The sequence below is a fragment of the Micropterus salmoides genome, unplaced genomic scaffold, assembly GCF_014851395.1.
Source record: "Micropterus salmoides isolate LMB-PRFRI ecotype aquatic unplaced genomic scaffold, ASM1485139v1 Ms_hic_scaffold_10, whole genome shotgun sequence".
Classification (NCBI taxonomy): domain Eukaryota; kingdom Metazoa; phylum Chordata; class Actinopteri; order Centrarchiformes; family Centrarchidae; genus Micropterus; species Micropterus salmoides.
Genome location: NW_024040041.1, coordinates 23,931,660 through 24,166,981, shown reverse-complemented (window position 1 = coordinate 24,166,981; position 235,322 = coordinate 23,931,660). Strand labels below are relative to the sequence as shown.

The 235,322-nt window shown below is 39.4% G+C and overlaps 1 protein-coding gene and 2 long non-coding RNA genes across 3 annotated transcripts; 2 read left to right on the top strand and 1 right to left on the bottom strand.

The window, feature by feature from the left end:
* Window positions 1-25,918: 25,918 nt before the first annotated feature.
* LOC119892121 lies at window positions 25,919-109,675 on the top strand. Its single transcript, XR_005442514.1, has 2 exons — window positions 25,919-26,163; window positions 108,330-109,675. It is a non-coding gene; the product is annotated as an uncharacterized LOC119892121 (long non-coding RNA).
* Window positions 58,247-59,162, top strand: LOC119892127. The gene is made up of 2 exons (XR_005442515.1): window positions 58,247-58,295; window positions 58,704-59,162. It is a non-coding gene; the product is annotated as an uncharacterized LOC119892127 (long non-coding RNA).
* Window positions 109,676-124,774: 15,099 nt separating the features above from the next.
* On the bottom strand, window positions 124,775-201,889 carry elfn1a (extracellular leucine-rich repeat and fibronectin type III domain containing 1a). The gene is made up of 3 exons (XM_038703933.1): window positions 201,470-201,889; window positions 157,089-157,177; window positions 124,775-130,611 (listed from the first exon to the last, which is right to left on the bottom strand). The coding sequence occupies exon 3, from the start codon at window positions 130,234-130,236 to the stop codon at window positions 127,864-127,866; it is 2,373 nt and encodes a 790-aa protein (XP_038559861.1). The 5' UTR covers window positions 130,237-130,611; window positions 157,089-157,177; window positions 201,470-201,889; the 3' UTR covers window positions 124,775-127,863.
* Between the last annotated feature and the right edge of the window lie 33,433 nt (window positions 201,890-235,322).

The window sequence follows — 235,322 nt, the reverse complement described above, 5'->3', positions numbered from 1 at the left end:
CTCTCTGGCTCAGGATGAATGATAATTCACTCACAGGTTAATTCATTCTTCTCTGGACCGCTGCAGGTTCAGATGTAAATATTAGTAAATTAAGAGAGAAACACTGTCGGAGAGCTGCAAAATTAAAATTTTAAGCTAAGATGTGTAGTTATTGCCTATATAATAATCTGATATTTGAAAAGAAATCTACTGCACAAAAACCTCTTTAGTGTGCCTAGTGTGTTTTTTTTGTTGAATATGTTTGTATGCATGGTAATAGTCCAATGCTATTCAGGCTAATATACCTCATACAACAGCTTTTATACTTTTGTTTAACAATATAAATCCAATATTTAAATATGTCGCTGGTTAAATACTTGAATAAATCCCTTCTCTGTTTTCTGTCAGCTTATGTGTAAAAGGTATTTTATGATCAAGTTATGAGAATGAAAATGAGTATAATTAGTTGCCACTTAGTATCAACTCAGTGAAGTATTACCTGGCAATTTCTGAGCATAAACACACAGTCTTTGGGAGAAAGGTTTTTCTTTCTTATTATGAATAAAATTGTCTTCACTTGAGTGAGTTCTTACTAGATACATCTGCTCCGTCCTGTGTGCTGTGACATTATTTGCTCTGGCGTCAAAGGCCTACAGAAGACATACAATTAGAAAAGCTCTTGATTGGTTTGAAATCAGAACTGAGTTGTTCCACCACATGCATGCTTTCATAAAAACTGTTTGGCTGCTGGACATTGGAGTGATTTAGAAAATGGCATCATTTTCAGATGCAAACTAGCAAATGTTATTTATGGGATGCAGCAAAACTCAAAAATTTGGTACCTCTTGTAAAAGAAGAAAAGTTTCCTTTTTAAATTCAGCTCAGTCTCAATAATAAAAACAAACAGTCTCTCTAATATTAACACAGTGGACGTCTCAAATTGACAGGATATTAAAGAAATAGTAATATCATTTCTAACCATCATGCCATTCATTTCCTTGGCTGACCTGAGTTGCCAAATGAATTGCTCGTCTGACAACATTCATTATTCCCTGAGCCTGTCCCTGAATGTTAGCAGACTGAGCCACACAGGCATTCACTGACACAAAGTAATGACTACTATTATGATGATAATTTCATGCCATCTTCACAATAAATGAATCTAAAATCTCAGGACAGTATGACGACTGCAACTCGTTTTTATTGGTACCACTTTCAGTTTATGATGGTGATGTTTTGGCAAACCATTTGACATGATGACACTGGGGAATTTCCCTGTAAACAACGAGTTTCTCTGGGAGTTTAAAATAAAACATGCAATTAAAGTATTCATGCCTGTTCAAACATGATACTGGAGCCACAGCGCTTCAGTGCATCTCACACCATGATGTGCTAAAGTTTGCCAAAAAACATCCAACTGTTTTGTTTCTGCCTCTCTGGCACTATCATACAAAAGGACACATGTCAGTGAATAATCAAGCAATCTCCTCTTGATCTTTGCTTTTCCGAGGTTGCCGCGGTCCTGCAGAAAAATGTCAGGAACATTATTGCAAACAGGGTGAAGGATGGTTGTGGGAGGAGGGTTAAAGAGACAAGGCAAAAACAAACAGGCTATGGAGAACAAAACAAAGCACAGGTTGCACTCACTGGCACCTTTTGCATCCCCATATCAATCTGACATTTACTAGCAAGTATGGAAAATTACTGCAGATGGAAATTGAAAGTAATAATAACCTTATGTTAACATTCTTACTGCTAATGTGGACTTCCTTCAGGTAATTTATCAGACTTTTACTTTTTAGGTTTACAAGGTTTTGGGATATAGTTTAGTAGTAATTTAATAGGTTTTAAATGATGTAGCTGAAAATGAGAAAGAAGGATTACAGGATATACTGTTGGTTTTGAGTATCCCGCTATGTCCTTACTATTTTCTATTGTCTTCTTTAGATACACAAACAGTAACAGATAAACTAACAATCAACTACTCTTTATTAGCCATTGCAACACTTGCTAGGGCAAGTCTATTTACCCGAAAGTAGCAGCTTTCTTTATAAAACCCTTTAAATACGAGTATGGCTTTAAACCCTCTGGAGCTCATAAATAATAAGGCTTGACTATCATCGTCTGCTATCCTTTGAAGACCAGAAAGACCACTTATCAGTCTTTGTAAACACTCCAAGCGTCTTGGTTAGATCTAAATATCATGTTTCTTCTGAATCAGCTAATGAGTGGGTATGCATTTGATTGTTTCCCCTTTTGCTACATTCCTTTTATCTCGTGAAGGCAGTGTCCAATTTTAATCTGCTTAAACCCAGATGACTTGTTTTTGTCAAGATACTGATCACATCATTCACAACCTTTTGCAGTGTGGAAATGGAGAGGAAGACCGTGAAGGTTCTAGTTAGAGCCAACTCTGAAATCAACAGCTTTTTAACTAGAAAAGCTTATCTGGACAAAGTTATTGGCAATATACTGCCAAGCACTACCATTTTGGATCTTTATCTTGAAATGAGGGTCTACACTTTTAATAATCTCATAGTTATCTCAGAACAAACTGGTGATTGGCTCATGGTGGATAGTGTCGGCGGAGCCACTGCAAAGAACTGAAGTGACTCCTGATTTGAGACATTCAATCGAGGGTTAAAGTGCTGCCTGAAAGCTGCTGTTGGTAACTTATGCAAAATAATTTAAATGATTACAACTTCCACCTCTCCTCCCCTCCCTCTTTGCTGCACTTCCGCACCGTGAGTAAATATTTAGACCCAAGCTACCTGCCTTTTATATTTTACTCAAAAAGTAAAGGGTCCCAGGTTAAAATGTAGCTGTCCAAATCTCCACACTGTAGTAGTGGAATATGTAAAATAATAATGAAAGCATTACAAATTGCGAAGTTGCTCGTCAGCTCAAAATTCCCCAGGTCCCCCTAGATACCCTCCTTCACGCCACGGGCCTTAACGGCCAGCCCCTCACCACCGTCACCCATCGCACCCCTCGGTTACCTCTCGTCACTTCCGGTAACCACCACGAGTCCCTTGCCTTTCACCTGATCTCCTCCCCTGCCGCTCCCCTGGTTCTTGGCCTCACCTGCCGCTCCCCTGGTTCTTGGCCTCCCCTGGCTAATCGCCCATAACCCTAACATCGACTGGTCGCGGGGGAAAATCAGGAACTGGAGCACCTTTTGTCACGCTTCCTGCCTCCTTTACACCCGAGCCCCTGGTAATTCCACCCAGCCTGGCCCGCCATCCAGCCCTCCCGACTTGTCCAGCGTTCCTGACGTCTACCTACGTCGACCTAGCCCTGTCTCTACACCCCCACCGCCCCTACGACTGCTCCATAGACCTTCTCCCGGATGCCCCCCTCCCTTCCAGTCACCTGTACAACCTGTCGCGTCCGGAGAATCTATGGAGCAGTATATTAAAGACTCCCTAGCTGCCAGCATCATCTGCCCCTCTTCCTCTCCGTTAGGGGCTGGCTTCTTTTTCGTTGCAAAAAAAAGACAAAACCCTTCGCCCCTGCATCGATTACTGGGGGCCCAACGCCATCACCATTAAAAACAAGTACCCCCTCCCGCTCATGGATTCTGTCTTCAAGTCCCTCTCCCGGTCCACCATTTTTACCAAACTGGATTTAAGAAATGCTTACCATCTGGTGTGGATCCGGGAGGGGGACGAATGGAAAACTGCTTTCAACACCCCCGGATGCTCTCTCCCGGCTCAACTCCCTGGAAACCCCTTCGGACCCCCCCCCGACACCATCCTGCCTGGATTGGTGGAGTCTGCTGTTCACTGAGCCCGATCACGGCATCGCCCCCCCAACCGCCTCTACGTCCCGTCGAGTGTCCGCCCCCGGGTTCTCCAATGGGCGCACGCCTCCAAGTTCAGTTGCCACCCCGGAAATGGCCCGCACCCTCTTCCTGCTTTGCCAGCGTTTCTGGTGGCCCTCCATGGACAGGGACTGTTGGGCCTTTGTGGCGGCCTGTGAGGTGTGCGCCCGCGCCAAGCCTTCCAATCAGCCGCCCGCCGGTCTGCTCCGTCCCCTCCCGGTCCCCGGTCGTCCTTGGTCCCATATCGCCCTGGACTTCGTCACCGGTCTCCCCAAGTCTAATGGGAACACAGTCATTCTCACCATCATCGACCGCTTCTCTAAATCCGCCTACTTCATCCCCCTACCCAAACTCCCCACCTCTCTGGAAACAGCCCGCCTACTCATTGACCATGTCTTCCGCCTGCACGGCATCCCTCTGGACATTGTCTCCGACCGGGGTCCCCAATTTACCTCCCAAGTTTGAAAGGCCTTCTGCCGCGCCTTCGGCGCCACCGCCACCCTCTCTTCAGGCTACCACCCCCAGACCAACGGGCAGACTGAGCGGCCAACCAGGACCTGGGGGCAGCACTCATGTGTGTGGCATACCGTAGCCCCGCCTCCTGGAGCTCTCACATCCCCTGGATCGAATATGCACACAATTCCCAGGTCTGCGCTGCCACTGGTATGTCCCCTTTCTTGTGTTCTCTGGGTTACCAACCCCCTTCACTCACTGGAGGAGGATGTAGCGGTTCCGCTGGTACAGGCCCACCTCCAACGCTGCCGCCGGGTCTGGAGAGAGTGCTCTGCACCGGACCCCTGCGCCCGCCTACCGGCCAGGACAACAGGTTTGGCTTTCCTCCAGGGACTTTCCTCTACAGACCTCATCGAAAAAACTCACCCCCCGGTTCATCGGCCCTTACCCCATTGCCCATTGCTTACACGGTGCCCCGCCTCCTTGACGTGCGGCATAGGGGTCGGGTTTACCAGTACCTAGTGGACTGGGCCGGTTACGGCCCGGAAGAGCGCTCCTCCACCAGCCAAATCTTGGACATATCCCTCCTGGCTGACTTCTACCGAGCCCACCCTGACAAGCCGGGGGGTCCGCCTAGAGGCGTCTGTTGAGGGGCCCTGTTGCGGTGGCAGCCTGGCTGACGGTGAGTGTCCTGTTTTTTCCTCTTTCTCCGCATCCTGTTTTCTCCTGTGTCTCCTCCCCCCTCCCCTCTGTGTGTGTGTGCTCTCCCTCTCCCCGCTCTGGAGCCTGGCTGACTACTCACACCTGTGTCTCATCAACCTCCACCTCCGACCGCCACACCTGCCAGCTATCAGCCTCATCTCTACCAGTACTTCAACCCCGGCTCTCCACTCCATCCCTGCTTGATCGTCGTTGCTCAAGACTTGGTGCCACAGCTACATTCAAGCTTTTTATGATCTTGTTCACGTCTTGCTTCTCCGTCTCCTATCTCCCTGAACTAACCCTGTCTGTCTGTTTCTCCCACCAGGTCCACTCACCTCTGTCTCCCATTCGTTCAGCTGGGCTCGCCTACCTTCCTTCCCCTCTCACATCGCCTCCACGGCACTCCCCGGTTCCCCCTTCGCTCCACGCCTGACCGCCTGCCACCACATCCTTTCCCACCTCAGCCTCCTGTCCCCCTCGGTCCCCTGCGCCCACGTCTGCCGGTGTCCATCTCCCCGCTTTTCTCCAGCCCCTCTACGTCCCTCTTTTCCCCCTCAATAAATCTCTTTTGAAACCAGAAGCGTTGCATTTGGGTCCGTTCTGTCCATAACCATTACAATTACCATGCGTTTACTGATTTAGATATGTCATTTGTAAAATTTAGGATTGCATTCCATTGTAATGAATGCATTCTATCATATAATAATCCTTATTTATGTTATGCCTTACATATGTTCAGTGTTTACAAGATCTGAAACCAATCTTACAATTAACTTTGAAATGAGATTTGAGACTCATGTGAGACTTCAATGTGTAATGATTCTCATCTCAGTCGATCTGAACTCAAACACATTGTATCAGTTTGTACTACATATGTATCAATTTCAATCAAACAAAAATTAGTACATGACAAGCTGGAAACGTGTTATCTTAAGTGAAACATCAGGCGATACATGGCAACCACAGCCATTGTATGTATTCAAATAAACAACATCAATCACATTTCTGATGTTTTTCTAAAGCACCGATGTTGTGATTTAAAAAAAAAAAAGGCTTTATTTTGATAGTGGATAGAAGAGAGGTGACAGGAAATGAGTGGAGAGAGAGAAGAAAGGTCATGCAACAAAGGTCCTAGCTAACGTGACGCCGCAGTGTTGTTTGTCTGCTCAGACATTGTGATTTTGGGCTATACAAATAAAGTTGACTTGAATTGCCATGGCTATAGCGATAGCAATTTCATCTTTATTTCACATCTAATAAACAGATATTGTGCTGGTTCAAAGTGAACTAAGCAAGAAAAAAAACTTAAAGGTGATTTATCAGAGGAGGCAACCGTAGATCTATGCATGAATATTTCTCAATTAAGAGCTCTGTGCAAAGAGCAGAAAAATGGAATCTAAGTTTTAATTGGATTTTGTTTTCTTTTCCATTTAATTAACAGGTGGGGAGCTATGTCGTGGGAATCATGGGGACGATCTGCTTGCTGGTGAATAGAAAAATGACTAAATACAACTGGGAGTGAAGACTGGGCTGAAGACAGATGGTGCAAGGACTAATTGTATGACATCTTACTTCATGTAACTGTTCACATATTGGACAGAGGAGCTTACAAGATCTGTATTCCAACTCTAGCAAAATGTTAATGTTACTATGAATTAGTTAAACCACTTTTTATTTACTCATTTAATGTTAAAAAAATGTTTTAGTTGTTGGGGCAAAATTACACTTGTGTTGCTACTATTTTCATCTTGTGGAAGTCTGCTAGGCTGTAATTATATAAATTAAAATGTTTATCAAATCCAAGACTTTGAAGTAAAATTCATCCACTTAGCATCGCAGGTAATGACTGGAACCCCTCCTGGGTAACTTAGAAAGTGAGAGAAGAAGCATGGGAGTGTTTTGGTCTTTTGGAGTGTGCATGCTCATTAATCTTTCTAAAGATGCTGAAGGCAGAAGTTGACATGGTTGTACAGCGGGTGCCCCTTGGGTTCATGTCAGCACTGTATGGAGAGCCGGCTGTATAACCACACGCACTGTGTTGGGTTTTGTTTTTCTCAAGCAGAATGGGAGACAGAACGAGCGAGCTGTCGGCGTGCTCCCACAGTGCTCTACTGGTTGTTATGGTTGACTTGTCTCATTCCTGGAAGGTGCAAAACTTCACCTATTGGGGGAGTTGTCATTCTACCAGCAGGAGAGGAACACAACGCTTTTGGCATCTAACAGTCTCTCTCAGAGTTGAGAGCAGCGGGAGGTTGATGAATGTTGAGGAAAAACATGTCCTGATTGTCATGCAAGAGGATTGAATTAAACTTGTTACCGTTTTAGAGTTTTGGTTGATTCAAGCTGTGATTTTAAATATTTATATAATTTGCAAAGATCCTGTGTTAACTTGGAGTACTTTTCAATTTTCCAAATGATGTATATTATCAGTATCAGTGTGGACATACAATAAGCTAACAAAACAAACAATACATCACTCATACACTGATAAAATCTATCTCATTATTACAGTTTCATGTGTATCTTTCTCTGCAGTGTAAAATGAAAATAAATCCAGTGTCTCCAGGGAAAATACTCAGCTGGTATTTAAGCAAATATGTATGTGTATCTGTATGTGCAGAATGGTTGCTCTGGGATGTTTCTTGTTTTATGTTATTGCCAACCTATAAAAACTGAAGTATGAAGTGAACTATAGAAGGATCTGTTTATGAGACATCTGTCTGAATAAGTTCATCTTCTTAAGTTAATCTTGTGGTCTCCATAGCAGAGGTGTGCAAAACAACAAGAGGAAGGGGCTTTAAATTAGTTTCTTGCTATATTTTACAGCTTTGAAACAAATTGAACGCAAGATGGATGTGTGTGGCCAAGCCAGGTTGTTGGTCAGGAGGTGGAGAGAGAGGGGAGGGGTGGCCTGATGAGACAACGAGCAGCACCTGAGTCCCATTAACTCTCTCTATCTGTCCCCATCCTTCTGCACTGCCTCACCATATGGTGGCTTCATCTTTTGCTGTATGGGCTTTATTTAATGAAAATATTCTTTTACTGCCGCCCCTCCTTTTCATTTCTTTTCAGGTGCAGGAGAGCCTCAGCAGGAGCCACCATTTTGAAAACTTCTCCTTTGTGACAAGACTTGCCTCCCTATGCAGGATGAGCAGTCTCTTTGTTGCCAATTTCATTGTTCTGACTTGGTTTTAGAATTGCTCTATCATCCATTTTCTGAACTTGGTTTCAGAATTGCTCTATCATCCATTTTCCGAATCCTGCTGTTAAATGAATGAACATAGTTTTCTATGGTCATTTGGTTTTGTGTAATAAAATAGGGAAGAAAGAGCAAAGCCTCCCTGCCTGGAAAAACAACTCTCTTGTATTTTGGGCTTGGTGCTGTGTGTCTCTTTCCTCAAAGGCATCATTGTAGTTTTGGTGGGTTTAGTAAAGGTTGCTGAGATGGTAGGAGGGGTAGAAGAGGAAATGCCTAGCGTGAGGAGGTTACTGTCAGTACAGTTGGTGAAGCTGTATAGAACATAATTACATGAATGTCTTATTTTTGATTGTGAAGAAGCTAATATACTAAACATTAAAAAATGTGCATCACCTCCTTATTTCACACGTGGCATGATAATGGCTAAAGACTGTCAAACCTGTTCTATTACTGCCTGTGCCATGCTTGCTTGCATGCACTTTACACCTGGAATCTCAGTGCTTCAAGTGCTTCATGTATTAAGTTTGATCTTAATAATGTTTGTGGTTTTAGTGTGGTTTATATGCTGTAATAATTTCTTGTTGAACAACAGACAAGCAAAGTGACTTCCCACAGTCTTGGCATCCAGGCAACCATTGGAGAAGCTGCACAAAAGTGCTGGGTGGTCAAAAAGACTGTTATTCATCAATAAATACACCACATGCCATAGATGTGTTGGTAGGTGTATTTTTAAGCCAGGCTAACTGTTTCCCCCTGCTTTTGGTGTTTCACGTTATGTTATTTGACTTATATGTAAGAGTTGTAACTGCGACTTGGAAAGTCAGATATTTCTGACAGCTCTAATATATCTGACTTGGCACTTAATAATATGTTAGTCCCCATCTTAAATCAGCCAAAGTTTGTCGTTCAGTATAATTTAATGTATTTTTATTCATTTAAATGCACAATATTTTTATCCAGGTCCTCTACATACTGAATGCACAAACAACATCACCAACATCTCATTTCATCACCTCTAACTTGCAGAAATAAAACAAATAAACACATGTGCTTTTGAATGAGTCAGTGCTACTAGTTCCTCTTTGCTGAGCCAAATCCCATATGGACTTGCAATGTAACTGCTAGTCCAGCTACACTTAGTGAAGAGTTCATTCCTATATCTGTGTGCATGCGAGCTTATGCTGCATCACTTGCTCATATTGGTGGTACAGATTTGAAAAGAAAAGAGCGGGGAAGTCAACCTGTATTGGCTGTCCCACAGCTTCTGTAACAACCTCTGTCTGTTAGGACTGTTGTGTAACCACCTCGCCACCATTTTTCACAGCTTGTAACAGAAAATTATTCCAGATAATTTCCTAAACTAAAACTAATGGAACCTAATGGTGAAAAATCACCATTGTCAAGGCAGCCTAAAGGAATTCTTTTATCAACCCAAAAGCTGTAGAGGTCTCCCTGTCCCTGTCTGTCTGTCCTTGCCTTTATTTTGCCTTCCAAATAAACAAAGAGTCTCACATGCACAGCAGTGAAACATCATGTATACAGCACAGCCGATTGCATTAAGTAACATGTTATTATGTTTCAGGATGTAATATAATAATGTGCATATACAGTATTTCACAAAAGTGAGTACACCCCTCACATTTTAGTAAATATTTGATTACATCTTTTCATGTGACAACACTGAAGAAATGACACTTTGGTTCAATGTAAAGTAGTGAGTGTACAGCTTGTATAACAGTGTAAATTTGCTGTCTCCTCAAAATAACATCACACAGCCAGTAATGTCTAAACCGCTGGCAACAAAAGTGAGTACATCCCTAAGTGAAAATGTCCAAATTGGGCCCAAAGTGTCAATATTTTGTGTGGCCACCTTCATTGCCCAGCACTGCCTTAACCCTCTTGGGTATGAAGTTCAGCAGAGCTTTACAGGTTGCCACTAGAGTCCTCTTCCACTCCTCTATGATGACATGACTGAACTGGTAGATATTAGAGACCTTGCGCTCCTTGCCTCCTCCTTGTGTCCTGTGAGGATGCTCAATAGGGTTTAAGTCTTACCCTCAGCTCCTTTAGCAAGGCAGTGGTTGTCTTGGAGGTGTGTTTGGGGTCATTATCATGTTGGAATACTGCCCTGCGGCCCAGTCTCCAAAGGGCTTTGCTTCAGTATGTCACAGTATATGTTGGCATTCATGGTTCCCTCAAAGAACTGTAGGTCCCCAGTGCCGACAGCACTCATGCAGCCCTAGAACATGACACTCCCACCACCATGCTTGACTGTAAGCAAGACACACTTGTCTTTGTACTCCTCACCTGGTTGCTGCCACACACGCTTGACACCATCTGAACCAAATAAGGGTCTTGGTAATCTTTTATAGTCTAGGCCATCTTTATGTAGAGCAACCATTCTTTTTTTCAGATTCTGTTGTTGTTTGCCATAAGGTGACATGTTGAACTTCCAGTGACCAGTATGAGTGTGAGAGTGATTACACCAAATTTAACACACCTGCTCCCCTTTCACATCTGAGACCTTGTAACACTAACGAGTCACATAACACCAGGTAGGGAAAATGGCTAATTGGGCCCAATTTGGACATTTTCACTTAGGGGTGTACTCACTTTTGTTGCCAGCGATTTAGACATTAATGGCTGTGTGATGTGTTACTTTGAGATGACAGCAAATTTACACATTATACATTATACATGTTATACAAGCTGTACACTCACTAATTTACATTGTAGCAAAGTGTCATTTCTTTTCTTCGGTGTTGTCACATGAAAAGATGTAATCAAATATTTACAAAAATGTGAGGGGTGTACTCACTTTTGTGAGATACTATATTTCAAATGTCATTTTGATGTCTTTAATGAGCTAGTACACATGTATAGTTTTGCAAGGAAATGGTTTATTTTAATGGATTTTAAGCCTTGTTTCTTTTCATCAATCTCCCTTTTGGTTGTGTTGTTTCTGTGTTTGTGTGATTTTGCCCCGGCCCTCGCAAAAATATTTCAATCTAATAAAAAACATGGTTGGGTAAAGGTAAAAATAAAAGTGTGTCCATAAAAACAGAAAATTGTCTGTCTCAACTGCCACTGAACACCACAGGAAGAGGTTTGTTTGTATGAGTTGAGGCGGCATACTCCCAACACTTCATGCTAGTCAGAACACTCTTATGTAATCAATGTTACTTACTTGCAGTGGGACCACCAACGATTCTTGCCACTTTGGCAGTAATGCGGAGCAGGAGCTAATAGAAGTATCTTATCTCCTGGTTAAAATTATCTCACACACACAATGAATAACAGACTTGCTCTGTGATAGAGAACACTATGGGAGATATTCTGAATTTGCAGAAAGTTTTGAACATGAGCAGAAAACCTGCTGAAATACTGGAGCTATTAAAATCCAGCAGTTAAATTAATGAATTAATTTATCATTGAGATGAAAAGGTTACATGTAGGCCTATTAAATAAGGTTATTTCCCCAAATGGAGACTCAAAACAGAAGAGAAGGCTAAGCACGTGCAGTGACACAGCAGGAATTTTATTAAATTAGAAAAGTTGATCTACAGGTGAAAACATATTTAAAAGCAATAGCTGCAGAATGCCTGACAGCCTTACTGCATTATATTCTATTAAATTTTAATATTTTGAATTGTCACATGCCTGAATATTGTGTTTTGCTTTATATAGATGGAGATTAACCATAAGTTTGTGCAGAAATATTCACCAGAAAGTAGGAAATTAAGTCTTAAATGCCCAAAATTTTCTGGGGGAGGACCCTCAGACCCTGCTCTTTATTTGTCTCCTCCACCATTGAAACTAAACCAAAGCTCTTGCATTTCAGGAAAATTACCCCATAAATTTACTACAATGCAAGAAAACAGTATCTGGGTTGACACGTATATACACTATACTGCTAATATGCTATAGACTTTGGGGATCTCCTGTCTTTTTCCTGTAGTGCCACTGTGAGGAAGGGGACCTCAGGAAACAATTGATTTGGATCTGACCACTATGAATGAAATGATTCCGGCCAGAGAATCGATTCTGAGAGGATGCTTTATTTATTCCAGCGACAGGTTACAACAGTGAATGGGTGTGGTTCTGGAAATTAACAAAAATATCTTCAAATCTAATTATTTCCAAATAAGGGTTTTCTATTATAAATCTTAAATATTCCAACAAATCTGGTGAAATCCCTTTCATAAATGCTACACTTGGTGTTGAAATAACCAATATTATTGACATAACCCAGAATAGCATTCACTGATTCAAGCTAGCACATGGAAAAGACCAGGAAAATTTACAAAGGCATGCATGTTAACAGGAAATTAACTGATTAACCGCACACAAATCACAAGGAAGAAGTTATAAGCTCAATTGTCCCTGCTGGACCGAACGAAACTGTCTGTCGCTATTCTGCAGCTGATAACATCGTGCACGTGCGCGCTCCGCGACGATCTGGAAAAAAACATCTGGCTTTCGTACAGCCACCATGAGGTTTGTGGTTTTGAGTGAAATGTCTCAACAACTATTTCATGGAAATATACATGGCACAGACTCAGTCACTAAGTCACAAATATATTTATTAAAATTGGTTAACACAAATCCCAATCTACAACTAGATTTAAAATCCACAAACAAACTCTTCATGATGCACAAATATAAAACCAGTCTACAAATATTCAAAATTCACAAACAAACTCTCCATGATCCATAAATAGAAATCAGTGACTTGTACTTGAAAACAAGAATTTAAATAAATAAAAAATTATTTGTCTGCGTATGAGGATAAGATTGTTTTGCATTAGTTTTCCATATTTTGACACTACTGTTTCGCTGTTTTGCCAACTAAAATTTCCACAAATGCACTTTTCACAATTTGCAACACAGTCTAACTTGTAGTATTTTTAAACCACTGTTTCAAGATTTGCCTCCAAATTCAGTGTCAAATCTGTGTTTGCAGATCACAGTGTATTTGTGGATCACTTCCTATTTGTCTACAAATCATTTTGACACTGGTTTACCACGGAGAGTGTGACTACGATCCACACATTCAGTCCGGCAGTCAGGGGTATTGCTTCTATGTGATGTCACGTCCACCTTAATAAGCCATTCAAAAATCAGAGGTGAAACGTCAGAACGTGTACATCCACCCCTGTCTCATTCACAGGGTGTGAAATACCAATGTTTTGTTACATTTTTCGGGGTCTGGTACCAAGGCACATGGCACCCTTTAGTGGAAAGGAAGGGGTAGACGGGTGGGTCAGAAACTGGTTGATGTACTGCTTTAAGCATATTGATACATACATTCCATTTCAGGTGCTTGTATGTTGGTAGCATGGAAGCTCAACCCAGTTAAACGTGTTTGATTATTCTAGCCCTAAGCATAAGCCCACAGTTCATCACCTACCTGCTCACATTTCTAACAGGTTCTCCCCACTCAGCAACATCCCAGCTGAGAAACCGACTCTGATTATTGGCAGCTCCATTTTGAGAAACATGAAGTTAGCCAGCGACAGTTAAATGTATTCCTGGAGCCAGAGAGGGTTACATTGAATCTTATTTAAAACTGCTGGTTTAAGATAAGAGCAAATACAGTAAAACTGTTATTCACGCAGGCGGTAACAACACCCGATTCTCGCCAATCTGTAGTTTTTCTGGGCCCCTGCCAAATCTTATCAGTGATGACATATTTAGCAACATATCTTCATTGCGCTGACTGACTGTCAAGTTGGTGTCCAGCAAACAATGTGGTCTAGAGAAGACCTGTACTGATTTGGAGACAGCATTCATCCAGCAGCTCTCATATCAGGAAATCTGAACAAGTTTAGTAGTACACCAAAACATGACAACCCAGAGTTGAGGCAGTCGCAGTCTTACACGCTTCTTTGTGCTTCCATTTGAGCAGTTACCCAATCAAAACCCCATAGAGAAAAGTAAACAGAAGAGAAAACCTCATAAAAATTAACACCACTGTTGCAATACTACAAAATAATTGGAGACTTAAATGTGGACTTGTAAACATCAGATTTGTCTCATCTAAAGCTGTACTAGTAAATTAATTAATATCAGATTATCATATTTATTTATTTGGTCTTACTAACCTACCTGGCTGGGTCCTGCAGAATATGTTAGCTTTAATGAATCCACTCCTCCCAGTCAAATTAAAACTCACATTCCTTGAGGCACCGGCCAAGGAGATGGAGTTGCAGCTATCTTCGACTCAAGCCTATTTGTCATTTCTAAACCTAAACATATATATAATTATAAAATATTAAATATAATTCTATCAAAAGCCTTGTTCTTAGTCTTTGACACCCAACCTGGAAAATACTATAGCCAATTATAGTTACAGTAGTATAGTATACCACATTCCTGGTCAATCAAGTTTAATCCTTAAAATTGATAAAGTAATTAGTAGGTGATTCTAATATTCATGTGGACGTTGATAAAGATAATTAATACTGCTTTTATCTCAGTATTAGATTTGATTGGCTTCTGTCTGAGTGTAAATTAACCCACTCACTGTTTTAAACAAAACCTTGACCTTGTTCTGGCATATGACATTGAAAATGAACATTTAATAGTCAAAATCCCTTTTTATCTAACCGCTATTTAATAACTTTTGAATTCTTATTACTGGACACACCACTAGGCAAAAGTCCTACCTATACTAGATATTTACCTGATAGTGCTGTAGATTAATTTAAGGAAGTGATTCCATCAGCATTTAATTCATTTCCATGTCTCAATATAACAGAGGACTCCTATGCTTATTTCAGTCCCTCCCAAATGGATTATCTTGTTAATAATCCTGTTACTGTGAATTACATGTGATTCTGTTGCCTCTCTAAAAAAGAAACAATCTTCTAATTGCATCAGACAAAAGACTTCTTTATGTACTTGTCTTGTTAGATCTTAGTGCTGCATTCCACAACATTTACCATCACATCCTATTACAGAGACTTGAACATTAATTGGCATTAAAGGAACCGTACTAAACTAGTCCTATTTATCAGATCAATCTCATTTTGTACTGATATTGGCTGCTGCTGGCTGCCATTGGTGTGTATTAACTATGTTATTTCTATGAGAGATTCTGCTGTTTATGCTAATGCAGCTGTGTGAATCCCTGTCGAGGATTGGCCCCTCTGGAGATGAAACCGCCTACTTCCTGGTTGCTGCTCGCTGGCGTCAGTGATCGGTGAGGCTATGATCTAAGTGAACCTCGGAAGTGTCCAATCAAACCCAGCTGCACCTTAAAGAGCTTGTGTGTCCATAGTTCAGGGCGGCTGTGAACCACTGATCAGTACACCTCGCTGTTGGTTGCATATCATTATGTTTAGTATAGAGTGAGTGTTTAGAGAGTTTTTATATTTCAAGGTGTTACCTGTCTGTTGCCTATCAGAGTGGCTTCAGTCAGTGCTGAGAACCTTGGTAATTCACCTTTTTTGTTATAGTGTAACAAGTGTTGCACACAGTTTGCAGAATAACTGCTAGTTTGTTTTCTTTATTTGTCATTTGTAAGCTTATGGGTACTGACCTCTTAAAATTATTTTGTTCCTTAGTGTAACTAGTATATTTTCAGCCAAGAGCTAACCTAACTGTCGTTGGACAAGACCCTCTTCATTTTGTGTAACGGTTGTTTGTCAACACCTGTATAGCCTTCTTTCTGTTGTATTTCCTTGTGCAAGCGCTCTCTCTTGGTTAATTAAACACTTTACATTAACCAGAACCATTCCAGTTCGCCAGCTCATTTTGATCCCAATTATATGTTACTGCTCTCCTTAACGAGCTGGGTCGTAACAGTACATGATGAATGCCAAAGTTAGTCACAGAGTTCTACAAGGTACCATGCTTGGACCAATCCTATTCATCTTATACAGTACTTCCTTTAGGCAATATTATCAGGAAACACTCCATAAACTTTTATTGTTAAGCAGATGATACTTAATTATAGCTATCATTCAAGCCAGATGAAACCAATCAGTTAGTGAAGCTTCAAGTGTACCTTAAGGACATAAAAACCTCGATCACCTGCAATTTTCTGATGTTAAACTCAGATAAAACTGAAGTTACTTTACTTGGCTCAAGACACCTCTGAGACGCACTAAAGATATAGTTACTCTGGATGGCATCGCCCTGGCCTCCAGCACCACCGTGAGTGATCTCGGAGTTATATTTGATCAGGAAATGTCCTCCCACATAAAACAAACTCCAAGGACCAAATCAAATCAGGCATATCCTGTCTCAAAATCTCTCAAAATGTCTTTAGTGGCACACTTGAGAACAGGAATCCTTTTTTCTGGCCCTTGAGGTTGGCTGATTTAAAAACATCCAGCCGGACAAGAAGTTGAACAAGAATAAAATTTTCTTCTGTATTGACCTTTTTATGATGAGCTAAGAATATCTCTATTAAATGAAATGAAATGTTCAGAATCCAGAAAGGGTTTGGCGCACAGACAACGATGGTTGGTTACTGTTGTTTCCAATGCTTGAAAACACGTCAGGATGATTTATTTGTTTAGTATTATTTATATTTTATGTTGTTAATTTGCTGTCCTTTTCTTCTCCTTTTTCTAAATAATAATGTCTTGTAAGCCCATTTGGGTTGGGCATATTATTTATCCATGAGACAATAATAAAAATATAAATTCAAATATATTAATTAATTCATGTTCAGTCTATAGACGGTCCTAATAAACCAGTTGAAGTTAAACGTGATGAAAAGTAAATGTAAACAGCAATATCTTTGATCACTTTTTTGTTGCGATAATATCCAAAAAAAGTAGTAGTAAACCTTTGCAGTACTTTCTGATTTTTCTTTAAATCATTCTGGTGTTAAATTGACTGTGTCAGGAATAAAATATGTGCAACATTTTGTTGCTGTTCTTGTGGAACAATTGGCTGTTTTTCTCAACGGGAGATGTGATTTGAGTATGAATTAATCAAAACAAAAAATTACTAATGAAGCACAAATTTTGACCTCTGCTGAGAAAGGCCCTGTGTTTGTCTGTCTGAATAAATGATCAATGCAGGTCTATTGTCAGTTTGCACCAACAGACTTGATGGCACGCTGCTGGAGACAAGAATGTGTTGTCTAATAAGACTTGAAAAGTTTAATCCAATTCCATTGCAAGTACATCTGTCATTAATGTCATGTGACGACAAACCTATCTTTCCATTTCCATTTCCATGACTGCAGAGTCATTTTTAAAATATGGCTTCAGATTTGCTGAGCAAAATGGTCTCTCTTAAGTAAAAACCATGATAGTTATTGTTGGAATAAGTTTCTCTCTCAACCACATCCTAGCTATTCCTACTGAGCTGCTTTTAAGGCTATACCCATCTATCACATTAACTAATACTACTACTAATAATAATTATAATAATTTTATTTGTATAGCACTTTGAATACAGCTAAGAAGGTGCTTTACAGCAATCAATGTTAAACAAGACAAATCTGTATCATACACGAATTAAACATAAAATAAGTCAATATACAAATAATGGAGAAATAAATTACGCATCACACATTGAAAGCTAGTTCTTAAGAAGTGAGATGAAACCAGGAACAGACTCTCCAAACCTGATCTCCAGTGTAGGGGCTCTGACAACAAAGGCCCTGTCTCCTTTGGTTTTAAGCCTAGACCTTGGAATAGCTAGCAACCAACGCCCTACCAGAGGATCTCAGTCTGTGTCCCGGCTCATAACTATAACTGACAATCACTGTCCATGTAGCAGCTTATCTGTCCTTGTGAGATTTCTGTTGTTTCAGTTGTAACAGAGCAGAGTGTCCACATTCACATAGAAGAACTGGATCATAATGAAGTGAGCAAGTCATGGGAATACCACATCTAAGGGAGCTTGTCACAGTAATTGTCCTGCTTTATTTCTTCTCTATTACAAAGACATGTAGTTCATCAGTTAACTACAAAGACCCAAAACTTCCACAACAATTATGGAATACAATAGTAAAGCTTTGAATTAAGTTCAATGATATGGATGCAATTTAAATAAATTATGAGGACCCTTCTTGTCGTATAATGTTGAAAATCTTAAGTCTGACAGTAAAAAAACATGATAAGCCATGTTGTAACATATACCACTGCCATATTCCTGACTCTACTGTTGTTACATTTTAAAGCAGACATAAGAAATGTACTATATGGTCTGGAATTAGCATGGCAAGGCAATAAATTATGTTGCTGGTGCTAAAAATACAACTCAGGATCATGTGACTGTTTAACAAGCAAGAAGGGTCATTGATTAAAGTTGGGAGTGGAACAAGCCTGTGTGGGTAGATCCGAATGAAGTGAGTTAATCAAAGGAGCAAGATGCAGATAGAACATCCATATTATTGATGTTCCATAAATTAGAAGCATACATTTCACCGTTTGACAGCCTTCCTAGTTACTGAACCATTTCGGATCAGAACATTATTAAAGCTGGCCAAAATATAATGCTGGTGGAACTTATTGACATGAGTTTTAATACTGATGCTTTTCATTTATCGAGGCTTCAGTGGAGGAATGTGTGTGTGGTCGTTTTGTGTCACTTGATTGATTTTAATTGACGAAATGTTGACTTTTAAGCACCGGCCCCCTGACCTCTTAGGCCCCCGGGCCTGCGCCTGGTAGGCCTGTTCTGTAATCCATCTATGACTACAGGTGCCGTTGGTGTTTTGCAGTCATTTCTTATCAAAAAAAAAATTATATTTATAACATTAGAAAATATAATTAGGAACTGTTGAGTCTGGGGTGACCAAATGAGAATAGGTGAAATTCGAGGCACAGGGGAGTTGGGGATGGGCGCGACCTCCAGTACATTACATTCAGTGTCAACAAACAATAAAACCATAACATGTGAAGTCAAAACTCAATGCTAAAATAATTTGTCTGCAGCTGTCTGTTATTAGAACCCCCCCCCCCCCAATAACTGCGTAAATCATGATCTGTTACATACAATTTATTTTATTTAACTCATTTCATCAGTGCAGTGCCTATCACATCTGTCTGTGCAATGTCAGTTCTCTCGGTTCGGCTTCCTGCAGCTACACTTTGCCTGTCCTCGCGACTATAACATCCACTCTCTACACTAGAAATCATAAAGGGGTAAAGAGCACACAAGAGTTACTTTGTGGCTATAACAATTCTTTTCACACAATGTCCACAATGACCTGCAGTCCCTGCTGTAGCCAATGGAGAGTTGTAGCAGTGTCCGTCTGTGGGCAACACCAAGAGAATGTTTCACAATGATCAGTATAAAATTTTTTATTGGGCTATAACTAATTAAAAACTAAGGTTTATTCTAGAATCAGAATCGGAATGAGGTTTATTTCCAGGTACATTTTCATATATGAGGAATTTGCCTGGGTATAAATTGGTGCTTAACAGTACACATCAACATAAATATAAATATATAAAAGTATACAAAAATTACAATGCTACTATAATACTAATGGAAAAAAGACAGGATAATTAACAAGTATGTGCAAAAAAATCAAATTTGGGGGACAAACAGGACAGGAGTCGGGACAACGACTCATAATTTGGGACTTTCCCAAATTTTTGGGATGTCTGGTCATCCTAGTTGGGTCTTTTAATGAGGACAGAAGCTTTTTCAAAAGAAAAAGTTAAAACTACTAATGCATACTATATGCAAGGAAACAGTACTATACATGCTTTATGGTACAATAAAGAAACACCACAAGCAATTTTCATTTTGACAGATTTGTGTATTTCAGTACCATGTTCATCAAGAATAGAGCTGTGGACAGTGATGCACCTTCAGTCCGATTGTCTGTTTAAGGAATGGCTTTAACTCTTTTCTTTTCATTAGATGTGACCAAGGAAGGTGGGAATGAGGAAGCCAGAAACCTGTGTGTCCCACAGCCTCAATTTATGTTCCATTGTTGAGAACTCAACTAAAGCCCCATTCAGTCCCTCATTCAGGACTTGAAGAAACTGTTCCCAAACAGCAGCTGTGTTTTCCTGGCTTGCTGTGTGTTGATGGAACATTGCAGCCTGGGCCACTGATAGCAAAAAACAACAACATGATTTGCCTGATTAATTTGAAGCTTTATTACTCAAGAGTGAAAATTTATATAGCTCACAGTTGCAATTGCTCCACTGGCGTGTGTTGAAATGAGACTTTTCAGTCAATAATGTCACAGTTGCTTCACATTTAGTTCAGGAAAATGCAGTCAGTAGCAGCAGAAAAATACTCATGACTAACAAAACAAAAGTAAAACACAATGTTGTGCAAATGGACTGTACCACCCACACTGAACTGCCCCCCCCCCCCCCCCCCACACACACACACACACACACACACACACACTTTTTCTTACAGGGCAGTCTCCAGCAAGAGTCATGGCTCAGTAGGACAAAATAACAAATGACTACAGGTAGTTTTTACATTGCTGGTTTGAAAAGTCATTACCACCGTTGTGTTTCATATGGAGGCCACTCTTAGCAGCTTTGTGTTATTTGAATATTCAACAATAATTAGTTTAACCATACTCTTGCAAGTGATTCTGGGGAAAGAACCATGCTGCTGTTGACTCAAAGTTTAAGGTTAAGGTGACTAAAACATTTGTTTGAGGAAAGATTATCATAATGGCCAAATAATAACAAAGAACTACAGTAAAGAAAATGCAGACGCATTCAAGTGAGGTTCTGGTTCAGGTAGACATCAAGAGAAAAAAGAGAGAGCTGCAGATTCATAATTTAGGCGCTATATTTTTACTTTTATTTCTGTGAACTTTGCAATATATGCTGATGACATGGAGGTTTATAATACTCACAGATTTTACAACTCTCGAAAGCTGGCAACTATTTTACCTTTTATGATAAATGGGAGGCAAACAGTAGAAATATAGCACTTGACCAGGAAGTAATCTACAAGGGATTTGCAGTTGCAGCCTGCGTTGTCCTTCTTTCAGTGGGGGCCTCTGTGTTGGCAGAGTATCTGTACAAAATGACAATCTGATATTTCAGTCTGGATCAAAGTGGTGGACAGATATACCAGCGTGGCTAAATATTAATACGACTGCATCAGCGTTATGACTGTGCAGCTCCTTCTTCCTGACATTACAAAATAGCAACATTAATTGTTGATGTGAGACAGGATACAAACCCTGGTCTCCTGGCATTAACATCAAATGTGGTACCTGCCTATTTACTAACCATGACCGCCACACCTCGACTAGATATGTTTCATATCTTCCTTACCTCAGACTTGTGACTGACAAGCAAGTTCTCATCATGGGAAACTGTCCGTTGAGCATCCTCACAGTCTTAGTGGCACATTCCAATATTACAGTCAGGTCGACCACAGGGCTGAACTTGAAAATAGCTGCATCTTCTCAGTAGGAGTGCAGGTGGATATTATTGGTTATCTATTGGAAACAGCAAAATTGGAAAGAGAATTGAAAATAAGTACAGCTTCCCCCTACTACTACTCTCCTTCAGGATACTGGCACACTTTCAAGTCACTCAACTTGATTCATGGCTGAAATGGCAGAGCACACTCATTGATTATTCTTGGCCAAAGTCTTGTGTGTTTTCATGAAGTAGGAAATCTGTCTCCAACCCAGTGGTGCATCTGCGTTCAATGAAATCCTGATTCTGTGTGTTTGTTCAAATATGAGTCATGTAGCTGAAAGTTACACACACACACACACACACACACACACACACACACACACACACACACACACACACACACACACACACACACACACACACACACACACACACTGCTACTGCCCATCTTGTTTTGTGCACTGCTGTTTATTGTTTACATTGTTGCATGGAAAGCAATTGCAGGTTATGGAAAAAATGGAATGAAATGTCACAATTAATCATGTAATTGTGGACACTGATAGAAGTGGAAGAAGAATATTTAACTGATGATCTGGTGCCAAATGCGGGTCTGCTGGTGCTGAGCTTAAGTCAACGAAGATTTTAATGTGTATTTGTTTTTGAATACCCTGTCAGGGATGATTTATGTGAATACTTTGATAGATGCTTTGTTGAGATTCAGCCTCAGAAAATCAGGTGGCATTAGCCATGACAAAATTTAAATTAGCTAATTTCTCCATCATCCCACTGCACGTGCAATCACAGTGACAATGGATGAGTAACCTATCATCGGAAGGGCCGTCTTAAACTGAGAGACAAAAACAAATTTACTCTGGTAAACCTTGTGTGAAGGCTGAAGGTTGCACTCATGACATTGCTGCTAATATTTTATTAATGACAGTTATTATTATTTAAGATGTAAAAATTATTTTATTATAGTGTGAGGTAATAGGAACATCATATATAATTGTGTAATAAATGTATGTATAGTTGATATATGTATTACTCCCACTGTTTTGGAACAATTTTGAACAATGTTAAATCATGTTTTTGACAAATCCTGAGGGCATATGAATGTGACACAGCAATTATATGACTGTTCTTGAAATCTGAAACACAACATATACATTCGATTTGTATAAGGTGTAACATTTCATTTGTATGTCCCCCACTCAATCTCAGCCTCCTGGACTGTATTCATCCATTTTGCTGATTCAGCCTGCTTCAGTCTGTAAATGATCTCCTGTTAACTATTCCAACTGAAGCAGGTGTGAAACTAGCTGAGTGACTGTCACTGTTCAAAAGACAGACTGTCCTTTCCCCATCGCACAGCCACAGGCATCAAACAACTAATTCAGGTCAGCAGTCAGGCACTTGTCCCATGTATCTTTGGCAGGAACTATAACGAGTGGAGCTTTGTGTTTTTAATGATGTGTTTAAAACTTCTACAGGTAGCTTACATCTGCAAGTGACCTTTACTGCAGTCTAATGCAGTAAGCTGCAGACTGTGTGCCACACCTAAACCTAAAGTGCATACTGTACATGGCCATATTTTTATTACTTTTAACAAAGATCAAATTACTCTATGTATGTGAATTCTCCGTGTCACTTAGTGACACAGAGAAACACACCCAGCCCTGTAGTTCCTCTCAGCTGTACTGAGAGTTTTAGCCTCTTTTGACTCACTGTTTTGATTGTACAGCTTTACTTTTAGCAGCAACAGGAAGCTATTTTAAGATAAATGCTTTAAATGTTCAATAACTGTACAGCACAAAACTGAGCAGACTTACATAGTTGAGTTCAGCAGCTATAGTACCAGATACATCCTACAGAAGTTGATGGATACCAGAACAGGGTGAATATTGAACTTGTTGAATTTGTTATATGAAAATAACACTTGTGTAAATAAGCCACTGTTTGATTCAAGTTTCCATATCGAAATATTTGGGACAGGACATTATTAATTTGCACACTGTAAAAGCCAAATGTATGCAGTATATCAAACAACATTTTATGTTGTTATTTTATTTTTGTTATGTTATTTTACCATGCAAAAGCTAAAACTGTAAAATGCATAGTTTTATGCGGCAATAAAAGAAATGGCTAAGCAAATGTATTTATAATTTATAGTACAATTCATATGCCCTGCGATGGACTGGCAACCTGTCCAGGGTGTAACCGCCTTTCACCCGATATAAGTTGGGATTGGTTCCAGCCCCCCGCGACTCTGTACGCAGGATAAGCGGTTGACGATGGATGGATGGATGGAAATTGGAAGCAAATTTGAAAAGAAACGAACATAAAAATGATTACTGATTGAAAATAAAGACAAAATAAATCTATTTAACAACATTTGAAAGTAGCAGAATATTAATCTGCTTTTAAAGGTGGAAGGATTTGGAGCACACCTTAGGATTGTTTGGTAATTATTTTCACAAGGGTCGAGCATAGTAACAGAATGAAGTTTCACCTTTGTTCTCACTCTTGGTCTTCTCATACAAATATTTGCAGAGGATCTCATTACATTAGACTTCAGTGTTTACAAACTAACACTAAGAAACACTATCTATGTTATGATGTCTTGCCAGGTGACTGAGCTAGTATTTTTGGTGTTGTGCTGTGGCATAATTATAGTATCCAGCAAACTGGTTCCTGGTTGCATATTTGTGCGTTTATCTTGGATCAGCTGTGATATTGCTGTTTTGGCTTGATTACCTTGTATCTCTACAGTTTTGGAATTGAGAGGATATGGGAGTTCAGAGAGTCAGTACTGAGCCACAACAATTTCGTAAAATGTTACAAGACACATTACATAACTTCATTATCAGCCATTTTCACAACATCCACTGTGGGCCTGCACGGATTTGTAGCTTGTTCAATACTGTCATGAAACCTGTAACTCATCTGAAGTGCAATAGTCTCATTATAATAAAGTTCACAAAATAGAAATTTTATTCCTCCTTTATGTGATTTCTGTGGAGGTTTTTGTCAGGAAGAGGCGTTGATCCTCATATTAGAGAGAAGATTTGAATAACTGCCATGTGCAGTCATTACAGTGAAAGTAATGGCCATGTTATCTCTGATTATAAAAATGGAGGTATGTGCTTTTTGAGTTCTTGCTGTTGCAGGTATGCAACAGCTCCTTTGGTTGTGGCAAATTATGACTTTTATGGGTTACACCAAATCCGATAATGTCAAAGATTTATTTTTGCAATAACAAGTAGCTCACAAAATGCTGCATCCCCACAAAGCATCTGTGAAACATTCAGTTACTGTCTAATTTGCGCTATAATTACAAATATATGAAATATAACAGAAATCCACTAAATATACAGTCCTTAATAGTTCTGATGATAAGAGTGTGATAAGATGATAAGAGTGTGACACATGTTTGCAGAAGGACAGCACCATGTTGAATTGAGATGTTCACTCATTATCTGCACAAACATCACAAGTAAGGGCTAATGTACATCATAATTGGTTAAAATTCAGCATTCACCTATTAAATCTGGTAAAAAAAAATCTGCTGAGAGAAACAGAGAAAACAATCAGCAACTAAGACTCATCTGAAAGAGGGAACACCTGTATTCAGGCTGAGCTTAAATGGGAAAAAAATCCCCATTAAAATGCAAAATAATAAGCAACTTTTATGCCCATGAATAGAAGCCACAGTTAAAACATTTTAGGCTTCTACCACATTACATCATCCTTTATCTATATTGGACTTGACATGATAATCTGCTGTTCATTAAAAATAATCCTCAACAGCACAGATAGGGATTATTTTTGTTGCTGTTAAATGTTCACGATATTAATATTCTTTCAAAAAGATGGTTGTAAATCTTACAGCAAACTGCATATTAAGACTTAAATGGATTAAAGTTAATTAAAGAGATGAAGTTTACATGTCATGTTCCTGGATACATGATCATATTTCACACTCCCCTAAGTAGCCTACTCTCTTTTGTTTGGGATTTTTTTTCCTGCTTAAATCTTCAATCAGAGATTTATACTTTTACTCCACTACATTTCAGAGGGAAATAATGTACCTTATACTCCAGTGACAGTAGTTAGCCTACTAGTTAAAATATGGTGCTGTGTTATAAATTACCCAAAAGTATATGAAGCACTTAAATTAGCTCCACCCCCACAGCTTTAAGTACTGTTTACATGTTAAAACCACTGACAGGGCCCACAAACTAATACTTTTGATGACATTTTGCTACTTGTAGTTTTACTGAAGTTATATTTTGATTGTGGGACTTTTTCTTAGCCTGTCATGACTTTTACTTTGGTAAAGTATTTAATACTTGAATACAAAATACTGGTGTCATGAGTTTACTCACATGCGATTTATGCTGCTAACAGTTTAACGTAATGCACCACCCCTTGCTGGAAGGCGGGATATTTAAGCTGTCATGGCCTGCCCACTGTTTTTATTTGGCCTGCTGCCACACATGTAGCGTTTCAGAGGGAAGCTAACCTGCAAAACGCCAGTTCTGGGAAGAAATCATCGTCGTGCTCTTCACTGTTCGGGTTAGCTGTCGGCCTCAAACTTTCACTTCAGGCTAAGAAACGGAGATTGTTTCTGCGGTCTACAAACATTTCACATCTCTTCACTTCGGCAAAGCTAAGTGCCTGTATGTCTCATGTCTACTGTGCTTTAAAAATAGAGCAATATAAAGCTAGTTGACAAAACAGCTGCTAATAAAACAGTGTTCCTTAGCTCTCGATTTACTTTAAATGCTGGTTTAAAAGTTGAGACTGCATGAGAGCTAATAATAAGTTAATTTTCCAAGGTCATGAAACCCCCAGTCTCAAAGTAAGCAAACTAAGAGACTACAGTTGTTGTGTTGTGTGTTGATGTTTTTTGAGCAATATGTTTGTGTCTGCTGGCTGCTAATTTCTGCTGTGTTGGTGCTAATTGTAAAATACCTCGCTGTGCAAGCTATTTTAGTTTTTTTGTTGTTGTTTGGGATGCTCATTATGATGCTTGCTTTGTGTTGATTGAGATAGTGGTGATAGTATGAAGTGTTTTGGGCTAAATTGATTATACAGTGAGGAAAATAAGTATTTGAAAACCCTGCTATTTTGCAAGTTCTCCCACTCAGAAATCATGGAGGGGTCTGAAATTGTCATCGTAGGTGCATGTCCACTGTGAGAGACATAATCTAAAAAAAAAAAATCCAGAAATCACAATGTATGATTTTTTAACTATTTATTTGTATGATACAGCTGCAAATAAGTATTTGAACACCTGAGAAAATCAATGTTAATTTGGTACAGTAGCCTTGTTTGCAATTACAGAGGTCAAACGTTTCCTGTAGTTTTTCACCAGGTTTGCACACACTGCAGGAGGGATTTTGGCCCACTCTCCACACAGATCTTCTAGATCAGTCAGGTTTCTGGCTGTCGCTGAGAAACACGGAGTTTGAGCTCCCTCCAAAGATTCTCTATTGGGTTTAGGTCTGGAGACTGGCTAGGCCACGCCAGAACCTTGATATGCTTCTTACAGAGCCACTCCTTGGTTATCCTGGCTGTGTGCTTCGGGTCATTGTCATGTTGGAAGACCCGGCCTCGACCCATCTTCAATGCTCTAACTGAGGGAAGGAGATTGTTCCCCAAAATCTCGCAATACATCCTCTCCTTAATACAGTGCAGTCCCTGTCCCATGTGCAAAAAACACCCCCAAAGCATGATGCTACCACCCCCATGCTTCACAGTAGGGATGGTGTTCTTGGGATGGTGCTCATCATTCTTCTTCCTCCAAACACGGTTAGTGGAATTATGACCAAAAAGTTCTATTTTGGTCTCATCTGACCACATGACTTTCTCCCATGACTCCTCTGGATCATCCAAATGGTCATTGGCAAACTGAAGACGGGCCTTGACATGTGCTGGTTTAAGCAGGGGAACCTTCCGTGCCATGCGTGATTTCAAACCATGACGTCTTAGTGTATTACCAACAGTAACCTTGGAAACGGTGGTCCCAGCTCTTTTCAGGTCATTGACCAGCTCCTCCCGTGTAGTTCTGGGCTGATTTCTCACCTTTCTTAGGATCATTGAGACCCCACGAGGTGAGATCTTGCATGGAGCCCCAGTCCGAGGGAGATTGACAGTCATGTTTAGCTTCTTCCATTTTCTAATGATTGCTAACAGTGGACCTTTTTTCACCAAGCTGCTTGGCAATTTCCCCGTAGCCCTTTCCAGCCTTGTGGAGGTGTACAATTTTGTCTCTAGTGTCTTTGGACAGCTCTTTGGTCTTGGCCATGTTAGTAGTTGGATTCTTACTGATTGTATGGGGTGGACAGGTGTCTTTATGCAGCTAACGACCTCAAACAGGTGCATCTAATTTAGGATAATAAATGGAGTGGAGGTGGACATTTTGAAGGCAGACTAACAGGTCTGAGAGTCAGAATTCTAGCTGATAGACAGGTGTTCAAATACTTATTTGCAGCTGTATCATACAAAAAATAGTTAAAAAATCATACATTGTGATTTCTGGATTTTTTTTTTAGTTATGTCTCTCACAGTGGACATGCACCTACGATGACAATTTCAGACCCCTCCATGATTTCAGTGGGAGAACTTGCAAAATAGCAGGGTGTTCAAATACTTATTTTCCTCACTGTACAGTATATCATCTCTGTTGTCTGGCTGCAGACTTACAGTAGGTCTTGGGAAGAGGAACTACTGTGTGTTGGGTTAAGGATGTAAACACTATTGTTGTCTTGCACACAGCCTATTGACATACACAAAATTATCTCCATGTCTTTTGGAAAGGTGTTAAAACACTTTCTACACACTTCATATTCAGCCAAGCCTTGGGGAAACATTTCACAAATTTTCACTGGGTTTATGTGACAAGTTTCTTTACTCTTCTTCATATCATGATTTATATGTAACTCCTGAGCTCCTGTTTTACAGTACACACACTGCTGCTACTACATTTTATTTTTATTTTTTCCAACCTGTCCGCCCAGCAGCCTGGTATAGAGTATAATGACCTGGATACCATATTGTGCCAGACAGATTTTACTTTAACAAGAGAGTATTAAAATACTCCTTTGTCTGTTTTATTATTATTATTGGGATGGGGGGGGGCACAAACAGACAGCACAGAGAAAGGACAACACCTGTAAGAGAAGGGGGAAAGGGGGATGGAAGGTGGGGACAACAGGGAAAAGCTGTGGGAAACACCAATTGCAGAAACAACAAAACCTGCAATAGAACAGAGAGGGGGGCTTGGGGAGGAGAAAAACAACAAAAAGAAACAAAACAAACAAAAAAATATAATAATAGTAAAAGACAACCAGCCGAACACAGCAATAAACAGCTGACATAGTAAGACAACTAAGAGAAAAATGAAAACAAGAAACAGTCACACACACTAAATAAGCAACAGCACAGCCACGAGAGCTGGAATAATAATTAATTTAAATAAGTAACTGAAAGAAAAGCATCAGTAATAATTCTACCAGGGACAACCTAAATTTGTTTGTGTCTGTGTGTGTCTGTGTGCGTGTGGGTGAATCTGTCTGTGTGTATGTAACATGTGTGTGCGCATAAGCCTGTTAAAGAATGTAGTTGTTAGTGAGAGTGGGGGCCACGACTGTGCCACACCTACCCCAGCAACAGGCAGGTAAGAACCCCAGTAGCCAATAGGGGTGGGAGAAAGAAAAGAATAAATCAATCAAAAAAAACAAAGACTCCCAGATGCACCACGATGCAAACGCAGAATGTCCCCCCAACCGCCAGAAAAAACTAAGGCCGCCAGCGCCAGCCGACATCCCCGATGCCCAGCGCGCCCCCCGGCCGCCATGCAACACCAGCCAAACCAGCAACGAGGCAAAATCAACTAGTTCAGCTGCATGCCACCAACAACCCACCCACCCATCAAGGGCCGAGAACTCCAGGCACAAACCCAGAACAAACAGCCCTGCCCCGCACCCACACTGCACATCCCGAAAACTAACTATATACCTCAGTATCCAGAGGGTCCACAACTGGCCGACAGAGAAATGGGAAGCACGGATCCGAGGCCAACGAAGCAAAACAGGGACGCAAACAGGTCCCTCCAAGCCAACGAGGAAATGCCTCCCCTGGACTCCAATGCACAAACTAAACGCCCAGCAGCCATCCAGAGACCCTGCCCAGGAAAAAGCATAATGCATCAAGATGCATCGACAATCGCCCCACAATCCCACCGCAGCCCACCAAACCGCAATTGGATCAACCCGCGCAGAGACCCCCACCCCCAGAAGCCAGGACACCCTGCGACCCCCCAAAGCGCAAAGGACCCCAGACCGCATGTCCCGGGGGAAGCTGTACCCCGCCCCAAGGAAGAGCAGCAGAAAGCCGTGCCAGGAAGCTCCCTGCCACCAGGGAGCGATAACGTGGGAGAACCAGGCCAACGGTCCCCCAGCCCAGCCAGAGGCATCCCTCCCTACTACTAGATGCATACAGGCAGTGACAGCAGCCCCCGAGGCCGATCTCATCCCCGGACAGGGGCCCAGCCCCCCCCAGTCAAGCACCCCCAAGGAGGAGCACCAAAACCTACCCGACAACACCGGCCATGCGCCCCAGAGACTCCCGAATGCCCCCACCGTGAGAGAGCTGGCAGGGGGAAGCAGCGGGAGCCTCACCTCTGCCGAAGAGGAGGACGCCAGGTCCCTCCAGCCCAGGGCTTATAGCAAGAGCCCCTCTAGCACCGGCAGCACCCCAGAGTCAGCGACAACCCCACCCATCCCCAGGATGGGCCCAGGGGGCCCAGCCCCCCAGCGCGCAGACCCGCCCCAGACCCCCACACATTCCCGAGGCAGGTCAGTGCAGCCCCAACCCAAAGTCCAACAATTCCCCGTCCTCGCTGGGCCCCTCTGGCAGCCCCACTGCGACCCCCCCCCACCTCACCGCTCCCCCACAATCAGAAGCACTCCGAGCACCACCAGGCCATCGGAGCTGGCACATCCCCTGGCACATAGCATGCATGTAACTATCAGATATGTTACCTGAGCAGTTCCGGCAGATGTTTGACTGCATAAGACCCATTCTGAAAATCCTTTGTCCAGTATAGTGTGTTCTATGGAGAGCTTTATACTGTATAAGTTGTAGATTGGGATTTGTAGTCATTCTAAAGGTATTTAAACATATCTGCATCCAAAAGTTTTGGTCTGGACTAATGGATAGATCTGTCTCCCACTTTTGAACTATCTGTTTTTAACACTAACATGTATACTTTTGATAACAGTTTGGAGGCGAGAGTTTAAGAAAGTCTGTTATCATTGGAGGTAAATCTAAGTCCATTATTTTATCCTTGAATCTAGCCTGAATTATGGATTTAAACTGTTGAAATTCCAGAAATCTATTATGGCGAATTCCATATTGTGCCACTAGATCCTGGAATGGAATAAAGTTACTGCCTTGCATTACATGCTCTAGATGTCTTATCCCTTTGTCATACCACAGTGGGGAATTTAGTGTTTTCTTATTTTGCAGGATGTCAGGATTATTCCAGATTGGGGTAAATCTGCATGGGATAGGTGAAGACCCAGATATTTTGAGAAGTTCCCACCAAGCTGCCAAGGAAGTGCTTATGTTAATGCTTTTAAAGCAGGTATGACGTTTGATGCTGGAACTGATGAATGGCATATCGGAAATTTTAATTTCCTTACAGAATGTTTGTTCTATGTCCATCCATGAGTGGTCCAGGGGGCTCTGATTGATCCATTTTGAGATATATTGTAGTCTATTGGACAGGAAGTAATGAAAAAATTTGGCAGTTCTAAACCACCACAGTCTTTTGCTTTTTGCATAGTTTTTAGACTGATTCGTGGGGGTTTATTTTTCCACAAAAATTTTGAGATGTTTGAGTCCAGTGATTTAAACCAGACAGCAGAGGGTTTGGTGGGTAACATTGAAAACAGGTAATTGATTTTAGGTAGGACCATCATTTTTATGGTGGAGACTCTTCCCATGAGTGATATAGGTAATGATGTCCACCGTACAAGGTCATCCTCTATTGATTTAAGTAAAGGCGTGTAGTTTAGCCATGTCAGTTCTGACAGCCTGGAGGAAATATTGACACCCAGATATTTAATATTCCAGACTTTAGCGGTGTGGTAGATATACTCTGGAAATCACACTTTACAGGTAAAACTATGGATTTACTCCAGTTAATGGAGTAGTCGAGATGGATGAGAATTTATCTATAAGTGTGATTGTCTCAGAAAGAGAAGTTGTGAGTTTAGGAGGAAAAGTAATACATCATCTGCATAAAGGCTTATCTTGTGGTGTATATTTTCTGTTTGAATTCCTTTAATATTATTATTTTGTCTGATCGCAGCTGCTAGCGGTTCTATAAAAATAGCAAATAGCGAGGGAGAGAGTGGGCAACCCTGCCTGGTACCCCTCTGGAGACTAAAGCATGGAGAAGTATGATCATTTGTTTTGACAGAAGCTCTTGGGGAACTGTATAAGATTTTAATCCAATCTATAAAGATTTATATAAAGTAGCGAATAGAAATTTCAATTTACTCTGTCAAATGCTTTCTCTGCATCTAAAGAAACAACTGTAGTTTCCAGGTTATGAATAGTGGCATAGTCTATTACGTTAAGTAGCCTGCGTGTATTGTTGGTGGAGTGCCTGCCCTTAATAAATCCTGTTTGGTCAGAGTGTATTATACCAGGAGTGACCTTCTCTAGCCTTCTTGCTAGGGTTTTGCAGATGATTTTAAGATCTGCGTTAATAAGTGATATTGGGCGATAACTGGACGGGAGTGTGGGGTCTTTGTCTGGTTTAAGGAGCAGGCTGATATTAGCAGAATTCATTGTTGGAGGCAACATGCAAGTACCCCTAATTTGCATAACCATCCTATAGAATGTGGGCGCAAGTATTTCCCAGAATTCCTTATAGATTCAGGGGAAAACCATCTGGCCCAGGGGCTTTATTATTCGGCATATGTAAGAGAGCTTCCTGGAGTTCAGCCATTGAAACAGGTGAATCCAGAGCCCTGATCTTTCATCATCTAACCTTGGCAAATCTATATTGTTCAGAAATGCATCGATGTTAGAGCTAGAGGTCAATTTGTGATGTATATAAGTTTTTATAATAATCTCTGAATGCATTGTTGATTTCTTCTGGGTTATAAGTCAGATTCCCAGCTGAGTCCTTTAAGGAAGAATAGTTATTTTTTCTTTATTAAATTTCAATTGGCTGGCTAAGAATCTGCCGGATTTATTGCCATGTTCAAGTTCTCCAAGCGTAGTCTTTGCAACTGAAATTGGGTCTTTTTATTAATAATTTCATTTAATTCAAGTTTTGATTTTCTCAGATCATTCAGCATGTGTTCCTGTGGGGAGGTAGCAAGGGTAGTTTCTAATGTTTTTATTTTTTGTTCTAGCTCTAATTCACAAGATCTCTCTTCTTTTTTGTATGATGATAGGAGATTATTTTACCTCTCATGACTGCTTTTGCTGCCTCCCAAAGAAGACATGGCGAGGTTCCTGGCAGGTCATTAGTTTCCATATATATTGCCCACTCCTTTTTGAAGTAACATAAAATCTAGGTCTTTAAGCAATGATGCATTAAATCTCCAACTTCTAGTTGTGACCCTTTTTTTAGTAAGAGTGATAGAAACCGGTGCATGATCACTGATAGTGATAGGGTGAATCTGAGTGTTGGAAATGTCTGTCATAATTGAGCTGCTAACCAAAAAATAGTCAAGGCGAGAATATGAGTGGTGGACTGGTGAAAAGAAGGTATATCTCTAAGAGTGGGGTGGTGAGAACGCCAAACATCGCAAAGACCAAAATCGCTCATGTATTGTTTAAGGATGTCTGTTGATTTCCAAATATGGTGACCACCTGCCGTACTGAGCCTGTCAACTGCTGGATTACATACCATGTCCCCTCCTAATATAAGAGCTGTGTCTGAGTGAGCAGAGAGTGAGTTGAAGAAAGCATGAAAAAAGGAGGGGTCGTCAACATTTGGGCCATAGATATTAGCAATGCATAAAGGAGTATTTTGAATCGAAATGTTAACAATAATGATCGACCCTCTGGATCAATAGTAGTGGTATTATGATTGAAGTGTGTTTTTCTATTTATCATAATGGGGACACCCCTTTGTTTTGAGTTATAACAGGCTGAGTATGAGTGAGGAAACTGTGGTGAGGTTAGTTTATCTGCTGTCTTGGGTAAATGAGTCACCTGTAGTAGCACAATGTGTCGCAGATTATTTAGATGGTTAAAATTTTTAATCTCTTTTCCTTGAACCAACTCGCGTACATTCCAAGAGGTGATTTTAATTGTGGTCATCATTCAACTAAGGGATGTGGTGAAGGCTAGTGTGTGCAGTGTGCGTGTTGTATCATTGTGTGTGTTGTATGCGCCTGTATGTGTGTCTATGTTCATTTGTATGCGCCTGCGTGTGTGTGCTAGTGGTGTGCCCGACTGTTTGTGAATTAAACAGTATGAAAATTGTTGGCTGATCAATGTGTAAATGGCGGAGGAACAGCAACATTAACAAAAGAAAGAAACAGTGAAACAAAAACAGGAAAATACACAAAACATTATCGGACAGTCTACTACATTCAGCTGCACTCTTTACCAATCTTCATCTTAGAGTCCTGTAGCTACTGACGGGCATCTGCGGCTTAGCATCGCTTCATAACATTTCACAAGAGAAGACTATCGCTCCAAACCATGAATATTGAGACACGGTTACCAATTATCTGCTTCATAGCTGAGGTGTTGTAATCTGGTGCTGCATCAGGTGGAATCTGATTTGTGTGCCGGTCCTACACACCTAAGACTCGAAAACATAGCTGCTGTTGTCTATGTTTAATGTAGTGTATCTAATGCAGTATTGACGTTAAGTTTGTGGACATCTCTGCTGTGCTATGCATGGTAAGTGTGGGGAGTGATGATGGCAGAGACTGCACGCCAAATATCAACAGAGTACTCTGTTTTCACCTACTACTACTACTACTAATAATAACTAATACTAATGATAATTAATGCATTCAGTTTGAGCTGGCTAATGAAACTACAGTTAACCACCAGTATTTCAAAATGCAAAATCACACCACAAACTTTCTTCCACAAATATTACATTCACATAAATTAGTGAAAGAAAAGTAAATCTTGACATGAGTCAAAAATATTGTTGTAGATTTTAATCTTCTGTACTTTTATTAATCTTTATCTTCTCATTTCTTATATCTCTAAACACTTTGCAGTTTTCAGTGTAGGTAATTATAATCAATTAATTGTTTCAGCTGATGTACCATTTAGTAAGTACAATGTAGAGATGCCTTTAAATAAATATGAGCACATACTATTGGTACTATTGGAGTAAATAAAGGAAAGAGAAATGTACCATATGTGTGAGTACAGTAGATTAACAGTTAAAGTTCCCCAGAGTATTAATGAGTAACTTCAGTGTGTTTGTGAAGTATCTCATATTATGAATATTTTTTTGTGTGTGCCAGTAGATAAAGTCCTCCATAGTCTATTTCTGATGTGATACAATATTAATCAAATATAATTTGCCCAATTCCATAGAATCACATTTCATACTCAGCTTTATTAAAATAAGCTTATACAATTGGGACACACGTTTTTTCTGTTCCAGTATTTCTACAGTAGCAAAGACTGCTAACGTCAGTGGAGAGGATTCTGTACGTATACCATTTGATGTATAACTTTGGTTTCTTAAGTGTTAAATGAAGCCATCTTTATGCTTTCATCATCGGCTCTGATGGACTACTAAGAGCTGTCACAAAATTGTTCCATTTGTTGCTTTGAAGAACAACAATATGTAACGAAATGTGACCAAAAAACTTTAAACTCTCCTCTACATTATAACAGCATTCTCGCACAGTGGAAAATATCCCATGGAAGATCTCAGAAGTTAGGATGAAAAGTGACAAACAGTATTGTTGTACTTGTTGTAAGTTGGTTTATGTGGGATATTTGGGGAAAATTCATCAGAATGAAATGCTCTTAAATATAAAAAGTGAAAATGTGACACATAGTCATCAAATTTTATTTTTTTTGTTTTCCTGCTGGAAACAGTACTTTGTACTATTTCTCTTGTGTTTGTTTAGCTCATTATGTTAACGCATTGACGCCATAAAGAAAACTTGTGCATCTGAGAAAAGCATAAATCCAAAACACTTTTAATGAACTACATTTTTGTGATCTCAAGACATTTCCCTTAAAGTTTGGAGCATCTTGAAATCATTTTTACAAAAACCTGGACTGAAGAGACTATCACTAATGGATCCAAGAGCAACATAGCCTACAGTATTCAGTACAGCTGCAGAAAACAGAGCAGCCTGAATGATTTGTTCTATAATTGCCACCCAATTAATGAGCGAACTAAAACAGTGTGTCCTGCAGCAGTTTCCTCTGCTTTGTCCTCAAATTCAAGCCATATTAAGTTGTGCCTATTCAAATGACACGTCCTTTGGAAGATAAACATTCCCTTTATTAATTAATGCTGCTGGCTCAGTAATTCCTGCTTCTTGTTGTGTGACACAGTCCCCAATGTATTTCTCTGTTGTATGAGGCTGCAAACATTTCATATTTCAAAAGTATTTTTAATGCAAGGTTTTTCCTGTACAAAGAATTACAAGGCGGCAGCCTCCGTTAAATTTGATCCTGCCTCCAGCTCTCCACAAGACTGTTGTCTTCAATGTAAAACTATGTTCTAGCAAGCATTGAAATTTGTGATTAAATCCATCCTTTGATTGCTGTCATTTTATCTGCAATTGATCCTTTGCTAAGCCAAGCCCCCCTTAGATACTGTTGCTTAGTCCGACAAACTGTCGGAGCTCACGGCGCTGTCACTGTCTATTACTGTACTCCCCAGAGAAAAATTTACAAATTTCTTGGAAAAGGTGATCTCAGAAAGAAGCAGTTTTGCAGTTGCATTATACATTTGAAGGTTGTATTCAGGCTGTCAAACTGACTCAAACGGATGTGAAAAAAATTAAAGACAGCAGCTAAAATTAAAGACAGCAGCTAATCCTACCGATCACACAGTACAGAACCACCGCATCCCCCAACGATTGAGACAAAAGACAACAATATTAAGGATCAACAGCGTTCCTGTAAAGCTGGGTAGGCCTCTATTCATTATTACAGTCGTTGAAAACCAGAACAGTAGGGCTTTATTACGTTACATTCAGTAGGAAGTTAGCTATCGTTAGCAAACTAACATCACATTAGGAACAACCCACAGCCTACATATTTCTGTATTTATTTTAGGTTTTGGAAAGAGAATAAATCTTCCTTCTTCTTTCAACGTCTCTGGGTGGCGACTGTAACTATTGTGCACCAGGTACAGAGTTTGACCATATCTTGGAAAAATACAGCAATCGGAAATAAAGCCCGACCGAAATAAATCGGTCGGGCTCTAGCACTGGTGAAATGTAAGGAAGTAAGGTCAACAGTTGCACTTTAAAGCAACAAAGAACGTTAATTTTGTGTTGATTTTGCCGGCCCCTGTGGACAAAATCGGTAGTGTTTCCACTGTCTTGTGGTGTTGTAGAGATCTTGATCTGGTTGGCATGTGCTTTTGACAATTATTAATATAATAATAATAATAATATAATAAGTGGTTGATTTGATAAATTGGTCAGGAAAGTAGTGAAAAATGCCCGTCACATTTTTCCAGAACTCAAGTTTTGTTTTGACCATCTCAGTATACTTAGAGAATTAACATTAACTTGGAATAGCCGATATGATCTACCCACAATGACGTCATTTTAAGCAGTCGGCAAAAAATTAGCTGCAAGTTGAATGTTTTGTACGCTGCTCTTTGCTAATAGGAGATGAGAGATAACAGCTTTGTCACTGCCTGAGCCTATTTTGCCAACCTGGGTGTCAGAACAAAGTCAATCACCGGCTAGACCACATTAACACTCTAATTTTCACTTGCAAAGCATTGTAGAGCCTAGTGGAAAAGGAGAGCTACGCTGCAACACTAGAAGACTGAAGTAGGGTATGTAATATGTAGGGATGGGGATCGAGACCCGGTTCGAAAAATCAATAAGGGTCGAGCTTATTGAGACTTACAGGTCCTATGATGTAACATATATGTCTCGAGCGTCAATTCGGTTTTATTTTGCAACGCAGTGGATAAGAAAATAATCAGGTTGCAGTCTCTGCCTGCTCTCTGTCGGCTCCACACACACACACACACACACACACACACACACACCACAGCGGCAGCAGCGCGAGAGGCTGCGCCGGCGCGGTGGAATACGGTGAGGGTTAAGTTAGCTCCAAACTACCGTAACGTTAGTTGATGGCAGCTACGCTCGTTACTGTAAGTACGTGCAATAAAACCTTCGCAAGTAAAAAGACAATACTTTATCAATACACCTGTCTGTAAGGTAACGTTAAACATGTAGAAATGGTTAATTTAATCATCTCTGTCCTCAGTATCTCATCCTGTATGTTTTATACAAGCTAACGCTAGCTTGGCATCAGCCAAATGTTAAAAACAAGCTAAATAGAAAGCTGTCTGTCTGGAGCACAGACTGGTCTGTAGTCTTAAAAACTCAGCTGCTGGCTGAGACAAACCAGCCGCTCCTCCTCCTACCTGGTAAGGTTACCTGCAGCCAGCGAGAGAGGAGGGACTGATACAGACTGGTGTTATTCTTTCTAAACGTCACTCACTACTTGTGATGGCAGATAAAGTTATTCAGTAACTTTGCTGTTGTAAACATTAATGTTGCTGCTCTAGAAACAACATTTAGCTGCATTTAAAATATTAATAACAACCAGGCAGTTAATATGTACACTTCAATATATGTTTATTTATCGCAAGTGATATGTCACGAAATATAACGTTATGGCACATTGAATATTTCCTCATACTGTGCAGCCCTACCTCATGCCTGTTGGGTCTGGTCTTACCAAATAACCATCACTAAATAATAGTAAAGTATCGATAGTGGTATCTGATCATTAAGCAGTCTCAATAAGGGTATCAATAAAAATTAACGATCCCCATCTCTACGTGCTATGCACCTCCTGATTCAGAGTTACGCTGCTCTATAACCATCTGTCACGTATGTTCTGCATAGAACGAGGAGAGGAAGCGAGCCGAGCATTGAGTGCTGCCGTGCTCGCACAGTGCGAGTGAAAACATTTGAAATTTTAGTAGTGGCGGTTGTGATTGAATGAGGAAACACTGTAGTATATTTGTTATAGTCCTCAGGGTTTCTGCAGTGTTCATCAAATTACTTTTTGCGACCTTCTTAACACTGCATAGAATGCAATTTAATGCCATTTTCACAACTTCACTTGATTAAAGAATGACAGAAAACCAGTACATTCATTAATTGACATTTATATCACATTTTGTCAGTACTTCCAGCTGTATAATTTTTGTAACAATTTCTAGTAATTTTATTAATACATAATTGAGATCTGGATCCAGCTAAGCAGAAGAAAACTGATGATGCATAAACCAATAAATAAATTATTATAAGACAATGAGGTTCCTAGCTACTGTGGCTATCAGAAGCAACAGTATTTGCTACAACTCTGATGCCGCCAACTCAAATTCCACAAAAAGGACAAAACAGCCTCCTGGATGCACAATCCACTGTTACACCAGCCTCCATTTAAGTTCATACTGTAGATGTATAATGTCTCCTGACAGCTTATAACCACATACAGGAAGGGAAAAAAAAGTATAACTAATGCTACTGTTCAAGAAAAAATATTTGGGATTTGTAAATGAAATTTAAGACTTTAATACCTTCCCAGGCTTGTTTTGAGTAAAACTAATTTCCTAGGGCAGACTGCAATCCATAGTTTTATTAGACAGAAAGACATTCAAATCTAAACCACGATTGCTTTACAAGAATATATCCGAAGAATAAAGCCAGTCAGTCCCTGAAGCCCCATCCTGTCTTCGCCTAGGGCCCAATTAGAGGAGTTGTAGTGACAAGTCAAGCATTACCGGCCTCTGCAGGCCAAAGAGATCTGCACTCTTGTTTATCTCTTATTTCAATTGTAGAAACCGCATTAGAATTCTTCTTCAGTGTGCTATTAATAAGTGCCAAAACAACATAAGCTGCATGGCCAATATATGTTCAATTAGGATTACCCACAGACACAATTCATTCGGAGTGTGGAGTTCAAGTCTTCATGAAGCTTGTCAAACTGCACAAACTTCCATAAGGCTTTAAAGGGTTCGGATTTGCAATTAACTAAAGCGACAGCGAGGAGAACAATGCACCTAACCCATCCACCCCCTTCCCAAAGCCTTTCCATTATTTTAACAAGCACAACAACATATTGTATGTTAATAGATTTCCTCTGGAGCTTGCCCTGCCTGTTGTCAGTCTTGTTGATTAACAGGAACACAATTAGACTTTCAGGGCACTGTTTAACATTCGTATTCCTGATATAAGGCTTAATGCACCTTGCAATGCACATGGTCTTCTAGGCAACGCCAGCTGCCTTTACCTGCTTGTTTCATCTTCAGGGAATGATCTATTTGACCTCCGATGAACATCATACTTAAACCTTTTGTTGTGTTAATTTCAGACATGATTATATCTCAAACAAAGCCTTCAGCCTCTCCAAATGCTTAGCAAATACACTTATAGTATTGCTTATTAGTATCTGTTGAACCTGAAAATGTTCCTTTTATTTTACTGTGGTTTACTGAGGCTCATTATAAAGTCAAATACTGCAAAGACAAATCTACTATAATATCCTTGGAAAAAGTTTACAAATCATGAACTTCATTTTTAATGAATCAAAATTTAGGAAAACTCACACATGATGTGTCATTGCAGTAAAAAAGCACAGCAGAGCTGTAGAGTGTTATGCACATTTCTATGTAACAAGATAAAATGCATGATCGTTTTTGGTCACATTCCCAGCTGACTATCAGTAATCCATATTTTTGACATGTTAAGAGAAAGTAAGTAACACAATTACTTATGTTGTTTTTTGCATTTATATATTGTGTCGTTTAAGCAGAGAAATGCTGAAGACATATTTGGGTTGATTTAGAATCTGTCGCTGTTAGTCTACCGGAGAGCACCATAAACTTTTTTAGCCATGCTAGAAAAAAAACAAAACAAAACACTAGCTCTACATTGACAGTGTTAGTCAGAGTGTTGGCTGGGGGGTCTGTCTGTCAGTCCACCACTCACATCCAGACTGACGTTTTTCACTCACTATTGGGGTAATTGCGATGAAATTTTGGACAGAAATGTGTTATATGCAGAAGATGAGTTACTCTGACTTTAATGATCCCCTGACTTTTTCCCCTAGCGCCACCAGCAGGTAAAATCTTTCACTTATCCTTTATAATATCTAAACACCGGCTTGATGGATTGGCATAAATTTTAGTACAGGCATTCATGGTTTTTAGGTGATGATATGACTTTTCCTTTAGTGCCATCATCAGGTCATAATCTAAATCTGGGGTGGCAGTGGCGCAATGGGTAAGATTATGCCTTTGGTGTGAGAGACCCAGTTTCAATCCACCATTGTGTCCCAGAGCAAGACACTTAACCCTTTGTTGCTCCAGAGGCGTGCGACCACTTTGGATAAAAGCGTCAGCTAAATGAATGAAATGTAATGTAAATCTGTTCAACACTGTCGATTACAGTAGTACCTCAATACAATATGTTGACCAACAACAAAGCACAACTGTGGCTAAATACAGCCTCACTGAGCTGCAGACTCCTAGCACATATCTTGGTCATAAAACGTTAAAAAAAAACAAAGCAGACCACATATTGTTATCACATTTATATAACTCTCCAATATCAATATAGGTTACAGCCTCAGACATCCAGTATCGGTCAGGCTCCAGTAAAGATGTAGTTCTAGCACTGAAATTACTTTGTTTGGAGGTGTTCATCAAGCATAACTGTGACACATTCACTAGTTCCAGCTTCTCAAATGTGCAAACAATCATTAGCTGCAGCCCTAACTCCAAGGGCACACAAACACACGTTTTTAAATTATTGCCTGGATTTTTTGATCTGTTGACAGTGAGATTGTTAATTTTCAACAGAGACGAACGATGCAGACCACTTCAGTTAGCTACTTTTAACCTGAGGAAGATGAAGGAGCTTCCTCTATTAACTTTCCCCTGTTAAACTAGCGCTGTTTTAAAACCTGAAGTTACTACTTAAATGTGTGATTACTCAAATAAAGGCTTGTTGTAAATGTGATGAAGACATCGGCGGCTGGTAGTCGCTGAGGTAATTCAGAGGATCCTGCTTCTGTCCCCACTCCTACGCAGACATCCCACACAGTTATCAGGCACCATGAATAATCTATTCAGAGCACTCTACCAGTGTGATAATATGTTGGAGGGACCTGCCAGTTAATGATACACTTGTGATTCTCTGTATAAAAGGTTTACAGACACTGAAAAATACCAATTCAAAGAACACCATTTGGTAGTCTGAAAGTTTCCAGTTTAGAAGTTTAGATGAACACAGTTTCTTATATTCCTTTAGAGTTAAAACACCTACTGCTCATGCTTGACATTGGGGCTCCACTCGGGGCTCCCCCAGTCAAGTCGAAGTCTTTGGGCAAGATTCTGAACCCCAAATTGCTCCCAATGGCTGTGCCGTGTGTATGTGTGAGCTTAGTATCATAATGAGGTGCATATTATCGCTCCAGATGAGCAGTTGGCACTTTGCATGGCAGCCTCTGCCACCAGTGTGTGAATGAGTGAATGTGTGTGTTGTTTATTTCAATTTGTGTTTTTCCCTTTCACACTGAACTCTGCCTACACATCCATGGAACAACAATGGGAACAAACATTGCTGCAGGTTATGCAACTCTTTCTATGGGCTGACTATAGGGAATTGTTTTCATGTAATGCACAGAAGAATCATTTTCTACATTTTCTCCCAGGTACTGGTTGGGAGAGCCACACACACACACACACACGGCTTTAATTTTAGGTAGAAATGATCCAATAGTGGTGTTACTGTGCTTCAAAGCTGCTATTACTGACAAACTCAATTAATGCAGGATTTTCTTTCTTTCTTTTAAATAGCAATTTTGAAGGTGAAAGGGTATTTTGTTACCCGTTAATAGTTTAGAATATTCCATAACAGCTGAAAGACATTGCTTTTGATATTTCAAAATGTTGATTGTTCAAATGTTGTTGCACTGCCTGCTCATTCTCTAGATTTTAACCTGTCAATGCTGGAATTCAGATTTCTTCCCAATGAGGTTACTGAGACTGTGCATGTTTACTGGCTTTAGTTTCAACTAAAACATTTCCTCTCTCACAGTTTACAGCTCCAGACAGCTGTGATCTTAACCTTGTACATTTTCTGTTTTTGAGGACCACGTAGCCATCAAGCTTAAAGCGACTGCTGTTTTTAATGAGCTGAGTTCGCTCCACTTACGTAAGCATCAGAAGTGGAGGCAATAAGGCAATAGTACAACCTTAAATGGAATCTATGCCTGTGTTTATCCCATATATTTAATAGTTTCTTAATAATCTGATGATTTGAAGTGGTGAAAAGGTGGGTTTTTTTTCATTGATAAATTCCAGTAGAAACAAAAAAAGGGTTATTCAAATTTTCAGATTTTTCAGTGAAATGTAAATTCACAAAGATGTTTCTGAGAAAGCCAGAAAATCTTGTAGCTCCAGAGGTCCTGCATGTCCATTTGAAAAACAGCTTTCACTTCATGTTTACCAAGTTAGGAAGTTGTGGGAGGGTGTTTAATTTAAATGGTATAAGTGCGTCTGAAGACTAATTTCTCTCTGCAAGCAGCTTTCCGGAGGACATCCTCACATCCCTGTGTTAACGTCAATTCAATCAATACTTTTCCATTTAGACGATGAAGAGATTTACGTAATTGAACCTCCAGGGTTCAGTCAGTGCGACTCAATCATTTATCTAAATGGTTAATCAGCTCACCGATACCTGCTGTAATTTTGTGAACTGCTGCAGTGAGCTGAAAATATTGGAAGCTGGATATGAAAGACTGCAATGATGTTTGTAGAAAAAAGGAAAAAAAGCCTTCACTCAGCATGCGTTTCCCATTGTATTCCTGCTCACGGTAAATAGGCTACTATTAGCCAGCCAATGTGAATATAAGTTTTATTGAAATGATGCAATTCTCAAACATATTTGTTTGTTGCATTCTACACAAATATTTCCCACCACTGAAACCAGCTGAGAGGGTTTTCTCTGATGTTCACATTATCCTTAGACAAACACAAGACAGAGATTTACAACACTGTCAAACACGCCGCACTATCTCTGACAAATCATGTACAATCTCAGTAGAAAGATGACATGATATTTGTTTTTTGATTGCATCATTTGAGGGGTATAGCAGGAAGGTTTTAACAGGAGTAACTGCAGCAGTACAGTAGCAGCAGCTTTAGTTGCAGTACAGATTTGACGATATAGACATCTTCACTAGAATGAGAATGAGGCAACACATTCTTTCAGTAGTTTTCTTACAAATAAAAAACAGACATCACACTTCATTCATTGCACCTGCTGCTCATGCATTCCTTCCAATAGCTTGTATCTTTTCAACCGCAGTGGGTGTCTAAATGCAGCAATTAGCCAAAGTTGTTTACATCCCAGAGCTCTATATCAGGCAAAACTTATCTCATCACTAATCACTTTTGTGTTTCTGAGTTGCACTTTAAGGTGTCAAATAAAATGAGGAAGTGTATTTAGGCTCAATTGAATAGATCCTATTTAAGATGAAAGAGCTATTCTTAATGCCACAATTAATGTTTTTTTCCCCCTCTTTACCGTTTTCTATGAAAACCTTGTGAACTGTGATGCAGGCCTATTTTAGTCAGCTCACACAGAAATGTTCAACATCTCAGGGGGATGGAACAAACCTTAATGCCGATGTGTTGAAGCAGAAGCAACCAGGCGTTTAGCTTTGATGTTACCATTTTTCGTAGCTGCCACGCTCAGTCTGAATAGTTTACAGCGTATGAGTCCCATCAAGAATTGCAGAAATATGACAGGCAGCAACCTCGTGAGATTACTGTAGATTCTCAACTCAGCTGGGAATGCCTGGAAGATATTTTTCCACCCAGAGAGCGTGGTGCTTACTCAGCTTTGTGGTAAATTAAAAGGGTGTTATAAACAAGCTAAAATAAAAAATTAACTGTTACACTCTTATAAAAATTAAATGTCACACAACAGGTGGTTCCCTTTACATCCACCTCTACCTGCATTTGTCATTGATCTATTGGCGAAACAATGATGTTGCACAATGATGACATTTTAATAAAATAACCCAGGAGTGTGAAAATGCCCTTTACTGCCCCTTTTAAAAAGGAATAGAAACACTTTACAGCATGTCATTAAACACATTTTCCAACGCAAAATTTCCTAATATAAGACACAACAATGTCTAATTGTATCTCCTTCATTGCATAAAGTGCTGACAGAGAACAGTACCTTTTTGTCTTTCATAATGATACACAGTGCAGCATGCTGTGGATATACTGTCCTGCCCTCAATAACAGCAAAGGCAAACACTACATCAAGACAAAGAGGTATAATATCATGCGACGCCTGTGTCCTTGCTTGATGATTTGAAATTGGTGCTCTCATTAAAAAGAAGATAAAAAGCAGATAACAAGCAAAAAATAAACATCTTTTGTACAAACTGGACAACACATTGTCCTGTAGGAAGGCTTCAAATATGCAGGACTGTTACCTGTTACCTTTACTAAAATCATGGGGTTGTTGTGAGTATTTACTGTATATCATGTCAACGGTATAAATTCTGCAAATTTAATGAAGATATCATTTAAAATACCCATACTGTACCTCGTCACATTTGATGAGGTACAATATGGGTATTTACTTATTTGGAACTTCCAGACAAACAAAAACAATTCCTCCTGATCTGTATTTATAATTTCACTCTCCTCTTTGTTTTCTTGTCATTCTGCCCTTCTGCTGTGGTTGGCAAACCAGCTTAGAGCCTGGATGTATGGCTCAGAGGTGCATTATGCCACCAACTGACACTCTCACGTCACGTGAGAACATAATAAGCAGTCCTGCTGCCCAAATCACGTTACCTTGCTTGGCAGGTGAATTCAGATCATGTGAGAATCCACCCCTGATTTGCTATGAATATACAGCATAAACACTAGCTCCCCCAGTGGAAACATTATTGCCATATCTGTACCAGTGTTGTCATATTACTAGGGATGGGGATCGTTAATTTTTATTGATATTGATACCCTTATTGAGACTGCTTAATGATCAGATACCACTATCGATACTTTACTATTATTTAGTGATGGTTATTTGGTAAGACCAGACCCAACGGGCATGAAGTAGGGCTGCACAGTATGAGGAAAATATTCACTGTGCAATAACATTATATATTGACATGACATCACTTGCGATAAATAAACATATATTGAAGTGTACATATTAACTGCCTGGTTGTTATTAATTTAATATTTTAAATACAGCTAAATGTTGTTTCTAGAGCAGCAACATTAATGGGGGTGGGGGCTGGTTGTCCTGCCCCCGCTGCTGAAAAAAATCCTAGAGGAAACACTGCTACACATTCAGGTTTTGGTCCAAATGATCTAATTCTTGTTTTCTTTGAAATGGTAGGTGGGAGATTTTAATTTCATACATTGTTGCCTAATAAAACTGAAACATACAGATTCATTAAAGCATCCATAGTAATATATGTAACAGAGCAAACTATGCCTGACGTAGGTGCTCACTGCTTGTGATAGAGCATTCACAAGCCTGGGTCCCAGGGGTGCTGTGCAGAGAGGCTTCACCACCGTGCCTCATCCTCTCAGTAGACATGGACAGCAGAGAGTGGCAGCCCCGAGGGAGGGCCACTCAGTCCTGTCTACTTGTGGGCTAAGGCACAGACATGTACTGTCAGATATGTCTTTCCACTGGGTAGCCAAACTTTTGTGGTTACATGAGACTACATGACCTCTTTACCCCGTATATCTAGATTTTTTTGGCAGGTTTTGAAATTTTACCATTTCTGTACCCTTGGGTTCATGCACGGACAGAGAGTGTGAAACTGTCACCAAGGTTGATGTGAGGTCAATGTAAAACGGTGTGACTATGTCCTCTCCTGGCAAATACAAAAATCTTCTTTAGTGGGTGTTGAAACCAAAAATAGCATTACATATAAAAAGACAACTAAATGCAGCAGACTGTGTTGGTGTGGGCGTGTTGCTACAGGTACTGGTAAGATGAAAATCAATCCAGAAGGCGCAGTTTCAGTAATCGAACCACTAATTATAATGCTTAACAGATGCCAAAACAGCAGTTTATAATACTGTGCGACAGAACTCTGGTTACAAGGAATCCTACCTGGAATGTGCCCTTGAATGAGGACATGCAATGAAACATTTTCAGTTATTATTGTCTTTGTTCGGGACTGGGGTTGGGGTGCAGTTTCAAATCCAAAACCAGCATTGAAACCTCTTACAGAACTGGAATCCTTTCGAATTTCTCATCTGTTGTGAAATTATGTTTACTGCATTTTATTGAATTATGGTGAGTCACTATACTGGATCACACCAATCAAGGCACTACGTTAACTTTATTTGCAATTATGATGTGAAACCAGTGGAGGACTATGGAAGGGAAGACCATGGTATCTGGACAGCGGCATGGGCCTTAAAATATTGTCAAAGCTTTTTCAAACATTGAATTCTTTTGATTTTTTTTGACATTTTTTGATTAAATTAATAATATACTGTTAATAGAAAAAAAAAGCATAAATTATATACTATTACCAAATTCATTATATTTTCATAGAATAGTAGTTATATTAATTCCAGTTGGACAATACAGCACTTTTGGTGCGTTGTTTTCATTCATGTGCAAGAGAAATGGTCTACATGGCAGTTAGTCTCTAAAGTACTAACAAGTCAATAATAAGAATTCATGCAATGAGTTAAACATTTGAAAGTTTCAACCTTTTTTTTGTCCAAGCACCTGATAGCTAAATGGCCAGCTAGCTAAACCCATCCCTTGCTTATCTTATTCCTATTTTCTTCTGTCTTACCGCTTCACCTGCTAACGAAGCATCTCTATTGCTCATTTTGTATTACGGGCTGGTCTAGCGGCCCACTGAGCGATTTCTCCTGGTGCTCCCGATGGCCAGTCTTACTATGTTTTGAATGATTAGCAGCGGGGATTGGGTTGTTGGTGGTGGTTGAAGATTATGATAGATTGTAGTCTTTACTCTAACACTGTGCTCGTATATAGTTTTTCAGGTTTGCGTTAGGGGCATATACGAGTGAAATACTTGCTGTGGAGCCCTGCAAATATGGGAGAAAAAAAAATGTTGACGTTGACATTTAAATAACTGTTAAATAAATGTTTTGCAAGATAAATTAATACTGTAAAAAAAAATCTGAGACGCATTTGCTGAATGATAAATGATTTAAAAATGTTACTTTTTGAAGGAGATGAGAGATTTGTTGGATTTTTAACAAACTGCGGTATTCAGCACTCAATCCGAACTAGAGCTGGCCATCTGAACCCAAACCCAGTTGTCACTAGTGTGTGTCTCCCCCATGCCTTGCATTTTAGGCCACTACCCTAGACAGCCGGACATTTCAGATATATCTTGCATTTCATTAATGTTACTCCGGTTGATTGAACTGCTCCACTGTCAAGTAAAAATAGTACACAGCACCTGATGTGTCATAAGTGCCTAAAAGTAGGGCAAAGGCCTGAGGAGGCTAAGTGTTTCATAGGGTTGTAGAGTTGGCGCCTCTATTCAGAGCTGGTTCACTGACATGGGCCCACAAGCCTCCAGGAGGCTCGGCATTTAATTCTGCCACCTTCATACCTTGGGCGCTCATTACAGTATACTGTATTTACTGCCACGTTTCTTAAGGTTGAGAATTAGCCCACACTATATAAAACTAATAATCCCCAAACTTAACATTAGTGTAGCAACAGCAGGCTGATGGGTTATGGGCTAATGACCGTGGTGCTTGAAAGGATCCAGTCAGCCATTTAAGTTTCCAGTTAAAAATGGCCGCTCCAGCAAAGCAACAGTGATTTGTAACAGTTTTGGAAGACACAGATAAATGATGGCGTCCTGCAGATAGAAGCGTCAGGTCAGAAAATGCTTTTATGTGTCGTTACAAAGGCCATGGACATATTTTGTTATTTAATTTTGAGGACATGTTGTTTTCATAACATGGAAGATTAAAGCATCTATCTTTAACTATGACATGCATTTCCACATTTTTGGCCCCAAACTGCCCCTTCTGTCCAACTTTGGGCCCAGACATGTCAAAGCTGACCTTGATCAAAGCTTTGATGTGGTGCTTGGAAATGCTTGTAAAGTTATAGAAGTTACTGTTCATACATTAGTTAAATGCACACCGTGAGTGGTAGGTTCATTACCCATGCAGAGCAATGTCGTTGTGGAGAGTGGCCTTTCTGTATTTTTAGCCTTTCAGAATTTAGTTTCTTGATGTCAGTTAAAAATCTCTTACATGTAATCTTGCCAAAACCAATTAGGCTACAGTAAATCTGTATCTAGAATTCCCACATCATAATGGAAGCACTCTTCTGAGACACATGCCGGGGCTGCAGAGTTAATTAATCCCTACAATCAGAGGTCTGATGAAATAAGAGCTGAATGTTGCCCCTCCCTAGACAACTGTTAACAAAGCTGTTCTGCTCTTATTAGTTCTGTAAATTGCTTATCAGACGGCTCAAAAGCTATAGCCCAACATGCCATTTTCTATCAAGTGTTACTCTTAGGACTTAAACTGAAAGCATTGTGACCCAAAGAATTCACCTAAGGGCCATTGAACTGTAGCCCTGTGGGAACTGCATTGATCAAGGCAGATCATGCAGTATGTAATGGGAAAGATCTGTCGGCCAACCTGGGGGCCAGATTTATAAACAATGTGACACCATTTTACCTACATGAAATGGTATTTATAAAATCTGCATTGAGCATGTGGGCACCGCCATACGTAATTCGAGAGAGAGAGAGACTAATCCTTAAAATATCATTCAGCGTATACAAACTTAATTTTAAATTATTTATAACTGATGAATTTTGTCATTCTTTTTACTTACGTTTGAGTATAATTTCACTGTTAATGGTCTTTTAATTTGATCCTGAATAGCCCAACTAGAGCTGCAACCATTAATCTTAGTTAGTTATTAGTGAAATATTCAAATAATTGCCAACTATTTTGATAATTGCTTAATTGGTTTGTGTATATTTTTAAGATTCTCTTATTCAAGCTTCTTAAATGTGAAAATTTTCTGGTTTCTTTACCCCCTGACCGTAAACTAAATATCTTTGGTCTGGCCCTAATCATCACTGTAAAAACTTTAGTATCTCCATCATCATGTCTTATGCACAGAGGAAAACATTTAATAAGTTAAATAAAGCATCAAAAACACTGTGAAGGAGACTGTTTTACCTTTTTGAGATTCTTCTCACGTACAACCACAGCAATAATCCCACAAACAGCACATTATATTTTCACTTCTCATTAATTCCAGCTGCGTAGCTGAATAAATGATTAGGCAGAAAAACACTTTACAAACAGCATGAGAGCAAATGGGAATTAGATTCACAACTTAGGAACCTGTCATACAATGCATGTGCACTGTCAGATATAACAGACTATATAATGGCAGAATTCACTCTCCAATGATGTTTAATGATGAAACTGATGCAAATGTATCATTGGATTTGCTGTGGTAAGTAGGGGGAAAGCATCACTCAGGCTCATGATGGTCATTAATTAAGGCTTTAACTACAACATTAGTCCATTAGTCATGCAGCATGGCTATAGGGTTGGGCCGATGTAAAAATGTTCAAACCTATTTGATATACCGGTCCAGTCTTCGGAAAAATATCTAATGCTGCATTCCAGACTGCTTGGAACTTGGAAATTTCCTGGTTGAAATTTCCGCTTATCGACCTGAAAGCCTTCCGGGAGCATGGTGGTGCATGACGATGAAAGTGAATAGAAAAACTGATGTTTCTTAGTCAAGTGTGCACACAATTGAACCCTAAGCAGTGCCCTTGGTGTTCAATAAAAGGATGGCCGTTTTAATGAAAACAAGTGACTTAAATATACTTTACCCATTAACTCTAGCTACATCAGCTGGTAATCCTCAAAAATCAGTAAATCTAGTAGGCTACTGTATATTTCCCAATGTTGTCACATGTTTTGGCATTTTTAATGTTTTCCTGAATAACTCTTGCAGAGCTTGTTTACTGTAACCAGCTACCTACTAACATTGGCAACATTTTTCTATATCAGCTTTCATGCAGAACAGTTTTTACTGTATGACAGTATGCAGGAGCAGACTGGGATAAAAATTTTGTCCTGGCACTGTAGCCACACCAGCTCACATTACCCTGCACCCACGATAATATAAGCAGTAGCATATGTAACAGATACTTAAACATTTAATGTATGTGACTGGCAAACAATGCTTAAGCTACTACTTTTTAAAGAGCACATTTTTATAACAAATTTACGCATACAATAAAAACTACTACTGTAGAGTTAATGTACAGTTGTGTGTTTTCTTCCTACCACTACAACACTCCTCCCTGCTTCTGCAAGGCCTACAGTAGCATCCTTCCTCACAGCAAGGCTGTACTGATTCCAGCAACATCCTAGTTAATAAACACAGAATTGGATGTAAACATTGCAGCAAAACGTTTTCTCGCTGAAGGGTTGCTAGTGTGTGCTGCATGTACATTTGTGTGTGTGTGTGTGTGGTGTAAAGGATGTCTGTGAATGTAATCTGTGTGTGTGTGTGCGACACACATGCACAGGTTTCTCCTATCCTAAGGGTTAGAGCCAAAAAATGAAGGAACTGGCAGCATCTGTGTCTCAGTGTCTTTCTCATTGCTATCATCCTACCTCTACTGCACTTGTCTGTGCAGTAGCAGCTGTCTGCACTGGGTCCAGCAACACTCTAGTTTTGATGTAGATAACAGAAGTAAGCCAACGGCTTATTATGCCTCATCTAACTATTGCCTTTGAGTGCCTGTAAAAGAAGCCTATGTTCCACCCAAGCGGGAACCTCTGGGTCTGAAAAGTGAGGCAGGAAGAAACTTAAACCTGCATTGTATCTAACGGCCAGCAGGGCGCTACTCTTCTGGTTGCAAAAAGAAGTGCGGTTCCATTAGAAATAATGATAAAATGATCCTACTTCTCAACTGATTTATTAACTTTGTAAACACTTTGTTAATATGTTTAGGTTCTCAATCAAGCGGGAAGCTTCCGGTCTACAATATGAAGTGAATGTGTAAGTCCCTGAAACCTGCATTCTATTGAAAATCCAGCAGGGGGCGACTCTTCTGGTTGCAAAAAGAAGTCCGGCTCCATTAGAAATAATGGGAAAATGACCCTACTTCTCAGCTGAATAATTACCCCAGTAAACACTTTACTGATGAGTTTATGGTCTCAGTCGCTAATTTCAAGTCTTCTTCAATACAAAATGATGTTCATTTAGTAAATTATGGTCCCATTTATTTTAAAATAGACCAAAAAGCAGAGTATATTTCAGGGCGGGATTATCTATGATGACAAGTCGTTACCATAGCGGCCTGTCAATCAGGCTAGAGCCGACTTGTACCCTCGGCACTGTGTAAATTTAACCAGCGCCGTTTAAAAAGCTTATTAGATCTGATCTTTTTATGACAATGTGAACTGCCCAAGTCACATGGAATCTGATCTTTTCCAATTCGGATTTGGGCCACTTTCATATGTGGTCCAAATCCGATACAGATTGGATCTTTTTAAATGCGACCAAGTCTGGACACGAATCGGAACTGATGCGACTTTGACGTCACTCTAGAGTAGCTGTTCGCCCACCTGACGGAGCCGCGATGAACGCAAAAGCTCCACAAAGGCCATTATTATACATGTAGCTCACAAATTCCCTTTCTTACATCTGAAATCCACCGGGTCGTGAGCTTCCTTCTGAGTTATGTGTATGCTACTTATCCATGCAGACGCAGTAGAATGAGAGAGAGTTGTGGGGCATGTGTTGTACAGCACCAGAAACAGTAATGAATGTCATGAAAAGGACAGAAAGTTGGGAATATTTGTCATAATTCGGGAGAGATATGAGGGCAATGAAATTCGGGAGGGTTAGCAAGTAGGAGCTAACTGGGGATGACCGGAGCTAACCTCTGTGGCTTGTTTACTTCTGTACGACAGCGTGCTGTGTGTGAGACGTCCGTTTTATTCGTTCTATTTGGCACCTGCGGGTCACTTTCAGTCAGTCGACAGTACACACTTGGAGTCTGATATGGGCCACATTTAAACAATAATGTGAACTGTCAAATGAGTCAAAGTCAAAAAAATTGAGCGTGCAGTCTGAATGTAACATCTGTGTTCCTGGGTTGATTGTTTGCACCTGCCCTAATGTGTTTCACATGTGTCTTGTTATCTTCACCCCTCTTGTGTATTTAAGTCTTGGTCTCAGAATTGTTTGGTTGTGTTTCCTTGTTTTTCAAGTTTTTTAATTTTGCTTATGCCATTCTGGATTTGTTTGTGCTTTGTTTGCGACTGCCTGCACCTGTGTTGTAAGTTAACCCTTCAAACCCTCTAAACTGAATCCACTCTGCCTTGCAAATCCCCTGTTCTCCAGTCTGTCAGTGCTGAACTGAACATAACAATACAACTATTTAAAGTAGTATGTCCCTCCCCTATTGTCAAAATTAAAAACATAACTCCCTCCCCAGTGTTTAAAAAATGATTTGATGTGTCTCTTTTGTTTTGCTACCCCACCCCTCCATAAATAATGAACAGTCCCTTAGTGTTTGCAATGTGTCTGTTTAGAACATGGTTGCTTATATTGTGCTGGTTTACAGTTTATCTGAATGATAAAAGCCATTACTTTATCAGATAGATGAACCCAGTAATGTTATGTATTCAGTGTCTGAAAAGGGCTTTAGATAGAAATGTCACATTACACATCTTGAATGAGTTTTTGAGTAATTGCCTTGTTGCTCACAGGTGACCAGTATACATTGCATATTATTTTGAAGTCAACAGAAATTGTAACCAATTTGTTGAGAAGACAATGTTCCTAACTGCAGTGTGTTTGATCCACCTTTCATAAGTTGTCTGTGTACAACACAAAGTGTAATCCAAATGTTAACTGTGTTCAAATCTCAGTATGAAAAACTGTTTTACATCTGCATTAAATTAATTTGGAGGCAGTGTTAATGTGATTGTAAGTGCAGGCAATTCAGTGGCCTAGTAGCTTGTAAACTTAATTGATTACATTTTGGAAGTAATGTTTAGTGTCATGTGAGTAAATTCCATGGTTATCACTGTATACTGTAGCAAAAAGAAGCTGTTGTTTCACTTACTCCATATAGTTTTCTCCATACAGACAAAAGAGCAACACTCAGACACAACATGACACATTAAATAAGAGGTCACAGTGCAGACTGTTTGCTTTAATTTATTAACCAAATACTGTATATGATGAAACTGGCCAGTTCCTAGCTCCATTTTAAATTTTCTAGTTAAAATATTCTAGATAATCTAGGTCTCTCTGGACATTTATATAAAACATGAAGACCTGAAGGGCTAGACAAAATAACATAAACACATCCACTTAAAAGTAACTTTATCACAATTACAAACACTTTCACAATTATGGGTCTTAATAGGTTCAATGGCAGTTAACAGCATTCTGTCAGCTGTAAAGTCTGGCGATTAGCACCTTGATTTGAGTCTTCAAAGCATGATGAGCCAACTAACCATGCTTCAAAGAGGCCAAATCCTTTTGTGTCAATTGCAGGTGCATCTGTTAAAGTCCTGCTGAATTATTTAATATGTGAAGGGAAAAAGTCTCGATAATCATGATGAAACTATAGCTTGACAATCACCATGTAACAAGAGTGCCACAGAGTTAGAAATAACTCTCAGACGGGATGAAATTAACAAATACTGCTAATTGGTATGTTGCCTAAAGGTATATTGAGACAGGGCACGTTAATTTGATCTCTGCATGTCCACGGTATATTTTATGAGTTCATTCGCACAGACTTCACCCGGTAAAAAACTTGGTAGCCTATTAACTTACGTTACATGTCGCGATGGATATTTAGGTAGAGCAGCAGTGAACACACAGAGTGCAGATTTTGGTTTTGGTTGTTTGATAGGCTATATCATAACAAGCTGACATGCCTACTACTACTACTCACCTACTGCGATGACAACGGATTGCGGATAGAAAAACGCGAACAAAAGACGAGTTCTGTGTCTTTAGGCGACTTTATAAAACAATACAATCACAATGCCTGCTCAACATCTTGATGCCATCGTCCTTCGGCGATGGCATCAAGACGACTGAGAAGTTGTACCATGGCGACCTATCACTCAGGCTAGAGTGACTCGTATCCACTGCACTTGTAAATTTAACCAGCAACATTGAAAAAGCTTATTAGGAGTTGGCTGTTCAATTTTCTGGTGAGTAGCCTACGTTTTGTTTGAAGCCTGTTTGTTGCTAGCAAAAATGATCATCCCAGCTAATATCACAGTTGATGTGAATTACAGATGCACCTTGCTAACCAAGCTAGCTAGCGCCACCTTCTCATCAATATATGGTCGTGTCAGGTGCCGCTGCTCGCAAAAAATTAAGATGGAAATGGCCAAACTTCAGGCTTCAATATTTCTCCTGATGGCTGTGGGTATATGAGTGTGTATATCGACTTAAAAATATCGACCAGAATGTAAATTTTCTAATCAACTTGTCTGAGAAATTAAGTAACGTTAATAGTTCTGTGCGTTAAGCAGAACAGCATCAGTTAATTTTCTTCTGCCCTTAGTCAAAGTATTTTCCCATCAGCTGAAACTCACCGCAGGTCTGATAGCTCTAAGGGGGATTAGCTTAGTTTTGAGCTAATCAGCAGTTTGCTGGTCCATTTTGTTTAATACATCAGTGATGTTGAAAGGGAAGACGTCTTCAACATCTCGAGGTTCTTTATTGCGGCCGGAGTGTCGGCCCTGCAAGTGCTTTGATCAATTGGTTTTATTAGCACCTTTGTTGGCACTGCTCTTTACCATTTCTTGCATTTGGGCTTGCTTGTATTCTTTGCCAGCATCCAGTCACAAGTGAAGGGTATTAACCAAACACAGCACAGTAGGGCAGGACTTGTCAAAATCATGGGAAAAAAATTACAGCAGTGTGTGTGTCAACTTGCTGACGGGAGAAGAGATTGTTAGAGAGTGCATTTTCAGTATCAAAACTGCGGAAAATGAGTATTAAAAATTGTTTAAAATATTCACAATCAATATGCAACAAAACATTTATATTTTTGACAACATTAGCATTAAGTAGTTGGCATCTTGCATAGTAGCCAATGCCATCAGTGCATCAATGTGTGTAAGTGGGGAGAATGTGGGTGAACCTGGATTTTGGTGGTTGGACAGTAAGAGGACATTGTTTAGTGGGATTTTAGTGAATAAATCAAACTGAAACTTTGATGGTTAGGGGGGGCATTGCCAAAGCAAATCGCTGCAAGTGGTGCATATACAAAACAGTTTGTAAATGGCTGTGCACTTCTGTTTCCTAATACAAATCTTAGTTGTAAGTTATAGCCCTCCAGAGGATCATAATGAAAGCACCTGAAGAGTATGCTTACTATTGTGCTCTCATAAGGCCATGCTTTTCACATGTCAGCAAGCCATCATTCTGAGCGTAATTAGGATGAAGGTGGATAGAGATATCAATATTGGGCATGCATGCTGTGGGGGTGACAATAAAGCTCAATGAGCAACATGACAATGATAATTGCTTCTTTTATAACACTGCCACTGTAACATGTTTTAATGTATTAAACCAGTTTCTTCCCTCTATTGATATGTAGTGTGATTATGGGTCCAACACGAGGAAATGACAGATATTCCCATTGTGTAATGCAGGAACTTTTGGAAAGTAAAAACACTACATATCAAACAGTCTCTCTTTGTGGCCAGGTCCTCTCTAGTGAAATGGTGTGTTGTACCTGTCAGTTTTCTTCTTTTTTCCAATAGACTTTCATTGTTCATGATATAAAGCACCTGGGGCTAAAGACAGGTATTTGTGTCCTGAGTACAGTTCGACGAGGGAACAGTTTCTGAGCTGCATTACTGAAGCAGAAGACCGTGGCTGTTTCATTGTACAAAACAATAACATTTGTACAAAACCGCCTGAGATAAAACACTTGAGTGTAGAGAAAAATGTTTTTGATCTGGAGTTCAATGACACAACAGAATATAACAACACAATACTATTTAAAGCATTTGTACAATACTGCAGTCCGTGTAACTGTTATTAGCCAAAGAGTATCCTTACCTCAAAAATGTGGCAGTAAAATTAAGTTCAGTAAGGAATTTCAAGATGTTATTAATCTTCATGACACAGTATGTTCTGATATGTCAACAAATATGTAAATGTTATACAGTTAATAGATTTTAAAATGCTTGCTATATAAAACAAATAATGTGTATGTGAAAAAACAATAAGATTCAATTAGTGTTATTGTCTGAGGTTTAAATGACGTGTGCAAACACAGGTTTGTTTGCAAGAGAAGTGAGAGTAGCCAAAGGAAACAGAATAGGAGTCTAGTGGCTCTGTCAGGCTGTGCTTTGAGATAAATTCTAACTTCAGCATGCTAACTTTCTCACTATGACAATGCTAGCTTTGCATGATGTTAAGCAGTTGTAATGTTTACCATGTTCACCATCTTATGTTAGCATGCCAACAACAGATTAGCACTAGACACACAACGTACATCTGAAGATGGGAATGTCATTAGTTTTGCGGGTATTTTGTTGTTTCTTTTTTATTGGTATAAACGAAAGCATTGGATAAATTATTATTATAAATAACAGGCAGCACACTTTGTGCCCCTGGAACTCAAACTAGATTCCATCCATCGTCAACCGCTTATCCTTTGTACAAGGTTGCAGGGGGGCTGGAGCCAATCCCAGCTGACATCGGGCAAAGGCGGGGTACACCCTTGACAGGTCGCAAGTCCATCGCAGGGCTACACATATGCAATCAATCAGTAACACTCACACTCACACCTAAGGACAAGTTAGTTACCAATTAACCTAACCTGCACAACCTTCTTGCTGTGAGGCGACATTGCTAACCCTCTGCACCACCGTGCTGCCCCAAACCATATTCATCTGCCCCAAATATATATACTAAATAATTAAATTAATATCATAAATGTGCAACGACTAGTCGACTAATGACTTAAACTAATGACTACTTGGGCACTATAGAAATATTTAGTCAAGGGCAGCCCTAGTAAGATTAGACATTAAACCCTAGGGGTGCAACGATTCATCAAATCCATGGTTTGGTTCAGACCTCGATTTTTGAGCCACAGTTTGGTTAATAACTTGGATTTGTTGCCCCTGTTTTTATTATAATTATTATTACTACCATCATTATTATTATTTTCCATCTTGGGTTAATTAAACTAGTCTATATACACTGCTACCGTTACATAATGCCTTTCAAAAAATGACCTAAAAGTTCATGACAAAATTAACTGTCTAAACTGTCAAACTAACATTAATCCTTAAAACCACACCTGGACGTTAGTGAGTTGTTTATTGGCTTGTCCTTTGCTCAGTCATAGATGAATTTATTCTGTCATTGATTTAACCACTGACTCGGCTGCTCAATCATTTTGTCAGGAAACATGTCGCTCAGGAGGTGCTTGGACCCTCATCCATCCAAGAATGGTACGTGTATTAAACCATTTTGATCCTGGAAGAGCTCATTTGTCATCCGTATTTAGTTTTGACATGCATGACAACCGTGACAAAACATTGTTTGTCCTGTAAATTAGCAGCCAGTGCTTTAGAAACAAGAACACTTTAAAGGCAAGAGTTCCACAAAGCCTAATCAAGCCGATATGTGTGCAGAAAGAGATCAGGATTTAAATTGAGCCTTTGCTTTTGGGTAGAAAAGGACAGAAAATGAGGACATGGTTATATTGTTTCACTGACAACTTCAGTTTTCAAAAGCATTTGAAGGATGTTGATGTTTATTTTCGCTCAGTATAGCCTTTTTTAATTATCTTTATCAAATATTTATACATGTACTTTGTGAAATTTAAAGCCTGCCACATTGCTGTTCATTCTGTCTAGTCATTTTCTTGCCGCTGGCTGCGTGAGGCCTCAGTAGGGGAGAAGATTCAAATCCAGCAGTTCTACCTACGCTTCAAGAAGGATGAAAATCACTGAAGGCTCCCTGAAATGCTTATCGTGTTTATTCAGTAGTCATTTATTTACACCGCAATGTGTTTAAGTGTTCTTGGTTTGACTCAAGGTTGCTATAATATCTTATCTTATAGGTATTCTAAGCTTTTTTTTGTATGTGCTCATCCATTGATTTACACAAATATAAGTTTAAGAGCGTAAGTGTCTTTCTGTTTACACTTTGGAGAGCATAGACTCACCATAACCTTGTACAACACATAAAGAAAGGTTACACATGAACAATATATACCTAAAAAAGAAACCAGCAAATCAACAAAAACAGCTAATGTTAAGATATTCTGCTTATTTCGTAAAGGTCATTTCACCAGGCAGGTGTGCCTGCTTTCATTTGTGTCCAGAGCATATTTTAAAGATGTCAGGACATTTTGCGGTATAACATTTACCATGTCTCATTTGGTGGGGACATTAGTGAATGCTATAACTGTAAAGGTGGGACAGGTGCAGGAAAGTTATGGTATCAATATAGAAAGTACAAAGAAACAGGAACAACAGTGATAATATTGATAAAACAATACTTTTAGTCACATGGCTGTAGGAAATGGCTGGACCACTTTGGTCCAGACTGAAATACAGCTGAAATGACCTGCTGTCACAAACGTTGCTAGCAGGGTAGCAGGAAAACAAGGGTTTGGACCGAATAGCAGAAATCCGGGGCAAAAACAAGTAGCTGTTTAAATAATTTATTTTACACAGCACTGCAAAATATTACAGAGTGGTGAGACAGGCAAGGGTCATACCAGGTAAAAAGTCCAAAACAGGCAAAGAAATCCAGAAACAGGCTATGTTCAAGGGAAAACACAAAAAATCCAAAACCACTGGGAAGGACTGCTGGAACAGACAACAACAATCTGGCAAAGGGTTTGACAAACTAAATACACTAGTGAGGAGGAGATAACAAAACACAGGTGAACTTTATCAGGCAGGAGCAACCAATCACACAAGCAGGAAGTGAACAGAAACGAGAGAAGTAACAAAGAAAAAGAGGAAACGGGAGAAACCTAATCAAATACAAAGTACGAGCAACCACAAAGACAGGAAGTTAAATACACTAAAACATAAGAGGAAGGAGAATGAATGACTAAATAACACAAAGAAATATATAATACATAGAATGGGGGAGAAAAACAGACATGAATGGAAATACACCAAGACACAAGAGGAAGGCCTACCCAAATAAAAACAAGATACGAAACAAACCCCAAATCCAATCGTATCACCACAGTGCTTATTTACAGCTTCATGTTGCTGCTGGCATGGCTGTAGACTCTGAGTCTTGTGTTAAAACTGCCATCAGTACACACATCAGAGGAAATTGGCTAGTGATGCTCGAACTTTGTGTACAAAAAACAGATTTTGTATTTCAAAAAGTCAAAAGAGCTCTCCTATAACCTACAACTTTCTGGTGTCCAGAAAGCAAACAGCACAAAAATGAACACATCTATTTTTCAATAATTTCTACTAGATATATTTTAATGTTTTCTGTAGCCTGTAAAGAAAACACAGTTGTAATGGCAGGGATACGGCAGTGCACAGATTCAGTTGCCATGGTTACTTTCCATAGAGCGGCTGGTATTTACTCCTTCTGCGCCCCACACACACACACACACACACACACACACACACACACACACACACACACACACACACACACACACACACACACACACACACACACAAAACGCTAAAACGCCATTCTTAACATATTTGGCAGAGAAACATAGAAAGAGACGTGGACACGGTGGATGCGTGGCTTAGCTTTTTTAAAATATAGCAAGCAGTTGCTATATTTCAGCAGCTTGCTATAGCCTTTTATCACTGCTGCTGGTCAAGTTGACAATTAACAGCAGGCCACCAGGAAATCTCCCGGTGCTCACAATGGCCAAAAAAAGTTGTCAAATTTGCAGTTGTACGTGTGCGAATAATTCTAAAAAATGGTCGCAGTCTGGAGCCCTGCGCTGCAGTCTGCCCTTGTCCTTGGCAGTGGTAGCACGTACCAGATGGTGATGGAGGAGGTGAGGATGGACTCAGCGATGGCAGTGTAGAAGTCCAACATCATTGTCTCTGGCAGGTTGAACTTCCTCCGCTGCTGCAGGAAGTACATCCTCTGCTGAGAGATGACTTTATTACAGTCAGTATAGTGAGAGTTTTCTTGAGAGCCAACATCTAGTGATCATTTGGGGATCTACACGTACTTGCTTCAGTATTTTGGCTTGGTGGGTGTCATTAGGTTCTAGCCCTGGATTACATCACAGTGTTGAATTTTCTCATAGTCAACATCTTCAGGTTGTTCTCAGATCACACCTTATGTCCCAGCTCTTGATCCTCTCTGCTTTTCCCACTAGAACTGCACATTTATTTGGGGATGATTGTTCCTCAAAACATAGTCAACTGAGGTTAAAATGTGTGGATTCTGGGAATGCAACTGAGGAGTGTTTCTTCAAATCCACAGAAACTGAAATTCTTTTTTAAAGAAGAAAGCAAGATCACGCAGGGTTTGATGAAGAGACATTATGCAAAAAACTATTCTCCTTAAACTAGATTCAAAATGTTTCATTAAGAGATGAAGATGGCATAGAATAAATACAGGCCTTCTGATTACAGATACAGTTACAGCTACAGTCATATTTGAATTTGTAATGTTAAGTGTACCTGTTATGCTTTCATTTATTTTCTATCATAGATATGTTACAATGTTGGATGTCCACAGCATGCCCATGACTTACAGGGACACACCAATCAACCCGCTAAGACTGTCTAAGTAATTCAACCGCTCTGCTCAGGACTACTCTTCCAGGTTTTTAGGTTGTTTTTTTTTTGGTTGTGAAGTAAAGTTAGAAGGTGTTTTTGATAAACGGATGGCTTTACTTGTTGCTATAGTAGGCTAACTGCTAATCTACTGCTAATTGTAGCTACCATCAGCTAATTAGCTCAGTTAGCTGTACGGCTAGCTGACTCAGCCTGGACTGGGAGCCCGGAGCACAGGCCTGAAAACCCTGCTTGTTCGGGCAGTCCAAAGCTCCTCTGCTAGCAGTAGCGGTTACTTTTAAGCTATCAGTCCATTCAGAGCAGCCACAGGACATCAAAGGGAAACCCAGGAAATATTTCTCCTCAATACAATATGATCCTGTTTCACCAAAATCTGTAAATTAAGTTATAAAAGTTTTGTGTTTTCGTACAGTAATCTAATGTTTTTTTCCCAACCTATTTCTAGACTAATTTGTGGGCTGATAAATTCATCAAATCAGTGCCCCATATCACTAATTTCCAAGCTAAGTAAACATAGCTGTCATATGCACAATGGTATGAGAATGAGGCAGTGGAGGTGGTGCTCATCTCACCAGCCTTGGGAGGTTTCCAGAAGTTGACCAATCAGACGAAAATGGGATTTAAAAAACCTTGTTTCAGACAGAGGATGAACTGAGGCGATATGGTCAAAAATGTTATCAAGATAAAGCATTTCATATCATTCGATATCGATAATGATCATGATAAATGTCAAATCATTATTTCTTTCAAGCTGATTTTTGCTCCTGTGTGATAGTTGTAGAAACCAGATGGTTAACTGTGGTTAAACTCCTCTTTATGGTAAGAACATGACAAACACCCACCAAACAGTCAGAACATTCAAAACAATTAGGATAAAATCTTTTTTCACCAAATAGGCATGAGTAAAACTTTTTTTCACCCCCTTTTCCTCAACAAACATTTATTAAACATTTGTTATATTGTTATTGAGGAAAATTATATTGCGATACTTCATCATTATTGTTTTATTGCCCAGCCCTAACTAAGGGGTTGCCAAGGATCTGAAATGAGTGCGACCATAAGAAAATGATTAAAAATATCGAGGTGAAAATTGTGAAATGAGAGAATTAGATCTTAAATCAAAAGGGCAGAACATTATTGTTAACACTATATTATATAAAATCCAGGTTGTTTAAGTGTATACTTTAGTAAACCATAAAGCCATTTACTATTTTGCTTTGCCGTTTCGGAGCTGAGAGAATCATGTTTTCACCATTTTCCCTTTTCAAATTACTTCACATAGTTTCCCCTGTGATCTGTTTATTCTTGCTAAATTAAAGGGAATAAAAGTCACAAGTAAGACGTTCATTGACTCTGAAAGCCTTGTGAGTCATGATTTCTGCTTTGACATGATAACCAGCAGAGCTGATTGAGGGGGATGACCTTCACAAATGTTTATCCAGGGCTGGTGCTCAGGGCAACCTAATATTGGCATTGGATTATTCCTACGTTCCTAATTAGTGCGCTTGGGCTTTGTATCAGGCAACCTCCATCAAGGAGCATCCATGCAATTATATTTATCACAATTCTAAATCTAAACAGGCTGGTGGACAAAAGGTTGTTTGTTAAGAAAGAATTTGGAAATGGTATTGATCTTCCTGTTGCAAATCCTGCCAACCGGGTGAGTTCTGTTTGTATTGAAACATAATTCTCTGATCTGGACCCCATTTCCCCCTTACTTTCAGTCCAGAATTTTGTTAGACCTACTGCACTTTCAATTTCCTTCAGAGTGTGCCTCTCTTAGTGCTTTCCTCTAGGGCCTGCGCCTTGGAAAGCAAAACTTTCTCTATTTCAGAGTGAGGGTGAGACTTTGGCCAGAATCACCATTATGAGTGATGAAAACTGAGCATTATCCCACACTTCCAGTGTTGCTTTATAAAATAACTCAAGGAATTGCATGGGTGAGTGATAAGCAGCAAGTTAAGATATCAATAAAAGTATTTAGTGTCAATCCTTAAAGGATTGGAACAGGATTTGTTTCAATAAAAGCAGTTTTCCTGCCAAATGAACAGGCCGTTTACGTAATCATGTACAGTACGTTCTGTGAGTTGGAGAATCCAAGCTGACTGGATATTCTCTCTGGAAAAGTCTACTAAGCGAGACCAAACTCATGTAGTGAACAGAGCAGAATCACATATGCTTGACCTTGTGGGGTCATTTTAATGAGGGAAACCTTTGAAGAAGTACACCAGCACTCCAGTATTTCATTAAACTTAATGATTTCCTTTAATTGTGCTTAAAGGTTGAGCAATAACCTGTTTTAATAAATGGGGTGTCTTTAATTTACACCTATTCACAGTGAGACTGGGAAGAGCATGTTGAATCCACTTCTTAAAAGAGAGAAATACAAAAGCTAAAGTGAATGATAATGATGGTAAATGACTAAAATTGTCTCTGCCAAGAGATATTAAGATAATTAAAAAATCAAAAAGCCACACTCAGCCAAACTTAAGTTCGTCAGTTCTCTGTTAATGACTCCCCTTAAGTATATTTTGAAATGAGATTTGGCTGTCTTCTGTACTTTGGTCCACAGCACTGAGCAGCCATCCTCACCAGAGTTTGCATTTGACAAAGATTTAGTCAATGTAATACTACTACTAAATAGTTCTGTGGCTGCATATGACAATATGGAAGTGGTATGTCTGAGTTAAAATGGCAATGTTGGTTTCTTGTTTTGGATTAATTTTCTTATATTTTTTTCCAGTTTTCTGGCTTGGTTAAACTGACAGACAACCCTGCGTCCCAAGAGTAGCAGTGTTTTGTGGGATCTGTGCTACACTTCTCTGAATCCGTGTGCCTTAGATCAATGTTTTTTGAGTTAACAGTAGCCTGGAGTGTGCACCTGCGACCTGGCTGCAGAGATTATTCTATGCCTCTGTTCAATAAGCCAGAACCATTTAAACCAGCAGGACTTGTTTTGTGCAACTCTGCCTGCTCATTGAACGGGCTCCCCGTTTATCGTTTCGTTTATGCATCTTGCCTGCCACTGTTCGCACAACACACAGGAATGCCACATTAAAATTGCATCATTCAACGCTGACAAATAAATTAAAAGCTGAGAGGTGTGAATTGCATGACAAGCTTCTAAAATCTTTAAAGATAATGTAGGTTCTTGCATGCTCTCCCCTTGTTTGCTTAGGTTTCATCTTGGTGCTCCAGTTTTCTTTCACCTTCCATCACTTTCTTCTTTCCATAGCTCTTGGCCAGAACTGGAGGTGAAGGGAGCTGTGAAATGTTTAAGAAATGAGTTTGCCAAAACATAAGACTTCCCTTGAAGAGAGCACTGTTTTATATGTATACACATTGCATACAAACATTCACAATGCTTTACAAATGTGCTAAGTAATTGGTAAAGGTTTGAGTCGTGGAAACTGCCCACAGTGTTAAATTGCACTCCAGTGTGATCAATAGATCAGATCACCTTTTTTAAAGAGTAAGATCCTTTTTAAAAACAGTCACTATATCACTCTCGTCAAAGCCACCAGACTCACTTCAGTGGACGTACTTTGATGGGACGCAATTGCCCACAAGGATTACGTTGCAGCCCTGCACATGGGAAAATACGGTTAAAAGAATTCTTTGTCCCTTATACTTCAAAGTACTCTATAAGATGCTCTGATCTCAGATTTGGCTGATTTAAGGATGTTTTGTTCTCTTATCCTAAAACAAATTGCATTTTCAGTAATGCCATCACTGACAGTTACAGTTTTGATCATTTTGTTATGATGGAGTCAATCCTAAAGTAACCGTTTTCTGTTTTTGCTATCTAATTTATTGTCTAATTGTTTTCCTTATGCATAGTTGTTGTGTTATGTATTTTTTTCTGCTTGTTCTTGTGTTTGTTCTGTGACACCCATGAGCACTTGGCTGCCTGATAGCTCTTAAGCCTAATTACAGTTTGCAGAATTTTCTGAGTAATGACAGCTGTTCTTTGAATAATATCTACTTAATGAAAGGGTTCTTTCATTTTTATCATCACGCAATGAAACCACAGGCCACATCCATTGTAACTTTGACTGCTCATATTAGGATGTAGGTGTCTTTATTTTTAATCAAGCATAATGTAAAGCCTATAGTTATGATTCAGACCCTTTCTAATATGGCCAATATTGGCACTTTTAATGTAAATGTGTTTCAAGCTAGCGAGCTAAAACCATGAACACACCACAGAAATGGATAGAATATGTCATAAATTCTGATTACACAAAAACTGGCACAGTTAATCTTTAAATAAACCCTTTTTCATTATGGACATGCTCTTATGTCGACATACTTATTGGACTCACGGTATACATCTGAGTATTCAATCAATTATTGAATCAAAAACAAGATAAAAATGAAAGAAAATGAACTAAGTCTGGCACAATGCCACAATAAGTTACACTATGGAGCTGAACGCACCTCTGTGCTGCTCTTTGAGAATGCATTGAGAGTTCTCTGTAACGTTTTTCACAGAGTAGTGTCTATTTGTCCATTCCCTACATCAGACTTATTTCACTTGAGAGCCATGTGCTCCCTTCAATTTGTAGAACTCCAACAAACTGCCAAACACATCTTGGTGTTATCTCTTTCCATTTCACAGACCTCCCTCCTCTTTAGCCCATTGCAGTAAACATCTCTGAGCTGTAGCTTTGAGTCTCCACACTTGTAATGTGCAACCAGGGAGCAACTCCAAATTGCAAAGCACACTGTTGTTTCTGCTGTTTTAACGTGATTGAGACATTCTTTACAAAGGATACACACAACCAATAAATGCAATGTCAACAAGATTAATACTGTTATTGACTGCTTATAAATATATAAACAGATGTTTGCTTTTGATTTATCCAACTAATTCTCTTTAGCATATCTATTCAACTTTAGATTACATGTGAGGAAATACAAATCAGGGCTCAGATAGGCCCTGGCTCCCAGAGGGTCTCCTGTAGTTGGTCTTAGTTTGAATGTACAACAGAGGATTTGATAAATATTGGTTGTGTTGGAGCTATTATCTTCAGCATGTCTCTGCAGCTGGTTAAGACCAAATAGTTGTTTGTTCAAATAATGCATGGAGCCGTTTCGTCTCACTTCATTGTATTCTAACTATTCAGTTCATACATATATTAAAGTATTGAAATATGGTTATATGGTAATAAGTGTTTAATGATTAATAGATCACCTTTTGGTGCTTGTTTGTTTCGGGAGTTTAAACTACACTTGTCGTCTTTGCATGTGCACTGGTGCACATGTACCTACAACGTGACAGTGCATGCTTAATGGACAGCAGCACCAACACTGTAGGTCTGCAGTAGGCTACATGTAGGTCTCCCCACAGATAATAATAGAGATATATACAATATTATAATAGTTAACACATGCAGTACCTGAAAATAATCGTAGGACAGCTTGGTAGCTTGTTGTTGGAAATGAAAACTATTTTGAAGCCTAATGTTATGCTACGGACGAGCTGGTACTACAAAGCAGGATTTGACGTTAGCGAGGTAACCTCAGGACTAAGTCCGGGTTTTCAGTCCTACGACGTTGGTTCACTCCTCACTGGGGTACATCGCCATAGTAACACATTTTTATGTTAGGCATCACATAGATACAGTCTTCTGACCAATTTTTGAGCACTTTTTATGGCATGAATGGATTTTTCATTTTGTTGCTTTATGAAGTTAATTTAAAACAATCTTTGGAACATTTTGACTATGTTAAATAAATGGCTATGTTCAAAACAGAAGGCAATTGCTCGCTGCCTTGTTACTCTAATGGACAGGGGCCTCAGAAGGTTTTCATTTCGAGTGAAGGCATCTCTGTTAACATTGGTTTCGACCAGCCTCCTAGGGCAGCACTTACGGCAAGTGTGACGTCAGCACATAGGCTAAAATGATCAGTATTTAGTTCAGGCTGACTTTTCAAAAATCAAAACTACTAAAAACTTTTAAAAACGTATTACGCTGGTTTCTGGGTAATAGGCAGCTTCAATGCTGCCTTAAAAAATGGATCTGATTTATGAAGTGACGAGTTCTTGAAAGTGTTGGAATGACCACTTATTCAGTGCCTGCAGCTTTTAATGACGAAAGGCCGAAAGAATAAGGCTAAAATTATCATACATGCCATATGAATACATTGAGGCAACACATTAAGTGAATGGAACACACAAATGTAGTAATAGTCATGTGTTTGTGCCCTAATGATGGGGCAGTGACCTGTTAACTTACACATTCTCACACTTTTTTGCCAGCTGTCCTACCTGCATTTGGCAGCTGCAGCTGTGTTGCTTTTAGCCTGGACTACGTGTTTAATTTCTTTGTATTTGCTGGCTCAGTACAATATGTGATTGGGCCAGCCTAGTGTATTTATAGAAAATGAACCAACGGGCCGTGGCTTCTGCTTTATTGTGCAGTCGTTAGCAATTAAAAAAAGTAAAACAAAATGCCATACAACTGGCCCCGAAGGTGCTTCGGCACCAGGAAAATGCCACATTACTAATGCAGGGCTGGCCATATATTGTGTGACCATAAACCTGTTGAAGTAGCAGAGGCTGGACAGTGAAGAGATGAGGGGTAGCTGCTCAGCATATGTTGTATGCTCATGCTCTGGACTGTGTCCAGAGGCATTGTTCCAAAAGATCTGAGAACCAGACAGCCTTAGCCCCTCCGGCTGTGTTTGCTTTTGTATGTAACTCATGTGAAATTGATGTGTGGGAGGACACTGATCCATGCTGAAATGGGACAACACCCGAAACAAATGTCAAATAGATTCTCATCCATACCTTCCTCCAAGCATCACAATTTTGCTTGTCCACATCTCTGACAGCTGTGGGAGGTCAGGCATTCAAATTAAAGGGGCACATAAAAAGTAAAGGCCCAGTTGTAACCAACTCGCATGCTTCATTAATCACGGGTAAGCGGAGAACATAGATGAAAGGGGTTAGCTTCCTCCCAGCAGGGACATCTGGCACAGATAGGAATGTGCAGGATATCATTCTTCCCAGAAGACCCTCTCAGCTCCTACATGAGTGTGACAGTACAGCTCAACAACAACATGACATGTTATTTCTTCATCTAGCAGATCATGCCTGTCTTCACGTCGTTTCTTGTTTCAGCTTATCTCTGAAAGCACAAACCAAATGTAGGCGTGTCAAAACATTCATATCTATCATGGCATATGTACAGTATATTTTGTAATTTATGCCAACGTTAGCATCAAATTAAGGTAAGAGGTTTCAGCACTCACTCATTATTCAACATTCATTCTTTCCCCTGTGCAGAATGCCTGCTGCACTTCATCAGAAATGTGCTCTTGTTCCAACTGTCTATAGCGCCTGAATAAAATCTCTATTTTTTAACTTCTCCATCTTGTATCAGAATCAGCTTTTATTGCCAGGTATGTGTACACGTACGAGGAATTTGACTCAGGATTGTGCATTGCTCACGATGTGCTTACTCATACTATAATACAAAATCACAATAATTAAAATAAAATCAGACAGACTTCAGAGTAGACAACACAAATATACACACTATGAACAAAAACATTATAGACATATTGACAAATAGTGCAGTGAGCAGAGTGCAAAGGATGCAGGAGTATGTACATGTTGGAGGTGGGTGTGATATATAGATACATATACATGCACACATGTACACAGTGCAATAAAGCACAGTGCAAAGGATGCTGGAATAAATAAGTATAAATAGTTTGTGCAGTAGTTATGACTTGAGGTGGATTGGTATACAGTATCTACAATATGACAATATGTATATATGAACAGCTCTGAAATGGTGAATGGTGAATAAAAAGTGTTAGCCAGTAAACAGGTGGCTGATTAGAGGCAGAGTTACTGGGTTATTGTGCAAGAATTGTTCCTGACACCATGTGTCAGAAATCAGCTGTTCATCAAAGTGATGGCTTGTGGGAAGAAACTGTTCCTGAGTCTGTTGGTTTTGGCATAGAGTGCTCTGTAGCGCCTACCAGAGGGGAGAAGCTGGAATAGATTGTGACACAATTTATTTTGTCATTGTCATGTTTTGTCATTGCCATTTTTGAGTTTTATGAAAATATGTAGAACACCATTAACTAAGGAGACTTCAGTCTTCAGTCTAGACGACTTGGTCCAACCTTGCATTCAGGCTTTGACCTGCTCACCATTAAAACGCATGAATGAATGCCACAATTAGTTGCTCTGACACTCTTAATCAATTGCTTTTAATATATTTGTGTCATTTAAATAAGCTTAACACTAATAAAATGGTATTCTATCCTCTCCCCTGCCGTTTCCTTGTGCTTTATTCAAGGCTCGAGACTAACGGCGTCCTGTCCTGGGGAGGACAGAAAATGTGTTTTGGACGAAGAGAAATATTCTGTAGGACGCCTCTAGGACGAAAGGGATTTTGTGGGCCTATGTGTTTATTTATTACGATCACTTAGCAAATGACAAACTGAACCGACTGAGCGCTGACTACAACGGAGGCCTTCGTCTCACGCTATTACTACGATCACGCCTGACTCACACTGGAGGCAGGCTGCTCACCTGTTCCCGCGGTACAGGTACATTGATTCTCTCAGTGTCGCGCTGTGTAGGCTAGCGTTAAGCGCCACACATCAATCTTCTCACGCAGTGAAAAACAAATCTATATTGTGATAACGTTGACTAGTGGCGAGAATCGTCTCCACCCATCTAATGCAACTCTGCATACGCCTTGATCGTAAAGATATCCGCACGCGCTGAGGCTCTACCAGCAGACTCGCTGGTAGTTTTGCATTATAAACATCTAAAAACCTGAAGCACAATCTGGGTCTGTTTGGGACTGTGAGCTGCACTTTATCGGAGCTGCAGAAGTTAACATGAGGATTTGCGCTGAGATGACTGCCTGATTGTTTTGGTTTCTACCTCAGACGAAGTGCAGTGCAATTGTTTCATTCAGTACAGTCTGAAGGGGAGTAGCCTATAGGTCAGGTAGACTTTTACATAATATGAATTCTCATTAAATAATGATGTTAGTCTCATAATGTTACGATTTTCTTCTGGACATTTAAGAGAGCAAAGCGATTCTGAATGTGCAGAAAGTTTTGAACATGAGCAGAAAACCTGCTGAAACAAAGTCCAGGAGCTTATAACTGAATTGAAGTTAAATAATTTATCATCAAGATAAAAAGGTGCCCCAACAGATAACTTTTCAGTTTTGTTTGAATCAAGCAAAATAAATATTATTTATTTTATCAATTTAAAATCATTTATTATGTCACTAACAACTGTAGAGGATAATAATGTAAAGAAACAACATTTTGATTTTGGGACGCTTTACATTAACTTCAGGACGGTTCAAATTGTTGTTGTTGTGAAAAAAGTTAGTCTGGACCCTGTTTATTGCTTAACTTTTCAGTCTCCACCTACCCTACTACTGTTGACATGCTTTTCAAATTCCCAGTTGTTTGCCTTCAAATAAAATGTACATAAAAACACACTCAGCAGTTATATTATTAATGTGTCCCTCTAGCCCACCCCATGCATATTTGTATTATTTATTATGTTAATGAAAGCAATAATTAAAACAAACTACAAGACGCCAAGGACACTACACTACATTGTTGAGAGAAAGTCGTCTTTCCTAAATGTGGCCTGCTGTGTGGAAGCATTATCACAAGCTATTGCAGTGCATGGCTGAGTTGTCTGATGAAACTGCCATTGCCTGAGAGAAATGATGCAGTTTGCTGGTAAGCAAGCTTTTACGTGATGGCCGCTGTATCAGCGGGCAGCAGATGATAATCTTGCCGAGTCGACGCCGAAAACGATAATCAACTTGCTTATGGCCATCATGAGAGGGAACAATGCAAGAGGAGAGACACAGAGCGTCTTTAATTATTAATACTCTGGCAGCAGCCTTTTCCATGTAAGCAGTGTTAACCTGCTGCTCGGGCATTCAGACGCCATAGGAGGTTCTCATGCCCTAATGTGCTCTGTAAAGTGTTACTGCTCAGACCACAGAGAAAACCCATTTTCATCATCATTGTGACAGAACTCATGTAAATTCTAGCTGCCCCAGACACTTGTAAACTGCCATCTGGTCTAGTTGTCATCAACACAATCCATAAATAAGAAATTAATTGTATTTTCTGTTTTCTTTGTTGTGCTCTTTTTGTTGCATTTTGTCTTGAAGCTTTTGACATATCATCTTAGCAAGTATACATATTGACATAAGAATCATCACAATATTTACATAACTTAGCTTTGGTGGGATCCACAGTATTTGATTTTTCAGTAGAAATACCTTTGTTTAACCATAAAATGGTGCTAAAGGAGCGACAAAAAATTGGTTCACATGAATAAAAAAAGACACTGTATTCAGTGACAAGACACAATTACAAATTTGATAGAAAAGAAACCATTTAACAGTAACACTTTGCTAATTAGTAAGTTAATAAGATGAAGTGTAAGTGTAATCTAAAATATATTTTTATTAAAAATAATACACACAAAAGTAATTATGAACCAGGTTGGTGATGCAGCCTACTGAAGCTGGGGAAAATTAGACAGCAGAATCCCACAAAAGGTCAGTGCAGTACCGATGAAACACATACTAACTAAAGTGCATAGTGCAAAAGCAGCTGACTACACACTTAAGCATGCAGTGAAAGGGGTCACCGTGACACTCCTGGATAGGACCCTGTCAGAAAACAAAAAAGAAAAGAAGCAGGTTTAACAGATGGCTGGGTCTCCAAACAAAACACAATGTCAGCACAACCAATAAAAACTCTTAAAACCAAGCAAAAGCTAAAGGTGATCAGTGGATATAAAACACCCCGTAGAAAAACAGCAGTTGGTGCTAAAGGGAAGAAAAGAACAGATACTAAGCCCCGGATCAGATAGAAAGCTCATTGCAGGTTCCAAAACGCGAGGCGCACAGCAATGCCTTTGTTGTTTGAATTTGGAAAAGAGCAGTGTGCTGTGTTATTTATTTTTTTTTTATGTTGCTAGGCAACCACCGAATCAGCTGTCCCATCAGGCTAATCAAAGATTGTAGTGCCAGCGATCTATAGGCCTTATCTTTGGTTTGCCGCTAAATAATAACTGTTGTATTAGCAGAAACTTGGTCACAATAACTCACAGGTTTGTGGCTTTTGTTGCTAAAAACATCTGCTTTAATAAAATAGACAAACAGAGGGGCGCTTGCTCTGGCATTGTTTTGAGGATGAGAGGTGAACAAACACAAAGGAGTCAGGGACACGGAGATCCGTGTGGGTACATGAGACTCTCAGAAAGGGGAGATACCGCTGGTAGGCTACCACCAGCTAGTCCAGGAGCTTCGTCATAGGGCCCGTGTCCACCAAAGCGTTTTTTGCCAGCTGAAAACGCCAGCTGCTTTTCTGAATACGCCCAGCAGGAAGTGCTGTTGGGTGTTTTTGAGGCGCAGCGTTTTTTCCGACTGCTTTCGTTGCTATGATACATATAATCCGAGGGAGTGATGTTGCAAGTAGTTCTACCTAACTTTAATGGATCTAAAAATGTCAACACAGAGTAGAGTACTTGATCTGGCCCTTGCTCTGTATGAAGAGAAGGCTGAAGCAGGTAGAGAAAGAGGACAGACTCGCCGTATGTGGGTTTGGCGAGTACCACCGTTTAGTCCAAGAGCTGAGGTTGGACGAAGCCCGGTTCCAGGATAGTAACCGTTGCTACGGTGTGGTATTTGTCCCGCCCCTCCTCTACTGTGATTGTACGGCTGGGTAAAAAGTGGCAGTGACGAGCGCAGTGTTTTTCCCAAAGTCGAACATTTTTCAACTCTCAGCGACCGGGAAAAAACACCCAGTGCGGAAAAGACGCTTGACGCGTTGTCACGCTGCTGCTGTTTTTACCAGCTTGTTTGGTGGACACGGGCCCTTAAAGCCCCCCTCCAGTGTATTTTGACATTTCTATGATATTGATAAACATCATTGTGAGCTAGCTGACCAATTTATCATGTCATTTACTTAGAACTTACAGTAGGTATGTCTCTCTGTGTCTGATTGTTGGTTTGTCTTTCTAGTTTAGTTAACTAAGTTGTAGTTAGCTAGCATAGTTATTGCAGAAAGTTAGCTAACAGAGGGTCTTAATTTTATTTTTCTGTTTCCTTGGTTTAGTGTGCTGTTCATTTTCATTATGGCATTTGTGCGTACGGGGTTGGAGGACAGATGCAGTTGCATTGTACTGACGGCCGTTTAATCAATGCATCGGCGGAGGCAACGGTATCAGAAGTCTTTACATACAGTTCAACAGAGTAATAGACCCACCACACGCCCGCGGTAAAGTAAGCGCACCATAAAACCTAGTGGGAGTTATCGTGTGCAGTGCGTGACAGGATCATCGACTGTATGATTGATAACAGCTGATAGGCGCACATTAGTTTATATCATGGGTAAGTAATAGCTACTCCTGCCAGACAGTAAAGTAAACTTTTCAGTGTAGTGATGTTAACACAGCATATCGTTAGCGAACACTCCAGCCGGTCAGTTTTTGGTTGTCATGGTAATGTATTACGTCCGACTATTAACCACACCCCCATTCTCTGTTTGAGAAAGAACGTTAATAAAATAATAATAAAATAAACAATGGCTAATAAACATTAGGCAAGCAACAGGAAAGTGGAGTTCTATGTAAACTGGGTTCTCTTGTGGGGAGAATTTGATTCATACGGGTAGCTAATGAACGCAATTAGGTGATACTAACTCGGTTAAATTTGTCTAGGAGTTTTAAAGATTAAAGATACTGGATTAACAGACTATTGGACATCACTGATCACAGAATTCCTTGGTTTGGTCTTACTGCTTATCGTTTCTCCCAGCTGGGATTGCTGGTCGGCGGCCTCACGCTGGCGGAGTTCCGTGCGTTCTCGGTTATGACAGCTTAAAGCCGTCGGCCGGTTGCTTTCTCTGCCAGGGAATTGTTCCGGAGGTCCATCTTGGTCGGCTTATTGAAGAAACTTGCAGTGGGAGCCTTTATAACCCTGGCTCATGTTAGAGGTTTGGTTACTGCTGGCGGGCCCACGTGGCTGGGTCCGGCTTCGGTGGGAGCAGTGTAAGTTAGTTTGACGAATAAAGCTTAAAAATAACTTGGTCGTTCTTGAATTAAACTAGTGTATCTTAACGGTCTAATAACTTTTAACAAACAAAATAAAATAAAAAGCAAATAAGTTGCTTGAAACGAGGGAAAAGCCGAGGTCGTGGCGCTTTGCGTGTGTGGCTTGAAACGAACAAAGAGCCTTCGTGGTGAACTGGATCGAACTTCTTAGGACGTTGCTAGGAGGAGGAGCACGCTGGGCGCGTGCCGAAGTGAAAGGGAAAGAGGACAAGAGAGGCAAGAGAAAGAGCGAGCGTGTGTTTGTTGGGGCGTGGTTCCCAGAGGGCAGTCCTTTGTTGCCCTGAGGGAGGGCTTTGTTTCCGGTTTCCTGAGAGACTGTCTTAACTTTTAATATGTCTATTCAAAAAAATCTATTTGCGTATATTGTAATCAAATATCTTCCCACAATCAAACCTTAATTTTCAAACGGTTATACCGTTCTTAGTTTTAAGCATTTGATTAAAAGGAAAACAATTGTCAGAAGTTAACCTTAAGGTTAGCATTTCCTAGGAATCACATCAGATGAGCTTAACTAGCTTCCTGGATAATATTGGTTGTTACATATTCTTACTTAGAGAATATAAGCAAGATACATGAATGGCATCAGATAATGAACAGGTAAATACAGAGTGACATTTATACATTAAACGGCTTTTCAGAACGATGGCATGTAATACTTATTTTGTCCACTTGGGGGAGCTTGGTTCCATGACGATAGCTTTGATTACACACGATCATTTGCTCAGGAGCTGGGAAATTTAGTTATTTAAAATTAAATTAGAGCTGGAAAATTAATCGAGTTAGTATAGGATGACATTTCTTTATCATATCATTTCTAAAGGAAGTGTCAAAGTGTTGGGAACAAAGCACTGGTTACAACATAAAATGAAGAAATGTCAGGGATCCTTGCTGAAAATGAAAACACTCCAAAATGAACTTATTTAGATTCTTTTCAACAACAATATCGACAACATGGTAACATAACTACTCAAATGGAGTGGAGAGAGCTAGTTAAGTAACTTAAAGATTATTTAATTAAACAAGGTAATACTTTGAGTTTTGAGGAGACAGCCCTCCTTGTTTACACAAAGGAATTCGGGGCTGTCCTCCTCTGGTGTTCTGGAGTTTCTCACGCCTGGCTGTGAAGAGAATATCCTTTGATGTGAAATAATTAAACAAAGAGGGAGGTCAGTTGCCGTGGTTACTTGTGTGGGGGACAGTTTAGGGTTTCCTGCCCTCTTAAAAAGAGTTCTGATAGGCTGTTCCGGAGAAAGCTAATTTCTGGTTAGTGTTTCTTTGTCATTTTAACAGTCATGCACCGAGCCTTGTCTTGGCTGCTGCCAAAGGTGGCCAGTTTTACGATCGAACTGCCGAGAAACAGCACTTAGGGAGAGCAAACCTTTCACCTCTGCTTTGGTCGCAAAGGTTAGTGATGTTTCCAGTCAGGATGCAAACCCCCTCCTCTTTCTCCCAGGGAGAGAGAAGGAATTTGGAGTCTTCCAAATTTATTTGATATAAAATGCAGAAATCCACACAGGTTTGTTCACAACAATCCGATGAATTGATTGTCTGTCATGATTAAAAGAGAATTTCAACAATTATAACAAAATATGCTTCTAAAATGAATTCTCTACCCTAGCTTTAAGGTGGACTAATGTTTAAGGTTGAAAAAAGACATTTTGTGACACTATATATTTATTGTATATTTTATTACATATTTTGACACATTTTGAAAATTATTTGGTACATATTGAGGCTAATCCTTACTGCAGCAGTCTGGCCAGTCTGGTGCATGCCATCCTCTCTCTTTTCCCCCGGCCTTTCCTGTTTCTCACTATCAAAGTGGAAATGGTGGGGGGAGACAGAATATATTTATTTCTCTATATAATATAAACTCGTAGATTTCGTGGCTGTGTGGAAAGAGTCAGATATTTTCCGAAAAAATTCAAAACATGAATAGGCTCCGTCAGACCCACTTATACCGTGTATTTAGTAGCACATGGAGGCTGTTGAGTAATACACGTGTTTATAAGAACCGGCCCCTATTAAATAGTATTACAGTATTTTATTATGCTACTAAAATATTCATTGTGAATTGTCCCCAAAAATAATTGCGTACACATTTGATTATTTCTATTTGAGTAGTAATGATCCCCAATTTATCTTTATTTTTATTCACTTCCTTTCACCTACCTCGCTTCCTTTACCTCACTTCCCCCGCTTTCACCTTTCATTCTTCCTCATTGACCTGATTGGGGGGGTCTGTGGTTCGGGAGGTAGCGTGGGTTGCCCGTTAATCAGAAGGTCAGTGGTTCAATCCCCAGCTCCTCCAGACTGCATGAAGTGTCCTTGGGCAAGATACTAAACCCCAAATTGCTGTTCCGCCAGTGAATGAATGTGTGTGAATGCAGACGTAGTGTAAAAGCACTTTAGTGGTTGAAAAGACTAGAAAGGCTCTATACAAATACGGAGCATTTACATTTTGCATTGAGTTCACCTGCACTCTCTTTCACTGACTCTTCACCTGCACATGGGGCGGCAGTTCTGTTAGAGAAATTTAATGTACTCTTAGTTTTATCCTGTGTTTATAAAAAGTGTAGATGTTTGTCTTTCCTTATTTCCTAGAGATGGACATGTGAGTTCAGTTTCTAATCTTATGTTTGCTTTGTTTCAGATTGAACAACTTATGTGTGTCTTTTTTCCGTGATTATGTTGACACATGCATCCTTTAATTGGAAAAAATAAAACGTTCAGAGGATATTCCAAATTTCCTGGCTATGCATTCTGACAGATGCCCCCAATGACAATAGTAGATGCACCTTTTGAAGCTCGAACTTTACAATTTGCATATTGGCATGATACATCAAATTCATTGATATTGATTAAATTTGTTATATTTTCTTATTTAAATACCAATCAGCCACTACATGATTACACACTCTTTCTTATGACAAACTGTGTTTAAATTGAAAACACAGAATTTGGAAAAAATTAAAACTGATTCAGGTACAGATAAAGTACAGGTACAAATTTGTGTACTGGGTCCTAGGGGAAACACTGCACTGTGTCTAAAAAGAAACATAACTGGTACACCCTTAACTAAAGTACTCTGTATAGCAACACAAGATCACAGCTTTTGTGAGTACAGTCTGTTGGTAAGACAGAGCTAGAGGAGAGCCTTTGACTGTGAGTTGTTGGGATAGAGCAGCTGTCACACCGGCTGACCCTGCAGGGTAGCAGGAGGCCTGGCCCCTGAGGTTAATTAGCCTGGACAGGCTAGTGGTCTATCATGTCCGTTGCACAAGTTAGCATCTCTCTGTCTCGCTGACAGCAGTCTGGCAGAATATTGACATAAATACCCATCAGGATGTCCTTTGTTGTAAATGGTGTTAAAGTAAAATAAAATACAATTACTAAAGTCTGGAGCAAGCTAGAAGAGAAACATGAAAGCCCTAGCGACAGCTCAATTATCCGCACATCAATCAGCAGGGGATGTGATTGGTTCTGTAAATGGAGCTGGAGTGATGTGTTGTAGTAGATCGATGGCCCAGTGGTCCGCTTCTCAGACAGTCCACCGCCGTCATCATCACTTCCATCCCCCACAGAGCTGCTTACATCCTGTTTCTTAACATGCTGATGACTTAAAAATAATGCAGATTGTGCAGAGTACAATGCTTTCATCGTATCATTTGGTGTCAAAATTAGAGATGTGTACACAGATTTTTTTGAGTGTCTGCAGATCTGCACATCAAAGGCTAGTGTGCTGCACAATTTACATGCAGTACAGTTTTAAAGTGAAATATATGTTGCATTAATAAGCCAGTGGGAGTGACAAAGCAGCAGTACACTGTAAATCAAGAATGGGGCTTTAACTTATGTGGAACCATCTATTAATACATCATCTTGCAGTTAAGTTTGGTTTGGATTAAGTTCAGATGGGTGGGCATACCTCCTCCACTCTAGTTCTCAACACCGGAGCCCTGCAGGGCTGTCTGCTCAGCCCCCTCCTGTTCACGCTGTACACCCACGACTGCATCCCCCAACATTGGAGAGAACTCTTTTCTAAAGTTTGCGGGTGACACCACCATCATTGGCCGGATTTCAAACAATGACGAGACTTCATTTAATGAAGAATTGGATAATCTTGCAGAGTGGTGCACAGAGAACATGCTACTGCTCACCGTCAGCAAAACTAAGGAGCTGATTGTCGATATGACATGGTGACATGGTCGTGTCACGTTGAGCAGTAGCTTGTTCTTTGTGCACCCTGGTGGAAAGCTCAAAAACGACTGTATTTCTTGGGAAGCTTAAGAAGGCCAAATTCCCGTGCCATGTTCTTGTCAGCTTTTACAGAGGAGCAATAGAAAGCATCCTGACTGGAAACATCACTAACTGGCATGGGATGTGCATGGCCCAGGGCCAGAGGGCTCTGCAGCGAAGATCTCAGAAGATCGTTGGTACCCATCTCTTGAGCGTCAATGATATTGGTGAGGTGCCTACGCAAAGCCAAAAGGATACTAAAGGACAGTACCCACCTCAGCCACAGCCTTTTCACCCTGATGCCTTCTGGAAAGAGATGTTTCTGCAGCCACACCACCAGACTGCAGTGCAGCTCCCCCCCCCCAAGCTATCAGACTTTTAAACTGAAATTCATCCTCAGCACTGCTCCACTGAAAATTGTTTATTTCCATTTACCATTTTTCTGATGGATTTTTATATATATATATTGTCTGCTATGTAGCAGAGGGGAGTTACAAATTCTTTGTGTGCAGTGGGTTTTTAGAGGCTTTTCACTGAAAACAGCTGCATGCTGTGGCCTAAACGCACACTACAAGAGCAGTGATAGTGTACCAAAAAAGCAGAGTTGTAGAACGGACAGCTAAACAATGAGCTGAAACTCACTGTAAAGCTCTATAAAGCTAAGGGGAGCTACAGATTCAGGTAGTAATAGGTTTATTACTAGGAGAGAAGCCTTTCACAGTGTTTTCCCATTGTCATTTGATACATAGCTATTATTAAAATATAGTTTATAGCCGCTTTAAAGCCAAAATCTTGTATCTGTGTACAGCAGCAAGTCCACATTATCTTTATTCAAATAGCCGACTCTATAATTATGACTGCTGTGTGAACTATGACTGTTTGGGTGCAGAATTTGTGAATTTGAGGTTCAACATGACATCTTTACAAGGTTGTTTTTAGTTTAATTTCATAATTACTAAGCTTATTGACTAATCCATTTGCTTATCTACTTCAGTGTCACAAAAATACAGATATTTTAATGATTGCCATGATGTTTACAGTATTTACTTATAACGATCTCATGGTGACCTCGAAGCTGCAATAGAAACCTTTTATTGATTCATCTTGTGTTTTATCTTTTGTGTGTTTACTGCTTTCTTGAGAGGTTTTCAGCCAGCATAAATGTGATGGTAACTATTGGATAAAAGCCATAGAAACCCAAAAGGGCAGTCTTGGGAGGCGATGTAATGGAACAGGTAAGAGGCAGAGCTATACGTCCTAGCGATGAGAGGTGGGTTGAAATGCCATTATCTAAGTGTCTGAGAATGGAGAGCTCACTACCATTTCTGATATTATCACCACCCTGATCCGCTCTGAGTTCTCAACACCACTCTCATGTCCTCTCCCTCTGTACATCACAGAGAAGACAAGGGAGCTTTTAAGGAGTAATTTGCTGTTTTTTTTTATTTCATCTCAGACTCCGCCTGCAGTGACCCCAGGCCCACTGCTTCTGTCATCCAAATTGTCTTCCTGTTCATGATCATCTCTGACAATAGGTTCACAGAGTTTTGAACTGAAATTGAATAAATAATTCACGTCTCCCCACATTAGTCATAATATTCTTGCTTTGAATGCGACTCCTCCCTTTCAATCAACCTTGTTCATGCATGACACTCCATCACTCAGCGGCTGCAATAGGATTGGAATTTGTAGCAAAATAGCCTCATTACATTTGAAAAAAAAAAAAAGTCTTAATCTCGGAAAAAACAAACCATCCACAACTAATTTGAAAACTTTGTTCTTGCTCTTTCGTTAGAGAAAATAACAAACTTCCACTCAATGAAACATTTTTGGACAAAAGTTTCTCAGCCCTGCGGAGTTGTCATACTGTACCTGTTTGAAAAGTTTTCACATTAAGATTCTGATTTTTAGTTCAGGATGGTGTTTCCGCCTTTTCCCGTTGGTGATAATCAAATGCAGCAGGTGGTGAGGAAATGTGAATCTCAGCAATCATCTCCATTGACATGTGTTAATAGCTCATCAGACTAAATTGTACTAATAACTGCTTTCAGGAGTCATGATTGCACATACTTCAAGGTCTTAATGCCTAATAAGGCTGTGTTAATTCCTGAGCCATGCATTTATAAAATGTTTTCAGAACCTATGCTGATGTCTGATAGATTATTGAAATGTAATCATACATTGAAAAGTAAAATTGATGCTATTTATGGTGAGTGATTACATATCTTTGTCCTTTGCTTGCTCACAATAATACTGTAGCAGATGCAGACTAATGCTCTTCCATTCGTAACAGCTGTCTACTGTATTTCTATTCAATTTAGTGGCTATTGCACCTAAATCTGAATTTGGCCTTGAGCTGTCAATCCTTGCTGGTGTTGCTGGCGGCATGCTTTTGGCTATGAGCATCTGTTTCAGATGGACCAGAGCTGAGACACTGCCACGTATGTCATTTAGTCATTCAGCATTTACCTTTGTATGCTGCTCTGGCTGTTTCTACTGTCAGAATAGGGTTTTGGAGAAAGCCTACCTTGGTTTTTCAGTAATACAGCATGCAGGTCTGATAAAAGGTTTATTTAGTATTCTTTGTGTATCAGGAACACATTGAGCTTCATAGCAAAACACAATGTCTGAGTCAGGGAAGATATTATAAGATACAAGTTATTGCAAATCCTAGATGAATTTAAGACAAACTTTGTTCTGATCAGGTTTTTCCACAAAATGCTTAATTTGCTATTTAAACATTCTTGCAATAACAGATTTTTTGGCCACTTGCAGGAAGCAGAAACAAGTTGTGAGTACAACATTGCAATATATTCATCTTTTCCAATGAAGTTGATATGATTAACTTGTTCGCAAACTGTTGCTTAATGTATCAATGTAATTTACAGCAGATTTTTAGAGATCATCACTCATAACAGATGCCTGATGTTGTCAAAAATGAGGCTATGAGAACAGTGAGAGTGAACCAAAAATGTGAAGTTGCAGCTGAACAGCTAAAAAATGAGCTGAAACTAATTCTCTGTATGCTCATTGCTACGAGCGATCCCATTGACATTGTTACTATAAAATACTGAGTTACTTTAAAATTACATAATATTCATAGATATGAAAAATATGTACATATGCAAACATTTTCCATTTCAAAAGTGTAACTGCGCAGTTACACTCTTGTGGAAGCTGCGTATTCGACCACAATTGGCTTCCAAATTAGTTGTGATTAAAGCTACACAAATTAATCGGCCGGGCTAAGTAACTAGAACTTACTGTACAGAAATGCCAAACGAGGTTTAAGTTAATTTAGAATTAGTAAGACTTAGTAAGTATCTTGGTCACATACACAAAATAAACGAGATCTGAGAGATCCAAATGGAAATTGTTTGTTTTAAAAAAAATATTGGCCCATATATCATTATCAGATATTTAAAACTCTAAATAACTAAATAACTATATCAGTATATGCCTCAAAAGCCCAGTATTGGTCAGCTATAGTTGTGATACAAATCATGCTTCTAAATGCACGTTAAACACAGATTTAAGTTGAGCACAGATATATTTCTTTTTCTATATTTCAAACTTTGCACATGCATCGTTCTGCACAGTGAAGGGCAAAACGTCCACGAGAAGTAACAATAAGTATTGTTGCATCATAAATCATAATCATATAATCTCGAAATAGAAGTGCAGGCATAAATGACTTATTTCATATAAGTTAGAACCTTTTAAAATGTTATTCTCCACACTGATAAACGTGTGAATATTGATATTTAATAAAACGGCTTTACAGCTTGAAGATCTGGATGTTTCTCATTTCTTTCCCATTTTACTCTTTCTCTGCAAAAGTGATAATAAAACAGATTCATCAACAGTACTCAAGATATGCCATACACATAGAATTAATTAGAAATAGAATATATGTCAGATACATAAACTGTATCCCCAAATATAATAGTATACAGCCATTCTAATTAAATACAAAAGTCTTCTTTTATAGATCACCTACAATGCTAATGTTTTAATTTTAAAGAGGTCATATTATGCTTTTTGGTGTTTTCCCTCTCCTTTTATTGAGTTAAATACCTTTTTTGTGCATGTAATAGGTTTGCAAAGTGAAAAAGCCCAAAGTCCACCCCAAAGGGAGTTCCCATCTCCCACAGAAAACACTGCTCTGAAATGGCCGAAAACAGTTTGTTTGTTGTCCAGCCTTTTCTTCCGCTTTCTTGTGATGACACAAAAAAACACGCATCATAATGCTTGCCTAGCGGCTAGACAGACATGGCCTCAAAAGCAGCGGTGGAAAAACACTGAGCTGCAGCACACAGTGACAAGGCGTCCGCCTGCTGCTTCCCCTCTCCCCTCCAAACATACCTCTAGGCAGTCAGTGGACGTAAAGTTGTTACCATGATGTAGAAACGGCGCACGGTTAAAAAAAAAGAAAGTTATAACTCACCACTCTGAAACTCTTGCTCCAGTCTATGTTGCTAAGCTGGTAAGGGGAAATACAGCTGAACTGAAGCAGTGTTTTCTGGCTTTTCAGGACCCGCCCTACTCTGCTTCTGATTGGCTAGTAGTCCTTAACTAGGTGCTGTGCATGTGCAACTCCCAACAAAGATCTTGTAGAGATGAGATGCATCACTCTGTAGCTAAAACGGAGCGTTCAGCACACAGGGTGAAAAGAGGTGCTGCAGCAATGTGCAGTATGACAAAAATATTTCCATTTATTTTTTTAAATGAAACCATGTAAACCTGTTCTGGTACAACCCCTAAATAAACCTGAAAACAAGCATAATATAACCACTTTCAATCAAATGAGCAATATAATCATGCTACATTACAGTTTTATTTGCCACAGTAGCTGTGTACAATTTCCACAACTAGCTAGTTTCTCACTTCCTCAACATAGCCCTTATATCTGCAACAGAAGCAAACTGTTCACCCCCTCAGCCCATATGCTTTCATTAAGACAGAGTGGTTCTCTCCCCTTCTACAGTAATTGACATGTGGGTGAGAAATGACTTACAGTGAAAGTTTCACAGACTGGGTAGCTGAAGGGAATATCAAGAATGAATCAATATCAATAGCAAACAACCCAAATTAGAAGAGCAGATGTGGGGGTGTGTGGGGTGTGGGGTGTGTGTGTGTGTGGGGGGGGGGGCTGTTTAACAGTCTGCAGGTGGGGGGTTAGAGACTTAGTGGGTAGCGCTGGGAGTTTTAATAACACAGAATCAATGAGCACTGCCTGCAGACCTTTCTCAGTGAAGTTATTAATTGGGGAATGAACAATACAAAACTGTCACTGCAGAGATGGCGGCTTCTAATAATTTAAACAGGGTCCATTTACGAAAGAAAGGAAAGATCTCTGCCTGCCTTGTATTAATGTTCTGTACAACTTAGCCAAGCATCCACCAGACTGTCTCTAGTTAATGCTTATGGATTTGGAAGCAGTGGCAAAATTCAATCCACGGTCTCCTGTGTAACATGTTGTGAGAAACATCCAGCAGCATCTTGTTAGTGCTTTACGTGAAATACGGGTTACAGTGTGGAGGCATTGTCCTCAAGCAGCTCCACATTACTCACCAAACAAAGTTGCGTGATTTAGCACAAAATCTATTATCAAAAATGAGTAGGCAGAAACCAGGGCTCATAATTCAATTGACGCTCAAGGGAGTTTGCTAGTGGGAGCAGAGGGGTGAGAACACATACAGATGCTGAAATATGGCTGCTGACAGAGTCACTAATGGAGCTACTGGCCTACAAAGTTAAAACACACACAGAGTGCCCTCACTTTGAAAGTAGCCAGCTGAGCGTGGATGAAAGTGACAAAGTAAATGAGCTGCTTGGTGTATGTTTAACAAAGCTCAGAAAAGCAGCCGGCGCACATACACATCTTGATGGACAGGCACTTGTAGATGTAAATGAGGGCAGATGATATTTAGAGCAGCACCTTCATTCTGTGCTTGTCAGCTCACAGTGGAGCTCTGCATTATGCCGAAGAAAAATGATTAGCCCATGGCATCTTATCACCATGTTATTTATAGTTAAGTAATCTGAAATCCTTTTAACAGTTGACCATCTTTGAACCACCATGATTCTCCTCATTTCCTTTGTCACATTGAATTGGTTTCTCCGAAGGTCTGCTTGTTCAGAGCTTGCTCACTGTAAAACACAAGTTGCTATTCGGAATGCTGCTAAAGCCAAGGTTAGACTCAATATAAATCCTGCTTGTTGATGACAGTTCGGAGTAAATGACTTTGTGCTTGAGATGCTGTTCACAGCACATAAGACAGAGACACTCACAAGAAAAGCAGGATAGCCTTGTACAATCCTCAGTTTTCTCATTTGTTCGGAAAAGCTTTGTTTAGCTAAAAAACCTTGAGGAAACATGTAGCCTATTCATGGATTTTGAATTAGATTTTAGGTTGCCTCAACATCTGACCAACATCTGTCCACATTCCTCGTCAAATGCATCAACAAAAAAATAAACAAAATAGCTGTTTAGTATTAGTATAGTATACAACTGGTGACAAGCAGGGCTGCAACAATTAGTCGACATAACGGCGTCGACTATAAAAATTCGTCGACGTGAAATTTCATTGTTGACGCATTGTTACATAGATGCCGTTTAAGGGAGAGATGGCAATCTTCATATCAGGAACATTTCTGGTTGTTTATTTCTAACTGCAATGCACTACAGGAAGTGCTGGGGGCAGTACCGCTTCCACTGTCTGCCATTACTGCTTGACTCTACTCATGACGAAGAAGCATTCATGAGAAAAGCGGAAAGTAATGTAGAAAGAGGCTAACAGCAGAACGGCTTTCGTTTTTACAAGTTTTGTAAGCTATTTAATTATTAAATACACTTTCGAGAGGTTTTGAAGCGAGAAATCAACTATGTAGAATTTGAATATTCGAAATTGAAAATGTGCTTAAACATTTTCATGGTTGAGAACCATGCCCACAGAGCCTGGTCTCAGTTACTCAGACCACTGCAGCAGCAACAACAGAGCAAAGTGAGCGTTTCCTATACATTCATTTCGTTTGTGGCAGCCCACCACAATATCAACGCTGACTGCCACATACTGATTTTCTTTTTTATTTATTTTACTAGGCCTATTTAAAATCACTGCTGCACAAATCTGTCCAACACAACGCTTGCAATGTCGGAGACCAAGCTTTAAAAAAAGTTATTAGTAATGAGTAATGGTTTAAAGTACATCAAGGAACATCTGGCTCGTGATGTAGCCTACCGAACATTCTCCACTGAGTTATTGCCTAAAACCTATAAGCACTTATAAATAAACTACAGACGTAGTATGAAAGGTCCGTTGCTTTATTATTCTACATAGACATTACATTGTTAGTGTACAGTTGTGATTATAGTACTTGCTTTTAATTTGCTTTTATTTTATATAGTTCCAAAGCAGAATCTTTGTTAAACAGTTAAAAGTTTTAAAGTTTGTATAAATCAGTGAATTGTAGGATTAGCCTACGTGTTCATTCTGATAACGTCACTTAATGGTAACGTTAGCTAGTTAGGCTGTTACAACAGCAAACGAAAGTGGAGGAAAACGTGGGATCATGGCGTCAGGCGAACCAACATAGGCAGCGGCTGTGCCCCGGTTTTGTGCAGCGTCAACTCACACTGAAGTGTTTCAGTGCCCTACGTTGTTGACGTGCTGTTAATTTGTGTGCTTACAAACACAGGTTAACACTGTAGGGCTACAGCATAAAGGCTACCTAGTACAAGTTTAAATTTCATACCAATGCCATGAAAAGTACTATTTTACAAAGGTTTGTGTGTATGTCTTAGCATATTTTTTTCTGTAACAGCACCGGCCCTTGGCGGCAGGTGGCGGCTGCTGCTGCATCGTTCTGTATTAGTTGGTAGCTTGACGCAGGTAGTGTTTTTTCATGAACTTCCAACTTAAAGCTGGGTATCGTTATTTTCAGAATTTTATTGGCTACACGAAGTGCAAGTCATCGGCACAATTGGTTGCAATTGGCTCATGCCTACCCAGGAAATGATAGAGGCTGGCCCTTCCTTACAGCTTTTGTTGGCTGTTGTAGGCTGTGAAAGGGACATGTGAGCTCCTATTGGGAATTATTATGAAATATGAAATGATGAAGCGCAGCAGTCCCTGGGGATTTATTTATGGAATAATGTATTTTGGATCAAATGTTTTTACTGGATTGGATTGTCCGGACCTTTGACAACGTAACAAGACCATTTTTGTTGGAATATAATCGATGGGATTACAATGAGGCTTCATAGGTGAGTCGCGCCAATTTTGATTGTACTGGTTGGTCTGACAGAGGCGCTGATGGTACCCGCTGTGGTGATTGTATCCTGAAATGGTTTGCATTGGTGGAATCAAAAGGATTTTAGCTTTCAAACAGTGTGTCATGAGTATGAAGTTAACATAGCAGTAGAAATGTTATGAGGTTAAATAAAAAATATTTTTATAAAAAAACATTCCCAAATAGCAGAGGAGCAAACCATGGTTTAGGTCACATATCAGTAGGCTTTAGCCTGCACACATGGCCTAGTGTAGCCTATGTTAATATTACTGGCTTGTTGTTGTTGTCTTTGGTGTCACGACAGCATGTAGACTAAATAGAGTAGACACCCCTTTAAATGGAGCAGGCAGTCTCATCTCTGTAATTTCGAAGACTGATTAGAGATCTGCTCTCATATGTGAATTGTCCATTAACATTACAGATGTCCTGCGACAGAAATTACTTTGCAGACAATCTCCTGATGACACAATCTGTTCAAAGAGGGCTTAAGATCATTATGAAGTGTTGTCAAAGTTGTGTATTTATGCACTGAGGTGGCGTGCATCATCATGGCTTAACCCATTTTTCATCTTGGGTGTGGTAATGAATCTAGGCCTGCCGGTCTTTACAATTTGATGTTCAAATAATTAGCAGACAACTACGCCTAAAGTTCATGAGGCTTATTAGAATCATGATATCGAGTACATAGGAGCCAATGCACTTCAGGTTTCATCAACACTGACACTTGGCATTTCGTCAGGGCGACACGTTCTAATCTGGAGAGGCGCTGTGACGGCCGCCTCACCCAAGTCAGTTGTTGGAGGTAGCTTGATGAACTAAATGGGCTTCAGGCTTCTGTCATTCGGCTGATCTGTTGTTGAGAGTGAAAACCAGCAGAGGTGAGAGGGGCTTCAACGAGTGCAACTAAGTTCAAATTCGGAGCTCAGAACAGAGTTTCAGCATGAATTAATGCCACTACGCTTGAGGGAATATAATATAAATGGAGGGCTGAAAAGGTCATTGCACAAAAAAGTGTGCCAGCCGTGTGATGTTGAAACAACCTAGAGTGGTAATTTCTTGAGAGACATTGTACTTAAATACAATGTGAATGTCCAGATAGTAAACAAAATCGTATTGGCAGATTTTAAATGACTCCTGTGTAACTTGAAAAACTTAAAGGTCCCAGGAAATGAAAAATGTCTTTAGTGTTACCCTGTGGCCCCAGGTGTATGGTTCTGCTGTCTGTCATAAAACATGTCAAAAAATGCATGTTTCGTTTTTTCAATATCAAACCTTTTGTTCCATTTTTTTCCATCAGTGTCACATTCTGCACTCAGGACTTATGCTAAAAATTCCACCTATAAGATTATATAGGGTGACTTTGGCTCAGGAGGTAGAGCGGGTTGCTGTTAATCGGAAGATAAGATAAGTTAGAACTTTATTAAGAACAGTGGTTCACACCCAGGCTCCTCCTGGCTGCATGTCAGTGTGCTGAAGATACTGAACCCCCAAATGCCCCCGATGGTTGTATGAATGTGTGTGAATGTTAATTTTTGTTTGAGCACTTAGGCTCAGTGTATGAATGTGTGTGGATGGGTAAATGCGATGTAGTGTAAAAGCGCTTTGAGTGGTTACAAAGACTAGAAAGGCGCTATACAAATACAGAACATTTACATTTACATAGATTTTTGGGTGAATGACAGATCACCTACAGCAAAAGTAGCAGTAAAATGGTTTGGAGCTTCATTGTATTGAACTGATAGTGTTTCCCATGGATTTTTTCAGGGGTGGTGGTAGACTCCCCAAAACTACTAGTCTTGTGGAGCATGCGGGTTACAGATACATGGTGTCGTCATAGATGCGGCGCACAAATTTTTGCCCATTTTGGTTCGTCCCCTTCTTCGTTCCTCTTCAACATCTTTACTGCTAAAGTTACGTCCTCCTGATGGAGCTTTCTACAGTTATGCTACATTCACATATTGAATGACCAGACCATGGATAGGGCCCTATGAAATCTGTTCTATGTTTACATTTTTTTTTAATTCTGTGTTTTGCAATTTAAGCACATTTTGTGGGCCGTCCCCCCAAACAATGGTAGTGGAAACACTGTGATACAATGTATATTTTATAATAACAATGTATCACGTGACAGTGTAAAAGGGGGCGCTCATGTTGATGAACCTATATTATCACCTGAATCTGCAGCTCCCCTCAGCTTTATGGAGCTTTAAGACATGCCATAGATGTTTTAAAGAAAACTGGATACAGTATTGGAGCCGGGCTCCATTCATGGCTATGAAAGCTGCTCAGTGGTGCATGAAGCCAAAAAAAGTTTGACCTTTGGGTATTAAATTACCCAAATCTTCTGCATTGTGCGGCCCCACAGGAGCAATCACACTAGAGACTTCTTCTTCACACTGCCGCAGAGCTGGATAACTTCCGGTTTAGCCCCCCGCTAACTTGAATGGGGATACATTTATTTAATTGTGTGGCTCTTCAGACCTTTCCAAATGTTATCTGACGGAATGGATCAAATTCTTATAATGAAACAAGCCATTTCACACGTGACTATCAAAAAAAATCCACAGTATGACAGCCGCTTCTTTCACAATGTAAGTCTATGGAAATGAGTTTTTGTGCATCAATAGACAGACCTGGAAGTTGTAATTCGACGATTTGGCCAATATGTCAAACTGGCTTCAAAGCACAGCACACATCTTGGGGACTTGGCCAACACGGTGGAGCATTTAGCAGCTGCTGTACAGAACCAGATATTTCCCTCAGGAGTTTGGCAAAGAACCAAAAACAGAGCTAAAAGATGAATGAATATTCAACTTAAATTTAACAGCTGGCCAGAAACATGACCTCAAATGAGTGATAATGTTACCCCTGTAAATGGTAACTGTTTGCCAACAAGGTCACCATATCATCTTAAAAAGTGAGGATGTGTCAATGTTGTGTTCACAACTTGCCCTCAAGTGGCCCAAATATCATCATTGCAAGTGTAAAAGTCACAGCTGGATATCAGTACAAGATATCATGTTAGATTTATTGAAAGAAACCAATATCACATGGAAAAACAACTTGACTTGCACATTTGTTGGGGACTGTGTGAAAATAATTATTTTGGAAGCAGAGGGGGCATGTATCCAACACGCTCGGTCATGCCAGGCGTCTCGGGCGTTATGTAGTTAATTTGATGGACAGTTAGACATACACTCTTACATTTTAGGCTTTTGCATCTTCTCAATGAATTCATATGTATTTTCACAAGTGGAATACTGCAGCTAACTTATTCTGTGGCTTTAATAACCATTTACTTGACTGGAATATTTGTCGTTTTGTAATGTTTGCCATACATATAGTAATTTACTAGTAGCTAGTGGGATCATTTATATCAAATATCAGTTATTTTCAATAAGAAATTCAGTTGTTTGAACATTTACATTTCTGTATAAAGAGTGGGCTTCATATGCATTTCTACCTTTCTTTATATTAAGGAGCTCTGAGCTTAATATTTGCACAATTACAAGCATTCACACCTGGGAGCTGCCCAAGAGAAGCATTTTTTTCTTGTGTCTACGTTAGATAAATTAGCAGCTCCACTGGAGCAGTTAGGGAAGACTTTGCTCAAGGGCACTATGTTGTAGTTGTCACTGAGGAAGGCTCGCTCTTTCTTTTTTTACCAGGCGGTGTGGGGATTCAAATATGTAACCTTCTCTGCCCTGTAGCTTCTTGCTGCCTCCATATTTATTGTAGAATATTTCAGACATTGGGGGAAAAATTACAAAAATGAGCATGTAAAAATGTTATTTATTGTTATGCTTTAAGCAATAGAGTATTTCACAACTTTGGTGAAAACAATATACAGTATAAGCTCTGACTTGGAAAAAATGGGCATAGAAATACATTTCTAAGATCACACATATTTCAGTTGTAATGATTTTAATGAGGGGGAAAAATCTTGTTGAATGTTACCTTGTTGAATCTGGTGTGTCTTGATTGTCACAGAACGAGAGCTGACATTTGCAGTAAGTAGTGCCACTCAAGCTGTCAGTGAGATAAGTTAGTGCAGTCTGCCAGTCATTATGAAGTGTTAAAACATTTTTCACTTTATAGAAATTGTATGCAACCCATCAAAAACACTTTCGTAAAATACAAGAAAATCAAGACAATAACTGTTATTTTCAGGTTACTGTACCCTGTGTGCACTATATACTTTTTTATAGTTTATTTACTTAATCCTGTTTCCATTTGTGCCTTGTGTAAGTCGATCTAGTGATTATTTAAATTATTGTTTCATAAAAACAAACCTTTCAAACATAGCTTAAAATCAAAACAGCCAATGCAAATAAAGATTATGATAAAACATTTTTTATATTTATGATGTGAATGTTAATTAACTCCAGTGGGAGTCAGGTGACTGACAGAATAGTAATGGAATTCCTCCAGTGATGTAAAAACACACTGACCACAGTGAAGTGGGAAAATATAGGACAAGATTGGTGGCTTTGAATGTTTTTGTCCAAAAAACACAAATCACATTTTCCACTTTCTAGAGCATACTCGGGGTTGTGATGGTGCAGTAGATAAGAAATGTGCTTTGGTGTGAGAAACCCAGGTTCAATTCCCCACTACAGCACATCCACCAATGTGTCCCTGAGCAAGACACTTAATCCCTAGTTGCTCCAGCTTGCAACTTCAGACATATAAAGCAATGGTAAGTCGCTTTGGATAAAAGTGTCAGCTATAAATGTAATACTGGAAGATTTACTTTGATTACTAAAGAGCAGGTAAGTATGTTAGAGTATCCAGAAATATCAACCAACAGCATGGTGCATCTGAACTTCTGGAGGATCAGGATTCCTAGATGTCTTTTGAATATGTTTATTGTGCTTTAATCAGTGGTGTATTGTGAATTGCTTTCGTCGTTGTGGCATTGTGGCAGTGTCTTCCTATGTGCTGTTAAGTCAATTGTGTCAGGCTAAGTCTTAATACTGTTGACCTGTCACACACTTGAAACTGAGGCCTGTATTTGGTTAACTATGGATTAGGCTAAATGCTGCATTGTTTCCTATGAATCTAAAGCATAAGTAGGCCATTTCAATCCACTTTGGGAATGCTGAAGTCTGCACTAACAATGAAAACTACTATGTAAAAAGTAATTACTGATGTAAATATAAAAAGTTGTTATTGCAAAAAATGCAGACCATTTTAAATGATAAAAAATGGGCTTTGATTTCATGAAAATAACTCTTATAACTAGTGATGTCCTGTACCAATTCTAAGCATTGGTATCAGTGCAGAGTCAAGCATATTTTATCGTTATCAGATCAAACTCTCATTCCTCTCTTTACTGTATTCTTCTGTGTTTTGTCCATCTCAGCCACACCTCCACCTTAGCCTTCACTCTGTAACACCAATGCACAATTGCGAGTGTACAAAGCTCCAACAACTGGACTCGCAATCTCTCATTTAAACTTTCATTTCATATATTAATAATTTAAGCTTATAAACTTAATCATTTTGAACCAGGACCTCCAGTATTTCGATCAAGTAGCTAGTGAAAAATACGGTGTGTCTGATACAAATTTAACTAGAATAGTGCACCCAGTAGGGTGCATATTTCCACCAGGTGTCTGGGGGCATGTAGGTGGGGAACAACGAGTGCAGGGCAGGCTGTGTGTCCAGCATGTATGCATGCGAGTAGTGAAATGAAGGGAATAGCATTTTTTTTTATTTTATTTTGTATGTTGTAAGTTTTCTTATAGAAGCATGCAGAGTTTTTAAGAAAGTGTTTTTGTATGGTATAGTCTCAGTTATCTTTAAGATGCATAAGTGTAATGGTATTGTTACCAAACTGAATAAACTTAATACGGAAACAATAGACGATAAGTTCAAACTTCTGAATTAAAGTCAGTAAAATAGATTTTTTAAACAATGTGATTCACTGCAACCACGAGAGGTTCTTGGTCATACAGTCATAAATGTACACAAAAAAAGATTTTGCCGAAGGGTCAGATGGTATGCAAGATGCGCACACACACATGCACACATTCATGCACATATACAGAACACTAACCTTCCAAAAGTATTGGAACGGTAAGACAAATTCCTTTGTTTTAGTTGTTCACTGAAGACATTTGGGTTCAAGATCAAAAGATGAGTATGAGACAAGAGTTCAGAATTGCAGCTTTCATTTCCTGGTATTCACATCTAGATGTGTTAAACAACTCAGGACATACCACCCTTTGTTTGAACCCATCCATTTTTCAAGTATTGGAACAAATAATCTTGAAGTAAATAAAGTTTAATATTTTGGTGTTTCGGGGTGTTTCTCCCTTCATTCTCCTCTTAAGGAGAGGTGAAATGCATGCTCTATTGGGTTAAGGTCAGCTGATTGACTTGCCCAGTCTAAAATCACTTCCACTTTTTCCCCCTGATGAAGTCCTTTGTTTTGTTGGCAGTGTACTTTGGGTCATTGTCCTGCTGCATGATAAACTTCCTCCCGATTAGTTTTAATGCATTTTTCCATAAATTGGCAGACAAAATGTCTCTGTACACTTCTGAATTCATTCTGCTGCTACCATCATTAGTTACATCATCAATAAATATTGAGTCTGTTCCAGAAGCAACCATGCAGGCTCAAGCCATGACATTACCTCCACCATGCTTCACAGATGAGCTTGTATGCTTCGTATCATAAGCAGTTCCTTTCTTTCTCCACACTTTGGCCTTTCCATCACTTTGGTAGAGATTAATCTTGGTCTCATCAGTCCATAAGATTGTGTTACAGAACTTTTGCGGCTCATCTCTGTACTTCTTTGCAAATTTCAATCTGGCCTTCTGATTCTTCCTGCTGATGAGTGGTTTGCATCTTGTGGTGTGGCCTCTATATTTCTGCTCTCTGAGTCTTCTTCCAACAGTGGATTGTGATACCTTCACCCCTGCACTGTGGAGGTCGTTGGTGATGTCACTTACTGATGTTTTGGGGGGTTTCTTCACAGCTCTCATGATACGTCTTCAACTACTGTTGTTTTCCTTGGCCGACCTGTCCGATGTCTGTTGCTCAGTACACTAGTAGTTTCTTTCTTTTTCAGGACTTTCCAAATTGTTGTGCTTGCTATACCCAGTTTGTCCAATGGCTCTGGTCGATTTTCCTTCTTTTCTCGGCTTGACAGTGGCTTGCTTTTCTCCCATAGACAGCTCTCTACATTTCCTGTTAAAGAAGATAAACCAACATGAAGACCAGTCTTTATAGGTGTGAACCAAGGATGAAGACTTGTCATGCAGAGCTATTTAATGTTTGGACAATCAACCTAAAAGGAAACACCTGGGCAACAAGAAATATCTGTCAGTCACATGTTCCAATAGTTTTGCTCACTTGAAAAATGGATGGGTTTAAACAAAGGATGGTATGTCCTGAGTTGTTTAACACATCTAGATGTGAATACCAGGAAATGAGAGCTGAAATTCTGAACTCTTGTCTCATACTCATCTTTTGATCTTAAACCCAAATGTCTTCAGTGAACAACTAAAACAAAGGAAAAATAATCAATATTTAGGTGAATACAAGTGTTGGACTTGGTTATGGCAGATACCCAATATTAAAGGACTGATGGGGGTCGGAGCCAAAATCGTCTTGACTGAGACATCCCTAATAATAACCTTAAGGTGTGATTAAGTTTTAACAACAAAAAATTATTAGGGTTTACTTTAATGGAAGCATAATTTACTGTCAGTAGGAGACAGAAAAAGAACTGTCTCTTATCTTTAATGTTGTCATAAATCATCCACCCCACCCTCCTCCTCCAGTGTAGTGGTATCAACATCAAGCCTTTCCTTCCACCTTTGCGCCTAAACATAAACATAGGATTTTAAGAAATGATCAATACTGTTGTTTCTCTGGAGGTGACAGCCTGTACATAACCCTAGGTTGGTTTAAACAAACAACCCATGTCTTATGAGGACAATGTCTATTTACACACACATCAATAAAACACGCAGTACTCATTGAAAAAGGCAAGTCATTTTCTATGGGCTCACTGCTCACTCAAAGCACTGTAGAACTGAGAGTCTGTGGCTCTTGTATTCTTTGGGTTTAGGCTCTCTGAAGTGGTGACCCGGGGATCATCAGCTCAAATGTAAGAATCAGACAACCTTGTAATTTTTACTCCCCAGGCAATTTTTATTCCGTAAGCTTCAGCTGCCAAGCCAGGCTTCCCACAAAAAGGTTCAAACTGATTCACTGAAACAAGGTCAGCATTTTACAACACATGCTTTGGCAGTTTATTTTGTGCAGGGAAAAATAAACAGATCTGCTTCGATATTTGTCTCGAAGTATGTCCTTTTCACGGCCCATCCACCATTCAAGACCCTTACATTTTATTATTGTGGGAGTTAGATTATGGGGCAAGGCAAGTTTACTTGTGTAGCACATTTCGCTAAATGCAAATCCAAACACTAGCTACCCTCCAGGCAGTCAATGGACATAAAGTTGTTACTGTGATGTAGAGACAAAGCTCAGTTAAAACTTTATGGATGGAAAAATACTTTTGTTACAGATTAATAACTCACCACTCTGAAACGCTTGCTCCAGTCCATGTTGCCAAGCTGGTTGGCAACATATAGCCTACAGCTGCATCAAAGCTGTTTACGGGCTTTTCGCTGACCCGCTGTTCTCTGCTTCTGATTGGTTAGTAGTCCTTAACTAGGAACTGCGCATGTGCACCTCCCAACAAAGATCATTTAGAGACAAGATGTATCACTCCATAGCTAAAACAAAGCCTTCAACACAGTGTGAAAAGAGGAGCTGCCGCAATGTGCAGTATGGAATTTTTTTTAAATTAAACCATGTAAACCTGTTCTGGTACAACCCCTAAATAGGATTTTGAACCTGAAAATGAGCATAATACCACATCTTTAATAAAAGGCAGTGGCAAACTGAAAAGTATTCAGCCTTGATTTATAAAGAGTTTTAGAGGACCTGCAGTTTTTTCTGGGAGTTAGGGCTGGAAGATATAGCCAAGGATTTTCACAATAATTATATAATAACTTTCATATCTTTCGATATCGATAATTATCACAATAAGTATCAAATCATTATTTCTTTTGAGTTTAAAGGCTGATTTTTGCTCCTGAGTGAAAGGAAGGAACCTGATGGTTAATTGTGGTTTAAACTCTTTATCAACTCTTGAAGCCATAAAGTGGATTACTTCACAAATCTGAGGTAGAACATTCAAAACAATTATGATAAAATCTTTGTCAATAAATATGCACTATTAAAATTAAGTAAAAGCTTTTTTCAGTTATTTTTCTCAACAAAATAAATATCTTGATAATAATAATAATAAGGTATGATTCAAGTGAATAAAATCAAATCTTATTGAATATTTATGGAACATTTGTTATATTGTTATTGAAAAAAATTATATCACAATAATTATTGTTTTTTTTAATTGTCCAGCCCTACTGGGAGTTTGTTTCAAATAGCAGACCTGTCCCACACAACCTGAAAGGTCTGGATGGTTCAAAACGTAGCAGAAGATCAGAAAAGTGTTTTGGCCCTAAACCATTCAGTGCTTTATAAACCAATAGTAGTATTTTGAAATCAGTTCTTCAGACAGGAAGTGTAAAGACCTTAGAACTGGAGTTATGTGATGCGCTTTTTTGTTCTTGTCTTGAACAAGACAACAACACAAGAGAGTCATGGGAAGCGACCACAAAGTAAAAGTGAGGAAGAAATCAGAGTCTTTAAGTGAGAACCGTCCTCAGGTGGTTCATATCTGTTGGATAATTGTCCATGTGAATCTTTAAAACTGTCAGTGAATGTCGTGGCGGGAGAAAAATTTTATTTTTCTGCTTGTGTTGTCCAAGACAACTACTTTATCAAAGGCTATCCAACATATTGACAGTAATAGTGTAATCCCTCATAAGAAACCTTTTCACGAGTACAGTTTTAAGAGAGTGGATGAACATGCTCGCTGTTGTGAGAAACATGCTTTTATGTTTCTAATGGCCTTTCATTATAAAGTCATACTTTGGCCATCTTGTTAGGCAACATGCTGTGTGATAGCTAGCTGTATATGAACCCCCTGTAGATCAGAGCCAAAAGAATTGGTGCATTTTCATTTAAGTGCATTCTCATTTGCAATAAAAATACTTTCATATTTATTGAGATCCACACTTCTTTGATCCCTTTTCCAATACAATGTTTCAGCTGTTCAACAAAAGCAAAAATATATTATTTCTGCATTAATTTTACTACTTATAAAGAGTTGGTCTGCTTCCAGTAAGTGTTTATTTTATTAATAATAATAATTATTATTTGCCTTTCTATGTGGATGACAAAACTTATGCCAATAACTTGATTATTGTGTAAATCCCTGAAATTAATTTGTGGCATCTTTCCTCTTATTTGTCATTTTATTAAAGATCAAATCTATAAAATGGATTATTTGGCAGTTAAGTCAGAAAATGCTGAGGCCATCGTTTGTTGAAGGAAATGTTATCAAACCGTCTAAGAAGACATTAGGAGAGTTTGCAGTCATCTTGCCTTAGCAGCAGCTTTAAAAGATGCCAGTGCACATTGCCAGTGCTGCTCCATGACTGTAATCAATACAGGACAAAAGAATTGTGATGATACCCCCCTGGTTTCTGTGAGCTTCTTTTGAAGCTCTGAAACTGTGTACATGCGTGCACACCAGGGCTTGAAATTGGCACCTGTCCAACCTACATGTCCTCACACGTGGGTTTTGTTTCTATGACAAGCAGATTGACATTAGCTATTGGTAGCTGAAAAGAGAAAGAAAACCACCCAGGTCAGAAAGTGGTGGTAAGCTGTATTTTAAATTTTTTTTTTTATGAGGCCGGGATGCAGTCGGTTTTCAGCAGCAGGATCCCCAGCCACCAGTGTTTGCTGCTCCCCTCCAGGATTAGGAAGCTTACTCCTGCTGCGGAGCGCAGCAAGTTGGGCTCCATGGATCGGCGGGAGTACCAATGGTGCAATACTTAAATACTTGGACACTAATAAAAAAAAGTCATCTACTTTGTCATTGAAGATTTGTTAAAAACAGTGTTAAAATATTGTTTTGTCTCTTGAGTGAAGTTTATTGTCATGCCCCGACTATTAGATATTGCAACCTGAGCAGATTCTGCATTTCTGTGTTAATGTGAGCAACATAATTATTTTCTGGATTCATAGACGTTGGTCCACAGTCGCAGCATGCTTACATCATGGTGCTGCACCAATATGAAACTGCGATAAGACCACTCCATCAAAGCTATATGCCGCTATCTGAAATTAATCAACATCCCTGTAGTCATACAGAATCGAGTATTCATGATGGCCATGGCACCAAAGTGTAGTGAAATTTATTAGATCTAAAATGAGGATGACCCTATAGAATAATACCAGAGTTTTTGAGTTTGTTGCACATCTCAGAGGATAGACATGGCTTTTTATCCCCGCAGACATTTTAGTTCTATTCACTGCTGTGCCAGAGGCTTTGATCTGAGATGTATTTATGTAATATCTTTCTACATGGTGCATTTGAAGCATTTAGGTTTCTCAGAAGTTGGTTACGTTCTGCAAATATGAATATGAAGTCAGTTTTGCCATTATAGTGTACTAAATTTGAAGTTGAAAATGCATTTTAATAGTTGTGTTGCACCTGCTAAAGAAGAAAACAGAGTGCAATAGATGGAGTGACACTGTATTTCCTGCAGTTCAATTTCCAGAATCTGGAAAAATTGCCTGCCTACATACTCTGTTCAGATAGCTGACAGAGGCGACAAAGCTGTCAGAGTCAAAGCTCCTTGGTGACTGACTAGCTGACCTGAACAATAAATGACAAGCTATTTTGCAGTTGCAGTTGACATTAATAAGGAGGATTTAGTCGATAGCTGCGCATCATTTTAGCAGAAGTCCCAACACTCAGTGTCATTGTTGTTAATTAGTGCTACCAGTGATTGGCAGGGGCTGTGCTTGGGTCTTTCAGATGTTTTTATTGAAGTCATGATGCACTGTGCAGTGTGTCTTGTTAAAATGCAACACAGTGTTTGATCTCTAACTTTGCTTAATGGTTTTAGATATAAGATGTAATTTCCCTGCAGAGTAAACACTGATATTGTGACACCACTATTACCCATGCTAGTTACTCCCACTAATTACTCTAAACATTTGGAGTTTAAACTGTTATATGTGTGATTTTTAATTATGTTGTGCACAAACTTCCGTGTGAAGTGTATGTCCTGTTGGGTCCGATGATGTTTGTGTTGGTTTCCTTTCAGCACCGACACCTGCAAGTCAGAGTTGCAGACTCTAGTCCATCTTCTTGCTCACAGATGTGAGGGTGAAGTATTTGTCTTGGTTAGCTTGGTTACAGACTGGCAGTGTATGAAGAGTGTTGCCATCCTTTTGCCCACTTTGTACCAGTACAAGGTATACACGTCTGTCAACCTGAATACAGAGAGGAATTTTATGATTTATTGTTCTGCCTTTTGATTAGTTTTGACTTTAGTGTAAGGCCAAACAGGTCTTTGCTACTTTTAAAGCAGGAGGAAACTTAGTAATAAGCTACTTGCAGATATATCTGCATCTGTGTTTATAACAGCCCATATATGACTATTAAAAAAGAGAAACAGAGTCATGTCATGAGTGTTGCATAGTTTGCCCACCAGAGGGCGCGCTGCAGCTCCTTTGTTCAAAACACTGCAGCACATCAGCTGACCGCAGTCTACCGGAGCTCAGAGTTGGCTCTGCGGGAGCTTTGGTGTGTACCTCATGGTAGCGCTCACACTCAGTGTTCCGGTGAGTTGGTCTTTTGTCGTGTCAATTACATGACTTAAATGATAATAAAAATAGCCCTCATGGCTTTTCCTCTCGGAGACCAGACTTACTAACCCTCCCTTTTTTCACTGCCTTCTCCAGGCTCAGCAGTGTGTTTAATGTTACGGTAACCTAGTGTAGGAGGCTACGCTGCTGACAGACATGGCAGTTTGGCAGTTCTAGCTATCGGCCCTCTCATTTCTCTCTAATTTATTACTTCTAAATATTTTCTAACATTGCCATCAGCGGATAACGCTGCCTGTTGCTAAATTAGTGTGTTTATCAGTGGAGGAGGCTAATGGTAATGAGCAATTAAACTGTAGTTACAGTCGGCATGTCAGAAATTATTAAACCAGTTGTGAATAAATGTGAGCTGAACAAGTATCTAACACATAGTTGTAGGTCCTCGTTTTAGACAGTCATGTAGTATTAGATTAATTCAAGAGCAGCCTTTCCTCTTGCGTCACTGTATCATAGAGGTGGTTAGGAAATCGTTTCTGTAGCATTGGATAGAATTAACAGAGTGCAGGTGATAAACTATATGTAGAAAGTAGTCATCGTGGCAGATATATAAAAAACAATCTCAGGTCCTGGGAGTTTGAGGGTTCTGCGCAGTACACTGGCACCACTGTTGCTCTTAGTTTCCACATCTTTTCTAGCTCCTTTTTCAGCCCTTGGTATTTCTCAAGCTTCTCATGTTCCTTCTTCTTGATGTTGCTGTCGCTTGGGATTTCCACTGGCAGCCTTCTTCTGCTGCTTGTCGATCAACACGATGTCTGGTTGGTTAGCCGTCACCGTTTTATCAGTCCCACAGGATCTTAGCTAGGTCATTCTCAACTACCTTAGGAGGTGTCTTCCATTTTGACCTTGGGACTTCGAGCCCATACTCATGGCAGATGTTCCTGTACACTATGACACTATGACAGCTACCTGGTTATGGCGTTCCATGTACGCACTTCCTGCCTGCATCTTGCACCCTGCTGTTATGTGCTGTACTGTCTCAGGGGCATCCTTGCACAGTCTGCACCTGGGGTCCTGCCTGGTGTGGTAGACCCCAGTCTCTGTTGATCTTGTAGTGAGTGCCTGTTCTTCAGGGGCGGCTGTGGCTCAGGAGGTAGAGCGGGTTGGCCGTTAATCGGAAGGTCGGCGGTTCAATCCTGGCTCCCCCTGGTTGCATGTCGAAGTGTCCTTGGGCAAGATACTGAACCCCGAATTGCCCCTGTGTGTGAGTGTGTGTGAATGTTAGTTTCCGTTTGAGCACTTAGGCTCAGTGTATGAATGTGTGTGACTGGTGAATGCAGATGTAGTGTAAAAGCGCTTTGAGTGGTCGAAAAGACTAGAAAGGCGCTATACAAGTACAGAGCATTTACATTCTTGTGCTGCCATGATTAGTGCTTCTGTGCTGTCCTTCAGTCCAGCTTTTTCCAGCCACTGGTAGGATTTCTTGATATCAGCCACATCTTCTATTTGTCTGTGGTACATGCTGTGCAGCGGCTTGTCCCTCCATGAAGGTTCTTCATCTTCCTTGTCCTCACCCTCGGGTTTCTGCTGCCTGAGGTATTCACCAAGCCCTTTATCTTACTGATGTACTCTTGGATCTTTGTTGCTTCATCCTGGACAGTAGTCTTGACACTCACTAGCCCTCCGCCTCCATTGTGAGGAGCTTTCTTGTCTTGATGTCAGTAGCCTCTATCTCCTCCTTTGGCCAGTTTATTATACCAGTGGGGTATCTGATGACTGGCAGGGTGCATGTGTTGATGGCTCGGATCTTGTTTTTCCCATTCAGCTGACTTTTCAGGACCTGCCTTACTCTCTGTAGGTATTTGGCTGTGCCTCCTCATGGTTTCCGTTAGCCTGCGGCACCCCAAGGTATTTATAGCTGTCCTGAGCATCTGCAATGTGGCCTTCTGGTAGTTCAGTCCCCTCGGTTCTGTTCATCTTCCCTGTTTTTAATACCATGTGACCACACTTGTCCAGTCCGAATGACATTCCAATGTTGTTGCTGTAGATCCTGGTAGTGTGGATCAGTGAGTCGATGTCTTGCTCATTTCTGGCATACAGCTTGATGTCATCCATGTAGAGGAGGTGACTGATGGTTGTTCCGTCAGGGGGGTGGTGATGGCGCAATGGATAAGAGAGCTCTTGTGGAGAGCTTTGGTGTGAGAGACCCGGGTTCAATTCCCCATCTACCAATGTGTCCCTGAGCGAGACACTTAACCCCTAGTTGCTCCAGAGGTGTGCAAACTCTGACATGTATAGCAATTGGAAGTCACTTTGGATAAAAGCATCAGCTAAATGAATAAACGTAAATGGTCCACGACTAGCCATTAGTAGCCAGTCTTTGTGATGATCTGGCTGAGGGGGTTCAGGCCTATGCAGAACAGCAGCGGGGATCCATGTATCCATGGATGTGGCATTGAGTCGTAGGCTTTCTTGTAGTCAATCCAGTGCACAGATAGGTCTGCCTGGTATTGCAGTCTCAAGTAACCGCTCTATCAACCAGTATCTGGTGCTTGGCTCCCCTGGGGTTACTGCCCATTCCCTTCTGGGCCCTGTCCATGTATTGAGCCATGTGCCTCATCTTAGCCACTATGATGCCTGACAGGAGCTTCCATGTTGTGCAGAGGCAGGTTATTGGCGGGTATTTGGATGGGATTATTCCCTTCTGGGGATCCTTCATAATAAGGACCGTCCTTGGGTTAACCATTCTGGATGGGTCCCATCCATCAGCAGTTGTGCTGCCAGGTGTTAAGGGAGTGCAGTCAGTTTCTTCAGCCAGTAGGGGGGTGTGTGGGTGTGTGTGGGTGTGTGTGTGTGTATGCATACATGCAGGACAGCCCTGTTTATCATTATTACGATAGCAATGGCATGACAGATGAAATAGAAGTACTATATTGGTATTTTTTATAGTTTCTGTTTCGCTGTCCCCCACAATACATACACTATTTAATTTAATGTTTATTATCAATAGTTTTATACATTTGACTCTTATTTATCAAAACTTTAATATATTTTGTTGTACTTTTGTTCAAAGTACTATTACTAACAATAACAAAGTTTATTTTTAAACTGCATTATTTCATGGTATCTTGGTGGTGAGGTCTCAACATAACAAATGTTAGGGAGAATCTTTGTTTATGTTACCATTAAAATACCATATTGATCGGGCTGTAGTTATAACTTTTCTCTTGGGATTTAATGTATTCAATTTGAGACCACTATCTGTCTCGTGAACAGAGCCTTTTCTTTGAACAATAATGGTGAATAAGTCCACAAGGCTTAGAAAAGAACATAATGCTTTTGCTACGGTGGATGACGATGCTTAGTTTACTATGGCTATGCTAATTAGCCTACTGGAGGAACACAGGAAAGCACTTGTGGTGGACTTGAACTTCCCTCACATCGTTGGAAGCAAAGCTCGATGGAATTCAAGCAGCTGTGAATGACCATGACCAGAAAATTGTATCACTAGAAACGCCAATGTACTGGATGAACGGATATCAGCCCTTGAGGCCTCGTGCTGTACTTTCTGAGACAAAAACTAAGATGTTAGCGAAAGTGTCGGACCTCAGAAATGTGGGCTACCGGAATCAATTGAAGGACCTCATCCGACCACCTTTTTCGCCAAGATGTTGGCTGTGGAGTGGAGTGTGACAGGCTGATCGGGGTACGCCGGGTCAAACCAAGTCCAGGACAGTGTCTGAGGCCGGTGACTATCCAGCTGCACAAGTTTAAAGTTAAAGATGTGATTATCCATGAGGGCAGGTCCAAGAGAGGTTAGGCTGCAATATCAGGGCACTTCCATGGCTATTTATGATGACTACATGCCTGTTCAAAATATCGGGAAGTGATGTCTGAACTTTATAAAAATCAGTATCTCTGAAAATTAGAATATTACTTGAGACCAATACAAAAAAGGATTTTTAGAAATGTTGGCCAAATGAAAAGTATGAACATGAAAAGTATGAGCATGTACAGCACTACTTTTGAGTTGGGGCTCCTTTTGCCTGAATTACTGCAGCAATGCGGCGTGGCATGGAGTCGATCAGTCTGTGGCACTGCTCAGGTGTTATGAGAGCCCAGGTTGCTCTGATAGTGGCCTTCAGCTCTTCTGCATTGTTCAGTCTGGCGTATCGCATCTTTCTCTTCACAATACCCCATAGATTTTCTATAGGGTTAAGGTCAGGCGAGTTTGCTGGCCAATTAAGAACAGGAATCCCACGGTCCTACCAGGTACTTGTAGCTTTGGCACTGCACTGCAGGTGCCAAGTCCTGTTGGAAAATTAAATCTGCATCTCCATAAAGTTGGTCAGCAGCAGCAACTTCCTGGTAGACGGCTGCATTGACCTCAGAAAACACAGTGGACCAACACCAGCAGATGACATGGCACCCCAAACCATCACTGACTGTGGAAACTTTACACTGGACTTCAAGCAACGTGGATTCTGTGCCTCTCCTCTCTTCCTCCAGACTCTGGGACCTTGATTTCCAAAGGAAATGTAAAATTTACTTTCATTAGAGAACATAACTTTGGACCACTCAGTAGCAGTCCAGTCCTTTTTGTCTTTAGCCCAGGAAAGACGCTTCTGACGCTGTGTCTTGTTCAAGAGTGGCTTGACACAAGGAATGCGACAGCTGAAACCCATGTCTTGCATATGTCTGTGCGTGGTGGTTCTTAAAGCACTGACTCCAGCTGCAGTCCACTCTTTGTGAATCTCCCCCACATTTTTGAATGGGATTTGTTTCACAATCCTCTCCAGGGTGCGGTTATCCCTATTGCTTGTACACTTTTTTTCTACCACATCTTTTTCTTCCCTTCGCCTCTCTATTAATGTGCTTGGACACAGAACTCTGTGAACAGCCAGCCTTTAGCAATGACCTTTTGTGTCTTGCCCTCCTTGTGCAAGGTGTCAATGGTCATCTTTTGGACAGCTGTCAGCAGTCATCCCCGTGATTGTGTAGCCTACAGAACTAGACTGAGGGACCATTTAAAGGCCTTTGCAGTTGTTTTGAGTTAATTAGCTAATTAGAGTGTGCCACCAGGTGTCTTCAATATTGAACCTTTTCACAATATTCTAATTTTCTGAGATACTGATTTTGGGGTTTTCATTATATTATAATCATCAAAATTAAAAGGAATGAACACTTGAAATATATCAGACTGTGTGGAATGAATGTATACATTATACAAGTTTCACTTTTTTAATGGAATTACTGAAATAAATCAACTTCTTGAACATCAAGAGGAGGAGGTGTGGCTACTTATGTTGATACAATTCTGGTCTCTGAGTGTGTCTTTCCTAATGTTGTGTGTCTTTTTACTAACATCATCTTTCATGAAAACAAACAGCTTACTATTGGAAATATTTATAGACCTCTCTCTGTTCCCACTGTTTCCTTAAATTGTATTTTGGCTACTATTAATTCACTTGACAGACACAATGAACTGATCATATTGGGAGACTTTAATATTAACTGGTTTGATCTCTCTTCCTCAGGTGATCTTTTAGGCAGTGTAAGCCTTACTCTGATAATAAAAGAATATAAATATAAATATTAATGTTGATTATTACATACGTGATCTCTTAGATATTAGATGGAACAGGCTACAACTAATTCCACTTGTGGAAGAAGCATGGAACTTCTTCCATACTGAAACTGTAAAGGTAGGCATTTATCATGGATAAACTCTAAATTACTTCAACTATTCAAACAAAGGGATAAAGCTTGGGTTAAATTCTTCTCAAAAGATGACTCTGATGGGACAATATATAGACAGTTACAGAATAAATGCAAAACGGAAACTAGGACTGCCAAATCTAATTACTATAGAGACTGTTTCTCTCATGACTTCAACCACCCCAGGCACTTCTGGAATCATTTAAATAACATTCTTAACAAAAATAAGAAAACTTTTGTGAAACAAATAAGGACAATGACATTTTATCCGATTCTTTGCATATAGCTCATGCCTTTTTAATAATCATTTTTTGTCTGTGTGTAGATGAAAATTTGTTTGCGCTGATGGTTTGGAATGGTCTTCTAATTCTTCCAGGCCCGTTGGCTCTTTTTCATTTAAAAAAAAAAAATCATACATACTGATATACTATAATGCATTACATGACTTAACATTAAATTAAAGTGTAGTGCAGAAACTGGAAGCTAAGTTTATCAAACTTGCAGCTCACATATTGATGTTTCCTCTTGAAGATATTTTTAATCTATCCTTAACTACCTGTACTGTGCCAAAAATTTGGAAAGCTGCAAGAGTGACACCTCTTTTCAAAGGTGGAGACCAATATAATGTGAATAATTATCGTCCGATTTCTATCATTTGCGCAGTTGCTAAAATATTTGAGAAATTAATGTTTAATCAACTAACTGAGTACATCAATAATTACAACATTATTTCTCCACATCAATCTGGCTATAGATCCAATTTTTCTACTTCAACTGCTCTCTTAAAATTTACAAATAATGTCTTCTTGTGTATTGATAATGGTAATTTCATTGGTGCTGGTTTTTATTGATCTTTCAAAGGCCTTTGACATGGTTGACCGTTACGTTCTATTAGATAAGCTTTACTCTTTTGGTTTGAATCAACATGCTGTGCTCAGGTTTAACTCCTATTTACCTAATAGACGTCGTCTATTACCTAATAGACAACGTCTATTAGGTAAAGTGTGTCGTTTAGCAAGGATTCCAGTGATATTATTTAATTGTTGCCCCTTTCTTTTCTCCATTTCTTTATCAATGACCTAGGACGAGTTTGTTTTCATTGTGAAGTAGAGCTTTATGCTGATGACACTGACCGGGATTTGCTCAAGTCAAAAGAACTCTTCAATCTGATTCTGATGAAGTACAACAGTGGCTTTTCATTAATAAACTTCTGTTGAACACGAAGAAATCCTGCTGTATGGTGTTTTCCACAATACAAAATCGCTGATGTGAAAAATTTTAATATTTGGGCATTTGGTTGGACCACAACCTCACCTTCAAGAATACACATTGACAATATTATTAGGAAAGTATATGTCTTGGCACTCTGTGCAGACATAGGCTGTATTCCAAACCGCCTACTATACTAGTAGTATGTACTGATGTGGCACAAATGTATATGTAGTATGCAGTATGCAAACAAAAGGAAAATCTGCAGTATGCCAAAAAGCCGGCCAGTCAGCTCACGGAGTCCCCTGGTCCTCACGTAGAGCTCACAGCCACACATAGCGCTGCAGCCAACGCAGCAGACGTGTCGAGCATCAAGGTGAGAGTAAAGACCCGCAGCTGTGAGACAGTTTAAATGTTCGTACTGCTGTTATTCGCTGTTATTCTGTCTTTACATTCTGAGTAATGTTGTAATGTTTTAACTTAAATCAAGAGACATCTGGCTCGTGATGGACAGGCTTGTGTAACTTAGAAGCAGTTTGATAAAAAAACAAAAACAATAGTGGTATGAAAGGGGACTGTTATGTTACAGTTGTGGTTATAGTACATGCTTTTTATTTGCTTTTGTTTTATATAATTCTTATTTATGCACCAATATACCAAACCAAACATCTGCTACAGGTCGGCTGCAGCCTTGTTCTCATATAAGATTTAAAAGAACAATACGTTTTAAGCATGCTTACATTTATATTCCTCTTATTGTTCCGATTTTGAAAACCGGAAACTAGCAAAGCCTGGCATAGCATGCTGCAAATAAATCTATTTAACAGTTACTGTAACCCTGATAAACTGGAAAGTGAATTAGAAGTGGTAATATTGCTTTAGGATTTTATTTCTACAAGGGGGCGCCCTTAGCGCATATGTAGAACAATTCCCCATGTTTTCTGAGAGAGGAACGAAACGGGTTACAGAAAAAAAAAATCAGCGTGAGAGCAGATGAACCACAGTACAACTTACAATTATTCATTTAGCTGACGCTTTTATCCAAAGCGACTTACAAATGCTATACATGTCACCTCTGGAGCAACTAGGGGTTAAGTATCTTGCTCAGGGACACAATGGTGGATGTCTTACAGTGGGAATTGAACCCAGATCTCCCACACCAAAGGCAAGCATCTTATCTATGCACCACCTTTAATTGCTTAATCTAACAGTGTGACATTGTTCCATATGAGTGCAATAGTGTGTTGCAGCTGTATTTTATGCTGTAAATTATTACTGTATATATATTATGGGAAAAATAAATGCAATACAGTTTTGGAGTATTTAGAGATTAACTAAGCCCTTGTCATGCCTTATGCAGGTTGTTTTTTTGTGACTTCGATTTGAAAGAGAGAAACGCATGCATGCAAGCACGAGGCAGACACAGACTACAACAGGACAACGTGGAGAGGCAACAGGACGTCCAGTGTCCCATCATCCATCCTGTTCTGTCATCCAGATTTGATTCTTCCATTGGATTCTCCTTCATGTGGATCTCAGATAAACAAAACAAAAGAGGCCTCTAACATTTAAAGAAAAAAATTACTATCCGGGTAGATGCGGACAGTGAAATGTTTTTTTTTTTCTTGAATTGAACTGAACTAAACGGGGGTTTTGCAAATTTGTCTTTTAATTTGGGAGGGAATTTTGTGATCTCATTGGAATGTGTACGATATACAGTTAAACTGAGAGACTAGAGTGTCTTATTGTGTTCCTTTATGTCTGTGAAATAAATGCCGGCCATTATTATTTTCTAAGAAAAGTGATCAGTGATCAGGATCAGCTATCATTCATGCCTAAAGCTGTTACAATACTACATACTATACCTTATACAGTACATATGGCATACTGCGGTTGCCAGTACTATGTAGTAGGCGGTTCCGAATACAGCCATAGTTTACACTAATACCCCTGAGTCCAATCTTAGACCCTTTTAATGTAGTATTCAATTCCCTTTGCAGATTTATTTTGAACTGTCCATTTAAAACCCATCATTGTCTTATGTATGACTCAATAAACTAGTTGCAACCTAAACCATGAAGGGATTACCACAGGTCTCTGTTCATATTTAAATGTTTTTATTCCAGCTGTCCTGCATACCTTAAACAGTATTTAATTCCTGATCGCTCGACATACTCACTTAGGCACCTCCAAATTCCAACATTTTTTACAGTACAAAGGTTATTTTCTGTAGCTGGTTGGAGAGCAGGTCAATATAAACCCCAAGACTGGAATAACCTTCCTCTTTTCTTGAGATCTATTTCCACTTTTGGTTTATTCAAATCACTTTTGCAGCCAGGGTACAAACAGGGTACCAATGGTATTGCATATAAATAGTTTATGTGGAAAATATGCAGTAGTTTGAATATAATCATGGCTTTCTTTATTTTGTTTTTCTTTATCTTGACTTTCTTTGGACATTTCTATGTTAGATGTGACTTTATCCTGTATGTTACATTTGTGATAGTTGTATGTTACATTTGCATTAGTTTAATGCACTCTGCTGATTATTTTGTCTATGTACTTCAAATTGTTTGCTATGTTAATGTAGTGGTATGGGCAGGTGAGCGAGTTATTTTTTTGTGTATATATACTGTGTGGTCAACCTTTGTGTCTGTACTGTGTACTGTCCTGAAATAAATTCAAATCTAAATAGAAATTCAAAAATGCTATCATAAAAATATCATACTGTATTCTTTGTCCTTCTGTTAATTTCTGTATGACATGTTGCTAAAAATTAATAGAAAGAAATACACATTAAGGCGGACAGATTGCCAAACATCCTCAGTAAGTATCACTTTTGGAAGGTATAAAACAAGTATCTTTCATGATGTTACTCTCTGGGGAAAAACAGAGTAGCTTTGACTGTAATGACTCCTGACAGTTTATCTACTGCTCTACATTTACTAATAAGCATATGTCAGCTGTCTGTGAGGCTCATAATGGGTAAAAAAAATTATATTATGTTTAAAACACAATGAATTAATGTACATTAATTTATCAATCTGATGTTATGGCTGTTTCTTAATTACTTTACTGCAACGAACAAACTGCATGTTGAAACTCTCAAGTTTGACCTTTACCGTATTTTTTTTACTTTTGTTTTCATCATTTCCCTTCTGCCTTAAATCAAATAAGCCTCAAGGTAGAGGGGAAGACACATAATGATCTTCAGCACCAATGCCCTGATTGTGGCATTCAAGGAATGTTGGGAACATCTGACGTGTTATTTAAAATGATGGATTATGATAGTCAAAGCAACAGCAGATTTTTAATGAACCTACACGTGAGCTTTGGACTATGACAAACACGTGTATGTGGGCATACTTTTAGAGGTACTGTTTTTGCATGAGAAGCAAATGGTTGAAACTTTCCACATGACCCAGTGCAGGGTAAAAGGACATGGCTGAACAAGACAGATTATCCACTGGAAAGTGTCAAAGAACCTCTAGTCAAAGCAGGTCATTGAAAAATTTGTGAACCTGAGACTAATGATCTGCTGTCCTGAGTGCAGGTTTTGTAAAGAAGTATGACAGAGTTTCAGTCCATACACAGACCAAATCTGTGCTCAGAATTGAGTGCATTGGTTAGAAGAGGCAGTGCATGATGTGCTCATTCCTCTCCCCCTGTGGATGACGCTGTCACGACGGCGGCCTCACTCGTATTTATTTTGCTCAGTTCTCTCTCTCTGTCTGCCTCCAGCCACATCTCGGCACAAGGCACCAGATGCCCTATGGCTTTCCCACCCATCCTGGTCACCTGTTCACATTCCCAAACCATCCTCATCTGTTGACACACCTACCTTTCATTATCTCATCCGTACCCTCAGTGTATATACAGTAACCAATTCGTCATGTTGTCAATATTGTGCGCTGGCATTAACACAAAAACAAAACCCTTTCTCTGTCTCTTTTTGTTTTCTAAACGTAGCACTTGAAGTTCAGCGTTTTTGATGATGTTGATGTGCTTGCATTATTCTTGCACGTGGCCATGAATATCCTCAACAGATCCTGCTGTTTGTTTTCAGGGCAAAATATGTAATAATGCAGATTTTTTCCCACTTGCTCATCCTTTCTTTCTTTCCCTGACCAGACTTCCTCTCTGCTCTGTCCAGCAGTTTCCAAGTAATAGGCAAATCAAGATCAATCAGCAGAGAGCGACACACTATATACTGTTTGCGCTACTTCACAATAAAGTAATAGCGACATGCTCTCAGTGAATATATCTCACTAAAGCTGGATATCTTACCCACTCACTCAGCTAGCATCTACACCAGATTTGCCTGAAAAACAGAGAGGAAAATAAAGGAGGTATTCTTCAGGAGTGCTGGGATCAATCACTCGGGCTGAAGAAACACATTCACAGAACCTGGAGGGATAGGCTTCTGAAATGAAAGTCAGTTAGAGACTATTGTGCCTATAGCCTCTGATCACGGTGGTTGTGTTGGGGAACATTAGGGACACCGGGGACAGAGAACAGGTGGATCTGATTGTCTTAATCACATCCTCTGGCACCAATGACATTGAATAGTTTAGATTGTTGTTCTTGCTTTATTTACGTGACATAACTGCTGAAAGGAATGATGTTTGTCATGAACTGAAATTGTTGAATACTTTTCTCACAACCAACATTTTGTTACATACCTGTAGCAGGAAAAGCACATGTGTAACTAATAATATTATTGATGGCTATGTTACTATTAGGTGCCACAGAATTCCATACCAGTAGAATTGCGATACTAGAACTAATTGTACGGTGGTCCTGAGGTGCAAAAAACAAAAACATTACAGAAAACAAACAAAAAAAATGTCTCAAAATAATATGTTGCAGAACAGAAAAGCTTGAATCAAAATTGATCAGTGATAGTATGCAGAAGTGAACGTTTTCAATGAAAAAGTCAGTGAATCAGTAATGTGCTGCATATGCTTAGAGATTTTAACAAGTTTCTGACTCGTTAGGATCAGGCAGTCCCAAGAAATGTGTAGCCTGCCGCTGTTACTGCTAATCTATTATAATGTAATTCAATTAATGCGATGTTAAACTCTACCTGAAAAAAATAACTAAACATGCCAAAAACACAGTTTTGCTTTGAAATACTACTGCAAATAGCATCGCCACTTTTAAACATTGAAACTACTTTGAGAACTTTACAGCTCAGTAACTCAGTAAGCACTTCCATCAAGGTTGACCCTGTACTCATGGTTTATTTACACAAAGTGTACCTTTCTGGCTAGAGGAGCTGTTTTGAGCTAACAGGGGAGAATGCTCCTAAACAAAAACACTGTAGACGCAAAGATTTATTGTCATCTACAGACTTTGATACAATATATGAAAGTTGAGCTATTAGATTTTATTTTTTAAAGGTTGATAATGATAATTCTGTTTATAGATGTGAATGGCTTCTTTGTCTTTCATGAAGCACGCTTATGGTGAAAAAACAAATTAATCTAAAATGGCAAATCTTATAAATGGATCAGTGTGAGATCTTCACAATGCACTTACAGTAGCTAAAGCATTGATAGGTATTTTAGATGGCCCATGATGATCCTCCATCGGTCCATACCCACTCATTTTACTCAGGGTTGTCAGGGGCCGGAGCCTATTCCAGCATGCTTTTGGTGAGAGGCGGGGTACACAGCTAGAGAGGTTGCCAGTCTATCACAGGGCCTAATGCATACAGACTGAGAAACACATTCACTCACATTCACACCTACAGGCAATTAAGAGTTTCTTTCACCTGACCTGCATGTCTTTGGACTGTGGGAGGAACCAGTGCACCTGGAGGAAACGCATGCAGACACGCTGGGAACATAAAAAGACCCAGGCTTACCCCAAGGCAGACGAAATAAAACAAATTATCATACTGTGGACATTTTTGTCCCATTAACAATCAAAAAAAGGTGTTGCTGTTTTTTCCTGCTTTATTTTTGTCTTCAGTAGAAACCTAGAGCCCCTTTTCTTTAAACAAAAGATGAACAAAATGTTGGGATCTCTGTTAACACATTTACTGGAAGTAATGAATTGATGCACAGCCACCTACAAGAGCTATTTCCTTCAAATTCAGATTTCTCTGCATGCCAAGGATGTAAAAAGAAGGGGAAAAAAAGCTTAATTTCGGTCACAATGCATACTAACACACCATTCCATGGTCTGATGCATCTCATTCTCTATTCAGCAGGAGGGTTGTTGTTAAGTAGAATGCAGAGGAGGTTCAGTCCAAATTATCACTTGTTTTTTTTCACACTTTATCCTTCAAAACTTGTTTTTGTTGCAGTGACAAAGCACTTTCTTTTGTCCAACAATGCAAATATATAAAGTGCAATGTCTAAAATGTTATAACTACAGGATCATTTGAATATTTGCTAATTTCGTAGGTTTGAATATATGACCTCAGTATGAAGGCTATGAATTAATTTTTTCATTTATGAGTGCAGTTTCTTTCTTCTTCCCTTAAAAGTGCCCAAAGGAATGAATGTAAGCAGAGGTAGAGCCAGTGCAGTTCAGTCGGGCCATCTTGCTCCACTGTACAAAGGGGTGGGCGGCCTTTTACTTTACGTCTGTGTCCAGGGGCCCGTTATCTCATAATCTGTCCATGGCTGTAGGCCAGCGGTCGGCAAATAAGTCTGACATCGGGCCAAATTTTTTTCAAGCCGTTACATGGCGGGCCACAACAAAGTCCAATTATTTCAAATCTTTCTATACTTGCGCGTATGTTTAGCTCAGTCTGTACTGAGCAGGACTCCCGTTTGGAAGGTTGCACGATCAATCCCAATTAACTGTGGGTATTTTTTTCTCTTTTGTTAAACAAATTGATTATAAGGACACTTTTGCACATGCTCACAATAAAGCATGTGCTGCAGTTTGTGTAACCTATGGACGTTTATTTTCATTTCCCTGAGGAAATTCAGGGGAATCCAGTCACGTTTACTGATGGCTTTTTCAGTGGTGTGTCATGCAAGCCAGAGTCTCTTTTGAATGTCATTCAGAACTCTTCAAAGAAAAAGCTCTCAATAAACTTGTCATAAAGCATTGCTGCACAAAAAGTTCTTGCGCTTTTATTTTGGAGGCACAATCACTTAAGATGAAGTGGTTGTGTGAGTAACTGTAGCTGTCATGACTGAGATCTATTTCAGCACCAGCCGCTATCAATTTATTTATTTTTTATTTTTCTGCTATCAAAGCAATCTGGCCACAGGCCAGATATTATTGCTGACGGGCCGGTTCTGGCCCGCGGGCCGATTTGGAGTTATTGATATTATTTAGAATATTTAAAGTTGCTTATCTGGCATTTGTTTATTATAAATATTGTAACTGTAATAATGCACAGTTGATTATTGCCATAAACCAAGGCTTTGTTTGTTAATTAGTTTTAACAGATTGTCACAAAATTCGCAAATGCGCCCCTCTTCTTTGAATCTCTACTCCAGTCTTTTCTGGAGGAAGGAATTCCAGTTTCTAAACCCAAGAAACTGGAAAGTGTCACTTAACCTACCTGTAATAGTATGGTCTGTGCTGGATTGGTAACATGCCTAGGGTGTTTCTAACCCCCATTTGAGTGGGCATGGAAAATTAGTTAGTTAATGAAAATGTTTTAATATAATTCAAGTCCCAAACAGATTAATCATATCTGATACAAGTAGTTAGACTCAAATTAAAGGAGACTTGTGCAGATGTTCTATTCATGTTCATCAGCTTCTTCACTTCCCCTTGTCTCTGTTGTTGCCCATGCACTCTGATTAATGCTGGGATTCAAATGTTCAAAGGATCAACAGAAATAGTTAGTGTTTGTGCAGAATATGTGGCAGGCTGCAGAATGAGAGCTCCTGGAAGTGAAAAATTTCCTTCTCTGTATGATTAAACAGTCTGAAGAATTTAGATAATCGAGAATTGATTGTCACTAAAGAAGTGTCAAGTATTCAAAGAGTTGTTCAAATGCTTTTAGTGTATGATGGGAAATGCCTTTTCCTAATGGTTGCAATCGATGATATTTAAAATCATGAAGTCTCTGACTAATTGCATTCTCTTCTGCACCACAAAGTCATTTCACGTGTCAAAGGGCTGCACATTTCTGAGTTGATAATTCTAAAGAAACATTAGAGCAGCTTATAACTCATACAGAAAAATGTTAACTTGTTATGCTATGAAGACGTGCAAATACTACCAACAAAATTCTTAAATTAATGGCTAGTGTTCTTTGTTTTTTTTTTTTATCTTCTAGAGCACTGAAAATCAATTTGGATTGTAAATATTCTGGATTCTTTGATTTTTTTTTTTTTTCCCCCTTCTGAAATGATGTCAATATCAGGGCAATCAGTGACAGCTTCCAGAGACTTTATGATTGCTGGACAGATTAGCGGACTGTAGTATGCATCAGAGCCTCTTCCAGGAAATGACAAGTGCTTCAGCAATCAGAAACGCGTCTCCAGGAAAGGAAAAAACAGGCCCCTTTGATTGCAGCTTTCTGAGATTAAAAGACATCACACTGAGGACATAGCTGGTGAATTCCCAGGTGGGACAAAAGCACCCAAAAAGTGTGACAGAAATCTCATTGTGACATCATTGCTCAGGATGTTGTCGTGACAAAAAAAAAACATGGCACACCTGCAAGAAATCATTTCACTCACTATGTTGAATTCCTGTTCAGACACTCAAACAAAAATGATTTAGATTTGATAAGATGACTTTGTTGTTTGTTACAACATAAAGCATTTTCCTTTTGACAGATAAGCAGCTCAGAGTACAGTTCCTAAATATTTTTTTGTAGATCTGGGTCAGTGGGACTTTGTACCATCAACCTGATGGCAATAACTGGAAAGGTTGGTTGAGGGGCTTTAGCTCCTCAGTGAAATTCTAAATGTTCCCTTAGTGGGTTACTTGTACTCGATACTTTTTGGTGCACATGCAAGATTTTCAATGTAAAGAAATAAAGACAATGTTTAACATTCAATGTAATTCACTAAAATGTATTTGAGGCCTAACAAACATGTTCCCTTCCTCATGACATCCCTCTCACATTTGCAACTATGATTTTTTAAAAATCTGTTGCTGGAGTATAGCATGTTTCTTGGCACACTACTGCCACTTGTGCATCAGTGGAATAGTGTGAAACCACTGGCAGGAATGTGTATTGCGTGTGTGTCATTAGGCATGTGCACGAGAACAAACAAAACAGGAACCCACTCAAACATTAAAAACATTGCTCCATAGCGCTGCTAGTGGTCAAATCTCCACCGGGCGCCTTTTTAAAGCATTCTTTATTTGTCATATAACTAGAGATAAATAATTAACAAAGGGACACAGAATTTTCAATGCGACACACACACAGCTGTCTCTTGATTTAAGTTAAAAAGTTTCAACATTACTCAGAATGTAAAGACAGATAAGCGGTATGAAAACTGTTGTGTTTTCAGTGTTTCCCCTAGGATGCAGTTGTAGCAGCGGAGGTGAAGCGAAATATTTTGTGGCGGTTGTGCGTAGTATGTTTGAATATGTCTGAACCCCAACACAATGCATATTAGAATAGCTTAAAATGTCAGGGTTTTCCCATAATTTTATGTGAGGTTTAGATGAATGTTTTGGTGGTGGTTGTGGTAGTCTTGGTCAGGGGGATTGGGGGTCCAAGCTTAAAAGGACTAGTTTGCATCACTAATTTGCTTTTCTGATCTCAGCTCCTTCAGTCACCTCCGTCCTTTTCCTAACAACCATTTTTTCAGACTCATCTGAAAAATAATGTCGGATGTACCTCGCTGTACAGGAAAGAGCTGTAGGCTACACCAGTTTAGTTTACATTTGTACCTAATATTCTCAACTCTGGAGAACTATGGAGTAATAAAATACAACTACCAGTTACTTTCTATAAATTGACGCTAAGTTACATAGCAGCCAAAAGACGTAGCCGACTGTATAAGCTTCCCATAAGTTGCGCAGTCTGAAAGGGGGGGTGGGTGTAAGGTAACGCAAACAGGCTTTTGGAGTTACGCTGCTCTTATAACAGCACCTGTCACGTAGATGTCCTTTGAAGAATGAGGAGAGGAAGCGAGCCAAGTGATGAGTTTTACCGTGCTCGCATTGAGTGTGAGTGAAAATTAGTAGAGCATTGATTTTATAAGGATTGTGTGAAATTTTAGTAGTGGCTGTCATTTTTCAGCTGCGGTGGTGCACCGCTGAATGCATATAGGGGAAACACTGGTTTTCCTCTGCTGTTGTTGCTGCAGTGGTCTGTGTGACAGTGGGACCAGAGGGCTCTGTGTGCGGGCAGCTGGCTGGCCTCCTTAGCTGAAAAATGCATTAAAGTTCTGCTTTTAAACGCTGTACTATTCTTTGTGGGGTTCATCAATAGTGATAAATGATCAGCATATATTTAATGAACGTTAACAGTCTTTAACATATTATTACACTTAGTAAAAGTAGGCTACTATTTCTTGAGATTCAGCAAAAACATATACCTGCGCTGCAAAACGTCATTGACTTGATGGCGCTGTTTTTATTCACATGTCTATCAAGTCGGCAAAAGTCAGCCAGTTATCTCGAATGCACCTGTTGACTACCAGTTAAACAGCATGCTAACGTTGACAGCTGTTTTCCAAAGTTAACATAGATCCTTATTAGGATCCTTACATGCTTGCTAATAACTGAAAAGATGGGTCTTTGTGCAGCGGTGTTTATGATACCAACCATTCAATTCACAGACGGGTCTGTTGTCCGTGTTTGCGAGATAGAGAGAGAGCGACCAAGTAAGAGGATGTGCGGTGCGAAAATGCGCTGCACAGCGCTGCAATCAAAAACGATTTTAAAATGGGTCACTAAATTTACTTGGGCAGCTGTTAATCTACCTGGGCGGCTGCCCAAGTAAAGCCTGTGTGTGGGAAACTCTGGGTTTGCATTATACATTTGAAGGTTGCATTCAGGCTGTCAAACTGACATGAAAATAAAGACAGAAGCTAAAGCCTACTGATCACAGGGTAAAAGTGAACCACTGCATCACCTGACAAAGGTCATTGTGACAAAGGACAATGAGATTAAGGATTAACACTGTTCCTGTAGGTCTCTATTACAATCATTAAAAACCAAAAACAGTAGGTTTATATAATGTTACATTCAGTAGTAATTTAGGCAGCATCAGCTAACTAACATCACATTAGGAACAATCCACAGCCTAATTTTTTCTGGATTTGTTTTAGGTTTTGGAAAGTGAATAAATCGTATTCCTCCTTTCAACCTCTTTGGGTAGCGATTGTAATTATTACAAGTACCCCAGGAACAGCGTTTGATCATATCTTGGAAAAATACAGCAAAAAAGCTAGAAAATGACTCCTTATAAATACGAGTCAATGGAGCACTGTCATGAAATTGTTGGACCTCAGTTAGAGCAAGTCCTATACTGCTCTGTGATTAGCCAGCTTTGTATTCGGGCCATGGCTAAGTAAATGGTCAACTGTTAGCAAGATCAATTTATTTGTCAACAGTGACAGTTTTGTTGTGAAGTTGCCATTAACAAATAAAGTTAAAATGAACACAGAGTAGAGTTCATTTTTATCAGCATTTCACTGTCCAACAAATTTTTACACAATTTTGAGAGACACATGATGTTTGTTAAAAGGAAACCTAGTGAACTAAGAGCAGCCAGTAAGAGCCCAGCTTACAGTCTGGCTGTCATCTCCATATCAACTTGTATCCATACTGGTATACTAGCCTATGTGGCAGACATATGTTTGTCAGATAATTTAATTTTACATGTTTCCTTTACACTGGATATCCTTTATTTATTGTTTATTCATTCACTGATGCCTTTGCAGCCATTTCGACATGTCATAGCAGGAAAAGCACAGGCGATGGTAATAACATTGAAGATATTCAAGTGTCCCAGTAAGCCCAATACCAGGATGCTGAAACTCAAGCTGATAAATGGAATTCAGCCCTCATTAATGTTTTTATTTACACCTGTGATTTTCTTACTGTGACATGTCAAAATGTCTTTCATGAAAAAGGCCTATTGTTATATTCACTCAATATTTATACATAATGCAAAACAATATTTACACTTTACACAGGTTTAAGTTGAATGTTTCTCCCTGCCTTTATTTATGTTTTGTAAAAATTGCTTTGAATGAGTTACTAATCAATTTCAAGTTGTTTTGAAAACAAAAACAACGGAAAAAGACATTTATTTTGAGCTACATTGGGTTTATAAAGCTTCCATATATTTTCTATAAACGTTGAAATATAAGTTTGTGTCCCAATAGAGTTGCAGTCTTTAACACAGGCACATAATTAACATGCTACTTTAACTGGGGTGAATAGAAATGAACTGATCAAGCCTATTGTAAGTGTGTTCAAGGAAGTCCTCACCTGAATTGAGTGGTAAGCAAATTCATAAAGCTACAAGAGGGAAATAATTAAACCTAAAAGCGTTTCATCTTCCACAAAAATGGGACCATTGATATATTTTTTTTTTCACTCAACCTCTTCTCATTTGTACTCTATGATCAGAGGAGTCTTTGTTTGGCAGGAAAAAAAGAAGGGGACGAAAGATGTGGGGAAGAGACAGGCAGGCTCATTATCGCCAGAAGCAGACATTCCGAGAATAAAAGTCATGTGACCTGTGTGGGCACACGTCTTATATTTTCTGGTGTGTGAAGACTCTTTGATTTGCTCTCACTTTCATATCGTAATGAACCATTCGGTCTCTCATGCTCCTATAACACTCCAGCATGTAGTGTGCTCAGCAGTTCTTCTTCCCTTCCCTGCCTGTAGTGTTGTCTGCTGGTCCCTGTGACCTGCTTCTGACCAGCGCTCATTTGAAGGATCATTCGCTTGTTCTGCTTGACGATCACCGGAGCGCTCATCTCAAGCTGCTGTGCGGTGTATTAATGAGCCAGTCCTGGGTCTTTCTGGCTCGTTGGAATCATCCATCAGCATAAATCCCCTTTAACAAGAGTGAAGAGTTTCAGCCCATCAACATGAAGGTGCTCATAGATCACAGGCTTCAACACCCCTTGGTGAAAAAATGAAAGATTCATTCATAATGCTCTTTCTTGGGGAATAAGTCACAGCAGTGAGCACATCACACATTTAGCTACATGAGAAAGTCTTACTACTGAATACAAATAAGTAAATTAATATAGTATTAATAGTCATATTTCATATTCAAATACATTTTGAAATTTCATTTGCTAGGTGTATTTCCTCCTGAGACCCTGCTGGTCACTGTCCATGCTAGCTAGTTTGATCCGACCTCCAAAGCAGCTTTATGTGAATTATACCAGCTATTTGATCTTTAATCTCTGTGCAGATCTAATTTTAGAGCCCACTGTAGATGCTCTGTTCTTCATTGCTGATCACCCATATCCAATTAGACACTGAATTTGACAAAAGCTGAGGAACTTTTGGCGTTTCTTCTCCTCAAATACTTTAAACTCCAAGCCTTAGTCATGCTCTGCTGACAGCTGATTAAAGCGCTCTATGTGCCATGTCCAGGGATAGAGGGTCTCCATTGCTAAACTTTGCTGAAAGGATGGCAGGCAGGGTGTTTATGTCCAAAAAGCAATCCTTTTTACAGTGAAGGGGGATTTTTAAAAATGTCATGAAATGAAAGTAATATTTCTGGCTTGTATTCCACCTCGACTATGGACATGATCTTTTGTCTTTTCACAATGTTGCTCTTCCAGGGAAGAAAACCACAAACATTATAAACAAATGTATTTGGGGATTAGGTTGACCTTTTTTTTACTCATTATTATCTAGCTGTTATGCTGTGTCCCCTAAAATATTTGTTTGTTCAGGATCAACATAAACCCTTGGGTAAAGCCCCAGTTCTGTGATCAGTGTACTGCGGCCTGTTTTCTCAACCGTGACATGATGGAGTCTACAGCTCGGAGTTCAGTCTGTGCTGTGTCTGACATTACTCATTATTCCCTACACAAGACACACTCAGTAGGTTTGTCGATAGAGAGAAGGGAGGTTTGGATATTTATTTATGATTTTAAGCTGCAAATTATGCTCAGAGGCGAGCCTACATTAGTGCTGGGTGTGGTAGCAAGAGATGAAACAAGATATCATATGATTCATGCTGTGTGCTGACTGAGCTGTTGTTTTCAAACTGAGAGCTTCAAAGCTCGCTTTAGGATTACAAGTCTGGTCTTGTCTTAAATGTCTCTGAAAAGTCTCAAGGTTGGATGGATTTCAAGACATCTCTGCTGACTCTGCCCCAAAGCAGACCAAATACATTTTTAGCCATGCTAGCAGCATGGTTCTAGAGATGGCAATGTCTGTGGGTTGGTCATTCAGCCCTTCACTTTGGTCCAGACTGAAATATCTTAACATGTATTGAGCAGATTGCCATGACAGTTTGGACAGACGTTCATGGTCCCCAGAGGATTAATCCCACTGACTCTGGTGAGCCAATGATTTTTCCTCAAGCATCACAAGCAAGCTGACATTTTTATCTTTTTAGTGAAATGTCTCAACAACTATTGGATGGATTGAATGCCCGAAACCTCTGAAATATCTCGACACTTTTTGCACAGTTCCCAGATGGTGTATCCTATTTTGCTTTGATAATCCCCCATCTGTACAAATAGCACATTCTTCAAGTCAACATTTAAATTTGTTCAGCACTTGCTTTATGACTAAATACTTAATTATTACTTAATTATTACCATCAGCCTCGCACTGCACTTTGTGTTTACGGCTAATTAGTAAATGTTAGCATGCTTATCCACTAGACTAAAATGCATGTTGGCATGCTGATGTTTGCATTTAGCTCAAAGCAACACAGTGCCAAAGTACAGAGCTGCTTGTCTTGTCTTGTTAAATTTAAGAATGTGGCTGTGTCCCAAATCACTCCCTCATTCACTCATTCACCATTGTCTATTGAAAGACAGTTTATTCAATAGTGAGTAGTAAAATGAGATTTCGGACAGTTAGTAATAATCACTGACAGGTGCAGAGTCGCACAGTGGTAATTTTTGCATTGTGGGATCGTTAACACAAAGTAGTATGTATGCCATCGACGTTACTTTTTTTCGTTACCATTGTGGAATTTGTTTTGAGGGTACCATATATTGGATATGTTTACACACAGAATTGGTTTTATTAAATTAAATGGTGGACAGTTAATATACTGCATACACTAGTAGATCGGGAGTAATATTGGAGAGTGGACACAGTTTTTAATCACCTTTTATTACCTAGCCAATGGTTTCCATAGAAAAACTGACTAGCTGAGACTTGAAACCTGTTTGAGATAGGAAAATCCATCACAGCAAACAGCATTTCTACTTTTTGGCCAAGCATTTTCACAATTAACCAGCAAATGACAACCAACATGGAACATCCATACATAAGTGTCATTTACACTGGCGATGCTGGGGACATGTCCCCACCGCATTTTGAAATGGCTGATTTTGTCCCCATCATTTTTGAGAAGCATTTGTTAAAAATGTTCTGAAAAAGTAGCTTGCATCAAGAAATGTTAACAAATAAAATGTTTTGAGAAAGTTTTATTTGCACTACAAGAAAACATGCAATGGAATTTAAATATAGAATTATAGCTGCAAACAGCACTCGGCGGGCCCTCGCATGTGTAGCACATCGAGGTGTGAGGTGGCCGCATTGCAGATTCTGGAGCATTGCCGGTGCAGCTGTGAATTTGCCACGCGCTTCGGACGCTGCCAAAGGTGTAAAACGTCATTTCCTGTGTCCCCTTTGTGGCGCTACAGAGCACTTGGCGCTACAATAACTGAATATTGCCATGTAGATGTGTTCGGGGCGGAACTGTTATCAAGTACATAAATTTTGGTACAGATTTGAGCTTGTCCAGTGAAGTAGTGACAACTTCCGGTTTCATGGCGAAACATGGAAGTTCGCTGCCACGCCACGGATACACCTTTGAAGGAAAACTCACACACTTTACAACACATCACATCATCACAAAATCAATGTGTTAAGGGTTTTCTGAAATAGTTTTGAAGTAGATATAGCCAACCTGCAAGAAGTGCTTCATCACAGCATAAAGGTAGTCACTTCCTGTTGCCAGCAGGTGGCGCTTTGACTATAAGTGAATACTGGCTTGTAGACGTGCTCAGGGCGGGACTCTTAGCAATCATAAAAGGTTTGGTGCACATGTGAGCATGTACACTGAAGTTACAACAACTTCCTCTTTCATGGCGAATCATATATATTGGACGCCACATCACACCACAGGCATGCCATTACATGAAAACTCCCCATTTGTAAAAATGGGATTAGTCAGTGGGATTAGTCTGCACAGCAAAAATCTGAAGTCAGTGGGACTAATTATCTAGGAGGAGTTCGATAAAGTATGGAATGTGTAAATCATCCAAAAATTACCATAAAATTAAAAATGGCCGACTTCCTGTTGGCTTTAGGGCATCGTTTCAAGAGGCTTTTTGGTACATCTGGACATGATACATATGCAACAGAAATTTCATATATGTAGGTGAAATGTGCGGGCGGGGCTGCTTTGTTGAAGGTCACTTCCTGTTGTCTGCAGGTGGCGCTATGACTATGGGGGAATGTTGGCATGTGCATGTGTTCAGGGCAGGGACTCTCATTAAACGTGTAAAATTTGGTACAGATTTGAGCATGTATGCTATACATGTGAGCATGTATATTGAAGTTAACTTCCTGTTTCTTGGCGAATCGTCTATTTCCGATGTCACACCACAGGCACGCTCGTGGACGAAAACTCACCGTTTGTACAACTTTTAATCTGCAATGGGTTTAGACTGCACACTTCAAAAAATTTGAAGTTGATCAGACTGACTCCCTAGGAGGAGTTCGTTAAAGTACAAAGTGTGTAAATCGCCAAAAATGACCATTAAATCCAAAATGGACGACTTCCTGTTGGGTGTGGGGCATTTTTGTATGTTTGGACATGATACACGTACCATAGATATTTCGTACACGTAGGGGAAACTTTGGCCGGGGGCTGATTATGTGCCAAGTTTGGTGGGTTTTTGAGCATGTTTAGGCCCCCAAATATGAGATTACTTTGCAGAAAAATAATTCCTTCAGTTCCAATAGGGACCTCGCATGTTTCATGCTCAGGCCATAGTTACCTACTTTGCTTTACATTTGTAATGCAGGTTTTACTGACATTTAGCTCATTTAGATGTGGTAACTTTGACTGTATTTTGTTGTCTCTGACTTCCTCTGTCATAACTCATTTAAGATGACAACACATCTGATCAAACAGCACAGCTGTTGTCATTAACCTGTTCGTTTTGTCTGATGCTGTGTTGGCCAACATTGTTTTTATGAGCCATGATGAAATTAATATTCCTTCCGTTTTCTGACAAAACTTGAAAAATCTGTAAATTAAAAACTATATTGTTAATTCCACAGTGCACCTGCAAGTTGTTTTTTTATTGTAAAATGTCTCGCTTCTAAGGGCCCCGTATCAAGATTGTTTATGTTTTTAAAAAATTACTGTTGGCCAATAATATCCACATCAGTGTTACCCTCAAAAATCCAGTATCGATCCTGCTATGCCACATTCACAAGTAAACTTAACTCTTCAGAAATGTAAACTAAGCTCTTAGGGCAAAATAGACCCAGCTCATAAAGACAATGGGGGAAAAGAGTGGTGAGCAAGACGTTTATGTCACAGAGCTAATTGACATTATCACACCGGCTGAACGTGAGGCAGCTGGATCAAGTGGTCAGTTACCGTTAGAAGCCTTCAAGTGTTTCTGGCCAGAAGTCATAATAAAGATGCTGAGTGTATAATGGATGTGCACCCTTAACTTTATTTCACAGTACTTTGTCTGAAAGCAGATAACATAGTATTAAGAAATAAAAAACACATTTTGTGCTCTTGTTTGTTTTGATGCACTTGAACAACAACTGCTGATCTCTCTAAATGTTTTATCAACACTTTAAACTCTTATTAGACACAGAAGTGCTACAATATGCAGTATAAAAACATGTTGCTAAATAGCTAAATGAACTAGAAACCTGACAGCTCTCAGAAGATACTGAAATGCTTTTATAAAAATAACAACAAATGGAGACAGTATTAACACTGACATAAAACAAAAGAAAATTTACACTTGTACACATATCCCAAAATCTTAAGGCGGTTGAAATATTAAGTCAGACAACCAAGTTAACACTTAATGAAGTGCTTACATAACACATCAGGCTCATGAATGCTTCATTTCACATTAATGAATAATAATGGCGTCATGACACAGTTACATGAAATGGATGCAGCTTTATGACACAGAAAAATACAAATGGGCAAACTAGTGCCTGCAGTTATACTTACATACTCAGTGTCTAATGGAACAAATAAGAGTCGATAAAAAAAAAGTCACCAGAGAAATTAATTCCCTCGGGTCAGCTCTGCTATCAGATTGCAGACTCTGGTCCTCACCCAAACACACAGTACACAGAGTATGCCTGCCCTGCTTTCTTGTTTTCCATTCATAGATACTGAAGTGTTTAAAATGAATTTCCACTCAAAGGGACTGCTGTTGGTATGCACTTTTTTGAGTGTGCAAAATATGCCATTTGAGCTAAACTGAAGTTACATAAAATGCAGCAAGAAACAAAATGGAAAAGAATAGTTTGCTTTGTTTAAGCACCAACAATTCAAAGTTGTATTAGGATTGTAGCTTCATCCAACATAATAATAAAGTGCTAATTGGTTTTATTTGAATTTATGAATTGAGGACCAGAATAACTGTGTTTCCCATCCACCTCTGTATGCATATTTTCAATGCATACATACAGACAGACAAAACCTGAGTGAAAATTACAAAAATAAATATCTCAAAGAAGTTTTTATGCTGGGCTGCGGTGGAAAGGTTGGTGTGTTTTAAAGAAAGCAAAATACAGTGGCTCTTTTAATTATCTTGTTGCACCCTCTTCTGCAATGGTTTCTTTAGACCAGAGAATTTAGGTTAAAGTTTTGTGCTAAATTTGGATGGAATTTTGATTAACAACAGCAGGAAGGGAAAGAAAGAAAGAAGACCTGCTGATACTGATACTGAAATTCTTTTGTTTCCTTAAATTGAAACGGATTATCATAATTAAGATCACAGTTGTATAATGTATATAATAACAGTCTTTTGGGTGTTTTTTGCCTTTATTGAAGATAGACAGGAAATGTGATGGAGAGAGAGGGGAGGACATGCAGCAAATGAGCCGAAGGTCGGATTCGAACCTGTGCCGCTGCGGTAACCGCAGAGTGGGCTAACCAACGACCTCCCCTAGAAATGACTGGTGTGAGGCTCACCTGCTGAAACTTAGAGTTCTCTGCTTTTTAATAAACTCATATCCTACATTGAGAGTACATTTACAGTTACATTCATGAATATGTAATGAATCATCATGAGCCTGTTTGGATTAAGTTATATAAACATCTTACAAAGAAAAAGCATTAAGTCTTATATTTACTCAAAAAACAAAAAATCATGATATACAAATTCACAGCCAGTAAGTCAGAGGATTCAGTTTCACATTCTCAAATTTTACTCTAGCATGTTGATATTCGTCTGGTACGTAGCTTTCATAATATACAAAAAGATTGAACAGCCTAGCAGGTAAAAACAAAATGAAACCTTTCTGCAAGCAACAAGGCCCATCCAAATACCAAACCACTTTCCTGCATTTATCGGATCAGACATAATGCAATATAATACACTGGAAGAAATATAGAAGCAATTAATAGCATTAAATAAATATTTCCTTACATAAAAGCTGCCATAGACAGATCAGAATATGTATCTGTTACATTCATCCATCGGGCTCTCCTGCAGGGAAGAATAGCTGTCTGTACCTAAACAACAGGTGACAAAGTACAGCTGCCTTCCCTTTGAAATGTTAGTGATTAATAGTAGGCTTTTAATATCCTGGATGCGGATATTATTGTTTCCCAATGTTTTCATTTTTGAAAGATAACTGATACAATAAAAAAGAAAGAAAGTCAACATGGACCTGCTGCTCTATGTTCATACGATTTCCAGACTGTGCAGAAATATTGTAAACATTTCAGCTTTTTCTACTTTGGTACTAAAGATACAAATGATGGTTTATGAAACTGATGACTGAGACCTTCATTACAGCATGTAATATACTGCATCTTGCCTGTATGAAGTCTATCAGATTCCATCCAGTGAATACTGCTTTGTGTGATTAAGGGGACATAAAAACTGAATCCGTCTGTATCTTGTAAATGCATGTAAAAGCTTAAAAAAAATTTAAAAAACAGGCGGTGAAGGTTAAAATGACAAATGATCTGACAGGTTTAAAGATGGACATGCTGTTCTTCAGCCACAAGTTATTCTAAATGAACAGCGCTCCGTTTGATAAACCTGGATAATCCACTAATACTTTTCCATTTACACAGCAAACATTGCAAATATAGAAACCCATATCTGTACATAGTTTTACTGAATTAAATATATGCAGGTAGGGAAGAAAAAAAGTTCTTTTTGAATGAAGGGTCCAAGTAGTTCCTCAAAAAAATATTGAGGTTTCAGTTGACATATCTTCATATAATAGTTTCATATTACACAACAGCAAATCCACTGTCACAGGACTTGGCCATGCGATACCCAAAAACCTATAATCCATTGTAACATATATTATTAATTTGTAATATATATTTTACCTTTAATAGATAAAAGTTTTCCCAATGAATGATTTACATAATAAGACAAATTTAAAGAATCTTGACCCCATTTTCCTCACAGTTAAAAGAGAACGTGATACATATGAGGGAGTAGTTGATTATAATATGGAAGTATCCATTGATTCAATTGTCAGACAAGGTTCTTGTGTCATTTCTGCAATGTGTGGTCCATTTTTAAAAACACCTAAAGAGGTTATGATTTATGTTGGGCTGATACACCTTTCCAGTAGTCTAAAATATCATGCAAGTCCTCATCCTTTGCAAACTGGACTTTCTTACGCAGTGCATGGCCTGCAGCCATGTACTCGTCATCTTTGTGCCGTTTCCGGTGGAGTTTAAATCGCTCCCAGATACTGTGTGATGGTTTGCAGTAGTATTCGGGACTGGAGGAGTAGCTTAGATTGTGATACTGAGATGGCAGCTGGGAATATGCTAAGTCTCTGGAGCGGGAGTGAGTAAGAGGCTCCAACATGGAGGACTTGTGGCCATCAGGTCCTTCAAGCTCCTCTATCTGAGCATCAGGATATGAGTGCCGGTGGTCACTGTATTGACGCATCTTCTCAGCCTCAGCCCTCAGGATGGCGGCAGCAGGTGTTACTGTGAGGAGAGTCTCTCCTGTTGGGGAGGCTTTCTCTATGTACTTGGATTCAGAGCGATAAGGCCTGGGGCTTCGCATGGGCCCTCCTGTGGCAGTGCTGGGCCTCTTTGGCGAGACATCAGAGGTCCGATGCCTCTGCAGAGAATGGTGGTAGCTGTCCTTATACACTGGGGACAGAAGGCCAGATTTACTCTGTGGGTGTTCTGATATTAGTACGAGCTGGGGCTCTGCAGTGGACACTGCTCCAGATTTCACCCCTTGGAAAGAGGTGGATTCTGACTTTAGAGCGTCTATACAGTTGTTAATTATCTGATTGACTTTATCCACCTCTTTGGCAATGGTGGAAATCTCTGCCACCGACCCCTGGCTATTTCCAGCCATTCCTATGTCACACTCTCTGCGTTCATGGTGGTCCACGCTTCGCACATCCATGTAATTGCCTTTCATCATTTTAGGTGTATCACTTATCTCTTGAAATTTGTACTGCTCCATTTCACCTGCAGATGGTAAATACGGCATACGTGCCATGCTCTCTCCGGCCAACAGCTGTTTCTGTGACATTCGAGAAATAGTCCCTCCCTCCAGTTCTTGTCCATATTTGAGTTCCATTATATTTTTCTTCAGGCTACCTGCTTTTTTGTGCTTTTCATCTTGCTGACGCTTTCTTCGCAAGCAATAGTAGACCACACCTAGAAAAATAACCATGCTAAAGAGGCAGCCTAAAATTGTCATAATGTAGTGAGTAGCAGTTGCATTGTTTACAACTCTATCCTTTCCATTCCAAGGGCCAGTAGTGATTGTCAGACAAGTGTGGTTGTGTCTGAGAGAATTACGTATCGAAGCAACACAGTATGTGTAGTTAGTGTGGGGTTTAAGGTTTTTTAGTTCAATGTCCTCCTTTATATCTTTCAGGTTTTGAATATCTGTGAAAAAGCTGTTGTTGTACAGAACCAGGATGTACATCTTCTTGTATGGATGAGGAATCTGAACTGTGATGGTGGCACCTGTATTCGATACTTGCTTCAGTTTCATCAGGGGGTTTACTTCCACATCATTGTACGTTGTACTGATAGTAATGTCTTCTGGTTCTGTGCCTGAGGGACAATCTTCCAGCCCACAAAGTGTCAAGTCCGGTGGGGGTGTTGTGGGCTCAGTGGGTACAGGAATAAATGGTGTCACATAGTCATCAGTGCATACAGTTGTGAGCATGTGAAGCGCATTTCGATATGTTGGATTGTTAGGATTCTGGCTCAGTAAACTATAACCAGAGACGCCAGGTGGGGAGTCGCAGACCATCCGCTCATTCGTCCTGTTAGGGAAAACTGAGAGCCATTTGACAAAACCAAGTAATTCACACGAGCAGTTGAAAGGGTTGGTGTACAGCTCGCAGGTGGTCAGTTTAGTCAAACTGGTAAACGTGGACCCGTCTAACTGCTGTATTCGGTTCATGGAGAGGTCAATGTTCTCAATGTTGGGGCATTCCCAAAAGGCATTGGGTGTCACAGTCTCAATCAGGTTTGCCTGGAGGTAGAGGTACTGCAGCTTTCCTAAACCCCGGAGGATCCCCTCTGTCAGGTTCCGCAACTTGTTGAAGCCCATTTGAAGGACTTGTAAGTTAAACTGAGCAGAAAAGGCGCCATCCTCTATGTAGGAGATTTCATTCTTTGTCAGGTTCAGGTAGGTCAAGTTGGCAAAGCGACTAAGGGCAGAATATTGGATACTTTTGATTTTGTTTTCATTCAGACGAAGGTCCACAATGGTGCTGTTGATATGCTGTGGGATGGCCTCATAAGGTGGTTGGTTTTGGCTGCAAATTGCAAGCCACACAAAGCCCTTTTCACCCTCAATTAACCAGCAGTCTCCACTGACTTTGCCAATATGAGTCAAATATACAATGGCTACAGACCAAAACAAGGCACTCGTCACCATGCCTAAGCTGCAGGCCATTGGTGCTTCTCTTAGAGTCATGTGCTGCTCCAAAACAAATGAGAGGAGGGTGATACCGCTGTGATTTCAGTACAGCCAAGACGATCCTGTTGGAAAATCAGCTGGATGTTCAACTGTTCTCAGGGCCAGAAAAAAGCCTTTTATTTGTCTCCTCTTCATTGATGGCTGGTTTGTCCCCATGTACCAATCAGAAAAATGTTGAGTATCTGCCCTTATACTGAGTTTCTGTCATTGAGGTTTGTCTGCAGCGAGCCTGTGGTGATGCTTAAAAGAGATTTCACAACCTCAGGTTGGCTTGTGCTTTTCTCCTTAAAGGTTACCATCATTAAATGATCTCATCTTATTGTTTCTGCCACTGTCCTTTCTGCATCTCCCTCATGTGCACGGAGGAATAACCTGCAATATAAAGAAAAGAACACATAGCTGACATTAATTACATTATATCAAAACAAGAAATGTACTTATAAATGCATATGGTGGTATTGAAATGTTAGACTCAAAGCCTAGGATTCATGTTTACTGCAGGCTCTCCTTGGTCATGCCCCACTAATTCTTTTGTACACAATTTAAGATGTGTTTGCAGTCCCTGTAGCAGACTGCAATTTAAGGAAGCTGTTGGCCAATTACCACTTGACAGGTTGGGAAAAACAGGGTCCCTGTTTGCACACCATTAATCTCAGGACTGTGAGATGCAACTGAGGGAGGCCAATGTTAAGAAGCTGCATTAAATCAATTATCCAACACGACATGTAATGGCACTTTGGATCAATGTAAGGATTTTCCTCTGAAAACATTCATGCATAAATTAAAATCATTTTGAGCAAGGGAAAGGAGGGAAATTGTGCTGAAGGTGTGATTACTGGGTCGCGCTAAATTAAATTAAGATCTTTTGCAAAGGGAGACAAGCCATGGTTGTACAAATTGGAACAACAGCCCTTTCTGCCTAATCTGCTGTAGCGGCCACTGCAGAAAAAAAATCCCCAAATAATTATTTTCTTTTTTTCATGCTTTTTAATCTTATGTCTCAAATACAAATTGCAGTATATGATATCCGTACAAGCACTTGGTTTGCTTTCAAATACTCCATATGGTTTTACTGTTTGTGCAGTTTCATAGAATAACACAATACCAGTTAATGGACTTCTAAATGGTTGGAATAGGCCACCGGATAATGTTAAATGCTACTAAAAGTGGAGTAGAGAAGAGTCAAAGTCAGCAAACTGACTCTTTCATGTCAATTGCAGAACAGTATTTATCAAAAGTTTGCAAACATTAGCGAACATTTGCCACCATAAACTACTGCTCCTAAGTATTAAGGCTGCAGCAAATAAAAGTGTATTGAAGTTAGCAGGGGTGTGTGTTAATGCTTATGTGTTAAACTTTTAATTTGTGAAAGAATGACTTTGCTATTTGTCTGTCAAAATCTACATAGTGTTGCTTTAAAGTGTAGAAATAAGAGATTAGATCTCCTTTCAGTAGATGGATTCAGAGCGCAACCTCACTATTACAACGCCAAGTCACTCATTATTACAGCCTTCATTGCAGCATTTAATTGTGGAAGGGTCAATGAAATGCTGCTGACAGGGAAATAAAAAAAAAACATGCTGCTTGCTGCACAGTTATGAAGTAGTGGTTGAATGACCGGCCACCAGTAATAATATGTATTTTGAAGCAATTTGTTGAAATTGATTTTAGCATGCAGCAAAGAGGATGTTTATACTCAATTACAGGTTGAATGATGTCCGTGTAGAAACAGAAGGTGCTTTTGTGTGTTATAGAGCATGACTCTACACAACAGGGACAGTCACTGTAAGACTAGAATAAATGTGACAGTTTATGGCAGATAGAATATACTTCAAGTTGAAATCGGCCATCGTTGCCCCAAAGACCATTCCTGCTGTCATTTGACCTTTCTCTGAGTTTATCACATTGCAATCACATGAGTATTGTGGTTTTCCTCATCACACATCAAGTTGGGGATACAAGTGTGTGCACTTAAACATAATCACTGATTTTGTCTCCTTTGTTTGACCCTAAACGAAATGGGACTTTGGATGATTCTGCAAAAACCCCCAACACAATTAAAAAATCTTCCTTTCTACAATATCCGTGCATGGCAACTACAGTATAGTTAATATTGGGGAACGGTCGTGGTAATTTAACTATGGTTAAGATTTAGTTGAGGAAAATAAAACACATGCAGAACAGGGAACTGAACCTAAACTGTGAGATGTTGCGTATATGAATGTATATGATCCCTAGGTTTCCTCTGTCCACCTAATAGGAATTCAATCCCAAATTCTGCTTGCAGTGAGATGGCACTGCTAACCACTGAGCCACTCTATCACCCAATAACAAATCCCTCTGCTTTTCACATTTAATATTCCCAAACAAATCCTAAAACATGACAAAAGCCTACAGTACATAAGAACTGCATGCTTCATGTTACAGTAAAACTACATGAGAGCTTTAACAGAATAATAACTAATAACAGAATGATTCAACCTCATGCTATTGGGAGAAAAAAAGAGCAGGAAAAAATATCCCAACCCTGAATCATCTCCAACACTAAATACTGTGTGCTGATAAACAGATACACTGGCACATTGGTATTGTAATCTCAGGCTTTGTATGTTTCACATAGATTTGGGTTGGCCTAGAGGGTGAGATTATATGTGAATCTATAGCTCATAGTTTAGCCTATTTGTGCTTTATATTCCACAAATTTACTGTAAATGAGGAAGCTGACAAGTCTTCATTGCCAATTCACTATTTCTGCTTTCCCATTCCCACTCTTTACCAAATGTGGTAGTACAGCAAGCTGCTTTGCTACAGTGTGTGTGTGTTTGGCGTATGTAAAAGCCACTTTCAGTCAGCTCTAATATTTTGTTCAGTGGCAGTCAGCATGAAGATTTTATTGCAATGTGAGTATAACAAAAAACTGAGGGCGGACTGACCCTGTCACTGAACTTTAGTCCTGTGCAAGTACAGCTTTCTGAAAGGCTGTGTCCATACACACTTAAAAGTGCACGGCCCCATTTTTGTTCAAAGGCACATAAAAGACAACACTTTAAAACACAAATGGAGGGCAATTCTGGCGCATAGAAACCGTTTTTAATTGCATTCTGTAATCGGGCTGAGATGACTAAGTAAAAGCACTGGTCAGCTTTTCAAGTACAGATAAAGAGGGGAAATAAATGCAGTGGTGGAGGACACGGCAAAATAATGCCAAAGGCTGCCATTACAAAACCATGTTCATGATGACAAAGGAGCATCGGCAGAGGAGCATTGAAGAAAAGAACCCTCTCAAACCCCCTGAGAGGAGAGAGGGTCCAAATCAAATGTTCCATGAAATGAATATGGAAAATACAGCTCTGCAGAATATCTGGCAAGGTAAAGGATATCTTAAAGAAAAACGGTGTGTTGTTGTTATTCTCCAGTTTCTGACCTTTATCACAAATACCGCACGGCAGAGACTGAGCTCATCTGACCTGACCTCCGCCTGCTCACAGCGTGGCACTGGTGCAAGATCTTTTAGCGGCTAAGTGGAAGTTTAAGTTAAAGCTGGGAAGTCGCCCCTCATTTAGAATTCAATGGCAGTGGGGTTTTTTCGACATTGACTCACTCTAGTGAGCCTCCAACTAATTCACTGCCTTGCTGCTGAAAACCATGCATAAATTACAGCCAGGCTTGTTCCCCTTGTTAGAGTAAACACAAATACACAATCATGCATACACTGATATTTTATACTGTAGCTTTTGCATGACATGATTTTGCTTTCAAACACTATATCTAACTTCCAATGAATCCACAGCATATGCCAACAAAAACAAAGCCGGGGGTGTTGAGTTGTTTGGGGATAAACAAAGCAACCAACTACAATAAAATACATTTTTAGTGCTTTGATTTCATGCAAATCTCATCACACTGTATATTCAGAACTTCAATTGAGCCTAAGGCATCCAGCCTTGTATGTTGCCTTATAAGAGCTTAGGTCTATTCGCCACCACAGACCCACTTTCCATAATGGCAGCAATCTGTATGGTCCAGTGCTAGCCCTGAGTGCAGCAGGCCAGAACACCCAAGGCATCAGAGCTGAGTATATTCCCCTATCAGACACAGGCAGCCATTCCACAGTCTCTTTTCCATTTTGGCTATATGCGGGGTAATGAAGGCTTTTCTTTTTCTTTTCCTCTTCTGTGGAAAACCTATTGAAACCCTGCTGTTGAGGAATGATTCGAACACAGTCTTGTAAATTTCTGCTCCAGTTGCTCAGGGCCTCTTCATACTTCACTTCTACTCAGTAAATCATTGGTTCTGTTTTATGAAAGAAAACTACACAGTCATGAAATTCCTGGAAAAGTTTTGAAACTTTTTTTCCAGGCCTGGAAAGGGTTTTTAATTAACAGAATGTTTTGTAAAAAAATTTAATACATTATTTTGGCCATTGTATTGGAGTAGGTGATAGTAGGTGATAGTGACATGTTGGATAGAACTTTTAAGGGGAAGCTTGCACTTGCAGTGCTTCCCTGTGTCTGGCTGGAGTCTTTTAACGTGACGCAAAGAAACTTCTTCTCTCACACAGCCTCAGGAGTGCTGCTCAGCCACAAGAGCCAGTGCTTCAAGGCAAACTTTGACAGAAGCTCGTATATTATATGCAAACCCACCAGACTGCACCTCTCCACCCTCTCTGGCTATCTCAGCCTCTCAGTCCCTTTCGGTTTGCCAGTGTGTCTGTCCAAACAATTTAACCATGCATACTAAACGAATATTTCTCTGTTCTATCTTCAAGTGTCTACAAAAGTATGATATCAAAGGATCTGTTTTTACAGTTTGAGGCCTTGCTTTTTCTTGTTTTGCCACCTTGCTCCCTATCTTGTGCTTTGTGACGGTGAAGGTGTCTCAGTCTCTGAGGACCCTCCTCATCCATACCAATGACTGCCCTTTATTTGATGTCATTGAAAATGCATGCAGTTCTTGCTGGGAAGAATGAAAAAATGTAAAGATGGGAAACCAGAAGTGGAGAATCAATTGAGTTGAAATGGAACTACTTCTCTTGGGGAAGGAAAACATTGTGCTCATTGAGGTACTGAATTGCTTTGGAGAGAGGGAGAATAAGGGCACATATGCTTGGGTTATATCAGAGGATATTAAACTCATACATTAATTACTCAAGGAATATTGCCTGGGAAAGAATTGATGGTACTGTCTTCATTGAGCACTGTTTGCTAAAGGTTCAGCACTTTTTATGGCTTCAGTGATATACTTATTGGATTTGGTGTGTCTTTTTATGCAGACAGGAGTTCGGCAGATGGAGTTTTTAGTTAGTATAACCATCTCTTCTGTGAGGAGTATTGTATGCCACCCTATGCACTGAATTCATTTGTTTTCCAGACAAAGCCTTTTATTGCAACATGACAATTGGATTTGCTTCTTCATAGAAAATGGAGCCAGAAGGAGCTTTTAGCACATTTTTTTTTTATTTCAATATGGCCTCCTAAGGCTGAGATAAAGTGATAAATGTAGTGATAAGGTGCTGTATTTCAGGTTACATAATATATGGGATTTGAACACTTGAAATTTTAGATTACTTGAACATTTCACGGAATTTAACATACATTTGAACATGCAATAACAGGAAACAAGCTGTAAATACAACAACACCTTTTAAGTTGATATGGCGAATTTGTTAGAAAACAGTTGCCTATTTGCACATCTAGACGTTAGAAATATCTGGCTCTTTAGCTGCTAAATGCTTCACTATGTTCACCAGCCAGTCACTAAATGTGTCTGTCTGTTGTGTGGTGCTGGGCAAGTAACATACAGTAGGTTTTTAGAGCTTTATCGCTGAAAAATGCTGCTCGCTGCAGTTGAACACGACGATAAGAGAGTGAGTGTGAACCAAAACAGTAAAGCTTTGCTTACTTATGTGACAGTTAAACAATGTGCTGAAACTCACTATAAAGCTCAATGAAACTGGAAGGAAGTGCAGATTCAGGTGTCTTTTGATATAAGCTTAATTTCTTGAAGTGCATGTTCTCAGTTCCAACAGAAGGGAAGATATCAAGCAAAATGAGCACTAGTTCCTAACGTTGGCTTCGCTAACTGCACAAACACAACTAATATGTCCTGTCTCTGCCTTTTCCTGTACAAAACAGTTTTTGTAGTTTGTATTATCTCATCACACATTTTAAACCATTTTGATATTGTTTTGATGAACTTTGATGTAGAAAATTGCTTTGGTCGAAAAACTCAATTCAATTCATTTTCGTGCTCACTGCAATGGAGTCTTGCTAGCTCCAATGTGTAAACAATGAGACAAAAATTGCCTTACTGTCAATATTTTTATTTATCGTCACTGATGTAGCTCCTTCACATTGTGCCTTAACAAAACTCTTTACTTAAGGTTTGTGTTAATGCAATAAGAATAAGCATTTTTGAGTGAGTGAGTGAGTGTTATGGTTAATGTAGTTAATTTAATCTTTACGGTCACTCAACCACTCAAGGACATTTGCCTACAGTCATGTTGTAATATTGATTGCAGCAACAAATTTGGTTGATGTTAAATAACCATAGGTGTTTTTAAAATGTGTGTTTTGTTCTAAATAGTTTGTAAATGTATTTATGCTGTATGTATGTAAATGCTCTGTATTTGTATATCACCTTTCTAGTCTTTTTCGACCAATCAAAGCGCTTTTACACTACATTTGCATTCACCATTCACACACATTATACACTGAGCCTGAGTGCTCAAAACAGAAACTAAAATTCACACAGATTCATACACTGGCGGAACAGCCGCCAATTCGGGGTTCAGTATCTTGCCCAAGGACACTCCAGCATGCAGCAGCCAGGGATTGAACTGCCGACCATTCGATTGACGGATAACCCGCTCTATCTCCTGAGCCACAGATGCCCTGTTATGCAGTAAAATAGTTGACAGGCTGGCTAGCGTTAAAACCCACTGAAACTACATTTTGGCTGGTTGTGGTACACATTTGTTTATGACTTTTACTAAACTAATACTAAACAACTATTTCTGTTTAACTGAACAGCAGACTTGAGTATTTAGTCAGTCATCTCAGTGGCTTTAATATGTGAACACCTCATGTGTTGCAATGGTGATTTGTGAAATTTGTTAGTGAAAGATTATTGTGAACATTTCTTTTAAGACGAAAAGAGATAAATTGTGTCATAAGTCATGGAACTACCTGCTGAACTAACGTTGCCTTTTTCTTCACATATCATCTATTCACAGGTAGCTCATGCTGGAGGCCTGTGACATTACTATTATAGTTGAAGGAAAAACAAATCCAAAAAAATACATTTACACCATTATTGTGCAAAATAATGAAAATAATCAAACATTCTAGATTTCTTAAAATGTTGCCGAGATGAATAATGGACAAATGACATCATCTTGCTGCCAATTAGCACTGGTCCCTGCTAATTAGCTGCAAATTAGCATCAGGATAGTAAGTATTGCTGAAGTGTGGGTTGATCTCAATTAATGCCGATGATACATTAGTGCTAAATGTCAAATAACAGGGTGCAAAGATTGGGCAGATACAGATATGAACAGGCATCTTGAATTTGAAACTGCCTCTTGTTCTATTCGAAAGTTACATTCATCCTGCTTACTACTTGGTATTCCACACAGGTGTCATACTTTGTAAAACTTTAAATGACTTACTGCCCTGCCATCTCTTGTAAATTCCCAATATCTCATTCTATTGTTCTTCAGTGTATCAAGAGTCCTTCAGCAGGCTCATGACCTAGTACGATTCAAGCTTAGACGAGAACAAAAAATCTCATTAAAACTAAAAGCTCTACTTTGGGTGACACCTCTTATAAAGATGATAAGCCATGGAGAATGGCGTGGAATCACACTGCACTGATCGGTGAAACCCTGCTGAGGAATTAAAACATCCCGGCACAATAGTTAGTAGTAAACAAGAAAGCAGAAACGTGTGTCCTCTTCCACCTTCCACTGTTCCACCTTCCACTTTCTTTAACATTATTGCTGTGATCTGTATTGTATTCTATAACAAAACCATAACAGTTCAACTCCAGGATGCATACTAAACAGGGGAAAAAAGCAACTGGGCTACAGAGAGCATTTATCAAAGGGACAGGAGCAAAGTAGAGATTAATTTAATTCTGTACGTTTTGAGAGTAAGATGCAACTTGGAATAACACCTGAAGGTTTAAATGCAATTTTCCAGACCATTAACATGACACGTTATTTTGGCCTCCAAGCCAAAGCATCTGCCAGCATTGTCTTTAGCTGCTGACTCATGACATATTGAACTAAAGTGGGAGCTACTCTGCAGACCTGAGTGTGACAGGAAGTTATGGAAAACTCACTATTCAGGTGGATTTCACAGGATTTCTGGGAGCCAATATTTTCACGTTAATAACTTTATCGGTATCTTATATTTAGAAAATGTATGCATTTTCAAAGATGCTGTCAAAATTTGTGATAAAACAGCTTTCTTTATCTTGGTCAGTTATCTTGCCATGCTCAGCCAAGGCTTCCCCACCAATTAACCTTCCAAAAGGGACTGAAGCTAATTCAATTATGCTGTACTGTAGGACTGACACATCAACCTGCCTCAGTGTTCTGATTGACAAGCTGTGAACAGCAGAGCAGCCATTCCCTGTGCTGACTGTTTGTATCTGTCTGACCTGGATAGACTATCTGACACATTTATGAAGAGGACATTATCACTTTGAGATTATCCCCACAAAGAGGGCTGTGAGACGAGTTTAACTTAATTCATCTACATCTTGAAGAGGCAGCTTGGTTTCCAGGGAATTTTGCAATTGTATCTTCTTACTAAGATTCACACAAATTCAGTCAGGGCACTCATGTCAAGTTTAACCATTTACTGCAGCAATATGCATTTTAGTTTGACTGTGAGTTTGACACAGACTGTCCCTATGCTTACAATCCCCCTGACAGAGCCTGAGATACACACTTAATGAACATGTGTAAAAAACTGCAAATACAGGAGGAGGCTGGCAAGGTAGAGGGGTTAGATTTTTGATAGCAGGCAGCAGTGTAACAATGAGGATGCAGAGTTCAGCATTGTTGTGTGGAGACTGCGCCAAATATTAAAATGGACAGCCTATTGTGAGAGATACTACAGGTTGTGGACATGGATTGGAGGATGTAGGGAACACGTGACTATGAAATCACTGGCTGAACTACCGTGATGTACGTCTTTGCATATTTTTAAAATGTATGCCGCACTGGGGGGGGGGGGGCCTTGGAGGGGCCCATAGAGAATGCCTATGTACAGGGTCCAGGATTTTGTGCTACGCCCCTGGTCGCAACCACACACAAAAACATGACTCAACCCATTTCATGAAGTTTTTTGAAACAATAGTAGTTGCCATTGAGAAAAACATCTTCCATGTGTTGTCCATATCATTTTCTCTTCCCAGATTTCAATAATGTTGTAATAACAGCTCACCTGATAAAACATGAACTTACTGCACTCTGTTGCTAGTTGTTGCTCTGTATGGTGCTCTGTATCTGCAATTCTGTATGGGCATTACGTTAAACAGATTATTGGGAGAATGACATTGCAGATGCCAAATAAATTGACAATTAAATCCTCATTGCTGAAAAATGTTTTCTAGGCCCAGACATATAAATTGTGATTTTATTAATACATAGGTTTCACCATGTAGTTAAGTGGCGTATCCTTGCTTTGGGAGGAGCTGATAGCTTAAAATCTCATTGACAGATTCTGGAGAAAGCTCAATATTTGCCAGAGCTGAAAATGTGTCTAAAAATTTGGGCTCTGGGTAAATTGATCAAACTGTAAATTTTCCGAGAAGTCAGACTAACAGAAAATATAGCTGTTTAAACACTTTTTTGGCTAATTTAAACTCTCTCAATGGAACATGGAAGTGTACATCTTCAGGTGTATAAAAATCCATTCAAAGCAGCATGTTCAAATGCCTGATGTCATAGAGGAAATAAGGTTAACCCTTGAATATAGGCTTGACTTGAGGAGCTGAGTAGCAGTTACCAACAGCAATTGTAAGCAGAAAACCGTTCAACCACTATCTGCAGTTCTCTTTGTGGTAATTTTGCGTCTCATTGCTGTCGTTTGTAGTCGTGTGTCATCTTTTTGCAGTTGTTGTGCAGGTCTTTGTGGTCTCTGACATCTCTTTATAGTCAATTTGTGATGTTTTTTGTGGTGGTTTTGCATCTCTTTGTAGTCCTTTTGAGTGTTGTTGAAGTTGTTTTGAGTCTGTTTGGTGGTTTGTTTGAGTATCTTTGTGGTGATTGACCATTAAACAGTCTCTTCAAACAACATTTGGCTCAGAGGCCCCCAAACCTCTTTGTCCCCTATGCCAGTGCATGGTAGGCCCCTTCAGTAATCCATCCATGGGTGGTGCATTTAAGCATGTGGTGGTCAGTGACAGTAGATAGGAGTGTCGGCAGCAACAGATCAGTGGAGCAGGAATTTTAATACATTAGTGATGTGTGTGTAGATGGGTAGTTGGCTGGTTGTTTAGGGAGATCAGCTGATGATCATCTGATTTTGGGGGAATAATGACTTTATGTTCCTCCCTAAGCCTACACAATGAGCTTCTTTTTTACTGGACCCAAAAGGAGTGTTGCAGTTGGACAAGGTGACAGGATAAATCCATCAGTGCTAGCAAGCTCCTACTAAAAATCCTCATTTTCTGGTGCTGCAATTTGTTCTATCTATGATGAGTGCAGGAATGAAAGGAAACATGGGGGAGGCAAATGGAAACAACCAACTTGTGCGATGGCTTTGCTGAGAAATAAAACTGTCTCTGCCTTGAAAAGAAAGTTATTGTTTCTGACAGGACAAATTCTCTCAGGCTCAATAAGGGGCAGAGGATGCAACAGAGAGCTCGTGCTTGACTATCAAAGGAGTGAAAGGTTTTTTGGGGCACCAAAGAAAGCAAACTGTAGACATGAAGGAGATTTCAACACAAGATGACAGGTATACAACTGGGAGGATTTTTATCCCAGTTAGGTTGGAGGATGCAACAAATAAATGCTTTAAATGCTAATGGACATTAGTGGAGATAAATGGACACAAAATGCTCTGATAACATTGTGTCAGAATTAACATTTTTATTGCTGTTGTCCATTTGAATCCACACACACACACACACACACACACTGGAGTATTTGCTTTGCTGATAAAAAAGCAACCGTTTCTTCACAAAGGAAAAGTAGTGTAGTGAATATATAGAGTAAACATCAGTTAAAATGTCACCTTGTCATTGATGTGAGAAGTGTGATGCTACAGTTGTCACAGTCATAACAGTACCATTCAGGACTTTTTCCATACATGCCTCTTGTCTGGTAAAGATTTTATGAGAATACATCAAGAAGCTAAAGCTTTAATGAGGTTTTTAACATTACCGTCACCACCATGAGTAATACAAGTCATCCATGTGAGAACAACTGACTCTCTTACATACATGGTCCTCATCTACATAACCCTTTGCACACTTCTTATAAAATACTTGCACTAGGGCGTCCAGTCAATAAATTTCATCAGTGTCATAACCTACTAAGGAGATAAGGCAGAGGCAGTTATCATTCTACAACAAAGCCAAATGGTCACATGACAATATATAGTACATAGTGGACAGATGCCTTATGTGATGCGATTAATCATTTCCCAGATGAAAGCATTTGTCTTTTACCGAGCCCTGCTGGAATGGCTGCTTTCAGATAGACCACAACTTTTTTATCTTGTTGTGAATTTATTGTGCTGTAAGTAAATGCATGGATTTGTAAAAGGTGCCCATTTGAAAGACACTGGATAAAAGTAAATGCAAGATTACTTGCTTGAAAGATATTTGCATCACTTTGTCATTAAAGTCATGACAAAAACTGGGTGAATCAAATAGCCAGGTTCATTAAAATAGCAACTACTGGCTAATATGAGGATTTGATTAGATCACTGATAATCATCACTGTTCACAATAATAAAGTATGTCAAATGTATAAACAAATTCTCAAGAATATACAAAATAATTGAAAGTTAAAAGAAAACATTGACATTTTTTATCAGTTGTTCTGGACCTTGTTATATCAGATATACTTCCACAGACTTGTCAGATGAACTCACTCATCAGGTTTTCAAATACGTTCAATATTATTATCCATTGCACAATTGAACTGTCAATATTTAGGTCAGTTTATCAAGTTTGCATTCAGACTTCTACTAGTTAAAGTGGCAGAAGCTTGACGTTTCAAGCATTTATCCACTACTTTTAGCTATGTAGGTATTTTAACCAGTTATCCTTTGCTTTTATCTTACTTTATTAACCATTTATATACTTTTAGCTAATTCAACTGTTTGTCCATTACTTTTATCAATCTATTTCAACCTTTTATACTTGAATTGTTTAGTGCTTAGACTATTCTTGCTAAATAGTTTTCACACTTCAATCACAAAACACTATGTTGCTATAAAGGAGTTACAGCAAAATCAGTATTTATATTAATTAGAATTTCTATTTTTATAAAACTAGTTGAGCTACTCTGTGGTCTTTCCATGTACCCTCTTGCAACTGCAAAAGTACTCCTCTGTGATACAAGTACACCTGTCTGTGACCACTGTTGTACAAAATGCATTAAAAACTCACTGGAAAACCACACATATTCTTAATTCTATTTGTATACTTGCATACATGTACAGTATGTCATGGTTGAGACCATGGCAAGCTATTGACAAGACACTATACCATAAAAATATCTACATTTACAAGATAAAATTTTACAAAAAGTGTTTTAAAGGATATTTTACTCCCACTTTCTGTGTCAGTAAATGTGTGGTTCACAGTTGGTGTGCTGGTAACGTCTTTCATTGTTGCTGTTTTCCAATAGCCTTAACATCTGCATGTGACATTCTGCTCCGGGGTTCAATTCCCATTTCGAAATTTCCACAAATGTGTCCTTGAGCAAGACACTTAACCCCTAGTTGCTCCAGAGGCGTGCTACCTCTGATATACATAGCGATTGTAAGTCGCTTTGGATAAAAGCGTCAGCTAAGTGACTAAAAAAAACTGTTATGTATCTAGATGCCACCCAGAAACATTCACTACAATAATTAAAATGTGCTTGTCTTCAGTGGCTAAAGCAGCAATATTATATTTGTTTATTGTTAGAGGAACCTCATCCTTGTAGAAATTATGTTACTGTACATGGAAGTCAGTCTTCTTCATTCATGAACCCACAGCTGTGTGTATACAGGTATCGGGATATTACCGTCAACTGTTACAGATGTTGATTTAATGTCTTCATTCCACCTCACTTCCTAAGGGTGAAATAATAAGTAAATGCAGCTGCTGTAAAGTAAACCTCAATACACATGAATATCGATCGCATGCAATTGGATAAATGAAACTTTTTTTTTTTGTTTTTTTGTTTTTTTTTTTAAACCTGTCCTGCCCAGCAGCCTGGTATAGAGTATAATGACCTGGATACCATATTGTGCCAGACAGATTTTACTTTAACAAGAGAGTATTAAAATACTCCTTTGTCTGTTTTATTATTTATTTAATTATGTATTGATTTGTCACCGGGCCGGACAGGGGGGCAGTGGATAAATGGATAAATGAAACTTAGGCAGCATTATTGACTAATTTACCCATCACAAATGTACTGCTTTCAGATTTATTACACCTTCAACTAAGTTTTCAAATAAACCTGGATGAGTGATTCTTTGTCGAGACTGTGTCACAATCCTGACACATTACCTCTCAAGTTGGACAGTCAGACACTGATACTAATCAGTAATCCATTTTGAGATGCAATTTTCAGCTTTAGCGCTATCTTTCTGAAGGAATAAGGGAACAAAGAAGCACAGTGGCAATCAAATACACATAAATCAATCCAGTTAAACAGAGAATACCCAAACACAGCAGGTTAAGATAGAAGTAGAGAAATGTAGATGATAATTTTCTACTGTTATTAAAATAAATAAAGAAGTGTGAAATAAAATTGTAACAGAGGACGTGAGTCAGAGATTAAAAGCTAATAAAATTAGTATGTGCAAATGGTTTATCAAATGATGCAGTGACAAAATGACACTGTGACAGTTTTCTCATTTGAGTAGCCTGCTATCTCATCTCCTGTAATTGTTATATTTCAGACCAAATATAACTTATTAAGAAAATACGAGAATGAAAGTGCCAATAATGTACCTGCGACAGTTTTCACTTCAGTTTTAGATCCTTATTATAAACAGCGAGTCACATAACACTTACTTAATGCAAGAAGGTGAACAATTGATAACTGATCATAAAATATATATAAAGACTTATTTATGACCCCATTTTGTCCTGTTATATTAATAATATTTATGAAACCTAATAGTTTATAGGCTTAAAAACAATATGGATAATGTCCTACAAAAGAAATCAAAATGTAAATGTAAAGAGATGTAAGAGATGTAAAGAGAAAATGTACTGCTTTTGATAAGAGGAAACATAAAATGGTTAGAGATCTGTCTTTAAAGGTGAATGGCCTCGGGTCTTTAATCCTTCTTTGTAGATGATAAACAAAAGGCTCAATTATCTCCTCTGGTCTAAACCTGTGTTTTAAAACAACATTCGCATTAAACATAAAGCTCTTTGTTTTTGCATTTTCAAAATTCTACTATTCTAAAACAGACGAGAGGCTTTATCTCCTGTGCTCTGACTGACTGAATGAATGGCATGTAATAAGAGGAAGGAATTGAGGTTGTCATGATTTGAGAAGTTCCCTGTCATGCTGAGAAAGGTGCCACAGCACTTTATCAGAGAGGTGGAAAAGAAATCATTAGGGAGTCTGTAATGAATGTCTGACAGCTGTCTGTCAAAACTGTGTGGCCCTATTTTAACTTTCATTCATTTTCTCCATGATTGCCTTCCTCATTGCTAAGTCACTGCCTGGCTGCCTGTGTAAGTCTTTGTTAACAAAATATAGGATTTGATTAAATTAATAGAGATGACATAAAAACTAGCCCTGTGGTGACTTGCTTTGTGCAGTCCCATAAGACAATCACTGGAGTCTAATTCTGACTTATTTTTAGTAATTGTATAGATACTTTGTGGTCTGTAATTTTAGCTTAACCCAAGTGTTCTGTTTGGGGTGTGGAGGCCCTGTGCCCTCTTTAACAGCTCAAAAACATACTTAGTATTGTTTTATCACCTTGATACTTTGTGGCTTTTCCAAATTTTATGAGAATTGCTTAGAAACATGATTCTGAATTGACGACTTTAGAAGTCTACTACAGATATTGAAGCCTTACTTCTGTTTGGCGTCTCAGAGACCCGAGCTGTAAAACATGGCTAAAAACAATTAATTTTCTGTGATTGGTGCTCATAGTACTTTTTACACCGCAATGCCCCTCCTAAATGCAAAATTTCTTTGTCTTAATTTTTCTAACACAAAAGTAACATCATTGTGTAGGATAACATACTGGACATTTATTTGCCTGTGAATGACTTTTTGGTGAATAAAAATGAATATTTGTTCATGCATAGCTCATATAAACATATGAAAGAGTTCCTTTTTTGTTGTTATAATGCTTTATGGTCATTTTTATATTTTGCCAAATTCATCAAATGTGCAAGCCCAATTTGTGGAAAGTGGAAGGGTTACCACTTGGATAGTTTTCTACATATTGGGTTTTCATCACGGTAGTTTATTTATCATTATACAACACACGGTTTTACAGTGAAATGAAAGAGACATGCAGACATCTAAACCACTTTTGTTGGGTGCTTTATTTCACACTTTTTTTTGGTCTGATTTGGATCCACTCATCTTTTACAGGCAAACCCTTTAATCTTACGGTGGCCATATTTCTGATAGATGTAGCTCTCATCAAGAAATTAATGGACTGAGGGAGTATCAAGTGGTTAAAGTGATCACAAAAAAATTACAGTACATTAGGACTGATGACAGCCCGGGCAAGGCAATTGGATGAATTCAGTTCTGGGAAACACACCAATACAGAACCGCAACAGAACCACTGAGGAGGCACTCTGGTGGATTTTCTTTCATTATGATTGAGCACTGTAGTTGCCAATGATAATGTAATCACATGAATCGTTGATCAACAAGTGTAAACCAGCCATTGAGCCTTTTAAATATTGATTGTGCTGCCTTGGAGAGTGTGATATGTAGCATTGATGTTGTCTGAAAGAGCAAAATGGTTACAAAAAAAACTTTCTATATATGTGTTACCAGCTTGACGTCCAAGTCACTAAGTCATTAATGCAACTACATAAACCAATACTACAACCAATTGTGTTTCGGTCCAGAATGCATTGATCATTTCATAGCACTGTTTGGAACCAACAAACAATGCTGCAGCCAACATGCACATTGCAGCCAACGTGAGGTAGAAGCAGGTCAAAGGGAGATAAATGCGTTGAGCAAACGATGAGGAAGGGTTAAATTCCTTTGAGGAGGGAGCCCAATAATTGCCAGCCATGCGGATGTTTTATAATCACTTTATGTGACCAATTTAAGGCTCCCTCGGGATCCATGTCTCTCACAGGCTAATCCATGATACTCTTTACAGTAATCCATTCAAATAACTCTTCTCTAGTGCCATCAATTAGGAATCCAGATTGACGGGAGGACTGGCACTGTACAGCTTGATAGGGCTGAAGCTTACAGCTGCCGTGACCTGGATGGTAGAATCACAGTGATTATTGACTTTATGATATTCTAAATCCCATGCCAACCATTATTCGGATTTTACAGGTAAAAGTGAAAAACACCCAAGTGATGGAGGGAATTAGTGACCATAGAAAATCACAGTTGTTCCAATGGTAACACACAGTTCTGTCACTAGATGCATAGACTAGTGTTTATTTACAATTAAACACTGGGCCTCATGCAAGAACCACTCGCATGAATAGATCACTCTTAAGTGGCAGGCATGTGTGATTTAAGAGAATTTTGCGGCATTCACCATCTACTGTAAATATTTTTTGTAACGTTTCTTTTTTTGGGTAGCATAAAGGTAACTACAACTTTATCTTCTGCCCTTTGTTGGAAATGATAAATAAATCTACCATGTACCATGTGTACTTTGTATATTCTATATTATCATATTATCCCATCTAATATCTCTGTGACTGTCACAGATTCATGACAGCCTATATTTGTCTTTTTTAGCATCCAACTTCACTTCAAATCTTTAATTTTGTCCCAGTACAGAGCTGCTCTGATGACATGTCATCAGCAGCTTTACTATTAAAATTTGTGTAAATGTCCTCAACATCACTACTGACACTTCTACATTTGTGATGTTTTTGTATGCTGATATCTGACAGCAGGACCCAAAACTCCTTTTTTTTTTTTTACTCTTGGGTAACAATTTTGTGAGAGAAACTTGCCCACAAATTGAGCAGGTCAGGCTGCCTTATTTGGCAAGCTTTAGAGGCATCGATCATGTCAAAGTTGAAATCTCACAATCTCATGAACAGGTGGCGCTTGTCAGGCTGAAATGAGGGATTTTTGTGTAGTTAAGAAAGTCTGGGGAATCCGACACTGGTGCGAACAAGCCTCTCAGAAGAAAGTAAAAGAGATGTGGGAAGGAGTATGAAAATGTTCCTGCATTAAGCCCAGTATTTCTTAAAGTGGTCAGGACTTTTCCTCCCATAATGCACATTGCACATCCTGTACAAATCAGTGAGGTAAAAGCATATATTCCTGCAGGGACACTAGGAAATATGGGTCCCCTAAAAGAATATTGTTCTGGACACTCTTTTAAAATAAAATAATTAAACTGGGAGTTTTGTGGTCCCTCTTCAGCTCTGGGCCCACAGCCTTGTCGCTAACTTTCACCTCACCAGCAGCAGCATTACATCTTCGGTTTTAATGACAGTGGTTAAAACCTAGCTGCTGTACAATTTCATGGATTTCCAAACTTGTTTTTGGGATGGCAGTAAATGGTATGTATATTGGTTCGCTGTGCTCCTTATGCATAATGTCGTTTCAAATTTGTACCCTTAGAATTGATTTGGAAATATTTCTGGACAGTTTGACATAAGAAAAATCCATTTGGCCGTACTTGAAAGGCAGAAAGGATTAAATGAAAGGCATTCAAATGATCCAGCACATACACACATTTATTGTGTCCAATGGGGATTTGATGTTTGGAGTCTGTCCAAGCACGCATTTCCTTATGTGACTGACAAGAATATATAAAAAGGTTCACATATACAAAGACTCTCTCAACTTCTAGTTTAAATAAAAATGCCATAAGTAGCTGCTCTCATAAAACAAAAAATGAAAATGATGTAAACATGAAAGCCAAAGACCTAAAACACAAACCCTTGTAAAGAAATACATCAAAAATACAATAAAGAGGACTTTTCTGGTTAGTGATGGCACTAACACAGCAGCTTCAATATCCATTTAAGTGCTTACTAACAGATCTCATACACTGAACGTCGTGTTGCAAGCTGATTTAGATGATGATACATGAATCACCAAATAGATTATCTCCAGTGTAAGACACTGCTTTCAAACCAGTCTTTATTATTTCCACATAGCTTTGTTTGTACAGCGTGATCATTATAATAATTTTTCTCAAGCGCACTCTTCATTTTGAGATCTCTGTATTTGGTATAGTTTAATTTTGTTAAATGGGGCACTGGGACTTAAGCAGGGCCATTTTTCGAGTCAAATATTAACAAGTTTGAAATCACTTTTACAAAAAGAAATTTATAGTTACACTATCATCCCCATGGGATTGTTTTGCTCATTTCACGCCAGACAATAAAGTTGTTGGCTGGATACAAATGTTAATCGTCGTCAAAGCTTTAAGTAATGAAACTAACATCTCAAAAAATTCTCTGTAAACCAAACCCCTTAGATGTCCCCCTGTTCTGAATGCTCAACAGCCTTTTCTACTTACAGCTCTGTTTAAAGTCATACAGAGCCGGTTTTCCATATATACAGGGCTATGCGCTAACCTTTAGGAGCACACAAAGAACACAAAGAAAAAAGCCATGGTGTATAATTATTGGAGGACTGAAAGGACCCTGGTATCTGGACACTCAGCATTGGCCTTAAAATATTGTCAAAGCATTTTAAAATATTGAAACGGATGTTTTGAAAATTTGACATTGAAAACAGCTTTTAAAATACTGATCACTCATCACAAAAAACTTTACTGTGATTGGTGCTTGTGTAGTTTTTGAACCAGGGACGGATTCATGATACACCAGCAGCACCCACACAATCCACACCTTATGTAAACAAGACTACTGAACAGTATTACAATAACTTTAGTAAAGCAGAACAAGGGGAAGGTGTTTCTCTCAGGAGGCTAGAACGAGCACATACTGGCACACTGGCATCCTTTCCACTGTGCAGGCTCTTTTACACAACATGGAGGAGAACCTAGTTTAAATTAGTGTATTAGTATTTATATTATTATAATGACATTGATAAAAAGTTAAATTTTAATAGTATACTGTTAGTGTGTTAATCATTTAATTTTACTATATGCATTGTCATTTTATGTAATGGTATACTATATAGATCACCACTAGTCTAATATTAATTCCAGTTGGACAAAACAGCAGTATCATGTTTTCATTCATTAAATCTTTGCGCAAGAAAAATTGCCTACATAGGCGTCTTTATTTGTTAATGTTACTATCTCATCAATAATCAGAACCATTCATGCAGGAGGAGTTCAGGATTTGAAAGTTTACCATCCAGGCTGTGATTGGTCAGTTGACGGAAAGTGAAATTGATGCACATCGATGTTATGAAAAGTTGAACGTGTTTCAACAAAAACCACCTGATATAGCTAAATAGCGAGCTAGCCAAACCTACAACTAGAGACCTGCGCAGGACTGTTTTCTTGATCCCTCTCACGTTGATTTTGTGACCATTACTGCCCACACCCGCAAACATTGTGACATGCACACATATGTTTGGGCTATGCTAAACGTTCAGAATAAATTACATAAATCATTGGATTAATTTTTGTCAGTAAGAACTGATAAGTTTTCCAAATTTCAGACTTGCCTTGCTTTGGTCTTGTATTGTATAAGCCCGTATGACAGAAGCCAGTGAGGCTGTGCAGTGAATAAACCTCACTCCCGATACCTTAAGAGACGTACTGCCGACCTCCGCCATTGGCCACAGGGTTTATCCTCCTTGTCAGCGTGTTCGCCTCCCATACCCGAGGACGCCCGTTTGAGTCAGGCCTCTGCAGTACGTTCTCGGGAGCAGCCGCATGTACTCATGTTAATCTTCTTTTCAACTTCGTTTGTGAGTTAAAACCGCCTGCTCCTGCGTGATTTGTGTTGGGATCCCAGTCTCAATGCAGCTCTCTACCTACAATCTCCTTATCTTCTCCCTACTTAGGGCTGCAGCCTTTAGTCGACGTAATCGACGACATTGACCATAAAAATTTGTGAAATTTCATTGTCGACGCGTCATTATAAAGATGCCGTTTAAGGGAGAGATAGCAATCTTCTTATTAAGAACATTTCTGGTTGTTTATTTCTAACTGCAATGCACTACAGGAAGGGCTGGGGGCAGTATCACTTCCTCTGTCTGCCATGACTGCTTGAATGTAAGACTACTCACGAAGAAGAAACATTCACGCGAGAAGTTGTGATGGGAAAAGTCACAATTTTGAAAGACTTGAGTCACCAAATCATTAGTTCATTAAAATGAACGAATTTTTTTTTTGTGTCATTTCATTAATTTTGTTCATTTTAACTAGGCTGGTTATTGCGGCGCTGCAGCCCTCTAGTGGGCGATTTAAAAAAACAGCGTAGTTCTCAAACACAGAAGGCTGCCTGGCTTGCTCTAATTGACAAAGTATAATGCACAAATTCACCTCTTGATCTTTCTCTATCATGATTCTATAAAGCCCCATGGAGCCACAACCAAATTCAAACCATGTAAAAACCACAGAAATATGTTGTCAATATTCGATTAAGCCACTACTCCGGCTAAATCCGTCCATTTTCACAATCTTTCCTGAGTATACAACCAGCCATATATATAATTATAATTACTATCACTATATCTCTAAAGTGCTCATTCATACAGCAGCCTAACGCCTAACCATGAGTAAAATCTATATATTAACATCAGATTTACAGGTAATATATTGAAGAAATAAGCTCGACACACTAGAATAGAACACACTCTTATTAAAATTTAACAAATTTAATAATAATCTCAAACACTGCAGGTTGTTCACCAGTGAGCTGCGGTGAAACAACAGCACGGCTCTGTCGATAAATAAAAAGTTCTCTGGCGGAACGGGTCAGCTGTTAGCTGTAAACAAACCACAGCGCTAATGGTTCAATGACTGGGTCCGTTTGTTTTGGAGAGGAGACGACCTCTGTGGTAATTCAGCTCCCAGTAGAACCCTGTCAGGGCTCTGAAGTGGAGCGGACCCAGAACAACTCTCATCAGCTGTTAGCTGTAAACACTAGCAGGATTAAAGTTACGGTGCGGCTGTGTTAAAACTATAACTTAGCACAACATAACTGCGCTGTAATAACGTTATGCTTTATTAAATGTCACAAAATTATCAAAATAGATATTAGATATGTCAGTCCAGTGACTGTTACCTGACACAGCCCTGTAGCCAGCTGTCACGTGACAAATGAACAACTCAAACCCAGAGACCCACAGTTGAGAGTCGTGAACTAATCAATTCTGTTTCCTGTGCTGACGGCGACCATGCAGCTGCTGTGTAACGAGTGAACATAAGAGTCCAAGACTATTCACGCATGCGTGAAAATAAATGAATTACTCACTGAGACAACCCGTTCCTCCTGAGTCACATACAAGATTAGGTCAAATGAACGAAACGTTCTTTGAACGACACAACACTAGTGAGAAGCGGAAAGCAGCAGAGAAATAGCAGAAAGTTTTGTACGCTATTTAATCACTATACACTTTTGAGCGGTTTTGAGGCAAGAAATCAATTGTGTAGAATTTGAAAATTGTCAGTTTAACCAAAGTTGACGTTTTCGGGGCTGAGAAGCTCCACAAGTGCGTGCGGGTGCCAGTCATGCACACAGAGCACACTGGTAGTAGTTACTCAGACCACTGCAGCAGACACAACAGAGCAGCGGAGACAGAGGTTCATTTATTTGTGGCGGCCCACCACAATCTCAAAGCTGACTGCCACATACTGATTTACTTTTTTTTTTTTACTAGGCCTATTTAAAATCTTATTTAATTGAAAATCAGCGCCGTAGGGCATTCGTGCAGCACATCCTCTCGCTCGTTTCTCTCTGTCTTTCGCTCTCATAATCACTGCAGCACAAATCTGTCCAACACAATGCTGGCAATGTCGGAGACCAAGCTTTAAAGAAGTTAGTAGTAATGAGTAATGGTTTAAAGTACATCGAGGAACATCTGGCTCGTGATGTAGCCTATAGAACATTCTCCACCGAGTTATTGCCTAAAACCTATAAGCACTTTTGAAAAATAAACTACAGTAGTAGTATGAAAGGGGGCTGTTGCTTTATTATTCTAAATAGACATTACATTGTTAGTGTACAGTTGTGATTATAGTACTTGCTTTTAATTTGCTTTTGTTTTATATCGTTTCAAAGCAAAAATCTTTGTTTGAAAGTTTGTATAAATCAGTGAATTATAGGATTAGCCTATGCTGTTTTGTCTTCTTCCCTGGTTTCCCCCTAGCATTGATACTAGTGTTCATTCTGAATTGTAAACCTCGTTCACTTTATGGTAACATTAGCTAGTTAGGCTGTGTGTTGGAGATCAGTAATTCACTTGAAAGATATTTAATTAGTTAAATGGTTTAATTAGGCTTAGGGTTGGGGGTGACAAAAATAATCGTGACTAATACTACAATAATTATTAGTTGCAGCCCTATCCCTACTATCTTCTGTCTCACCACCCCAGCTGCTGGATCTCTGTCTTTATTTTACAACAAGCTGCTCTCCCGGTGCTCCGGCTGGCTTTGTTTTCTGCCAGAGTTTTGACAACTCTCATTTGACTGACACCAGCTTTGCGTGTCCTGCCCGTTTTAAACGATTAGTGCCGTGGTGCACCGCAACGGGCGTGGTGGGGCGGATTATGGTAGGTTGTAGTTACTTGCACATTGTGCTCGTAAATCATTTTCCCGGTTCGCACATATCGATTTTTAGAGGCATATGCAAGCAAAATGGTCGCACTGTAGAGCCCTGAAATGGTCATTTGCTCCAGGCACAGAACAACGGTCATGCCCACAAAGGAACGTGCAGCCCTGTTAAAGGGCTTAAAGAGACAGGAGCATCTACAGCTTGTTCCAGACAGAGGCTGAAATGAGGGCCTGCATGAAGGGCCAGTCTAAGATAGAAAATTATTTTTTTTACTTTGTCTGAGTTTTCCAAGAACTGTGAATCATGCAAAGCTACCATACATGAGTCACAGAACTACATAGTAGGGCTAGAAATGCGGTATAATAGGTTTCCTTTAATGCTGTTGCTACATGCTACCTGTAATGGAGCAATGTTGTTATGAACTAAAGTTTTGGACAAGTGTATTTTTTTTAACTTGCTATGAGTTCTATTTAAATACATCTAGGACACACAGGGCTGTAGGCCTGAATAACCAAAGATTTAGCCTTCTTTTAATTAAAAGGAAGTAAACACAAGCAATCAAGTCAGTGCTTCCTTATACTATAGTTGCTACAGCAATGATAATACTACTTGCCAACCATCTTCCGTTCTGGTGTTTTAGATTGTCTACCTTCAGCTACAATTAAGTGTTACATTTAGAACAAACTCTGCTTCTGCTGAAATGTACCACAGGGCACTCCCCATCTGCTCTGCTTTACGTGACGGACTAGCTGTAACTAGTGAGCCAGTTATATAGAAAGGTTGTGCAGGTTATGAAAATGTATTATGAAAGTGAGTCAATGATGATTAAAATTTTAAGGCCACGTCGCTTTTCACGAAATGGCCTCTTAATTACATGTAGCACCACAGTAATTGTTCAGCGTGCACATGCTCTCCCTGACACTATACACACATCAGCCAATGTAAGTACTCATTCGGTCACCGGTGGAAAGAAAAGAGACAGAACAAAGCAAAAGCAAAGAATTAAACCACTTCACACATTTAAAGGTATTGTATATTTGGTAGAATATGAAAGCTTAGATTTTAGTTCATATTTATGTTGTCAACGATAAACATATTTCTCCTCATCATTAAACAGATATCAGAAAAGAGGGGTAACAATTTGACCATATGGTAAAGTAATTGTTATATTGTCTGGTAAAATCACAATTTCTATACTTATATATGCCCATATGTAAACTCTTTGGCAGGAAGATGCAGTGGTGGTTCTAGTGGCGGTCCATCGTCTTATGTGCATGTTTTCTCACACAGACTTCACTCGGTAAAAAGAAATTGGTAGACTATTAACTTACGTTACAAGTCGCAGTAGATATTTTACGCACGGAACAGGTAAAGCAACTGTGAACACACAGGGTGCAGATGTTGTTTTCAGTTGTTTGATAGGCTACGTCATTAATAAGCCAAAGTGCGGCTCACATGCTGCCCCAATAAGGGATCACGGGTGGAAACATATGGAAAAAACGAGACGAGTTCTCAGTCTTTTAGGCGACTTTATAAAACATACTGCTGATGGAGAAAATGGAGCAGACGGGGGAGAGAGAGGCGGGGCAAGCCGGGTGTTTACCTGAGGTGTAGGGGTGTGTGAATGTGTCAGAGTGTGGGGAGAAGAGAATTCGGCAGGTGCAAAGCATACTTAAAAACAATAATAAAAATGTTCGTGGTCATTAAAACCTACTTTCACAGGGTGGTATAATGTGAAAATTTGAGATTTTTTTTTTGCTGGGGGGGGCGATGCCAGCTCAACGTTGTGATGTCGTCGATGGACAATGGTATTGTCTATCAGCCCAACCCTATTAGTTGTAGTTTTATTAAATTACATTATACAAAAAAAACATTCCTGTTAACTTTAGCTCAGGTTACAATATATTCTTTGATTCAACACTTCTTTGTAAGTCTTAATGAACAGTATAGTTTGTATTTTGTATCCCACTATAAGTTTTGCTAGAGAAACAACAAACGTCTCCATATTCACCCCTGTTATTAGTCATGATGTGAAATATACCCAAAACAAAATACTTAGTAGGCCATCATCTGTGTATTATAAAGGGGGGATGCATTTTATGGCAGGTTGAAAATATAGTCTGAAATAATATGTATCCCACTATAACTTGTGCTAGGAAAATTTAAATTTCTCCATATTCACTTATGTTATTAGTCATGATGTGAAGTACACAAAATTAAATACTTGATGGTAGGCCATCATCTGTGCATTATGGATGGGGATACATATTTTGGCAGACTGCATGTCCAGCCTGGTAGGACCAATAGTCTGCTGTTATCGCTTGAAAAGTTCTGTTTAAAAGCAATGCATTATTAAATTGTTATGATAATAATTTACCCTTTAAGGAGGGGGGAGTCAGAACAATTTCCAGCAATATCCAAAGGCTATCCATGCAATGGAAACATGGACTACAAGGACAAAATATTGTGTACAATGCTGCATTGAGTTTAATGTACATTTCAAATCAAGTAGAGGTGACGTTGAGGCGAGCAATGTGTAAACTGATTACAGTGATCTTGATTTTACAAGATGGTGTAGATATTTGTTGGAGCAGTTTACTTGAAAAAGGTGACAGCCTGTCTAGATCTAGCTTCCAAACAGTAACATGGATGACTAAGTGATCAACTACGTGGTCAGTAATAACATTATCAGACTATCGCAAAATAACTGTTTGCTTTACGAGGGAAACTATATGCTTGTTTTGTTTAGACAGTCTCAATTCAGTGCAATAAATAATACGAAGTTCAATAACACGTAATGTTAACGTTGGCCTATAAAAGCGTTGTTATAGTCTGTGTGCTAGCTTTCTCTTCAAAAACCTCATTGATGAAACAATAGATGAAGCAATCCACATGTTATATTTTTCATTTACTTTTGTGAAGTCAAAAGTCTGCCTTCACCGTTGAATGCGCGTGTGCTCCCGCTGCTGGGGGAACACTTTCTATCAGGGATAACTACCTTGGCACGACACCGGACAGTGGGGATGTAACATCCTAAATGATCCGACCATTTGAGACACATTTGTTCCGCCTTTTGCATCAGCACCATATCGTCGCAAGGAAGATATATTACTATGATTATTGTAGACTTTTCATTCAGAGGGGGCCATACGGGGGTCCAAGGTCTGTGTTACAGGTGCACTGGCATCCTTCATTTGATTTGGTTGTTTTGGTGCTGGTTAGCTCTTTTTTCACTGTAATTCAAGTTTAGCTAGTGAATAAATAGTTTTGACAGAAATATAAGAGTCATTACACAAGGGAAAATATAATAATACAATCATTGCTATAAAGAATAAAGTAATTTGTCCTTTGATGGGGTGGTTGGAGGTGGTTTAAAAATAGAACTAGGGGAAAAACACTAGACTTCACTTTTTGTGGGGTAAGATTTCATAAATACAAGCATTAGAAGCTAAGCATAAGAATCCACATTGCCTTCTAAATCCCATAATAAACAATTTAGTTTCTTGTGCTGACACACTAATATAAATGAAAAGACAGAGAAAACCTGAAAACAACATTAATCCACAGAGTGATATTTAGACTGTCCACTCTCAGGATGACATGTCCTTTGAGTGACTTGTCTTTGGCACTGTACTTGTCATGTGTGTTGACCAGTGGATTAGTGGTGGATTCTCTGTGATCCTCTTAGGGGGCGTTTGCTCATGTAGAGCTGCAGTTGACTCAAGCTACAAGTGACTGTACCAAATACCTGCACTTACCTCTGTAATCTAGGCTGTAGTCCTCAGTGTGAGACAGCATCCCTGGTGTCCTCCAGCAGTGCAGATGTTCATTGATCTCGCTTCTTAAACTGTGGAAAAAATAAACGAGTAATGTAATGTCATTTCCTATTGTTTTTGAGCAGCTTAGTATCAGTGAATGGAGTTTGTATGTTGACTGGTATGTCAAGTTTCATAAGACATAAAAGCATTTAAGTCAACATGTAAAATCCAATCCTTGGGGGCCAGTCTTAATGGGGCATGTAATAAAAAGCTGCTTGTTAGGCGGATAACCTTCTTTTGGCATTGCAGTCTCCAAAATGAATTCAGCAAAACAGACAGGTTTTTTTTCTCTCCTTTTTTTTCCTCAAGAATCGCAACCACCTCATTAACCTTATCTAACAAGCACGAGCTAATGAAATCCTCTGTTTCAGTTTTCGGTCTTGCCAAAGTTAGTTTTACTAATTAATCAAATATCCGTTCCCCCCCTATCATCTTAATGACTCTCTGTAAAGTGAATGAGAATGTGCTGCACACACCGCCTAGGGGTGAGGCTGCATGGGCACATTTTCATGCATTTTTATTGGAAGTTAAAGTAAAGAGAAAGAGAAGCTTTGTACTTAAGGGATAGATGGATGTTTTGTATTCACTACAATAAGTGAAATAGAAATGAAACATGATTTCTTCATCTTTTATCAGTGCTTCATTTTTGCTTTTATGTTTCTGTTTCCCTACAGCATGCAGCAATTTTCCCACCTACATACATATTAATATCTGCATAAGACAAGCTCCAGATTACTGCACAATCAGTATTCATATTACTCCTCTTTCTCTAATGAAACAATTCGGTATTCTCATCCCTTGTGATTCAGAGTGTATGACATGCTGTATCAGATGAAAAGCACTGGCAAAATTCAATCTCCAACAATCAGTAATGGAAATCTGCTAAATGGCTAGATTTTCAGTAAATGAGAGGACAATAGATAATGTAATTCAATTAGCTGCTAAGGCTGCTATTTGCATCCCAGTGAAAGGGGTGATAGTTTAAGTGGCTCAAGGCAGCTGCCTTTCAGCAAAGCCCCGTGACAACACAAAAAGCAGCGGAACCAAGAGAAAGGGGGAGTTTGGGAGTCTTGAGCAGTATTCTTTTAATTACTCATCATAATGACTCCATTTAGCTGTTCAATGACCCATTTTACGGCATTGAGCAGGCATGGGAAGCTCTCTGTCCTTGGCAGGGTCAGTCCTGCAGCTGCCCCGGACTGCCATGCTTCTACCAAGAGGGAAGGACCCCCCCCCTCAACCAGGCTTTAACACACAGGTTGCTGAAGCATCTCCCTCGAAACACTTTCACACATGTTCACACCAGCTCCATCACCACAAATGAAGGATGAACCCAACATCACATGATAAAGGAATTGAATTCAAAGAAGAGTTCATTATATCAAAAATTCTTCACAAATGTTGTTGTGCATTAGACAGATATGGGTTGGTCACATTGACACCCACCATTACGTTCACACATAGAGACTCCTAGGCATATTAATAACATCACTTCAACATCATATAAGATAAATAATGTGTCCTATATATATATATATATATATATATATATATAGTAAGATGTAAGGAAGGATTATGTAGATGCTGCTTGACTAAAGTAGCAACAATGTTTTGTTTTTTTTAAGTCTTAAAACTCCATGTTAACAGGTAATTTTCTCTAACACATAAATCAACCTTTTCTCCTATTACATCTAACCCTGTCTGTGGTTAGGTTCAGGCAGCAAAAGCACATTGGTTAATGCTGGGGAATACAAATGAAATGCGTTGTGCAAACATTCTACTAATATGTTCAGTTTCAGCATTTTTGCAAACAATTAGCAACATTTCCTCATTATGTTAAAAGGACATATACACTGGTCGGCACTGAAGTGTCTCCAGAACACAACAAGCAATTTTTCCAGGAGACAGGGGTGTATAAACAGGTAGAAAAAATCAGTTGTAAATGTGGCTTCAACTCTATAAATTAAGTCTGTATCTTCTGAATTGAGTTGAAAACAGTGCACTATATGAAACCTTCCATCATGCTAGGGCTTTCATTTTCATAAATGTGCTGTACACACACACAAAAAAAATATTTTGGGCAAACACATGCCAAATACAATCAAGATATAGAAGAGATTTTAGAGTCAAGAAAGCTGCCACTGCAATAAGGATTTTACAATATTGGATATGTTTTAAATTACTTTTGTGGGTTGGTAATAGGGCTGCATTTGTCCTGTAGTCCAAACATATGCTAATATGTCATATGCTGAACAGCAGCTTACAGGTCAGTTAGATGGAGGACTTTTAATAACACTTATATTTTTCTTTTTCTACCATATATATATTTTAAATATTGTTATTCTAAGTAACTCTAATTTACTAAAGAGCAAATATTTTTGTATATTTGGGGAATAAATGTAAATTTACCCTATTAAAATAACTAAACTTTACTGACACTAACTGACAACATACACTGACTCTTAAATATCCCTTAATCAGTGAAGTATTGACTGTTTTATGATGAGAAGTGGAGCAGTATCTATCCTCTCTCTCTTCCTATCCAGAACTCTCTTCCTTTGTGTTGCTTTTCATAAGACATGAAGTACGTGAGGATGGGTCAGGTTGCAGTCCTGAAGGAAGGGGTGCAGGAGGGGAAGAGTGGAGCTGGTGAGGAGAAAGGGACCATATGGTCTTGAGGAGCTGGAATTTCTGGCACGTCTCCAGAAAGCTGACCCAGAGCATTGAAAGGTTGAGCACTGGCACCGATCTGACTGATTCTGCTCAGCTGCCGACGTGCAGAGGAGCGCACATGGATATGAGGACAAAAATAGCTTGCTGTGGTCCACAGCTTGACGTAACTGTTCAGAATTTAAATCACTGCCAATTAATTCTGTCCCACGTCAACTTTCTATGAGATGACTACCGTCACACTGTAGCAATAGGCTAGACTATTAGACTGGCAATCTGTGCAATCTGTTTGAATAAAGAAAACAGTTAAAATATTCTGAAAAGAAGTGACCCCAAGTCAAATTATGTGTGCCCTCCTCATCTCTTCCTGGGTAAAAAAAGGCAAACCATCTTGTTGTGCCGGTTTATAAATTGAAGAGATTAGTGTGTTTAAGTGGTTTACAGAGTAAAGGCCTCCACATTTAAAAGATAGGAGAGACATTCTTCCATTCCCCTACTTTACCGTGTGATGTACTGTATTTCCTTCAGCATAAACACAAGCTGAACACCAAAGTCTGCACTTCCCCACTTTGCAATATGATTCATTATTACACTCAGCTCGTGGCCATCATCAGCACTAACCAATCAATCTTGATGTTATATCCTTTGTGTTGGGCTGCAAATAACAATTATTTTCATTTTAGATTAAACTAATTTCTCAATTAAGTGATTAATTATTTTCTCTACAGAACGTTTACATTTTTTTGAAAAACCAGCAAATCCTCACATTTGAGAAGCTGGAACCATCAAATATTTGACATTTTGGCTTGAAAATGGAAATCTTCCACACCAATAAGATTAGGTATGCATGCATTGTACTCTTGAGCCCTGATACTGTTAATCAGTGCACCTCATGCACAGACGCACATTTGAATTACCTTCTGGGAATGGAAGGAGCCACACATTCATCTTCAGAAGGAGGTGGAGGAAGGTTAAATAAAATATTTTAAACCCAGCTTTAAAGAAACTGTTTTGGAATTGAAAGATGTTTAAATTTACTGTATACAACTCTGAAACTGATGCAAAGTGTTTACATAAAGCCATGACTTCAGCTCTCCATCTACCTCTAGTGGGACTCATCTCAAGTGTTGTACTCCTGTGTGAACCCAGTAGCCATCAGGTGTTACCAACAACCATCAGCAGTTTAGAGAAAACATCCTTAAAAATGTATTAACCCTGGCACCATTACTCTGTAGACAGCTTCATGTAGTGTTCAGCTTCAAAATGTGTCTAATTCAAAGTACTCTATTTTGTAAATGTGTGTGTGTGTGTGCCCTATATTGATGTCAAAACACATCATTCATTAGATTTCTTATGTCTGTCTTTCATGATTATAAAATGTAGTTGCATAAGCTGACAATACGCTGACAGGGTTTTATTATCTTGTAATATTATGTATGAACTTTTACTGGCCAGTGGCCAAATGGCAGAAACCTGTACACGTGCTTTGCTCCCTGCCTGCTACAATTCATTCAGGGAAATTGTATTAAATTAGACTTTTTTTTGACAGGATGAGGTTTTAGGTGGTGAATACATCTACTCTTATGTACTTATCCTGAGCTGCCAATCAGAGAGTACCTCACTTTGCAGCACTTGTGCCAGCTGGGGTGGAGGAGGGTGTACAAAAGCATAACAAATCTTTGTAGCATGCTGCACAGTCACAAGCAACAGACTGCACAGAGTGAGCAGCAGACTGGCTAAAAGTGTCGCTGCTCTTTGAAAGGCCCACTCTTATGTAGAGAGAGAGTGTGTGGTAGGAAGTCTGTCATGAACGCTGCTGCGTGGGTCAGTTTTGTTAAGCTTGCTGACTGAATCTGCATTGGGGTCATGATTACTAACAGTACCTGGGGTTGTGTTGGGATAGGATTTAAAGGCAGGTGATTACAGCAGCCAGGCTTTCCATCTGACCATGAAATAGTTAAATGGGGGCTAAAGTTATTAGATTTACATATTATTTTCTAATACTGAAGATCTGAAGTTCTTGATTTTACATCTGAATGACTCAGTCTCAGTTAAGCCTGAAGGTATGGAAATGGAGAGCAGCACAGCTACTTTCCTCCTATGGAGAATTAGAGAGTATGCGCTGCCTGTTGAACCCACAAACAGCAAGCCTTAAGCAAAACAACACACACATACACACACACACGCACACACACGCACACACATACACACATACATACTTTCCCATGTGCATGCATATGCACACAGTAAACTTTGAAATTGCCTTTCTAAAAATAGACATGCAGTAATACTTACAGTACTCTTAACCATAACAAATGCTATCTGCAGTAAAAAAACACATTTGGACAGAATGGGTTTCTTGATAGCTTCATGAAAGTAAGATACTGGTGTGCAATTCCTTTACTCATTCAATATTAAATAAGCATGTCATGCTTTCTAGAGCACACATAATGATGGTGTAATGGCTCTACAGAAAAACAGAACATGGCTGGTTGTAGGTTAACGTACAAACTGATCGTACAACTCTGAGTGTGTGTGAAATCCTTCCTACAACAAAACAAAAGTATTAAAACTACAAATTTATCCTTGATTATTTTAAGGGAATTGTTTTAAGGGAACTGTTCAGTCTGTTCTGCACATGCGCAGAAGTGGTTTTGTCATTCAAAGGTTACTCATTTTGAACAGGTACATTTACCTTAACCTTCTTTGACTGACTGGACCACTTTTGCCAGGTGGTCCAGGCAACCAGAATATGTGTTTTACTGTAACATAACATAACATTTAAGTCCAGTGGTTAAATCTGAAGACTTTCATATTCTCAAAGGTTAGAAGTAAACAAGCTTTTGCAGATATGGACCCTAAATGTGGGAGCCACTCACTGAGTAAATATAAATAGCAAACACTATATTCTTTAAGACACCTTAAATTAATTGGACAACCCATTCCTGCTGTTAAAATACAATGTTTTGGTAGTATTCAGCATTTTCTGATGGTGTGTTTATCATCATATTCAAAATGTATAGTACACCACTGTATTACTTGTTGGTATTATATCATAATTCTGTGACCTGAAGCCTTAGGTGCGGTACCTCTTGTGTTGTTTTAACATGTAAAAGCTGTGCACTTAACCTTTGCCATATTGAAGGAAACCCTGCTGCTGACACTTCTTTTCAGAGGTTCATTCATAATCTTTTGTCAGAGCCATTTCTGTGCTCTGTGAACAGACTGGACTGTGGGGTACAGAAGCAGGAAAGTTATTAAATGGCACAAACTCTGGGGCTGTTTTGTTTTCCCTAGGGAATCATTTATTTAATGTCTGATCTTTGTCTTGTAGTTTCTTCTTCTTTGCTTCAAGGGTAGCTCTGAATAGTGGTGAATAGCAACAGAATGGCACTTGCACACATGCATGTGACAAAGACATTAATGTACTCCTGTGTCTGTTTTTGCTCTCCAGGATTTCTCATCAGGAACATCTTGTGAAGCACCGTAATGACTTTTATCCTCAGTCAAAGTCTGATCTCTTACGTGACACAGGCAGCACTTTCTTATTATCTGGAATAAGTGGGGTAGAATGATAAGGATGACAAGTATAACGGGCTCTGCGTGGTTTTACTCCACTGCCTTTATTGCTTTTAGCGGATTTTCTTTGGGGCAGGACCAGCTACAGAGGGCATTGTGTGCTGGTATTCTAGGATTGCCTGATAAGAAGAGTTAGGAACATGTGCACACCGAGGGCAGACTAATGCATGTAGGGTCTTTTCAGGAAAAGAAAAGATTCATGCTACATTGTGTACTTTCAATATGGAAATGCATCAGGTCATGTAAAGCACATTCTGTATTAATTTTTTAGCACTAATAATGTTCAGTATCTGTAAATATTTACAATTGGAATGACTTCTTAAACTAGTGCCAACATGACAATCTATGGACCCTTTGTTAACAAAATAATTGGTCTTTACTATAACAACAAAGTCTACTGGAATTCACATAATAGTGCACTTACAAAGACTGCTCAGAGTTTTTTTTTTCGTGTGAAACACTTTCTCTGATGTGCCTGAAGTTCCAGCAAACTTTTTAGGCATCTAGGAAGACACATGGCGCAATGAAGCACTGATGTTGCAGTGACACTCCTCCTAGTTCCATATGAAGTCCTCTTCGTTCCAAATAAAGATCCTATCAAGAGGGAGCTGCAGAACATCCCCACACACTGCTGCAAAGTTTCAATTAAGACCTACAGTAGAGCAAATTCTCAACAGCTCCAGCATTAATTTAAGATGAGTCTTGTCATCAGTGCAACCTGAATTCCAACTGTGATTCTGAGGCTTGCAAAGGAAGTCCATGAAGCATCCCACGGTTCTCTCTGGGTATTTTACAGTCTGTCTAATTGATATCATCACTGGAAAAATCAACACTTTACCCTGAATAAAAATGGACTAAAATACCACAGTTTTCTTCTTCAAACTGGGTAATTTCATCTAAGTCCATAAAGAGGAGATTGCAGTTTAATTGGTGGGATCAGAGGAGACTTAAAGGACTGTGACATGTAAAACCTGGAACTGCCGCATCCCCGCTGAGCACCCTTAAGGCCTTAGAGTTGTTTGCAGAGGTTGTCAAGATGACAGAGGGCTGGGAAATCCTCGTGTTTAAATTTATTATTATGCCTAAACCAGTCCAGATCGGAATTTTTACAGTGTAAAACTGAGTGCCTGCAATGTGTCAAAAATCCAAGCATGAGATGGGGAACACACCCAACATTTAATGGTAGGTGATGGATATCTGGGACATGAATGACATGAAAAATGGCACAGTGTATCTTGCCCTGTTCGACTCGTGAAGCTCAGTGTGCACAGGGGAGAGGGAGGGTCAGGCCCACGGGGCTGCACTGTACATATGTTAACACAGAAACCTGTGAGACCAAAAACCAGGGAAGACACGGTGTGCAGAGTGCCCTCACACTGACAGTGTGTTCCTGCAGTTTACGTGGGGCATGTCCCATCCACTCAACTGAATGTGTAGCAGAGTCGTAATGTAAACTGTCCTCTGTGCACATTCCCTCTATGTTCATTATTTAGAAATGGTCAGCGCATCAACCTCCTGCACACTTGCTCTTGTCCATTCATATATTCAACACTGATACATGTAAAGAATCAATTTGGCCGTGCAGACAAGGTTCCTGCAACTGTTCATTAATCCACTCATGAATATGGAATCATCCAGACCTTGTTGGCTCTTTTTACAGTGATGTGAGCCTCGGAAAATCTCTCCTGATCACGGTGAGCCTCACTTTCCAGGTGAGAGCACTTTCTTTTCCCTGCTTCCCTCTGCAGTAGGCCCACTCAATAAATCACAGTACAACACTCCGGCTTTACTCTTCAGCCACTCAGACACCAATATCTGTGGCTGTGTGGACAAATTGTCATGACTCAGCAAACTTTTGGCTGAAAGAGGTCTGCTTGTGCTTTCTATTTCAAGAATTCTAAGCCAAATTTGGTAAATATGTCAAACTAGAAACTGACCACACGTGGACATGTTGACTGCCAATTCTTGCAAAATGAGTGGTGATTAATGTAATTGGCTCCTTTGAATGAACTGAATAATTCAAAAGGGAAAATGAACAGACATCATCTATAATACAAAGAGTAGAAAGTAACTTGAGATACAAGCATGTACATGTATTGTTTTCTGTTTGAAAAACCGGTGTAACATTTCATGGTTCAATTTACAGCGTAGAGAAGTGAAATGTGTTGCCAAAGCATTTTATGTAACATGGCTCCATGTTTATATCTAAATATCCACATGTCATACGAATTTAACTAATTCTATTAACCATAAAGCATTTTAGCTTAACACCGTAAATGTTATAAATAAACAACCTTTGCACTGCAGCTTTTTTCCTGTTTCCCCATTTGGCACTTCTAGAATGTATAGGATAACAAGCTAAGTGTCTGCGCAAAGAGCATTATTCAGTGTCTTCATATTGATGGCTCTTGCCAGAGTTGATTCATTAAAGGGTTTGAGTAGAGCTGGTAATGCACTTTGGGGTCTGATGAAGCTACAGTGTCAACACTGAAGCCAAGCAGTCTGTTCAAGTCCCTGCACTGTGAATTCTCCAGTCCAGTGGAGAATGTTTACAGACATTAGGCTATATCTTAATAGAAACGTCTTGCAAATGTACAATAATTCTCCAAGAACATAACGATAGTATATCATTTATTGCTGTATAAAGTGCAGAGTATACAGTAAACAAAAATACCTTTTGCTTAAATTACCTACAGTATCTGAGTCATCCATGGCTTGAAGTTCTGAGCAGCAGCCAACTCATTGGCCAGAATTATTCACTCAGTTATTCAAGCAGAATTTATTCGACTACTTTTTGTAAGAGCCTATTAGAGCACATTAACTTCATACACTTTGTACTTACTTTATTGTTGCACCATTAAATGTAGCACATGTTTTGTGTTTTAGAGATCGTCATTAAGTGCTTGTTATTAATTCATTTGCAATTCTTTTTCAGTCTAACTTGGATACTGTGAGTCCAGCGTGAAATGAAGTCTTGCCATTCCTGATTCAAAGCTAATTTAACAGTTATTATAATTGATCTGCAATGATTTAAGTGACTAGACTGATATTTAGGTAACACTAAAAGTTGAACATACTGTATCTACAGTATAGGCTGCTGTATCTGAAATGCAAATAATTGTTAATATAATGTATTTATATGTATGACATAGACCAAAACATAGCGACCCCGCCAGCTTTGTTATAATGCTTATGACAATTTTGAATTCATGCTCTATTTAAATTTAGGTTTAACATAGTTCAGAAAACTTGAAACGTGCTGAATAGGCTACTTCTGAAATAGGTCACCAAATCCCCAACTATTGCTATTTTCAGGATAATGTGATAAAGTCTGTTCCACAGAACAAATATCTTAAATGTGATGGTCTGTCTTTTGAACTCCATTTTTAGCAGCTTATCAAAAAGCTGCAGTTGGGTTTTTATTTTAGAAACATTGTTTTCTTTTTTAATAACAAAATAAGACCGCCCACTTTTTTGAACAGTAGAGATGATCACACAAGACCTCATCTGTTCACGCTGACACTTTTTTAAAATTAGTATTTGAGTATATGAGTATTTTCTAACATCAATAACATGACATTCAACAAATTATGTGCAGTAAATTAATCAAAACTTCAAAATAAAGTATCAATTATAGGAAATTGATGGAAATTGATTTACAATAAGTGGACATTTAGTTTACATATTCGCTAATCTCTGATTTCTCACCAACATATTAGTTACAAAATGGAACATTGTGGGAATTAGAGCAATGAATGCAATTCCAACATTTAAAGTTCTCCATCCACACCTTGGTTATTTGGGTTATATGAGGGTTCCACACACATTGAAGCTAATGTCTCATCACTAATGCTGAGGCACATAGGCAGTTTTCCCCTGTTTGCCTCCCTCTCTCATCTCTTCCTGATCTCGTTTTCACCGAGAGGGTTTACTATCTAATAGGACTTGAGTGGTGGTAAAAAAGGGGGAGCAGAAGAGTGATATTTTGTGCCATATAATGACCTTGGATGCTCTACAAAATTTTGTTCATACTGATTGCTCATAATTGTGGTGGGTGGTTTTAACAGTACATATCTGATGAGGAATCTCAGGTTGCCTTCCAATCAGTGTAGCAAACAGAGTTGTTCAAGAAGCCTGCATCTGTCAAACTAATGAAATAAGCTGCTACTTTGGTTATCAACATTGACACCCACAAGGGTAGGTAAGCTTTTTATTCACCAGCATTTTGATTTACTCTTCTCGATGTGCTAATCGCACAAATACACATGACAGTGATAATAATGCAGCAGTCATGCAGCATCATTGAGCAGCTTGCACTCTAGGCTGCTTTAATGCAGTGGGATTTGCCAGAAATCCACTTGCTGCATCAAGGGATACGATGACTGCCACAGATAGCGGGGGTTATGTCTCAGTGGGAAACATAATGTGCTTTCTTCCCTGTTAGTTAAAAACATAAGTTCTGGCATCTAATTTCATCACAAGAAACAACTGTGCACACCAGTTCATCATCGGCTGTGTCGGTTATTTTGTTGCTTCTGTGGTTCTCTGTATTCCTGCATTTATCTTTGACGGTCGTGCATGCTGTGGTTCCGTTCCCTGTTTCAGATTGTATTTTAATTGATTGAGTCTTTGGTGTGGAGTACACAACAACACCTGCTTTATACTTTGCTAGGTAATGTGTGGGACTTTCTACTCTACTTTGTACTTTCAGATTGCTTAATGTAAGCCCTCTTGTTGCCGGCAACAAACTTATATTCTCTCCATGGAAACACTGCTTGACAACCACTCTGAGCTGCGTGACGGTATAGTTTGATCAAACCAGTCAACACTTGGGGTCTGTCTGCAAGAACATCGTTGCATTAAGTTTCTCTTCAAATTGAATGCATCCTTCAGAATTTATGTTGTTCAGAAGGTGTTTTACATTACCAACGCAATTGTTTCTCACTAATCTTTTTCCATGTTTCTTGTATTTTTCATTCTGCCATCTAGCTCCTGGCTTTGTGATGGATATTTTGTACATTTTCCAAAATCTGTTTGTGCTGGCTGTTCCTGTGCTTTGCTTTCTCTCTCTGCCCCCTGAACACCTCTGGGCTCATCACCTATAAGACGATTCCTGCCCAGTGCATGTATGTTTTACTTCTTGTTGACGATCTGCAACTGTGTGGTATTGTTTATTTGCTATATCTTTTGTACCTCTCTTTCTTTAAATGGTTTAAATGTCCAAGATAAGTTCCCTACTATATGTTTGAGTTTCTTGAAGTTATAATGGTTAAATTCACATTCCTCTCATTGACATTAGTCTTTGCTTCCCCGCAGTCTACTCTGCATTTCTGTATATTTCAGGTTGAAGCTGTCAGGTGGTTTAAAGTAGTGGAAAAGAATTCCACAAGTGACACAATTTTGAATAAAAGGTGTAATTCTACACAGAATATCTACTACTGGGTTATAGGTAGACAATGAGATAGCACAGCAGGCGAAACTGAACATATAACTTGTACTTTTGTTATACATACAGTATACATTATTTATTGTGCTCTTCACTATACTGATCGCACCTGGATCAGCTGTCTGTAGGCTTTATAGGCTACAGGCTTTATAATTGTAGAGACTTTTGATGGAGTTTGTTTCTGCACACATGTGCACTGTCCTAATACAGTTATTGCTGCCAGAGCAGCAGTGTTTTCTCTTTGTAGCCTGTTACCTGTTTAACAAACATAAATAACAACCTGCTTTCTGTATTTATACTGTGTACTGTGTCCTGCTCAGAGGCACAGGGGTATTTTTTTACTAACAGAGTGTGTTTTATATTATTTATTCATTGTTTGCATCTGCATTTATTGATATTGTGATTGTGAATTCATTATTGTATAACACTGAATATAATTATGGTGTCTTTTTTTGAACATTGGAAATAATTTATTAGGCTAAATCTTTCAGGGGAAATTAAAATGATGGAACTCATCAATCAAAGCCATTGCTCAGGAATGATCACATGTGAGTAAATCAAAAGTGTGATAAATTATTTGGAATGTGTTTCTTGCTGACAGAGAGACTACCCTACCCTCTCTGCCTTTAATTGCATCCACAATAAAGTTAATGGGAGAAAGAAGATGCCATACCACAAATAATAATAATGAATAATAAAGAATAGTAAATGTTTGTGGTCCTTTAGATGGTCAGACCTACAATGAACACAAATATTAAATAGAGACTTAAGATGTACCCAGTATGTGTGGTTCTGCTGCAATGATGTTGATACTTTTACTGTCCATCTTCAGTTTGATGTTAAAGGAACTTAATGCTTAATCAGTGGAGTACTCTTTTTAGAAAGGCTGCAATCACATTCTGTGTGCATTTCACATTGTACATAATTTGGTTAGTGTGTTTAGTCTTCACTGAAGGAGATGAAACCGTGCAAAGGACTGTATGTTGATAAATCAACAAGTTGAAGGGCAGCCAAAATGTGATAGACTAACATGTTTTTATGTCTCTGGGCTATTAAGGTCAAAGTAGAGCTGAGAACAAAAAAATCTACCATAGACCTTACTAGAAATGTGTTCATGGTATAAGCTTTAAGGTTTTGTATCAGATCTCTGCACCTGACGTTGCCCATAGCTCCTCTTAAGACAAACTTCATAACAGCCTCTAAGAGCTGCAGCTGCCTCTTCTCTTCCAGGATTAACAGTTTTGGAAGCAACCCTAACAGTCACTGCAATGTAAACCTCTCAGAGCTCGCATGAATAGCGCCGACACTCGATATTACTCCACAGTCCCATTAGTAAAGTATGATAATAAATGAAACATTCTCCTGAACACCCCATTAGTAAACCTTATCTTTTCACAGCCTCCTACAGCCACGAGCTATCACACAAAAGCCCACAAGCTGTCTGAGGCAGAAAAGCCTCTCTTCATGTTTCTCTGTCTTTTTCCTCGTTTGTGTCTCTTCCTCCTCATTTTCACTTTTACTCTTATTTATTTATTGACTATTTTCCAATACTGGTGTGAGTTTATGTAATACCTTACTCTAGAAACCCAGTATATCTAATCCAGAGCCACTTGTGGTAAGATATGTAGAGTAACTAAAACGTCTACAACTTAGAACTGGTGATTATAGTGGTGCTTGTTCATGTAAATCATGTTTTCTTGGATTCCTCATGTTACCAAACTGTTTTGCCGTACAGGGGGGCTTTTTCGTCTCTTTCGTATGTGTTGTTTTTGATTTTCTGGATTGTTACTTATGTTTGTGGCCACAGGGCTCTCAGCTTTGGTGACCTACTCACGCCTTATTGCTGTTCTTTCAGTGTCACTGCCCTTTAAAGTCTGCTCACTGCCCTAAAGTCAGGCTCCAGGAAGGGTAACATCTATACATTTGATGCATTAAGACATATGGTACATACTGTACTGTTCTGCCAGGAAAGATAAAAAAATAATTTACCTATTGAGACAACTGAGGGGGCACCATCATCCAAGTTTTCATAAATGCTGTTTTAATAAGCACATTTCTGTAATATCAAAATTATCCAAAACACCAAAACCCAATTCTAAGGAATATCGTATAGACCATATGGTAGCTTACTATTTGAAAATACTAGCCTTTCTATCACAAAATTCTAAAAATAACTACAATCCAGACACTGAATATTTTTACACACTTTTCACACTGTTTTCGTATCACCTGAAACTCAGTATTTTTGCAGCAGTAATATTATCAGTATGGAATAGTCAAATAATGTGTAATCTATTATTACTCACAATGGAGAGTTGGTTTTGCATAGAGATGAACACAATGTGAATGAATCTGGCTTCATCGGCTGTCTGTTTGAACTCTGACCACCTGGTCCACTCAAATCCCACACCTGCTTGGGTTGGATTTATGTATTTTAAAATAGATGAGTGTTTTTCAGGTCAAGAGTGAACAGTCAAGTGGCGTGTTCAGACTACTCTGGCTATAAATGTTTTTTTCTTTTTTTAAACTTAAGAGTGGATTTTAAAAGGTATTTGTCTTCGCTCCTGGGAAATCCAACTGTTCCTTTACCCGTACTACATTATTTATGGAACCTGAAAGTCAAGGCAGAGATTGTGTTCACCTAAGTGTGATTTGCAGCACATTGCTCATGCCTCCTTGCCATATGTCATTCTACCTGGCTGCACACTAGCCACCTAAAAGCCTGCATGCTCTACTGGAAAGGGATGTTTGGCTAAATGTCCTTTTTCCCCCTATGTCCATATCTCCATGTTTCAGGTGGTATCAAAGCTCTTAGTCTTTCACTGATTGGTTGAAAGTCTTATGACGACTAATGCAGGATCACTGAAGCAATAAAAACATGATGTAATAAACTTTCTGTCCTCATTTGGGTGTTGTAAACAATCCACTGGTCAATTTACAGTATCATACTGTATAACCTCAATTTAGCAATGTTACATGTGAGAGTAATCTGTAAAAGTGTGGTCTTTAAACTCTAACAAACATTAACACCAGTAAAAGTACTCTTGAGTAAAGTATTTCATTGTTATAGCCTGAACACACACATTCTGAATGGGGAAAACTTGTCGGTTGAGGAAGAAATGACGTTAAGTACCAACCAGAGACCAAAGTAGATCCTTACAAGTAGAATTTTGTTTTCATGTAATTGTCATACTGCTTAACTCAGCACAATCTATTTCCTGTGTCTTCTCTTTATTAGTTACACAAGCAAGTGGTAATAAAGGAACAGTACAGTTGGCTCTCTTGCTACAACTAGATCTGGGATATTTTGGTTAAGCACAAAAAAGCCTAGCTCCATCATATATTAAAGTTAAATACTCCTTCCAACAAATCCAAAAATATGTTTTTCTTGTGGGATTTATGAAAAATGAAATGCATAAACAGCACACCATTGTGTCATTTGGTTTTCCAGCTACAGCAGGTGTTGACAGGTGCAATTAAAAACAACATAAAAAATGGTTCTTGATTCACTATAATATTAGAAAAACTAAAGCTATGGGTTGTAGGTAACTTGAAGAAACTAGGATTAAAATCTGTTGTCTTGCACTGCCCTTGTTTCTTTGTCTTTTGTGTGTGTTGACCTGCACAGTGGGGCTCCTAATCATCATGTGAGTTGTGTCAGGCCACCCATCACCTTCTTAACAAAGGGATGTGCTGGATTTTTCTGACTTGTTGCAGTTGTCTATTGTCAGCCAGACTTGATGCAACCATGCTTCTGGTTGCTTCCCTACCTTGTGCTATCAGGATAGATGGGGAGTGGCAGACCATCTCTAATAGCCTGTTCCGCAAGGGTTAAACAATGAGAGTTGCATTGGGCCAACTTCAGAGATAATTACGTTGCTGTGTCAATGTCAGGGCAGAGGGTGTGGTAATTGCTCTCTGCCACACAAGCCTACTGTGCTCATGGGAAGCAGCCCCTATAGGAATGAGCTGGATCATCCTGAGTGACTGAGCATATGCAAATTCTGCTGAGCAGAGATTCAGAGATAAGTGTTAAAGAGCCCCATTCAAGGGCTTTAACGGCGCCTGTATAACTAGAGTTACGATTTGTAACCATCACCATGGCAACGTTTATTGGTCTGTCCAATCTATAGGGTTATCTTAATGGATGCTTTAGAACAATTAATCCAAGAGTGCTGTCAAAGCCAGCAGCATGCCTGTTTCCACAAATTGCTTGTTTCCCTGATGACTGCCAATTTGGTCGTTTTTATATCATGATGATCTTTCGTGCCGTCAATAAATAAGTCAGATATTTACCAACTAAGCTAATGATGAGGGCTGAATATCCCCTTGAACATTTAGTGTTATTGGTGTTTGCTTTAGATTGTGAATGTAAGTGTTAAAGGGAACCTATTATACTGCATTTCCAACCCTATATTGTAGTGACTCCTGTATGGTAGCTTTGCATGATTCAAAGTAAAAAAAATGCAGGCCCTCATTTCAGCCACTGTCTGAAACAAGCTGTAGATGCTCCTCTCTTTTTTGACATTTTTAGAAAAAACTGTTGAAACTGGAGCATTCAGAACAGGGGGATATGTGAGGTTTTGGGTCACAGGGATTTCTTTTAACACAGCCTCACCTAAAACCTACACCATGGTGCATTGTGGGATTGTATGAATGACAGCACAAATTGTCAGAACACTTGTTTCTTTGTGCTGGTTTAAAAAAAGGGCCTTCATTACAAACCATTGTAAGACAAAACATCCCCCAGACCAAACAGGCAAAATACTCAGGAATATTGTACAAGAAACAGTGTTTCAAAAATGTTTTCACACCAGGCAGACGCAGACTACAGCTTCTTTGAGGAAGAAAAGAATTGACTGACAGCTAAGTGACTTTAACAGCTGATCTGTAGGAAGAGGTCTGTCTTCTCCAATAAGAACTGAGCAAAGCTTCCCTTCTGTCTATCTTTCCTTTAACACAAACCTGTTAAGCTGCCAAGATGTAAGGCAGTAAATGAGTAGTCACTTGACTTTTTCTCATCACCTGACACACGTCCATCACTGTAATATATTAAAGGAGCTCAGGGGAGATGGGACATGCAGAGGTGTCTTGTGCTTAGAGTTGTGACTGACTTATTCCACAGTGCAGGAGTCTGTCAGGGGATGAAAGACAAACACTTTTGTCTGAGAGTTAAAGGGAAAGGGAAGTTAAAATCTAGTAAAACTGTACAGCAAGAAATGCCTCAGAGGGCCTCAGAGGAGGGGTGCTGCTTAATGTAAGGCTCAGGTGAAATTTAGCATGGCATGATTGATAACGTTACAATGTTCTTAGTAATGTCACCAAGGCCCAAAGAAATTGGTTTAGCCTCTTGTCATCTAGTAAGAGAGTAAGAGAATCCACTTATACAATTCAATGATTAACATGTACACAAAATGATGTGGTCATGTATGACAGAATGGACTTTCTGATTATTAATTGTAGGAACATTTAATTTATCACTTTGTTTTTTAAAAACAATTATGTATATAGTTAGTAGAGTTAACTGACTGGAATAGAATTAGCAGAACCAGGAGCAAAAGTCTCATGAATTTTTCTATATAGATAATATGTTTAGCATTTTGCTAATACAGCTTTTTTCAACACCACTATCTGTGTTTAACTTACATAAGACTAAATATGGTTTTAATGACGTTGTGAATAAAAACTTAATGTATTTAGACCTATTTCCAAGCTCCCTTTTTTATCAAATCCTTGAAAAGGTAGTTTACAATCATTTAACAGCTGTGCTGGATGAGCACAACATTCTTGAAACCTTCCAATCTGATTTTAAAACTATGCACAGCACCAAAACTGCTCTCCTAAAAGTTTTTAATGATATAATTTTAGCAACAGATGCTGGTGACTGTGTGGTCCTTATGTTTCTGGATTTAACAGCTGTCTTTGACACTGTGGACCATGAAATTCTGGTCTCTCGTTTAGAGCGATGGATGAGCATTACAGGCATAGCCCTAAAATGGTTTCGTTCCTATTTGAAAGGTAGGACATTCAGTCAACTGTGGTGACTCTGTGTCTACCACGGCCCATCTCTCCTGTGGCATCCCGCAAGGCTCAATTCTTGGCCCTCTTCTCTTTTCCCTTTGTCTCCTCCTGCTTGGCACAATACTTAGGAAACATGGCATCTCTTTCCATTGTTATGCAGATGACAACCAGATCTATGTACCTTTGAGTAAGGATGACACTCTCAGACCATTGTTTGCATGTATAGCATAAAGGCTTGGATGGCCCTTAACTTTTTCAGTTTTTATGAAAACAAGAGAGAGGTGATGTTTTTTAACGGCACCCCTGGGACATGCTCCCTCCCTCACCTCACCTCGATCAAGGCCCCCTAGCTCAATATGTCACGCCAACCATCACTGACCTAGGAGTCAAAATTGATGCTGATATGAAACTGGATAAACACGTTGGGTTATCGGTTAAATCTAGTTTATTTCAATTAAGACAGCTGGCTAAGTTGCAACCTATTCTTTCTCAGCAGAAGTTTTAGACCGTTATACACGCCTGTGTGTCTACTAGACTAGATTACTGCAATGCACTTTTTGTGGGGATGAATGGATCGTCTCTTGCCTGTCTCCAGATGGTGCAAAACGCTGCAGCTCATCTTTTAACGGGTTCTACGTTCACTCCATTGGCTACCCATTCAATTTAGAATCGTTTTGAAACTTCTTTTATTGACTTTTAAATCCATGAATGGCCTTGCCTCCCCTTACTTATCTGAGCTGCTTCATCCTTATACACCTACCCGTTCGCTCAGGTCAGTTAACAAACTTCTCCTGAGAGTGCCAAAAACTTGTTTCAAACTTAAAGGGGACCGTGCTTTTGCAGTAGCAGCTCTGAAACTGTGGAATGCCCTTCCTCTTACCATTAGACAGGCTTCCTCACTGTCTGATTTTAAAACTTGTCTTAAAACCCATCTCTTCCGTCTGGCTTTTGACCCTTGAGGATGACACTTGGAGGAATTAATTTGTTAGTGTTTTTAACTGTATACATTATATGTATGTGATAACCTGTAAATTGATGTTTGCTTTTAATCTTTGTACAGCACTTTGTGCAACTTCGCAATTGCTATTAAAGTGCTCTATAAATACATTTTGATTGATTGATTGATTGATTGATTGAAAAACTTTATGTACCTGCTACATGGAGCTTTTATTCCACTTGCAGAAATCAGGAAGCTTGCGAGAATTGTACATATTTTCCATTACTTTGAAAGGTATCACATTTGGAGTTGTGTGAGTGCACACAGTCTACAGTTTGTCTACAGTTTGTCCACCTGCAGAGCACAGGGATGGCTGAGCTGCAGATAACCTCAAGTACTCCAGAGGACTGTGCTGTCACCTTTTTTGTTCACACCCATGAACCTCTCTCTCTTTCTTCGTTTTAGCAAGTGCCCCAAAACGACAAATGACAAAGCCCTCTAACAGCAGTAGTAAAAATGTACCTGGCTGTTGGGCACAAAGGAGGAAGTTTGGGTGACTTTATTTATCAAGTCCGCACATGGGAGGAGGTCAGGTTGGGTGGATGAATGGATCTTGAATTGCTGTTGCAATAACGATGAAGGTCCCTAACATTAACAAAGTAGTAATTTTAACCCAAAACACAATGTTTCTCAAACCCAGTTGTTTTTGTGCCAGACCTTGAGCATAGTGGTGTGATCATAAACCTCTTTTAGTTTTGAAACAGCAATATCGTCCTGTCGATTGAGGCGTTAAAAAACACTTATGTGTCATTCTAAAGGACATAGACCAAACTCTAGGTATGGTGTCATGTACCTTTTAAACTACAAAAACAAGACAATGGACTGCTGAGAGATCCAGAAATGACGATGTGAAGTGGTGGAAATGGAAAAGTCCTCCTAAAGAACGACACTCAGGTTGCATGCTTGTAAAAGACAATTAATCATTCTCTCAGACAGTGGTGGTCAGTGCTCCACTGTCTGTGGTGGAAATCTGTTAAAGGCAGGATATCAAACTGAGAGAGAAAGGCTGCTTTGTAGGGCTGAGGCTGGACAGCCTGGAGGCAGCAGCAGAGAGGACACTGAGGTCTAAACTGCATCTTAGACAACACCTGGTGAGCTTATGCAGCTACACAGCACCTTCAGCCTCTGGCTCAGAACCCCAAGGTGCTATACAGAGCTCTTTGGTGGCTCAGAAACCATCTTCATACTAGTGCTTCATTTTATTGCTTGGCTCTTTTTCTAACTTTGCGTTGTATTTCTGAATATAAAGAAATCCCAAGCTGTTTAAGATCATAAAGACACAATACAGAGATTGAGCTCTGCTTTGTTGTGGATTTTCTCTCTAATCCTCTACACAAGGCTGGAAGACACAGTAAAAGGGATTTACCACAGAATTTCAGTGTTGCATGTTATTCTGACTAAGACTGTAGAAATGTATTTGGATCATTAAGGGCCAAAATGGAAGAGTTTATTCAGCCCATCCCCAATTATGTGAAAGATAAATGCATCTGTGAAATGTTTGACATTAGGTTAATATGCTTATTCGCTTTCTGGCGGAGAGTTAGATGATTAGATGCTACTCAAAACATTAAATATTTGTTTATAATAGTAATTATGTTTATATTAAAAATAGATGTAATAAGAGCTATTTTTCTGGATTCAGTTCAAAGCCTGAGAAAGGTAACATAATGAAACTCTGTACACTAAAGTCAACTTCTCTGAGGATTATATTATGCTCAAACTTATACTTAACACAATAGTCTATAGAAAATTTAACTAATAAACTATGACTATTTAACATAGTAGTAAGATTGAAGCATCTTGGTGTTTTCTGTTGCATGGAGACTATACTATAAAATCATCTCTGGACAGCTCATACACTGGCCCTTTAGAGTGAGCCTGTACATATTAGATCAGTGATGGCACTAAGGAAATGGTGTCAACCTCGGGGTGGGATGTGCCCAAGGCGGCGTTGACTATCAGCTGATAACGATAGCCGTTGAGTCCCCGAGTCCTTTTCTCCACCAGTGTCACTCGGTACTTCTGAATTTCAAAAATGAAGAGCATATTCTGAGCATGGAAAATAATGGATTAAGGGGATCAGAGACAACATATTTTTTGAATGTATGTATGTATGCTTGCTCAAAGGAAGACAAAAAGCCCAGTGTGCCGGTATATATACAAAGTGAGACCAAAGAGGCGCTGGGCTGAGTGGTTTTATGTGCACATGTTTGATGTGTAACTCTCTGTGTGGAAGAAATCAATTTATGAAAAATGATTGTTCATTTCTGTCGGGAGAGCAGGAGGCAATGAAAGATTGAGTCGACATCACTGTACACAAATGGCACTAATGGGGACAATGATCGCCTCCAAATGAATCCAATTACAGGGCTGTTATTCTCACACCTCACATTTTCATATGGGCACAGTTATTCAGTCAGCGAAAGCCGATAAAAAGTTGTTGACCACATTAGACCTTTCTAATAAACTCTCTATCTGTCCCAACAGTTTGACAGTCAAATAGAAACAGATGGCAGCTGTCCAGGAAAGATCAACCAGGGAGGTTGTGGCTGTCGTGAAGTCGATGGGATTACCTGGGGGATTAGGAACTCTAAGTACAATAACAAAATGTCTTGACGAAGACACAATTACCCTGCCGTGTTTGAGACAAGCTGATAAAGGCTTGCCATGTGGATGTGAGGGCCTGAGTCACATTTGAAAATGGGTTCCTGCATATGCTGACTAGAAGGTGGAAACTCAAAATGTGATTTACCCAAACATCAAATAGTAGTACTCACTAAAATTTGGTTTTAAAACTGTTTACCCTGTACTTATGTGTTGTTTTGATCTAGGGTTAGTGTTAATAATACAGTTGGATTGTTTACCCAAATTAAAATATGGTTATTTTGACCCAGTGTTAGACACAACAAGCCAAAGTTTTACTTTGAAACTGTCACAAATGTATTGTTGTACAAAATGATGTGCACATGACATTCAAAACTGCAAAGGATACACACATTATTTTTCAGTAAAACAAAAACAAAGACATATAGATAGGTTCTGTTAGTTTGGCAAAGAACCCAACAGTAATTTATCAAGTACAATACAGTAACACTGGGTCAAAACAATCCATTTTCTTTTTCTACTCATGGATAGTGGGTAGTTAACCCATTGTTGCATTGGTGCTATACTTTTTAACATTTTGATCCAGTAATTTTTAGTGTGTAAGTTCCAGATCGTGAGACATTTTATTAAGTTAACGTTGATCTTTCAAGGCGTGTGGACTTAAAAATCTGCCTGTTTTTCGTCGGATGAAATTGTAACGAGTTTACGAGAACACCACAAAATCACATCTTATTTCTGATGCCGTTAAAAAACCCTATCAGTATTTGTAAAATTGAAATCCCTTAGAAGAAACCCAAAAACACATTTTCCCAGTATCTACTTAGCCCAGCATATTGAAAAGTCTGCACACCATTTAGACTGTAATCAGTCCTCTGCTGAAATTATATTAGATTCCAGACTCCCATCCATGAGACTCTCATCAACTTAACATTAGGCTTGAAGCTGTGCACATTACGGAAAGCCTTCGTTTAAAGACTGTTCTCTCTCCCCTGATGAAACCTGGTTTAGGGAGCACCACAAAGTCACATATCATTTTCTTAGGGAATTAGAAAGTCCAATCAGAAACTATAAAGATGAAAAACTCCCTCTCAAAGCCAGAGAACCAATGCTTAACTGCAGTGTCAAATTGATGCACGGCCTAGAGCTCTTCCATTGATAATGAATAGGAAACGGACTTGACTCATAAATAGTTTGTTTGAACTACAGCTCAAGGAGCTTTATATTATTCTACTAGTAAGGAAAGAGATGATTGATCTGTGTGCTAAGAATAGAATAATACCGCTATGGTCACTTTTTCCATGTTGAAATCAATTTCTTTCTCAATCAAGCGGTATATTAGTGAAACATACTGTGCATTAGAGGTCAGGAAAACCTCTTTTTCTGCTTGGCATTAATAATAAAAAAAAATGTCAGCAAGTCAAAGTCCTCTAAAACACTATGTTTTAAAGCTGCACTCTGCTCTTTGGCTGTCTCAAGCAGAGTTATCTGTTTTAATATTTGAAACTCCATCATCCATGTGAATGTTTAATTGGAGACAAAGTTGAAAGCCTGCATAACAAATTTAGAAGCAGTGAGTTAAATATGTTTGGCTGTGGGGCTGATACAGAGGTTAGGGAGTTATCATCAAGTATATTGAGATTTAATTTGATCATTTAATTTGAGTTGCGGTTAAGATTTCCTCCTTTCCTGCGTAAGTTGCTTGTAATTCATTCTGTTCACAGAATAGGTAGTTCAGCTTGAATTTTAATAGTGCCAAATATTTGTGGTAAGAGAATGTCAGCATCCATAGAAACATCCCAAAGCATGTCCTGCAATATTTTCCACTTCTCCTCTGTGCCTGAGGCTGTCCTGACAGTATCAGTTGGTTCAGCGAATGACCATCAACAGCCTATCAAGTGACAAAGAGCTGATGTAAAAATTATGACTCTTCTCCAGGAGAAAAAGAGGAGGTAGTGTAGCAGTGACAAAGATAACGTAAATCTACAAAAAAATTGGCCAAAGAAAATGTGACTTATTGCGAGTTTCTATCCACTGCTAGGCCAATAGATAAAGAGCAGTGTTAGGAAGGTTACTTTGTAAATGTAATAGGTTACCAATTACAAGTTACCCTATTTAAAATGTAATAGTAGTGTAACTACTTTATCAAAGAAATGAAAACTTATTACATGTAATGATTTTTTGATTACTTTTCAGAATTTCTAATGAATGTTTTCAACTGTTAACCATTTTCAAAAAACAACTTGAGAGGCAATTTAACAGGCAGACAGATGGCACTGCAAATTCAAACACTAACTAATCAAAAGCCTCAAAAAATATCATCAAACTTTACTAAACAGCTGTGGCTGGAAATGACAAAGGAAGACATTGTGCACATGAAAAACAAGCATCAAAATGAATATTATTTAACATATAGCCTAGCTTTTTACAGAAAATATCCAGATGTAACCCCCTAATGTTATCAGGAACATAATCATAAGTAACTGTAATTTAATTACACATATTTCCCAGTAACTTTAATGGATTACAGTTAGATTAATTAAATTATGGAATAAATTACATGTAACTAGTTACTCCCCAACACTGATAAAGAGTCAGGGGCGCAGATTCTCCAGTCTACTGCTATTAAACCATTGCAGAAGAAGAGGGACTGCACCGCACGGTGACATAATTTAATGAGCACCAAATTTCTGGTGCTTAAACAAATTGAAAATCAGCACAAAAACAGGTGGATGGAAATGCACTAATTGTTGTTGTTGAGCCACAAAGTCTGCAGGGGGAGGAGTGAGAGCAGACAAAAAGTCAGACTTTGACTCGTATATTTTAACCATGACCCCAATTGTCCCCTAACCGTCCAAAATTTTTTAACCCAAACCATCACCTTTTCTCAGGTGCCTTAACCATTTTGGAAGGCACTGTCACACAGTAGTCAGTTCAGAAGATTCTTATGTGTCATTCTGGAGGGCAACTGCAAACAAAGTATTTTGTAATTTCATTTAGGGGACTTGTTGGTCTGTCCAAATGCTTAGTGTGTAATAGTTAATATTTTTCCAAAAATATGGATTAATTTGCATCAACTTGTACTGTATTCTGACTTTCTGGATCATACAGGATTGGTTCTTTCTATGAACATTATGATGCTTCTTTTCCACTGTGACAACTGAGAGCCACTGTAACAGACATGAACAGCCACCTTTATAGGTCAGTAGAAGAGAAGTATTACATACATGGTGATGGCGCAATGGATAATGGACACATGCCTTTGGTGTGAGAGACCCAGGTTCAATTCCCCATTGTGACCCATCCACCATTGTGTCCCTGAGCAAGACACTTAACCCCTATTTGCTCCAAAGGCGTGCAACCTCTGACATGTATAGCAATTGTAAGTCGCTTAGGATAAAAGCGTCAGCTAAATGTAAATATTAAAAAGACAGACTTAACTTGAAAAATCTCCTTAGATTTTAAGCAAATGATGACATATTTTTTACAAACAAGTAAACATTTATTATATTCTTAAGGTTTGGTAGATAGTATTGTGCACTATTGGGAAATGGCCTATTTGAATTTATGTATTTCCAATTTCACAAACTAAATGAGCAGAATGTTTTTTTTTCTGCTTGGATAACAGCAGAAATAGGACATTCTCTTTGGAATTCACTGTCAACGAGGTGTAGCGAGAGAGATGAAGTTGAATAAAAGCAGACAGATACCTTAGCAAGAGGGGTTAGAGAAGAGAGAAGAAAAACAAGGACCGAAAACAAAGGTGAGAGGAGAGGCGATGGGGAGAAATGAACAGATGAGGACAGTGAGTGCTGCCAGCTCGGCGTGAGTGCATGCATGTGTAGCTGGAGGATAATATGACCACAACAGCCATACACACATCTCACATCACACTCAACAGGTGGGTCAACAAGGGGCATCTCAAACAGGCAGGCAGGAGCTTATCTTAATTCTGAGGGAGAGAAAATCCAAGATCCTATCCACAGTGACTCTCTGTAATCGATGCTGACAGGTAATTCAGAGGACTGCATGGGAGAGCTTACAGCTTGCAGGAGAGGCAGGGCATTTGTGTGGCCTTGGTTGCTATACTGCATGCAATCAAAGTGCTTGGCAGTTCAAATGCATGTCCAGATAAACAGGTATTTTATAAGGGCTAAAAACCAATTCAGTAGAGCTCTAATGATGATGGATGAGACAAGAAAGGTAATCTTAAAATTCACAGGAAGTAATTTGTCCGTCTCTCAGTGACTCTACTACCCTCAGATAAAACAATGTGAATATTAGTGCAGTCACTATACATATTATTATATTTTGTTTATTGACCTAGGCTTTGTGATTGGTTGTTTCTCTCTTTATTTACAGGCTTTTGGCAGTTACTACAAGTCTTTGCCAGGGATGCCACATATTGCACATATTTTCAGAATAAGTTGGGCTGCATGGAAATTCCATTTATTTGCATGTGAGTTATTATAGTTAGTATCATACATGTTTTAGGACTGTTTTTATGAAAAGAAAAAAATGTTTTAACAGTCTTGTTTGTAATGTAACCATGAACATAATCCAGAGAGAGCTATCAATGAATTACTCTGATACTGAAGAATGTTATGGGGTTATAAGCAGTGTCCTTTTTTCTGTGAGTTTTAGTGCATTTGTGGGCATTTTTAGTAAGGAGACACTGGGTTTCACTACTCTTTTTAATGTGCTCTGCATACACAGCCATGAGACATCACACTCCCCCTAGTAGCCCACATACACACTCCTCCACTGTTTTGTCCCCTGGGTTTGGCATCTATATCCTGAATTTTAACTACATGTAAAAATATTTGTATCAGCCGAGCTGAGGGAGTGTTCAGATTTCATTGAAACTGCAGCAATTGTGTGCAATTGGTTTAGACATTTTGAATCAAGATTCAGTTGTCCAAAAACTTTCAATTAAAAACACATAACAATAATAACATATATATATATATATAACACTCCAACATAGTCAATTGCAGAGTCCTTTAATTTGATTATATTCAGTACCTCCAGTACAGTGTCTGACACCTCTGTCTCAGTTTCCTCTGCAAGTCTCTCACTCTGTGCTTTTCAACTGTGAATAAAAAAAATATAAGATGGTGAACCAATGCTGGTGTTTTGGGGTGAAGCAGGTTATAGAGGCCAACACAGAGGACAAAACAATGGAGGAGAGTGTATGTAGGCTACCGGGGGGAGTGTGATGTCTCATGGCCGTGTATACAGAGCACATTAAAAAGAGAAGAGAAGCCCGGTCTAGCTGGTCCCTCAAAGCTGCCATTGGCATCTCTCCAGTTTTGTGAGAGGACTTGTTATGTAATTCCACAAGAGGCTGTTTTCTCGTACTTGACTAAAACCAAAACGGCTGGCAGTTCACAAAAAAACACCCGTAAATGAAAAAAATAAAACAAATCTTGTGAATGTGAACTTGGAGATGGAAATCCACATAAATCTTCTGTGTCTCCTTTGCAAACACAAGCAGCCATGTGCATGCACTGAATAATGTTACAAAAATACAAGAGTGCCACACATGGGTAGTACAAAAACAGCTGAGCTGAGGTTGTGAACCATGCATAAAATATTCACACAATATTGTCTTGTTGTTTACAAAGAGAAAACATAAATGTCTACTTGCTGCCAAACACTGGAAACCTTTGTTTGATTTCATATGTCATTGTGCTATAATTTAGTGTTTATACTCCTGAGAGGTTTTATGCAGCAACAACCACAAAAACCAGTATTATGTGAACAACATGGTTTGTTTTTGCAGCAAAACCAAGCAAGCAATATACTCTCTTATCAATGACTTTTGTACAGCAACATCCACCGCTGGCTATGTATCCTACTATGAATGGATGATCTTGTTCATATGTAGCAGGTGCAATATTTAAAACTCCAACTTTACACACAAACTAATTACTGGACACACTGTGATAACTATTAAAAACATTAATAGCATTACATTTATTTAGTGGCATTTTTCAGACAGTTCACAGTAATAGTGAAAAATAGCATGGGGGGAAAGAACAAGGCATGACATGTGAATAAGGCCCTGAGCCAGACTGACGACATTGTTGTTACATGGCACATGCCTTACACCACGGGGTCACCAGGAAGCCCCATGTGGTCAGGGCTTGCATGGCTTGTGATGCATATAAATGCAAATGAATCATGGCAGGACAGTTCAGGCTACAGCAGACCCAGACAGCAGGCTTTTTATAAAAAGATACATGGACAAAAGAGAGCCTGTCATTTTGATGAGAGATGCTTAATTTAAATTAGAGGGTGTTTAAACTGTTCATATTGCAGAGATTGGGGAAAAAGGACAAAACTAAAGATGACACAAAGAGATAATAATAAGAAAATACATTGCACAGGTTACCAGTTGCAGTTTAAGCAGATTAATGATTTCATAGTAAATGTTGTGCTTTGTACTAGTGTGTTAGTTTAATTAACAAAAGAAGATACTAATAAGAAAAGACACTGAGCACAAACAGGCTCTTTAAGCCAAGAACGTTTGCAGGGGTCAGTTTTCTATATAAATATCTGACCCAAATAGGCTCACTGACCTCTTCAGTCTACAAATTCTTACTTCTTCTTAATATTATTATTGCTTGTTTTTGTGCTTCATGCTATCGTTCACACCTCATAGGTGAAGATATTCATGGAGCCCTACGTGATGAGGCTCTAGTCTGTTGTCTTCTATAGTTACTCTAGAGTGAGATTGAACAGAGTGAAGGAAGTGGTCTTAAATCTCGCGGCTGAGTGATTTGCAGGAACCGCTGTCCACCTGTAAACGGGCAGGTGGGTCCAGAGTATAACTGCGTCAAAGTGGCCTGCGGACAGACATGTCCTGTTTTCTCTGTAGTGTCCGAGAGTTTTTGGAGTTTCAGTGGACCCAAAGATTGCTATGGACCTGAGTACAGACTAGCTAGAGAGAGTAGATTAAGTGTATTTCTCTGTTTATTCTCTTTTCAAAATAATTGTAACTCAGTTATTTGCTCAACCCCTCAGCCTGTTTTTATTTTCCATTTAACACTGTAACTTTTATTATTTTGTTAATGTGTATTTTTTCAATTTCCCTATGTTGCTTTTAAGCTTTTTTATATTTCCCTGTTGCTTTTATGTTTTATGTAAAGCACTTTGAATTACCTTGTTGTTGAAATGTGCTATACAAATAAACTTGCCTTGCCTTCTGTAGATTATTGGAGTTTGTAGTGTTGATAACTTTTCTGGGGAAAAACTTCTGATGAAAGTCAAGACAAGTCATTTCCATCAGGAAGTTAGTTTTCACAGAAAACTCCACTTTTAATCAATGAAACAGAAGGGCAACCTAAGTTCTAAATGTCTCTACCTTATGGGAGGTCCCTTCAAACTTTTGAGCCTCAGACCAAACCATGACTGCAGTCCGAGCTGCAGGGACGACAGCCAAGATCGCCCACATAACCCAACTCAAATCTATCAGCTGTTACTCGCTAATGTATTCAGATACAAAGAATATAAAAGCTTTTATGGACCTGCTGGCCACCGGTGAATGACATAGTGAACATCCTGGGCTCTTCGTATGATGGAAGCTGCACAGTGTCATCGCTATGAACACTGTCAACATAAAATACTTAGGCCTCCCAACACTTTTTTCCCCCTCATTTTTATTAAGAAGGTTTCACACACAGAGTGGAAAAGATAAGTATGCTTTGAATGATATGTTCTCTATAGTCTCACAAGTGAATCCACCTTAGGATGCACAAATTGCATAGAAGCCTATAGAAGTGCTGTTATTGACGCAATGTTAGAAAGGTGTTGGATACGATTATGGATTGAATTGTGTAAATTGATTACCGTTATTGCCACCGTTAATGTCCATCCATCCATCATCAATCGCTTATCCTGCGTACAGGGTCGTGGGGGGCTGGAGCCAATCCCCCAGTGTTAATGTATGCTTCCTAATGATTAAGAGTACAGATTTGTACTTGGGAAATCAGTTCTTTATTTTGTAGTTATAGGCAGTACCTAAAGTCTCCTCAGTCCAGCCAGAGTCATTTACACTGTATACCTCTTTAATCAGATCAGATCAGCCAAAAGGGAATAGTGAAAATCCTTAAACAACAACAATAATGAAAAGTGAAAGACTCAACATTTTTAATTAAAAGTACATTGACACGGGCATGTAGCACTAGAATAAGCATTTCGCTGTGCAAATCAGATTTGACAGAAAAGGATACAGTTAGTCAAGCCTGAACCTCTAATAGCAGGCTGCAGAGCCCAATGTTCACTACAGAGTGCACTTTTCTTCATACACATATCCATGTCCTCTGATGTGGATTTATACGCTGGTCAAAATGGATTATACTTGTTAATCAGGCTCATATCTTAGAAGACTATCAAGGAAAATTAATTGAAATTTCAACCTCTTTTTATGCTGTGATTAATGTAATCTTAATAAACCAAATTTCTGAATTGCATGCTGTATTGAAGGGTTGTCTCATACACGTTTCCAGTAACATGTTATTTCCATTACTGAAAGGAATGATGCTATTACTAAAATGCATAATTAATGTTGGAAAGTTTAATGTATTATTGATTAATGGAAAAACCTTGTAGCTCCCATATAAATAAAGGTAATTGCTCAACTCAAATTCATATTTTGTATTAGAATTAAACTAATCATCATAGTAGTAGTTTAGTTTGATGTACAAGATCTTGTCCAGAAAACGCTTTTGATAATTTGCAGTGGGAAAAAAACACTCTAAACAAGTCTATCATCTTATTGTGACGGCATTACTGTCATTACTGTGACTTAACAGATGTACCGCTTTGAAAACTTCCCTGGAGGAGGGACTGGAGGCACAACACAGAGGAATTGACAGAGGGACTGTGCCTGCGGCAGATAGGAGTGAAGTCTGAGCAGGCACACCCGCAGGGATAATAGGCACTCGGGCCCTCAAGGGAGGCCCTGTCCTCGAATAAAACATACACTATATACTGTAGTAATATTCACTGTTCAGGCTTTTTCCTGCAGTTCATCCAGCACTCCACTGAGCTCTCTGAGGATGTTGAGGGGCCTAAGTGGTGTTCTTTAAGGGAGTTTATATTTGCAGTCCTTATATTCAGACTGTAGAACATCATACTGTAAAACTATTAGCCGAGGCCCAGTTGGCTACAGAGAAGAAGTTTTGTACTGTAATGTACTGTGTGTCCACTTTTAGAGCATCTTCCTATTTCTGACTATCTACATCACCATTCGTTTGCAGCTTATTTCCTGCCCAACACCATGAGGCTTTGGTATTCAAGAGCCATCTGTATTTGTTCTGTAACTGTATGAACAACTTAAAGAGGAGACCATAAGACTCAAAAAGTCTGAATTTCAACTGGTGATATGCAGCATCCTTATTTTTCACTTGCATGTTAGACAGTGAATTGCTTTGCCACTCGCACTCACTCAACCACCAAAAACTACAGAGACGAGGACCTGTAATGATTGCTTATGTTCCACCATGACATAGTATATGAGCTACAGTATTCGGGGGACAAACTATAATTTAAACTATTTGTCTGTGACATGCAGTAGCTAAACGATGTACATGGAACAGCAAAATCACATACACACACAAACACACATCCTAAGTTAGGGCTGAACAGTATACTGCGATTATTTTCACAGATATTAGAGAGATTTTAGAGTCCTGATTTTAGTGGGAGTGGTCATTTTAGCATTTTCACTGAAAAAAAGTCTAAATTATGATGTGATTTTGCTGGGACTTGAACCAAACATGTTTTCCTGTCTGGAGACTAAAATCTGTAGGCTGGGGCATCTTTGTAGCACCACAGTGCTTCATTTATAATTTATATTATCAAATAATATTGCAATTTTGATTAATTGTTCAGCCCTAACACCAGCAAAAACCTCAGCAAAAGCAGCAGAGACTGCTATACAGTATACCTGTCAATGTATTTCTATGATCTGTTTTATAATTTTAATATATGCATCAAGTGTCATGATTGTGATGATCTATCTGCTACATAATAAGTGTTGTCTGTGTTTAACAAATCACCACAGATGCAAACATGTTTTAGTGTTGTGTTTTCTTTTGGTTTCAGGTTTATGTGGAATTTGCCAGTGGGTTTGGCAGCAGGTTGTAAATGTGAAGATTCTTGGCACCTGTCTTTTGCCTAAACTGGTTGGACAGAGTCTAAATTCAGACAGGTTATGGAGAGCACCCAAATTTTGATTTTTCTTTTTTTAATGGCGCTGACAACAGACCTTATCCAACAGTCTATCCTAAAAATGAAGGTTCTACAGTAGCTATTATATATTAAGCTTGTATTAAATTGTCATCTCTTAACGTGTTTTCCTAGACATCAACATTATTCATATTTTTACATTCTTTACGTATTCTGTCCTTAGTGAGGTTTTACTGAGATTTCTATGCATAGATAAAATGAAAATTGACTTAAAGCATAAAGCTCTCTTCATCCTTCTCTGCTGTACTTCTCCAACACCTGAACTTTATGGGGAGGTCAGAGGTCAATAAATATGAAATGTTCAACCAGAAGATGTCAGTTTGTTAAATTGTTCAACTTGGTGTTACTCAGATAATTACTCACTTGTTTGAGTATTTCGTCAAACTGTACTGAGGAGCTAAACCTTCTGTGTTGAAACATTTTTAAATTTTAATTACTAACTAATGTTGTTTCTTTAGATTATCACTGTGCGCTATAATAATTTGGGGGATAGAACTTTGTATTTGTAGGCTGTGCACGATAAAAGAAAGATATCACTGTTGTTGCAGAATTTGGCTATTAAAATCCTAACCTTTAGACAGAGAGCTGACCTATGATCCACAATGACAGAAAAATATGACACACGTTTGAATATGCAATAACCCAGTGCACGGTAAAATCCCTATTCAGTTAATAGCATGCCGTAAAAGGTTTCACAGGCTCAACCGGGATGACTGCTTGCTAATTCCTTCTTGGGAGACATGAAAGAATGGGTGTGTGAAATGGGAATGCACAGTCTGCCCTCACATACAAAACACTTACTGTCCCAATGTGTTTGATTGAGACTTGACAGTGGAAGCACAATCGACTCCCTGCTTTATGCAGACAAGAACCCTCTGAAAGAACCTAATCTCACACTTTTCTCCACTTCCTCTTAATTTTTATTTTGCCCATATTCATCAAATCACAAGAGACCCTAACTGTACATTTTATGCTTTGTGCATAGCTTCACAGAGATTTCAAGTGGTCTTACTAAAGATATGGGAAAGCATAATTGACACACAAGCTTTAAACATAATCTCCATATTTATTTGAGGAATAACACCTCACAGGCCTGACAATCTGGCACCCCAGATCCCTTCTCTCTCTGTGCTCTGGTCTCACAGTGGGTGATCACCAGGCTGAGCTGATTCTGCCTGAAAGACAGCACTGTTTAATGAGCAAGAGGGCAAGAGTGAAGAGACAACAGGTGGAGCATCAGATTAATGCTCTGCAGCTGGGGATGGACCACTTTTCTCGCCAGCTGTCGGCCTGGATAATAATCATTTAAAAAGTATGTTTGTAAAAGTGTTCATGCTACCAAGACATTTGTCTGTGATCAGCTGTTGGGAGAACTAAGTTATATTCACAAGATGTTATTCATCTGGCTGTTCAGAGACATCAACTCTCAGCATGGCAGTTATCCAGGTAAATATTGATAAATTTCTGATTTGCGGCTGTAAGCAGCAAGAAAGCTGTCAAGAAAGGTCTTGCATCCGATCTGAGTCATGATCTGTAGTATTTGGTAGGAGCACTCTCAGAACTTGGCACAGTGTAACACTGACTTCATTGCTCTGGGCACACCAAATATAGTGCTTTTTTCCAGTTGATGTGGCTCTGTTCAGTTATTGCTTTGAAAGTCCAGTGTTCTGCCTCGCTTTGTTGCTCTGCAATCAATCTTTTCTGTAAAGGACACTTTTTTCCCCTAAACAACTGTATTGTGGAATCAGTCACAAAGATAGAAACATAAGTGACTCAGTGGGATTCTTAACAAACACTGTGGGTCTTAATTCATTTATCATGTTAGTTGTTTCAAGGTCCCTCATGCAAGTCATTGTGTAAAGCACTTACCAAGACTTCATTTAGATGACTGTGTAGAAATCAGCCTTTTTGAATCATTTGCATCATATTAAAGTGTCAATGAACAGTAAGTCAAATGTGCAGCAACGCTCTCCAATGTGAGTGTTATGGTACACTGTGGCCTGCTAATGGTGTGAATACTGGCACATTTTTATAAGTAGATGCTAGTATGTGTGCTCCAAGTTTGGAAGCAGTTTCTATGGTAACAATGTCCTGTCTTCACTTTCTCACTGACAGCCTGTAGATTTGGCCATATTTTACGGAATAAAAATGAAGTAAAACTATTGAAGCCTGTACACAACCATTGCATTGACGCTTGAAGACATGTTGCACTCTTTAATCATGACAAAACACATGTGCTTAGGTAAGTGAAGTTGCTCGCTTGCCAAAACTCAAAAGCTGCACACCATTGTCACAGAAGTGCTTGAAGGCTTTTAGGTTGAGATGTAGACATGCTTTATTCTGACAGTTTGCACACTCTGTCAATAGCTATCAAAAGATGTTACTATTTTATTTATTTTTACAAAACTGATCTTTGAGCCCCTCAGTACAACATACAAGGTCTTCATCATGATGGAAAGGCTAGACCATATATATATATATATATATATTTTTTTTTTACAATCAACCCCCTACAGCTGGTCTTCAGAGCAGCCATCTTCTCATTGAATAAAGTCTGACTTTGTGAATCCGTACTCTGAGAGCATCATAGAGTATGGTCTAGACCTGCTCTTTTATGAAAAGCGCTGTGAGATAACTGTGATTTGGTGCTATGTAAATAAAATTGAATTGAGAGATTGTAAGCTATTGGTCCCTGCTAAAAACTCAGCTAAGCCTGAAGGCTGGTAAAATGCCTCAGCTTGGCTCGAACCTCATTTACTTGAGTTGTGATTGTCTCACAATAACAGAAATACAAAAAGTCTTGAAAGTAAAAAGTAGGGAATTTTAGTTTTGTTTTTATGCCATCTTTCAGGCAGCAACGATGTAGAACTTCAATAGTAAAGCAGATGCTGGGATTCTTGTGAGATAAAAGCCTTCTGTTACAGCAGCTGTGCACTGAGTCAAGAGGCTGTTATTGCAGGAAATGGGAATGATCACCCACAATCGCTTATATGGCATAGTTTGTGTTGGATTATTATTTTATTATTATTATTAGTCTACTTCATCTGCTTAAATTCCAGTGAACTGGAATGAGCTAGAAATAAATCAGACAATGTTTCTCCAGTCATCACAAAACTTGCAGGATATGTCCACATATGCACCTGAAACATACCCTGAAAGTTTAATTTAAATAAACCACTAGGGGGCGTTACAAATGCAATTTAACCAGGGGGTCAAACAACACAAATGAAAATATACACCAGAAAAAGGTTTGTACAATCATCATAAAACTTTCAGGGTATGTCCACATAAGTACCTGACATACCCCGAAGGTTTGATTCAAATTGACTACAAGGGGGAACTACATGTGCAAGAAATTGGGCGTGGCATTACAAAAATTGTTTGTCCAATCATTCATAAGATATGTTTCATAATAATGGAAATAACATGTGAAACTATTTTAAAATAGCTATGGTGCAAAAAGGCTTGAAAGCATGAGTCACCACTTGCAGCTATATTTCTTCATTATCGATCTCTGATTGCAACTCCATACTGTGAAAATACTCCATTACAAGTAAAAGGCCTGAGCAAAATGTACATAAAGTATCTAAAGTAAAAGTACACATAATGTCAAATGTTTTATCATTGTTTAATTAGTACTGATGTGTAAGCAGCATTTTACTCTTGTAGCTGGTACAGTGTAAAGGAGCATGAAATGGAAAAACAACTTGAATAAAATGTACTTAAAATCTATAACATCAAGGACATTAATAGTATTTTTAGTGTATATTTATATTATGTAGTAATTCTATCTTTTTTTTTTTTTTTTTTTTTTTTAGGTATATTGAAATTTTCTGATATTGTCCTGATAACCTAAAATGGATCAGTTGTCTGAGAAGATGTCGATTAATTGAACTTCATTCTTGAAAGCCATTTGTGTTCCTATATTCCTTATTAAAATATGTCCATTCTTTACAAGCTGCAGTTAAGCTGACATTAAACACCTTTAAAGAAAATGAACAAGGAATTTATTTTGAGGTGAGATTTAAACACAATACATTCAATATGTTACATTTGTCAAATATATTAATGCTGTGTCGTCTGTGCTCTATTTGCAACAAGCTCAAATGTCGTCATGACGTCATAGCATTACGTTTAGCAGTTTCCAGGAAACTCACTTTTTTAATCAGGCCATCTCTAGATTGAAATGCTAGCTTGCTTTTCAAACAATGCTAATCGTGTTAGCAAGTCATAAATTTAATCACAGAGGTCCACAGATTTCTGTGATCAAAGAAACACTCATGTTGACCAAAGTAACCTTGTTATTTGGGTCAATTATTTCTGAGGGTTTCCCATCAGCCACCAAACACTCAGAAGTGTTGCAGTATCTCCCTCTGTATAGCTTCTATTGAGCTGACTCAACGGAAAGCAATTGGCTTTCTCAAATCATCCATCAGATGTTTGTTCTGACAATTTGGTTGGCTGTGGTCTGAAGGAAGATCAAGAGATGACCTCCACAGAACATCAAAGTGTAGATGAGTCCTGGACTGATCATCTGATTGCTCCTAGTCTACCTGGCTTTCACTTCAGATGATTGTACACTTAAAGAAATGTTTGTTCACTCGGTGAGGGGTAATTGGGTGCACGGAGCAAAAACTGCTCTACAATCAATCCCCTGAGTTAAAAAGTAGAGGCATTATCCAGCAACAATGTGAGTTGACTCTGAGTGGCAGAGGTCTTTGTGTTGTGTTTTTGAACCATGAAAGGACATTTCCAACATAATATTGGTTTAATTTCCTGAAGTCTATTGCCATTTTACATTATTGTTTCCATAGTTTATCATAATAGTTATGAGTAAATGGTCTCCAGATCAGAGACTAGGCCAGAGGGGTGGAATCTGATTGGTTACACCCTTGGTGCCACCACCACTTACCAGAGTAAGGCTGAAGATGGGTAGCTGGCTTGTTGGAATCAGAACCTCTGTCTGAAATTATTGGCTAATTTTTCTTGTTGTAAAGTCAATCAAACAACACAAAGAGAAGCAAAATGACTATAAAGTGATCAAAAACAACTACACAATGGAGTCTTGCTATTATTATTACCATTAAAGAAAGGTGCAGCAATATTAATATATTTATATATTAATATAATTGTGCAAAACCAAGGTATATCCACTGGTGAATTTTAGAATCTGTAGCAGGTAAAATAGTCTAGTCAAACAAATCAGAATCAATTAGTTTGTTGTTGTTGGCTTGAATGGATTGTGATTGACAGGAGGCCTTTCTAACATTATCACAAACAACTGCTGGTTGAACGATTAATTTTGGAGACAAAGATACAGAAATGGGACACACCTGACTGTTTACAAGCAGAAAAGACCCCCTACTTATCTCCTCTTTGCTCTCATGTTGTGCATTAATTAATCTGTTGGTGAACAGTGTTCTTACTTAGAGAGATGATATACATTTACTAACTGAATTAGAAGTTATTTTCTTGGCATTAGGAGTTGAGTGAATGACTCTGCAAAACCGATCTGATAAAATCTTATTGTGCTGCATACATGGCTAATGAATTACCATTAAAAGGATAAAAAAATGTTAATGAAAAAAATGCCATTTAACAGTATTTGGAGATATTGGACATTTTTGCTATGTAGAGGTGGAGGAACAGCTGATGGCACTACATATCTTAATCAGATCAGCAGGATAGAAACACAATACCAACACATTCAGTACTTCATATTTGATAATGTTTGCAGAAGTCACTTAACTGGTTAATTTCCTCAGTGCGTCATTAGAGTATCAGCTGTTTACAAGCATAGACTGGGTTACTTAACATTCATAGGGAAGAGGGAAGCGTATTGGTTATCATGATGCGACTTTTGGCACCTATTGACCTCAAAGAATTTTCTCACCATTTGATGAAAAGCATTTGCCTTCAGTGTGGCATCTGGGAGCAGCGTTATTCACCAAACATCTGTCATCTTTAAAAGGCTGTTGGTTTAAATTCCATAATTGGTAGGAAACTGCAAACTGTCTAATCATTACTAATCAGGGATCTAATCAGCTACAGTATTTGTAACTGCACTGAAATCTAATATAATTATCTAAACAAAAGATATGCAGCTCGCAGCGGAACACAAGATACTAAATCTGCTATATAAAATGGCTTTTATTTGATAGACTGACAACTCACAATCTTAAATATATTTCCTTCACTGGGTGGACTTTTTGAGTGCTTTGGACTTTGCAGACCTACTCCCTGGGTTTTCTGTTTCCCCAAGGAACCAATTAATGTGATTGGTGTCCTGTCTTTTCAGAGAGAGAGAGAATTAGATGTGTGTGTGTGTGTGTGTGTGTGTGTGTGTGTGTGTGTGTGTGTGTGTGCTTTGCAAGTACATGTATGCCCATTTCTGTGTCTTCTCAGAGATACCAAGACTTCCTTAAAGTAGTTGTCACTCATTGAAATGGCAGATTGGTTTTATGACCCTTAAGATGTTATTAAGCATCAATCTATATTAAAATATAAACAGTATTTCCACCATCCAAGATAATTGTTGCTACATCCAATAAAAGGAAAACACGTCATCACAGAACATTGTCATTTTCTTTCATTCACACCTGACACACCTGTTCACACCGAGCTTGTTAGATTTAATTCATAAAACGCTTCCAACATTTTATCCTATAGTTTGGTTTGATTAAGTGTGCACCAAAGAAGTGCATCCATACTGCCTTAAAAAATACAGGTGCAGATACTTTGTGTAGAGAACTCATTTGAGAGGAAACTGTGTAATGATTCGTTTCCAAGCTGCAACATAAGATGTGTTGGCGCTTTATTTTATAACGTCCCTTCTATGATCTAATTATTCATTCATCATCTCTTTGTTTGTCTCACTACCACAGAAGGTAAAGCCTTTGAGCACATTCACCAGATCACACTTTTGTTTTGATCTTTTCTGGCATGATTTGGACCAGAGGAGATGAATAATTGACATAATCGCAACCCACACAAGTGCCTTAATGATATCTTAATATGGCCTTTATGCTATGCTGTTGTGATCGACACCTTACAGTGTGTGATACTGTATAGTATGCTGAAGTTTGACAGAGCAGTCATTTTATTTAAAGTCATAACTAGAATTAAAGGCCCACATGGCAAGTGATTTACGGTTAAAAAACAAAACAAAACACTTTTAATGTAGTATTTAACAGACTTTAAATGAGTCATAAAACCTGTAGTGTGAAGTAAGGATGTAAATGAATACAAATACATTAATTTGATAATGTAATGCTCTCTGAAGAGACACATGAAACGGGTGAATAAATTGACAGTAGAAAACAATTTAATGCAGAAAAAGCAAGCTAGACAACAATGCACAGAGGAAATATGTTGTATCTACAAACTCTACTTTAGTTTGAGATTTAATGTTAATAGTCCCTCTGCCTGCTCTTGGTTTATAATGAAAAAGTGGCCCACACTCCATAAGGCACAATGCATTCTGTTGTTCATAGGTTCATCATTGTTTGCTTAATCTGATGTTACAAAAACCCTACAAAAACCCTGAGCGATCTGTGATGTCACACAAATACCTGCTTCTGAAGTGATCTTCGGACTGTTATGTATCGCCGTCTTTAATGGGCTCTCACGTACAGGATATTCATCAAGCAGAGCAGGTGCCTGCAGATACACTGCCATGGTGTTTTGCTTCCCAGCATCTAATTACTTTGCCGAGAAGATGGCAAGGAAGAGACAGAGCAATGTTCGGTACACCTCACACTGCCATTTCATGATGCGTGTTTACTAAAGGGTTTCATCTATCATAAGGCAGCCAGCAGGTGGCTGGGAAAACTACACAGAAACGTTTCTGGCACTCTTGGGTGGATTAATTTTTTTGCACTCTAAATTAATTATGACTGATTCACACCCTCGAGTGAATCCCTACATCTCCGGCTTGATCCCCACAATCTGTCAATGGGACAGGAGCTCATTCCAACTTGACTGTCTCCAGCTTTCTTCTCGTGTACTTGGCTCTGTGGGCTGATCAGTTGTTAGGGAAGATGTAAAAATCCCCATAAATGGCAGTCATCTAATTTCCCCCCAACTGTATTCAGCACCTAAGATATTAGTAAGTACAAGAAATCAAAGTACCCAGCAATAATGGTTACACCTGCCATGTTTTTTTGTTTTTTTCCTGAAACGCGTAAGGAATCCAAAGGGCCATTGCCTCCACTTTTGATAAATCCTACTAAGTAAACTCAAATACATTCTTTCCAAGGATGATACCCAACCACAGCTCTGACTCATGAGCTGCTGATTCAAGGTGAAGTTTGCTAATGTTTTTTTCCATGCTTTGTAAGAGATATCATCTCAGTAAATGTGCATCTTTGTTTTGCACAGGCTAAATAAAATGTGCCCAAGGGCAGCTGCATTTCGGGAGCACCAGTTTTTGTATTTTCAGCCTGGAAATTTCAACCAATTTTGTTCCTTTCCTAAATGTGGAGTTACTGTCAATAATGTTTCCATTTCATGTCAGTTGTCGAGAGACGCTACTCTTGACAGTGTCATTCATGGTCCTGTCCTTCACAAAAAAGATTTTTTCACAAGTCTGGCCACAGCAAAAACAGAATTTGAAATGCTGAGTAATAAAGATTAAAAGCAAAGTACGTTTCTACAGTAATATCGCAATTAGGGATGCACCGAATGTTCGGCCACCGAAATAAATAGCCGAAAATAGCAAAAAAAGCAGCAAGTCAAAAGAACGAATAAATTTCGTTTAAAGACACTGTTCTGCTGAATTGTCTCCTAGCACATCCACAACATCTGTGGCTGACTTCTTAGAAAAGGCAAAAAATGGATTGTATTGGATTCATTTGATTGTATTCACAGAAGGTATAAAACATTTTACATGTGTCCATTAAAAGTAAATGGACACATGTAATTTTCTTTACTAGACCCTCCTCGGGCCTTGGACCCACACACCATAGTCTCTCCAAATCCTGTGGGAAACACTGAGTCAAAAGCACATTTTGACTATTTAATTTATGCAATGGCAAAAGGAAAAAAGGCAAAACAAATGGAAAAAATGTGAAAAACCTTGCAGAATACTGAACAAGGTTTTTCAATTCAATAATGAGGCTGATAGCGCTGGGTAGCTACTACATCATCAAACAAACAAACAGACCAACCAATCAAGGGTATCATTTTGTATTTTATGAGCGAAAGTTTTTTTCTTATTACAATTTAACAAAATACTAAATGCATTCTGTGAAATGTACATAATTTAACATTCTTATTTAAATTGTAATCCCCTAAGATTTTAGTCCTGGTTGAGTTAGTGATGTGTGGTTACTAGTGGTAACAGTGAAAGTGCAGTTTAACACTACAGCAAATACTCATTGAGCAGAAGAACAAGTGGTGTATCTGTTTACAGTGCAACTATGCATTTCCTGTTAGTGCTTCACAATAAAAGCCACCCGATATTTTACCAATTCAGTGCTTTCAATATGAAACAGTGTCAGTAAATTAATTAAACTCAGATACCATTTTAGGAGAGTGCAGGTAAACAGTGAGGCTGTCATCAATGAGATGACATTAAAAACAGAAATGTTCAGTAATCACATTTCCTGTGGATCCCATGTGAAGGCAATTTGAATCTATTGCAGGAGTGGTGGACTCCACCACTAACAATGAAAATTAATAAATAGAGAGGTAATTACAGAATGTAAATACACTGCATGGCTACTGTTAACATAAACAGTATTAAAAACTGGACTAATTTAAATCTTAAAGATTATAATGTACAATGCGCTGTTTGGTTCAATGTAACTATAACTAAACTACATAACTGTATATGGGTTTTTGCTTGTTCAAACAACTTTGCATCCAATCCAGACATTTAGCACTTGCTGTAGAAGAAATTAAATGTTTTCCTTTTCTTTTGTTTTGCCTCTGTGGCAATTTTCATGACCTTACCATTCTTTGCTACTGAGGAAAAAGAGCTCATTCTTTCTTTTATAAAACAGCCGAGTGTCACATGGGACACTTGAGACTGAGGTGGTGCAACAGCTCTTGTAAAATGGCACACACACAGCACAGGAAGTTGCTGTTTGAATTTTACGGTTGTGGAGAGCTGTGGAAGTGAAATATGCCATGCTGTTGTACCATATGTTTCACAGCTCTGTCTACAAACCCTGACTGGTCCCTTTGATTACACTTTACACATTGTTAACCATATAACCAGCGCATCGCTGCTTGAACATGCAGCCGGCCAAGCCTCGGTAACTTTTCTACAACATGAGGTAAGTGTGAAAAGGAAAACATATTTGCATTGCGTTTGTATTGTTTTTGTCTTTTTCTACGGATGCTTTCAATGTCCAGTAAAAATGTGCATCTTTATCATCGCAATGGGAGGCACCACTAGCCCTCAACACACCCACATAAAAACACCAAATATCATCATCAGTGCTATATACACTATCAGGATTAGCAATAATGTATAATAAAAAATATTATATGCCTTTTATGTTCCTTATAATTCACAAGCAACAGAAATCATGGGGAGTGATAAAGGGGAGTGACATCTGGTGGCATCAAATCCCCATCTTTGACTCAAACTGGTGGTGCCACAGTTACATGCAGGATGTGTTTAGATTTAAGGTTTCCATATGGGCTTGAAACTGTAATAGGGATATTTCCGCCCCCTCCTTTTGTACACCCCTCTCCATAGTGCTCCATAAATATTTGTGTAAACTCACAGTACAAAATGCCTCTAAAATCTTTCTCAATTGACAAAAATGGGTTTATATCAGACTAACTTGTTAACAAAGAGGGTTTTTTTTTATCCTTCAATTCAAGTTGTCCACAGCATAGACCTGTGGAAAACTGTAATGTGCGCTGCCATTTCCATTTAGAAAGGTTGGTCGCATTTCCAAAATCGCTGTCCCCCTAGGATATCTGTCTCTCTCAAACAGCAATTTATCGAACAGGGCAGCCTCGTCTTTTCCACTCCTTACCGTCATGAGAAGCTGTAATTCTCTCTCAGTATCCTCAGCACGATCTCCCTCTCTCTCCTCCACAATGAACCAAGCTAAGGCAACTTGCATACAAAATAGCTGACTCAATCATCCAGCTGCATAATCAAGATAAGGGAGACGGGGACAGGAAAAGGGAGATGTGAAGGCTAATGCGAGAGGCAGCTTTAGCAACAGCAGCAAAACTAAGATGTTTTGAAATAGTCATAACTCTAGACATTAAAAGTTGGAAGAAGTTAGATAGTGATTCACACTGATGGTAAAGGCTAAGCCGAGGCTGAACTTCTGTATGAAATGACTGGAACGAGGGCAACCACTGAAAATTAATACAAAGCCTGCAGTTCAGTGGCATAAAACCTTACCTTAAATGCTTTCCTGGCTTTAAATGTCACCAGGACAGTAACACATTATTCAACCAGAACAGAGATGATACAGCACTCCTACACCTACGCCCATAGTGCAGCAGAGTGGAAATCCAGAGAATTGTTCTTATAGTCTTGTCATTTCTTTGGCCGTTGAATGACCGCAAGTGTAGGTTATATTAAACCTGGCATGGTTTCAGCATTTTCTTAACCCCTATGCTTCAGACAACTGACCCCCACACGCACCCTCCTCCTCTTGGGAACTCCGGGAGTCTTAATTTGTGTTTAGAGCTGGCAAAACATCTTTAGAAATTAGGGCTATATTGACTAAAAAAACGAAATCAATCCATATGAATCCTTGTGCTATTCAAATGAATCAACACGACCATCCAGGGAAATGCATAATGCACCCCTGACCGATGGCACGGACAGCAAAATCCTCAGCTAATCTGAGCAAGACTGCACAGGGCTAAGTACAAGACTGTATAATGACAACATAATAGGTGCACTGATCATTATAATTTGCGTTTTAAATGTTCAGAATCGAACCGGTTGTCATGACTTAATGCAGGTTTTCATATGATATAAATCCCTGTGAGCTTTGTGTGCAGCTTCATGGAACAAGTGACTCTGGTGTAGGCTAAGTAGGCCTAATGCTGTGACAGGAAAGCTTTGTATTTATTTAATTTTAAATAAGAATCAGACAAAGTAAACGATAACAGAATAGAATCGGTTTCTTTGTGTGAATCTGAAATAAAGTTGAGCCTTTACTGGGTAAGTAAAGCGGCCGGGCAGCTGTCCGTGGTGCTGAAGCGACTCCTCAAGCGGGCGGTGTTGGAGGTTTACAGTTGCAAAGTACCTACTACTTTCACTGGAGCTGTATTAGGTAGAGGTTTTGCAGAGCAATTGCAAATCTATTCATCAAATGCGTCACTATTTAAGTAAAATAATATTCCGATTGATAAAACTTAAAAAAATAAACTTACAAGACAATTTGCAACATAGGCTACAAGAATCGCTGCAGAGGCGAAAAAAGTGCCTCCGTATCCTGTTCACAGAACATGTAAGCTTGCAAAGGTCGCAGAAATGAACGTAAAATGTGCCGGCTTCGTCACAAGTTCAGCTGTGCATTTTGCAAGGTGTGTATGCACTTAGTAATGACAGAGTTAGCTACTGTTTTTGCATATAACAGCCGAACAATACAATTCAGATATTAACCAACCATTAACCAGCACGCTCTAAAGCATTCAATTCCAGCCTTGAATATTAACCGCTATTCCCATGTACATTCAAAGGACATAAAGTGCGGTAGGCTATGTTTTCTGTAAACTCTGCGATACTGAAGTGTAAAATCTAGTGACACTGTAACAGCTTACCTACTTGACGATTCCGGAGCAGGAGCCTCTTCTCGATACGAAGCTGGTCGCTTACTGTATGTCACCACGAACACGAGACATTTTCAAAGATACACGAGATATTTCTTTTTGATAATAATAATAATTAATAATTAAAAAAGAATCCAGTTTTATGTTGTCGGGGTGAAGACGCTCAAAGCAGCGGCTCGACTGCGTCAAGGGAGAGTCTGAAAGATCCGGTTAGCGGTGAGTGATTTAATTCAGGGCTGAGCTCCTCTCGCCGCTCGCCTTTATGTATGCTGAACAGACCCGTAGCCCTGCTTTGGCTTTTCTATTACACTGAGAGCTGACACCGGCGTTTAACCACAATCAAAGGAGGCGGGTAGTAGGCTAGCCTACTGTATCAGTTGGGAAACTGCGGGGAATAAGTGCGAGAGGAGCGCGTGTTGATCCTCCTGTCTATAGCCGAGGCAAAGTTTAAATCTCATAATAAGATTGTTTGTCACCGCGAGGCTATAAATGGTGGCGGGTTCATCACGGATGCCGGGAGGGTTAGGCTATGGCAAATTCTCCAGCTGAAAGGAAAACGCATGATAAGCCGTGTATTATAAAAAGTGAATAGTTTTTAAGTTAATGAAGACAGTGGGGGTGAAAAGTATCAGCTTCGTCACGTGAGCTGTAATGCTTGGGCAGCCTATGAGCAAACTTTTCCTCCTTTTTTCTCAGAGTATGGTGCTGCACCACCGCGCTGGTAATGGTTTTGAATTACTCAATTTCACAGTCTGGTTTGGGCCATTTTTAATTTGGTATTGCATGAAAGGAGATCATTCCCCCCACACACCAAAGTCCATTGGTCCTACCAGCAGGGGGACCTTTTTTTATAATTAAAAGAAGTGTCCATTTAATACTATTAGGTGACTGCATTCCAAAAATCATTTAGCTAAAGGAGCTAGACTGTGCCTGAATATAGGGGGTCTTTCTATTTTATTCCATTTAATATGGACATAATGTTATGTTATATATGTACATCCTTATATATTCATAGGTTCTGCAGGTGCTTATTTGTATCATGGCAGAGCACACTAATGTAATGGAAACCATTAAGGTTTCCCCTTAGACAAGTAAAATCTGCCACATTGTGATTGCAGTGGTCTGGAAATGTCAGGGTTGAATAGAGGGGGAGCAGAGATAGGGAGGAGCCAGGGCAGCTGTTGAAGTGGACATTCTTCACTAAAGAGGTCAAACCTTGGTCCCTGTGATAGAAAATCAATATGTATCAATGATAAATTATCGAAGACAAGAACCTGCAGGATACAAATTCCCACCCATATGGACCTGCACCTAGGCAGTGTGATGTAGGGTGGTGCTTACAAGTAATAGGAGATGATATTAATTTTGTCAAATCCAGCTATACTTGTATGCTATTTGTGAATTCCCAAAAGATTCTTTACTCTAAATTCAAATTATGCAAAGGACAATACACAAATGTGATCAAAACATGGTCAGACGTGCCGTGGAAGTTATGGGAAACTTAATTGAATAGGGCCAGTGCAAAATGAGCAGAAAAAATTTAGAAACCAAAAGAAAAGATAACATGTCCTCGCTAAGATATAGCTGTGACAAAAATCTGATCTGTGCCTCAAGGGTTAAACCCACATTGTCTGTCCCTGTGTAAATGCAGTCCCAGATTTAATTTATGGAGAGTGCAGCCTGATGTCCTCTGTAATGACGTAGTCTGGGGGATGACCCGAGCAAGTCGGGAAACGGCAGCCAGGCTGCAGATGCTCTTCTTTGAGAGAGAGCAAGTGGTTGTGTGAGGACTTGGCACAGATGTTGCAATGTCTTGTCTCATTGCAGCAGTCACGTTGAAGCTGTGAAATGTGGATATGGACAGCCCAGCCCAGGAAGTCACAGCAGTGCAGCTGCGGCACGGGGAATGACACATATGTATCATGGTCCCTAATATATTCACGACCCCAGGGCGAGTCCTGATACGTGATCTGATACAGACACTGTAGCCTTTGAGCCCAGTGCTGCCGATGCACACCACCCTGAATTTAAAAAATAAAAATTTAAAAATATCAGGACCCACAGCTGGCAGGACACAGCAGAACAGGGCACACATAAAATGTCTCATTCTTCTTTTGAGCAGGTAAAGCTACATGAATTCTGAAAAATTTAAGTATTTCTGCTTCAATTCTGAAGTCACCTTAGTTTAAGCTTCTGAAATGTTTTGTTTATTTTTCATTCAGATGCAACATGAGGACTCTGTACCTTTCAGAGTGCAACAGATGGAGCGGGCTTGATGGGCTTTCATAATGAAAATTCCTAGCTGAATTTACCGTTCTGGGCATGGTCGCTTTAATGTCGTCCAGGTATGAGCTTTGATTCCCAATGGATAGGACTGTCATTGTTAATAATATACTAATGATTTAATGGACACTAGAGGGAAAGTATATATAAGGAAATATATTTCTTATGAGAAATCCCTGTCTCCCTGTCTGTTCACCTGAGAAGCGTCAAGTGACTATGTTGCGATTTTAAGATATATACACATTTCTCATACATATGTGTTACATACACATTGTGCTATAAAAGTATCTAAACTATCTCACAATTGACTTAAATTATAAATTCCAGAAAGTATGGCTAAGTAGCAAAGGAGACCAACAACACCACTGGTCCAAGAAATTTCAATCAAGTTAAAAGCATGTACTTATAACTGAAATGTAGATTTTCCTATAATTACCCCTAATCCAGAATTATAAAAGATAAAAATGAAAGCAATACTGCTTTCGATATCATGCATGTTTGACTTGTTTTGTATTGAAGAGGATGGTAATGCTTCATGTAAATTGTGAGCAACTGCTGCAGATGAAAAGATTATGATGTCACTAAATGAAGTCCAGGCAGTCTGGGTGGAGAAGAAAAGGTGGCAGATAGGTGGAATGTATTATTCAAATCCTTCATTTACTGGCTAAGCCAATTTGGTGCTGAGGCAAGTAACAGGGCTGGCAATAATTCAGGGGAGTAGACGGTGACTGCTGGTTGATATAATGGAATTCCTACCGTCAGTGAAGTGCAGGAGATCCATCTTACTGGCTAAGCAGTGGGACCCACATCTACAGCTGCTTCACCTATGATGTTAGGTGGGAGTGGTAGGAAGCGGCACTCAAAGGTGCTTGTTGAAGCTCAGCTTACATAGAGCAGTCCTCACAGCAACATACAAACACAGCAAAGAGATGGCGTGTTGCAGTGTGAAATGAATGCAGATGACATGGCATTAATGTTTTTCTGCTGTTGTTCAAGTCTTCCCTGTCAACCTGCTGCCCCTCAAATAAATGTAAATTTAGTAGTCAGCCGATCCTGATAACACAAACTCTACAATTATAATAAACATAAATAAACAAACACTTCTCACTAATTTTTAACAGCAATGGCAGATCATGGAGGTCTCTACATGGGTTTTTCCCCTCTTCAGCTCTGGTAAACCAATCATTTCTGGTTGACATATAAAACTTATCACTACCGGTGTGCCATCGCGGGAATACAAGATTTAAAAAAAAGACATCTTCCTGCTCGTGATAGGCTTAATTAGCATCAGTTCGTTTGGCAAGGACTTGAATGTAACAGACTTTCATTTATATATAAAAGTCCCGCACTCAGAGTTTAAAGGAGTAAAAGTAGTCAAGACAGAAAAATGTTCCCTGTGAATGCATATAGTACTGTATCTAGTGATATGCTATAAACAGTATATTATAATAGAGAGGTATATCATTGCATTGTTATTACTTATGCATGAATGTTTAAGCAATCTTTTAATTGTTTGAGGTGGAGATATGTTTTGACTTATATATATGGCTGCAACAAATGACAAATATAGATTAATCTGCTATTCATTTTCTTGACCAATACATTTATTGTTCGATTTGTAAAACAGATGTTAATAGTGAGAAATTCCCATCACAATTACGCAGCAGTATATGGAAATGTTTTCAGATGTTTGTCCAACCAACAGTCCAAACCTTACCGTGATTCACTTAAAGCTGATTAATTTGAAAATTGACTAATCAACTAATCACCTCTTAGATGTAGTCTAGTAGAAGTATAAAGTAGCATAAAAAGGAAACACTGAAGTAAAGTATCTCAAAATTGTACTTTAGTAAATACTTGAGTAAATACTCTACCACCACTTCTGGTTACTAGCTGTCAGATGAATGTATTGAAGTAAAAAGTGCAGCATTTCCTTCTGAAATGTAGTAAAGTAGAAAATGTCATGTAATGGAAATACTGAAATAAAATACAGATCCATGAGATATGCACTCAAGTAACTTGAGTACATATACTTAGTTACAATCCACCATTGATTATTAGCACAGCAATATACAATGTCACAAAGAAAAAAGTGAAAACCTTTGCATTTGCTGTCTATGGCTTCATCTGAAATGTTATTGAGCGGACAGTAACAAACGGTGACAGAGGGACACATCACAGCGATAAAAGGAAGGAAAAATATGTATACAGTCAGCAGTTTGACCTGCACTACACTGACCAAAGAATTGCAAAAAGCAATATAACTCTGAAGAATCATTTGCATAAACACTAGGTAGAGCACTGAGTGGGACTAGGTTACGACTCAGATCCCAAGCCATGAGCCTTTGTGGGAGTACCATTTGCATTCATTTAAATATTTAGTCACCACAGATGAACTGTTAATAATAATGTATCTAATATTTTCCGCTATGGGTCTCCAAAAAGTTTTAAATTGCATCTGTAAGGGACCTGCAGTCATCACTAAGTGAAGGATTGGTTTTCATTCTGCCTGGATACACAGAGCTGGGGTTGAGCTGGTTGAAACTTCTTTTGTTCTGCTAAAATATCAATCACCCGTCGACTAAGACAAGGAGACCATTTTGAGATTTTATCCTCTTATTAGTGGCTCTGCAGGGGAAGTGAAATGTCACTTAAGCCAAGGTATTACCCTCTGTGACGTACATTGTCTCTCTGCTTTGCCTTTGTCTACACTCATCATCCAACAGTCATGGTGTCAGACTTACCTCATAATTTCCCCATAAGCCAGAAAAAAAAATTAATGTGAGGGTCATGCTTAGTCTGTAATTTAGTGAAAAGTATGTCCCCTCTTTGTGCCCCTCCTCCTGTATGTTTCCTGTGAAGGTATCTGACAGCTTGGGTAGTGGGAGAGACCGACAGCTCACAGTGGAGAGCAGAGCGTGGGCAAACTCAGCCAACACTCAGCGAGGAGGGCTGAGGCCCCATGGTGGCTACCTCAGCGTGACCGGTGGGATAAACACACCACCTACACTAAAAGCCTTACAAAAGAGACACGGCTATTCCAACAGCTGTGACATGCGGCCTGCACCCTGTGACTCTAAAATGAACAAGGTTTATTTATGGTTTAGATGGAAGAAAGGCTAAAAAACACCTGTTGGTACTCTCAGCTCTCCCAGCTGAGCTACTGTGTTTAGGTTTAGGGTTGGCCACCCTCCCACCAGCCAAGGGAATGGGGCTCTATATCTGTAAGTAGTGTCCAGTTCATAATGATACACTTACAGGGAATGCACAGTGGGATTATTTTGACTGGGGATGCAAGACATATATAATTAAAAATGGAGTGCCTGTGTGCCTGCTTTGGTCATTTTTACCTATGTCTCTGTCTATTAACTTGGAGGCAATAGAGAAAATAAGGCTATACCCATATATCAAAATAGCTCTGAGGGAAACTGCATGACAAGCATGATTCAAAGGCTTGTTCAGCCTTGTAGGCTCAATTTATCCATTATCAACAAGTACAATGACTTGACTCGGATTTGAGGTTCTGTGACATATTGATTAAACTTGAATATCACAACTATCTGACATTATAATCAAAGGAAAGTGCTTGCTTTGCACATCCTTTTCTATCAAGTTGATGACAATAACGTTGCCCGAGACACTGAATACTTCATTAAGAACCCTACAATGTTGAACCTTTTCTTACATTTCTCCCTAATAAAAACAGCAGCTCAGGATGTAGCATAAACTTTATAATACCTCCATAACGGAATTATTTAAATCTGAGAGTACTCTGAATGCAGAGCAGTCCCCTTCTAGGGCCTTTTATTAACAAGCTTGGCTGCACGCCTGTGAAACCATGAGATCTTCTGACTCGATGCCATCGTTTATACAGTCAGCAATTCTCTCACCTGTCTGCACACATACTGGCAGCGGCTTCATGCCCCAGAGGGGTAAAAATAACTAGTTAATTATTCATCTTGTGGAATCATATGAAATGTCTTACGAAACATCTGAACTAGACACTACAACAGTATACCAACAGAGATGTAGCAGCGGGAAAACACTAGTCATGACAGACATGCTTCCTATACAGGTTCTTTATTATCTTCTACAGGATACAAGGTAGATTTATTTGTTACAACAGGTTGTAGAGTGAAATTGAGTTTGTAACTCCCTTCTGCTACTTAGCAGACTATACATTAATATAAAAGCAATTATAAAAATGGTAATTAGAAATAAACATTATTCAGTGGAGCAGTGCTGAGGATGAATTTGAGTTTTATAGTTTGATAGCTTGAGGGGAAAAGCTGCTCTGCAGACTGGGGTTGCAGCAGCAGAAACTTCTATATCTCTTCCCAGAAGGCAGCAGGGTGAACAGGCTGTGGCTGGATGGGTACTGTCTTTTAGTATTCTTTGGGCTCTGTATAGGCACCTCACCTTGCGATGGGTACCAATGATCTTCTGAGCAGTTTTAATCACCCGCTGCAGAACCATCTGGTCCTGGGCCGTGCACATCCCATGCCAGTTAGTAATGTTTTCAGTCAGGATGCTTTCTATTGCTCCTCTGTAAAAGCTGACAAGAACTTGGCACAGGAATTTGGCCTTCTTAAGCTTCCTCAAGAAATACAGTCGTTTTTGAGCGTTCTTCACCAGTGTGGTGATGTGAGATGACCAGGTCAGGTTCTCTGTGATGCTGATTCCCAGGAACCTGAAACTGTTCACCTGCTCCACCTTAGCTTACGTTCAGCCAGTGATAGTGGTGTCATCCGCAATCACAACAGAGTTCTCTTTATGTCGGGGGATGCAGTTGTGGGTGTACAGCGAGGACAGGAGGGGGCTGAGCATACAGCCCTGGGGGGAGTTGAGGAGGTGTCCACCAATCCGAACTGTCGGGGGTCTGTTAGTGAGGAAGTCCAATATTCAGTTGCAGGGTGTTGTATTTAAACCCTGATGGCTAAGTTTGCCGATCAGTTTCATGGGGGAGATCGTGTTCAATACTGAGCTGAAACCCACAAACAGTATTCTGATGTAGGTGTATTTCGCAGTAATTAGACTATGTGAGCTAATATAAAGACAACCATGCTTATATTAGATGATACTAAATGTTAGACCTATAGTTTCTAGGAAATGCTGTCTTTGTACAAAAATACTGCTGACAGTTTAAGTAAGTAAATGAAAACTCTGGTTTTCAGAGTGGTAGGGGTGGGCGATATGGCCAAAAAATGTATCACGATAAAAACATTTCATTTCCACTGCCAAGGCATTACCTTTTATCTAGCTTGTTAAAATAAGTTCCCATCAGGGTCCAGAGCCTCGATCATAACATCATAACAGGCACCTTCTGAGCAACAGGTTAACATATATAAATCTGTTTTTGTTTTATTTTTCATTCAGATGCAACATGAGGACTCCGCACCTTTTAGAGTGCAACAGATGGAACGGGCTTGATGGGCTTTCATAATGAAAATTCCTAGCTGAATTTAGAGGGAAAATATATATATATCAGGAAATATATTTCTTATGAGAAATCCAAATGTATGATGCCAAGGCAACTTGGTTTGGATTTGTTTGTTTGATATATACACTGCTCAAAAAAATAAAGGGAACACTAAAATAACACATCCTAGATCTGAATGAATGAAATAATCTCATTAAATACTCCTTTCTTTACATAGCTGAATGTGCTGACAACAAAATCAAAACAAAAATTATCAATAGAAATCAAATTTATCAACCCATGGAGGTCTGGGTTTGGAGTCACACTCAAAATCAAAGTGGAAAACCACACTACAGGCCAATCCAACTTTGATGTAATGTCCTTAAAACAAGTCAAAATGAGGCTCAGTAGTGTGTGTGGCCTCCACGTGCCTGTATGACCTCCCTACAACGCCTGGGCATGCTCCTGTTGAGGTGGCGGAGGTGTTTCCTGAGGGATCTCCTCCCAGACCTGGACTAAAGCATCCGCCAACTCCTGGACAGTCTGTGGTGCAACGTGGCGTTGGTAGATGGAGCGAGACATGATATCCCAGATGTGCTCAATTGGATTCAGGTCTGGGGAACGGGCGGGCCAGTCCATAGCATCAATGCCTTCCTCTTGCAGGAACTGCTGACACACTCCAGCCACATGAGGTCTAGCATTGTCTTGCATTAGGAGGAACCCAGGGCCAACCGCACCAGCATATGGTCTCACAAGGGGTCTGAGGATCTCATCTTGGTACCTAATGGCAGTCAGGCTACCTCTGGCGAGTACATGGAGGGCTGTGTGGCCCCCCAAAGAAATGCCATCCCACACCATTACTGACCCACCACCAAACCGGTCATGCTGGACGATGTTGCAGGCAGCAGAACGTTCTCCACGGCATCTCCAGACTCTGTCACGTCTGTCACATGTGCTCAGTGTGAACCTGCTTTCATCTGTGAAGAGCACAGGGCGCCAATTGCGAATTTGCCAATCTTGGTGTTCTCTGGCAAATGCCAAACGTCCTGCACGCTGTTGGGCTGTAAGTACAACCCCCACCTGTGGACGTTGGGCCCTCATACCACCCTCATGGAGTCTGTTTCTGACCATTTGAGCAGACACATGCACATTTGTGGCCTACTGGAGGTCATTTTGCAGGGCTCTGGCAGTGCTCCTCCTGCTCCTCCTTGCACAAAGGCGGAGGTAGCGGTCCTGCTGCTGGGTTGTTGCCCTCCTACAGCCTCCTCCACGTCTCCTGCTGTACTGGCCTGTCTCCTGGTAGTGCCTCATGCTCTGGACACTACGCTGACAGACACAGCAAACCTTCTTGCCACAGCTCGCATTGATGTGCCATCCTGGATGAGCTGCAATACCTGAGCCACTTGTGTGGGTTGTAGATTCCGTCTCATGCTACCACTAGAGTGAAAGCACCGCCAGCATTCAAAAGTGACCAAAACATCAGCCAGGAAGCATAGGAACTGAGAAGTGGTCTGTGGTCACCACCTGCAGAACCACTCCTTTATTGGGGGTGTCTTGCTAATTGCCTATAATTTCCACCTGTTGTCTATTCCATTTGCACAACAGCATGTGAAATTGATTGTCAATCAGTGTTGCTTCCTAAGTGGACAATTTGATTTCACAGGAGTGTGATTGACTTGGAGTTACATTGTGTTGTTTAAGTGTTCCCTTTTAATTTTTTTGAGCAGTGTATATAATTAGTGTTGGGCAACGATTACAAATTTTAATTGTGATTAATTGCATGATTTTCTGTGATTAATCATTAAAACATTAATGTAATCAAATCAAATATAAAACCAAAGCTAGTTGCCACTGCCAAGGCATTACCCTTTTATCTAGCTTGTTAAAATAAGTTACTATCAGAGTCCAGAGCCACAATCATAACATCATAACAGGCACCTTCTGAGAACAAGATTAACATATAGGCTATAAATCTGTTTTCTTTTCTTTTTTTCTGAACAGGTATCAGCAGAAAGATTTTTCTTTTATCAAGGTGCAACATAATTAGCCTATGTTCAGTAGCAAGTGTCCCTGAGTAGTCGAGCACAAGGGGCAACGAAAAGTGGGCGCTTTTCCGTGAAACTGTCGCGGTTGTGCTCACGTCACGCCCGCCCGTATGAAGGTTTTTGTCTCTTTTTAATGCAAGCAAAAACATTTTTTTGAGAGCATATTTATCGCACAGCAATAAAAATTAAAAATTTCTAATTGCTAATGTGTCGTCTTTGATTGCAAGTCAAAAAGTTTTCCTTGTGAGTCAGAAAGTCCGACCAGCACTCAGCTCTACTGGAGATGGAGTTGCAACATGTACAGGCTAAATGGAGTTAAGTTGACAATATGTTGCTCATTTCAATAGAAATGCTTTTAAATGTACTATAGCATGATTTAATGATTATTTATATTTACCATTGGCAAGGTCACTGAGTCTATCGCTGTCTCCGTTTTTAGAATGACATGTATAACAGTTAGCTAACGTTAGCCGTCTTAGCATGAAGCTTGACTGGCAGCGCATTTGTGCACTCAGACATGACTAGCTAGGCTAAGGTTAACTACTCAAGTTTAACACATTGTGCATGACATCCAGCAAAACTAGTTGTCTGTGACTGTGGTAACTGAAGTTTATGGTCACACAGCATAAACTAGACTTTAGACCGCTAATATTACATTGCAAGCTCCACCAACAGACTTAAAAACCCTTTTCGTCCCCCTGGCCCTCAGACTGTACAACAGCTCCTAGTCATGGCAGGAAGGACAATAGACAAAAGAACAATTTCTACCTCCATCTTTACTTCCATCTGCACTCCATTTGCACTGTTTACTGTTTTTGCACTGTTTTACTGTGGCTACTGTGTTATAAGTTATTTTAATTTTAATTCTATTTTAATATAGTTTTAATGTATGTATGTTTCATATGCTACTGGATACTTGAATTTGCCTCGGTATAAATAAAGTATATATCTATCTATCTATCTATCGCTATCTTGCAAATATAGCCTTTTATCTAGATATTTTGAGGTGTTGCTGCCTTGCTACGTTCCAGAGAGCTTAGGAAGCATCTTCACCCTGCTGGAGGTCTCTTGGGCTGTAGGGCGAGTTATGTAAAGCTTGATTCGCTTAGAGATATTAGGTGTGTGACAGGTGCTTCTTATTTTCTGTCTACCCTCTCCAGCTGCACGTATTTCTAACCTATCATTTGTCTCTCACGTAGTAAGTGTGACGGCCCCTGCTTAGTCTACTTCTACCAGATGTGGAGGGCCTGGGCAGTCCAGTCTTTATGCTAAGCTAAGCTAACCAGTAACTGGTGGTACCTTCATATTTACCAAACAGATATGAAAGTAGTATCAATTTTGTCATCTAACTTTTGGCAAGAAAGCCGTAAGTGTATTTCCAAAAACTATTCCTTTTAAGCCCCATTCATTTTAGTACATGTGAGTAAATGAAACTAAATCAGTACAAACAACAAATTAAACCATTATGGCAATAATATATGCATACATGATGATAAAACATTCCACATCCTACACAGTATTGTTTTCTCATTCATAATATCTGACTCATGATATAGGATGTAAACAGACTGATGGCAGGTCAGAGGCCAGGGAAGTGGACTCTGGCACACATGTGCAGCATATCCATCACTCTTGCAGTTGTTTCAAACCGAGTGTTGGTACACTATAGCCGCTCCTTGTGTTTCTGTCTGCAGGCAGTTAGCAATGAGGCGCCCACCAGTCTGCATCTGCCTGACTGCAGCCAGGGAGCCTGGGCCTTCCAGTGCCCTATCCATAAGAGAGCTGAGCCCAGCAGGCAGCCCACACAGATGCTGTGCATACCGACAAAAGGACATCCGCCTACACCGTGTTGTCTAAATGATTCCCTAGCTCACGTAACGGTAAAAAAGCAGAGCAGATTGTGAAGTGTATCATCAGTGGAGGTTGGAAGGTGTTTAGAGAAATACTTGCCTCAGTTCCTGTAAAACTTTTCATTACTGCACTGCAGAGTTGCTTGAATAAAAAGAGCTGGGTCAAAGGTTGGAAGCTGGTCTATGATTTCTGACAGATGGTGCAGGGAGAAGGATTGTTTTGATAAACTCGGGCTAAAAGTGCTTCATTCTTTTGAACGCCGTTGCATCTGTGAAGGTGAAAAGAGGGCAAGTGAAGTGCACTCACACACAGCAGGCACTTGTTCAGCTATTATTGCAGGTGCTGTTATTGAAGCTATAAAGCAATAAAAGCACGACACACAGGCATGCATGAACATACACACAACCACACACACGTATTTCTGTTAAGTTGGCGATTGTGCGTGGCCTCCTTCTCAGCTGAAATTTCCATCAAGGTTTTGATGCACCACAAACTCCCTCATCCGCTTATTAGCTTGACATGTTAATTACTGTTTATTAACGTAGGGATTTATTCATGAACTCAGATTGTAAACTCTTTGTAATAACTTTGTTCATTTTAAATGATAAGCAAAATTCTGTCAAATATCTCTACAGCAGAACTCTGCTTATTATTAGTATTCAAACTTATATAATGAATAATTTCATGACCAGTAAACCATCAACATCTACAGGAGAGGTACAGCTGGTTTTGATTGAATGTGCACAAAATAAAAAGTAGCAAGCTAAATTCTTCTGCATTCAGCCTTATAACTCTCTCTACCTGGTTTGCCAAGTTTTTACACTAGAGGTTTTTATTTGAGAAATTAGATTTCAATATTCTGTGTTTAGCACTTTTAAAAAACTCTTTGCATTAATTTGAAGAAATCCGATGGCTTAAGGCCAAAAGGGCTGCCTAATTAAACTAGAATACAGAATTCAAGAAACTTGTTTTATAACTCAATGTTTAATGTGTGACAAAATTATTGTAGTGAATGTTAACCTTTGCTGCATCAGATCTGTCCCTGTCTTGCGACCAAAAATTGATATTGCTTACAATCAACAATGGTTATGAAAGTCATGCATGAGCATTGCAGAGCACAAACTGGTGATTGTCATCTGGCCCCTCTGGCCTTCACCACTAGAAGGATATACAAATATTGAGCTGGCACACAAATCTCTGCAGAGTTTTTAGAACGTTGTAATTACGGATCTGTGATTAGCATGAAGGCTGTTTCCGTCATAAAGAATGGTGAGTTTATGCAAAAGAAATGTGAGCTGCTGTCTCGTAATTTACCCAAATGTGAGTTCAATGGTCTGGGATTCAAATAGACCAGCCTCCCTGTTTGGGGCATGCACTTACTGTATGTGAACCCTTTTGAATGTATAAATGTTGGCTAGTGAGTAAAGTTTCTTATAAATCTTACGAGACTCAACCTTTACTGTAGTCATGTATTGACACATAAGATGGTGTGTGTGTGTGTGTGTGTGTGTGTGTGTGAGTTAAAAAACAGCAGTACTTGGGCCAATACTCCTATGTTGCTACTAAAAGTTTAAATAAAATCCCAGAGAAGCACTCTAGGCCTTAACTTTTATAAAAGTTTAAATGTTTCCTTCATTTCTTGCACATCAAGTTGTTTGTTCATTGCAGAATAGGAGTAACACCTGATTCTTGCCATCTGAAACATCTGAGCATCCCCCATACTGCTTGCGCCACAGTACTTTTGAACCTTATTTTGATTTGGATTGTGACAAGTGGAGATAATCACACATTTCACTTTCTGAAAGAGCAGCTCTTGGAGGAAAACACTTTGAATCAAGTGACTACATCACTGGGGGGTCCGTTAAAGGAGACTGTACAGAAGCCAAAGGAAAAATTAATCTGTCAATGTAATAAGTCACTTCTGGCATTATGAAAGGCTTAATGTCAAGGAATCAAAAGCAGTTACTGTAAGCCTGCAAAAGCAGGGTTTTTAATAATTACTGTACATTTTAAAGATTGCTGTAACTCTGTGGTACTATTGAGTGTGCCAGAAACAGTTATGAATACTTCCACATGCAGTATTTACAAAGGTGTCAAATATGCAAATCAGCAACTATAAGGGCAGCAGCTGGTATTGCTACAATGATCCAGTGAATAACCTGCTGTTGGCAAAAGCTCATTGCTTGTTACATCACAGTGAAATACGTAAGATCAGAAGATAATTAAAAAGACACATTCATGTTCAACGGCATTGCTCAGCCATAGAAAGTAGCTCGAGTAAATGAGGGAGTTTATGTGAAACAGAGAAAGGATTTTAATTCTGAGTGATTTGGTCTCACATATGCAAACCCAAGAGCCCTGGAGACAGATGCAGCTCCTGCCTTGTTTCCAGCCTGCAGCTCTCATGTGTAAAGCATGCAGCATATGGAGGCATTCAGCTGAAAAGCCCATACATACAACATAAAGCTTTAACTCTGCATGTACAGTATGTAATGCTACCTTTCTACTTTAATCCTGATGTAAGATGTAAGATTTAGGATGGCTTATTAAAAACTGTAAATATACACTTACCTGCCACTTTATTAGGTAGTAGTAGTAGTTGTAGTTCCTAGTAGTAGTAGTTGGACCACTTTTGCCTTCAGAACTGCCTTAATTCTTAGTGGCATACTTTCAACAAGGTGTTTGAAACATTCCTAAGAGACTTTGCTCCATATTGACATGATAGAATCATGCAGTTGCTGCAGATTTGTCGGCTACAGATCCATGATGCAAATCTCGCATTTCACCACATCCCACAGTTGCTCTATTGGATTGAGATCTAGTGACTGTGGAGGCCATAGGAGTACAGTGAACTCATTGTCATGTTCAAGAAACCAGTTTGAGATGATTTGAGCTTTAAGTAGCCATAAGAAGATGGATACACTGTGGTCATAAAGGGATGGACATGGTCAGCAGTAATGCTCATTAATAGTAATACTTTATCGATTTATTGCTGCACTGTTTTATTATGTTTTGTGAGGTGACCTTGAGTGTTCAATAATAATAATAAAATGTATTATTATTACTCAGGTAGGCTGTCACGTTTAAACAATGCACAATTGGTACTAAGGTGCCCAAAGTGTGCCAAAGAAAACCCCCCCACACCATTACACCACCACCACCAGCCTGAACCACTGATACAAGGCAGGATGGATCCATGCTTTAATGTTGTTTAGATAAAATTCTGACCCTACCATCTGAATGTCGCAGGTGAAATTGAGACTCATCAGACCAAGCAACATTTTTCTTCTATTATCCAATTTTGGTGAGCCTGTGCGAATTGTAGCCTAAGTTTCCTGTTCTTAGCTGACAGGAGTGGCCCCCAGTGTGGTCTTCTGCTGTTTTAGCTCAAGGTTCAACGTGTTGTGTGTTCAGAGATGGAATTCAGCATACCTTGATTGTAACGAGTGATTATTTGAGTTTCTGATGCCTCTCTGTCATCTCAAACCAGTCTGCCCATTCTCCTCTGACGTTAACAAGGCATTTTCGTCCACACAACTGCCTCTCACTGGATATTTTCCCTTTTTCGGACCAGTCTCTGTAAACCCTACAGATGGTCGTGCGTGAAAATCATCAGCAGTTTCTGAAAATCTCAGACCAGCCCGTCTGGCACCAACAACCATGCCACGTTCAATGTCACTTAAATCCCCTTTCTTCCCCATTCTGATGTTCCGTTTGAACTTCAGCAAGTTGTCTTGACCACGTCTACATGTGTAAATGCATTGAGTTGCTGTCATGTGATTGACCAATTAGCTATTTGTGTTAACAAGCAATTGAATAGGTGTACCTAATAAAGTGGCTGGTGAGTGTATAGCTGTAGCCAGCAGCTGGTTAATTAGCTAAACGTAAATTCTAGAAACAGAGGTAAACAGCTACCCTGGCTCTTTACAAAGGTAACAAAATCAGTAATAAACAGATTGCTCATTGATTTTATGTATAGAGAAACCAAAATGTTAAACCGACACATTGTGGTTTTATGAGGTTATGTGTCAGACTATTTCTAACTTCTGGGCAATCTGTGAAATAAACTGAGTGTAAAAATGCCATATGGCAGTGTTGGGGGGGGGGGTATTTGGACAGAGCCAGGCTAGCTGTTTAACCCTGTTTCCACTTTTTGTGCTAAGCTAAGCTAACTGACTTTTTCGCGGTAGCTTCATATTTACCGTACAGACATGAGAGTGGTATTAAATTTCTCATCAAATTTGAAGCAAGAAAGCAATTAAGGGTATTTACCAAAATGTTGAAACATTCCTTTAATTTTAATTAAAGGAATGTAGGATTCTGTATTGAAATGTGGACATTATGAAACCCAGTTTTTAGTTTCACATCATCTTCGACCTAAATATGATTCAAGTGAGCTATTATCTCAAACCTTCAACATGAGATTGCTTTTTAAGTTGGATTATTAAGAGAGATAAAAAAAATCTGAAATTACTTTGTGAATGCCAAACAGACTAAACACTCTCTGGATAACAATTTAGTTTTGTAGGTTTGTTAAAATCTATAGTGGTTTCTTCTATCACAGACTTACATGACCCTGTGATGCTGCCACACAGACAGATATCACTGGAGCGGGACAGATGCAATCACAGTAATCCTTCCTTGTATGTCTGAGGCTCCATAAAATGAAACCATTAAAATGATTCAGGTGTCTCTGCCGCTTGGAGGGGGTCAGAGCAGAACGACGACGACCCAGATGACATCTCCGCTGGAGATGAAGACGTTTGCTTGTTGCCCACCCAAAGCGAACACCTGCATGTGTTCCACCAGCTGTGTGTGTGTGTGGGGGGGGGGCCCTCTATTAAATATTTCATTCAGGTCAAGGGCAAAAAACACTTGTTCGCCAACACAGTGAATAACAGACCCGCTAATGGCAGGCATATGGGCAGGCACAGCATGTTTTTTAATTGATAAATTAGATGAGTGGTTTTTATTCAGCTATTCAGCATTTAGGTACATTTTCAATTTATTGTTTCCGCTGCTAGGATATCATTTCAGTTGTCCCCTGAGCAGAGAGAACCAACTGAGTACAGAAATAAGCCCATTTTATTTCTAAATAAATGGTGGCTGATGGGTAAAGTCAGCCATTTGTGCTCTTCCCCATTACCAATTGTCGCTCCCACATATTTTACAGCTGCATCACTTGATGACACTCCAGGGGAACAGATGTGTTCAAATAAATTTACAGAGAGCTCTGATATGAGAGAGATGGTTTTTCATTATTTTCCTGTCATTCTGCTCCGTGCAAAGTCATCAGCAGTACAGCGAGAGTTTCAAAGCCCAGGAACAAACCATTTCAAAGTCTTTGCAGAGTTAAACAGCATGTACCAGACTACAGAAAAACACATGAGTATTCATTATTATGCAAATTAGTATGGTCTCTTTAGGGGCTCTATGATTTCATTTTCAATTATGCAATTTTCTCTGTTACCTTAACAGGTTTTCTTTCCTCTTTCATTGTTTTTTGAACATCAAATCCGTCACAGCCTGGGCATTAAATTAAAGTGGAAATGGAAGTTTCAGAGGATGCCTTAGAGTATTTGGTTATGCTATGTGACATCAAATGCACAAATTCTCATTAAAGGATTTTAAAAAACCTGAGTGTGATTGAGCATGCTGCTGGTTGCTTCACATGGGTGTTGGATTTTATGTAAACCATTACTTTACTTACAGGCATGATTTGAGCCCGTCCAATTTGCTAAATTAAAACTTTTTGCAGTAGTTCCCTTTGTTTGGTAACACAAATATACAATCACAAATATATTAAATAAGCACTTTTATTACAGATTTTGCATAAAACCCTAAAGAAAAACATCCAACAAGCAGCACAAACATTATTAATACCCTTGCAGCAGTTGATTGGTCCCATGTCAGTGAAGCAGCAAACTGCTGTCATTGCCATTGACATTATCTGTGAATAAGGCCTGATATGAGGTAAACACAACTATTTAGTGAGCAAGCTGACAATACAAAAAGTACCAAGATAATTAATCCAAACAGATTGTTGGCTAATTCTCCTGGAAAATGTGGTTGCAGCTTGCACTAATATTTATTGCGTTACTGTGTGTCAAACTACTGAGGCATGTGGGATGGCATAACTTTAACAAAAAAAGAGAAATAATAAAGTTAACTTTACTCTCGCCTGTACCTTTGGCCATATAGTTGTAATGTTGAGACAAACTGCATCAAAAGGAATATATACATCTTAAAACTAAACACAGCATTAATTAGGCATAATGATTGTACTTTTCTAGGCACTATTTTCTTTTGTTGACATTATGTAATAGACATTCCTGTGTAGAATTAATTATTAAGCAATAAATGCATGATGCCGCATTCAAAACAGCCATCATTCACTCATTCCGTGTAAAAATGCAGGAATCAATATATTTTGACTGCAGGGTGAGGTTGGGGTCACCTTCACTTCAATATTTAGTATAGTGAGCCTACGGTATGGCCCTGTAGAATTTGAACAACCCAGCTAGGAGACATTATGCAGGTCAACTCAAGGTTCCCTATACATATCCAACATGTTTTTTGTGACTTCCCATTACTGGGATGTAAATGCAACACACCTTGGTACATTTTACTCAGCAAGTCACCTTCACTTTTATCATTAACCATCATTTCTCCAATTATGATAAAGATGAATGATCTAAATGTAGAAGTTGTAGAGGTTGAATTAAAGATCTTGGAACTGATAAAGTATTGTGTTTGAGAAAATGAAGTAGTGCATGAAGCAGTACTTTAAGGCTGCTGTGGCTCCTAAACAGTAGAAGCAGAGTAGTTTGTCACACTGTGCAATCCAGATAAACAAATAGCCTACTTGCTAGCCTACTCATATTAAAGTTTTAAACCTCTTATTTCTATGCATCACACACATTTTTGGGGGAGATTCAAGGGATTTTCAGGAACTGCTGGCCACAACATTATATAGAAATAGCTTATGTGCAGCAATCAATAATAGTCTGTGAAGAACAATAACTGAAAGTGCCAACAGGACAAACTTTGATTAGTTAAGCTAATGTGATGCATGAGCATGTTCACGGGGTATTATTATTATTAGTTTCATTAACCTATAGAAGGACTATCAGTAATGGCTGGAAATATATGTAATTGTAGTGGAGTTACATGTCTGTGATTCACATCATACATACAATATGTGTAAGCAACTCTATTTAGAAACCAAAAGGGAGGCAAAAGGGGAAAAGATGGAGCAGCATATGCTGTGAAAATTAATCACATTCCAAGCTGTGAACCTTCTGCGTTGCGTCTCTCAACCTACATCATTGCATGCACACTATCCAATCATTTAGCAATAATTCTCGTGCTGTGGAAGAAAATGACCCATGAGTGCTCTTAATAGAGTCTTGAAATGTATTGAATCTTATATGAAATCTCACTGGGATGACAGTAAGGTTTATATGATGGTGCACTACACGGTAAGTGTCAAAAGTGTTTAACATATGAAGTGTTTCATATGTGTCAGTGTGTGTTAGTGTGTATCACCCATTTTCTAAACCTAGAACATTTGAGCTAGTGCTAGAGTTTATTCCAAACCTTTCTGTAATAAATTATTTTTTAGGGCATGAGAGGCATGGCTTTGTGCATAGCAATGATGGTACTTCCACCGCTTTGGTCTAGACTTAAATATCTCAGCAACTATTGGATGGATTGTCATGAAATTTTGCATTCATAGTCCACAGAGGATGAATCTTTATTGACTTTCTGGATCCCCTTCTCCACAAGGGGTTGATATTTGTGGTTATGAGTGAAACATCACAAAAACTATTGGATGGAAATAATGTTTTTCACACATTAATGTTCCCTCAGGATGAATTGCAATAACTTTGGTGATCTCCCTTTCACCAGTTCAGCGTTGTTATTGTTCTAGGACTTAGGCTTATGAGCAAATACTTGCAAAACTACACTCACATTAGATTCAGCTGTGCTTCGTGTTTAGTGTCAATTAGCAATTGTTGCTAACATACTAAACAAATACAGTATGGCTTCACAGAGCATGGCTCCTGATTCCCAGTCTTGTTAGTGTCATATTGGTTTCTCTTTGTTTTTTTAAATAATCTACTCTGAACATGTATGTGCTCTGTATCTGTGGAGGTCTTGACATTTTCATGTAAAACCTAAGGAAACTATTAACCTCTTATGAGTTCCAAGCAGATATTGATGAGTGACACTTTTTTTAACATTTGCTCATTAAAACAAGGAATTAATTAGAACCTGGATATCTTTACTTTCAAATACAGTACAAGTTGAAGCAATCTTATTAAATCGTCCATCAGCATTTCATTAATACTATTTAGTGGCTATCATTCAATCTCAAAAGCACGACGTTAGAAGGCTCTTTAATCTAATACCTAGCAAGCATAACAATGTGACAACTAGTGCCTGCCTTCCTTTAGAGTGAGAAAATAAATGCCTATTAACCTTTTATATTGCTCAGTGCATATGTAAGAGTTGGAGTCCCTGAAATCATTAATAAGTCGCACTCAAGTGGCCGATCGAAGACCCTGCTGTCAGAACCTTAACGCAAGCTTGTGAAATTGTGGGAGCTTTCCACGGTTCTCTGTATATGACTACTCTCTACTCAACTACTACTCTTTACTCATTGTGGTAGATAGCAGGATTTCATTATTAAAATTATTCTAAAAGGCCCACCTGCCCACTCAACTCAGACTGTTACACAACTGTACTGTGAAGATAGATAGCAATAGGCCCGACAGCTACAGTATCTGTTTTCTTGCAGGGAATATATTTTCAATTCTCAGAGTGGCCAGCCCCGACAGTCTCTCTCTCTCCTAAGCCATGGTGCTTCTCAGATATGTTTGGACATGGGAAGCAGGGATGCTGAAGGGGCTGCAGCACCCCCTAAAACCAGACGTTATTAAAAAAAAGTCAATTGATAAAAATGTTATGCAGACTCGCAGCAGAGAGAGAAAGAGGCAGCGGGCAAATGTGGTAAGAAACATTGCCTTGATATAAAAACTTTCTTTGATCATGAAGCATAATGTTACTCTACCCCAGCCGCCTCTTGGGTATACTTCATGGGCCAGCCTGCAGTTATGCATATGAACTGATTTCATCAGGTTCCCTCATCTGCATACAATCCAACTGTGCAGTGGACCATTAAGGAGGATAAAGACTAGGTTGTAGACTCATGAAGGGGTCTATACTGTCTTGACCAACAAAAGCAGGAAATTAATCAGACAGTCTTGAGCAGTACGGGAGCTGCCTGTTGGTGGTAAAAGCCTCCCTCTCTCTTTTCTGGTTCCTGGCAACATTAAGCAGGTTCAGACTGGACATCTCTCTGGAAACCTCAGGCTGTTGCGGTGTATTCAGGACATTTCTTCAGTAGAAAGACACAAAACTGAAGCTGAGCTTTTAGTGTCTAAAGAAGATGTAATAATATTCTCATAAAAGAAAAACAGACTCATTATTTTGATGAGAAACAGCTGGTGCGCTGCCAATTAGGCGCTGAATTTACTTTATTAGTGAAATTTGCTTCTGGCAGTGATGGTTTTTTTTGTGTGTGCATGAGTTCAGAAAGAAAATTGGCTCTCGACAGACAGGCTTCCTTGTCCACTTTGTACCACAGAAAGATATGACTGGCAAACGTTTGGAATTACAAAACAACATATATGCAGAAAAAACAAGTCAATATATAAAAGCTGGCAAATCAACATGGCAGATGGGGTGAAAAATATGGGATGTGATTGAGCTCTTCAAAGGCTCAGGGTGCGTTTTATCGAGTTTTTTAAATCAATAAATCATGAAGGTTTTGTTGCACAGATGGCATTTTCATTCCATTCAAATTAGATCATAAATTTCAACGAACATTTAAAGTTACACCCGAAAGTTTATCATCAAATGCATGATGAGGCTCCTGAACAGAACTACTAAACCTTAAAAGTTAGTTTGCTAATAATACGTGGTAGTCAATGACAGTCTCAAAGGCTAAATCAAAAATGAGACCTTGCGACCTTTCCATCTTCAAATTGCTGATTTAAAATTCAGAGGACATTTTCACTCTTTGGGGGAGGTCATGAAGGTGAGAGGGGTACTGAATAGGAAGGCATTTGAAATGATAATTTTATCTGCCAGAAATTATTGTTGTCATTTAAATTCAACATTGTGATAAACTTTGCTAAATTAACATTCACCCTGTGTCACAGAGCGATAAGCGTATTTTTCAACATGTATCATGTGTCAAAATGAGCTAATCAGATGTTCACTCAGAAAAAACAAACAAACATGCAGTGGAATCCTTTTGTTAGTCCTCATCCTCCGTGGAAAGTCTGTGATCCTATTAAAATTGAGCTGGGATACTGAGAGTAAACAGTTAAATTGATTTGTAAAAGCTACTGCATCAATTCTGATTTTATAAACACCAGTTCTAAGTATTTATGATGGTAAGAAACCTCATGTAGTCTATTTCTGATTCATGTCTAAACTTTAGTTATCTCCTGTTGTCGAGCTGAGGAGAACATTTGGCTTGGAAATGCTTCTCTAAGATTTTACACTGGAAAAATTTTGGTTCAATAACTATAACTATACTTAACTATACAGTACAGTTTCTATGTGGCTGCAAAACAAGGTCAATGAGCAACAAAAACTACAAAACTGGCACAGGGCTACAAATTAGATGTTAAAGAAATAGATTGACTTTGTGGGAAATTATTATTCGCTTTCTTACTGAGAGTTTGATGAGAAGATTGATACCACTTTCTTTACAGTAAATATTGTATGAAGCTGCGGCCAGCAGCTATTTAACTTAGCTTAGCATAAAGATTAGAAACAGGGAAATGGTTACAAAATCTACCTACAAACACATCTAAAGCTCAATAACTAACATGTTATATCTTGTTTGTTTTTTTATTTGTACCAAAACCAAAACTGTAAAAATGACACATTGTGGTTTTACGTTTAGTGATGTGCCACACTATTTCTTTGCTGGCCGCAGTCTCTTTCTGGAGTCCTGTCGTTCTTGAGAGGTTGGCAGGCAATATGTGAAGAACTTGTGAAGATTTCCGAAAATGTCGTCAACCTTTAATTCTCAGGATTTTGGTGTAGTGGTTGCGTTGGTCTTTGGCTTCAACTCGCCGTTTATCTGGTAACACAGGATAAAGATCAGTTCTCCATCACAGCCAGTCTTATAACTCCAGCAAGCTTAAAAAATTACCAAAACAATAAAATGCATTGAACTTAAGCTGGAATTAAACCAGTAAAACACAACACATTTCAACAAATTTACAGAAAAACACAATTAAAAAGCCACAAAATTGACATAACGCATTTTCTCAAGCAACTGAAAGCTGATGTTAGCATAACATAGGTACTTAAAACACACTTTTACCCATAAGAAGATGATTTAAAATAAATATTTAACGGGGCTGATGTACAGTAACTTACCACGGAGAAAGCACATGTATACTGTTAAGTTTTGGGGTGCACCGCTCAAATCTGCAGGGGCACAGCAGAGGGCGCATCTGCTACACATAAAGGTTTCCATGGCAACAATGTCCATTACTCTCCGAAAAATAGATCAAATACATAATAAAATAAACAGTATAACAAAACTAGCTAACAGTGTGAAAATTAAACAGATGACATAATAAAATGCACATTTAATTTAATAATACCACAGACAGCGATGGCAAGTGGAATCATTAATTCCCGCTAAATTGACACTGAACAATTCAATACCAGCCTGTTTTTTGTTTGCTGGGTAAAAATTATGAGATTGCAAACATGGGTAAAAACGAGAACCACGGAGAAACATTTTATGAATTATTCGCAGTTTTTTATTGTGAAGACATGTTGGTACATCAAAACTGAAATTGTTGTATTGCAACAACACATATTTAGTATGCCATAAAAGCATATTTTGAAATTGTTCCTCCTGCATGTTACCCATCACATTGTTGATAGGTCCTTCCTTCAGCAATAGGAAACAGGGAGCACATTTTAAAATGTGTGCTTCTGATCTAGCCTGAATTGTGTTTTTCTCTTCTCTGCTCTATTGGCTGTTAATCACGTTATGTGTCCTGGCAACTGCAGTTAGATTGCCTTATAGCTCCCAGTGACTGTAAAGCACACAGTTTCCCAAATATTTGTCTGTCTAACATATAATTAGTGACACTAATGGTGTCAGTTTGTGAAATTGTGGGAGAGAAATACCACAAGCTTTGCAGCTGGTAAAAAGCAGAAAAGCCAACTAGCAGAATTAAGAGATAAACTACTTAAATACTGGTGTCATTAAAAGTTTTGTGGATTTCAAGCACAGGAATCCTTTTGAGTGATATAAAAATAAAAGCATTTCATTCTTCCTTTGTGGTTTCAGCATTAATTAATTCAGTAAGTATTGTAAATCGTAGCCTTCACAGTATTGAACGTCAAAATTGCATCTGATAGTTGCTTGATCTGTTGGGTGTCAGTTGATCCCATTGATACCCGTTTTTTAAGGGGGGCACTGTCTACCTCTTAGCACTTTTTGTTATTTACAGTATCTCACAAAAGTGAGTACACCCCTCACATTTTTGTAAATATTTGATTATATTTTTTTATTTTGCTACAATATAAAGTAGTGAGTGTACAGATTGTATAACAGTGTAAATTTGCTGTCCCCTCAAAATAACACATCACACAGCCATTAACATTTTGGTACCGGACATGCCCGATTGTGGGCAGGTAATCGATTTTTGCTGTTCTAGCTGTTTTCCGTTCAAAACATCATTTCAACAACGTCATTTGTGTCAACAGAGACCGTCTGGTGGGACATCTAGGTGAAGTCGGCTGAGCTGACAAGTTTCCTTTCTGTCGTCAGATTGAAGTAGAGAAGAAGAGTTTGCTGTGGCGGGGGCGGTCTTTATCGGCTTCTGTTGGCAACCCGTAGGAGCTACACAGACATGCAGGATATCAAATCGATTTGTCTCTTCAATACAAAGACAAAGAGTCCACTTACAGCCCTGTAGGATGTTCTGTTCTCAAGCTGTGGCCTGTAAAGTATGGGAGTGCTTTTGGTTATAGGAATATTGACTGTTTTTATCAATATTTCAATGTTTTGGAAGCTTTATGATATTTGGAACGTGGTTGTATGGAGAGAAATAATGCTTTGAAGATAACTCCCAATAAAAGTGAACTTAAAAACTTAAACAGTAAATATGGTCAAAACATGGACATTGGCCTGGTATATTTGAAAGATTGTGTAATAAATGGTAAAATAAATATGTTAATGTACAATGGATTTATATTCCTTAGCTTCTGACCTTATGCATCTAGGCCTAATGGTTGGGTATTTATTTTGGGTATGTTATGTAGTAGGCGTTTTTCCTGGAAATAGGTGCCAGGAACCATCTGATTAAAATCTAAACCACTGGCAACAAAAGTGAGTACACCTCTAGGTGAAAATGTACAAATTGGTCTCAGGTGTGAATGGGGAGCAAGTGTGTTAAATTTGGTGTTATCGCTCTGACACTCCCTCACACCGTCACTGGAATTTCAACATGGCACCTTATGGCAAAGAACTCTCTGATCTGAAACAAGAATTGTTGCTCTACATAAAGATGGCCTAGGCTATAAGAAGATTGCCAAGACCCTGAATCTGAGCTGCAGCATGGTGGCCAAGACAATACAGCGGTTCTACAGGACAGGTTCCACTCAGAACAGGCTTTGCCATGGTTGACCAAAGAAGTTAAGTGCACATGCTCAGCATCATATTCATAGTTTGTCTTTGGGAAATAGACGTATGAGTGCTGCCAGAATTGCTGCAGAGGTTGAAGGGGTGGGGGGGGGGTCAGCCTGTCAGTACTCAGACCATACGCCGCACACTGCATCAAATTGGTCTGCATGGCTGTCGAAGGAAGCCTCTTCTAAAGATGATGTACAAGAAAACCCGCAAATAGTTTGCTGAAGACAAGCAGAGTAAGGACATGGATTACTGGAACCATGTCCTGTGGACCAAGATCAACTTATTTGGTTCAGATGGTGTCAAGTGTGTGTGGCGGCAACCAGGTGAGGAGTACAAAGACAAGAGTGTCTTGCTTACAGTCAAGCATGGTGGTGGGAGTGTCATGTTCTGGGGCTGCATGAGTGCTGCCGGCACTGGGGCACTACAGTTCATTGAGGAAGCATGAATTCCAACATGTACTGTGACATACTGAAGCAGAGCATGATCCCCTCCCTTTGGTGACTGGGCCTGCAGGGCAATATTCCAACATAACGACCCCAAACACACCTTCAAGACAACCACTGCCTTGCTAAAGCTGAGGGTAAAGGTGATGGACTGACCAAACATGTCTCCAGACCTAAACCCTATTGAGAATCTGTGGAGCATCCTCAAATGGAAGGTGGAGGAGTGCAAGGTGTCCAACATCCACCAGCTCCGTGATGTCGTCATGGAGGAGTGGAAGAGGACTCCAGTGAAGCTCTGGTGAACTCCATGCCCAAGAGGGTTAAGGCAGTGCTGGAAAATAATGGTGGCCACTAGGGGTGGGAATCACCAGAGGCACCACGTTACGATATTATCACGATACTTAGGTCACGCTACGATATTATTGCGATTTTAAACATATTGCGATATTCTGCAATATATTATTTATGATATTATACAAATTATTTCCGCATAGGAAAACTTTGTCAACATCTGTTTGTTCATCTCACATCAATTTTATTGCCGCAAAATGTGATTGTCAAGCCGACTAACTAACCAACACTTACATTAACCTGTGATAAATGTTGTATACACCTGACAAACTGAACTGTTTGCATTTAATTAAGGTGGACTAGACTGTAATATAAACAGGTATGCACTGCTGTGTTACTACAGGTAGTTTTAACAATGCAACTTGTACCAAAAAATGTGTGCAGACCCTTCAGTCACTAGGGAATTAGAAAAGCAATAACTGTTCAATTTAAATAAAAAACATATAGTTCGCGGGCCATCAGGTTCTGGCAGCAGCTTTCGGTATGTTCACACAGCAACTATGTTAGCTTCATACTCATATGATACACTGTTTGAAAGCTAAAATCCTCGTGATTCGACCCATGTAAACCATTTCAACATACAATCACCACAGTGGGTCCAATCAGCGCTTCTGTCAGACCAGCCAGTACAATCAAAAGTGACACGACTCACCTATGAAGCCTCATAGTAATCCACCGATCGATTATAATCCAACAAAAATGGTCTTGTTATGTTGGTTGAGGTCCAGATGATCCAATCCAGTAAAAACATTTAGTCCAAAACACATTATTCCATCAGTAAATCCCCAGGGACGGCTGCGGTATCGTTTCATATCTGCCGGCAGACGTGGCTCGTATGTCATTATAACCGTAAACAACTACGATAGCTTGTATTAAAATTAGCCTCTGAACTCTAACCTTTCGACTGACAGCTAATTCGCCCCAATAGGAGCTCACATGTCCCTTCCACAGCCTACAATAGCCAACGAGAGCCCTGGCTGTAAGGAGGAAGAAGGAAAGGGCCAGCCCCAATTATTTGGTGGTTAGGCCGAGCCAATTGCAAGCAATTGTGCCAATGACTGGCACTTTGTGCAGCACTGCCACCATGGGGCGGTGCTGTTTTAGAAAAAAATATGCTGAGACATACATTCAGAAAAACCTGTGTAAAATAGTCATTTTTCATGATATTGGTATGACATTTAAACTAGGATTAGGTAAGGCTTTATGCTGTGGTACAGTTAATACGTCCCAGCTGTAGTTGTCTGCATGCATTTGTTAGCAAGCATTTTCAAGCGGAAATGAAAAATATTTAAGTTTATGTTTAAACTTATATTGATCAATTCCAGTAGCACTTACAATAATTCTGACTTTTGAGCTAGACACTCTAGAGTGTTCAGAGAAGCCCAAAACCATGCCTTGAATAGGCGTTTTGCATGGATTTTACAGGACTGTTAAGAGGTTAAGTAAACAAAATGTGCTATAGTTTGCTACCAACCTTGGTACGAAAAAGAGTTCAAAAACACTTGGACAATGAAGGAAAGCTTAGACGCTAGTACATACGATACAAAGGTATCTTTTTGCCAGCTTGGCCAGGAAAGGATAGAATCGCTCATGTGATTTCCACCAGCTTAGTGGATCTTCTGTGAGTGCCAGTAGTGTGACCTCCTGATATCTTTTCACTTCCTCCTCGGCTATGGCAGATAATGATATTGGTGGAGCTCCAACATCACCATAAGTCTGACCAAGTAAGTCTGTTAGCCCACATGACTTCCTCATCTTGGCTGGAATGACAGGTCCAGGATCCTCTTCAGTGTAGCCAGGTTCCTCCTGATGCTCATCAGAGATAGTCTGCTGCCTAATTTCTTCCTGTAGAATACACACACACACACACACACACACACACACACACACACACACACACACACACACACACACACACACACACACACAATGAGTGTGAATAAATATGTACTGTATCTTTAATTAAGTATACAGTAAATGTTATTTTGTTTTAGTAATTTAGAGTTAATTTGTCTTTATTTTTTATCTTTGCTAATATGACTACAATATTAGCAGAGACATGTGGGTTAAAATGTATGTAATGCTTCTATTATTTAAATGTTTGATTACCTGAAGTGTTACAGCCTCTGCAACCACTCTGGCAAAGGTTTCCTGTCTCTCCTCTGAGGACAGGAATAGCAGGGTTTTAAACCGGGGGTCCAGGGATGATGCTGTGTAGAGGGTGTTCTTCTCTGCTGCACTGGCATATATCTTTTTAAGATCTTGACTGATGCTTTGTTTGACGTCTCTGATCCGCGCTGTGTCACCAATGTTGTCCTGTGTGTCATGCAGCAACTTTGCGAGCAGCGGTGCTATGAGTGAGAGAGTAGGATTCTTTTCCTCAGACACCAGTGGTCGCCACTTGCATCGACTTCAATGCGCGCACAATTTCTTCAGCGTTCCCAATATCAGCCTCATTCAATGTGAAGACATCTGTGCTACTCTTTCTTTCTTCAGGGGACAACAGCGCTGCACAAACAGCAGGCTGCTGTTCAAGAAACCGCAGTAGCATTTCAGAAGCACTGTTCCATCTCACGCTGACATCAGTCTTCAGTTTATGGGTCAGGAGCTGTAAGATTTTCTGTTTTTTCTCCAAAGCGTGGTTTGCCACTGTGCTTCTGTTGAAAAAGCCGGTTATTGACCATACTCTCCCCATGAGCCTGGCCATTGCTGGCAGATTTAACGCCTGCTGCGACGCCAGATTTAGCGTGTGCGCAAAACACTTAGCGTGGAGGTGTCCCGCTAACTGAACGGCGACGGCCATATTAGAAGCATTGTTGTTGACAACCACCAGGTCTTTGTCTGCAATACCCCATTCCCGTGCTGCATTTTGCAGGAGGTGAGCAATGTTCATCCCAGTGTGACTTTCGTGTACTGCTCTAGTTTGGAGAACGTGAGACAGCAGTTGCCAGTCTTCTGTGAGATAATGAGCTGTAATAGTCACATAGGAATCCACTGCCCGTGAGGTCCATGCATCACAAGTCATTGCAACACGTTCTGCCATTTTTAAACTTTCCTGAACTTGAAGTTTTACTTCTCTGTAGAGCTTGGGTACTACTGTATCTGTGAAAAAACGGCAAGACGGAGTCACGTACCTCGGTTCCAGTGTCTTAAGCAAGTGACAAAAGCCAGGTCTTTGCACATGAAGTAGGCGATGGCTTGAATTATTTTCTTCGCTCTGAATTGGGAGGTAGCTTTGTCAAGCTAAGTGTGTCCAGTGTTGGTTAGTTTTTCGGCGGAGCTGGTTTAGCATTAGCTTTACCGTCCTCGGCTAACGCTAATTCTGGATGGTGGTGTGAGATGAGCCCTCATGTTGGTGGAGTATTTTATTTTCATTCGACACTCCTTGCAAATCCCATGTGTCATATCCATCTCAGTTGTCCTCTACTTGTTAAAAAATCCGAAGAAAGTCCATTCACTTGATTTAAACGCAGACGGTGCATTTCTGATTTCTTTCTCTGATGCTGCCATGGTTATTTTTTCTTGAACTTCCCGGATTCATTGGCCTTATCTAACGCTACAAACATTTCTCCTCCCACACCCTCCTCCTCCGTGTCGTCACTGATAAACTCTGCTCCGGTTTGGTCACAAGGCATTTAAGGTTTCAGGCTCCAAGCTGTTGAATGCTGCTCTAGGACCTGCAGTGCCACAACCTTACATACTTAATTTAAACCCCCTCTCTTTAAGTATGCATTCTACCTATAGCCTATCTTTTGAAGCTCTTAAACCTGTTTTAGTGTTAATTTGAGAGTTCCCTTTCTGTCGGTACACTCGGTACAACACATTAGTATGGGGATTGCATCCTCGCGAGACCAACCTGAAGAAACTTTATCAAAATGCCTGTCAGGGCCAATGAGACTGTTGCATCATCTCATCTCCTCAATCTATTTGCACTTCATCTTGCAAAACCTGACTTTAGCAGAACCCTTGCTAGCGATTCAACTGTCCGATAAGAGGTGAGCTTGCTCCCTGCCCAGGGCATCGCTAACAAGTTGTTTTTGCATGGTCCTGTTTAGCCCAGCTAACATATATCCGTTTAGCCCACGCAAACAGACAACCCTGTCCATACCAGTTTTGCGCAAGCTAACATATTGTTTAGCGCAAGCTAACACATACAAACCATTCCGGAATGGTAACGCTACCCCTGCCTGTTTTGCCTCTAACTGGTGACATAACGGAATGGCCCCTGAGAAAAAGAAGGGTCCTCCTAGCATGTCTAGCAGAGCTAGCGCCGTTACGAAGCCCAAAAGCCGCCCATGCCCGAGTGCGTGTGGATTGTCCCTTTCCGAGACAGATACCCACGGTGCTTGCCCTGTCTGTCTTGGTATGTTGCATGCCAAAGCTGCACTTATCAGCCCGGATTCCTGTGCGCACTGCCGCCAGCTCCGCAGCACTACGCAGGACAGACGGGTGGCTTTCTTGAGCAAGGTGCTGGGAAGCTCATCTGCCCGAGAGGACCCTCTGCTGTCTGAAGCCGCCGGCTCTTCCACAGAGTTGGAACTTGACCGTGTGGACGATGACATCAGGGCGGGACAGTCATGGGGGGACCAAATGGACCAAAGGGATGACATCCTGGCTACCATCGAATACGGAGGCATGGAGGAAGACCCGGTCGACTTCACCGTCACCATGCATAATGTACTGCTAGGTGTACTGTCCGATGACGAGCTGTCTCTGGCCGCTTCGAGAGGTTTCTCAGAGTGGGACCACAAAGCTGGTGGTGAAGAGGATGTGGAGGAGAGCCAGGTCCTCGCATTTGGTGACCTCCCAACCGAGGCCGATGACTCCACACCGGCCTTCATCGAGTGTGCTGTGGCCAGCCCTACCCCCTCGCCAGCAACAGACGCAGCTTGCTGGTAATTATTTTGTTCCCCAGCAGCCTGCAACAGTGAGAAACAAATTGCCAGTCTTCCCGGACTTTACGCTGGAGCTTTCTCGGTTCTGGGCAACCCCTAAGGCCCTGCTCTCCCTGCCCTGGTATGGAGTCAGTCGGACTCACCAACATCCCACCGATTGATGAGATGCTGGCCACACACCTGGCGCCTAGGTCCAACTCGGCTAGTGGTAAGCCAACACTCTCGAGTAAGCAGTGTAGGTTCTCCGCCTTGCAGCTAGAAAAAATATACCGCTCCCAAGGCCTGGCCACACGTGCGCTCAACATGGCATCCACGCTGCAGGCTTACCGGGCAGAGAAACTGTGTGACCTGCACAAGGCACTAAAGAGAAATGAGAATGTGGTCAGTTTGCTGGATGAAGTTTGCAGAACGGCCAATTTCAACCTCCAACTCTCTAGCACAATGGCTGTAGCACTGGGCAAGGGCATGGCAGACACAGTGGTCGCTCAGCGTCACCTGTGGCTAACACTGACGGAGCTCCCTGAGACACAGCGATCCGAGTTCCTTCACCAGGCTGTTGAACCCTCTGGTCTGTTCGAACAGGCTCTGGACAGGATTTAGACCCGCTGCGACCAGAGAAAGAAGCAGGAAGAGGCATTACGGATGAGTATGCCTAGACGCTCTTACTCCCAGCAGAAGCCTCCCAGTGAGCAGAGGCGCTTCCATCCCCAGTCGCACTCCCTTCCCTGACGCGTGGCCCAGAAGAGACCCTCTCCAGAGTATTTCTGTCACTGGCCATTGGCGACTCCGCCCGAGCCGCGGCCTCAGTCCTGGTCCCAGCCGAAACAGTCTGCGTGGGCTAGACATCATTTTGTCCCTAAACAGGCGGCTTAAAAGAGGCACAAGTGGTGAGAGGAGAAGGAGAAGGCAGTCATCCGCCTAGCTCTCCCGGCCACGGCGGGTTTCCATACACAGTTTTTATCCAAAGGTGGACTGCCAGTAAAAACTAAATCCTCAGTCAAAAAACGTCTTTGCAGATTGTAAATACATTGAATACTATGTATTACTGGACAAATGAAATGCAACCTTAAAAATTATCAAAAATTTTTTTTTTTTAATGAAAACCTCAAGGATTATAACTTTAACATTTCAAGACAGGTAGAAACCCTACATACCAAAATACTTTTTTTAAGGTGAATTAACAGTGGGCTGATCTTCCATAAGGATGCTGATAGAGGCACACCTTGAGCTTCTTCCTCTCTCTGCTGCCAGGTTGAAACAGCATATTTTCTGCTTTAGGATATCATCTGTGGCAGCGCGGGAGAGATGACTCTCTCACAGCATCTGTAATCACACAAGGAGATTTTCATACAAAATTTCATGAACTCCTATTGCAACCAACAGTTTTTACAAAAGGATACATGCTGACCATCACATATTGATTTTTTTACTAGGCCTATTTAAAATAGCATTTGATTGCAGAGTGTCGTAATGTGGCACATCCTCTCTCTCTCTCACTCACTCCTCTCTCTCACATGAACAACACTGCACAAATAAGTCCAGCACAACGCAGTCAATGACGGAGACCCACCTTAAAAAAGTTATAAGCATGTAAGGAGCCTAGGTAAGGTTAAAACAGTGTAAAGAATTGAAACAGGTGGAAATGCATTAGGTGCGTTTGACTTCATGCAGTGCTGCGCAACGCTGACTTAACGTGATACATGCTGGACATAAAATAAGGCATGATGGTTAGAAATTGGCACATGTTATGTAATTAACTATATATTGGCCACGACCTGGAACCAGCAGAGACATCAGGAAAGCATTTCAGATTTTGTACACATTAAACAAACAAGGTATTTTCTGGAGATTAAGACAGTGTTCAGACCGAAAACAGCACTGCGAAAAGTAATGCGCCAAAAATTATTTTATCTTGCATGACAACAAAAATTATAATTTACAGTCAAGTTTCAGAGTCTACCAGAAATGTGTATTAGTAGTAGTAATGTGTATCTTGGCAATTCAGTTCTTTGCCAGATGCTGTGTTGTGTTGTCAATTTTTTAGCCAACAGACCTTGCAATGTTTTCTGAAACCCCTGCGTTGACTCCCAATCCTCTGCGTAGTTTAATAAGCGTGGTTGTGTTTATTTAAAGTAGTGCTAATGCCATTTTGAACACTTCCTAAGACTGCTGTGTGACTTCAGATTGTTTTAAATATATATTACAATTACTTACACAGGAGCAACGTCTACAATGCCATCTGGCATAGAGTGTTGCATAGTGATGCCTTTCCAATTTATCCTCTTCCCAACATCATCATGGAACATGTGGGCAAGGATGTACCATGTGGAACGTTTTCTGTTGTGGCCCCTCTGGCTTCCAGGAAGAAAATCTGAAATGAAAATTAAAAAAGTACAAAAATATATATATTTTTTTAATCATGTAATCAGGTGTAAATACTGTGTTAATTAGATTTTTTTTTATTCACAAGACCTTGGTAACAAATTTTTAAATCAGCCTAAACCTAGCCAAAAGAAATATGTATGTATTCATGTATGTATAGAGTCCAACAACTTTAACAGAATGAGACATCCTCTACTAAAACCATCAGCTGATCCACAGTTTCAGTAGAAAATAAATAAAATACTAACAAAATATATAATACAGTGTTTCCCACACATAGGTCCAGGTAGATTAACAGCCATCCAAGAAAATTTGGTCACCCATTTTAAAATCGTTTTTAATAGCAGCGCTGAGCAGTGCAGATTCACTCCGCACATCCTCTCACTTGGTCGCTCTCTCTCTCCCCCTCGCTCTCTCAAACACGGACAACA

Coding starts and splice junctions, on each gene's coding strand:
- elfn1a (XM_038703933.1), bottom strand. CDS start 130,236: ATGACTCTAAGAGAAGCACCAATGGCCTGCAGCTTAGGCATGGTGACG.